The sequence below is a fragment of the Mugil cephalus genome, chromosome 10 (assembly GCF_022458985.1).
Source record: "Mugil cephalus isolate CIBA_MC_2020 chromosome 10, CIBA_Mcephalus_1.1, whole genome shotgun sequence".
Classification (NCBI taxonomy): Eukaryota; Metazoa; Chordata; class Actinopteri; order Mugiliformes; family Mugilidae; genus Mugil; species Mugil cephalus.
In genome coordinates, this window is record NC_061779.1 from 10,434,534 (window position 1) to 10,665,650 (window position 231,117).

At 43.4% G+C, this 231,117-nt stretch overlaps 12 protein-coding genes across 17 annotated transcripts; 6 read left to right on the forward strand and 6 right to left on the reverse strand.

The window, feature by feature from the left end:
- The first annotated feature begins 47,276 nt into the window (after nucleotides 1-47,276).
- rag2 (recombination activating gene 2) lies at nucleotides 47,277-49,933 on the forward strand. The gene is made up of 2 exons (XM_047596775.1): nucleotides 47,277-47,390; nucleotides 48,028-49,933. The coding sequence occupies exon 2, from the start codon at nucleotides 48,042-48,044 to the stop codon at nucleotides 49,638-49,640; it is 1,599 nt and encodes a 532-aa protein (XP_047452731.1). The 5' UTR covers nucleotides 47,277-47,390; nucleotides 48,028-48,041; the 3' UTR covers nucleotides 49,641-49,933.
- Nucleotides 49,934-50,632: 699 nt separating this feature from the next.
- On the reverse strand, nucleotides 50,633-57,491 carry rag1 (recombination activating 1). Of its 2 annotated transcripts, none has more exons than XM_047595340.1 (4): nucleotides 57,305-57,491; nucleotides 55,883-56,239; nucleotides 54,671-55,797; nucleotides 50,633-53,888 (listed from the first exon to the last, which is right to left on the reverse strand). In XM_047595340.1, exons 2-4 carry the CDS (start codon nucleotides 56,215-56,217, stop codon nucleotides 52,141-52,143), a joined length of 3,210 nt encoding a protein of 1,069 aa, XP_047451296.1. In that variant the 5' UTR covers nucleotides 56,218-56,239; nucleotides 57,305-57,491; the 3' UTR covers nucleotides 50,633-52,140. The 2 variants fall into 2 exon arrangements, with proteins under 2 accessions (XP_047451296.1, XP_047451297.1); XM_047595341.1 differs by lacking the exon at nucleotides 57,305-57,491 and adding an exon at nucleotides 57,111-57,246.
- A 12,651-nt stretch (nucleotides 57,492-70,142) lies between these two features.
- Nucleotides 70,143-74,938, reverse strand: si:ch211-256a21.4. Its single transcript, XM_047595604.1, has 4 exons — nucleotides 74,381-74,938; nucleotides 74,033-74,227; nucleotides 72,218-72,409; nucleotides 70,143-71,807 (listed from the first exon to the last, which is right to left on the reverse strand). Exons 2-4 carry the CDS (start codon nucleotides 74,223-74,225, stop codon nucleotides 71,497-71,499), a joined length of 696 nt encoding a protein of 231 aa, XP_047451560.1. The 5' UTR covers nucleotides 74,226-74,227; nucleotides 74,381-74,938; the 3' UTR covers nucleotides 70,143-71,496.
- Nucleotides 74,939-75,073: 135 nt separating this feature from the next.
- On the reverse strand, nucleotides 75,074-86,940 carry accs (1-aminocyclopropane-1-carboxylate synthase homolog (Arabidopsis)(non-functional)). Its single transcript, XM_047595599.1, has 16 exons — nucleotides 86,557-86,940; nucleotides 85,744-86,404; nucleotides 84,321-85,015; nucleotides 84,176-84,235; nucleotides 84,012-84,082; nucleotides 83,830-83,899; nucleotides 82,628-82,694; nucleotides 82,019-82,116; nucleotides 81,820-81,897; nucleotides 80,836-80,936; nucleotides 80,268-80,357; nucleotides 80,115-80,160; nucleotides 79,853-79,994; nucleotides 79,433-79,575; nucleotides 78,167-78,320; nucleotides 75,074-75,978 (listed from the first exon to the last, which is right to left on the reverse strand). Exons 1-16 carry the CDS (start codon nucleotides 86,557-86,559, stop codon nucleotides 75,560-75,562), a joined length of 2,898 nt encoding a protein of 965 aa, XP_047451555.1. The 5' UTR covers nucleotides 86,560-86,940; the 3' UTR covers nucleotides 75,074-75,559.
- Nucleotides 86,941-87,353: 413 nt separating this feature from the next.
- Nucleotides 87,354-166,260, forward strand: furinb (furin (paired basic amino acid cleaving enzyme) b). 2 transcript variants are annotated; one of them, XM_047595600.1, is made up of 16 exons: nucleotides 87,356-87,806; nucleotides 93,613-93,916; nucleotides 121,655-121,753; nucleotides 130,354-130,449; nucleotides 132,454-132,582; nucleotides 134,061-134,137; nucleotides 148,175-148,263; nucleotides 151,484-151,656; nucleotides 155,443-155,655; nucleotides 159,093-159,193; nucleotides 160,669-160,772; nucleotides 161,551-161,668; nucleotides 161,926-162,105; nucleotides 162,288-162,415; nucleotides 162,846-162,974; nucleotides 164,081-166,260. In XM_047595600.1, the coding sequence occupies exons 2-16, from the start codon at nucleotides 93,740-93,742 to the stop codon at nucleotides 164,773-164,775; spliced, it is 2,508 nt and encodes an 835-aa protein (XP_047451556.1). In that variant the 5' UTR covers nucleotides 87,356-87,806; nucleotides 93,613-93,739; the 3' UTR covers nucleotides 164,776-166,260. The 2 variants fall into 2 exon arrangements, with proteins under 2 accessions (XP_047451557.1, XP_047451556.1); XM_047595601.1 differs by lacking the exon at nucleotides 155,443-155,655 and having other exon boundaries at nucleotides 87,354-87,806.
- A 1,563-nt stretch (nucleotides 166,261-167,823) lies between these two features.
- man2a2 (mannosidase, alpha, class 2A, member 2) lies at nucleotides 167,824-184,999 on the reverse strand. 2 transcript variants are annotated; one of them, XM_047595595.1, is made up of 24 exons: nucleotides 184,559-184,999; nucleotides 182,476-183,422; nucleotides 181,781-182,038; nucleotides 181,085-181,229; nucleotides 179,929-180,100; nucleotides 179,573-179,700; nucleotides 179,053-179,226; nucleotides 178,389-178,575; nucleotides 177,617-177,794; nucleotides 177,150-177,352; nucleotides 176,544-176,726; nucleotides 176,341-176,455; nucleotides 176,165-176,235; nucleotides 175,908-176,073; nucleotides 174,887-175,123; nucleotides 174,513-174,635; nucleotides 174,152-174,266; nucleotides 173,770-173,903; nucleotides 173,538-173,679; nucleotides 173,052-173,185; nucleotides 172,769-172,846; nucleotides 172,086-172,280; nucleotides 171,873-171,986; nucleotides 167,824-170,300 (listed from the first exon to the last, which is right to left on the reverse strand). In XM_047595595.1, exons 2-24 carry the CDS (start codon nucleotides 182,605-182,607, stop codon nucleotides 170,148-170,150), a joined length of 3,537 nt encoding a protein of 1,178 aa, XP_047451551.1. In that variant the 5' UTR covers nucleotides 182,608-183,422; nucleotides 184,559-184,999; the 3' UTR covers nucleotides 167,824-170,147. The 2 variants fall into 2 exon arrangements, with proteins under 2 accessions (XP_047451551.1, XP_047451553.1); XM_047595597.1 differs by lacking the exon at nucleotides 172,769-172,846 and having other exon boundaries at nucleotides 184,559-184,981.
- A 2,601-nt stretch (nucleotides 185,000-187,600) lies between these two features.
- On the forward strand, nucleotides 187,601-194,197 carry unc45a (unc-45 myosin chaperone A). Its single transcript, XM_047595598.1, has 20 exons — nucleotides 187,601-187,960; nucleotides 188,110-188,142; nucleotides 188,261-188,453; nucleotides 188,738-188,913; nucleotides 189,006-189,095; nucleotides 189,205-189,372; nucleotides 189,486-189,654; nucleotides 189,770-189,940; nucleotides 190,120-190,291; nucleotides 190,418-190,718; nucleotides 190,799-190,893; nucleotides 191,052-191,193; nucleotides 191,352-191,492; nucleotides 191,646-191,773; nucleotides 191,852-191,918; nucleotides 192,008-192,121; nucleotides 192,339-192,454; nucleotides 192,732-192,849; nucleotides 193,016-193,171; nucleotides 193,259-194,197. Exons 1-20 carry the CDS (start codon nucleotides 187,889-187,891, stop codon nucleotides 193,544-193,546), a joined length of 2,910 nt encoding a protein of 969 aa, XP_047451554.1. The 5' UTR covers nucleotides 187,601-187,888; the 3' UTR covers nucleotides 193,547-194,197.
- Nucleotides 194,198-194,264: 67 nt separating this feature from the next.
- On the forward strand, nucleotides 194,265-196,335 carry LOC125014494 (RCC1 domain-containing protein 1-like). 2 transcript variants are annotated; one of them, XM_047595602.1, is made up of 8 exons: nucleotides 194,265-194,557; nucleotides 194,643-194,858; nucleotides 194,961-195,120; nucleotides 195,205-195,326; nucleotides 195,402-195,506; nucleotides 195,665-195,835; nucleotides 195,938-195,967; nucleotides 196,081-196,335. In XM_047595602.1, exons 1-8 carry the CDS (start codon nucleotides 194,356-194,358, stop codon nucleotides 196,236-196,238), a joined length of 1,164 nt encoding a protein of 387 aa, XP_047451558.1. In that variant the 5' UTR covers nucleotides 194,265-194,355; the 3' UTR covers nucleotides 196,239-196,335. The 2 variants fall into 2 exon arrangements, with proteins under 2 accessions (XP_047451558.1, XP_047451559.1); XM_047595603.1 differs by having other exon boundaries at nucleotides 194,646-194,858.
- A 42-nt stretch (nucleotides 196,336-196,377) lies between these two features.
- Nucleotides 196,378-198,350, reverse strand: LOC125014497 (calcium and integrin-binding protein 1-like). Its single transcript, XM_047595605.1, has 7 exons — nucleotides 198,164-198,350; nucleotides 197,807-197,841; nucleotides 197,607-197,706; nucleotides 197,298-197,451; nucleotides 197,102-197,220; nucleotides 196,686-196,774; nucleotides 196,378-196,595 (listed from the first exon to the last, which is right to left on the reverse strand). The coding sequence occupies exons 1-7, from the start codon at nucleotides 198,212-198,214 to the stop codon at nucleotides 196,574-196,576; spliced, it is 570 nt and encodes a 189-aa protein (XP_047451561.1). The 5' UTR covers nucleotides 198,215-198,350; the 3' UTR covers nucleotides 196,378-196,573.
- Nucleotides 198,351-199,377: 1,027 nt separating this feature from the next.
- On the reverse strand, nucleotides 199,378-207,394 carry LOC125014489 (titin-like). The gene is made up of 4 exons (XM_047595594.1): nucleotides 207,260-207,394; nucleotides 206,655-206,769; nucleotides 200,002-206,253; nucleotides 199,378-199,836 (listed from the first exon to the last, which is right to left on the reverse strand). The coding sequence occupies exons 1-4, from the start codon at nucleotides 207,278-207,280 to the stop codon at nucleotides 199,802-199,804; spliced, it is 6,423 nt and encodes a 2,140-aa protein (XP_047451550.1). The 5' UTR covers nucleotides 207,281-207,394; the 3' UTR covers nucleotides 199,378-199,801.
- A 391-nt stretch (nucleotides 207,395-207,785) lies between these two features.
- Nucleotides 207,786-209,801, forward strand: gdpgp1 (GDP-D-glucose phosphorylase 1). 2 transcript variants are annotated; one of them, XM_047596604.1, is made up of 2 exons: nucleotides 207,786-207,882; nucleotides 208,316-209,801. In XM_047596604.1, the coding sequence occupies exon 2, from the start codon at nucleotides 208,363-208,365 to the stop codon at nucleotides 209,458-209,460; it is 1,098 nt and encodes a 365-aa protein (XP_047452560.1). In that variant the 5' UTR covers nucleotides 207,786-207,882; nucleotides 208,316-208,362; the 3' UTR covers nucleotides 209,461-209,801. The 2 variants fall into 2 exon arrangements, with proteins under 2 accessions (XP_047452560.1, XP_047452559.1); XM_047596603.1 differs by having other exon boundaries at nucleotides 207,845-207,997.
- Nucleotides 209,802-213,613: 3,812 nt separating this feature from the next.
- On the forward strand, nucleotides 213,614-220,601 carry rhcgb (Rh family, C glycoprotein b). The gene is made up of 11 exons (XM_047597556.1): nucleotides 213,614-213,931; nucleotides 216,166-216,358; nucleotides 216,857-217,007; nucleotides 217,098-217,245; nucleotides 217,338-217,504; nucleotides 217,590-217,727; nucleotides 217,846-217,982; nucleotides 218,123-218,247; nucleotides 218,353-218,426; nucleotides 218,794-218,861; nucleotides 219,441-220,601. The coding sequence occupies exons 1-11, from the start codon at nucleotides 213,712-213,714 to the stop codon at nucleotides 219,472-219,474; spliced, it is 1,455 nt and encodes a 484-aa protein (XP_047453512.1). The 5' UTR covers nucleotides 213,614-213,711; the 3' UTR covers nucleotides 219,475-220,601.
- The last annotated feature ends 10,516 nt before the right edge of the window (nucleotides 220,602-231,117 follow it).

Here is a 231,117-nt window from a genome sequence, read left to right on the forward strand (position 1 = left end):
CAGATTTCACCCTGCATTCATCCAGTGAGGCACCGTACCTGTGTTTAATGTGAGCAGTATACAGAAAGAGGGACTTTAATGGATAGATGCAGCAAGTAATTCAGGCACTGCATGGAACCTAATGAGGGATAGAATTCAGAGAAACCAATCTTTTTTCCCTCCACTGGCGGCTTTACCTCTTTCATAGAGCTACACTGCCCTCTAACTGGTCTAACGGGTACTGCGGCGCTGTTTGAACACACTCGGGTAATGCTCAGATAATGGCCCATTTTGTCCATTCTGAACGCGTAGATGCAATAAAAGCTTCTTTGCGTAAAGCTCCGCTGACCAGTAGACTTCTCTGTATGCATATAGGCTCATTATGAAATGGTAAATGTAAAGGTTTGGCCCACAATGAAGCTCACTGATGTGCCGGAGGGGGGGAACCAAGAAAAGCACAAAATGTGAATTGATCTCTCCAATCAGCGTGATGAATGAGGGATGCCAGACATTCTCTCTGCATTGCCGGGTCTCATTCTGCTGTATTGTTCACTCCATTGTGTTTTGGGAGAGGATCAGGGATTTGTAGCAGACATGCTTCCAGCCATTAAGTGAAGCTATGTTGTTATTCTTCAGATCAAAAGAGTACACTGGGGTAATTTGAGATAGAGATGAAAAATGTGCAGAATCCTTGGGACGTTTTAACTGAATTCGAAAAGTCTGCTGTCCGTGTCATAATCTACCATTGTGTCTGAGCGTTTCTTTTCGTCCCTTTGTTGTGAGCCGCGACAAAATGATACAGAATTAGATACGAAACTGCAACCACGTGCGACTCCCAGAGCTATGTTTTCTTTACCTTCAGATATGTTGCACCCAGCACCATCACATGCATAATTGCTTCACATGCCTGAGTTATTCTTGCCACCTGTTCTGAGAAATTCGGCGCTCGTACCAAAAGAGGTCAAACGCAGTATGAGCTTTGTTTTCTAGCAACATGCCTTCACTCAATGCACCATTTTTCCTCTTTGGTCCTCGCACTCTTGTGACAACAAGGGAAAACACAGCAGATGGTAACATCTGTAAACTGAGCGTCAGATGTCTCACCACTGGAGGATCTCATTACACGAAGGCGTCATGCATTTCTTTCAGTATTCTACATAACAAGGCATTTATCTCTTTGTCACCAGGCTGCAGGTCGTGTCCCTGCACTTTGGAAACAGGAAAACGTAACAAAGTCTTCTTTATATTCTCCATCATGATTTCTATTTTTATAACATCGCGCGCAGATGCAGAGACTTTACAGAGCGGCACAACCAATCTCGTTCACTTAAATTGAATTATCTGAAAGGGAATGTACAGTGTGTGCATGTAGAGCATTTTACAGAGGCTTATAAAATCCATTCAGATTGAGTGATGGAATGAGGTGGGAAACTTAGCGTGCCTAAAATCTCCAGATATAAATTTAACTATGCAGCACAGAACGGTGACACTTATTTCTATGAATACCCTGAATATTTAAATGATTCTGTATTTTAAAAGTTACTCAGCTCACTGTAAAGTTGAGGCAGGATGCTTTGCACAGAGGTCTGCGTTTAAAATCATGGCCACTGCAGTTTTGAGGTACAAACGCACCTGACTGAAGGTCAGCAAGCTCTCCAAAACACTTTCTACGAATCCGTTTGAGAACAAGAAGAACCATCCGGGGGATTTTAAACGACGGTATGCATTAATAATCAGCAATGTGACGTAATAATTAATTCATTTACGAATTTGGATGTGACTTTCAAATAAATGATTGCCCCAAGACACAAATATCATACATCCATTCTTAATAAACGATTAAACTCCCTATATATACACAAAGCATCTCTACTAAGCCAATTATTAGACGGATGATGGCAAAGAATGATCATCAGTACAAATAGTAGTACTAGTAGTTTCTAGGGGCTGCTTGAAATGTCACTGATTTATGTATAATTTACAAAACCGTTTAGCCACTTCTACCCAGGCGTTATGTCAACCGTGCCTCGTTATACTACAATTTCACAAAATAAAACCAAGGAGCATCAAGTGTGCCGTGGAGTGCTGCGGCTTGATAAGCCCATATACTTTAATAGGAATATATGAGCAATGCAGCGCTATTGATTTTGCGATCCCAACACAACAAAAACAATCGAAGGTTGTCCCTTTACCTTGTCAGATGTCACGTAAACAGACTACCCTTTTCCCGTACTGTTCGCCCTGCCTCCTCAAAGAGGTAATGTCACAGGGAGTGATCCTTTAACATTGATCAACTTAGCCGCCTGACACCATCAGAAGAACAATTAACTCCTCCTGCTCCGGCCCTGGAAGGAGACACGAGGGGAGGGGGGGGATTATTCTGTGGCCCGCACAGGCTCTGTTCTGACTGCTGCTGCTGTGTGCCAAAATATCCAGCCTCACTCGTACTCTGCAGCCCTATGTATAATGCGCCTGGCACCGTTTTCAAGTGGGCTCCAGATTTCTATCCACCCCGCTAGAGTGGCTTTCAAACTTCTCTGGGAGCCCCTTTGTTTTGTGACCCGCAATAATTTAATGGGCTGTTGTGCAGGCTTATCGAGCAAAATTTATCCCACTTCCAGGCTACTACTAACCTGTTATAGTGTTTTATTCAGCTCCCCACACATTGCAGAGACCACAGAGGGCTCTGGCAACACAACACGGCCATCGTTTTGATATAAGCTTTTGCAGAATCATTTTCTAGCCCAGTTTAATCTCCCTTTGAGTCACATTTGGATTCCTACCCAACGCTTTCTCGCATATAAATTTTGCATGCAAGCATCTGACCACAGCCAATTGTCTGCGGTGCATTAATTATTATTTCATATTGCTCACGAGCGATGACACTAGACAGCAGCAAACAACAAAACAGTCTCCAGATGTCCCTCAGGGGTGTGTTAATAGGAAGGAGTACAAAGGAAATTTACTGAATAATGGACATCAGACTTTTTCTCTCTTTTATTACATGATGAAAAATGTACCCGAGCATTCACACGCCATTATTTCCTAATGCTCTCTTCCCTGTGAGCTTGGCTGGACACATTTCTCCTCTGCACGACATCTTCCCCTAATCATCTTAAGCACTCGGACTCTTTCTCATGTTTCTTAGCGACAATGTGCGCAGAGAGGTCTGGAAGATACGGAGAAACCGCAACTGATAGTGAGGCAAAATGAAGGGGAGAGAGGATGAGCTTAGTGTTCCGGGCCATCTCTGCCAAGGCAAAACAAACCCAGAGAGTGAAAATCATCTTATCAGCAGACAAATAGAGAGAGACTGTCAAGAAATTATCACGTTGGTATTCAAGCCAGGGCTCGGCTGTGTGTCTTGTCACAATAAAACAGAGGGAACGCAAGCAGAGGCTCAGGCGGTGCGAGGCGGGAAGACGGAGGGTAGGAGAGAGGGAGCTGTTGATCTGTTTAGCCTGCTTGCTTCGCGCCGCTGCGGTACGTCTCTTCTAAAATGGCTGGATTGGAAATCAGCTTTGTAGAGGAGGAGACGCTGCCGAGCTCCGTGTGCCCAGGCGCGCCCGTCAGACCCGGGAAGAGTAGACTTCACGGGTGAACTGTGATCGCTTACATACACACAGCCACACACCAAACGTTAATCACAGACGGCGAGCGGTCTCTATCCAAAACTAGTAAAGAAAAAAGAAAAAAAACATTTGAAGATCAGAAGCAGGTGCAGAGCTGTACCAAAGGAAGGAGAGCACAACGGTGAGGGAACAAAACAAAGAGGGTGACACCTGGAGAAAAATACGACGCAGGCTATATGTACTTTAAGGCACAAGCGCACTTTATTTTGCCTTGTAGAAGGAATGAGTGCAGCGGGGGAGATTGTGTGCGGGTGAAGAGGGTGTTGCTTGCAATTTTAATGCAAAGCACAGCTCCACTGCAACCTGCCTGAGACAGCAGGGACTCTCTCAAGTGGCACTGACAGGGACCGTCTGTGAACCTGCCTGTGGATCATTGTAAACCCCGCACCTGCTCGCGGATGTATCACCGGGCCTCCCCCCACCCCCACACAACCCCACACAACCTCCGCTTTATATGCACATTAGCATACGGTTCAGCACATGCTGAGTATATGCACCATTATGGGCTATAATATATCATGTGCCTAGGTGTATCGATTCTGTGTTTAGCGATAAGGCAGTAGAACATGCTTATTGAATATGGAAAATGCATTTGCACTCATTTGCTCACACATCTCATTACTGATAAACACGGCGACAAATAATCACGGAGGACCCAACAGCCTTAATTAAACGGGACTTGCAGAAACATAAAAGCTCAGGAGATGAAGGGCAAAGCAGGCAGGCCTGCCAAGTCAAAGACACCTCTGGATGAGAAATGTGCACGCCCTATCACTTTTCTTTGTTTGATACAGACTTTTTGCTGCTTTTCGCTCTAATCGACTTTCATGGCAGAAGTGATTTGTAATTAATGGTGGTTTTGTAACTCATCTATATCCCTGAACCCTGACGAGACCGATCGATAGCTCTGCCTGTGGCCTGCTTTGTGCGCTCGCTTGCTCTTCTCTCTCTCTCTCTCTCCCTCTCTCACACTGCAGCAGACTTTCCTCACAACTCCCCACATGTACACGCACATTCACACACAAACAATGACGATCCATACTAGGGAGCCAAAAAGTATAAAAGCTTTGTTTATTTTCCAAAAGGTTAACTGTAAAAAGACTATTTTCCGGACTCGCCCGCTTCCCTTAAAACTGCATGATTTGATCTTTCTGGACATTTGGGGGCCGGAGCTCATCGATGACATATTATCATCTCACAAATCTGCTACCGCGGCTTTCACGGACATGGTAGCAAACAGTTGTCCGTTTACAGACCCAGCACAGGCAGACAGACTTAATCATTTGTGATCACATTTCTGGCTGCAGAACAAAGTCCAGTATACAAATATGCAACATCACCCATAACATTGTGTTATGCAGTTACACCTAATAATGCCATAAATTAAAAATTCCCTAAATCGCCCTGACCCCTCGAGGCATGGACTCTGCTGGACTTCGGATGTGTGCTGTGGCGTCTGGCACAGAGATGTTAGCACCACATCCTTTCAGCCATGCGTGCTGCGACGTGGGGCCTCGATGGATTTATCCAGCACATCCCCGAGATGCTCGAGTAGATTGAGATCTGGAGAATTCCACACCTTGAACTTGTTGTTGTGCTCCTGAAAACATTCCCTTTTTTTTGCGTTGTGCCATGGTGCATTATCCCGCTGATAGAGGCCATTCATCAGGGAATACAGTTCCAATGAAAGGCTGTGCATGGACTGTAACGATGGTAGGGGTAGGTGGTATGTGTCAAAGTAACAACCATATGAATGGCTGGACTTAAGGTCTCCCAGCAGAACGTTGCCTGAAGCATCAAGCTGTCTTCTTTCCCTTATTGCAATGTGTTGCAATATGTTCCCCAGGAAATTGTAATTTATCAGACCAATCAGTCTTCCATAACTCTGTGGTCCAGTTCTGATGCTCACACGCCCCTTGTAGGCATTGCCCTTCCATCAGAACTTGCATGTTAGAGCAGACCACAGGGGACAGCCCCTTGTGTCCCTGTCAGTGATTTTTTCCCCTCCCTTTGACCACTTTTGATAGGTACCGACCACTGCAGGGCAGGAATACCACGCAAGAGCTGCAGTTTTGGAGGTGCATTTACCAAGTCGTTTAGCCACCACAGTTTGGGCCCCTGTCACTCAAATCCTTGGACTTGCTCCTGCTTCCAACGCAACAACTCTGAGAACAAAACGCTTGCCTATGTGTCCCACCCACTGACAGGTGCCATTAAAACGTGACAACGGTACGAGACACCTGTCAGTGGTTACAATGTTATGGCTGATCGAGAAGTAGTCCGCTGAGCAGTGAGTCACTTGTATTTCTCTAAAAATAACCACCTGCTGAGACTTCCTGACAGCGCTGGTGACACTGTGTTGTACTACGACTGATGCAATTCCTCATGTACTCGTTGTACGACTCGTTGGTCGTTGGTGCAGAGAATGCAGACCCTATACAACGTCCTTATTATTTATTTACCAGAGACTGACGCGGTCGTTTGAAGAACGGTCAACTAATGATCAAAACACGCCATCTGCACCGTCTCTTCTACGTTATTCCAGCATTTTTAATTGTGTAAGGGACTGTTTCAGACTTTTAATTTATGTGTTAGGTTTTTGCAGTATGTTGCCCTTTGAAATGGCACTGCATATGATTTCTGCTATTTTAAGCCAATTCGTCACCGTGCATGGCATGTTGTAATACACCGACCAGGCAAAACATTATGACCGCCTTCCTAATATTGCGTACAAACCAGTTGTGACTCATCAGAGAATGGCTTTCTGAGGGTGTCCTGTGGTGTCTGGCAGCAGAATGTTGTTAGTGGGGGCCTTCGGGTCCTATGGATTAAGGGGAGGGGCCTATGTGCATCAGACTTGTTCCAGTGCATCCCACAGATACTTGATTAGTTTAGGTTCTTAGTGAATTTGGAGGCCAGGTCAACACTTCATGAGATTTTTCATGTTTTTTGAGTTGTTCCTAAACCGTTTTTGTGTGTTTTCCTGTGTCATGCTGCTGGGGATGGCTGGGTCCAGCAGGTCCTGGTCTGGTCCAGGTGGTACATGTCTAAGTAGCATCCACATGAACGCCAGGCCCAAACACTTCCCAGCAGAACATTGTATTGTCACAAGACAGTCAATGTCACCTCACCTGTCAGTGGTTTAAATGATATGGCAGATCGGTGTACGTCAGGCACAGTAATATCAAGAAATGCTGACGTGGCCTGTGCTGATTTTACACATAAAGGTGTGATCAGAGTTTGTGCACAGTACAGCTGCACATGTGAAATATATAAATAAATCATTTGTGGACCCAGAGGGAAGTTTAATAAGGTTTATAATCATAGTAATCATAAGTGTAATATCTAAATAACTTTTTACCAAAGAGACAAAGAGTTGTAGTTTGATTCTATTGTATCAAGTGATGGCTCCTGAGTCAGTTTCACTTGGGGCTTAAGACTGCAAGTGTGAAAATAAGGAAAATCTGAGGTGCTGACTCAAGACAATAAGGTGAGTCTGCAATAGCCTCGGTATTCGTCTTTGCTTCAGGCCAGGAGCTTGAGGGTACATCCACCGCCCCTCGCATAACACAATCAAATCTCCGTCTAGCTGCTTTGTGGATATTGTCGGCGCCGGGTTCAGACAGAAGGAGGAGGTAGACCGGGTGGAATTTAAAAAGAGTCCGATTATGCTCATTTTGTCCTCGTCTGTCTTTAACAGTGAAATCTTGAACAAGCTCCTTTGCCCAAGAAAATGAGCGAGGACATCCGCTTCCTTTTCTTTTTTGCCATGCAGCAATATTCACTGTTGCATTCCTCTGCTCATTACGTTTCAATTCATGCCATACATCTGCAAACTCCCCCCTGCTCACTCCCTATGTTTTATGTCTCCTTCAGACAAGTGTCCTTCAGTCTCCTAAGGGTCTTACCCTTTCGTTGTCCACATAAAGAACAGCTCACCGCCAAGTTTATGCTTCAGGCAAAAAAAAAAAAAAAAAGAAGAAGAAGAAAAAAAAGGAGAAATATGATGCTGGGAAGAAAGAGAGATGGGGGTTAATGATAGACAGTAACCACATTTTTCCTGAAAGGTCACTTCACATAGAGATGGCAGCCCTGCGCCGTACTTACTAATGTTCCCCATCATAATAGGTCTTGATTTTCATCTTCCATTTCCTTTATTTTTGGCATCACCAATTCATTTGGCACTGGGAAACTTTCCCCTCGCCTCGACGTCATATTAATCACGGCGAGCAAATGATGCGGGCAGCAGTGTGTTAATAACGGCCCTATCAGATAAGAGTAAACAATAAATAATAACGAAAGGAAAATGAACCGACCCGCCTCTCACACTTGAATCTCCATGAACATGGAATGGCGTGAACAGGTGCAAGGGGACGACAGCAACAAATTAAAAGAGAAGGAATGTGTGACAGGATGTGTGCTCTCCTCGCGTTAGCTTCCGTAAGGTTTGGCACCGTATGCAGTTGTTTCAGTACTTGTATGGCTCACACATGCACAGACACTCTGGATGACTTCTAAGGAGCCCGAAGAGCAGTGTGAGGTTGCTGTAAAAGCAATTTCCTCATGAGAGAAAGGTCTCATAATTCTTGTGAAACGGAGCATCTGGGGTGATGGGGGGACAGATGGGAAAGACTGTATGAAATTCAGCAACGTCCCCCCGTTCTCTGCTATTGTGTTTTTCGGTAACCTTTCTCTTGGAAGTTTCTCTGATGAATTTCGCTGTTTTCGAGGGACTTCACATTAATCACGGCTGACAAGCAGCAAGGCTCTCCTGTTGACAGCGGCGTTTCAAATGTGGACTGTGCCTGCAGGCGTAATGTATTGCGCTGGCAATAATACATATCCAGTCATCTCATCCACACTGAGACCTGCTTGATCACTTGTCACTGACGAATGTTCAAATGCGCAACGTTTATTTATTTGCTGCACATCTGATTTTGAAGTGCAGCTGGAGCTCTGCAGCGGAGCTCGTGCAAGACAACGGGGCTTATTCTTGCGGTATCAAGGAGAAAATATCCAGCCAAGCGAAACACATAAACAGGAGCTCAGCTCGGCTATTATGGCCAAACGTGGGAATGTTTGGCCAGGCTAAGGCATGACTCGCTCATTTCACAGAATCACTGTAACAGGTGAAATGCTCGAGCAGAACCAGGGAGTAGCCTCTAGGGAAGATATATACAGTATATATATACACACATATAGCCTAACACAAACATACTGGCAACACTACAGTTTCGCTGATTTCGCAGCTGTACTTTTAGTTGTCATGACAGTTCCTTCAAATGATTTCTTATTATTGTCAGTATACCATCTGAACAAGAACCAAAAAACAAACAAACAAACAAAAAAAAAAACCCAGAAACCTTTGGATTTACAAAGAGTAAGTGTCACCTAGTAAATAGTGCTCTCAGGCAGTGGAGATAAATGGCAACAGTGACACTGGAGAGAAGGTCACACAAATAAAACAAAGGTTTAAACTCATCTGAGCGGAGGAAGAATGTATGGTTTTGCGACCACCGACAGGTCAGCTATCGTCTCACACTCACATCTCTATTTACCTCCAGCAGCACCACTGCCTGGAGGATTTTGTAAAGGGTTTAGACCTCGGTAAATCTCTACTGTGCCTTGTAACGCAGTTTGGCAACCCGTACTTTTAATCAGAATAACGCTAATGTCCTTTCCTTGACATTGAGCAACAACATAATTATATCAAAATTTAAGATTTTCAAAAAAAAATCCTGTTAGTATGGAGTCATATTTTGTATTCACTTTCATTTTATCCCCAATTTGGTCTCCACCACCACCTGCCTAATGCATAATGAAACAATTCACCCCACTGTTGTTGTTTTTAATGCATTTTTTTTTGTGTGTAGTATTGGATTTTATCTGAATTATTTACGGTGAACGTGTATATGTACGCTGCCATGGTCGTCTTTAAATTATTTAGCTGTTTCGTCTTTCCTCGTGTGCTCCTGATGCTCTGAAATAAAGAAATGTATTCTCTGTGCTCCTCTTTGTAAACCAGCGGGAGACTAACTTAGTCTGTCAGCCGTCTGATGCAGGGCAGGTAGCATGCCACAGATTTTTAGAGAAGCTCTTTGTCACAAAGAGCTGGGGCGGCACAGTGACTCCACCTTTCTGGGTGGAGTTTGCATGTCCTCCAATGTGTCTGAGTGGGTTTTCTCTGGGTGCTCCGGTTTCCTCCCACTTCCAAAGACATGCTCTTTAGGCTGATTGGTGACTCTAAACTGACCCTTGGTGTGAGTGTGAGTGGTTGTTTGTGTTAGCGATCTGCCTTTCGCCCCACGACAGCTGGGATAGGCTTCAGCAACCCTAGCAACCCTAGTGAGGATAAGTGGTAGTAGAAGATGAGATGAGACAAAGAACTGGTTGAGGAGGACCCAAATGTAAGACACTAAGGAAGGGCTGTCCAACACACAGTCCAGGAGCCAAAACCAGCCAGTCGCAGGTTCTTATTCGACCTTCTGGAAAAACATGCGAAGTGCAAGAAACACATTAAAAATGTTAATGGCAATTTTTCAGTAAGAAGTAAACTGCGAGGCCTAATTTGTTTTCTAGGGTTCACACTGTTTTAGTAAGAGAGTCAGGTGCATAACACAAGTCTGAGACCCAGGACAAAACAGCAGCTGGAATCCATCTAATAAAATAAAAGGTTGAGGTTCGTAAATTATTTTGAAAAAGGATATTACATTAAATGCACTGAGATAAAATATGTGTACTTCTTTGCACTAAAACACAAAACCGCTTGAGATCAAACTGGTCTGTATGTGGAACCCAAAATAAGTTTGACACCCCTGCACTTTGGGGAGCAAACAATAGAAACACAAAGAAAAATTTATCAGAATTTGGGAACACATGAAACTGCAAGGAAGCAAACACTAAACCGACTGGCATGGCATCACAGACAACTTGACGGGGAACAAAGGGAAAGGCAGGACCATATATACACACATGGGGAGAGGGGTTAACGAGACACAGGTGAAACTAATGAGGGGCGGAGTTAACAGAGACAGGAAGTAAAACTTAAATCCAACAAGAAAAAAATGATTACACAAGTAAAACCAAACAGAAAATAATCAAAAATGTTTGGGTCTTAAAAATGCAGTGTCCCATGAGACTTAATCAACACCAAAACCAAAACAGTGAGCTGAACCATGCTAAATAGCTGATTCTGATAATAATTCGCTATGGGTTTGACATGATGTGCAATTCTGTTGACAGCCATGCTGTAATTATAGAAATATTGATTAGGGCAGCTTTAATAACAAGTGCACTGACATAAAGCCGGATACAACATTGTGCACAACTCTGCAAGACAAAATAGCACTGATTCCAGTTCCACTTCAGTTCAGTTTATTCGATTAGCATTTAACCCCTTTCACCTCAAACAAATGAAATTAATTTTCAATGTACACTAAATACAATGAGGGGTGAATGTAATCGGAAAGGTGCAGGCTGAAGCTTGTGCCTATCACGCCTACCCTTGTTATGAACAAATCAAAACATCCTTAGCAAAGCAACTCTTGAAATACAAAAATCTGCATTAAATTATATGTCATTCAACTTTCATCTTCCATTTTCATTATTACCTTTTTTTCATAACTGACTTCTATCTTTTTGTAATAGTTTGCTTTTAAACATGTTTTTGAATGAGGAAACTGAATTACACATTTCATTTCAGTAGCGTAACTATTTCACAGGCTAACACCTTGAACAGAAACACACAGCTTGTTTTAGTTGATTTTTTAAAGACACCTGATCCCCTCAGTTCATATGGTGCCTCTCTAATGTCAAACAGCCGCTGAGTACTTTTGCCAAGTAAATGTTTATGTACTTTATACATTATCTATGCCATCTTAAATTCAACCAAGTCTTAAAATGTAAGGGTGTTTAAATTATTGTTTTATGTTCATTACCCCATATCTCGACACAAATACGTCATGTATGGAAGTAACAGAGAGCATCAAAGTGTGTATAATGACTTTTGATTTAGTATGTTCTTAGTTTTATAAAATATAGCAATGATTCTTGACATTTTAGTATTCACGTTATTTATATGCGGCTACGAGCAAAATTTATCATCGATTTTCACACCAACAAATTTATTTCCATGCACTCTTTCTATTTCAATATGATTTTCTGTGATTTCAACCTGATTTTTAACTTGTTTGGTGCCAAAGATTATAAACTTTGTTTTGTTTAAATTCCTTGATATCTTGGTTTTTGCCAGAGCAGTAGAGACTGGAGTCGTCAGCAAATAAAACATATTTTAGAAATTTGGAGACGTTGCAAATATCATTTGCATATAGCATGAATAATTTAGGGCCTGAAACGGACCCTTGCTTTAGGCCCTTTAAAAATTGAAATGTTTGGTTTGACATTGTTTCAAAGTTCAGGTAGAAATAAACGAAAATGCACAACAAATGGGTAATGAACTGTTGAACACGAGGGGGGAGGGGTAGGTTTGCTGAGTGGGACAAGCCGATTGGAGTCTCTGCGCTTCTGCACTGTCAGATCAAAACGCCTTCTCTGGGCATCAAAGGCACCTGCAGCAGCAGTGTCTCCAGTGATAAAGATGCCACTCTCCTTGCTTTCCTTCCGATTTTAATTACAAATATTTATAAGCAGCTTAACTGCACGGACAGGGTTTTTTTTTTTTCCTTTTACCAGACGAGGGTGTGGGGGTGTCGGGGTATCAACGCAGCTGTTGGATACGATAAGATTATTTACCACTTTTTTTTGTCATTTTATTTGTTTATTTCCTGTTAATTATTCATGCCCCCACACGTTTCGCGACTCCACTTTCTCCTCCTCGATACGTTAAATGGAGTATAACATAAATAAATGAAAACACTAATAAATGGATAAATCACATTCACCATAAACACTCTCGGTGAAAAGCTGGCGGCTAAACTTGTACCCCTGGAAATTAAACTCTTGATTTTGCGAGTTTGAGACCGAGAGGAGGTTTTACATGTCAGTTCCTTCAGGATTGCAAACCCCTTACTTAAGAACTTTCATATCTTTAAATATTTCATCTCCCTTTGCACATTTTGCATGGGGCATCGTGCTGCACGGCTCAAAACCGCTCACCCACATGCGGAAGCCTAATTTCTGCTAAAGGTTTAGAGCTTTTAATGAGACATAGAGGCAGAAAGAGGGAAGGAGAGGAAGAAAGTAGTTCACGCACATCTTAGACTTCGATTATAATCTTAGAGACATGTGGAAGTCACCTTGCATGAGGAGAATGTTAAAGTAAGATGGCCAGGGGGACTGCGTGAGAGAAAGATCTGTTTTCAGTGCACATCAGAAACTTCAGAAAATAAAAACATTGTTTTCCAGGGAATTAGGCTGATGCGGGTTGAAGTAGGTTACGAGGCATTTATCTTGTTGAGCTTGGATCGCCTTTAACGAATCGCTTCCTCTGCAAACGGAGAAAGAAAGTTTCTGTGAGATATTGTTCGAATGTCAATAAGTCAACACCTCTTGTAATTCAGTTTTTTTTTAATCAGTTCGTGGATGTCAGAGGGAGTATGGCGGCTGAGCCATCAGCTAATGGGCATCCTAATGAAGAGCGTGAACACTGGTCTAAATAATGACACCAAAGCCCGTTGCAGTGCTGAGCGGTGACGTGAAGAAGGTTTATTCTCAAATGGGAGTGCAGGAGGGTTTATTTTGTTTTCAAATCGGAGGTGGACAGTAATTACATTTAGTCTCATTAGTCTTTCCCCCTTGACTCTGCATAGTCATCAAGGTAATGTATGTGGCTCTTCCTGTTTGGGCGAAAATGGATTTGTGCTGCATTAGCTGATGAGGCAGGTAAATTACATTATGTTCCCCAATGTGATCTTAATGTCAGTGATTCTGGGATGGATCCGCCCTGTAGACGGTCTCAAACTTGTTAGCATGCACCATTTCACCACTTTGTCTTTCTTTCAGTAATAACACGAAGCAAAGAGACAGGTGTAGGCTGCTTATCCTTAAAATTCTCATTTGGAAACCTCTTAAAGAGTCACTCTTTTCAATTCTGACTTCATCTACGCCAAATGGACTATTGATGAGGTATTACAGGGACAAAGAAATGAGGGTCAGTGAATTACTCACCAAAGCACTAGGTTGAATGAGTGGCACAGTGGACGTTTGTCTTCTTGAAATAGAATGAAAAAAAGATTAAATCATCCGCAGTTTCGCTGGCCTGTTAAAACCTCCTCTCACCACCTCTCAGTGAAAATGCACTGAGACTTGCCTTTCTCCATGTCACATATTGTTTTATTTTGTGTGCGTGTAAATTCGAACGGATGAAAGAGGTATGCCTACAGCAAAAAAAGCATACATCAAAAAACGACACATATAATCAAAAACCTTTATTCTGCTGCCTTGAAATCCTTAGTGGGAAAAATGTTTTTAAAGAATGTCCAATAGCAGCTCCTTAGAGTTTGGCCTGACATTTATCAAGACACTGATTGCACCCCCATCAGTCAGAGCCGCACATTATAGGTAATTTGGGATTTAGGGTTCATGAGACATCTCAGAGCCATTCACGAGTATGTGACTCAGTGTGGTTGTGTGGTTTGTAATGCGACTGTGACTGTTGTAAATTTTATTTGACTAGCATGCATGCACCCGACAAAAGAAACCAAACAGATGTTGACTGAACATTTTGCGTTTGGCAGCATAAGGAGGTGCCACGTCCCATTAGCGTTATCGCGCATCAAATTCAATGCAAATGCTCCGTGGGATGTATATAGTGAAATACGCTATATTCTGTTGGTATATCTAACATTATACAACATCCTTCAATATACCATTAACCCGGACTGAACTGTTGCCGACCTAGTTGCATTGTGAATGATGTTGGCACCAGGTGTTGACAAGGCAGAGGAAAAATGGATGTAATAAAAAAAAAAGGCAATGTTTCCAGTTCAGCTCATATAGACCCTTTTTTGTGTGTGTGTGTTCTTGTCCAGCCATCTTTCTGAGGACCAGAGTTTCATTCCATTGGAATGGGGACGCTTGTACAAAGTGAGGACATTCTGGTCACTTCTTTACAAAGCTGTTTATGGGTTAAATCTCAGTTAGGTTATGGTTAAGATCAGGCAAGAGCTAGGGTTAGGCACTTAGTTGAAATGGTTAGATTGTGGTTAGGGGCCAGGGACTGTATTAAGTCACTGAGTGTCCTCACAAAGATAGCCATATGAACGTGTAAAAGTGTTTTGGGTTGGCTACATCCCAGGTCTCATAATAAAGTATTTACATATTGGTTTTACTTAATATCCAGTAACGGCTGGTATAAATGGGCTAACAGGGCTAAACCCTCCCAAGCTAATACAAAAAAGAGGAGAAATTTATAGCAACAGCATCACAAAGTCAAAAGAAAATCATAGGATATCTCTAAATGGGCTTCTTTCTTTCTTTCCTTTTTTTTTACAGCCTCACCGTCCCCGGTCCACTTTCATTCATTTACTTCTTGTAAGTGATTGACAGGTGTCATGTCAGGCCCCCGTCATTCACTGATCATTTGGGCTAAACCCAGTCAGTCAGATGCTTGAAAGCTTTGTCAGTATTCTGAGTGCCTTAGACCTTCGTGGGAAAGATGAGTGGGAATAGCTAGGCCCCACAAAAATTGGACTCATGGATCATGATACGTTTGGACAAGACCAGAATGATCTGTTTGTTTCAGACCCAAAAATCCTCACGAAAATCATGAGCAGCATAAACACCGATTCAAAGTTTCAACCAGCCGTGAACCCGGGCTACCTGCCTGCTCCGAAGAATCATACGTTTCTGCCGAATGAGTTCAAAAAACCCATCCATCCTTAAGAACAAGTCAAAGAGAGTGTGAATGTAAAACTATTAGCTATAAGAGTTTCAAAGAGAACCTGGGGGGATTACGATCAGTACCAAAGCTTTCAGCCACAGGTTTTCACAGCAAAAACAAACAAACAAAAAAAAAAACATATCAACTGGGACCAAACGCAGCTGTTTCGGGGTGAAAAAAAGTAATTCCAAGAAAAAAAATGGGACATGTAGCCTTGGGTCCTTCCACAGTTCTTGAGCACTGGATGAGAAGCAAAATGTGTTGTAATTCACTTGGAGGACAAACTGTGGTAAACAACTCTAAATACACCAAAAACAGAAGCAGGTGTTGGAGGAGAGAACAAGTGACCATGGGCAGACGTACTGTCAATCCCGGCACGACCTTTGGGTTATCATGTGGGCTACAGAGTGACGGTAAAATAATCTCATACCCCCATCGTTTAGCTGGGGATGTTTATATTACAGCTGTGGAGTGACAGCTCCACTTACCATTCTGTACCTCACTTGGTGCAATTCGAGGGACCATCCAGACGAGCCAGTCTGCAAAACCAGGATATCATTTTTTTTCAGAGATCGATATCAATTGAGCGAAGCTGATCCATTTCTGATCCTTTGTTTTTTGTGTGTGTGTCTCATCACTTTGAGCGGGTAATATCTAAATCCCCACATAGCACCATGTGAAACATATTCCTGTGGTAAGTAAACTGTGAAGGTTAAAAACAAATATATAGAAGGCACCAATTTCATACACTGCAAGCGGCTTTGATTTTTAAAACCAATACAGCTCTCTGACAGAGTTTCCAGGAATCGCATGCAGAAAAGAGCACAAAGACAATAAAGGAAACCATCAAAGGAAAACTGCAATGCAGGATAAATTGTTATTTATAGGAGAACAATGGTACATAAGCTGGATTTGGCATTAGCAGCAGGGGGCGTCAGGTTGCTTTGGTTAGAGTACTTGCCAAAGAAACTCCAACAAGGCAGAACTGTTTATAGTAGGTTCATCAGGGCAGAATAGTGAAAATAGGGCAGGAGTCTCTCAACATTTTTCAGGCCAAGGACCCCAAACTGATGAAGAGATTAAGTGTTATATGTGTTCTATATTAAACTCAACCTAGTGCTATTCATAAATATACATTATCATTTTGCATTCAATATTAAACTTTAAATAATACACAGGTTTTTAGATAATACACGGCCATGCAACTGCTGTAAACATAAACATACCTATATATGTACTGCACTGTCAGCTTCTCTTCTGCTAATGTTGCAGCGTGTGTCTGAGGACTTCATAGGACTTCGGCTAATGGTGGCGAACATGACAGAGTCAACGTGTGATACGGGGCCTCGTGATTGGCGCAGCAGCGATAGGGGCGGGGCCTACTGTGTACACAAAGCTTAGACTAACAGGTCTCTGCTAGTGTGATGCATCACTGAATGAACGACTTGTGCCTCCATCTATCCCTTTACTAAAATAAGTTGGATTCATATTAATGTGTATTTAAAGAAATAAAAATTTCGTGTGGGGGAAAAAAATAGAAAAAACAACAACCCTGCTTCAATGTAGAGTCTCAGCATCTAGCATCACTTTGTAAACATCCCCACAAGACATTTTCAAAGATAAAATTTCTGTCTAATGTTTTTTTTTTTTTTTAGCATTAAAAAATGATCTACTTCTCAGTTTTCATTATGAGAATCTGGAATCAATGAATATTCAGGCGTTTTATCTCTAAAGCTTAATTACTGGATACAAGATGTTTCCTTTATCAACAACAGATTTTGGGCTTTGTGTTACCACATCCCCAAACCTCAAGCTAGCTTCAAAGCTAGTTACGCTGCCACAAAGCAACGTATGCACACTGAACCTGCATTTTAGGTGAGCACAGAGAAACACTGCGCTTTCAGCAGATGAACCTGCATCTCTCTGAGTGGCAAAGATCAAACATCCAAGAGATGTAACAAGGATTGAAAAGAAAAATAAGCGAAACGGTGAATGCAAGTTACGTCTTTGCAAGTTGATTTAAGATTAAAACACAAATTAAAATGAAAGCGTATTGATATAAAAACAGCATATAAACACGTTTTATCTCAAATTTAAAATAGGAAACCACGCTGATCTCTCTGACTTTTCAGCAAATACCATAGTTTATATGATTCAGATCAGGACTGGGAACCCAGCCCATGTCGAATAATTAGATTACGCAACGTCAACAACATCAAATTTGCCTGTAAATAAAACTGTCAAAATGTGCCTGAAAAGCGCATACCTTCAATTAATTTGTGACTCTTATAAAACATCGCAGCATTACATAACTCTGACACCACTCGTGCCTCCCACAGATGTACAACAATAAGTTAATTATACAGATGTCATTTCTTACCCACTTGTGTGCTGTGTTCGGAACATTTGCTGTCATTACATGAAACATAATTGCTGACAACGACTTGAGAAAATTATGGACCAGAATTGACAGTGAGTCATAACGCCGATAAGAAGACCAGGTCACACGCCGCCTGCCGAGCAGGAGAACACAACAGATCAGCCGGCGGGCAACTTTTATCACAACTTGCTGCCTTTTATGCTGCGCGCTGCGTGAGGGGTCGCTCTGGTGGCGACGCCGCTCGACGTCAGTGATCTCTGCCGGAGTAGCTGGGAGTAAACCTTCATGCAGAAGATGGAATTACAGCGGCAGTGTGCTTTTAAACATTGTAAATGAATATTTTATCAGCTACAAGCGTGCCTTCCATCTGGGCCATACCGAGATGCCTGCTGTGACACACCAGTGATATCTCAAACTCTAGCCTGAACAGCTTCAAATCTGTGCCACGCTGGACCATGTGTGTGTGTGTGTGTGTGTGTGCAGGAAATGGACAGGGGAAAGTAGAAAAGTCTCCTTTTTCTTTCACTCATTCTCTTCTGCTTCCTCCTCCTACTTTTTCTTCGAGGTCCATCCATTGAAGGAAACTGTCTAGTGCACACAGGAGAGCTGTAATGTGGTTTCACTGTCCGGGCCCCTGTGGTATACCACCCTCAGGTGGAAAACCTCTCAGACTGTGTTGGCACATCACCGCTCCAATTATCAACAGCAGGAGTGCCCTTTCATTTCTATTACATCTTTCTTCCTTTCTTCTTTCGGCAGCCCTTCTCCTCCTCTCATCTCTGCCCCTGGTTCACTCACCTCTACTCACTCGCAGCACTTTTCTTCTAATATTCCTTCTCAACAATCATACCCTCTTTTTTTTTTTTTTTCTTTTTTTTGTACCCCTTTCCACCACTGCATTGCGCTGGAGCGAATGGCTGCCACTCACACCAAAGAATTACTCGGGGCTCAGTCGGGATTTGGCCAGGGAACGTCTTCCTAAATGGAAGCATATTAGACCCGGAGGATGATCAAACCGGAGAGGATCTAATGATTCCACTCGTCTGTCACAGACACAGACGATCGCTAAAACACTACAATCCACGAGAGAACTATAGTATCACATTGAGGCTGGGAGTCTCTAATCAGAGGAGTTTTCATTGATTTTCCTTTCCTACTTGCACATCACATATCTGGAGTCAAGTCGTCTGTTCCATTGCTTTTTATCGATTGTTAATTTCTCCTTTTCTTCTTTTCGTTGCAGTTACTTTTCTATCTGATCAAACATCAGATTTCTCTCGTGATCTTTACTTCTCATCTGTGCTGCAGTTTTCTATCTGGCATCTGTTATAAGAGGAGCTATTTGTTATGTATTTGATTGGTTAAGGAGTTATTTATCTTTGAATCATTACATTTAAGATTCAACAGGAACGATTCAGAGAGTCTGCAGATTAGCAGGCTAATGCACTGTAAAGCATTTTATTTTTTTCACATGGTCTGCTCCACAACATCTGATCTGAGCTGTTGCATGTATCTGCACATCTGCTAACTGATGCACCAAAGCGTTCCTCCGTATGAAGAGAGCCAGTGTCCCTGGAATCTAGGTGTCTGTGACATTTAATTCAATAAGCACAATGTTTAGGCCCAATTATCAAAAGAGTCAAGCTACTGAAAGTGTAGTGAGATCCCACAGGGTAAAGGGTGAGCATGGGGGGGCCAAACCTGCACTTCTAAAGCTCTCCGATTAACAGTTTGTTGGTTCATGCTGCAACTCTTTATCCAGCACCTGCTTAACTCTGGCACCCCCGAAATAAAGAAACTCAGAAATAGCCTCAGTGGTAGATATATAAATTGTCATTTTTCAGTTAAATTTTCCAATTTAACTGCCTCCTTGTTCTAGTTATCTACTTAAGGGGGCAGCCTGCGTGATGAGGGAATACTCAATCATTGTGTTTCTTTAGCTTTATACCCGTAGAGGGAGCCGGTCCTCTTCCACAAAGCATATTGCGCAGCCATTTTTTTCCCCCCTTCTACAGTAACCCAGATAGGACAAATTAAACACTGCCTCTTGAGAGGGTCTTTCTGCTGTTTTTATGTAGAAATGTCAGCCACCATAGCTTCTGTTACAGACTTAGAAAGGGAGGCATGAGGGAGGGGCTTTCAGCGGCTCTCAATCTGCAACCACTAGATGATGCTAAATCCTGAATGTCACGGGTCCAGACACAAGATCTGCTCATGAGCAACGTCCTCGTGGAGCAAAGTCAATGTGTGTTACGCAGGAGTCCTAGATAAGATCATATGTTTCTTATGCATCTTTATGTAAGTATGTAAAATAAACCTAACACCAATGCAAGGTAACTTAGCGATGTTTATGCTATATGCTATCATACTTGACAAGGTGTGTATTTTTTTAACTAATTCTGATATTTCAAACGCAGATTCTATAATACTCTGTATAATCTGAATAGTTAGGTTGCTACCATTAAGTGACAAAAGCGGCCTCTTAAAAAATACCATAAAATAGCATGTGTCAATTATTTTTTTCCCACTTTTTCCACACAAAAATATTTGCAGTGATTAGAAACAATATTCATTTTGGTGGATTATTTTTTTTTTATTTATTAAAAATTTAAAAACAACTCTCTTGTGTTGCACATTTTTAAGAAAAATGTGCATCTTCTCTAGAGCTCCACTAGGTCCAGTATTATCACTGAATAAAACACACTGTCCTCTGCCCCAAACTAAAACTTTACTCCAACTTTGGTGTTGTTAAACAAACACAATACCTCATTTTAGCACCAAACGACTATATGCTGAGAGAAGGGAGTGAAAAAAATAATGAACTCCACATACTGTAGCTGCGTAAGTTAAAGACACGATTCATCATTTTGGTGATCCTACTATATTTCTCTTTGCCTGCCCGCTGGGGAGACTTTGTCTTCCCATTATAATTAGCATCAAGCCTCCCACTGTCGAGAAACCAGCCAGCAAGGGCACTCAGGGATGGCTGAGTCAATATGTCTTCTTCGCACTTTTAATACAGAAGAGCAGACTGACTGACAAGTAATTTCAACAGAGGGCTCGATTCCCAGATTCCCATCCCTTCTCGCAGTGCAGTCACTTATGGAGGTAAGGGACACGAAGCAGCTGCTTCAACCTACACTCAACACACTTTCAAGGACTGAGAACAAACTTGTGAGACTGAGGCGGAGAACTTGCGTCCATTTCGGCCTTAATTTTCCGAACTTTTACAGAGAGCTCAAATGATTTTAAAATTCATGGGATTCGCAATAGTATGAATGACAATTTTGGACAAACTGTTATTTGCCAACCACCTTTTCTTTTTTTTCTTTTTTTCTTTTTTTAGCGCCATCATTATGTCTTTCCACTTATAGTCCTGTGAAACATCAAAACTCAATTTTATTTCACCAAAGAGTTCAATTCATTTTGAATCACTATAATGTGGCATTTTACAATAGAATGAAGAAGAATCTGAGGAGAAATATTCATCTGTGAGATGTCAGTTAAATTTAGCTTGAGATATTTTTGGAAGGAAGACCCTCCTGAGAGAAATATCGTAATTTTGTCAATGTATTTATAATGCTTAAATCAGATTATTTCCCTCATCAACATGCACAGAACAGCCACAACATTAAAACCACCGACAGGTTAACAATGAGTCATTGATCATCTTGTGACAATTCAGTGTTCTGCTGGGAAACTTTTGGACCTGGCATGTACCATCCACCTAGACCAGATCTGACACCCCCACCCCATAGAAATGACACCCAGCAGGATGCAGCATGATACAGACACACAAAAATGGGCTGGGAACAATGCAAAAAAACATGACAACAACACATGGTGTTGACATGGCCTCCAAATTCCCTAGGTCCCAAACTGACCAAGTATCTGTGGGATGATCCACACCACCCTTCCCTCAACCCATAGGTGTGCCAGACACCACAGGACACCCCCAGAAGCACTCATATGTGTTCTTTTTGCTTTTGAGTCTGGACAGTTTTGGAGGCTAAAAGACCCACGCAGTATTAGGCAGGTGGTCATAATGTTCTGCCTGATTGGTGTATGTGACATTACCGCATCAAAAAAGAAATGTGACTTCACGTCACTGACGTTTCCATCTTTACAAAGATGTCGATTTTATTCTAATCACTTAGAAAGTTGGAAGTGAAATGTTAGAAGTGATTGAAATGGAATACTTTGCCCTTTGGAGACAAATGAGCCGAAAGCAGTTTTTCGGCGGCAGAATTATTTGTGGACACGTTTCCATTAATATGGCCACGCCGTGCGTATTTCGGCTATCCTACCTGCAAGCCCTCTGCGTGATCTTGGCGCTACACTGGTGGTCCACTGCTTTTTTTTTCTTTTTTTTTCCGCCACTCCGCTTTTGTCCACGCTGGCAACGTAATGGCGTCTGAGGCCATAATGAAAACAAATAACGCAAAACAGACACTTCACTGGAGTTGAGTAATGAGGATGGGTGAGAATAAAGGGTGAAATGGTGTAGAAGCAGAAAGGTAACACGAGCGGAGCCGCACTCTCTATCCCTGTGAAGGTTACAGAATAACAAGATTAAAGGAGTGTCAGACGGCAGCTTTAAATGGTTGCCAATGAATGCATCACTGCTTGGAAAATGAACGGGAGACCAGGAAAGGAAAATGGGAGTTTGTGAGAGATACTGTAGTGTTTTTTTTTTTTTGTTTTTTTTTTCAGGAACAATGGAATCAAAAAAAAAATGAGAGAGATACTGGGGTGGTGAGGAGCGAGGATCGGGGTGGGGTGGGGGTGGGGGGGCATTTAGGAGAAGACAATGTGATGATGGGTGAAAAGGCAAGTGATGGATGGGATGGGATGGGGTGGGGAGGTGGGGGCAGAAAAAGAGAGAGGAAGCAATTGTGCTGTTCTTGACACCTCCACAGAAAACACCTTGGCAAGCTGTCAATCAGACAGACTCGCCTGATTGAATTTCTCCTCTTTTCAATCAGCATTTCACTGTGTGTCCGAATGTGCCCCGATGCCAACTTTTAGTGTGTTTTTTTAACATTGTTTATGCTACTCATCATGGCCCGAACAGTGACTGTCACAGCAACTGTCCTGAAGCAGCATGAAACCATCATATTAGATGAAAAAACTCAATAAATGTTGTGGGATTAATATATAAATAGATAGATATGAGATAAGTGGGAAATGCTGTAACGGGACATTTAACTGCTAAACATTATGTTTATATAGAACTAATTTGCCCTGAAGGAATTGCAACTAGAGCGTGTTTTGTCTTAACACACTCACAAACACAGCAATCAGATGCAGCCACCTTCCTAATATTGTGCAGGTCTCACCTCCAGAACTGCTGTGACTCACCAGGACGTTGGCCTTCTGAGGGTGTCCTGCGGTGTCCGGAAGCAGCGCGTGCAGCCAAGATGGAATGGGTGGAGGAAGGTGTCAGGTTTATTGCATGATAAAAGAATGCCAGCAACAACGAAAGGAAAGGTTTACCGACCGACAGCGTTGTACGGTTCAGAGGCAAGTGGCAGGAGGAGTTGGAGGGCTGAGGGTGTTGGGGTTTTTCTGTGGGTAAGCGACAGGATGGACAGGATCAGGAGCGAGCGCTTCAGAGGGACGGCTCGTGCTCAAAGCAGGGATAGTGAACATCCTCGCTGAAGGCTGCTGAGGTTAGAGCTGTCAGACAGGAGGTCTAGAGGAAGATCAAAGAGTCGGGTTATGGATGTACTGAAGGAAGACGTGAACATAGCTGGTATGAGAGAAGAGGATACGGAGGACGGGGAGAGGAAGGAAGCAGGTTATTTCACTGTGGGGACAGGGGAACAGATAAAAGTTAAAGAGCTAAAATACTGACGGCAAATTGCTTAAGAGTAGGGAAATGTGTTTTTATTTACATTTAACAAAATCTAACATGACATGAATGTAATTGGGAAAACAATGCTGTAAATGTGTGAGACATAATTGTGCTGTAACATTTATTACTTTCTTGAAGCTCCAAAGGTGAGTCTAGTTCCTTTATGGCACTTTTCTACGTACTGTCAAATATCCTTATGATTACTGCCACATAATCTGTTTTTGAATTATTATCTGAATGTGTCTCACGTAATTATAAAATTGGTTTCAAGAATGTTGGTTTCTCAAACCACAAACCTGCATTATGTTCATGGTAACAAATCACAACAATCAAAGCTGTTAAGAGGGAGATGCAGCGGTTAGTAACAGAAAAGACATTATAAGAGATTAGAGGACAGGAGCTTGGTGCCAGAGAAGAGAAAGTAGAGGACATGTCTTCAGTGCATCGTCCCCCTGCAGCCTAGGCCTAAAGCAGTATAACTAAGGGATGGTTAAGTCCAGCCCTAACTATAAGCTTTGTCAAAAAAGAAAGTCTTAATCCTGAGCATAAAAGTAGAGATGGTGTCTGCCTCCTGAACCCAAACTGGGAGCTGGTTCCACAGGAGAGGAGCCTGATAGCTGAAGGCTCTACCTCCCATTCTACTTTTAGAAACTCTAGGAACCACAAGTAGACCTGCACTTTGAGATCGTAGTGATCTGTTGGGACAATATGGTACAATGAGGTCTTTCAGATTGGGGCCTTGCATGGTATGCCTTGTATCATGGTATTTTTCTTCCATGCGTAATCACATGTTCATAACATTTTCTACTGGTTGAGAGAGGAATTAATGCAGTCAATTGACTTAGGATGGACTTTTTTACTGTGATGATGAGTGAATATTGTAGAATAATCCCACACTAGTAGTAAAATTGGTTTGCATGGCCCCGTGTTAAAACTTCCTGCTGATGTGGGAATCTGGGTTCAGCTCGGAGATAAAAAAATAATAAGAAAGATTTAAATATTATCAAGTTGAAATGAAGAAATGGTGACGATTACAGTTTAATTTATTTTGACATTTATTCATATTTAAACACATTTAAACTGCTATGCCTGTAACATCAATAGCAGTGTGACCGGCTACTGTAATATTTGTACTCTGGTCGCAACATTTTTTTTCTCATTCATAAAAAGCTAAAATTGTTGATATATTCAGGAACAGCTAGAGCCGGGGGACAGGTCATGCAAAATGGGGACTGTCCCCAGGAATTGGGGACATCCGGTCACCCCCAAAAAAACCCTAAACAACTGACATGGTACCTTTTTTTTGGCACAAGTCTTATCATTGTGCCACTTTATTTTTCAGACCTTTCCATCTTCACCACACCCACACCATGAAAATGCGTGTTGAGAGGTGGTACACTAAAAAAGTTCCGGTCTGAAACAGTGTCCCGTGGCGCAGCGTTTGGAATGATGTGTAATAAAATACATCAGTATGCCAATATATAAAAAAGTCATATCATAACGGTTAAAAAAATACCTCTATTCGGTATGAACTGGTAAACCTCCCAGCCCTAGTTAATCAGCATTCGTCGAGAGGGACATGTCACATAATTCTTCAGTCTTTCCAATTATGTCACTGTATCAACTAAAACCTAAAAGTGATATCAGAGGGTGACACCCTTTCTGTGAATCTATTGTATTTTAGACAATAGCTGTGTGTTGTACAGTAGCAGAAAGAACATTTTAATCTTCTGCAGTGGTGCTTCTGGCCACACACTGAACAGAAATCTAAATTTCTCTATCTTTTGGTTCTATTTTGGTTTCTGTCTAGGTCTGGGGAAAATATTAAGTACTTTCTGATTTGCTTCTTTTCTGTTACATAAAGTGGTGCACCTAAAATCAAGAGCAAATTCAAGACTTGATGAACTGGAGGTAAAACTAATGATGGTCGCACACTTTTGGGAACTCAAGGCCTAAAATGATTGCACAAAGAGTGAGCACGCCTGACTCTCCTCAAGAAATACGCACACAGGAGTAAAATTATAAATCAAAAGAATCAGAGGGAGGGTGAAAAACCAATGAGCGGGGTAACCTTTTCATTGCCATCTAAAAGGTTAACAAGCAACCAGCAAAGCAACCAATCCCATTTGGAGAGAAACAAAAGCACACAGTGTGTTTTTAGATACACAACAACTGACTTGTTTCACAGAGCTTATTTAGCCTGAATAAGCACTGTGAAACTTCGCAGCTGTCAATCTTCTTCGGTCCCCGCTGTTCAAAAACAAATAGCTCTAATCTTCTTTCGCAGCAATATTTCTTAAACTGGGGTTTTTCTGAGGGGTAATAGTCTTTTATCTATAAATATGTTATCATATCATTTAAATTTACACAGATGACAGTGTTTATTGCAGCGGTGGGACGCCGGTTCCCCACCAGTCTCCACTTTACACTTGTGCTGCTGACTCAGACAGCGGGTAGAATTCCTGTGGCACAAAAGTGAGCTCGGACAGTGGGGGTGTGTCTGAGAGACAGATCCCATTGATTTCCATGCGGATGGATGAATAGATCAAATCCTTTTTTTTTTCTTTTCCTCCTCAATTCCCCCCGCGTCCACGAAGGCCACAGCCAATCAAATAGCCACCAATTGTTTTGGTTTTTCAGCGAAATTGTGTGCCTGGTGGGAGCCGGTTTTGTATTAATCAGAGAGACAAATGGGTGAGGGCACATTGGAGGCGTCTTGGGGGAGAAGTTTTGCAGTTATAAAGAGCGACTGGAAGGAAAAGCAGGCAAAAAAAAAATAGGAAAAAAGAGTAAATATTAAATAACTGCACGGCACACATGGCGGGTTTTAATGTCATCGATAAAAACTCCCAATATAAAAAGCTGCCTGCACTGCTTGTCTGCTAAAACATAAGAATTATGAAAAAGGACAACAACAACACACAAAAAAATGCATGTATTAAAAAAAAAAAAGAGACACGAGCACAGAAAACGGGAAATTACTGGAGGACAAGAGACGTGCAATTTGCCCCTCGAGTCGCCACAGCAACACAATAAGGTGATAAAATCAGACAGCTTGCTTGTTACTTTGGAGATGACATCTATCCATCATTCGGCATACATCTTCACAGCTTACAAATGTGTCAATCACTCCATCTTTCTCACATCCCACCACAACCAAGACTGGCCAGAAATCGAAATCAATTATCTTACCAATCCCCCCCTCACCCCCCCTCGAGCTCTTGACCCTGTTGCATTTTAGCATTTACCGTGAATATGAAATTCATGATGTAGATTACATTCCTGATTACGGAACTGCCGTCTTCCTTTTGCGGTGCGAATGCTAGGTAGATGTAATCAGGGCCCTGTGGCAAAAGGGTCCTTATTTAGTTTCTGAGTGAAGATAGCAACAGGGAAATGAAAAACCCTGTCTCATTTCCTGTCTGCTACAGCCACTATGAGGTTTCAAAGCACAAAATGTTCCTCTGGTGATACATATCGCTCAGCCCTTCGACTCCAACCGTAAACCGAACACAAAATTGCTTTTTTCGCGTTTTATGTAGGCCACCAAGAAGACCTATGCTAAGCAGGCCTTGTGAGTGGAGCCATTATGCAAGGAGCCATGCATTTTTACAATTTCCTTTTGTCCTCAGAACGCTGGCCAGGCCTGGAAGTCTCATTCACCAGGGTCACAGTAATAGCCATGACTCTGGGCCTAATTAGTCCGGAGGAAATATAGTAGCATTTATTGCGTTTTATATCCTGTCTGCAACAGATACGGGCTTTATAAATATTGTAAGTTCAAGATACCCAGACGCCAGACGGTTATTAAAAGTGAAAGGAATGGTTGACCTCTAAACGCGCCATACATTTCTTCTCCATGCATCTTGCCGTGCGCCTGCATGGGGCCTCCGAGGGGAAGAGAAGGATGAGAGAACCTAGAGGAGTCTCAGCATCATGTCAAAGATAACCGGCTCCTTATTTTGCCCTGACAGAAACAAGTGTTGATTGTCTTGAGCCTGCAGTGAGCCACCAGGGAGAGAGGCCAGAGATTAAGGCTGACAAGTTTGCCCCTCACTCGCGAGAGGAAACATGTTACGCGCATACCACGGTGTCACCTCAGATCGACTGCCTGGTGCAGAAAAAGGCCACGCTGAATTGATGAATTTTAATTCTGCCACGTTGTGTGGTATTGCGTCAGATCACTGGGAGCCTTGTGTTTTGGGGGCAGTCATGTCACGCTTGCAGTCACTTCATTTGCATTGAACGTGAGGCGTGATAAAATAAACTGGAGATATTGCAAGGGGTTTATAAGACAGATGTCAAAGAATCTGAAGGGAAGAACTTGAAATGTTTTCTTTTTTTTGTCCACTTAAAGGGGACTTATTATTTTTGTCACCGCTGGTTGTGAAGATGGATGAGCCCACCATGACATCACCTATAGGATTCCCTTCTTGGCAATGTCTGGTTCATCCTTACTCCTGGAGCATGAGTGGAGCTGAGGCAGGTGGGTAACAGGGACATAGAGAGCTAGCAACCTGAGATGCATGCAGGAGGTAGAGCGGTGCTCCAGTAACCAAAGGGTTGGCCCTATTCCTAGTCCCTAGTCTTAACCCACCTTGCTCCCATTGTGTATCCCACTGGTGTATGACTGCAAGTGAGTTAAATTTGGTGGTGGTGGTGGTGGTCGGAGAGGCGGTTGGCTCAGATTGGCAGCCACATTTCCGTCAGCCTGTCCCGGGGCAGCTGCAACTACTGAGGTAGTTTACCACCACCAGGGTCTGACTACGTGAGCAGGACCAGACCAGGCACCCCCACCCCATAGCAATGACACTCCTTGATGGCAGCAGTCATGCCCAGCAGGAAGCAGCCTGACACAGGAACACACACACAGGAAAAAAAATATGAAAAATAGCACAAGGTGTTGACGTGACCTCCAAATTCACTAGATCCAAAACTGATCACGTACATGTGGGATGCACTGGAATGAGAGTGGTCCACAGAGGCCCCTACCCTCAACCCATAGGACCCAAAGGCCCCCGCTAACAACATACAGTTTCCAGACACCACAGACCTACACAATACTAGGTAGGTGGTCATAATGTTATGCCCGATCGGCTTGTATACAAGTTCTCCACTGCACAGCTGTGAAGAAGAGGGAAATTAGCTCTTGTATTATTTAAACTGTAAAGTTAGACACTCTTCCCTCAGACACCATACAGCGCTATGATTAAAAAGACATTGTTAACATGCTGCTCTGTGGGGACTGACTCATTTTTGGAGACAATGTCAAGTGGCCGTTTGAGGAAGTGCAGCATTTGGCACTTCGCTTTGGCTTCATCTCTCAGCCCCGGAGGTTGCAATTTGGTTGTAAAGCTATATTAAAGAGTCTCTAAAGATCAGCGGCAGCGGCAGCCATTTTATTATCCTCTGGTTGTTTGAATCGGCTAATGTGAATTAATTCCATGTCTCTAAAGGCTTCGTAGCAGGCATGATATGTGACTATGGTTCTGTTTACAGCTTAAAGTGGGTGTGAGGGAGACAGTAACAGCGAGCCAGAAGTTGTGCTGTGAGCTTAATTCAATTCCGTGATGGGGGCTGTCTACTTTATTACCTCAGTGAATTACCTGCCCTCACCCTTTTCCTCCAACATTCAATTTAGGCGTATATATAGGTGTTATATCACAGTGGCACAATAGCACAGGAGATAGTAACTGGATACTGTGTGGATGTAACAATACCAACAGAATATGTTCTCCAAACAGATGTGGATGGCGTCTAAATTAACGCAGCAATATTCTTTGTTTTGCTGTGCGGGTCCATCTCAGTGTTTTCAGTTGATTGCAAGCAGAAAAACTCTTAAGTTCCACTGCAGCATTTTGTTGCTCCATAACCTCCCCACGGAGCCTCTGATATCTCAGCAGTGAAGTTGTCAGTGCATGTGCGTGTCAGGTGCTTTTGGTCAGGCTTGGATTACATGCGTTTTTTACGCTCCGGCGCTCACAAGCACCTACACATGCCTGTGTCACAGTTTTCTTCATTCCTTTGAATCATGCTTCTATGGTGCTGCCTTCCAGTGAGCCAGCAGGGCTTTTAAATCCAACTGAGTTTCGTTCGTCCAAAATAAGCTTTGCATATGCTTTCAATCGTATGCTAGTCATGCGCGTGCGTCCGCCACTTGAATAAACTTTGCAAGGATTACCATGAAAAAATAAATGCATACTCTGTCCAAGCCACAAGTGCCTATGATTGTCTGTGGGCAAATGTTCAGTAATAGTCAATAGTGTCACTAACAATGAAAACGGTCTCAAGGTGCTTTACCCTGAGGTTGAAACCATCAGAGTGAGCTATCAGGCAGCGGTGGCGGGGAAAAACTCAAGAAACCTTGAGCAGAACTCTGCCCAAAGCGACCCATCTGTTTAAGGCATGCGGCACAGCATACAAATACAACCATCAGCCATAATATTAAGACCACTGCAAGGAGAAGTAAATAACATTGACCATATTGTGACAATACAGTGTTCTGCTGGGAAACTTCTGGACCTGTCATTCATGTGGATGTTACTTAGACATGTAGCACCCACCTAGACCAGACCAGGCAATGACCCTCCTTGATGGCAGCAGCATCCCCCTAACCCTGACCCCCTAACCCCCTAATGTTTTTTTTTGGTCAGGACACACATGTATGTGTGTCTGCGTCAAAAACAAGGGAACCAAAAGGAACAACTAACAGAAAATCTTTGGTTGATTGGACATTTTTATATATAAACATATATATATATATATATGTTTATATATAAAAATGTATAAATAAAAATGTATAAATATATATATTTTAATTTTCCCCTACAAATTTCAATTTCTTTAAATACTACACATTAGCATGTGAGAAATGGAGGCAGAAGACGTTATCTTTCAGTCAGCATTTCTCTCATTCAGCGATACAGGAGCTGTCTCATCAGTTCTCCTTCACTTAGAGCACCACACTAGTTGAGACCTGTCAATCTAAGCTTCCTGTGCACAGCAGGCCCCGCCCCTAACGCTGCTGGGCCAATCAGAGGCCGCATATTACACGCTGACTCTGTCGGGTTCTCTGTAATTGACCGAGAGCATATTCAGTCCCCAGGTGAAATCCCACAGGCCACGTTGCAATATTAGCAGAGGAGAAGTTAACAGTGCAGCGCGCTCCCATCAACATCCATTCATCCAAGGTTAGATAAGCTGTGTGCTTTTCCTCAGGGTCGGACATCTCACACTAATGTGGGAGTACGTGTGCCATCGCATCACATGGCTTGGCGATTCACTGTCCCTGCTACATTTAGGTATGTTAAGTTAAAACTTGAATTTGTCAATGTTATATACACACACATACCAGTTAATAATTCTATAAATTTATAAACAGTGCTAGGCAGATAATATAGAACAGAGGTCTTAAACGTTTTAGGGTAAGGGCCCCCAAACTGATGGCAAGATTAAGTAGGGACGTATATGAAATACCATTAGCAGATTGGACACTTAAATTTGAGTAGGAATGGATAGCTGTAAGCCATGGATACTGGGCAGGTTGGTGGAGACGGAACCACAGAAAGGAGAGGGGGAGAGGAAGGTAGATAGAGAGAGAAACTGCCAGTTCAAAGTTTGAAGTTTGAAGAAAAAAAAAAGAATGGACAAAAAGTGAAATATGAAAGATGAAGATGCTGATTTGGGGCTTACATCACACCACTGATATCAAAGATGCAGTCGTGAACGGCTTCACAAGGTCGAGACAAGTTTGTGTCATGTGCTGTTGCAACATCTGTCACACGGAGTCCTTTGATCCGCATTAATGACCAAACTCCATGCCGCATACGTAAAGGTCAAGATCATTAGACACAATACGAGCCGCACCAAAAAGAAAGGGTTCTCATTAAAAAAAAGCACACGTTACAAATCCTCTAACAAGTGCACGAAACAATCACTTCTCTAGCACCCACAAAGCGCCGAATGAATCCCAGACGGATGCTGACTTGAGCTTGGAACACCTTCCCTCCGCTGCTTCTCCGACCCCCTCCCCTCCGCTGCCCCGCACCGTCCTCGTCGGGAATCGGGCACGTAAAAGATGAGGAGCAGTGCAACCAAATGGGGTTTTCCGCAGCACACAAGGAACTATACAGTGGCAGCCTGTTTGTCCCCCGTAATCCCACTGATCCGCAACAAAATCCAGTCTCAACCACAGAGGGCTCTGTTCGTGGCCCAGAGCGAGGTCTGACAGGTGGCGCCGTGTTGTATACTGCCAAGGTGAATCAATTTACCACAAAGGAACAGTCGGGGTGACTTCTAAAAATACTGCGTCGCACATATGCATTCTGAATCCGTGGCGTTTCAGTGATCATTATACTGCTTTCTTACATTTCAACATAAATATTCCTGCTTCAAAAGATACGTTCTGAGGGGAAATCAAACTGCATGAGCTACTTTTCGTGTGAACAGTAGTAATTTTATCTAAAATGCTGAGTAACATTAAAGGCCCTTTATACCAGGGCTTCTCCATATCTTCAAAATTCTGAAATGTACTTCGTATTGCAGCCGTTCTACAACAGCTCCTCGGCCGTCTCCCTCTGTTTGCTTTACAAGCCAAAGCAAAGCCAAAGCTACGCCTTAAAAGACTCTCACAGAGCTCTCCGCTCCCCCTCCTCTCTCACTCCGCACCGCTGGGGGTTCGCATCCTCACACATGAAAACGGGAGCGTGTATGTGTGTCCGGGCCATGTGTCTCGACGAGCACGTGGGCTCAGCGTTGCAGAAACTGTGGTGGTCTGTTTGCAGACGCCACCATAACTCATTTGTGCAGTGGGACCATTGGATGAGGCTCATTGCCTCAGATGTGGTAACAGTGACCCCCACAGGAGGAGAAATATACCGACCTTCGCGCCAGAGGGGAAACTAATCCCCCCCTACCTTCGCTGATTATACCCTGGGTGCAGGCAGTTCGTAGAGACATATTGGGCAAGGACAAAATAATAAAATATTAATGCCGCCAATTCTTTATCCCTATCTTAAATAGGCTAGGAGAAAACTTTCTCGGTAACAATATCACTATTGCGATGATGTGCTCTGACCGGTGGCTGGGCCGTGTGGTTTGCATGGATCCGTGGTCTGTCTCTCTGCACAAAGCAAACCTGCTCTTTCACTTGACATCAGGGGAACTGATGAGCAGGAGGAGTAGAAGAGGAGGATTCCTGCCATTTCTTGTGATGTCACACGTTTGACACATTATCCTGGGCACTATTAGGACGATCATCGGCTGTAAAACATTTGTGGCTCACGGGGGGAGGGTGGGGGTGAGGGGGGCCCTGGCACATGAGAGGCGTGCTTGCTAATGTGAGCCGCAGCTACAGGCTGTAAACAAACGAGTTCCTCAAGAGCAGGAAGCTCTGTGATTGGTCCCTAGGAGAGAAAGAAAAAAGAGAATATTGTTTTCCGTGTGCTGCATGCTTAGCCCATATTAATCTTTTGACAGGTTTAGTGCACGCATCAGAACTAATTAACTGCATCTCATTTTAATTAAAGCGCATGCAATATTGTCATTATGTTTTGTTTTTCAGCTCTGTTGTGTCTGATCCTTTTGCTTTTATATTTGCATTGATGATACAGTTCTTCTAATTACCACGTGCAATTCTAACTTGCACTCCATTATTTTATTTTTTTTATGCTAGTCCCTACTGCGCATTTCAATGGGATATAATTTACTTTTAGTTGACTATATTTATTTGATTTTTGCATAATATGAATAACATATGTATCATTATGCATGTCTTAATAGTAAATTAAACTACACTATAATATCTTGCGTATTTGAAATAAAACAGTGCTTAAAGGCCTTTTGCAAAGCAATACGTCGTTAAGATTAGCCTTGCAACATGCAACCGATCAGCCACAATATTAAAACCACTGACCTAACTTTTGGCCCTGGCAATCGTGTGGATGTTACTTTGACATGTAATACCCACCTAGAGCAAACCAGACACCCGTAGCAATGACACTCCTTGACAGATGCAGTCATCCCCAGCAGGGTGCAACCTGACACAGGCACACACAGAAACAACTGAAAAAAACATGAAAAACAGCACAAGGTGTTGGCCTGGCCTCCAAATTCACTAGTTTCCAAACTGATCAAATGTCTGTGGGATGCACTAGAACAAGCCTAATCCACAGAGGTCCCTCCCCTCAGCCCATAGGATCCGATTAAATATTAATAAAGACTTGTTGTGAATTTTTCCATGCTGTGCTGCCATGTTTTGCTTAAGTAAATAAGCGGAATACTCATCATCTACAGCATTTGTACTTGTTTGTTTGTGTCATTGCAGACACTAACGATGGATTAGCTGTACAATGAGACACATGACAGCAAAGATAAGTAAAGTGAATCATCCGTCACTCTGGTTTCCATCTGCCCACGAAACAAACCAATTTCTCTTCCCGCCATCCAGGGCTTAAACAACACAGATCAGGCAACGCACAGTTGACTCTCTCGTTCCCGGCGTACACATTTTTAGATTCCTCCATGGCGCCAGAGATCACTTTCTACCCATTACTGCGGTTCTCATCAGTTGCCCATCTGGCCAGGCCAAAAGTTATTTTGCTGTGAACGTCCACCGAAGGCCAAATGATTTCTGTACAATTTCAGCTGTGTGTGCTCCGGCTGCTGTCCGCTTGGCAGCACATTGGGCCTAACAATCTAAATGGCCGTGTTGCTTGTTGAATCTGGGTGGTAAATATAACAGAGGCACAGCATTTCGCAGCAGTAGGGAATTTAGCTTCTGTGCTCTCAATTCAAAAACATTCCAGTTTCAGACCATCGTGGAAATTAGAATTAGATTTTTACATTTTAAATGTCAATGAATCTTCAGGTAACCTTAGGGACATTTTTGTCCATTTGGGCAAAAACTTGCTCTTCATTTGGCTGCCATTTTGCCTGTGTTAGTGCATATGGTACAATTTTTTGCAACAAAGTCTAGTTCTACACAAATTTTGAAATAAAAAAATAAATAAAAAATAATAATAATAATTAATTCTAATAGCTCAACAGAACACTGAAAAAAAGTACCATCCTCGTCCATGTCCATGTCCAAAAACTGCTATAAAAACTTAACTGATTAATATTTTTTCTGCAGAAATCTCTCAAACGACTTCACAAAACCATCAAAAATTCAATAATTGTGAGCAATATAAATCTTGCCAACCTGCAAGTTTGATTACTCGAAGTCACTGTTGTTTTTATGAAAAAACAACCAAAAAAAAAAACATTAAAAATTAGTAGTTTAATTATTTCCCTAAAATTAATGTTAGGTGGCTGGGGCATCTTTTTTTCTTTTCTTTTCTTTTTTTTTTTTCCAGATCAGTCTATGACCAAGACTATCTAAAATATTGACACAACTGCATCATTAGTTTTTGTGTAGCATCAGATTTACAATTTAATGCCCTCTTGTAACCTTAGCGGACAAAAATGCCCCATTGACTTCCATTATAACTACATTTTTTAATCTCTCAGCCATGGCTCAATAAAATCATTCATTCTGGAATATTAGGGTTTCATTCATGAGAAAAATGGCCAAATGTGTCATTTTTAGTGTTCAACACTAAAATCAGCCATTTCCCCATTATAGGGCCTATGCATAAAATGTCGGTTATTTCATTTGTTTTTGTGCTTGTGTTATTGAGGTTAGCAGGCTATTATGAGGTGTGTGTGTGTGTGTGTGTGTGTGTGTGTGTGTGTGTGTGTGCGCGTGTGTGTGCATGTGTGTGTGTGGATTCAAAGCCATATATGCACTCCTTTTTCAAGAAAATAAAAACGTGGGCTCCTTTTCTTACTGCACTTTACTGTGAAGAAAACTCAGCAGTTAGTGAGTTTATGCACCTGGCTGGAGTCCTGTCACAAACCGTTTGGAGCTTGGTTGTCAGGTCATTTCATTCTTTTGACAACCAAGGAGCAATATGAAGATGTTCGGCTCTGTGGAAAAGGGTCATAATGAAGACATGTGGTCTGTGATTCCCAGAGAGATGCAGGAAAGTGAAACACCCTCAGGAGGAGAGTCTGATGTGGACTGATGCGATGGAGTCAGATAATTTTGTTTCATTCATGTTCCACGCATGAATTGTGGTACATGTGTATCTAACATCCACACAAATACCAGGTCCCAGGAGAACATTGTATTGTCACAAGACGGTCAGCGCCATTTACGTCTCCTGTCGGTGGTTTTAATGTTGTGGCTGATCGGTGTGCATAAGAGAAAAATCCCGAAGACTAAAGGCACAAAGGCTCCTTAACGACGAACAGCTGTACCAGATGGATGCCCCGTTTCTCTCCGTTGATTTGCTCCCTCTCTCAGCCTTATCACCTGGGTGTTACTGTTGGTGTCCCACTAACAGCGCACCTGCAAACAGCAGTGGGAGCAAGCTGGGGCTCGGGGGGGATGGTGGGGTACCCTTTTATCACAATTCTCATCTCTCCTGTTGGGGAAGCACCAACTGAAAGGCTGTGGTCGTGGCCCTCACTTCTCTGTCACCACAGGCAGAGGCACCACCTGCGGGGAATGCTGCAGGAAGCCTGTTTATTATGTAGAATCACTTTCTGCTACACATGTGTTGGGTCAGACATCAAAACTCATCGAGGCGGATTCGTCTGAAATGTTTAAATGTTACATGGTCTTCGAGGTGCAATTCATGTACAGAACATAAATGTGTATCATTTCAGAGGGATTTGTTCCGCCGCTTTGACAGTTTAACATAAAACTGTCAAAAGGCCTTCCCAGGTCCTTTGCAACACAAACACACTTCCAGGGTACACAACTCAGGACACAGAAAACCCTTTAAGAAATACACCACGCAAAGGGAACAAAAACTAAGCTTGCTAAAGAACAACAATGCTAAAAAAAGATTATCATTAAGGATGTGCTAACACGTACTTCTAACCTACATTAAAGTAGCTTACACGCACAATTCGCCATCACCACCCAAGTCTCCAGCCTCTGTAAGCCATTTGTTTCTGCAGATACAAAAAAAAAAAAAAAAGGCACGGAGACACAAAACGTAGCAACATGAAATTAATTACAGTGAGGCATGTACGCCCAGTGGGCTACAAACGCTGAGGAGATGACAATTGTAGCCAGCGAACAGGTTCGCCTGAACCATGCACACAGCAAAAACACACACACACAGGCTCCCTTTTCCACATGCACGCACTCATGCACATCCCACCACTCGTGCATTTTACTCCTCGACTATAATGACCAAACAAAAAATACTTCATTTCCAGAAATTAGACAAAGTTTGACGTGTTGTGATTTTGTAATTTGTCTATGTGACTGTGGAAAGTCCACAAATGTGAACTGGTTGATATTTTTTTTCCAACAGGAATGGGGGAAAAAAAAGGGACCTCAGAGGATTCATCTGCGGTCATGTCAATGTGCATGTCAAAGTTTGAAGGTGCATGAAAGGTTACTGTTAAAAGACGAGTGTAGACACATCAGTGTCAAAATTTTGGTTGATTAATGTGAGGATTAATATTAGATATGTCTATTTGCAACACGCTTTATCTAATATTCCCATGAAGGATTTAATATTAAACTGAACTGAATGAACTGTGGCAAAAAAAAAAAAAGATAAAAACCAACAGATACTTGTCAGTGCAATGCCACGTTTCATCAAAAGGCTTTTCCCCCCCTGTTGCCCGGGCTCTGTCCTCGAGCCTTTGGCTGCGAGGGTCAGTCACAGCTGCGTCAGGTGGCAGAAGGAGGCGACTCAGCGCATCATTATCTTCACCTTCCTGATGGGACACCACCAGCTAGAGCACGGCTGAATAACAAACAGCGGGGAAGCTGACAGGGGGTACACGGAAAGCATTATAGATACACAAACGTGCGGCGAGAAAGGTAAACGCTTTCACCCCGAGTCACTCCAGATATGCCGGCGCCGTAATGAATGCTGCTACCAGACGTCGCCTAATTGCATTCAGACAGGCACATGGCGAGATGTGGAAAGACAAAACCATTAAGTCCTTTTTCCAGCTTTTCCCCATCTTCGCGTTGGATGCTCCAGTGGCTCGGCCTGATTTGGAATGACAGCTTCTCTTACCTGCATGGCAAATCTGTTGTATTCTTTAAGATTGAAATAAGAACAGCATTACGCTGTGAATGATTATCTCGTTGGCTTTGTTTGGTGCGATCATCAAACACAATTCAGGAGCGTGACAATCAAATTAGAGGAAATGAGAGCTGACTCGCTGTTCAATTAAAATCAGGCTCGAGTTGCTTCTGAAAGGGTTGCTTGTCAACATAATTGAACTGTATCACCGGAAAATCGTGCATAGAAATGATAATTTATTGCGAAATAAGTCTACACTTAAAGAAAAAAGCGTAAAGCAGTGGACATTACAAGGAGGGCATTTTTATAACCTTTAGGAATGGAAAGTGGCTGAGAGCGCTAGCAGGAGCTGCCAAAAAACAATTCAGTTTGACGCATTCTGTCTCTCAGCTCCACCCACGGCGCAGGAAAACAACTCTGCTTCACCGAGAGAAAACACAGGCTTCAGCCAGCATGGCTGCACCGAGAGTGAATTCCATCAGAATGAAAGGCCTTATTAGTTGTGTCAAATACTGATATTCACAATGGCAAAGTGCGCCGAATGCAGACGGTATTCCAGAAACACAGCGGGGCTGTATCAACAGCTCAAGGCCGGGAGCCCCAGACAATAACTCTGGATGGTGTTGATGGCAGGCATATGAAAGGCATCACAGATGACGTCCAATCTGTATTAAAAGGCAGGGGCTGGCTGTAATCACTTCCCTGTCACTGGGCTAATGGAATCTAAAGGCAGATAACAGACACAGGGGAGCAAGGAGGGTCAAAAAGAATGCAACGAAAAAAAAAAAAATCCAAAAAAAAAAAAAAAAAATCGATATGGCAACAACAACAAAATATCACAGTATTTGCGAATGCTGAGGCAGAGCAGGCTGCAAGAGGAGTGGAGGGAGTGCGGCGAAGGCATGCCAGGGTCGGCGATTATCTACTCCCCTGTGCTCATAAAATGAATTCCAATTAATTTTAAGGAGCCAGCGCTATTAAATATGACACACACCATCTAATGCATGCCTGCTAACCCTTCCTCCTCCTTGATATGGCAATCACAGGCATGACGCTGGTCATAATTAAACAGCCCCTGCTTCTTTCCCTTCTTGCGCCACTAATTAGGGCTGCTGAGAATCTTTCCCCCCTTTCCCACAAGGTAAACACCGATAGCTGATAGAAGACGGGACCAGGGCTCACAAGCTAACACTGCAACATTACAGAGCATCAGCAGTAGTAAAAGTTCATCAACAGAAGCTTAAAGGCCCCTTCTTGTCTCTTTGAGTGGGAATATTTCCCTTTAATCAGCACTAGAAGGTAGTGGCCCTCATTTTAGGAGGCACTTGGGCCGCATAAGGTCTCACCATTATCGGCACGACACATTAAACACAAGCAGTTACACTAAGGTCATTAAATAAGCTATTTAGTATAGTAAGAATCATAATGGAACAAATGAATTTGCCAATACTAGGAGATGAGTTGCCTTCTCAGCAGTGTTCTCGCTAAGGAGGCGGAAGAGTATTTGCTTAACACGAGGAGACCCAGGAAACAGAGGCAGAGGCAGAGAAAGAGCATCTCGCAACTGAAACAACCAGAAAACATTTAGCCTGCTGGGCTCAGACGGATGAACGCGTGCATGGGAGGAATGTGTCACAATAAGCTCAGAGTATGTGTAACGTTTCACCTTGAAGTAGGGCTGTTAATCCCTCCGTTGTCACTTTTCTTGGCGAAGCTGTCTGCCTTAAAAATGGCTTCCAGATTGCAGACAGAAGCCGAGACGAGCAGAGGCGCCGAAAATAAAACTACTAATGCGGATGTTTATTTCGTTTCTTTAATTCTTTTTTTCTTTTTGTGGTTTAACTTCAAACCTAGCGCTCATCATCACCTAAAAAAAAAAAAAAAAAACAGCCCGATTTGCCCTTAACATCACAGGAAAGACAAAGTTGTGTCCCCTCTAGACTTTAGTGTCAATTTAATATGAATCTTTTGACATTAAACTAAAGGTTTTACACAACAGATCGGAAGGAGTGAAATGATGGGTGGTGGGGTTAGTAGTGTTGGGGAGATGGGAAAAGTACTGAGCTAAGTCTGGCGCTGTCATACAAACTTATGCAGCTTGTTTGGATGAAAGGATTTGCCATTTTCAAGATCTTAGAATTCACTGATAAAGAGCTACAAAGACACACAGATGCCTTTAAACTCCAAGCGAAAAAAAAAAAAGTTCTAAAATCTCCTAAAAACATGTTATGTCTGGCCAAGAATGAGATGAGAGGGGACGGCAGCAAACTCCAGCTGCAGACTACTCCACAGCACTTGGCACACCTCTTCTTTTACTCTTTACAGCAGCTCCCGCTGTTACTAGCTGTGCTGTGGTGTGAAGATTCTCGAGTTAAAAAAGCACAGAGGCACACCCAGGCTTTCGGAAACATCCGCAGGAGTTCTGTGTTTAAGAACATGCTCTATCTGTATGCAGATCTGCATCAGCCCACGAAAAAGAACCAAAGCTTTAATGGGGTGATATGTAAACCTATAGGTGTCAACTGGACACCGATAAGCCACAACATTAAAACCACTGGCATAATGGGTACAACATTGACCATCTTATGACACTACAGTGTTCTGCCGGGAAATTTTTGGACATTTGGACACCAAACCAGGCACCCCCACCCCATAGTAATGACACTCCTTGATTCCCAGCAGGATGCAGCCTGACACAAAAAAAACAAACAAACAAACAAAAAAAAACATGAAAAACAGCACAAGGTGTTGACCTGGCCTCCAAACTCACTAGATCCCAAACTGATTAAGTATGTGGGACGCACTGGAACACCAATTTCCTTTCCTATACAAAACTGAGCAAAATTCTGACTGGTATCAGCAATACCAATATCAGTATATACACCCTAATCCATCTGGTTAACCTAAAAAAGCAGTGTATTTCAAATCATAGCATATAGCATATAGAGGTAGTGGCCTCATTTAATAGATAGCTGAGCTAATACAACAACAGAACAACTACGCAGGACACCATCATACAAAAGACCATTGGAATAAATCATTGTTTAACTATAAAAAACTACAATAAAATGAAAACTTAATTCTTACACTGTGCTCTCTTCTTCTGTCCACCTGATCATGAACCGTAGGGGTTTCACAAGGTTTGTTGTGTTACCACAACTCAATAGTTTGCTTACTTTCCACTGTGTTCCTACATTACTTCATGACTGAAGTATCAAGAGTATCGATACTTTGATCTGAGGATCGGTCTTAGAGCATAAAGACCTGGTATCGGAAGTATCGATGTACACATTACGAAGGCTGTTTTGGAGGCATGAGGGAGACCGACACAGTATTAGGAAGGTGGTCACAATTTTATGCCTGATCGGTTTACATGCAAACTTCTACAAAGCTGAATATTAATGTCAGGTCCGATGCATTGGTTACTACTTGTTGTGAGTAGTCAGAAACTTTTGCTTACAAAAAAAGTAAACAATAGGAAGGGTAAGGATGTGTTACTGAAATAAATCATGTGTCTAAAATTGGCCTAAATCTTCACAGGTAATCCAGACAAGCTGATTCATCCAAGTGCCGAACGCTGAGCAGTCATTGATCGTGTAGTGGAGGCAATTACAGGCCACTCGGTGTGTCAAAGAGGCACAGCCACTTTCCAGAACGCCTCCCTTCACTCTGATTTTTACGCTTACGGCAGCATATCCATAATTACGCATGCTAATCAAGGTGGGAGTTCACAGTAAGCCGTCTGATTATGTCAGCATCTCCGAGTGGAAACAGGGAGTCAACAGCCAAATCACATCCGTGCCGTTTGGCAGAGATTACAGGGACGACCCCCACCACTCCACAATCTTTGCAGACCACTTTGCTGTGTCAAACCACCAGAATCAAATCACACACACACACACGTGCTGACGGCCGCGCAGGTCTTCATTACACAGAGCACACAGGAGTTAAACACCTTCACTTAGCCTCGAGAGCAATGAATTATGCCAAGCTTTTAACTGATCAAGTCTATGTCATGGAACCCATAGCAAGAATGAGAAATGGATAGAGCTGCACCCCCGACACTAACAGCAGGACACTTACACAATATGCATGTTGATTATGCATAAAAATGGTAATAAAGACTGTTTAAACCAAATGACTTGCTTTATCGCATTCATAATATGTATTTAATAGTATCTATGAGAATTAAGGGTTGTTATATAAATGCCTTTCAATGGTTTACTAGGGTACCGTTTCATGGCTTAAGAAGTATTTGACTTTTATCGAGTTTTCCATTCTCTTTAGTGCAAATTGTTAAGAGAAAAAAAAAATCTGTGAATGTAATTTACTGTCAGAGCCTCGATTAAAGGAACCATTCTCCGTGAAATAGCATTGTGGTCGTCTCAAAGCCTCATATCAATACAGCATGGCAAAATTCTACCTATCTAATTCCAGCACAATCAGAAAAAAAACAGGATAAATTGCTGTTAACGAAGATCCATATGCACAATTAAACAACCTTATTTTCAAATAACAAGAACGCCATTAGCACGCTCTTCTCAAAGAACGCCTCCTTTAACGTGTCGGTTTGAATTCTGATGAGGCAGGGGATAAAGTCTGACTTCCAATTCCTCACAAGTAGACTTTGAGAAGGAAAGGCGGAGTATCCAAAAACACGTGAGGACCAAAACCATGACAGGAACTTTAAAACTACACAGGGCAAGATGGATGACACCACAGTCTACATTTAGCAGAAAACTTGGCTCAGAGCACCGGGAAAGGCGGAGCTACATATACCCACATGGACAGAGGGGTTAACAAAACACAGGTGGAACGAATGAGGGCAGAGCACACAAGGAGAAGCGAATCAAACAATCAAAGTCCAGGAAACACAGGTAATGCAAGACAAGAAACACCAAGGAAAAACTTTACAAAATAAAAGCATCAGGAAACACAAGGAAAAACAGGGTCATGTGACAGTTTGGTTTTATAATTGCACGTCACTGACAAAAAATGTTAATGAAAATAGTACCTGGTGGGAGGAACTGTCATTGGACGTAAGGCAGGGTTCACCCTGGACAGGTCTCAGGTCTGTCGCAGGGCTAACACAGAGAGACAGACAACCATTCACACTCACATGCACGTATGCTAACATGCTAATGTGTGGCTGTGTGGCACCTCATGGAAATGAAAAATAGATCCATGAGGTGATCTACAGTTTCAGTAGAACAGGACAGCACACACCCGCTCAACCAACTACCTCATCCTTCTACCATCTGGTTCAAGACACCGGACTTTTATAAATTTTGACGGGCACGCTTGGCAAAGAGCTGAATACCCAGCCACCCTAAACAATAGACCCCGATGACTGTTTCTAATGTCATAAGCCAGTGTTGATCTGAGAAATTTCTTGTCTTGTCCAATTTGTCCAAGTTGTGCTGAAAACATATACAGAAACACATTTCCCTTCTGGGACAAATAAAGTCTGAAATCTAATCACATTAGGTTTAGCATAGGCTAACAATTTATCACGTAACACATAGTAGAGATGAGGTTGAAAGGAGTATCCTTAATTGTGCATTTAGTCTTTAATTACATCAGGTTTGATTAAAATAATTAAATTTATTATTATTATTATTTTGGCGGTATAGGTGCCATAATCATTTTCTTCTAGCTCTGCTTTGGTCTCCACTTGCTTCCTAGGCCATACGTGAGTGCCAATGCATTCTCCGCTGTGTTCGCTTGGGAAAACAGGGCTAATGAGATGAATCAGACTGAACAGAAGCATTAAAGCTGCGGCTGATTAAACTAAAACAATGAGGTGGAAGAAGCTAAAGCGCCGTAAATATATCGGCCGTTCTCCGGGAAGGCGGTGCGCGTTTGAGCCATCGTTAATTCAAAGTTATATTTATTGTGTTTGTGCACTCACTTTGTGCATTTACTGTGTTTAAAGTGACACGGCGCGACTGGAGTGTGTTTCCAACACAATATATGCGGTACGGGTGTAACGAAAATAGTACCCGGTGTGCAGAATCAAGACCTCCAGCCTCGCCTTAAGCGCTGTATCATTCACTCCCACAGCTGTTACCTGTCAAAGCAGCAGCACCATCATTCATTACAACATAAGATAATAAGACACACAGCAAAAGCGGCGTGAGAGGAATATCCTTCATCCTACTCATGTCACACCGTGTACAGTGTCTAGCGGCCCATAAAATTTAATCCTGATGATCAAGTGGTGTTATTGACATGCTGCGTCCGATGTGTTTGGACAGTAGATGATCTCTCACGCTGAACTATTTCACATGTATGCTGACAAATCTCTCTAATCTACCCTTGAATCCTAAAAAAAATTAAAAAAATAATCAGCAGCTTGATTAATTGAAAAACAAATATGGGATACTATCTGGGGCCATCCGTTATACCGGGCCGTTCGCTGATGTATGGCATCGACCACAGCGGGGAGCCCTCTAATCAGAATCATGGTAAAATCAATAGCTGGCACTGCCTCGGGTCTCGTTCATGCTTCAGTGTACACATCTGAAGTAAACTCCTCGTGCGCCGAAACAGTCTAGCCATTTGCTTAAAGAAAATCAAGACTCATTGCAGTGAGGGAGGACTGCCGGGATGAAGTGGAGGAGACGGGCAGATATATAGGAGGAGAGCTGTGCGAATGGTGGAGGAGAGGAGACGTTATTCACAAGAAGGGGCCGTCTTAGTCGGTGCTTCACTTCAACGAGCTCTGACCTTAACCTGATTCGCAAATTGTGTCTGGTTGCCGTCACATCTCGTGCCTTTTCCGAATTAGAATGTCATTATTGGTGGGTTTGTAAACTGGAAGCATCTTCTTTCACATTATGAGCGGTAATTTTTAAATTATTAATAAAAACTTACTGATTTCTGCAGCTTTAAGCTAAACCATGAGTACCTTTAACCCTATCCTAAGTACAAATTGTCTTACATACAATAGGTGGATTGGATTTTCTACAGAATGAATTTATTTGTTAATGCAAATTACCACATGCGCTTACGCACACAGGCGTGTTTTGTGGAGAATTTATTACACACCATACATCACAAAATGATAACCGCCATACTGCGGCATTCTTAATCCGAGCGAGGTCTAAGCACCACCGTCACTCCGTACCGATCACCACAAGGGGAGCAATTACCCCAACATTAAATAGTGATAAACACCACTGCACAGCGATCGTCAGAACATCAGAGCTGCCACCGCGTCATCCATCAAGAGCGCACTTCAGGGTAGCAACAGTCTGGTAGCGATACATTACAAGGGACAGAAACAGGTGCTGCCGTAGATTCTAATTACTTTGTTCTATCAATTATGTACAAATCCTTGCATGGCCTGGGGTCTGCCACACACTGCTGTGCCACCCCAACACATTCCAGCTGTGGCTTCAGAGCAGGCAGGCTTATCAACGCTGGCTTGTGTGTGGATGCCTTCGGGTGACTGAAAAAGGTTTATTTTACCTAGGCTGAATTATACAGATAGAACAGTTTTTAAAAGAAAATGGAAGAAACAAATTTTGCATATTCTGCTGACAATTGATTGTATTTTATCCTTTCTGGTTACAGGAGCATATTCTTTTCCTTTCCACCAGCCCTGTAAGAATCAGTTTAGACACACAGGTGCTCAGCTGTTTTGTGTTTTCATGCTGTAACGGTCTTCCAGGCACTTGTGGTTTCTGCCTTTGTTTTTGCACACTCCTCAAGTTTTACTCTCAGCCACTTAGCGCACAAAAACAATATGCTAATGTTCTGGTAGACATCTGCTTCCAGCGCCGTTTTTCTCTAGGTGCTTAGGCATGTGTTTGTCACTCATATATAAGGGGGCCTGCTTTCACCCAGAGTAGGTCAAATCTTTAAAGCTGAGGCTTGTACAAAGGAATTTCAGAGTGAACCAGCTGCTCTAACGTATCCATCATTGTAGAAAAGTGATATTTTCGTTCGCCTTTCCTTAATATTCCCCTCATGACGCGCTGTCATAGCAGGATAATGCATTAGCTTCAGTGTACTTTGTGAATTAATCGCTCATGCTCCTGCCATGTCACTCAGTCGTGAATTTAAGTGTCGAGGATTTCGCTGAAATTAATTATCTTGAGCTCACAAGTTATTAGCGAGGATCCGGATCTCTGTGTGTGTGACTGTATGTAAGGCAGACTGAGACTTATAGCCTAATATGGCTTTTTTTTTTTTTTTTTTTTTTTTTTTTTTTTTTTTTTGCAAGCCATCTCGTCTCGGTAATTAATTAGAATTTGTTCCTTTTTGATGCAAAAACTAAACACAAAAGCAAAGACGAATAAGATGCAAAATGAAGCGTTAATTATGTAAATCTACAGCAAATCCTGTGCATAGCAAAAGGCAAAGTTGATAGGAAGGAAAAGGAATTGATTTTCAATTGAGCAACACTTTGTTTTCATATTTGAAGTCGTTGCCATTGTCATCATTTTAAATTTTAATTATTTATTTTTTTGGCTGCAGAAAAAGAAGCTTGATCAGCTCTGCTAATCATGCATTGAGAATACATTAGTATTACAATCATGTACGTTAAGGTAATCATCTCACAATCTAAACCAAGTGGTTTGGCGTTAGGAAGAAATTATTTCATTAAGTTCTTTAATTATGAGAGTACGGTTACGGTTAATGCTGGAGGGACCGTAATAAACCCCTGGTTGGTCTAAATGAAAATAAAGGGCTGTTTTCATGTACTTGATGTAATATACTAATTAAAAACCCCCAAAACGTTTTCCTCAAATTTTGTTAAGTCTTGCCTCATGTGTATTTGTGATTTGTGTAACTATATGTTGTGTTTACTTCCAGCCTCCTCTTAAAAAAAAAAAAAACTCCCACCGGAGGTGTGTCCTTTTGAGGCAGTAAAAGAATGAATGGATGGTTTTTCTACTGATGCTGAGTGGACTATCATTTTGCTAACGTGCACTTCCTCCACAATGTAGGTCATGTTTCCTGTCCTAGTTTTAATAATCTGTCTCTCTACTGTACCTCTTATTTAAAGCCACCTTTGGAAGAACAATACATAACATGATTTAGTCCTTAGACGTGATACTAAACTGTATGTACTTAATATATTTACTTCTGTCTCGATTTCCCCTTCATTTGCTTATACAATTTTATTTTACTAGATTTTAACTTTATTTATTTTTTTATTTAATTTTATTATTTTTAGTTTTTACTTACAGCCGTTACGGTACTTATGTTGTTGGTTTTTTTTTATGTGCAACTGAGCTACTGTGACCAAGCAATTTCCCTTGTGGATCAATAAAGTCTGTCTAAGTATCATAAGTGCAAGAAATAAAACACAAACTGTGTGCATACATTTATGAATTTCTCGTGGGGTTATAATAATTCTGATATCCTCTGATATCGTCGCAGTGACTCGCTGAAAGCATTCATGCAGCACACCTGTCAGCGAGCGGCAGTCACAGGCTGTTAACCTCAAGATCTGGAAGTGTTTGCGAGTCAACGAAGCTTCACAAAGTCAACCACGTTCTGCCTTTGTCAGAGTTCACTTACATAAAGAGCCCTTTAGCGTCGTCTTAAGCTAAAGTGAGCTCAAGCACTTCACCCTGCCACTGGTTGTAAGGTAAGGAAACTAATAATTATGATTATTAATCATTTATTAGAGGGCGACTTAGCCGCTCTCAAGGTCTTGTAATTGTCTGCTCTCATTACTCCAAGTTTGTGTGGTTGCAAAGTCTATATATAGGGAGTCCTCTCCTGAAAGCCTTTCCTCGTTCCTCTCTTGTGCTTTGGTTTATAGTTGTGAAGGTTGTTTAAGGTTCAAAGATAAAAAGTTTAAATATGAGGATGAAATGAATATGCTGATTTTGATTCTGACTGATTTAGGAGTCAGAAAATACATTTCTACTTTGTTTTGAGCATCAAAATTAACCACAGAAGCAGCAAATAATATTAGTAACAGTAATAATACTGTAAATTAACCTATTGTGGCTTGACCGCTTGTTACTTGTGTTAGTGTTAGCATTCTTGTATTATGTCATGCAGTATTTAAGTGTTAAAAGAAATAATGATTTGTCGAGTGGATGGATAACTGTATGCTTCAGTTTGGGGTCTGTAGTGCATATCATGGTCACGTGCAATGCGACCTTCCACGAGGCACTGTCATAAACAGGAAGTAAAAATTTAAAACCCCTGAATGAAAACAAACAACAGCTGACTGATGTGGTGTGTTTGTGTGTTTCATTATTGTTTTGATCCAGGCACCTGCTGTAAAATGACCCTGAAACCATTAACTCCAGTGAACTGTGCGAGCCTTCTACAGCCCGGCTGCTCCCTGCTGCAGCTGGACGGTGAAGTTCTCCTGTTTGGCCAGAAAGGCTGGCCGAAGCGCTCGTGTCCGACTGGAGTGTTTGTGGTGCGGCTTAAACGTGACGAGTTGAAACTGAGGCCCATCTCCTTCTCCAATGAGTCGTGCTACCTCCCCCCGCTACGTTGCCCAGCTGTTTGCCGTCTCGACCCCTACGACGGGCTTCCAGAGAGTTACCTCATCCACGGTGGCCGCACGCCAAATAATGAGATCTCATCAAGCTTGTACCTGCTGACTGTGGACAGTCGTGGCTGCAATCGCAAATTGACTTTGCGCTGCAAAGAGAAAGAGCTGGTGGCAGAGGTGCCAGGGGCCCGATACGGCCACACCATGAGCATGGTTCAAAGTCGTGGGAAGACAGCTTGTGTGTTGTTTGGGGGTAGGTCCTACATGCCTGCGGGGGAGCGCACCACAGAGAGCTGGAACAGCGTGGTTGACTGTCCTCCTCAGGTGTTCTTGTTTGACCTGGAGTTTGGGTGCTCGTCTGCTCACACTTTACCCGAGCTCAGCGATGGCCAGTCCTTCCATGTCGCCATTGCCAGAGAAGACTCCGTCTACTTCATTGGAGGTCACTCACTGGCCTCCGACTCACGTCCACCTCGTCTGTTTCGCCTGCGCGTCGAGCTATTGCAGGGCAGCCCCTTGCTTTCCTGTGAGATCCTGGACACTGGCTTGTCCATCTCTAGCGCCATTGTCACCCGTACGGGACCCGCTCACAGATACATCATCTTAGGGGGGTATCAGTCAGACTCGCAGAAGAGGATGCAGTGCAACACGGTCATTCTGGATGAGAAAGGGATCCACTTTGAGCCCCTAGAACCACCCAATTGGACCCAAGACGTCATCCACAGTCGCACTTGGTTTGGTGGCAGTGCTGGGGAGGGAAGCGTCCTACTAGGTGTGCCGACCGAAGGAAGGCCTTCCCAACCGGAATTGCATTACTTCTATTATTTGAGCTTCCAGTCGGATGAAAAATGCACAGAGGAAGAAGGAACCCAGACCTGCAGCCAGGAGTCAACAGACTTCGATGACTCCACTCCTCTTGAAGACTCAGAGGAGCTCTACTTTGGTCGTGAGCCACACGAGCTGGACAGCAGTGACGGAGAAGAGGGCACCTACAATGAAGAGGACGAGGAAGACGAATCGCAAACAGGTTACTGGATCAAATGCTGTCTATCCTGTCAGGTCGATCCCAACACATGGGAGCCGTACTACTCCACTGAGCTCCACCGGCCTGCTATGATTTTCTGCTCCAGAGGAGAAGGTGGGCACTGGGTGCATGCGCAGTGCATGGAGCTGTCTGAGACCCTGCTGGTCAGACTCTCTCAGGGCAACAAAAGATACTTCTGCTTGGAACACGGTGGCCTGCCCTACCAGGAGATGACCCCACCTCGAGAGACCCTGCCCCTGAAGCGCACCCCATTGAAAGTAAAGGACAGAAAGACACCTCTGGTCATCAAGATGTCTCCTGCCAAGAAAAGCTTTTTCAGAAGGCTTTTTGATTGACTCTAGTTGTCACTATCTTGTGTACACGATCACTGATATGCATGATTTGTATCTTTTGGTTTATATTCACTGGGTAAAAAACACAATATGCGAAAGTGAAGAATTTCATCTGTTATTGTCTATAGACTGTGTTCACTGATGTTTTACACTCTAGGACAAAAAAATATACTTTTTTTTATCATTGTTTACAGTTTAAGTTTTTATTCACTGTAAAAATTGTTAAGTGCTGCAGACTGTGCACAAAGTGGAGCTGAATGTGATTATTAAACTGACAATTTCTTAATAAAACTCCGTTTCTGAATCAAATTCTGTCTCTCTTTTGTCCCTTAATGGTAACAACGTAACAATTTGTAAAGCAGACACTACAAAAAATAATAATAAAAATCTGTCAAAATCAGTGTTGCTTCTAATCATTGACTTGTCCAAGGCTCCTATAACCTCCCCAAGAAAATACCACTTTGCATTTAGATTTTTTCAAGTTTTATTTGGAAAATATTTGATGCCGTCACAAACACTGGAATATAAAGGGTTAAAAGTCAGAAATCAATCAAACTTTTGGTATTTATAATTAGTACTGAAGTGGATTAAACGATTCATGTAAAAAAAAAAAAAAGTAGAAAGAAAGAAATAATAACATATGCTATTTTTAGTGTGTTTTTGGAGATACTCTTGAAGATACTTTTGTCCTTTAATGGTATCAATTTATATTAACATTATGGGATATGAGTTTGAAATATCAAAATTTGATAAAGTAAAAAAAATATATATATACAAACCTCTGCCAAATATGATAATAAAAATCATAACTACCACTAAGTTGAAAAGGACATTTTTGTCCTTATCAGGGCATGAGGGTTGAAAAAAAATTATACGGAACTCTAAACAACATTTTATGTCATTTTACGGTGTGTCTATTCAAAAACTTTGTTTTTATTCTGTATTCCACATCTACAGTAAAGAAAAAATAGGAAAACAAAAAGCAGAGTAGAAGATCAAGTCACATTTTGTCTTTATTATTTTTTCTTTTGTGGACACAGAGACAAAAAGTACAAACTTCTCCATTAAAAGGACATCTGGCACGGTTAAAATACAGCAGATATGTCTACATAAAACAAACAAACTGTGGAAAAAGGAACTTTAGTGTAATATTGTACTTGTATGTGAAATGAAAGCCTTCCGCAACTCCTCTAAACTGTTCACCCTGATACTTAGTGTAAATATGGAACCACAAAATGAGGAAAAACACTGTGAAATGTGAACAAGTGGCACTTTAGGAATCATCCATCATCCATTACTTTGGAAATGCAATTCATTATGGCAAAAAAAAAAAAAATTGACACAGGTTGCAATATGATGCACTCTAAAACATGGTGTTATTGTGGGACTGTCACAACTATCCGGCGAAATGTGAATATTTCATAGCTGCCACGTGCTTAAACTTAGGACAGTGGAATAAAATCAAGCATTCAATCAAATAGGAAAACAAAATTGCCTGTCACAATTCAAAACAGCGAGGGCAGAAAAGGACAATATAATCAATCAATCAAACAAATAAACTTGCCAACAAATCAGTTTACATCAGGTCTTTCTGGCCACCGCTCATCCCTCTCCTCTGTCAACAGTGGCAGTAAAGAAATATCAGCTGAGAGAAAGAGCCAGGTTATATGCCGAACTTAAGAAAAATCCCCACCTTCTAGAGAGTCCACGGGGTATTAGGCTCTGTAATGGACCATACTGTATTTTTATGATATCAACAAAAAGGTCAGTATATGCTTTATTTTATGAGCAGAATTCAAATAAGTATCATCTATCCTCCACTGTGCAAAAACTAAAAGAGATAAAAATTGGTTCAAAGTGACCTGGCATCTATTCTGCCCCTCGGGGATCCAGATAAAGCACTAAAGTAATCTTTTTCAGAGGGCACTTATGAAACAAAGAACATTTGGGTCTCTGTGATTGCATTTGGCTCCAGCTAAAATGATATATTAATACAGTGGCCACAAATGTGGTCTTTTTAACACAATTTTGCTCCATGACTTACAGTGCTTTCATCTGTTTCCATAAATATCTGCGCTATATAAATTCATAAATGTGACACATCCTTGCAATACAATAAAATGCACCATATTTCACAGAGGGCGAGGATTAAAAAGAAAAAAGGGAACAAGGAAAACGAGTGAGGAAAAGGGAACCTGTGCGTTACATGACTTGTGTGTTCCTCCGCTGTGCCATATTGACAGCATGTAAATGATCAAAACAAGTAAAACACAATCAAAATAACAAATTATTTTGATTGGGAAAATAGTGGTCATTCACAGAAATTTCCAACAATAAATGAAATTCACAAACATACATCAATCATAACAATAATAACAAAAAGAGGCTGTCTATCTGGCCATTTCCCTATTATTCTTATCAATATGCAGAGAGTACGAATATACTGCATAAACATAGAGGCAGATTATACAACTCCAATAAATCAAATGTTATTGAGGAAAAATCAAAACTCTGCTATGTCCAGAGATATATCCTCATCATCATGGATCTCTACGGGATCAATGGTAGCCTGAAGAGCTTTGACCGAGTCTTTGTGGGCTTCCATAAACTTCTGTAAGTACTTGGAGGTGTAGAGCCAGTGGTGCTTCAACACGTCCTCCAGCTCAAAGGCCTTTGACTGACGTGCATTCATCTTCCGGAAACGCCTGAACAGTTTGTTTGCCGACTCGTTCCCTTCACTGGCCCAGGCTCCAATGGATCCATCTCTCTCTATGATCTCAGGTACATGGGCCAGGGTCTTGTGCAGGTAATTGGTTATCTTTCCATTGTACCTATATTTAAAGGCGGAGGAGAGAAGGTCAGCAAACCGCTGGGAGTTAAAACTGTAGCGGCACAGCTGGTCAGGGCACTCCTTGGCTGGATAAGTGGCGCGCCACACAGGTTTCATTTGGAGATAGAGCCTTATAAGCTCCCTCAGGGCTTCCCTTCTCTCCTCTGAGGGCACAAGCTCACACACTACCTCCACAGCCTCCAGGGTCATTAGCTTGCGGGCATAGTTTCCATTCATCCTCATTACTGGTTTGAGCTTCATCTTCTTCCTCAGCTGTTTATCTAGGGCTGCCCTCCAGCTGCGCCGTTCCTCCCGGCTGGGGTTGACCTTTTTGTACACTTCCCCGATCTCGTCTTGAAAGATTTTGTAGAATTCAGTAGCATTGCCGATGTCGCAGTGCAATGCATCTAGGGTTGGCTGGGTCTCCATGAAGGGTTTGGCGGACACCCCCTTGACCCTGTCTCGCAGCTCATCTGGAGACTCAGAAAAGGGGTTGGTTCTCCATATTTCGTAGCGTTCTAAGTTCTCTTCGTGACTGCGGGTGATGGAGTGCAGCACCAAGTTTTCGGAAGCCTCCGCTCGAGTGGAGTCGCACAGTGTGCAGACATATGTGGACCCTGAGGCCTCCAGGCCCTCTAGCTCACGCACCATCTTCTCGTCGTATCCCGTCCCCCTGAAATGGAACCGAAAAGAGCGAGGTAGGCCGCCGATGGAGAGGATGAGCCTGCTCTCTTTCATTGCATTACGCTCTGCAACTATGGGGGCCATGACAGCTGTGAGCATCTCGTGGTCTGACTCATCCACAAACATCAGGCAAAGGGGCTTACAGGACAGCTCTGAGTTTGGCTTTGGCTCGGTGAAAATGGTAACCTCCTCCTCTTCTTCCTCTGCCAGGATGGAGACAGACATAACGGTGAAAGAGAAGCGTACTGCCTTCTCGGGAACAGCCGGTCCTCCGCCGTGCTTCTCGCTGACATCTCCCATGCCATCACAACACTCCTTGATCATCACACTAAAGCCTGAGGTGCAAGCACAGTCTTCCATCCCACTCTCTCTCAGCCCGTCCATGATGTCCTCCTCCAGATCCTTTAATGCCGACACCAGTGCCACATCATAGCGAAAGCGCCGAGTGATGGTGTTGGCTGGGGAGTCATCCACCGAGGAAGCCCATCCAGAGAGCCCATTAATAATGCCTACATTGTAAGATGTAGACACATTCTTGAGAGCTGGCTGCCATTCAAACTGGTGAAAACCAGGGAGAAGCTCCTTCTCTGCGGCTCGGAGGGCGTGCAAGGGCTGAAAGATCTGGCGGCCACTTGTGGCTTTGACGGTCCGGTACATTTTGTGATACTGGCTGCAGCTCAGGAAAGTGTTGACCCGGATGGCCAAGCACACAGCGGGATTCAACCCAAAGCCTCTGCCTGCAGAGAGAAGAAATAACAGGAGAGAAATTTTCAGAGAGACTTAAATGCACAAAGAGAAAGGAAAAGGACAGGGCTGGTAGATTAAGAGCATAATTTAACACCAAAACGTAACAAGCCCACGTCTAGTGCTTTAAAAGGAACTGCAGGGTGGAACATTTCCTCATTTGATATCCCGCATTTGGAGTAATTTCTACTATGAGACAGAGAATCACACGTTTAACAACCAAATGCGAATGTATCACTGTCAAAAGCCCACAAGCCCATGATTACAAAATCCAATATTTCCTAATTTCCAAATGTTATAAGAGGACAGAGGGTGAATCAGTGAAGCTGGCAAAAGTGATGTATTGGCTGCAGATGAAAACAGACACCAGCTGGCTTCTATTCCCCAGAGAGGACGATGGTGCTGTCTGTGTAATTTGCAGATACAAGAGCTGCTGATGTTGTTTTGATTCTAACAGCCCCTTCACAAGAGTTGTTATTGTGCATTAAAGGGAGTCTGAGAATGAGAGGCTGACAGACAAGACGAGTGAGAGTGGGAGAGCATTGGGGAGGGGTTGGGCGTGTGACAGTGGCGGTTCAATAGACAGAGATGGACAATAATGAAATGCTTTTCAATCAAAAACACAGAAAACTTTCTTCTCTCTCCACAATAGTGTACTTTTGAACTCATTGTTATTTAGGTGATGACTGTCCTCCTTGGTGGTAGTTGGAAATGTTAACATGAACACTAACATAATTCTTTTGGCGCCATGAATTTATGTCTTATGGCTTCTTACCTTGCATCATGGCCTCTAGCTCATCTGCTTGCCGATGTTCGTTCCCAGACCGGAGTGCCAGCAGGAACAGCGTCAAACACACAGACTTCAGGTCACCACCCTCCTCTTTGTCTGCAAACACCTTCACCTGGGTCTTCAGCTCTCTCAGGCGATGCTTCTGGGCGCGACGAGTCAGCGAAAGCAAGTGCTGGCGGGGTCTTCCGCCTTTGTTGGTGAGCAGGTAGCTGTCGAGATCAGATGAATGCAGGCTTGCATTTTCCCCCAGCTCATGGCTCAGACAGTGAGCCTTGAAGGAGTCTAGCCTTACCTGCTCCCCACAGCCGTCAGTGGGGCAGAGCAGAGGCAGGGAATAGAGGGCTGATAAAAAGGTTTTGGCAGGCGGGGTGAGATCATCAGGCACACAGGTCAAGTTGCAGGCGGGGCAGTGAGGTCCCAGAACATGGGTAAATTTTATGATACAGCCGCGGCAGAAGAGGTGGCCACAGGGGGACTGAACTGGATCAGAGAGCAGGTGGTCACACACCAGACAGGTGAAAGAAATGATGAAGTCCACGGGGAGCTTCTCAGAGATCAGCTTAGAACTCAGGTGGTCTTTCTGGCAATGTGTGATCTTCCTCACCCACTGCTCTCTCTGGACGCTGAGCTTCCTCCAGGCCCTGAGGGCAGGGCCATGACGGTCTCCGAATGGTCTCAGAACTCTCCTCTCACCAACAGAAATGCAATCACCGTGGTCCCATCTGGGCCTTTTTGCCAGGCTCTGGGCTCTAGGAATGACCTTCCTCCGTTTCCTGCCAGCCTTCTGGAATGAAGGTTTCTTGGGGAAGCAAAGGTGGCAGTGGGAAGAGTGGGGCTTCCACTCAGGGATCCTTGTTCTGGTGAAGCTGCAGAAGCCTCCTCCTCGTATGGCAGCCAGCCAGCAGCGATGGCAGAAGGAGAGCGGGTGGACAGATTCTATGTCCTCCGTCACGTCCACTTTGAAGACCTTAAGGATGACCTCTGACCAGCTCGTGAATTTGCAGCCCATTTTGCGCAGGGCGCATTTGCTCACCTCATCCAGATCGCCGTGAACATCGTGCACAGGTCCTTTAACCTTCCTCAGGACCATTCCACAGACGCGACACAAGCACCTTCGCAGAAGAAAAACAACATTGTCAGGTTCAAATAAGTGCAAATAAGATAGTGTTGTGAATATAGACTATAATATAGAATTACCTGAGCTGGTTCATGTGGGTGTCCATTTCCTGCAGCTTCATATCTACTCTCCTGCCAGGGCCCTCCATATTTTCCTTACTTTTTCCCCCTAGGCACAATTTCATAACACTCCCGGGATCTACACCATGATCTAGCTCTATATTTGGGGCTGCAGGAGGAGAAATCTCCAACAAGGCTCCTTTCTGAGGCAGTGCCTCGCTCGGAAGTGGGGCCTTCTCCATTGACTTCACCCTGAACAGTTTAAACTTCCACTGAGAGTACTTAGAGTGGGGATGGTGGAGCTCAGCCGGCATGGAGGATCTGGGACCATCTGTCTCCAGGCTTTCTGCCGCCATGATGGGACTTAGAGCTTAGACCCTAAAGGAGGAGACGAGAGGAGAGGAGAAGGGAGGAGAAGAGGGAGGGCAGAGGAGAGATTAATTTGATGCACTACAAATGTAAGAACATAATTTCAGCTGTCCATGAGATAACAGATTCAGGGAAAAGATCTAAAGGTTAAAATCCTATGGGGGAATAAAGCCTAATGCCTTCTCAATGTTGAGCCCATGACACAATCTAAAAGCTTTACTTGATTCCTGTTGAATTTATATACCAAGCACCCTGAAATCCCACTGAACAGAGAGTAGTGAGCCCTGACCTAGACTGCTGTATTATACCATAAGTGGCATTTAGATCTTGTGTAAAATGCATGAGACAAGCACTGGGGGGATCGATACACACCAAAATCTTCATTTCTCTCATCTCCAAACCCATCACTCAGGGAGCTATTGTGAATTTTTCCTTTGACACAGCAAGTTTGCTAAATGGGCAAACTCATCCCTGCGAGGCTGTCAATCATTTATATTAGTCATTTTCTTGGCTGGAGAGAGAATTGGAGCTCTGGGAGCCCCCGACTGGCATTTTAAATGCAAAGAAAAGATTTGGAGACACATCGCAAACGTATTTCATAATACTCAGATATTGACCAAATGGCAGGAAAAAAGAAAACAAGAAAGCATCATATTGAATAAGCATCATAAAGAATCATTCCAAACAGAAAAATTGTTCAACTCAGAAGTCGTAATTCAAGAGCCAAGTACTCTTATGGTAGAGCACAGGTAAGATCAATGACGCTGCTGCACTGACTGACCTATACTTCATCTCCTCCTGCACTATCCAAGTTCCATTACCAGTTCTGACAATAGAGCGGTCAAACAATCTTTGAAACAATTGCAATTTTGAGTCTTACCATTGTGAACCTATAGCGAACACTCTGTAGAATATTCCGCATGTCCATCTTTCACTGCTCTCCCTGCATTTTCACCCTGAGATATGTGAGTCAGTCCAACTCCACTCCCTGGCTCTCTGTGTGCATCACATGCTGAACTCTCCTTTGAGATAAACAGCTGAGCCTGTGTGCATGTGTGTCAGCTGGGCTCTTACCTTGTTTTTCAGTCTCAGCTGGCGTCAGCTCCCTTGGGGGCCCTCTCTCCGCATGGGAGCGCAAGGAAAGACCCGGAGCCAGGCCCCTTAAAAAAATACAAAAAAACTACATACGCTGTGTAAGCTTGACTCTGTTGCAGCTTGGAGCTTTTGTCACCTAGAGTTGTGGCTCCATACTGTGGGATTGCTCCCGTCTGCCACATTGTGTCTTGTATTTATACCCCCCCTTTGAAGGGATCCCAACAGTCATCTCCTGCCACCTGATACAGGCAGCTGAGGAAAGAAAAAAAAAAAACAAGGTCAACCCCAAAGCACAGTTGAACACATGTGCATGTACAAAATCCAACAGAAAACAAACAACTATCTACCACACCGACCCTCAGCTAGAAACACACAACATGTGTCAACTTTATCTCCCCTTTTCTCATACTCATGTGCAGGCTCGCCTCGTCCAGGTGGCCTCACTGTGACAGAAGGAGAAATACTGTTAAACTTGTGAAAAGCAAAGAGGCACAGCAGACCACATTCAAACTACATAGGGGAAGAAATACATTAATAATGAAAAATTAAGAATTGTAGCTATCGTACTGACTTTTATTGTTATTGCTGTCATTTTAATTAGTGTGTCATCTTTCAGCGTTTGTCGCTGATGCATCAGCAATTCAGGCGGTGGCTGCTGTGAATCACAATGACAAATGCACCGACACAAGTGAGTCATATTCGGCCGGAAACCAATTAGTAGTGCGTTTGCTGTGGGAATGTGAGTGTTCACTTGGCAGCTACTGCTTTAATTAATTAGATTTTAAAGCAACACGAGTGACTTACAAAGAGGCTGCATAGCAAAGCACAATTTATTTGGGCATCTATTTATTGGTTTTGAAGATAATAGCTGCATGTTTTGTGTGTCCGTTGCTTTCGCCCTGCCCTTGTAGTTTTTATCTGCAGTTTATCTCTTTTTTTTTTTTTTTACAGCGTGAGCTGCGTTTTTCATCCATCTCTTCAAAGGCTTTCTCTCTGTCTCCTTCCTGAATGGCTTTTAATTAGACTGCATCATTTGATGTGATTTCTCAGCAGGTATGGGGAGTATTTGCCCAAGATCATTCTTGTTTGTAATTATCCAGGGGATTAATCTGGTGTATTCACCGCAGGAGCCTGTTGCTGTTGCATTTGGATTCACCAGCCAAGTCATTAGATACACAGTCAGTGGGCACCGAACAACAGTTGGGTCTCTCCCCCTCTTGTCGGCTTAACAGGGGAGCAGGATGAACACTGGCAGGCTCTGCGGCTTATATTTGGTTCATATGGACAAGTGTGACCTTAGACAGTTGCAGTTTTTGTTTCTTTTGTTCATTGTTTTTGACAAGTACACCTCCTCGCAGGCGTTGCAGGGGAACAAACAAAGGGACAAGTTAGTGGCTAAACACAAAAAAGTGCTGTTTTCCAAGCTTTTTTCCAAATCCATCAGTCGCGGCTGAGAGATCTGAAGTACACAATGCTTGATTCATTACATATCCAAGAACAAGCAAATGATGGATTGTAGCAAGATGTTCCAAGCTTATTTATAGCTGATATTTAGATTTATGATAGCCAAGTAGCCGTGTGTTTCCGAGGCAAACGCCACACCTAGCCCCGTGGCAGACAGGGACAGAGCTGCAGATGTCTGCCTGACAAACAAGCAGTGACCCCCCGAGACCCTCATCTCTCCACGCCTGCTAATTGACTTGTTATTGATCAACTCAAAGACAGTCTGATTTATGGGAAAGAGGACTTGTGGAGACAGCCACCTGGCATGGAGCAGGCTGTTATGAATGTGAGGAGCAGACCCTGGGGGACTAGAGACTGCAGTTTAGGGAGGACATACAGGAGCTTGCAATGCACCACTGAACTGACACCTTGCACCACAAGGGGCTGTTTTTTTCCCTCCCTCTGCCATGATGCATCCAAACAACATCAGTGAGTAATGTGCGTGCGTATGAGCATGTAGCAGGTGTGGGCAGTGGGAGGGATGAGTGGGAATATGGCTGGGCCAGTACTTGTGTTTGGGAAAAGTGGAGAAAAGACAGGGGTGGTGAGGGCTGTGGGTCTGTGTTTGTGAGTCTGTGCGTGTGTTGTGCCAAGAACAAGAACCACCACCAATCAAGAATAACATTATGACCACCTTCCTAACATCGTGTAGGTTGTGACTCATCAGAGAATGGACACGGGCCTTTTGAGGGTGTCCTGTGGTGTCTGGTAACAGGATGTTGTTAGTGGGAGGGCCTTTGGTTGCCATGGGTTGAGGGGAGGGGCTTCTGTGGATCAGGCTTGGTCCAGTGCATCCCACCTAATTGATTAGTTTGGGATCTAGGGAATCTGGAGGCCAGGTAAAAACCTTTTCTCAACTTATGAGTTGTTCCTGAGCTTAAATCATCATTACTATGGGGTGGGGGTGCCTGTTTTGGTCTGGGTGGGTGGTATATGTCTAAGTAGCATCCACACGAATGCCAGGTCCAAACTTTTCCGAGCAGAACATTGAATTGTCACAAGATGGTCAGTGTTATTTACTCCTCCCGTCAGTGGTTTTTAGGGTTGTGGTTGATCGGTGCATCTCTCAGTCCAAGTGATCCGTCCTAGTGAAAAATAAAGAGGCAGGCAGAGAACGAGGAGGGCAAGGGAGCAAGAGGGACGGCAGCGATCTTGCGTAAGGGAGTCGCACAGGATAACAGGCTTAGTTCAGAATGGTGAACACAAAAGGGCTTAGGGCTGAATGCAGGCTGTGACAAGGAAACGGGGGAAGAGATCAAACCTTCCAGGCACGACTATGTAAGCCAAAGGAAAGATGCTCAGACAGCACAAGTCACATAACAGCTTAAGGAAAAGTGTCAATAGAAGAAATGGACAATGAATGAATTCCGAAGCAGCGCTGGTATATCCTCCTCGACGGGAGCGAAATGTCAGCGAGGTGCACATTTGAATAGACCGACCAAAATTGCGGCATGATATTTCAAAATGTCATGAAGAATGTGGGCATCTTTGTGATTGTATTCGGGGTAAAGAGGGCAATTCACTGTCATATTTCCACCGTGCGTTATGCAATATATTGAACATTTGGTATGCTAATTTTTAATTGAAATTTCATAGCACTGTTCGACAGCCTCTACCAGCCAATTCGCCGTTAGCCGCTTCCCACTGTCCACCTCTTCCATCCTTCATCCGGAGACATGATTTGGTAGATAAATAGTCAAAGGGGGTAGACTTTAGAGCAGACCTATTCGTCAAAGCTCCCTGCCAAAACAAACCCCTTACCCCACTACTCAAATCCCCCCCTCATCCATCTCCCCCGTCGCTCCCGCTCAATGTCTTGTTTCCCTCGTCTCGCCCCCCCATCCCCCCCCTTTTTTTTCTCCTCCGGTTTTGTTAATAATCAAATATATTCCGACGAGGTGATTAATTATAATCCCTCCCTCCGACCACAGGTTAACATGCTCCCTATCGCACAGTGACACGCGGCTGAGTGATGCCGTCTCGAGGCCTCGCGCGACCCCGTATAACTCGGCCGCATTTGTTGTTAGCTCATCCTGACTGATGGAGCTTTAACAGAGAGCAGAGACACACCACAAACATCACAGCTTCTACAAATAACATCCCCCTCACTCTGCTGACAGCCTGACACCACAATATCTTCCGTGTCCAGCTCTCCAAATATTCATTTTATTGGATCGTCTAGTCTTGGGACTATATTAGTTCATTCCAAATCTTGCATTATAACGTTCCCTGAGGCGCTGCAGGGTTATTTTGGTTTTGGACCGGTTCCATTCATCCCTTCTGTTCTGGTGAGTTAGACAATATGGGCAACAACTTAAGCTACAGCAACTGTGAGTGTACATTTTAAGTTTAAAAAAGAATAAAAAAGAAAGAAAATAATCCTATTACCATAGCAAAAAGGGCTACATAGAGGTCAATGCTATACATAGAGTGCATTGTAAATATATGGCAGGATTGCGCTGGTGTACAGGCCTACCGAGAGACCTGCATGTAAGTATAAAACCCAGATGGATGTTGATCCACTCCCAGTAAACCAAACGAAATTAAACCCTAAGCCGGATTCAGGAGCACTAGACTAAAGTGGGGGAGCAAAACCAGGATCTTTAATCAAAATAACAATGCTCGTTTGTTCTGTGTTAATTAAATGTAGATTTTCCTGATTGGAGAGCAGTCATGTCGATGCCAGGGGACCTGCAGTCACGTAAACATCCATTCACCGAATTTGTCTCATGTTGAACCGCGTATTAGTTCCCGTTCCCCCAAACTGTCTGGTGCTCGTTTACACAGAAGGTCTGTCAGCTGAGCGATGGTGTCTCGCAAACAACTCCTCAAGTTTTCGGGATGTCTTGGCAAATTTGTAAAACACGTGGGCTACATCCACACACTTTTCAAACTAAATGAGAAAAATTGTTATTTCTCCCCACTAAATTACTATTTTTCTCCCGACTGGTCATTCTCCCCCGTTTCTCTTCCTCGGTCGCCTTCCATCAATGTAATGAGCAAATCATGGCCACTAGGGAGAGATGTGGAGAGAAAAATAGGCCCCATTATGTGTCAAGCTATGTGAAAAGAGCAGCGCTGTTTTCTGTCAACTCTAACCCCCAACTGTCCCTGGTCCTAACTTCCCACCAAACACAAAGAGGTCTTTTCCCACACGTAGATGTGCTTATTATTTCCTTGTCTTTTAACTAAAAAGTCCATTATAGGAAATGCCCGGACAGCTGTGCCCTTTTCTGCGCTAGCTCTGCCAGAGCCCAGACAAGGCAACAATGGACACAGTAACACGCGCCGATTCAGGACTGATTTAGAGTGACTGCTCTTAAACCTGACTTATAGAGTACAGTAATTATAGGAGGGGAAGGGAGGGGGCTGTTGAGGATGCCGTGGTGAGATGGGGGCTTGTGCAGGGAGGTTGTTGTCGTTTGGCAGCCAGTCGGGTTGGAGAGAGAAATGACTACTGGAGCCAGAGCCTGGGTGGCAGAGCATTTATCAACCAGTCATCTCAATGATTCACATGATCCGGCGGGGAGACATTATTTTACCGGTCTAGTCTCTCGCTGCGACCTGCCGGTGGCGAGGATATTGATAGCTATGGGCTTTATGAGCAAAGGAACAGACGCATACAGTAATTGTTTGAGAACAGTTGTTTCAGAAAGTCCTATCTCTTTTCACAGAGTCATGTGGATTGGAAAAAGAACTGAACCCAACTCGGGGGCATATGGCATTTGTTCACTGCAGCAGAACACAGAGATGCCTCAGGAAGGGACTGACAAACATGAACTCCCCTGTTGCTGGAGGGGAGAGTAACTAGTGCTGAATACATAAAGACCACAAATAAATAGACCATCCACCTGCTCAGTGAGTGCTTTGGGGCCGGGGTAGATCTGAAGGTATTGATATAGTTTTGCATTTGTTAGCCTGCCTGTACAAGCAAGTATAACAGTCTCCGCATAAGCAAATAAATCCCTAACTGAATGGGGAATAAGGGAAAGAGGCGAGGGAAGCCTGTGATAGCCTTCTCATAATAACTATGATAAAAATGCTATTCTTCCATTCAGCCTGCACTCGCCCTTCTTTTACCAACTTTCGCTCGAGGCTCCTGCGGGAGACACATCATTCGCTTTTTTGTGAAAGGCCTGCTGGAGAGTCATAAAGGGGGAGAGCGATGGCGGCTGTTTATTTAGTCAGATGGGCTAACGCGTGTGAAATGGGTTTGAGCGAAGAGGACGCCGTCTACACAGTGGCAGCTGTCATCGATAAGTGAGAAAATGTTCTCATTTACTGCTTCCTATGACTGACAATTGAAATTTGAATTGACAATTTGGACCGTTACAAGCCCTCCTCATTATTAAGGTTACAACTTAAGTGCGGGACCAAGACCCCACCCCATATCATTGTATTTCCCATGCTTACCTATAAAGATGTATCCTCTCACTGTCTCTGTTTGTGTCAGTTCTCAAACCACATCTTCCCTATCCCTCTGCCATTTTCTTCTTCATTCCACTCTGAGTATCTCTCCATGGGTTCCTCTACCATCATCCGTCTGCATATTCTTCCCACTTCATCCCATCCCCTTTTCATCCCATCCCCTTGGACCCTTTTCATCCCATCCTCTCGGCCTTCCTCATCCCATCCCCTCTGACCCTTTTCATCCCACCCCCCATGACTACGGATGGGCATTAATTTTATTATTACCGATGCCATTGTTGATTCTGCTTATTAATTCAATTCTTTGTCAAATCCCTTGTCAATTCCTCCTGTGAATTTTTGATTCTTGTAAACAACATAAATTTCATTGAGTTTCTAAACAAGAGTCAATAGCTTGTGGAAGTAAACAAATAGGAAATTGGTCACTGAATCCTCACTAGCACTGCTCTGCTGAGACTTGTTGACCGGAGATTATCGAACACATGGCACTCTCTGTATTTAACGCCGTGCGTCGTTAACAAGTGCTTCAGCATGTTGGTGGTGTTGCCACCCAAATTGCACTGTGCACTGCTACAGTCCCTTCTGGTGAAGTGAAGCCACACTTTCAACCATTTCAGTCTCTCGCCATTGCATCTTCTGTGAATGACGTGCTTCGACGTAACAATTCGGCACAAGAAAAATCAATAAGGGCAATCAATAAGCATGAAGGCTAATGATATGGATGAATTGAACCAGTTGGTTCAAATGCCCATCGCTATTCTTGACCCTTCTTATCCCATCCTCCCCGACCCTTCTCACACCTCCGTCCATTCCTCTCACATCCTGTCTACCAATAAACGTATTTGCTTCAAACAAGGCGTGGTTTTTGTTTGTGAACTGAGCTGCATGTTTATCATCTGTGGTCCTACAAAGCTGCTCAGTGTTCGTTACTCGCACTTATCTGTTACCACCTAACTGTTAATAATTGCCTGATCTCGTATGCCACCTCATATAAATATACATACATTTTGTCAGCCCACTTACCTGTAATATAAACGAGTATCATCACTAACCTCGGGGCCCACTACTTTGTACCTGATGTTCATTATTGAATGCTCCGCCTGTTGGCGAAGTCTATTCTTTTTATCCACTCTTAATCTCCCATGTATCATCCATTACGCACATTACGTATCTGCTTGCTCCTCGACTCCCCCTGTCCCACTTCCCCCTTTTTACTACCTGGCCAACCTCAAGCAGATGGGCAGCCCCATATGAGCTGGGTACCGCTCAAGGTTTCATCCTGTTAAAAGGGAGTTTTTCCTTGACACTGTAAAATGGTATCAACAAGGTGAAATCCGCATAGGAATATGTTGAGCAACAGAGACAAAAGTTTAAAGCTGAGAGGGTGTACTTGCAATCTATGCTAATACTTCATGCTAAGATGATAACAGGTGTCATCGCATTCACCCTCTTAGTTTGGCATGGTAATGCATGCTAAACACGTTTTTTTTTTTTTTTTTTGTTGTTGTGAACCAACCTTGGCCAGGTTGCAAAGGTAGATAAAACATCACGAAATGTCCAAAGATGCCTTTGCCAAAAATCATGGCACTCCATTCAATAGATAGATGGAACAACGATGGATGTCTGTTCAAAATTTAAAATCTGGTAGCAATCTGCTGAGTAGATATATTATTATATTAAGTGTAGAAAAAGTTTGACCTGATGTCAGTGAGTGTCGAGGAATCTCTGAGGCTGTCAGGATTCTGTGAGTGTCAGCATGAAATTTCGTGACAAATCAATATACAGAAGTACAGCCTACCAAGAGCGCGGTTGACAGGAAGTCACTGCATTTCTGTCTGCTGCATCATTTACGTGGCTAAATATTAATGTTCCATGAAAACACTCTATAGTCCTCATATGTGCAATTAAAATAAGAATGAAAGCGCAGTTGGTGTAAAGTATGTGTGCCTGGTGTCTTCCCATTGTCACAGATCTTGTCATTGCCTTTTACATTATTCACCAGTGCAAAATTCTTTTCCCACAATGACAGAAACCAAGCTTCCACGTCTGCATTTTTTTAACTCTGTGTCGTCTCGCTTCCCTTCGTCATGCCTGTCATTGTCATTGCGAAAAGGTGTTTAACTTCCAAGTAGAGCAGAGCCCATAACCGTAAATAGGCCAATAAGTAACTTCAGCCAATGTCGTCCCCCAAGCAAGCGCGCTCTATATGCCGAGCAGAAACGCACTCTTAAAGAAACTGCTGCCAAGTGATTATATTTGTAATTTAATTTCCTTGGTCACACAGAGATAAGAGAAGGGAGAAGCTGCAGTTGGTCGGGTATGAATAGAGTGATGAAAATGTGACTACAGCTTCATTGTCTGCACTGAGATGGCCGAGACGTCACCGCGTACCGGTATGCAGATGTGGTAAATGCACAGGGATCTAAGGAGCAAAAAACTCAAAAGAAAAAAATAAAGACTGGAAAAAAAAGTTACATAATGTAAAGACACCTGCACTCTTAAATTCAGTCAGTAGACATAAGTGCAGACTGATCGAGGAACTCTCTTCCTCTGATCCAGCCTCTGTCTGTCTTCTTTGCACTCACTTCTGCTAAACAAACGTAATCAGCAGGGTGGTCGGGGTGGGATGTCAATCACAAAGAGCAATGGCTCATCTGCAGCCAAGATAGACTGAGTCCCTGAAAGAGAAATGACTGAAGGGCACAAGGTGCGCCCTCCACACCCTCATACATCCTCTCTCTTTCCCTCCCCCTCGCTGCTTTTTCAGAGATTGTGGGACTGCAGACATCAAATCTCCTTTTACATTTTCAAAGATTTTCCACTTATGCTGATGACACTGCAGTGAAGGGCGCGCTGCTGCTGCTGCTGCTGCTGCTGCTGCAGTGGTCAACTTCAGATTTCGACTACAAACATCCAGGGCCGCCGGAGGTGAGGGATGGAGAAACAGAAGAAAAAAGTGTACGTTCATCAAAATGTGACACGGCACGAACACAGGGGCAGTGTTGAACTATTTTGTGACATCTCAAATCCCCCTCTCCGTCCTTTGTTCTCTCCTCCTCTGATCTTTACGTCTGCTTCTCCCGCCGCCGTCTTGTCTTGCCGTGTATTTCCTCAGCGTCTTCACTTTGAACCCAGCAAGCATTAACCTGTCAGGAAAGTTACAAATGTTCTGAGTGAATTATGTAAACCACAGAGAAATAAAAACTGCAAAAAGCACGGAGTTCTCGCTTTATTTCATAATTCATCACGCTCCCGGATCGAGCCAAATAAAAGTTGACTTATTAAGTGCCCCGGCTCATTCTTGGCTCAAAATCCTCAGAAATAGTCTGGAGAATATTAATCACACTTTGTCCACCTCACAAATAGGAATCAAACGTACGTAAACACACACAAATATGCACACATGCGCTGATTCCATTACTCATCAAATGAAAGCTGTGCCTCCCCCCATTTCACTGAGATTCTGTTGCAACAGGAGAAGCCATAGATGTTACACCAGCACCACCAAAAGGTTGAAGGCAAAACAACAGTTTTGGGCTTTTCCGTCTCCTTTTCTCCCCCACCCCTCTCTAAGATACAAATGTATAGCTCTAAAAAATCAGATTAAGCCTCCACTTGGCGCCCAGCGACTTCATTCATCAGCCATCATCAACCACAGACACAAAGGAGCACAAAGGAACACACACACTTTATACTGGGGAATGTCATCGTGGCAGTGCGGCATAATTAGTAGGACACGGCTGTATAATTGGCCTCTAATTGATATGAAGAGCAGCGGTTTAGCTCGGGTTGTGTTCCACGCATGCTGTCAGCCGCAGGCAGGAAACGCTCAATCTCCCTGCCATCTTCTGATTGATGTCTCTGTAGCAAATGCCCTTCAACAATCAGAACCCACAATCTCTCCCCGTCTATCTGGCCACCTGTCTATCTATGTGTAACATCTCCCCCCCCATTCATCTGTCATTTCTGTCTCTGTGGCTAACTGTCTCACAATCTCCTTCCTTTCGATCTCCATATTGATTCGGACGCTCTCCCTCTGAAGGCATCCTCCTCCTCTGCGTCTGTTTCTTTCCGGAAAGGTGAAAGAGCAGCATCTGTTGTGGTGGAGGGCAGGAAAAGGGGGGAGGCAGCCATAGAGAGATGCACTTTCAAGGGGCCCGGAGAGCTCCTACTGAGGGAAATAAAAGCAACTTAAGATGAAAGGGAAAATCAATGTTAAAAGTTATTTACAATGGAGTGTGGGTGACCTCTCAGTGTAGTGAATGGAAGAAGTTCCTTTTTAAATACCGTCTTTCCTCTAATAGTGGCCGGAGCCTTTATTTACTCAACTGCCCAGAATACCTGGCCATTATTGGAGGTGGACTTTTATTAGAGGGAGACCTTTATTTCTAATTTCCTTTGTTTCATACTGATGTGTACTGGTAAATTTGCTCAAAGTTTTCCTACCATTTACTCTGCTATTTTATTTTTTGCACTGGAAGAAAGCGGTCACATGCAGCGATGTGTACGAATCCCAAGTTTGAATGTGGAACCGGTCTGTTCATGGATCGCATGCTGATGCAACGCGACCTTCAAGGACATTCCCCTCATTTACACAGCAATTAAGCACTACCCTGTTGGTAAATTGAAAAAGAGACAAAAATCCTCTGTGGATTTAATAACAAACTCATTACCAGGGCCCAACAGGGCGGAACTGCCTTTTAATTAGAGCAACACCTGATTAACGCCCAATTAACAGAGCCAGAGCCACTTAATTCTCCCCCACTTTGGCAGGTTGAGAACATAAACATAAGCAGCCCAGCATCTGAGTGCTTCCTCTCCTCCTGGGAAGGTGTGAGAGAAAAGTAAATAACGACTTCTGAGGCAGTCTGGTGGTCCAAATGCTCGGCAGAAATGCATGAGCTAAGTGTTTTAAGAAGGAGGCAGATGCAGGCGTGGCTGGCTGCTTCACTGCAAGTCCTGATGGGAAACTGTCCAAACAGAGAACCATCGGGTTCAGACACAGAGTATGAGATGTCTGTTCTCTTTCTCAGATTATATATTTAATTTAATTTTTTTTAAATGTATTTTATGGCAGATGCTCTTTCAACGATGAAAACCTTCTGTTATTGAAAGTTGCATCAGGAACAAGAGTCTAGACAGCTGACTGTACCACAGGCAGACTAGGAGCACTCTTACTCATTTAATAGTTTTTCGACGATGTTTTCTGATGGCTGATGTTAGCTTTAAAGCTTCACGACAACGTCATTCGGGTTTGTTTTTAATAGACCCCTTCACAGCCCACGTCACCGTGACGTCATGGCTTTAGCTGGAGGCAAAACAGAGGGGAATTGAGGCAAAGCTATCACTGTCAGTGTCCTCTGGCTGTATTTCTAGGGGCCAATACTGAAAAAACAAAAACACTAACTTGAAGGCATACCAGCCGCTGCCAGTCCTAGACAACTTTGGCTGAACACGTGTACAAGAAAGGATTGGATTCAGACAATCATCAACATCAGCTCTCTGTTTGAATCGTAGGTTTGATATTAGATAAGATTAATATCTAATACATAATCATTTTTAGCCTGGATAACGTTATGGGTTAGACTAAATTGTGACTGAAATAATGCTAAGTTTATCATTATTTGGAGGATTATTGATACATGCTAATGCAAATGCTAACAGCGAGCTAACGCAACGTTATGTGTATGTTTCCGGGGTGACCAAGCAGAAATTGCATTTACTACATTACTCTCCACAGTGGTTCCACTTAATTCTGCTAATGCTGTTTCTTTGTTGGAGAGGCTTCACTTGATAAAGACAGACCAGACTTCGTCTCCTGTGCGTCCTCCTTTTGTCAAATTGTCCAAAGTGTTGGTGAATGTAGTTCCATCAGTCTGAATCAACTTAAAATACTTTAAAATAACACTCACGGTCTCAGAGAGTGCGTGTATTAGAATATTCTCTGAAATATGTGTTTTCCTCGTCCATTCTTGCCAAAACAGTCCATTGAAATATGCTAACCACCGCTGACAGGCTATAGTGTTTGAGATGTGTTGCATCCAGTTAAGCCCCGCCCCTCAAAAATGTCACATTGTTTGCAAATCGTGAAGGGGTCTATATAAACTATGCCTTGACAAAACTTTCTTCTTGTCTTGCCTCTTAAAACCATTCACGAACGTGTTGCTTAGTGTTGTTAACAACTCAGACAAGGACCGACTTCCCAAACAGAAACGACAGTAAATCATTATATGATGACATAAAGGTCAAAAAGAAGACATAATCCGAGGCCTCTGCAGCAGAGGAGAAGTTCATTAGCTACCAGCTTCACAACACGTCAATTAACGGCACCTTGGATTAGAACCCACCTCAGTGAGTCCTCAACGTCAGCTGTTTGGAGGAGACTGCAGAATTTAACTTCATGGTCGATTTGCTGCAAAGAAACATTAAGAGGGAGACAAGTGATGCGTACAAAGAAATAAAAAGAAGGGGACGTTTGATCAGTGGAAATCTGTCCTCCGGTCTGTAAGGTCAACTTTGAGATGTTTTGTTCCAGCCGTTTGTTTGTGAGACAAAGTGAAGAGATTGAATCCACACAAGAAATGTGAAGCATGGAGAAGATTTCATACAACTTTTATCTTAATTTTATTCATTCGTTTTACCTTCAAGGGACAAGCGCCGAAAACATTGACAAGCAGAAATAATTTCAAATGCCACTTTTGTTGTACAATGTATTGTAGAAAATGGTTACAAGAGTCCAAAACTGTGGAACTGATTGTAATAACCAAATGACGGCTAACTCAAAATAAATCACAAGATATTTATATAGTCAACAAGGTCATGCTCACATAGTGTACATCGTGCAAAAATGTAATTTTAGTCTTTAATCAGAGAGGACAATGGGATGCTCCTTTCAGTGTCATTTATTTTTAATTAAAAAAAGCAGAAACACAGTAATAACATGACATGTTTGCACCATTTGAAAGATTTACGATGTGTTGTACAATATATAATACATACAATCAATTTAAAGTTCATTTCAACAACATTACTCATAAAACACACAAAAACAAAACTATCATTTCTCTTTACACGACAGTTTATAGTTGAAGTCATCTAAAGGTGCCACTGGTTTGACAATCATCAAGTACATTGCACCAAGACTGAAACTTTCAGGTAAAAGCACCAGTCGAAAGTTCTGCGACAGTGTTTCGTTTACGTACGTTTGAACTGGAACACCTGCACACCTGGATCTGTTCCCGGTGTGCGCACCAGGCCAGGTGAGTTAGAGCAAACCTGGGCAGAACTCTGCGAGCTTTGCAAACGCAGTTTTACACATCAGTAGTTATATTTGGTGCACACGCACTCTTAAAATTGATGGGTTGGTTCTGTAAACACATTTCTGGGTTGTTCATGCTGGGTCATATTTCTAGGTTAATTTGAGGTTTTATAAACACATTGCTGGGTTGTTTTGCGCTGGGTCAGTGGGTTAATTTATAGCTGAACACCTGGTTGGGTTGGTTTGACCCAACTCCTTGTATAGATAGATAGATAGATAGATAGATAGATAGATAGATAGATAGAGGTCAAATGATTAACCCAGGATTCTGGGTCAAATGAATTAACCCAAGCACAAACACATACTCCACAAGAAGCGAGAAACTTGTTCTCGATCACAGGGCTGCAAGAACAACTAAGAAGTTTGTTTTGGCCGAGTAATTTGTACTTCATGAGAAGCTCAAGTGCCAAACTCGGGCCGGACGTCCTCACAGGGCCCTCCTGCGCTAAGCTCTGTGGGAGACTGACGAGGATTTCTTTTTATTTTTCGGTCTTGGCCGATCGTTTTGACAACCATGAACTGGCGGATCGCCGCCGTTCATTTGGCATGCACCTGCACACCGAGTGCCGACCTGTACACAGGAAATTAGCGGTCACATTTAGAACATTAGCACCTGGGAGCTCACAGAGCATTTGTGTTTTTCCACATTAACCACGCCCATTTCGATATGTCGAGAACAAACTTCTCGCTTCTCGAGGATATTGTAACAGTAGCCTTAGTGTGTCTTCTTTTCCGCCCGTGCTGAACTGGAACTAGAAACTGGCCATCACAATCAGACCCGTAGGAAGCTGCAGTCCTCTCTCCCACTTTTCCAGCAGCCAGAACTTAATTACGAACACACTTAATCAAATAGAGTCCGTGTGTGTTAATGTGTCAGCTTACACGTGTAGGTTCACTTCCTCTTTTATGTCCTTATCTCCAGTCAAGGTGCTGACATCAACCTCCCCAGAGCCTCGTTGCTTTTGTGGCTAAGGGGGTGATAACTGTCGCTGAAAGACCGCGTGGCATCGGACGGAGAGCTAATCCGCCACGACTCCACGGCCTTCTCCAAGTCGGGTATGATGTCCGGCACGACGACTTGTTCGGCAATGAAGACCACTCCCTCCACGACCAGCAGCAGGACCCAGCCTACAGCCCCCAGCCAGTAGGAGGAGCCGAGGCTGGAGAAGTCCTGGCGGATTTCTTCGCGGTGCTGGTAGGTGAAAAAAGACCAGCTGAGCAGGAAGAAGAAGCCTGCGTGGACAGATGGGAAACACGAGTCAAGGAAAGTATCGTTGGCATTAAAAGAAGAAAAAAGTCATTAAGATCAATTATTACACGCCTGGAGCTTTACAAAAGCGTTTGTATGATAATGAACTGCAGTCTCAGAGAAATTGAGGGGGAAAAAAAGTGTCTTTAAAAAACTTCTCTCCTGCAGGGGTATGTAAATGAGCAGTAGATGAAAGAGATTCTGTAGATGCAGGTTTGACATGAACAACCCAAACCAAAGGCTATTTGGAGGTAAATTGAAAATGGGTACGTTTTTCTTTTCTTTTTTTTTTTTTTTTTTGACTAATGCACTCGGAGACTCCCAAAACAAGAGCAGTGTAATTGTTAATAGAGTGAAACTGTTTGTGTTGCGTGTGGCGAAACAGCGCGTCTACCTGTGGAGGCCATGGTGAGCAGCAGCAGGGTGGTGGGGTAGAGCGCCTGGCCCGCCATCAGGAGGGAGCGAGTGTTGGAGTAGGAGAGCACCGTGCGAGACGTCCAGCAGAGGGCGAACACCAGACACAGGGAGGCAGTGCTGGCAGCCATGATGAAGGAGAGGACTCCGAACACTCTCTCTGCTTCAACAGCTGGAGGACAAAAGACCAAAAATAAGTACGGCCGGCTCATGTGTATGTAAATATTCACCTTCTCATCAGGTTTCCAGTAATAAGTAAGTAACTGAAACGCGAAGAGTAAGATCAAGAGTACATGTACATTTTATGAGTTATTCTGAAAGTGAGCAAGAAATGCCCCCCTGGGGTGAGTCGTGGGAGGATATTACCTCATTACTTTTTGTTAAAAGACACCCAGCAGCTTAATTCAGTTTAAGGCGCCTCGCCATCTTCTCTACTGAGCTGGCTAAAGTCACTTCACATTGCAGACCCTGGTTGTCCGGGATCCAAGCCCAGTCCAGCCTCAGTAGGTCGTAATGCTTTGGACATGTTTTGGACATATTTGAGGTATTCTCTCATATTTGTAAACAGACTACCGCTTCCATGAAACCATTTTTGTCATCCCACCCCCGCAAAAACTACGAGCAGGAACATGCAGTCTAATGCTTTGGCATTTTTGTCCCTGATTGCCTGTGGACTCATCCTCTTTAGCTGGAAATTAAATGTATCCCCATTGTTCCTACAGTGGCTAAAACAGATCATTTCCTTTCTACATTTGGAAAAACTCAGGGAGGTTGCTTTGACCCAGAGCCCTTTATGTAGAGTTTGTCCAAGATCTCCTCTTCCATTGAATTGGAAATGGTATTAGTTTGCGTCGTCGTTGAAAACCTGAAAATAAGGTTTTCTTAATAATAATTAAAAAAAAAAAGACACCCAGCAGCTGTTTGTGACTGAGCTGGGTGTTCCTAAAATGGCAACGGCTATCACGACCCCATTTTACACCTGTGCCATTACACCTGTTTGTGATTTAGCTTTCAGTGTGTTTGTTTTCCTCTGTTGGTCCGTACACTACCTCTCTGATGTCTGATGTTACTAAATCAACACATGGGAAAAACCACCCTTCTCGTTAAATGAGTGTGACAATGTGATTCATATAAACAGGAATAAAAAGAGAAATCTGTCTGAAAAACAAAATTATTCGAACTTTATGGGCAACAGCGTAGTTTAGCTATTAGTTGAATGAATTACTATTACTGTACCGGGCTCACAGCTACTATTTCTTTTGAAACTAGATTAACTGAACTAACTGGTTTGTTGGGTTTTTCCAGTTTATAATAAATATAATTTATGTTATTTCTCTTGCCCTAATTTTCCACATGTAGAAACGATCTATTCTAAATTAGATTTATTTTGACAATCAAATAAAGAAAACTGCCGGGAGAGCTCCTCGCAAAGATAAGGTTTCAGCTATTTAGATTGCAAAACATTCGCCTCCAGGTAAATGCAATGGCAGGCTGAGCAGATACAAGGAATGCAGCTCACCAGAACAGGAGCGAGCTCAAACTTGTTTACTTTACTCCCGAGAACCTCTTCTGTGGCTCTGTGTTTTCTCGATACTGATCCCTTCTACGGATCGAGAGCGAACATATCCCCCGGATCAGACCAGTCCCTTATCAACACAGCTGTAAATACGTGTTCATGGTTCATCAACGGTTTTTACTCAGCGAAACCTTTAACCTAACCAAGAGCGGCATCTTCAGACGGACGACGAAAGGAAGGTGTCAGAGAGGTGAATGGTTAATTAATTTTTTCCCTCACCGCTGAAGGTTATGTCGTCTTTGCGATACGTCTGGTCACTCCTAGTGTCGTTCCACTCGGCCCACAGTCCCTTCCCGTTCAGCCAGAACGGGGTCCAGACCGCGTAGCACACGCACAGGCAGCCCGCGAACCCCAAAGAGGACTGGGCGAACCTGAAGCGGCTGATGGAATCCTCGAGCTCGACAAACTTCATTTCTACGGAGGAAGAAAGGGGGTTAGGGTGAGCCGGTTAGGTGTTATTAGTGTGTACAGAAGTTCTGTCACAGAAGAAAAACCTGCCCTACGACTAAACTCATTTTTAAAACCATTTAAATCAGCTTTAAGGAGTTTATGGAAGTATCGTCTTACCTTTGTTGAGGGGAAAAGCTGCTAGGAACAATGTGGTTTAAGTCTGAGCACGAGTAGCACAAAGTCTGAAGTCCAACACCTACTTGTGTTTACTACTGTACAAGCACCTTCTGCGCTCTGACTCATTATTACTCGTGCCGCGCTCATAACTCGAGCCCCCTCAGTGTTACTCCGCCTCTGTTGTGTTACTCCGTGCAACGGAAACTCCCCCGAGCCGAGGGCGAAATTTCCCCGTGAATTCTCCACTCCGTAGAGAAAGTGAAAGCCGTTCAGCGTACGAGGAAGCAGAAGTTTGAGGGTCTGAGATTATGCAAAAAGGAATTAAAGTAAAATATTTAGGGAAGTTTGAAAGTATAAATCCCCTTTGTACTCCAGAGACACTCTTCAACGGCTCTCTCACAGCGCTTGTTAATGTCACACAGGGGAGGAGTGGGGCATGCATGACGAATGCTTTTAAGGAAATCCCACTCTTAGTTTCAGTGGCGAGGTGCCTTGTTGTGGCTTCTGATTTCTACCCGTCGCATAAACACGGCCCCCTTCACTTTCCTTTGCTGCAATGGAACGGCACCTACAGACCACCCAAATCAAAGTTTCTATAGATGTCACGGTGGAATTGTTTTCAGGAGATGTTTAAACTAGTGTAGAAAATATCTTAAGATAAAAAAATTATATTTATAAACTACAGGAGTAAAATGACTTCTATAAAAATCTATTTATTGATCACGGGCTGAAATTTGCTATGAAAGAATAACAATAGTCAGACAAAGATACAATTCGTTCACAGATCATTAGCTTTACGGAAAGAATACATTCTGGTAAAATAAACTGCATATAACCAAATAACAGAGATGTTATAATATAAGAGGCATTGGAAAAAAGACTGTGTCTGATTTCTGGGGACTTACATTTCACATGAGGACAATAAAAACAAGGCAATCTTTCTCAGCAGCTGAAAAATGAGGCTTGATCTCACATCCTGGCCTTTAATGCTTTATTTTTCTTCACATCTCCTCTTTATCCCCCTCTCGGCTGTTTGACTCCTCCAAAATAGACAGCAGACTTGACCTTGTGTCAGGTGTTTGTGTTGAGCTTTTCACCGTAAACAAAGGGAGCGAGAGGGATGCTTAAGTATTGCCTCTCGAAATTTGGCAGCTACATTCGTGCCTGTTTATCCTAAGCTTATTTTCTGGCTCTCTGCAGCAAGGCCTTGAATACATCGAGAATTTCTGGATCCTCCCCAGCAGACAGATCTGGTGTGTTTTTCTCCAGCCAATCGGAGGAGTGGATCTGATGCCTGAGAGTACCAATCAACGAGTCCAAACTCTCTGCGGGCTTAGAGGCCTGGCAGTCCAGCAACACAAACTCCTCGGCGGCCGCTGGGACCGTGTCAGGAACGGGGCTGTCCCTCTCCTCCGACCGGTCCGGTGACTTGCTCTGGGGCGATGATGTTGAATTGACAATCGCGGCATTGTCCGAATCTGCACTGTCCTCTTTCAGTGGCTCTTTGCTTTCCTCGCCGGCCTCCGTGGCGGGGCGTGAATCGGGGCTGCTCTCTGTTTCTTCCGTTTCTTTCAGAGCTTCCCTCATGCGCTTGAGGCCTGAAATAACACAAGACATTAACAAAACAAGTCAGTGACTATTATCTGATTCAGGGGCGTCAACGTTTTTAAGGCCAAGGACCCCCAAACTAAGTAGGGACCCCCTACCCACTAGTGCTGTTTATAAATATACATTATTACTATAATTTTGTTTTCAATATTAAGCTATTCAAATAACATTTTATTTTATTTTATTTTATTTTATTTTATTCAAACATGTGCAACAATAGTTAGACCATGCAACTGTGACAAACAATTGGCTCAGGGCCAACTGTGGGGAACCTGACAGAGTCAGCATTTAATATGTGTCCTTGTGATTGGCTCAGCAGCGGTAGGGGGTGGGGCCTACAGGAAGCTTAGATTGACAGGTCTCAGCTAACCTACACATAGCTATGAATGAGTGGAGTGCTGACTGAAAGACAACATCTTCTGCCTCAGTTTATCCATTTAATAAAATATGTTGGATTAATGTTCATATGTAATTAACATAAATTTAAAATTGTGGGGGAAAATTAAAAAAAAATAAATAAATAATAATAATATATATATATATATATACCTGGTTTAATATCGGGAAATGATCAGTGATTGGATAAAAGAACATAGCTAAGGTATAATCAATTGCTGAGTTTCCACTACCCTTAGAAAGGCGCAAAACCTACATACTGAAATGAAAAGATGGTCACGGAAACACCTACATTTCGAAAAAACTCTCAAATATCACTAAAACACTTTTACGTTCTCATGAGGTGGTTTTTCAGACATATTGATATCGTTTTTTCCTCCAACTGAAGTGTTGCGTGACGAGAAATTGAGAGAGTTACATGATATCGCAAGACGAGACTTTACAGGGGTCACAGCTCATTCTCAAAACACCTTTCAACAGATGCACGTACAAAGCGCAATTTCAGAAATATCGCTTTCATTTAGTGAAAAACTCTAATGGAAACGCAGTTAATGTTTTGTTGAAGGCAGAAAATCAGAATTAGAGCAACTACTTGAAACATTTAGGAAGAGTTGTCGACTATTCAGCATATTATTTAATGTGAAAAAGAAACAAATCCTACATTTCAAGATGTTCCCAAACGGGGTCTACATACATCTGGGCTACTTAGAGAAGGTGTAAAAACCCAGCCTGTGTATAGGTTATTTTACAGAAAGATTTGTGCCAATGAAACCTACACATATCTGAGATTTACAAATAAATGCATACAACAATAAAACCCAAAGCTAAAACTATAATTGGAGCTTTTACAGATTTGTTTTTCACACCTCTGTCAACTTGTCAAGATGATGGTGACATCTATGTTTGTCTCAGTCATTTAGAACATAATTTAATTTGATAGATGTGGGGAAAGTCCCAGTGACCTTTAGCCTTTCACAACTTAACACAAGTCAGTTCATTCTTGAGTCAATGTGAACATCTGCACAACATCTGCCGCTCTTGAGGCATCGTGACATACTGCATTCACAGGAATGGACCGGACAGAATTACAGAAGTGTGGACAGGCAACCCAGAAACTTAATACCTCTGGCCATGTCGCTGCACAGTGGTGAAAAGAAATGGTCAAATAGATGTGGGAAAACCAAACAGGAACTCCATCAAAAGAGGAGACGTTAAAGAGGAGATATTAAAATGTCTGACCAGGCAGAGAAGACATTTTTTTTCTTTTATTGGAGCCATTTTATTGGTCCATTTGAGGGACCAAGATGGGGGTGACATTAACTTCCTTAGGACGCAAACTTTACTTTCAGTGTCAGAACATTAACTTACAAGTGGAAGGCATAAAGAGAGATTTATACTCAGTTTAATCGCTTTAAATGGTTTGGCAGACTGTATTGGCAGATTTTAATACATGCTATAGTTTTCCGATGCCGTTTTGTGACGGCGATATGTGCCTCGGCTTTTTGTAAACTTTTATTTTCTAACATCAGAGTTGGCGGCACGGCAGCATTTAGAGGCTGACATTCACATTTTGTAAATCACCCCGATGAAGGCTCTGAGCTGGAACACGTGGGCGACATAAAGAAGATTCTTACTGTTACTCGACGTTGGTGGGGTTGTTTTTCACATTTGGCTGGTGGTGATATGACATGCGTCTTAGCATATACATAATTTCAAACAGAGGGCGGCCGAGCAGCAGCGTGGGCATGAGAGTTTAATGCGTGTAATGTCCTATAGACTCACCTAGCTGAAGGTGGTGCTGTTGGTCTGCAAAGACGATGCGGAACCACCCAGGTGTGGAGCAGGAGAACGCCTGGCCACAGCTCAACACCACCTTGTGTCTCAGGAAACGCCTCCACAGGGACAGCTCCTCCTCAAACGATGACTCTCTAAGATACTAATGAAACAACAATGACGTAGTAAGACTTTTGAGGCGAGACACTACAGGTCAATAGGGTAAAACTTTTAACTAATAAATATCACCATGACACATCACCTTCAGTTGATCACTTACATTAACACAATATTTTTTTTGTATAACAAGTTTTCTGTGAATTTATATTTAAACATGTAAATGAGGAGTTATCTACTTAAATATGTGCTAATTTACATATATTTCCAGAACAGAAATCTGCATAATGGCTAAAGTGAGGTTTGAAATTCTTGTTTCATTTTGTTAACGTATTAGATTTACAGGTATCTGCAGAGGGCAGATCTCTTTTTATCACTTCATAAATCACAAAATACTGTCAACAGTCCAAATCTTTTTTTTGTTTTGTTAAATAAATCCGGCTCTGAATGATATATGAAAAATCCCCTCTGTAAATACCTGCAGAATGTAGATAAGAATACACCTGGAAAGGTTGGTATGTGTAAGTGCTACATGATTCTCATTTGCCATGTATAGTTTTACTGGAAAACACTGTGTGCGAAAACCAAATCTGCTCAAATCCTTCGAAAACATATCACGACTGGGTGCCAATACAAAGGATATGACCATATTTGGACCTGACAGACTTGTGCAGGAGATGAAGAGCTTCACAACGGTACCTCATATGCAAGGTTAGAGACGAGGCTCACAGTGCTCAGAAAGCTATTATTTAGCAAATTAAGGAGTAGAGGTGCAACACAGACAAAATGTAGTGAAATTAACACATAAATGTGTATTTTTATAAAAAAAAAAAAAATCGCAAAATTTATCAGTGGGTGAAAAAATGGCAACGTCTTTGCCTTTTGCAGTGTCTGGCAAAAGACAAAGACGTGAGAAATGTGCACAATTTGTTTTCAAGTTTTAAATAAGAAAGCAGAGTACATGAGTTGCTGAGGTTTCTTCCTGTTAAAAGGGTTTCCCTGCCACCGTCGCCCTCAGGCTTACTCTGGAGGTTGCAGGCTGGTTTTTGTGAAGCGTCTTGAGACAATTTGTATTGTTATTGGCGCTATATAAATAAAATTGAATTGAACTGAATGAGTGTGATGTGAGTTTATCTATGCACAAGTTGGAGTATAAACCTTTCTGAGGTCGGCCCAGACAAACAGCGCAGCAGGTTGGCCCAGGTAGGGGACGCCCATACTGAGCAGCTCTCCCGTCAGGAAGCCGTGAGAAGCTTTCAGTCTGCGTCGGTTCTCCGGCAGAAAGTCCTCATCGATCCACTCTGCAACGCGGGAGGCGACAACACAACAATTGCAGAATTAAACGTTAAACGTCTTTGTGCAGCTTGATGTGCAGCGGAACCACACGCTGTGCCTCTGTCGTATCAGAGGAAACGAAAAAAAAAGAAGAAGGGGGGACTGATATTTCTAGGAAGCAGACAAATCACCAGGAAGCAGATGTTTGAATGGCTGGAAAATGCTTTGCTCGAGTGTGAGATTCTCAGCTCAGTTTGACATTAATAGCGCAGTGTGTTTGCAAAAGCACACATTAGATCATACCTCTGTCTTGAAGCAGCTGCGCTACCTGGTGCTGAGTGGTCCCGGGGATACCGTGGAATGAGCCCAGCTGAGCCAAAGCCTCTATGAGGTCTTTGTTCTGAGTATACAGGGTGCCTATTCTGATCCCTGCCATTGCAAAGTCCTAGAAATGAGATGAGAGCAAACAAATGAAGCTATGAAAGCAAACACCTACCGAAGATTTTACTGTAGTCTGAGCACGGATATAAAGAGTCACGCTCTCGGATCTCAGCAGCGTACGTACCTTGCTCATCCCCCACATTACATGTGTCCTCTGCGGGTCGGGCAAACTGAAATAAGGCCACATCATTAAGAGATAAGAGGGTGTCGTCAGCCACAACTGCAGTGATGAAGGGTCTAATAGAGTAATCATGCAGAGGTTAGGTTCACGCAGTACCTGTCTGTACTGAGGACACTGTGAAAGGTGACAGATTCGTCAAACACTGTCAGCATGTACACTTCGTCCACGATGGCGTGGAGCTCATTTCTAAAGCAGGAAATGAGAATGAGAAAGGTAATGTCAATATTCTCACAGGTTTTATACGGTTACCGTGTGTTTACGGCAAAGGAAATGCGCCAAAAATGGAAAACGCTTCCTTCAAAGTCTCGTGTCAGTGGGAAAGCGCGGTGGTTTTATGGTTATAACGGCTCAGTGCCTGGAAGGGTTCTGTGAAGGGAATTACTCTGGCAAGATCATTTAGAAAACAATAGATGATGCAGCAGACTCTTTGGCACATGGCTGCACTTGACAATATGTTGATGGTTAAGAAAGGTGATAAAACTCCATCAGGAGCGTTTGATATTCTGCACACGGGACAGAGCTGCTCGGCCGTAAAATAAAAGAGACACACAGTGGGAACTATATGCGCAGACTTGGCAAGGTGCTTAAAAAAACCACAGGACTCTAGACTGGGAGGATTATAGTGCTAGTCTAGAGCGAAGGGATTACAGCGGGGCAAACATACCTTTTGGCAAACTCCAAGAAGGCAATCATGTCCTTCAGGGTGTAGATCTCAGCCAGGGGGTTGTGGGGGTTCATCAGGATAACAGCTCGAATTACCAGCCCCTTAAAGAAAGGTTGGAAGTAACTATAAATCGAGACGCTACACAGTCTGTCACGGACAAGCCGCAAAACAAATCTGTGAGAAAAATGGAGCGTATGTCGAACCTGAGAAAAATGCCTGAGCATTTGTGGATTGATTATGTCTTTAAGTATTCATTACAGGTGGAGTAAACCATTGTAATCCAATACACTGTTGTCAAATCAATATACAGAGTCACAGGCTGTTCTGTGCGTGCGGTGAAAAATGCCGCGGTGGGTTTCCACAGCACCGGCTCTGAAAGTTGGCTCCAAGTGTCTTCGATCGAGCCATGCAAACACTATGCAAAATTAATTAGGTGGAGGAGGAGGAGTTGCGGCACTCCGGCACCGGGAGCAATTCTGGGTTCAGTGTCTTGCTCGATGACGTTTTGGCACGTTTGAGTTTGTGCTGCGAATCAAACCAATAGTCCTGTGGTTCATGGACAATCCGCTCTACCTACTGAGCCACGACCAGCATGTTTCACTGAACCAACATACACCGGTCAGGCGTAACACTGACAATCCTCTGACAATATTAGGAAGCTGGTCATAATGTTATGCTTGAACGGTGTACGCATTAACAGTACGAGAGTTGAGCAGAGGGGCAAACTGTCAAATCCTAAATGCATATTAGATTTAAGGTTTCTAAACCCCTACCTAGCTAACATTATTTAGATTAGATTAGGATTTTCTCTTTTATTGGTGTATTTCTCAATGCAAACATCCCTGAACATTGGGGGGTGACGCTTCTGTGAAAGCTCTGGAGGGAGGAGTTTGTGTGTTTGAGTTCAAATATCAGCCACGTTACTCAGAAATACTTCACTCCACCTTTAACATGCGCTTAAGAAAACATGCTTTTTAGAGTCACCTCCTGCTTAGCCCTCTTCAGACCTTCTTCTAGCTTCCCTACAGTGAGGTGGAAGGGTCGGCCATCTTTGCCATCATCCTGTCAATAAAAGAAATAAAAAAAAAGGAGAGGAAGCACGTCAGCGTCCACACTGGTCAGCTTTCAAGTTGAACGTTGAAAGACCAAATGTTTGCAGGTGAATCAGGTTCCGTGTTCCTACCTCACAATCCAGAGGCACGTGGAAGAGTTTCACATCACTATACAAATGCAGGTCTTCGGTGATAACGCCATAGAAGGGAGTCGGGATGAGGATGGCATCTACAACACAAACATGAAACACATCTAAACATGTGCAGCGTTCATCGGGAGACTGATTTTAAATGACCCACATCAGATTTGCACGTTATTAGCGGCCATTTTCATAGCTAATTTACCAAAGACCAACATTTGCTAATCTAATTTGTCCAGGCAAATTAGAACAAATGCACGTCGCACCGTGGCTTAGTGATCCAATCCGGGCAGTAATATGTGAGTGTGTGCTGCTTTTCAGGCATATGATTTCCCTATTAAGTTCGTTATTGAGCAAAACAGACACACCACATTGCTTAAAACGAGTGCTGCAGTGGCACTAAGGAATACGCCTATGCCAAATAGCCTGTGTTTTGTTTAAAAGATCACACAGAACATTTCCCAGTGGGTGTTGTTACACGATGACCATACTGAAACAGAAAGAAACAACAAAACAACAGAAACTTGGGTGGATTTCCAGCTTCTGCTACTGCGCATTTGCATTCGTACGGACAGAGATGTGGGTGCGGTGTGAACCTACCTTTAGGGTCACAAATTACTGCGGCAATACACGAGAAGAGGGAGCCGCAACCATTCATCACCACGACCTGAACAAACACACGCATCCACCGTGTTATGAAAGACCCAATTAAGGCCCAGGAGGAGGCCTGATAAATGTGTCACAGACTCATTCACCTGCCTTGAACAGCCATTCATTACAGCTGCAAATTAAGTTGGTAACCGCAGAAAAGTATTAACTTCAATTTCAGCTTGTGGCGTCTTCATAACCCATTAGTGAGTGACTCAGATCCATTATTTGGATCCACTGCCTTCATTTCTGATAATGAAAGATGATAATCCATCTAAAGCAGCGGTATAAAACCAATAAAAAAAAAAACAGGCTATTTGTCAGTATTTACATAATTTGCTGAACCTCGGTATCAGTCTCTGGGAAAAGAACTCTCTTTTATTTAAAGGCTGAAAATCTACGCCAAAGCACAAGTGTCAGAAAAAAAAAAAACTGCAGTTCCTTGTGTAGGCACATTCCAAAAATGTCCAAACGTCCAAAGAAGAAATAAAAATGTTTACAGCCTAGTGGGCCGTGAGCAGATTCAAAAGGCCACAGCCATTAATCAAATGAATATTTTAACTAAAGGTCCAGAGTGTGGAGTCTTGGGGACTCAATAGGTTAAAGTGGAACACAATATAACATAATTATGCTTCCATTAGTGCGTAATAGCACACATTTTTGCAGCCAGGTTCACTTTTATGTTTGGAAAGAGAGGGGCGAGGTGAGGTGTATTCAGCCGCTTTCAACAAACCACTTTAACACTTTAAAAAGTCTCTTAGAGTCAAACAAGCTTTTTGCTTTTCTGTCATTAATAATGCTGCTCAGTAGTTTAAACTCTTAGGAGTGTGTTATACTTAATTGCTTTTGCACAGTATGTCGTGCGTGTCAATTATTAATGGGTGTTCTAACTATCTAAACGATCCGGGGTCAATATATGATTATTTTTCTTTCATTATTGTTAGAAGAATAAACACTGAGTAATGAGCTTTCGTCACGTGTAGAGCCGCGAGCGTGAGTAATTACATGCGGTAACATCTCATCTCTGCTATTTATATGTTTTCCCCAAACCCTCTGGGGTTGAATATACTGTGTTCAGATGACTGAAGCTGCCGTCTTACACACATCGCTCATTCCCACTCATTCTGCGCTCCAGCCATCAAAGCGAGACTCACGTTGTCAGCTTTCAGCGGTTTCGGGGAACAGCAGTACTGAGTCAGGAACTTGGCGACTTCCTCTCTTAGGCTGAAAGAAAGAACGATAAAAAGGTCGTCGGAGGGGTACGTGTGTGCTCTGAAGCTTTGAAACATGTGATTGTCATTAAAAATGCAAATGAAGGTCCACTTAAATGTCTTACAAAGAGTGTCCCCTCCAGTCCGAATACTGCAACAAGGATGGATCAACATGCAGCATGTCAGGCTTGGTCAACTGTAAGAAAAATATTGAATTATTAGTGGTGGATGCAGGCAGAAACATTTAGTTGTGTATTTTCCTTTTGTGTAACCGTAATATTTATCTTACACGTGTGTGAAGAAGGTCGTAGCATAGTTTGTTCTCACTTGTACCCATGTTGATTACACCCTAGAAGAAGAGAAGAGCGTTATAAATAATTAGTAGTCATTTTTTTATATGACGTCTGTACATTTCTAAAATGATGCCCACTCACATCAGGGTTGTCTGTGTCGTGGTGTCTGTCCATCCCATACTGGGCATAGCCCTCCTGGAGGATGCCTTGATGCTGTCGTATGCTGTTACCACGGTTGGACAGGTACGCGCTACGGCCGGGAGCTCCCGCTCCTCTGAGAGTTGCCAAACTGTTCTGAGAGACGTCGCAGGCCTCGACAGTTGCGGGCTGCTTAGCCTCCTGTGCCGTGGGAGCTTCTGAAAGGGGCTGAGACGAGGCGGAGGGGGCAGCTGTGGTCGTCGGCGAGGGCGACAGATGAGCCTGAGGTGAGACGGAGGGCTCGGCCTGCGTCGCGGTCGGAGCGCCCTGTCTGACAGCGAACAACGCCCCCGTGAGCATGCTGAACAGGCGCAGCTCGTGCTGGCGCTCCTGCTCCGCCCTCTTCTCCTCCCGCTGCTCCCTGCGCTCCTCGGCCTGCAGCTCCCTCTCCAGCCGCGCCTCCTCCAGCGAGAGGAGACGCTCCTCCGCCGACTGCTGCCAGCTCAGGAAGCCGGCCAGGGCCTTGTCCAGGCTCTCCTGGCCGACGCACGATGCCTTGCCGCCGCGCCTGCGCTTCCTCATTCTCCCAGAGGTCAGGGGATGTGAACCCAGCTTCCTTGGCACGTCCTGTGCTGCGGGACTGCGGGCGGCCTGGGTGGCAGCTGTTGCCGAGCCAGCGATGTTCAAGTCGCTGAAACCTGCGAATACAAAGAAAAAAATAAAACTTTTAACCAGCGTAACCACTTTCAAGGTTCAAGGAGTTTGTGTCAATGGTTACACTGAGCAACTTAAATGTTCCTTTGCGAGTACCAAGAAAATAAACTTAATGTAACATACAGTAGGTAAACAGAACAAGAGAGTAGGAGCATAAGGTGCGGTTGACTGTGCAACACTGACACAAGAATGTGCAAATATTGGTTAGGTTGCAAATTGTCTTGTGTAACTACGCGCTGTGGTTAGCGGTGATGCCTCACAGCAAGGGGGTCTGGGTCACAATCCAAACGGGGCCTTTCTGTGTGGAGTTTGCGTCCCTGTGTCCGCGTGGGTTCCCTCCAGGTACTCCGGCTTCCTCCCACCACCCAAAGACACGCTCGTTAGGTTAATTGGTGGGTCTAAATTGGCCGTTGTGTGAGCGTGAATGGTTGTCTGTCTCTCTGTGTTGGCCCTGGGACAGACAGGCGACCTGTCCAGTGTGCGCACCCCGCCTCTAGAACAATGACAGCAGGGACAGGCTCCAGCAACCCTCTGGAGGACAAGTGGTTAAAGGAGATGAGGATGAGGACTATATGCTGCTGTTACACTGAATCCCCCCCCCCACTTTGGGACAAATTAAAGGCTTATCTCGTGTGTGCAGACGTGGCAGTGAGTGTTAAATGTTTCTGGTGTATTATGCTTCAGTGATAACTTTAAGATTTGGTCTGCCAACCTGAAGGGGAGATTAGTGCATGCGTAGAGCTCTCTGCCCGGTCCAGCGTGTCCTCCGGCTCCAGCAGAGACTGCCCATCCGTTTCATGGTCGTCTCCGGATCCATAATACATCTCGGGGGGCGCAACCCCGGGGTTCAGCATGCTCTCCTCAACATCTTCACATTTAATGTCCAGCAGATCTTCGGATTTCGGCGGAGGGCCAAAGACAAAACCACCCGCAGTCACGGGGCCGAAGGCACCCGGCGTGGATCCCTGCTGGTACGAGTCAGGTGCGCCGGGGCTCTGAAACACCTGTTGAGCTACGACAGCTCCGCCGAGGGAGGAGTAGGTGATGGCCGGCCGGTTCGCCAGCACCCTGTCCATCACGTCGTAGAACTTCCAGGACCTCATCTTGTGGTTGTCCTTGATGCGGCGGTACTCCAGCTTCATCTTCTTGATCTTCTCCCTGCACTGGTCCCCCGTGCGGTAGATGCCCTTTTCGCGCAAAACGTGTGCTATGCGGTCAAACACGCGCTGGTTGCGCAACGAGCTCTCCAGCTCGATCTGGACCGACTTGTCGGACCACAGCTGGAGCAGCTCCACGATCTCCGGGTCCGTCCAGTTGCTGCCCCGCTCGTGCCTCCTGCCGCGAAAGTCCATCGCGAAGTTGCGGGACGTGTTCTGCAACACACAGGGTGAGATGGTGGGTTGGTTAGAAGAAAAACACACGCAGCTTTCACCTGTCATCTCAACTCCGGGAACACTAGGAACCGCTAAGATTTAAACGCGTTCATGTGTCGTTATTGACAACCGTAAACACAGCCACTTCTCACCATAAATCAAAAGAGTAGCTCTCGGATTGCTGCGGAGCTGCCACCGGGATGTGACATCCACGCAGGTCCACGCACATGTCACGGCTGCTTAACCCGGTTAGGACGCGTTCGGGACCGCATAGCTTTGTCCAGCCGGTGCTAAAACATATAAACCTTTTCTGCAGCAATTGTGTCCTAAGTTGGAGGAATGGGGAATATATGCGTACAAAAAACATCTACATCCGGGTTGACGGCACATGCGTGCTATCCTATTCCGGGATAACTTTGGTCCGTGTTGGCGGAGGAGCCGCTGAAAGCAGGCTGGTTTTCACTCATACCAGGCTATGACACGGGGGTATACACAACCATGCGAGCCAGAATGAGAGCTTTGTGTTATGGCCCCCTCTACCGTGCAGTGTGTTTTTTCCCCAGTGTGTGTAAATGCGGAATATATCCACAAGATGGCGGCCACACACTACGGAACAAACCAGCTAACTGGAAAACGAGTATGCGTGTTTTGCATACGGGCGTGACCCGGAATTAATTTGTAACGGTAAAATAACGTGCCAACGGCTGGAAAAAAGCGTACTTTTAACTTAATCTTATCATAAGAAGAATATAAAATCACATTTTCGTGTCAATTTTATTTTTGCGTACGTCCATAAATGATGCTGTCATGTATCATTACTTTAAAAATCGAACGATTTACAAATAATATAGACAAAAGCGATCCGCCTTTTTGCACGACTACGGTGATACAAATCAAGCACACACGATCGCCCGCTTGCCACTAAACGTGACGTATTTCCTGGAGAAAGGAGGTTTGTGGCAGTTTGTTGTCATCTCCATCCAATAGTGGACCGTGTTATTGTGTTGGCACGTCGCTTCTGATTCTCTCCCCTTTTTCTTTGCGCGTATAAATATATATATTTGAAATAAGTCCGGTTAGCAAAACGAAACCACTTGAAACGGCCAGAAGAAGAAAGAAACCCGGCAAAGAAAATAACTGGGCGCGACGCGTGAAGTTGACTGGCAAAATATAAAAGCATGGTGGCAAGTTGGTGGCGGATGACAAGGAAGACGGGATAGTTGATTTCGGCACTTTTGGGCGAGGATGGGTGCTTGCGGATAGCGTTTTAACGAGTCTCCCGGAGGTTCGATGTAAAGTTGAAAGTCAAGCCGCAGGAGAAAGGGGAGTCTCCGCCCGGAGGGAGAAGAAGAGGATGAGGAGGCATGACGTCTCGGTCCTCACTGGCATCTGACTCGCTAAGGTAACTGTTACGGCTGAAAACTACTTAATTGTTGTTGTTTTTATTTATATATAAAGAAATGATTTGTTTAAATCGGGGAGGTGATCTCTCCTAGTGTAGGAGGGAGCAATAGGAGTGTAATATTTGCAGGCATTTCTGTGTAAGTCCCTACCAGCTGTTCTCCCCAGTCTTCCCAGTGGTCAGGTGAATCCTTCCCCACTGTATTGCTTTTCAACTCAGTATAAGTGGACCTATTTTTATTCACGTATTTATGCTTTTGTGGGAGACGTAACCTAGCGAGAGCCGTTGCCAGCTTTTAACCGAAGCTCCTCAGAAGTTTATTGTTGGTAAGATAAAGACGTGTTTGTTCCAGCTGTTGTATTTATGATGTTGTTTCCTGCAGCATTTTCCCTTTGACAGTGTAAAGTCAGATTTATGCCCCGCTTTCCATCCTCCTCTGTCTCTCCTGCGCACACTCTCATACATTACATTTTCTCCTACTTATTCAGCCCGAAGCCATAACAGGGTAAAACCCTCATCAAGTACTTTTATCTGTGTAAGGTGTGAATTGCTGTAATAAATTTCAGTTAGTTCTGCTTCCCGGGCTAGGCTGGAATGATTTAGACCTAGTAGCTACGCACTATTTCTCCTCACACTGGCATCAGATACTGCAAATGTGACTGTGTAAAGGAAAGCAAAGGGTAATCGGATAAAAAAAAAAAAAATAAAAAATTGGAGATGGATCTCATAATATCTTAATAAGCCATCTTAATAAACTTTCAGCGGTGGATCTGGTTCCGTTTTATCGTAAGGTCGACAGTGCAGCTCCCGCTAGGATCTCAACAAGGCGGGGAGTCAAGGTCACCAGATGTTGAGGCAAATTGATGGCTCCAAACATCCTTCTCAGTCGGATTACACCACATCAGAGATTACCCGATAGACTAATCTTTTGTAGCTCTTTTTGTCAAGCGTATGTCTTGCTCAGGCTACTTCCTACTACTAAAAGGGGTCGTCCGAGATTCAAGCAATTTTATTTGCCATTTGTGCAAATACACATTAGAACTCTTGGGTGGTTGATTAGAGAGTCATATAAAAAGACACAGGAAAGACACGCAATTCTTTTTTTAAAAAAAAAAAAAAGACAAGTCAGATTGACTCTTGTCCGAAAAAACAACATCTCCTTTCCATCCTCTTCAGGAGCTCTTATTTTTATAAGATTCATAAAACAGAAACTCAGTAGAGGAGAACGAGGCGCGAAGACAAACTTGTCAACAATATAACTCATCTATAAACTAGGGCAGAGAGTGTTGGGTATGAAGTTTAATACGGGGAAGCTTGCCAAGGCTCAAAATGTTGTTAAAAATTGGGTTGGATCTCTCCGTAGGACATTACTTAAAGAATTGATTATTTCTCCCAGACACGTTGTTGCTGCATGAGAACATTTCCTCTGGCTTTTTCTGTTTGTTTGTTTTCACATCTTTGTAACTTGTAGACAAAGGGATGGATCAGGCTTTCACAGCGTGTCACCGATGATCTCCGTACAGCCGGCTTCCATCCACTGTCCTGACGGAGCGCGGGGTGCCTGTGCAGCACCTCTGGTTTTCCAATCACGCTTTAACTTGGAGCAATTTTTCCTCCCTGAAGAGGATACTCGCCTGTCGGTGGTACTTCACAAATGCTGCAGCTCGCATTTGTGCCTTGGTTTGTCTGTGAGAGGGCAGCCCAGAGCACATGGTGGGTGTTGATTTGGCTGGTGGGTAGCCTGAAATAGAGCTGGAGTCCTGCATATGGTCTGTCACAGCTTGGTGTGCCTGTCATTACCAATGGAAATTGCCTGTTCGTCCCCGTCGAGAGCAGATATGTTATTTTGTCACATTATGTTTATCGCATCTCGCCAGTCTGATACTGATGTAGGAGAAGTTAACTGAATGCACACAGTCTTTGTCAGATACATCACATTCACCCGATTGGATGTGTTTATATGACAGTAGCCTTCTGCTGTTCGCCGAGCAGCTGGGGGTCGAGTGTTTTCCCCGTGCGCAAAGGAAATAGTCAATTTTCTGCTCTCAGATAAAGTGCATGGCTCAGTGTCATGGTATTGATCATGACTTTTGCTATTTTAATTACCATTGGAAATAACGACCCAGTCGTTCATTGAACATTTAACCAATCTACAAATGCTGAAGTCTCATGTCTGAGAGTTTTTTTTTTATTGCTATTATGATTTGGGGTTATTTTTTTTATGTTTTCCTCCAAGTTCAATGAGTCGAGAGCAAAGACACTTAACGGTGAAACATATGTTTTTTTTTTTTAAACAAAAACAAGGTGACTGTAAATGTAATGTATGAGGGAATTAACATTAAAGCGTCACATTGAATTGTGTTATTGAATTATGATGAATAACTGTCATGAATTATGTAAAAGGGTCGTATATTCCTGCAAACTATGCAGATGTATATTTGTCGGAGCCATCAGTGCTAAAAGCGTTCTGCGATAAGCCAGTTTGGATAGTGTTATACTTCTAGTTTATGTATCTGCTGGGCTGTAAATGTAGCATTAAAATCACCCCGCTGTATTGCATAATAACGCCTATGAGATCAGATGAAGAAACCATAATGCTAATTCCATTAACAGTATTGATATCACTGTTGTCTGTTTTTAATTAGAAAAAGATGCTGCGAGACTTTCTTGCGTGACACCCAGTTTTGAGCAGTTCGATTTCTAAAAGATCTTAAAGCTGCAAGTTTTTAGTTTGCGCAGGATGTTGCCCAGGGGCCTCATGAGGTTGTCAAAACAATAATTATTGTGCTATGTTGACGCATTTCTTATCCAGCTCCCTCCCGTCTCGCTGCAGCTGAATAGTGAATGTCAGAGCAGAAATGGTGTTGTGTGGTTTGTTGCTGCAACAGAGCAGTTCTTCGGCTGGACACCGAGCAGTCAAGGTGAAGTGGGCTCTTAAAGCGCAGCTCAACTGTCGAGGATCGCTAATTAAGATTCTTTTAGCCAGAAGATCCTGGAAATACAAAATGCTTTTAAAGCAGAGGTGTCAGTCTCGTTTAAGTCTGGGTTCGACGTGCAGCCCAATTTGACCTCAAACAGGCCGAACCAAGAGCATTGCAACCTACCTTTTTTTTTTTCAAGTAAATTAGGAGAATGTGAACATTTAACAAACTACACTTAAAAAAAAATGAAAAAAGGAAGTGCAATTTTTGGGTACTTTTCTGTTCGTTGTTTAGTCCTGGGTCTCAATTTTGTGTTCTGTCTACTTCTCTTCTTAAAACCGTAGAAATAGTGGGGATAGCAGTTGTTTTTTGTTTTCTTCTATGCAATTTTTGCATTTTGGAAAATCATGCCGCGAGCCAGATTAGACCCTCTAGCGGGCCTCTTTTTTGTTTGGTTCAACCTGTTGTTACTGAAGAGCACTTATCCTCATGCGTTTCCACTGGCTCATTCACACCAGCGTGGTGCTAATCTCAAATAAGTTATACAGCCGATCTTGTACTTTCCCTTTAGTTAAGCTTCTAAAGTCTTAGTCCTCTTGTGTTTTGAAGGTTGAAGTTTCATCTCAGTTTTGGGCCTTTGATGTATATTGTAAGGGTAAGCAGCCTCTTGTTAGCTCCTCTCCAGGCAGTGTTTTGAGAAAAGGTGTTTCGGCGTTGTGTTATAATGTGCTCGTTATTTTCCGCAATGCTGTACGGGGGGGGGAGGGAACGCCGCGCGTCTTTCCCCTCCTCTTTCTCTCTTCCTCTCTCTCAATCTATCCCCCTCTCTCTCTCTCTCTCTCTCTCTCAGCCATCTCAGTGACAGCAGACCCCTGCTCCTGTTTTTTCGTGGCTCCAGCATTGCATCTAATGAGCTCAGAAGAATTGCTCCACAGGAAGAGTGACAGCCCTTGGCCATGTTTCCAGCGCCTTCTCCTGCTGTGCTCACAATCACACCCACTCCCGAATGCATCGGTGAATCCGCAGATGTGTTTGGCAAGCTCCTCCACTCTGAGCCGTTTGGATGCGTGTAACTCCTTCGGAAACGGGATAATTGTTTTTGAGAATGACGGCCGGCTGCATTGTCTACCCTCGGCTGCAAATTGCGCGCTTCCACTAGCCTTCAATTAGCGTTTGTGGGTTTCGGTTTTTTAAGTCCTCAATACAGGGCAAAAAGTAAGCAAAAAGACCCGTAGTCACTACGGACAATCAATATTGAGCCACTAGCTAGACGAGGAACTTATTAAGAGGTGATTGTTTTCTGTTTATCCAAGTTTAAAAGCCGACAGACCTCAGTTCTTTTCCCAAACACTACCAAAAGACGTTATTGTTCTTTGTTACGTTTTTTTTCCCCCCTTCTGTTTTCAGTTATGCACAAGGTGTGTAACCAGACTGCTCTTCAACTCTGCCATCATTTTATCCACCAGCATCATATCTCAATATCAATAGTCAGTCTAGGAAGATGCTTGGAACAACTTGCCTGCTAAGTTTCTTCAATACTTGCACACGAGTGTAACTAAAGAGAACGAGTGGTCCCCACCTTATTTAAAGGCACCTGATGGTGCCACTAGATGATACTTCATACCTTCAGGGATTGAGTTGTCAGTTGTCAGCCTGATTAGCCCAGTTTGGATACAACAAACAACACGTTGAAGTCATTCTTATACTCTCTTCTTAGAGTTGAATTTCCCCCAGGGGATGAATAAAGTATTTTTCTATTCTTTCTATTCTTCTTACAACACCACTTCATGTTGTTGTTCTTCCATCACTATCTCTGGTTAGCAGCTGCCAGTATACCTTGCGCTAGACTGAGGTACTCAAATGGAGTTTCCATGTCAAGGAGACGAGGTGCCGCCATCCAAATTCCCTTTCCGTTTCCACTAAGACGTTTTTTAACGGAAAATGTATTTTCTTTGAATATTTAAACCTGGATACTAACAGCACCTCCTATTTTTCCTCGCATCAGGAAGTGGTAATACCATGGATTGACTCACTGAAAGGCATTTCGATGCCTCGTCGGCGGGATCAGCTCCGGGACCGGACGGGCATTTAGCCCTGCATCATCTCCATCCTCTTCATCTTTCCTGGGATGAACTGATGTACTTAGCAGAAACCCACACCTTATCTTTCTTCTCACTCTGAGTCAGTTGCCTCACATCAAAGCTTTCCTTTTTATGTGTGACCTACAGGCTCCGTTCGAATGACTCAAAGAGCTGCAAATCAAAGACCGGCAGAATGCCCCGGCTTAAAATCCTTTTTGTTTGAACATCCGCTGAAATAATGGTCCTTTCTGTCATGCTTGTAATTTTACTATTCAATTAAAATGCGTTGAAGAGTGCATTTTCATACCTAATGAGCGTCTGGTTGAATATAATAAATCCTTAAAATTTAAAGCTGTGTATGAGTGAGAATTTATATTTCCTCTCTATCAGAAGCCTTTCCTCCCTTATTGCCTTTAACTGTGTATTGGTTTGCTTGGAGCTGTTCCTGTATCGCAGCCACATGCCTACAGTATATCATTATCATACCATTACCATCACAGGGCGGGAAAAAAAAAAGAAGAAGGAAGATTGGAAAATAATTTTATTTTTTTTGGGCCTGCCTGTCTCGACGCAATGTACACCTTATTCTTTCACGGTAAGAAAGCGACCGCGGACGTCGAGCTGAGTAAGACGCTTAACGCAGTCTGTGGGTGTTCATTTTTTTTTTTTTTTTTTTTTTTTTTTGCCGCAGCCTTGAGTTCGTCTACCGATTGGTATCCGAAGAAAGTAATTCGGGCTTAGGAGTGACCCAGTTAAGAAGGCCATGTTTTTGGTTTACATCTTGCTCTGTCCTCTCCTCTCCAGGCCACTGTTCTACTTTGCTGCTGTAAGGTAGGGCAGCTCCGCTCTGCCTGGGAAGCAGTGACAGACGGACGGACGGACGGACGGACGGACGGACGGATAGACTGCCCTGTGAAGAGTTCTCCTTTTAATGGATGCCAGGGTGTCCTTGCTGCTCTCGTGGACAGCCCTTGTCCTGCTGACAGCGGAATTGAAATGGATAGATGCTGCAGACGTCTACACCAACACTTGGGCTGTCCAGATCACTGGGGGACCAGCGGAGGCTGAGCGCATTGCCACGGAACATGGTTTCATCAACCACGGCAATGTAAGTTACAACAAGTTATCACTCGTATTAGACTGTCATATGAGATCGGCTGTATGTTTGTGTGTTTCTCATTAGTCTTTCAAGTATATCACATCACCTGAGAGCTGAGCATCAGAGCTGAGCATCAGAGTGCCTTACTTGACACTTCTGGGCCATCCTGTTTGTTGCAAGCATGGCCTTCTCCATTTCTTGTGCCTTACGTGAGGCATTCTAACCTGGAAGCCAGTCTGAACTTTTTGCGGTAAAAGGTAGTAGGTTGGCGGTTGCTTCATTGGGAACTGATTATGCTCCAGCAAAGATTTACCTGGTCCAATCAAATTGTGTGTGGGCTTTATGGAAAGTTGGACAGGACCCGTCGGGTTGCAGGTTCAGGTCCATCTGGACCAAAGCCACCAGACACCTGAACAGTTTTTTCCCCCGGGCCATCTCTCTCCTGATCGAGCCCTCCCAGACCCATACCCCCCCATCATCACACCATTTCTGCATGCACCATCCACGGCAACATTTCTTGAATGTAATTACTCCGGTGAATGCATCACATGTATATGTTTTTTATCCCTCTATATGTATATATTGTTTTTTCTTCTTTCTCGCCAAGTTAACTTATTTAATGTATGTGGCGCTGGTAAAATAGCACATTTGGCCAATAGAAAGATTCTGATGCTGAGTATCAGCGACATAGTCATACATTTACATATAATTTGAGCTCTGTGGAGTTGAATCTATTGAAAACAAAATGACTCTAATGGCTGTAGGACTATCCAGCTGCGTGCCGTTTCTCCGTATAAGTTAAAACACGCCCCATAATGAAATCCAAATGCAGTGTGAGTGCGGCTACACCAGGCTACGGGCATTGATGACTTCCTGACGCACTGGGAGACGGTTGCGTTCGAAATAGACATGAATAATAAGGCTGGTATTTTAAGGTCTGAAGGTCCCTTGTTATGCCTAATCATGATGTTGGCACTATAATTTTATTGGCAGTACTTTAGCTTCTGTTTTTGGAATTGCCAAGCGCTATTAATTAATTGAGCTGTTGTGTCACACAGTTTGCAGATAGGGCAAGAAAAACATTTGTCAGAAGGAGAAGGAGAACAGAGAGGCAAAAGTAGAAATGACGTACTGCTCTTTCAGTCGCGGGTTAGGTCCCTTGAATAATGCTTCCAAGGGTACGTTTTTTTTTTCATATTTGTGCTCAGCACTTGACAGAGAGTTGCTGCTCGGTCCCCTCTTCCCCTGTTGCTCTACTTGAGAGTGAACTTCATTTGCATGTGTCTTTGTGGAGCTGCCAGAGTGCAGCACACACCGGTGAACAGCCCTCTGGATTACTTATATGCGTAGGAGGTTCTGCACATTGCCATCCCACCTCCACCCACTTCAAATAAAGTGGATTTTCTAAAAGAGGTGGTTGCAAAATTTATTCAGGTTTTCTTTTCTTTTTCTTTTTTTTTTAAATTTTGTCGAAGATCAAGATTTGCCCGAAGTTCAAATCCAGATGTCTTTCGTCTCATGGTTATCCCGGAGAACAACGGATTAACAGGAATCCAGACGAGATTAGACGCATGTTGGTATTAATATTTTATCGTCAGACCTGTCGCATCCGTGTGACTTGATATTGACCTGTGTTCCGTTTCAATGTGGAGTTCCTTGGTATTGATCTGGACTGTTGCAATTGTTTCAGACATGCCTTCATTATGTATTGTACTGCACCCTAACAGAATCTTTGCTCTTAACGGCTTCTGTTAATTCTAGTGTGGTGGTTTTTGCAACGAGACATTGCTACAGTGTAAAAAAGAAGAAGTCTGAAGCAATCAATCGTTCCTTCTCCCATATTCTGCTTATTTGAACACTTTCCCCTAAAGGAATCGCTTTCGTTCTCCTGTTTATCTCTCCTTTCCCCATTTCACTCGACTACAAAGGCCCTTTAAGCCTCTGTTCTAGTTACTGTACCGCTGGATTAATGGGCAAATGTGTGGCTTTATTTTTCCCTTCTGTTAATTAGAGATTGCGTTAAAGGAGGAGATGCTACAAGAAGGCGTAGCTATAAATCCTAAGGACAACGCCCGGTTGCCGAACCTCCGGTGGCGGCTTGTCAATTTAGTGCATGTGAAAAGTAACCTGCTCATGCCCCGTGAACCTCGAAGAGGAGAGTGTCACCCCAGTCTGCCAATCAGTACCTTTCTTTGTTTCTGGGTGAAAAGCATCATAGTCCAGCTTCTTTGTGCAGTTTTGATGTCTAGGGGCAGGCTTTTAAAGACACAGATGCCTGCAGGTTCAATACTGAAAAAAAAAAGGAGAAAAAATGTAGATAAGGACACTTGTGATAGTTAAAAAGCTGTAAGCATGTGTGTGGGAGACACTACTATAAAAAAGGTATCTAGTGTAGCATGGACTGAAAAGCACGAGCGCCGGATGACTGAGAGGTTGGAAATTAGTATTATCCATTGTCTGGAATGAGATTTCGTGGGAGTACATCTTCTGTCATTGTTTCGGAGAGGCACCCAAATATGTTTTATTTTAGTCCCCAGTCTGGGAGTGGGTGCTATGAGAGAATGATGATCTATGGGCCGTGCGCAGTATCTGCACCCTGTTAGCATAGCGTGGGGATGTGTGAGCCCATGGGTTAGACTTTTGTAGGGCTAGGAGCTTAGAGGGGAAACGGCTTAGTCGTTTTTTTTTTTTTTTCCATCATCCTAGGAGGTGGTCGTTCCACTGCTTGAAGAGAGCAAATAGGCTGATATATAATCAGGAGGCAATTGGATTTCTATCTAATGTGATTATAGGATCATCATGAAACTGATTATTTGTTCACTAAAATAAATTTCTTATTGTCTAGGAGCAGTTTATGTATTTGGAGATTTATTTATTATCTCTAAGCCCAGTTCTGTGTGTGTGCGTGTGTGTGTCTGTGCAGTAAATACCAGGGTTAAAGTGTGAATGTCACAGAGACATCCCAGTGTGCATCTGCATTTTAGAAGTTGTCGCAGAGCGTTCTTGTGTCTGTTTCTGTCTGTGTAACGTGTTCAATAATGCTTTCTTTTTTTCTTTGTTTTGTTTTGTCTCTCTCTCCAATACCACCACGTCTGCGTGGGAGTTCCAGACCAGGGTTTAGAGTTAAATGTCATGCTGTGTTCTTTCTGAGCAGAGTCGGAATCATTGTTATTATGAGGACGGGCAGACTCTGTGGGCGTTGACGGACTGACTCGCCCCGGAGTAGACGTCTAATGCCAGAGCCTCCCTTCGTCCGTCTTCGTCTTTCTACCTCTCGCTCTGCATTGCTCCATCTGGGTCTTCCTGGCCTTTGTCTATTTATAGATGACTCCACTCAAAACACACACGGCTGCGGTGTAATCTGAAATAAAGGTATTGTATTAAGGTCCCTGCTGTGTGCTCGCCGGTTGTAGCCGGACACGCTCCAATGCCTTTCATGTTGCAGGGCTAACGGGTCATTTCCAGGTACAGAGCAATTGTTTGATTGCAGTCATCTCATGTCAACTGATGGCTCTATAATATTCTTTCAAAATCCAATTTTCCAAACACACACACACACAAAAAAAAAAAAAAACGCTCCGTGCCGGGTGGAACGTAATGCGATCCTAGACCACTGCCCATTACTCTGCTCATATTACCCTGCCAACTGTGCAACGCACCCGACCCCTACCAGGCGATTCTCTCTCTTCCTTGATTTGATTCTGTGAGCTGTATTTGCATGAAATACAGCCAAATAAATTCATCAAAATACATCTCACCCTCGCTCCTTTCCCTTTCTCTCTGCCATCCGCTAATGCGGCGGCTGTGGGAGATGGTCACAACACATCAGCGCCGGGTGCAGGCGCAAATGGCAGCAGTGCTTTTGACGAGAGTGTTTGTTCTGTGGGTGAGAAGCGTTTGATTATTTTCCATTGCGACGCGATTTGTAAAGCGAGTCCCGTCAGAAAAGCTGGTTGTATCGGCCATGTCGTTGCTTTTATCTCATCTTCATTTGCCGTAAGTGCAGTTTGGAGGCTTTTTCTTGTGCGCGCGGCGGTTCATAGCTGATGTTTCTGTCCTCATTTTAAGGTGATAGTTTCATAAAAGGAGCATCAAAAGTGTCTCTCTCTTTCTTTGAGTCCCCATCTCAGCCTGTTCCCGGTGTTTTCTCTCCAGCGCCTATCCTTTAGGAAATGTTCATATTCTCACACTTCAGCAGTCTAGTTTCACTCTTAAACCAACACTACAATGTTCTGTAGCATATACAGGGCCAGTAATCCCTACACCTGCAATATTTACTGTCTTCTATTTCCCACAGGGCTTTAGAGGAAAAATAAGGAGCGCCTGTCTGAATAAAAGCTGTGAAGTCTTGCCGTTGGTGCTAATGAATCTCAATGGAACGAGTCCGCGGAGCTGCTAGTATTTTCTAATAGTACCAAGGGGTTATTATAAGAAAGAGTCAAATTGTCTCTCATCAGGAATCCAGGCTGGGTTTTTTTTCTCCATCAAGCCATTGTCTGAAACGTTTCCGCCTGTTCTTTATTTTTCCTAATTAAGCATTTGTCACTCTGATGATTTATCACTTTGGAGGAGTGAAAACTTCAGTTCTGGAAAGCGCAAAAAGTCTCACATTATCGGAGGGTCAGCGTAAACGAGCATTCGGGAGTTTGGTGGATTTATTCAAATTAGTGGGTAAGAATGTTGTTCAAGCCAGTTGAAATAAATCTTTGGGATCCTTTTTGTTATTTAAAGTAAGTATATCCTAATGGACGAGATGAGTGGTAAGTTTATTGCTTTTGATAATATGGTGCCAACTATGTGTATGGTATTTCTGTATTTATTTAGGTTTTTAAGTATTTTAGTAGAAGTATTTTAGTATTCACTAACTCCACACAGCGGAGATAAGAAATAGACCACCTGCCGTGTTGCTCTTAGTGTTGGTATTTCCAGCTTGCTGGGTAATGCACTTTCAGTGTGTTTGGAATGATTATAATTCACAATATTAAAGATTGATTGGCAGCACCCTTCCCTCCTGTATCTTTAAACTGCATGAAATGAGCTTTCAACTCAACTCAACTAAAAGTCGAGGAAGACCCAGATTGCCTATTTTCAGACGCAATTTTTTTCCCGTTCAGTTCTTTTTTCTTTTTTTTTTTTTTGGTTTTTGCTCTCTGACTCTTTACTGCCTACTTTCCCATCTCCCACAATTTAATACGTTTTAACCTTACAGAAAATAAGATAGTTCTCTTCTGCGTAAGGTGCCGGAAACCTCTAGCTGTATGTCACTTCATAACTACAGGCAGTGCATACAGCCACATGCTCATTGGGCTTATGCAAGAATCCCCTGAGACATTTTGCTAATAAAACTGGATCCTTGGAATAGAAAAGCAGCGTCTAAAAGACGGTGTTTAAAGTCGATCATTTCTCCTGCAGATATGCAACACATGATATCATACATACCGATCTAATACTCTGCATTTCTAGCATCACTCACGCTTCCTCAGACCTGAGTTTGAATCACGAAATTAAAAATGGTAGTGTACTAGAAAGAGAATAGAGGGGGGAAAAAAGCAAACTGCAGTCTTTTAACCCTGCCAGATTTTGAAATGTTTTCAAGAGATGAATTTCAATTAGCGTGTTTTAAAAGCGTGACTACGTGTCATAAATCCAAACGGTGTGAGGGAATTCTGTCACAATTCAGCGGATGGGGCCGCAAACCTGTGAGCCATTTCTTGGAAGGAAAAAGAAAACACCTCGTCAGGCACTCGTACAAACAGTGCGAAAGGTCTCGCTTGTTGTAATCGAGGGATTTAGTTTCCAAATTGGTTTGATTGTCAGAGTTAGAGGGGGGGAAAAAAAATTCCTGGCCAGGCGCCTTCCAGTGTACGGTATATCTGAGGCTGCTTCTGCTCACGACTTCATAGTCCTACTGTAAAGGCTGTCTACAACCTGGCACACTATCAACCTGCTCTGGCATTACGTTGCCATGGAGAAAATTGTCGGCATATTATTTCCAGCGTATTGACTCCAGTGTACAAAACCTGGCAGGGAGGGGGGGGGGTCATTTTTTTTATGTTGGTAGTACACTGCCATGTACGTCTGAAGGCCACAGAAGTCCACTCTCGATTGCCGTTTGTGGATAATTATCACATTTAAACGAGACTCTCCAGAAAGTGATTGGGTTCTTTTTATGCGCTTGTCTCCCTGTGTTTATTTTAACCATTCCTTCTTGAATATATAGTAGTCAGTCATTTTAACTCATATCCACTTTAATTAATCTTCCTCTCATAAAATGTCCAATATTTCCAGATTGTTTGCCTGTCTGGTCTCCAGCGAGCCTCCCTTCTTCCCTCTCTCCACGTTATGTTCCCCCTCATTCCTCTCTTCATCCTCAATCTTCCACTTTATTTCAGTGTTTACTGATCTGAGTGAAGTGTACCACATTTTCCCCAAGCTGTCTCTCATTTAAATGCACCACTTCATTATATGGAGCCCACAGCCGCAGATCTTTTAGCTGTTTCCAAAAATTGACTCCTCGAATTGCGTTGGTGCTGTGCCAGAGAGCCACAGAAATCATTACTGAAAAGGTTCTAAAAACTATGTTTTATAACTCTTTTACCTTCACATCTCTGACACTAGTTAAGACTGCAGGAGAGGTTTAGGTGGGTTATTTTAGTGGAGAGGGTAGCTGGATGATTCAGAGGCCAGACAGAATAGATAAAGTGTGTGGAACAGAATTAAGTCTATTACGCTTCCCCCTGTTCCTCTGAGATAGAGAGCCATCCGTGCGTGAGCATTGTCTGCCTTCATTTGAGCCTCTTTTCTTCAGGGAGGGCTTTTTAAAGACTACTCACATTCATAATCTGGTCATTATTGACTTAAGGTGGCTTTGAGTAAGGTGAAGATGGAGCTTTCCTTTTGTAAAGCATTCACTTTTGCACACAGGCAGGAATGTAGAGATACAGTACTGTATGATTTAGGCTCAACACCAATAGCCACTTGATACCTAGCATTCTTCCCTCCCACAGCTGACTCAGGACTACATCGGTGCATAATTTTGATGCATAAATCCAGTTAGAGAGTTTATTATGTCTGTTGTTTGCTTGCATGACTCATGTCTGCTTTTATTTACATATTTATGCCAGTGTCTACAATAATTGTCCTTGTAGTTTCATGCGCTTGGGGAAATTTAGTAGGCAAAAACAATCTTAACATTAAATAAGGGTACAGCAGCAGATGTTCAGCATATTCTGGTATCTCACTGCGGCATGAACGCTTCCAGTACCAACAGACAGGTTTAAGGCTTCGGTTTAGGGAACTGAATTTAATTCCAGCCCATGAGTAGGGATCAACACAAATAAGAAGTTTGCAAGAATCCAGCGTGTCAAGTTACTTCTTTCTGTTTTAGAATTGACACAGAAGAATATCAGTTGCATCACTGCATATGGCTTATTCACCCCAGCCACAGTAGTATTAATGTAATGTTATTAATGTAATTAAACAAAGCACAAGAACCATAAGTCTGTTAATATTATTTTAAATCTGTAACAAAAAAGGCAACAGTGAAAGGTGTGAATAGAAAATAAGAAGCACAATTCAGAAAAGATAAATAAATGTATAAAACATAAAACGTGTCACATGTAGAATTATGAAGTGAACAAACATTTTGTAAATTCTAGATAAAAGTAGCCACCTTTTGCTTTGATAACAGCTTTGAAATTTCTTGGCGTTCTCTCCAGCAGTTTCATGAGGTCTTCACCTGGAGCTTTTCCAACACTCCTGAAGGAGTTTATACATATGCTCAACACTTGTTGGCTGCCTTTCCTTCACTCTGCAGTTCACCACTCTTCCCAAAGCATGTGGAGGTCAGGTCATCTGACGCACAACTCAAGTCATTCTCCTTTTTCGTTAAATAGCTCTTACATAACCTGGATGTGTGCCTTATCACTGCAGAACTTTTTTGCAGCCGGTTTAGTGTTGCCGAAAATTCTGAATAAACTGGTGTTCCCAACACGATCACACCTCTTCCTCCATGCTCCCTGGCCAACGCAGCTCTCTTTCTCTGGTCTACCTCAGTAGTGGTTTATTTTCAGCAATTTGGCCATGAAGTACTGACTGACTGCCTGACTTGACTGACTGACTGCCGCTTGATCTCTGCGAAGCATTGATGTGCACTGTAATGATTGATGACTTCTGTGGCTCATAACTAGTGAACTTGTTCTGTGCGGCAGAGATAACTCTTGAGCTTCCTTTTTGGGGCAGTCCTTGGCAGACCTAGTTTCATTGTGATGATTTTCGCCACTGCAGTTGAAGAAACTTTTTTATAGGTTCCGTAAATTTCCCTGACTGACCTTCGTGTCTTAAAGTCACGATGGACTCCTGTTTCTTCCGTTAAAGCCCAGCTTCGTTTATATGGTACCAATAACGATCGAAGCTATCTCGAGCCGTTTTTGAGGATCCAGAGCCTGAAACCCAAAGGGCAAGAACCAAGACAGTGGTTTCCCTTTATTTAGTTGAGTAGTTCTTGTCATACTGTGGATTATGATAGTAGTCAAATAGTATTTACTGTACACAAAACAATTGATGGTATCTTAGCAGTGCTAGGGCACAAATGTAACTGCTCACCATCCTGGGTCACTACCCCATGAAACAGATTGGGAAACTGAAATATTTTGGTTTGACACTTGTGGACCTGGATGTTACTTGGACATGCACCAGTCCCCAAGACCTGATCAGGCACCTAAACCCCATAGTAATGACTCTCCTTGATGACAGCCACCCCCAGCACAAGGGAGACCTACGCAATATTAGCAAGCTTGTCATAATGTTATGCCTGAACAGTGTATACAGTATGTAAATGCAGGCCTTGCGTGTGCCATTATCTGTACAACTCCAGTTATAAATGTAACTGTCAAGATGTTAACCTGGTTATGCAGCTGTCGGGTGTATGTTACATAATTTGTAAAGTCAACTTTAAGAGGAGGTTGTATGGCATGCGATCAGATAACTGTTGCTTCAATGCATCAGGCTTATGAAGTCTGCCATATCCAACCGTCTGCAGACATTTACACTGTGCATTCATTAGGAAGAAATTGCGTCATGAATGATGCCAAATCAATGCATCGTCCTGCCAAAAAAAAAAAAAAAACAATCCCTCTGGATTCAGCAACAATCGATATAAAACATTCTGAAACTAACAGTAAAGTGAAATCTCACTCGTTTGCCGAGATTGAACGGATGAAGCTGGCACTGTCATTGCCACTGCCATTACTGACGCCGCTCTTGCTGCCTGCCTCTGTCATTAAATGTTATGAGTGCTGCTGCTAATGTCGCTCCCGACAGCTACTGCTGCCCCTACACACAATGAACAGCAATGTCAGTGCTTAAAGTAGAATTTTTGCTGAACCCCATTTAGGCAAAAAGAAGTAAAAACATAATGCCTGTCACGGTTCATGTTCTTCGTTACTGTTGACAACCAGTGTACACAAAACGGTTTTGGTTAGCCATGATTGACTCTTATTGACTTCGAGATTTAACTAGATCACAAGACAAATGGGTGAATTTCCAGCTTAAGTATTTCAATTAAATTGCTGTCAAGGCAGCAATCCACACTCTTTCTTTGCACATTTACTGTAGAGCTGTGGAGTCCATCCTTTATCCTGCCCACAGGTTAAAATGCACTGGCCTCGATGCAGCCTCGGGCTCTCCACATGAGGGATACCCTCCCAGCCTTCTGCATGCCAACAGCAGGACTGTTCCGGCAATACAATGGCGACCCATCGAAGCTCAATCATTTGCTGTCATGTACCTCCAGTTTAACATGTTAGATCCATACCTCTGCTGTTCCAAGTCCAGACGGCGCCGCTCGGCCAACGTTTTTTGTTTCCACTGATAATTTAGCACAGTCAGATTAGATTTCCCCTCCCCTCCTTTCCTTTTCCACATGAGTATTCCAGTCCTCGTTTTGAGAAGATATTAGAAATGCAATGAATATTGAGGTATAAATGAAAATAAGAATTGTGGTTGAGGGGGGATTGTTACCCAAAGATGTGAATGAGATCGGATTAGTGCTCTGCCAGTATTACATCCCACTGTGAGAGCCCCTGAACACATCCTTTTATCCCTTCTGCTGTGATACATGAAATGGGAAAGACGGTGCAATCTGAACCCCACAAGTGTACAAACAATAAGTAATTTGACTGTGACCGAGAAGGCTAGACAAGTTATTAGGAAGTTATTAGTTTTTTTCCTGCTGCGTGCCAAGATACTGTCATCTGTAATGAAATGTCTCATATATCCGAATAACTCCTATCTTTCTATTTGATGTTTTTGCGTTTTATTTCCCATTTTTCAAATGCCTTATCAGTTCGGATGCCGGTAATGCATTGGATTTGTCTTGTGATCTTTTTATTAAGTTTTTGGGTCGAGCATACAAACGCTCATGTGACCTATTCTTTTGACGGCGATATCTCCAGACTGCCTTGAAGAAATTCCTTCAAATTTTATACAAATGTACTTTTTGCATCAATGATTGACCAATTATAATTTGGTGGTGAAATGTCATCGTCATCAAATGGAATCATATTATAAAAGATTCACTACATATAGAGTCTGAATCTGCAACTTGAATTGTTTGTGGAACCATACAGACACGAGGTGGTAGTTGTTCTGGGCTGTATTTCAACTCATCAGTATATCAGGAAAGGCCTTCATAGAATGTCAAGGATGAACATTGTGGTGGGCAAACACTGACATTGGTCCCATTGTATTGATTCTAGACATTGATAAAAGTTCTTCAACTTTGGCACAAACATCCACTTGGACTCAAGGATGAACTATTTAATATTGTTCGTCAAATGTTAAGGCCTTTGTGACCTCACAGTGCCACTCAAAAATTCTATGTGACATATTTTCATGTGAATTCCTCTAGGATAAAAGAATTTTTGCTCAGTGGACAAAAAAATAGTCAAATCAAGTCATTGAAATTAATTATACTAACAATACCTTTGCTAATTAATGGCTCATGGCCATGTTTCCTCTAGTTTGAATACAATTGTCATAGCAGATGTAATTCTTTTTATTAAGGGGTTAACCAAAGAATTAATCAGCTTAAAAAATCTATATCAACAGACTAATTAAAAAAAATAAATCGATTGAAGAATTGATTAAAAAAAAAACAAAGAATCATTTGTTGGAAGCCCTGATGCAACTTGATGAAGGCATCCAACTGAGGTGTTGATTCCAGTTTAGACACACAGTCAACTTTAAATGACTGTTTCAAGAACCCTTAAAATGTAAAGCAGAGCCTGGTAGACAAAGTTAATTTTACTTAAAGAAAGATATGATATGGACAGAATTCCAGCGGTGGCTCATGCTTTAAACTCTGACTGCATTCATAACGATTAGTTTCTTTTTAATTTGTGGTTGCATTGATTAAAGCCCCCTCGGATGTGAGGACGTGAGGGTTGTCGTTGAATAAAATTTTCACATACATTTTGCAATGGAGCCCCTCATCTTACATTCACATGGAGCCGTTTAAATGACAGATGTTTTCAACTCAAACCTGAAATGGAAAAAGATTTAATCTAACACATGCACCTAAGAACAAAAGAGGGAACGTGGGTTTACATGTCATAAGCCAATTATGATCAACTATGATCTCTTTACAAGAGGCTGGTGCATCTATCAAAGACCAGCATATTATATGATTGTCTTTATTATTTTAATCTGAGCAAAACAAAGAAAAAAATCACCAGCATGCCTGCAGCACTATTTTATTTTCTATTGTTTTTTTCTCTATAACATTCGTTGACCTCACTGCTGTGTTCTACTCTGACTAAGGATTTGTGTAGGAGGCCAAATAATATATTCACTATCTGTTAATAAGTAAAAACACATTGAGCCAGCCATTTGTCAGAGAGGACCGAGAGCACTCATTGTAACACACAACCAGTCTTCAGACCATCGTCTGTGAGCTCTTGTTCTGTCTTTCCCTCCTTATCCTGAAAGAAAAAAGGCTGACAAGTTGAAATGATGCCAGAAAAAGTTGTGCAGAGCAACGTGTACTTTGTACTGCTGTAAAAGTGAAAGTGTGACCTTTCTGTGGAAAGCTGAATGGAAAAAGTAAAAGGTCTGCGAGGCCGGCGATATCAGGCTCCCCTCTGAAGCGTGACACTCGGTCAATTGCGGGCTGATGCGATTTAGCAGAGACAAGGAAAAGAGTGATGGGGAAATAACAAGGCAGCTGGACCTCCTTCATTCACACACTATTAGTGATCAGGTAGCTTCCTCCCAGAGTTTTAAAGAGAGTGGGTGGGTTACGTTATCATCAATAACTATTTACAGTGAAGAGTGACTGCGCTATCATGTCATCCATTATTTATACGCAAGTTAAAAGCATTAGTCATTTATTATTTGTGCCTGAAAGAGAGGCCGTCCAATGAATTCCTTTATATCGTCTTATATGGAGCACAGGCAGATTAATGCTAGTTACTTAAATGAATGTATGGATTTTAAATCTGAACATTTGTGTAATTAGTGTCTAATGATCCATTGGGAGCCATTAGGGAGTTCTCTTGTATGGGTGGGTGGGCGCGTAGATGCTATCGCGCAGCTCCGCGCCCGGAGACGGGAGCCGTGTGGTGTATAGTTAAAATACAAGCAGATCATTCTCAGCTTGAATAATGTAGAAAGAGTGCCATGTGGACAGAATACGGCTCGCAGTAGAGGATGAGCGCTGAATACTTTCACAGCGCTCACCCAATTTTCATTCTCCTTTAGAATCTTTTGAGGGCAAAGACCGACCACGGTGCTGCATGAGCAGTTCCCCCTAAAATTCGAGCGACACGGGGGGTTCTTCAGATTGTGTTCTCTAAAATAAAACTGACGTGAAAGAATGGGGAAATTGACCCAGAACACATCAGGGGTTTCTCATTGAAATGGTAGTACAACCTTCAGACTCTTAACTCCTGATAAAGAGTTTGTATCAGATATTCAGTAATTTAAGTTGAGAGTGTGGAAAATGGCCTCTAGAGGACTTTCTCTTGTGTATGCAAAGCCTGTGCCTGTGTTTCAAACCTTGTTCCTCTGATGAAAGAAAGACTTTTTTTTTCCCTCCACATTTTGATTTATGGTTTTATCACAAGCACTGTGCAGGCGAGTTTATTTATATTTCCTCACGGGTCACGCTGAGAAGTTATGCACCGAGTGCTTAAATACTTCCTCATTAAGAGGTTGGATAGAGCAGCGAGCACGACAAATTTGTAGTCTGCAATATGCTATAATGGGAAAAGATGACTGCATTATTTATATCTACTTTCTGTGTATAGAGGTAGCTATTGTTAAGTTCCCATCCCCAGTCTCACGACGACGCATGTAACCTCCATGTGCGGCGCATCTGTATTGCAGAGGAGACTACAAGGCGTCTATCCCAGTTGAACTGATTGGGAATGTTTTAACACTGAATCCTTAATGTTCCTGACAGCACCCTCTGGCAATGGAGTCATTTCATTTGCTACACCAGTTCATATTATGATTTTATTATGCTAACCCGGAGAAGTGCTTAATCCATATTTAGGCTTGTTGGTTGTAGAAAACCCGGACGCCACTGAACACAACTGAATGCGAGCCTGGGTGAACCTTCTGAAGCAGTGTAGAGGTGGAGTAAGTTGTGTTGACAGATGATCACACGCAACTGAGACAAATTTCTTTCGAGCTGTTCGGTAAATACATGACAGGGGCTGCTAGAAATGTCTGAAACCCAACTTCTTTTCATCAGCCCGTCGATTGCTGCGATTCCATTATCGCTAGAAATGCGCAAAACTTAAATATCGCATTAAAAAACTTGTAAAACCTCTTCCTTAAAGTGAAGTCTCGCGTGATGACAATTTAAGAGAATTATGGGATATCACGAGACAAGACTTTACAAGAGTTATGGCTCATAAATATGGCTTTTATTTTGGAAACGCAACAACTGAAAGGCAAATGGCATCCGCTGTGGTTATGTTGTGTTGTTGGACAGAATTACGTTAAAAAAATATATACACATATTTATGTAATGGTTCCCAAATATGAATCCCCCTGCTCTGTTTTATAGAAATCCTTCCCTGTGTGTTGCCATTCCACACGTAATGGAAAAAGTGGTAAATGCGCTAGTCACATGATGTAGCTTAGCAGAACGCCTCAGCTATTTGTCATTGTTGTGAAGCCCATCATGGGACCTTGCACGAGAGTCCTTTAAAGTAAGTGCTCCGTTCTCTCGTTTTGGCAGCGCCGCCACACAAATGCATACACCTCGCACAGCAAATGCGAATAACAAATACGGTAGTTTAGCCCGTCGTGTTTCCGCGGCATTACATTTATATACCCGGCTGTAATGTGATATCTTAAAACTCCTAAATCACGAAAGAAAACGCTGCCGTGCCTCAACTCCGCTCTCCCCTCTTTATTTACTACAGTGTCTGTAATTATTTCGCAGAGTGATTATTGGCATGTAGTCAGTAAATCCTCGCCTGTACTGATCACGCTGGTGCTCTGCTGAGATGAAGCGGTTATACATTAAATGTCGTGCCATTTGCAAGGCTGCGCCTCGAACAGCACTTTAACAGAGCCTTCCCGGCGCCGCTCAGCGTGTTGTGAGAACGCTTCAGTGTCACTGTTTATGCTTGGGTCATTAAGATCATTGTCTTAACAGTGTTGCCGATTCTCGCGTTTATGCCTTTAAGACGACAACAAGAAATTACTAGACGGAGCGATCCAACGCGTCAGTGCGAGTGTAAGTTAAAGGTCGAGGATTTCGCATGTGGATGAGCGCGTCTATAAATGAACACCTCTACGTCCGCGATGCAGACACTTGCGGCTAGGTATTTCTTACTCCCCTTTAAGGAAGCGGCAAATGTCACCTCGATTTTCGTCGCGACTGCCGCGTTCTCTGCTCCTTTACAAAATCCTGTGCACACACAACCGTGAGTTTTATTTTTCGTGACACTTACTTTCAGTTGAAAATGTGTAATTTACCGTCACGCCAGCGGTGCCAAGGATGTTAAGGCAGGTTTAAAATAGGGCTTGTTTATGTGTGTTTGCATGGATGAATGTGAATGTCTCTTGCCTTTTGCTTTCCCGATGTGTTTGCGCCGTGACTCATAATAATCCATTTGCTTTAAAGCGCTTCACCATCCCATCAGATTTGGGCACAAAGCCAGCTCTCGTACGCGCGTTATTTCCAGGCGGTTGTGAAGATATGCAGAGCTCCGGTTTTCCATCCTCCAATTCTCAAACTCTGGAGATGTTTTGATGTCCTCAGCTGTCTGCGCTTTTGAGGTTCAAGGAAGGGCTCTAATGTTCAGTGAATTTGAACGAGGCCTTGTTCAGGGATGTGCAAAGTAACCCACTCCACTCGTACAGTCTGCTCGCTCTCCTGCTTCCATGGCCACTGCATGTTCTGTCTCGGGAGGGAAACAGAAGGAGCAGCAGTTTTGAGTCATAAGTCTTTTTTATTTATCAGTTAGGCCACTGTGAAGGATATTTATAAGCAGTAAAATCACCTAATATGTGTCGAGTGTGTGGTCATGTATGCGGTATAGACCTAAGTGTCGCTGCTGTGATCGTTGAGGTGATGTTGTGTGAGATGTTGCTGAGACATCTCGCCATCATCACATTAAGTTCTCGGCTTGGATACACTGCATTAGGTGAAATCCTTTAAACCGCTTAAGCCGAAATTTACTTTTCTGTCCAAATTCTCAAATGCTGCGTCGGTTATATTAATATTATAAAAAGTTTTAATACCCATACATGGTGCTTGAGAATGTCAGGAGGTGTCTGGAGCCCCGGCTTACATTTTTGCATATCTGCGCACAGAAAGACCTCAGCCGTCTGGCAGGCTGCGACACGGCACCGTCTTCCTGCGAGGCAACACTGTTAACTGTGGCAGTGAATGAACAGAATAAACGAAGAAGAAAATGAGCTGTCATTTCACATTGCTAACTCTCATAAATGGGCTGCAAATCAGTATCTGTATTAGTTGCCAGCTAAATCCAGTAACGTACAGTAGCTCCTGGCGACAAAATAGTGAAATGCTTCGTCGGATTTATTTACATTCAGGCAAAGTTCTTGCACAGCTGTTGCGTGTACACAACATTAAGCACTGATGCCCCAGAAGAAGCCTTAATTTGGTTAATGACAAAAAAAAATATATTAAAAAGTGTTTCTTATTTGATATAATATTCAAAAAGAGGTTTGTTGTTGCTGGTAAAGAAAATCAGCCGCTGGCTTTTATTACTGAGCATTGAACATAAAAACATCTCATTTTGTAAATGGAGATGTGCTAAACAATCCATTATCATATACTGTCAGCTTGCGTATGAAATTTTGATTACAATTATGACCAAATATTCAGCTGTTCTTATCTTAAAAGCAGCATCCCTAACATAATGTACTGTTATTGCAAACTAATGCTGTTATGTGGGGAGATGAAAAGCCACGCGAGAATGCACTGAAGCCCAAATGTGGCACGAAGATTGTATAAAGGGTTCACGATTGTCGTCGTCGATTTCACATTTCTAGACATAATCAAATCCAAGCCGCAGTTTCTGCGCGCGGCGCTATTTGTTTTCAGTAACAAAGGTCATACGCGACAATCGCTTATTCGAAACGGTGGATAATGCCGACGACTGCCGCCGCTGTAAAACTCTTGACAGTTGTGCTCGCCGCGTGTACTTTTTAAAGATGAACCACACAATGGTCTTTATGTAGTCCGTGTAGCTGAGAGTCTTTCCATTATGTGAACATGAAGTCGTTTTCCCTTTGCAACCAGATGAAGTTGAGGAGTGCCTGAAAATCAAAAAGAAGAGCCACTGACCCTGAGCGTCTAGATGGGGACGACACAATCCTGTCTCTGAAATTGCAAGATGTTGCTGGATTAGTGGCGCAACACGGAACCTGCTGCGTGTTTTGACCCGCTGCAAAACGCTGAAGTGGTGCAGGTGAGGGGAAGCGTGTTTTCGTTTGTAATGTGTTCACCTGCAGCCTGATTGAGCAGGTAGAAGGGCACCGATAATTTGGGCGAGGGATCACGTTTGAGCGCTCCACGTGCCGGTATTAATAGACCGAACCGCGGGAGGAGGTGTTGGGTGAGCGAAAGACACAGTGTAAAGGGATTAAAGTGGCCGGAGCTGAATGGAAGCGGAAGTGGGAACCTATTTACTTCAGTTCCTGGAGTCTGACAGAGGCTGTTCAGGCGGCAGTGAATGCAGCACAGGTGATATGGAAAAGAGCAGTGGGCTGAATTACACTCGGCTGATGAATAATCCACCAGCCTGGCGGAGTCGCGGGCGCTCCGTGGAAGGCCGCCGCTTGAGGAGGAAGCCGGAGGGGACGGCCGGAGGAGGCCTGGGGTGTCTTTGTCGCTGACCTCATCGGGCACAGAAAGTGGAAGGCAGACACGGAGAGTGTCTCAGTGTGAGTCTACGGGGAATTCTTTTAAAGTTTCGGCTTTTTTCATGGACTCTTGTCGCGTCTCCTTGCTGTACGTCAGAAGGCGCAGACAGCTTCCATTTTCCCGAGCCCTTGAAGTAAAGGGCACAAACCAGTCGGAGGACATTTCACACGTTTCCTGTTCAGTAGTCCATCAGTGCTGCTGTACACCCTCGGCGCCTCTCTGTGTTTCTGACTCCCTTCTCGCATCCATTGATGGATTGAATGATCTGAGTGTATGAAGAATCAATATAACAACCCTGTGAGTGCTCTTCACATTGATTTTTCACGGACTGTAGTTTATTTATTAACAAGTAGCAGGTTTTTTTTATTCTTTGGGAACGAGTGCCCCTTCGTGACCCCGCGGACAAAGGACGGAACCGAAGTCGCGGACCTGCACTCGGTGGCGCTCACAAAATAAATTGAGCTGGGAGAAAGTGATGTTGTTTTTTATTTATTTATTTATTTTTACACAAGATTGTCAAGTGTGCCTTGTGTGCGCTGTTCACCTCCGTTCGGAAATTGCTTTTAAAATTTTATGACATGTTAATCAAGGGGACATGCCGCCTTCAGGCATAAAGTAAAGGCCAACAGCACTCAGTTTGTTCTTTTGCAGCCCGACACTATGAATACTAAACACTCCAACAATCTCAGCATTTCTGAAGATGTCCATTTGTGATGAAGCGTTTTCATTTTTTTTTTTTTTTTTTTTTTTTTTTCAACTCTCTCGGCCTTTCTCTTTATTTGCATAATGCTGTACTTCATTGCCTGAGCCCTTTGTTCACTCACCACGGTGACACATTTGTTTCCATGGCCGCTTCCTACCCAAGGAGCGCTCGCTCTGTTCCCCCCGTTCAGAGCGCCTGTTCATCTCTATCCTGTTCCCCCACGGCTCAAAAATTAACCCGGTTTGATCTCGGCCCTCTGCTTTCCGCCGAAGTCGTGTTCGTGTATCGCAACATCCTCTCCTGCTTCCCCCCCCACCCAACCCCCCACCCCCCGTGGCAAACGGAAGAGGCCCCCGGTGGCCCCAGCTTCAGCAGAGACTTTTGTTTACCAATGTATCTGAACTTGTATTAGTTTTTCCCTCATCTCCTCTCTGTTTCTCCCTCTAGTCCGTGTCGCTCTCTTTTGTTCTCCGTCTCTATTTCTTGCTCAACGAATGGTGACAGCAGCATTTCATGGAGTGATGCCGAGCTCCCTTCACCCATGGGCTTGTCAGATCATTGCTCTGTAATTCCGGGGCAGGTTAACTGTATGATTACGGATTACCACCTCAAGATGAGACCCCTCGCAAAGAGTAATGGATTCAACTCTCTCTCGGCTACATGAATATTACACACTCTGGGAAAGCACAGTTGGGGTTGCGAGTGTACTAATTTTGTTAGCACATTGCTGCTACCAAGACAAGGGATTTGAGACTCGAGAATCACCTCGGAGGAATAGATCTCAAATTAAAAAGGCAGGGAGTGATTTGAAATATTATATATATATATATATATACACATGCACGCACTCCCTCACCAAAAGCTCTTTTTATCTCGCTCCCATTCTTAAGGCCATAGCTCAGAATCTTTGGTGCTCGTGTCCTTCCTTCACATGTGTGCATTTACTTTGAACACCAACGTGTTCGTGTGAGTTGGAGATGTATCCGTGCCGTTCTCAGCGAGGTTTGGCTGAGTGATGATACAGCCCTGGGTTGTGTGTGTGTGTGTGTGTGTGTGTCTCTCCCTTCCCTGTCCCTGCTCTGTCCCTTATCTGCTCTCTGAAAAATCACAGCACGGCGATAAGCTACGTCAGGAATTCTACTTTTCCTACAGTTTTTTTTTTTTTTTTTTTTTAAACGTCTGCGGCAAATTTTCATTTTCTGGTCTAATTTCTGTGTGGGTTAAGACATGGTGCAGATTCAGATTTATTCAGATATGGAAATCCCAGGGGGTGATACTATCATTGATCGAGATTTCAAAGCAGTAGTTACAGAGCCACAGCTGTGTAAGTTTAGTCATATGGTAATATTACCCTAAAGGTCTGAACTCTGTGTATCTGCTCTCTTAGAGCAACGCGCCTTTCGTAGGCATTTCTTATTCTTCCGCCTTCTGAATTGATCTGTCCTTGTATGATGCATTTCTTCTCCTGTTTAACTTTCATTTCTCTCCTTCCTTTCATATTCCACTATGCGCAACTCACCAAGAATAAGAATAGGCTTAGCTGGACGCACAATGATTTAGCATCTCTGTTCCTTCAAGGTCTTTGCGTTTTTTTTGTTTTTTTTTCCCCCCTCTGCCACAGCTCTTTATTCACATTGAAGAACAAGTGTTCAGTAGCACATATTGGTTCACGCCGCCTTTGCCTTGTTTCATTATTTTTTTTTTTCTCCCCCCCGTGACTACTGGAGGGACACTGCTGGCAAACATTTTTGTTAGATGGTGGATTTTCATCCGCACTATTAGGATCGAGACGGGCGACGCTCAGAATCAGAGCTAAGACGCAAACAAATAATTACTCTTCATTTGAAAACACTCAATTAGCTCCCATTTCAGAGTAAAATAATGAGCTTTTCCCACTAAGCGGAAACCCCAGAGTTCCCGCCGTAATTAGTCCAAAAAAAAGATGGCAGCCCGGTGGCTCGGTGGACGTCGGCCGGCGCGACTGTTTTAACAACCTCGGGACAATTTTCACACCGCGCCGACGCACAACGGCGCCCTTGCTGTTTGTGTAAACAGCAGGCAACAAAGAAAGCGCCCCTTCCTGTAGGGTTTTGCGTAAGGTTTTGGGTAAGGAACGGAAATGAAATGAAAGGCGAAATTAAAAAAAAAGAGGGAAAGCGAGAGGGGAGGAAGGAATGCGTGGCAATCAATGAGCTCTGCTGTGCCACTGACGTTTCTATCTCAGATGTGAAATAGAAGCTGCCCCTGAGTGGCTTCCTACAGTACAAAGGAGCAGAAGCACTTATGTGCATACTGAAGCATTTTCCATTAATTTCAGCAAACTGTATATGGTATTAGCGGTTGTGAATTATGTGTTGAGAGATAATTACTGTTAATGCTGTTGTGACTCTAATCAACCGCTGACGACACTGTTTTCCTTTGAAAGATAAGTTTGATTGACACCCATTCCAATAAGGTCGATTTGCCTCTCTGCACTTTCCCAAAGCTTAAGGGGATACACTTAATGTGAAACTGTGTCACAGTCAATATCAGCTTAGTGGATCTTTAAGCTCCCAGGCTGGATATTCAGTATTTGTATTCAGTCCCCATGCCGAATGCATACCAACATACACATGCCTTATAGCATAAGACAACTGGAATCCACATTCTCATTCTCAGTTTGTGCCCTACCGCCTCTCTGAATGTGGAATTGTTTTGAGCCTCTCTGCAGAATTACAGATTGGTGATACGAAAAATTAGATTTTATTGTGCGCCTTTCCCGTCACCATTTTCCATCGTTTGAATAGACCTCAGACGAAACAAAATTCACACGCGCTTTGCCCTCAGTAGTTTGATGAGGGGGGGGGGAATCACCCCGCTTCAAATCAGTTTGTAGCATCGGAGAGATGCCTTAACACTTGCATCCGCATACACTGCGATGTACAATAACATTAGGTTACAGCCCAGCGGAAGCTTGCTACATTTTTCTTTTCAGCACCACCGATCTGAAGCCAATCCCCTCCGGCCAATATTGACTTGTAGCTGGAGGTGGCGAGAGAGCAAGGCAGCCACCGTAGCGCGGACCAGGACGGGACACGGCACAATATGGGATGTGGGGGGGCACACCATGACATTGAAGCCTTAGCAACCCCCCCCCTCCAGGGTGATGGCATCAGCAGATTGCTGAAACCCCCTGGTGGAGTGTAGAAAAATACTGTGACCTCTGATGTGGAACATCCTGCACTAAACGTCATCTTTTAACTTTTATTGCCCAACAGTGAGTCATGGGTAAAGAAAATACGTTCGGGATCATTAGAGGGCTAAAAATCCGAAGTAAAAACAAGGACGTGGTGAGGATTGTAAAAAAACAAGAGCAACTTGTTGACGTTCCTTTGATGCTCCACGTGACTCAAAGACTCACGGAAAGGTTTTGATAAGCGATTTTCGATGTCAGGAGCACTCAAACTCAGGCAAGAGTAGACTCCCACATCTGTCTGTATCACACCATTGCACATCCTTGTAAGTTCAAAGTTGCTCAAATTGCAGGCTTCAAATACTTGACATTCCCATCAGAAGAACCCAATTTGGACAAATCTCCGTTCATAAATAATGTCTTTTTAAAAAAACGAGCCATTTTTATTTGGCTGTTGCGGGAGGTTCCAACCGAGGTGGCCGACACAGAGGAATATTTTTCCATGCTGAATGCAAATTAACATAATATCACAGATCTGCCCTGGCTTGCGGATGCACTCTCGCTAAATCCGCCACGAGAGACGACCGTCCCATCGGGACATGGGGACTTTTAGTATTTTACATCTACGTTCCTCACAACAAGTCTGTATTTCAGGGAGTGATTTCTAAGTACATTGGCCCCGATGTTCAGGCTCTTTTAACATTAACGGAGATAAGCCAAACATTTAAGGTGTGAAGATAAAATGAGCATTTCTTAATAGTTGTAAGCAGCATACTGAGTTAAGAAATTAGTTTAAAATTAAGCTTCTGACAGTATACATACGTTAGATGTATTATACCAAAGAAATACTGTTCAGCAGTTATTAAATAAGTAAAACCTGCAATAAAGGATAAAACATCTACATTTCAAAAAAATGCTCAAATATTGCTAAAATACTTTTACGCTCTTATATCAGTATAAAAGTGTGTCGCAGCAGTGCAATGGAAACACTTGTTCAATGGAGATGAGGCAGGGAGTCATGTGACCATCCTCCTCAAAGTCGTGTGTGATGAGATTTTAAGAGAATTATGGGATATCGTGAGATGGGACTTCGCAGTGCAAACACATACGAAGTGCGATTGTGTTTCATTGAAATTTCTGAAATATCGCTTTTATTCTGCGGAGCTGCTGTGCAGTCACAGAGCTTCGAAGAGCTGGGAATCATGCTTCTGTCCACTCTTCAGGTCCAAATCAAACATCCGTTGGGTTCGCTCGGTTTTCTCGTGTCCTGACCGGCTCCTGAGGGAAATATGTGGCTCTCTAATTGCTGAATGCTCCACTCTATTTACCAGCTAGTTACTCTTTCTCTCTGCTTTTTTTTTTTTTCTGCTGAGCAGGCAGTGGAAGTTACTGCCTCCATCATAAAAATATCAATATATGCTCTTTAAAGCGGAGGGAAAAAGGGGTTTGAATAAGAATGGACATTTCTTCTGTCGCCTGGGCTGATCTGAGCCAGTGAGAAATAGATCCCCAAAGATTCATGCTGTTTTTTTTTTTTTGTTTTTTTCTTTCTGGTTTTTTCGGGTTGTAGCTGCAAATTCTGAAAAATAGTAACTATTGAAATGGGGCGATTCTCAGTAAAATTCTGGACTCAGTGGATGAGAAACATGAAGACTGTGAAATGTGAGCTTAAGTTGTCGATAGCCGTGGAGCTCGCGTCTTTCGGAGAGAGGATAAAATGACATTATCACGCTTCTTTTATCATGTTTAAAAAAAGAGTAATGAGAGTTTTATTTTCTTTACAACTTCATACATTGATAAATCCATTCTGTTTTTTTTGTTGTTGTTTTTAAATTTACCCGATTTTGTTAAAACTCTATTTTAATTTTGGAATCTTTCATTCACATTTGATATACTGTCAGATACTGTACCTCAGTTTAAGTTCTGGTTGAGTGAGCTCATGGTATATTATATAAATTATATTATATTATGGTATATTGTATATGGAAAAGGTCAGATATAGCATGATGGACAATCTTAATAGATTTTCGGATATATGGCCTTGATAAATATAACTCTGTTCTTGACCAGCAAGGGAGTTCATAGAGTGTCATCCACCTTTACTATCTCTGTTCAGTACTTGTGCTAAGACTCTAGTGTCAGTGATGCATTTTTTAAATCTGCCCTGTTTTGTTTTTGTTTTGTTTGCTGTTTCTTCTTTGTCTTTTTTCTGTGTCTGTTTTTTGTAACTTTTTTTTATTTTTTTTTATATACAAAATTCTAATATAAAAATATATATACATAAATATGCTGTTATTTTACACATTTTAAAGAGTTCAGCCTTCTTGCTGACCAGCCATGTTGTCTTATTTTGATGAAATGTTTCAGAAGGATGCAGAGGTCCAGTGTGGTGGGTAGTTTTGGTTTTGACCAGATGGGAACCTCCGGGCATGCCTTACATATTCCCTCACATCTCACTGTTCACCCACAGAGCAAACATGAGATATATATTATATATTTCCGAAATTTTTTTGGTATCACACTGCAAACTATACCTGTACCAGTATCTTTTGTCAACTTAGATAAACATCCTATAATGTCGCATTCCTTATTTTTGATTTAAATATATTGTTTTTTGTGCAAAATGATTACAGCATATCGTGGTGATGACCCAACAAGACTGAATACTGTTCCCACAAAGTTAGAACTAAGCGGGACAAGCCCAACTCCTTAAAGACAACCTTGCACCATAATCCCTAACCTAAACTTCAAACTTGACACAATACAGTCAGACAAGTACCGTTCTCCTGGCAACCTCCATACTCAGATTTGTCCATCGGATAGCCAGATGGAGAAGCTTGATTGATTCTAAAGTCCAGTGAGGGCGTTCTGCACAACGCTGCCTCCCACGCTTTGCAGTCCACTTGGTGATGTATGGCTTGGATGCGGCTGCTCGGCCATGGAAACCCATCCCACGAAGCTCTCTGCACACTGTTCTTGAGCTAATCTGAAGGCCACGTGAAGTTTGGAGGTCTCCGATTGACTCTGCAGAAAGTTAACTATGCTCCTCAGCACCCACCGACTCCGCTCTGTCATTTTACCTGAGCTGCTGTCGTTCCCAATCGCTTCCGCTTTGTTATGACGCCACTGACTGAGTTGACTGTGGAATATTTAGTAGCAAGGGCATCGCTGGACTTGCGGCACAGGTGGCATCCTATCGCAGCACCGCACTGGAATTCACTCAGCTCCTCTTTCGCAAATGTTTGTCGAAGAACCAGTACGCAGGTGCTTGATTTTATACACCTGTGGCCGTGGAAGTGACTGGAGCACCTGAATTCACTTATTTGGATGGGTGAGCGCGTACGGTTGATATAATGCATTGTAAGTGTCAGACCGACGGCGTTCAAGGTGCAGACATGGGCGGCAGTTGTAGTCAGTGTTCAAGCTTCAGTTACCTTGCAGAAAAGCAGCTTCTTTTGTGTGAAATGCCACAATATGTATTCAGGTCAAGAATGTAGGTTTCATTGCTGCAAAGCATTACTTTCCACTCGACTTTCACCACATATTAGTCGACAAACCGCTAATTAATTGACAAAATAATTGGTAGATTACTTAGAAAATTGCTATTAGTTGTGGCCTTAGTTCCTTGAGTTATTTTGAATATTATTTTGTTCAGGGCTACATTAATGTACGGACCAGATTGAAATGGGGGGGGTTATAATAGCTACTGTAAGAAACGCATGAGACAGCAACTTCTGGCAGTGCCCAGTGCAGAGTGTAAAGGGCAGTGGGCTTCTAATGCAGACTCAGAGCATAGAGGCAGGGTGACTAATGACCTACAGTGCTCTCAATTATTATCTCCCACATGCACACACACACACACACACACACACTACGATTCGGTCTAGTTCAGGCTTTGGAGAGGTGCGGCCGGTCCCACTTATGAGTAGCTACACAAACATTTCAGTCTCCATCTCAATTTCCCAAGACCCCGTACACCCTTGGACTAAATGAGGACATCAGCACTCTAGGAAATAGGTTTGTCCCACAGAACAGCCGCCCCGGCGCAACGCAAATTAGCTTTCTGCCCTATTGCAATCATTTTGAAAGTGGGTCTCATTAATTCCTTGGGTCACGTGTTTCATCGCATCTCAATCTTGCGTGATTCAAAAGCTTTTTTCTTTTCTTTTTTTTTTTTTTTTTGCGCCGGTGTGTTTGAGACCGGACGTTGTAAGGTCACTCGCTGATTGTCTAATATAATGATGACTGAGGACCACAACACGATGCCTCCAAGGGGATTATTGTGTTTTATTAATCCACCTTTCCAGAGGTTCAGCGCTAATTAGCAGGAACGGTGCGACTTAAGCTATTTTGCCTGTGTCTGTTTAGATCAGTAAAGAAATCTCTTCCGTTTTCCCGTAATTCGCCACATTTTTATTCATTTCATGGTCGCCAGGTTGCCATTCTGTTAAGCTGTCTCCTCGCTAAAGCTGCCGTATTCATCAGCTCTCCACCCGTAATTGCATGCACTGGAGGGGGGTGGCGTCATTTTTGTGTAACACTGAGTAATTTAAACCAGATCTTCTCTCACATTATGGGGAAATTATCACAGCGAGCGATATAAAATCGAGTCTTAATTACAAATATTTGAAAAATGGAGTCGCATCGCGGGGCCTAAGCTGGCATCTCCGTGTCAGGGTTGCCAGACTAGTCCTCCGAGCTCCAGCCTCCAGTCTGGTCGGCCTGCAGACAGCCTGCCTGCAGATTCAGCCCGCAGCCCCAGGAGAGCCTTCCATCCTGCTGCGTCTGCTCTTCTCCCTCCTCGCACGCATCCATCCTGCCTGTTCGCCCTGTCAAACCCTGCGTCTCCCTCCTCCCTTCTCTTCACCGTCACCGCCACCCCCCCCCTCTTCCTCTTCCTCCCCTTTCTCTTCCTCCGCTCCACTGGGCTCGTGAAGGTGAGCCGGTCCCCAGCGACGCCACGGTACAGATTGCGATGCTTCCTCTTCAAACAGAGGCCACTCTCCGGCGACCACCCATGTGAAATGTGACTGGGCCGGGCTCTTCCTCACTCACCTTCCTCCTCCTCCTCCTCCTCCTCCTCCTCCTTTTGTTTTGGTTATTTTTCGCCCTTCTGTCTCACACCACCCTCTGGACGTCCTCATTAATTAGACTCTCGCTCCCGGGTCAGCGTGTCGAGGGGGGACGCTCAGGTTCCTCCGCGTGACACTTGCGATTAAAAAAGAATGAACACCCCGAGGTTTCGGGTCCGGTTTGGTGACAGCTGCCACCTAATTACTTGTCCTTAAAAGCTCTTTTACGAGCACGACGTGCGAGTGGAGAAAGTGACAGCGGTGCGAGGAGCGCTTCAAAATAGCTCTGAAGTGACTCCATCTATAATGGATGCGTCTGTTCGTCTTTCAATGGCCGGTGTCCATTTGCAGTCTTTATGAAGGTGAATTTCTGCGGCTGCCTGACGTTTTTTTCCGCCCTGCAGGGAGCTGACGTTTCTTCGCCCCTCGTCCAGGCTTGCTTCCCGCTACTCCGGGCTTCGTCAGCCGCGTTGCTGCGTGGCGTTGACACGTCACCTTTTCATTTTTCGACACGATTCTGGTGCGTGCTCACGTGCTCGCCCAACAGGTGCCCGACAGTGAAGTTTTAACACCCGTTTTTAAATAACAATGACAAAGACGGATCTTTGTTTCGGGTACATGCAAATGTGCAAATGTCAGGCGGATCTGACGGCTCTTTTGCGGGCAGAGCCGCGTTTCCCTGGGATTTACTCGGTGAAACGCTGTGAGATGAGGGTGATAACGGGCGTATAAACAGAGGGAAAGGTGTCCGTGCGATACCCGGCGGAGGACATTCAAGCCGTGGTTTACTGCCTTGCAAACGGGGTCGTTCAGTTCAGAAAAAAAAAAAAAAAAACAGAGCAAAGCAGCAAAGCAAATTCATAACACTGAAAAAGCTATACTTAGAGTAAGCAAACAGATTGTATGAGTTAATGCGGATATGGGCCATTAGAGGAAACCCTGAAAGTACTCGAGCAGTCGCAAATATTGTGCTGCAGCCTTCGACTAGTGCTTCCTCAGCCCACCCCATAATTTCCTCGGAACTTAATATGTGCCTCTGCAGTGTTTCCACCCCACGAGGACCCCACGGACTAGAAATCTCCAAAGGTTCCTTCTCTCTATAGAGGGACTTCTGGCGGAAGCGCGGCAAAGGATTCGTAGGATGTATTATTTATCGGTAATATTTTTCAAGAGAAACCGGCCGAGTTTCTCATTTATTTTTGAATGCGGACGTATCCGCCGTCCAAACGGACGCGTCTGCGTCTAGCGCTTTTTAGGATGAACGCTGTCTGCACATTCGCTTGTGTGCACGTGAATGCTTTGCTGAGCACGGGCTGTTGTCGGGCCCCCCCCCCCCCCCCTGTTGCTGCAGGTGAACTCATTGCCTTTCTCCTTTGTTTCTGTGCAGGTTTTTGGAGATTATTATCACTTCAGTCACCGCGCTGTGGAGAAGAGGTCTTTGTCTGGCCACGAGGGGATGCACATCAGACTAGAAAAAGAACCACAGGTAAGACTTGTTGTCAGCTCTCGCGCAGCTCATTGTCGCACTCCATGTTGGCAACAAAAGGCCAAAAGACAGATTGGATTACACACGCGGAGCGTATATCGCAAGAGATAAAGGGGTGCCAGCAGCAATGACAGCTTGTCAAACTCTATTCTGCAGTCCACGCTCGTCCCTCCATCTGTCCCGCTGACCCGAACCGAGGTGCCGCAAAGCCGTAAATATGCACAATAAATGCTCCCAACCAGCAGCTGGACTGGCCTTGTTTTTGTCCAGTCTTTTTAAAAAATGTATTATTTGGTCTCACGGCAACAAGAGAGGTTAATTTTTAAACTCCCGCACGGCGTCCCAGGTACGACATCTGGTTTTTAATTTGCGCAAAACCGACGACCGATTTACACCGGAAATTTCTGCGCGTGCCAGATGGAGGGAGGAAAAGTTTTCTTCACAGGGATTATGAAATAATCACTCTCGTGTTACCAGACCTGCGGTATATCCATACTGTATCTGTCCTGTCAAGAGGAAAATCTGCTGGTATCCACCAATCAGTTGATACAGCCTGTATGGATTTTATCTCTTCAATAAGGAGAGAATTTTCTCATACATACTGTATCTACAATAGATAATGATTATGTAAATCACAGTGGAGGCGAGACGAGACAAATCGTTCTTTTCTTTTTTTTAGAAAGGTTGATGGACTGTCGAGGGAAAAAAAATGTTATTTATGTTGAATAACACTCTTTGCATTGTTTCACCTTAAAAACATCGCACTTTTATCACAACGAACCAAGCATTTCCAGTGCACGACCAAAGAGAAGACAGTGCTTGAGTAAACAACAGATATAATCTTTAAAAAAAACAAAAAAAAAAGCATTTCCATGTGCATAAAAATGGTAATTAGTGTTACATTTACATATTATTGCTGTCCTTTTTCAAGGAAGGCAACAGGAGATTTGATAATGCCACAAACTTATTAAAAATGTAATTTTATTCTCTATCAGGAACGCCTTTATTTGTGTTTTAATATGCAATAAGCAATGCACAAAAAGAGAAGCAGAAAACAAAGCTTTTCAGGTGCAATTTTGTCAGTTTGTTTGTGGAGGCAAGAGCATCAGACCTTTTCCGAGCTGTTTGCTCTCGCTTTCCTGTTTTTATTTATACCTGTGCTGCCGAGGGAGGAAATGATTTTTGGGCCGGAGTGTGAAAAATGTCACGGGTCAACAAAACCGTTTGGTTGACAGTGTAAGAAGTGTAGAAACACTGATTTCTGAAAACAGACATTTCGGTTGTTTTTCAATTACATAAACGTTTCTGATTGCGTTAGAATTAGAATTGTCTGTGGCAAAAACCAAGTAAAAAGAAGTTTGTTTGCATAGCAAGATCTGTTAAATGTGAAATATGTGGTGCTTTGTTTTAAAAAAAAATAAAAAATCAGTCCACTCCTGTTACCTTCACTTAATTCCCAGCTGAAATCTCGTCCAAACTGTTCTAGATTTCCTTTCTACAAGCAGCAGCGGCAGCATAACTGCGCATGTTATAACATGTGTCACTGAACTCAAAACACTGCTGCCACGTTTTGCTGTTTTAAAAGCATGTTGAAGTGGTGCCTGGCCGAAGGGGACAGTTTTAAAGTGAGGGGAGTCGTGTGCTGTTTGTTGCAAGGTAGATCCACCAAGCTCAAGAAATGCTCTCCGGCTTTCCCCGAGTCCAAGTCAGGCCGGATGAGCAAAGCCTCGATTTGCCCCGACATGCATCGTGGCCCCGAGACATCATTAGTGAGACGCGGTGACGTTCGCCGAGTGCGCGGGTTTCAAGGGGTCGAGCCGGACGGACGTTAACAAGTCTGAAAGGAGCCGGGTTCAAAGCTGCGCGCGGTCGAGAATGCTGCGAGAATGCTCCCAAATGAGCACGGGGTTTTCGTTTGAGATTTTTTAAAAAATCTGCCACGAACGGAATGTGGTACGGGCAGCCACAAGAGGCAAGGATTTCTGTCACCACTACGGAGGAGGATTTAATGGGATTTTAGATCAGGAGTCAGAGGGAAAAAATGCAGAATAAACTGTTGTGTTCCCAAAAAAGGCATCTGGCAGGGGCCGCAATTCATCAGAAAGATGGACGTCGCCAAAGCGTTTTTATCAAATAAGAAACAGAGAGCGCATCTAAAGACGGTAGCCCTGACAGTAGAGCCGCCGAGATAAAGTCTTATCTAATATGAAAACATTTCGGACAAAGGAAATTCCATCTCGCAGGTTGATCTCGGTTTCGATGTCGGCGGTTCAAGTTAACGCGGCACTTGAACCTCCCGCAATTGAGGGCAGCGGGTTTCCTGGCTGCGGAGCGGCAGCTTGTCCCTGGGTTACCCGTATCCGCCCACGCGGCGAAAACAAAAAAGAGCTGAGCGAACCTCAGGCAGAAGCATGACCATCGCCAAAACGGTAACAAAGCGAAAGCGACTGAGTGGTGCTGTGCTCCTGTGTGTTTATTTAAGTGCGTTTTGTATAATCGCGGGGGACACCATCTGAACCCGGGGAGGCAAGAAGAAAGAAAAGAGGCTATGCTTCACCTGGTTCAAAGAAAACAGATTTGAGAAGCAATGAAATCGTAATGGTTGGATTTGGATTAGTCGGCGCTGAACGTTGAGCTCGTTACACTGTTTCCTCTCCGTAATCCGGCAACTGTATCTCGCATTACCTCCATTGTCTCTCTTCCTCTGCGCCATGGTGCTAACATGCCGCTTATCGCCATCCCCTTTGAATAATCACACAGTGGCAAGATGACATTGGCAGCTGCATAAGCTTGTACCATTATGCAGGGCTAGGACTGTTTGTCATCGCCTCTCCACACCCCACGTCTCCTCTGTGAGGGAAAGAATTGATTTGTTTTGGGGTGGCTGCTGTTGCTTTTGTACAAACTGCAGTGTAAGGCAACGTACTGCATGTAATATTTTTTGTTTTTGGGTGTGGGGGGGGGTTTGAGACTCTATATCTCTGCCTCTCGCTCCCGTCTCTTTTGTCCTGTTTTCTGAGCCTATTGTATTTTTAGGTCTGTGAGGCCGTTGATGCGCTCGGTAATAATCTAAATTTGTTATCGTCAACAGATATTTCCACGGGGAGACCGATAATACATTAGCACATCACTATTTTCTGGCTTACCGAGCGTGTCTGCGGCGCTCCACCCCGACCCCAGCTCGGCGCCACCGACGTAAATGTTTAAATGTGAGTCGCAGCGTGAGCAGGAAGAAATAATGTATCTGTGGGAGAGCACGACAGAGTATTTCTAGCAGAGATTCTTGCATTTTTTTTTTTTTTTTTACACGTCTGTCGAAAATAAACTTGCCAAGTAATTCACAAGGGGGGGGAAAAAAAATCAAGGGATAAATGAATTTCCTCTTTCTATCCATCTTCAATGCTATCTTGCAAACCCCTGGGGAAATCTTGACACCTATAGCTGGGAATCACTGATTTATGGTTGGGGTACGTTCCTTGTCTGCCTCACTGATGAGGCTTTAATGGTCTTCGGAGCTGTATCGAAAAATTGTATGTCAAGCCTTTGTTGTAAAGTTTTATTTTTTATGTATTTATTTATTTTTTTATAGGAACTGGGCAATACAGTGATCTTCAGAATTAGCACAAAGAACTACAGCCGTCATCAATGCGGATGATACATTTATGAGGCAATTTATTTATTAATTTATCTGCTGGTATTTGGGTCAGCTCTCATCTGTGCAATCCTCCTGCAACTGGATTAGCTTAGCATAAGCGTAACCGCGCGCTACACGCGGCGCACGGGACACGAGCAGCCAACCTTTGTTTTCTAAAGCTTTCTAAAATAATGCTAAAACTCATCGATTGTGAAATCCCTCCGCAAATTTCCGGACCAGGAGACAGCTGGAGCTAGAAAACCCTCCGACCGGACAGTTTGAGTGCCTCGCGATTAGATTTTTTTTACCACCGGGTCGGATTTGTCAGATTTTAAGGTGCGAGGGAAAATTTTAAAAATGTTGTACTTATCGCACAGAGTGCAGGAGCTGCGAGCACTAACTTTTACACGCTTTATATCTCAAAATAAATCTCCAGAAAAACAACATTTCCGAGGGAAATGCACAGAGGGGTTTTCTTATTTTCGCCGGCTTCCGAGGTTTGATTTCCAGCTGCAAACTTTAGAGCTCAGAATTTGCCTGACCCAAATTTTAGCCCCTAGATTTTCAGCTGGCACTCAGAGTGTCACATCAGTCGGCAAATCTGATGCCGGTGACCTATTTTAGCGGGTGCTGTAGTAAATGTTTAAATATCAATTTAATTTCCGTCTTTACTGATCATGACGGAAATGCAAATGGACTTTAAATAAAATAAGCCCCTCTTGTCTTTTCCTGGGTTGCATGCTTTTGAAACATCTCACCGTGACGCGGATGGCGATGACTCAAATGCTCTCTAGCATTGAGTCATTGAGATGCAGGAGAATTTTAGAGCACATACATCTTAACCAGGCGTACGTGCCGTATTATGCGACTATATTATTTACCGGGGAGTTTATAGCGAAGTCGAAGTCAATCGTGCGGCGTGCTGTTTATCACTGACCTACCACTGTGACTGCAGCATATGCTGCGTCTCACGGCGTACCGCTGGGATCCGGCATATGCTTGTTTGCTAAGTTGTGTTTCATATTTCAAATAATGCTTTTATATGCAATCTAATTACATCTTGTTCGGAGTCTGTGAAGGAATCCGACCTGCAGCTGTTCAACCCTTTGGAAGTCACATTTTACTCATAAAGTGAGTGTTATTTTAGTCATGCACACTCGCCTGCCAGTTCATTGGGTACACTAGTGGAAACAAAAACATTCTAATATGAATCTATGAATTAACTCAATTTTACTTTCATGAAGGTTGGAATATTCAGCGTGTCTTATTATTTTGGTCATTTCATTTAATTGCATTGCGTTGCACTGACACTATTATCTTAACAACCCCGTTTTCTTCAGCGGGCTCGGCTGAATGACAAAACATGTTTGTGTCTGATTCAGTGCAGGTTTACAACACCATCCTCCGAAATGGTCATACAATTGAGTTACAACCACAAACCGAACATAATGGCAAATCATAAAGAGGGATTTAGTCTAGAACTGGTAAATAAGAGTGCATTCTTTTTGACTAGTGCACTGAATTTTTTAGTAAGTATTATTATTATTATGTCTCTCGTAAATGTAAATACATTTCCCAGTAGCTGAATATAACACTTGCTACGTTTCCATTACCCAGATAAATGCTCAAAACCTGAATATCGCAATAAAAATGTGGAATGGAAACACCTACATTTTGAGAAAAAAAACTCTCAGATATCGTTAAAACGCTTTTATGCTCTAATGAGGTGTTTTTTCAGACGTATCGGTATAAAAGGGTATCGCAAAAGAATTTCCCCATCACCAATGTCACTGGAGATGATGCATTGGGTCATGCGACCAGTTCATTTGAAGTCCATCTTCCTCAAAGTGAAGTCTCACCCCTAGAGGGTCCCAGGGGGTACTGCAGGGGGGTCACAAAATCTTTCATTGATTAGACTTTTTCATTTTTTTTTTTTTTTTAATTTTCCCCCACAAATTAGAATTTCTTCAAATAGACATTAACATGAATCCTATCCTACTGTTGCACATATAGTATTTGAATTAAATAAAAAAAAAAGAATAAGAACCTGTCTATCATTGAATAACTTAATACTGAATGCAAAATGATAATCCTAATGTATATTTATGAATAACAATAGGCTGAGTTTAATATAGAACACATATTAGGTAGGGGGTCCCTACTTAATCTCCCCATCAGTTTGGGGGTCCTTTGCCTGAAAGACGTTGGAGACTCCTGATTTAAACGCAGCTGTTGTTCTGCTGAATGGCAAATTAAAGATGTTCCCTGTGGACTTTTCTGCTTGACAAATATGTCATGTTTACCTCCAAAACATGAAGCGGGTATCTCTGCTGTCTATCAGACATGTGGAATCTCCTTCCTCATTAATGGCGTTAAATGCACATCGTCATAATTATCAACCGTACACATCAGCCGGATCGTTTAATTGTTTGCTTTGGTCTTTTTCGTTAGATTTCTTAATAGAAAGAGTCGTCACCAGACACGTCTCCTTTGTTTGTGCGTAGACAGTGCAAACACGCGAGTTACAGATCGGAGCGCAGAGCATCTCTCCGCCAGTTGCTCCGCATTACAAACAATACCACCGTGTCTTCTACTTAGTCATCAGACAGGAAAGCCCTCAGGACGCTGTGCCAGAGATGGAACAAATTTTCTTTCTTTCTTTTTTTTTTTTTTGCACAAGCAGATTACAGCGCTAGCCCGCGTGGCGACTGTGCTCTTGTTTCATGATTGCTTCTGCGGGTGGTTGTGTTAGACTACTCTTCGTCTTGGTCTCAGACCTCGGGGTAGAGCTTATTTCTGTGTCGTAATTACTGCAGCTCACCTTGTCTTTCCCGCTCTTTCGGAGCGCGTGATGCCGCTGAGTTATTGGGCAAAATATTTCAACATTTCCACAAATGAAAAAGATCACATTACGTTAATTATGTTTGATATCAATCAAGATTAGCGTGCGATATGAATAAACTGTAAATTGGATGCTTAATTAAGTGCTGTTATTAACAATGTGATTGAAACGCGATATATCCCGCAGTAGATGGCTGTATCCGCCATCATCTCAGTCATGCGTTGGTCATAATTTCGCTCTCTTAATAATGCGGTAGGCAGTGGGGCAGCAGTGGGGCAGCAGTGCAGCGAGGTCGGCCGTGTGCAGTTATAAATGTAATGAAATGAGATGAATGTTAATTAGTCTGGGATCATTTAAATGAGGTTAACTGCTTCATTCTCTAAGGCAACGTTTTCAGGTGGGTTCAGAGCTGAACACGTTCCCAGTCAGGCCTCCGTAGAAGCACGTAATCACGAAATCAAATCAAGCACAGGAGCCTCACCACTTAAAACAACGCGGCCGCAACGAAATCACCAAAAGAGAAAAAAAGAAAGAAGGCAAATCATATACTTAAATAACAAGTTGTACTTTGATAATCTGTCTGGTATTGTGAAGAAAATGCGCAAGTATCTGTAGTTTAAACTGATTATAATAATTCGCAAGAGCATTTGCTTTGAGTGCTGTAAAAGACAAGCACATCTGCTATGAGCTCATTTTATCCACTATGTGCAAATTCCCTGTGGTACAGAATTTTTTTTTATTTTATTTTATTTTTTTCCCCCTCTTCAGCCCATTTTTGAATAGAACTGTGAACGTGTTGGTCTTTAAATGAGCCTTGAGCTGCTGAGTTGGCGTTTGTTTAAGAAGAACAAAGTGCTGCAAAGAAGGAGCACCTCAGTTCCTTCACGCCACCAGGCCCATTCTTCTGCTCGGTGGTTGACTAATAGCGCGTTCGCTCTTTGTTCTGGGTAAATTTAAACATCAGTGCGTGTCAAGACTTAACGCAATAGTCTCATAACCGTGGATATAGGGGCACATTCAGGTTGCGGACAATCATTTGTGTCTGCATGGATCTTGTTTTAGGCCAAGGACATTAAGGAGACATTAAGTAGGGACCCCCTACTTACTATATGTGTTCTATGTTAAACTTGGCCAAGTGCTATTTATGAATATACAGTGTTTTTCAGTAGTAGTAGTAGCTCCTGTATCGCTGAATGAGTGAAGTCATGATTAATGTGCATTTAAACAAATCAAAATGTTGGGAGGAAAATTTATATATATATATATATATATATATATATATATATATATATATATATATATATATATATATATATATATATATATATATACAAAAAATGTCTAATCAACCAAAAATTTTGCGACCCACCTCTGAAGTACCCCCGTGGACCACCTAGGGGTCGCGGACCCCCTGTTGAAGACCTTTGATCTAAGTGGGTGTAACTTTGATGTGCTTTAAAACGACCCACGTTGGCAGGTGTTCGCCTCGGATGTATTTCTCATCAGACCGTTTTATGTCTCACAGCTTAGATATTATAAAAAAAATCAACAGTGATGAAGTGCAATAAATCCTGCAGGTGTCTTTAAGGGTTCGTGCTGCTGTCACTCATGCTCACGGAGGGAAGCGCCTGTCAAAGTCAAAAGTCCTTAAATGATTTGCTGTTGTCTGACTTTTGGCAAGAACAGTTTTTTTTTTTTTGCGACTTCGGAAGCGAAGCTGTAAAATGACATTTACTGTGTTTAATAATAGCAATCGGTCGTGACCCTGTGTCACCGAGCTCCGTGCTTCTCCCGGCGCTTTCCACAACTTCACATGCCCCTACTCAGGCATTACCCCGTACAGTGGCCACTTCCCCTCTACAGCCGGGCAATGAAATAAATTACATTTTGCCCACGTCTCGGCTTCACTTTCTAGTTATTACTTTTTTGAGCTCAGCTGGGACCATGTATTTCCACGCCTACCGTCTGGGACACTGCAGCGATTTCTGACGTTAGAACATTAGTGATGACAAAATATCATGTGAGGATAACTGTGTAAACTGTGAATTTCCTCTTTTTTTTGTGCGTGGGTGCGATGTGTGTGTGTGTGTGTGTGTGTGTGTGTGTGCGTCAATGCCCCCTCAGGTCCTGTGGGCTGAGCAGCAAGTGGTGAAAAAAAGGAAGAAGAGGGATGTCTACGAAGACCCGGCAGACCCTGATTTTCCCAAGCAGTGGTATCTGGTGTGTAAATGTTTTCTTATCTTTGTAATTTAGATCTCATTCGTCTTTCGTGACGGATGACGTGGTGAAAATTCAACACGTGTACAATAGCTCCAAAATTGCGTACGTGATGTAAATCGCAATTATATGCTTGGTGGTTGTGTAAATGGGACTTCTGTGTGGTATTACCATCAAAGAAATTCAAGTCAGTCGCTACAAATTGCCGTATTCATTCTGCCTGTGAAAGATCCGCGGCTGCATTCAATACCTTCAGCTCCGGCAACACGCAGTGATGCCTAATTGAAGGGCAGACACTACAGGAAAGGTTTTCTTTTTTTTTTTTTCTTTTTTTTTCATGCACCTGTTAATTTTGAGAATTTTAACTATTTTGCTTCCACGACGCGCCTTTTGTTCAGGCTGGTGGAAACAGACCATCATAAATACACATTAAATTGCTTATTTTGCTGCAAATTGTCTGCCTCTGCAATTTATCTGCACATTTACTAAAAAAGGAAAAGGAAGCTAAGAAGACATGGAGAAAAGAAAAAAATATGTAGTGTATTGCTTTAAAGCCAGTTTTTTTTTTCTTTCTGGAAATTAGCACATAATTTGACACAAGCTTTTACAAAGCAAAACGTAATTGTCTTTATCCAAGTAATCAAGTGTGGAAGCTTCATGGTGATATCTATTAATTAACAGCCCCGTTCACCTGTAGAGACGTTGTTCGTGTTCGCTGTGGCAACGGCAGAACATTATAATTTGCTCCTGATCAGTCACGTAAACTGAATCGCTGGTTTGAGGCTCAGCCGATGTTTTCTGAATCAAATCTAAAAAAGCGGTGCTCCCCGGGCTGTTGGGTTGAATGTTGAAATTACATGTCTGGATAGATCCACCGCTGAACTGTATCACCTGTGAAGCATTGATAGCAAATGGTCCTGGCACTGCGTCTGTTTCATTATTCTCAGTTTTTCTCGGAGATGCTTCTATTTGCCCTAATCTCCTCCCCGATTTTTTTTTTTCTTCTCTTTTTATATGCGCGAAACCTATCCCACTGCAGCAGATTAATGGCAGCATTGACTATCCTAGACGTGAATCACCGGGAAATAGAAGTTGTGAAACCACCTCTGCCATTCAGCATTAGACTTCTAATCGTCTGAGGGCTTAAACTGTTTTCCTCCTGCTATCTTACGCGACCATGACTTTAGAAACAAATAATCAAAGAAAGCTGCTTTAGCTGATGGCACCAGGGCTGAAGGTGTGCTCGTGGTAGTCCATCCACTTTATGCAATTTCCTTTTATATTAGATATACGGTCCGGTTTGCGGAAAAACCATTTACTTTAAACATCTATTGAATTCCTTCCGTGCCAGTTTAACATACAAGCATATAGTCAGTGTAACCAGGAATTTAAGCTTTTTACAATTCTTCCCTTGTGTGAACAGGCACTGGAGAAAAAATCATAAAGAAACAGAATCAGGCGCAGAGAAGAATCCTTTCTATTCCTCCCTTTTCACTGTGTTTATCTGTAGTCATCTTTGTCACCTCTGGCACTCACTTCCCTTTATACTTCTCGCTGTATGAATTTTCCCTCATTCTTCCGACTCACCGTTTATCAACCCTGTATCCGCCGTGTGTCTCCTTCTCCTTTCTCCCAAATGGCTACAGACTTTTATTTCTTCAGAGAGAAGGGGGGGAAAAAAAAATACCCTCCCAGCGATTTCTGACCCGCAACAGGTTGTCTGCCTATTTTGCCGACGGCATAAGAGCAGCAGGATGCTCCCGCTGGGCGGCTCAACCTGAGGAGGCCGGACTGCTGAGTGGGGTGTTGCATTGAAATGGGATTTTAAGTGTTCATGTAGCACCTCTGATGTTCTCGGTGTTTAGTTTGTATCAGGCATTGCTGCCGTCGTTGCGGCGGGCGACTGAAAGTCCGTCTCCTGCTGCGAGTCCCTTTTCCGTCGGTTTGTCTGGGAAGTGTCAGTCACAGCAGATTGACGGCTGAACAAAAGGCTTGTGTCTCTTCCAGTCTAACCCAACACATCAAGACCTGAATACAAAAGCAGCCTGGGCTCAGGGCTACACGGGAAGAGGGGTGGTGGTGACTATTCTGGATGACGGCATTGAGAAGGACCACCCGGACCTCATCAGCAATTATGTAAGTCAAAAATGCAGAGGTGTTTAAAGCTGATGTGCTGCTGTAAGTGTATTTGTCACATCAGTGCACAGTGTTTTCTTCAGTGAAAGGCTTTCAAGAGTTTTCCTTGTGCATTTCTACATGTAAATTTACACCACTGTCCACAATGTTTAAAACCTCAAATGTTTCAGCCTTGGTTTATTCGGCAAAACTTCACTCACTACTACCGCTAAGTATTACTGTTGTCATTTCAATTAAGAAGTCAGAGCTTTGTTTTTTTTCCCCCCCCGTCATTCTATGAGCAACCGTGATTTGATTTCCACGCTCCAGACGGCTCTATGAGCAGGGAAAGGAGTTGTTTGCCAGCCACGCCGAGAGGTTGGAGGTTTCCAGGCTGTCGCCTCACCGTGGCTGCTCCCTCTCGTCCCTTTTTTTTTTTTTTTTTTTTTTTTCCCTCCGTCGGCTTGTTGACTCGCTTTTGATGAGCGAAAGCCGTAGGTGCTAAGCTCACCGGCGAAACGCATTAAATGTTCTGTGACCGCTCCGTAATAAAAGTCAACACACTCGCTTTCAGTGTCAAGCTGCAGCAGCAGGAGGGGTTTAGTTTGCAGCGCGGGAACCTTTGAACCTGTTGAACGCCCTCATTGTGATGATTTGTGCGTTCATATTCAGATATCTGGTTAAAGAGATAACATTAGCAGTAACTTGGTCCAGCTTACACACCGCTGTGTTACCTGGTTCATTGATACACAGGAACATAAGCGTAGACATGTACTTAAATCAATTTCTTTAAGATTTGATTAAGGCTGCACGATTCTGGAAAAATGTGAATCACGATTTTTTTTTTGATTATTTTTGCTTAGAATTGAGATCACAATTCTTTGGCACGATTTTTTTTTTTTTTTTTTTTTTTACCAAATGTTTATTGCACTGATGAACTTTAACTAAAAAACATTCAAATGGTCGTTCAAGTTGCCTTGCGGTGCTGCAACGAGGGCAGAACACACTTTGCACCTCGGACTATTTGTCATCGTCTGGCTTAAATCCAAAATACTTTAACATCGCCGAATGCGAACCTTTTTTGGCGCACGGGTTTGGTTCGGGTCTTTATGATTCTTTGGCATCCATTTAGTTAACTTTACCGCTGACTTCTCTCTGCTTCTGCTTCTCTCTGTTTCCACACACTCAACTGCAGACGGAATCACGTGTTGTAAAGACGCTTTACCATAGGTCGAGGCCGGAGTCAGTGGCAGTGCTGCCTTTAGGGGCGCTTGAAAAAATACGGAAGAAATGGGAGCATTTGTTTGTGATGCCGCTCGTGAAATAAAATGCTTAAGAATCGTTGTGTTCCGAAATTAGATCCCGTGTATGTGTGAATCGAGACCGCCTGTTATTGACTATGTAAGCATAGTAGGGTCTTGTATAGAGTGTTACTGACTAACCAGCTATTGCACTGAGTCATTTAAAATTCTTCTGCTGGTGTCCTTACTCTCTCTTAGGACCCTGAGGCCAGCTATGACGTCAATGATGGAGACGTTGACCCCCAACCCAGATACACCCAGCGTAACGAGAACAGGTAATTTCTCAGCAAACTTTGTGGAAGTTTGGCAACCAGGCACAATTATTTTCCATTGTCAGCATGGGGAAGCACATTTAGAAGCTTAGCAGTCATTTGGAATGTGACCTCCGCTGTTGTTTGCCTCGTAGCACTAGCTTCCCGCAACCATTAGCTGACTGGAAATGGTACTGGCAAGAAAGCAAGCATGTACAGCCTTTGTCCCTGTTCTTTTCACAGAAGAATTTACATTTCGAAACCAATTATATAAGTTTTCGAGCAGCAGAGCAGTCATTCCGTGAAAGTCTTGAGATATTGTTGCTTTTTTCCCTTGCTTCAGTTCACAAGCCAAGCAGCTGTAGCAACATTTCAAGGTCCAGCTTCTACAGCCCCACAGCTACATTGCCATTTATTTGTTACTAGTACAATGCATGTTTACTCTCCCTCAGTGATTCTTACCATCCCTCGCAGTCTTTGGTGATCACATTAATACGTGTTTGCCCCAATTTTATAATGGAGCAGTAAAGCTCCAGCGAGAGTGAATCCTAAAAATTCAAGCCTCCCATCTCCCTGTTTCTTCAAAAACTATGCTTTCTGGTCTTCTGCTTTAGTCCAATCCCCCTGGAGCAGATGAGAAGCCACAGCCCGCCTCTGAAATGCGCAGCAGGATTTGTCTCAAATCTCTGCCTTTTCTAGGACGCCTGCCACTAAGTCTTTTTCTACTTGTTTGTTTGTTTTTCTTCTTTATTTCGGTTTCAAAGCGCCGCATCCACTTGCACGTGGTCAGAGGGAGAAGCTAAAATAAGCTTAGAGATTGTAAAAGCTACTGTGTGAAATTAGAATTGTTTCTGCGCCGAGGTTCTTTTTTTTTAACAATGTCTCTAAGCCGCTTCTGTTGTACAGCTAGTGTTGTTTGCTCTTCGTTCCTCATCTGAAACGTGATCTGTTCATTACGGTATTTATTTATCTTGGGGTGGGCATCAGCAGTTTCTGAGCAGAAGGCTTTTTTTTTTTTTTTTTTTTTTTTTGTCCTTGCCGACAGCTAAAGCATCCATGCAGAGCAACCCCAGTCCTTTCTGTCAGTGTAAAGTAGATTCTACTCCGTCCTGCTGATGGAACAAAGCACTACTGGGCAGGGGATTACTCTCTGACTCCGGTTCACTTCAGCCACCCAACTGCACTGTGCTATTACTTCAGAACACACAGACATGTAATAAAAACACAAGGCGCACAGGTTTGCTGTAACACGCACTCCACTGTCCTTGTCAGTCAGATTGTCAGCGTAATTACCTTCGACCGCATCAATTTATCAGCATGAAATGAAAAGCAAGGGAGTGTCTCTGTGTCTCAAAGTGACCTGTGGACAAATTATATCCAATGAGTTATGTAAATCATCGCGGACTAATACAGGTCGACAGTGAGTAATGCTCGCAGCTCCCTCACAATGAGATTATATGAATATATTCATAGGACAACAAAAAACAGAGCGGAGTCAGAGGCTGGCATTTTCCAGAGTCATGAAGGCCAGTTCATTTGTACTTATGACATGCAAGGGTGATTTATGAATTCTCATCTCAGGGCTTTTTTTTCCTATAGAAAAGCTCCGTTGAGTTGGCGGTTATTGTTAAAGGGAGAGGAGGCAGCCTTGGAGTAATATAAGGGAGGTTGAAGTCTGGTCAAGCAGGTAATCCATTTGTGCTTCATCATGAAAATGTTTCCCTTTTCTTCCTTTATTTGTCCACTTCTCCTCGATCATGTCAGTGAGTTACGGACGTATGGGGCTGCGCTCAGAGCGGAAAATAGCGAGATGGATTTCACCCCCCGCCTTCAACGCGCTTGTAGAGAATAACTATATTTTAAAAAATCAATCAGTGACAAGAGGGCTGTGCGGTATGCTCGATATCGTAATGGAGGTGTCGATCTAAAGGTGTCTGATTAAAACTTTAATAACACATTACATTTTTAATTATGGCCTCGCCCGAATCGTTTGCTCCTGTTGAATTTGGGCAGCGGATCACATTAAACGATTGCGATATAACAATAAGGACACGACGTCAATAACAATATTATAAATGAGTTCTCATCCGGGGGCAAACTGCCGCACATTTCGAGTCCATTTTCTGCATAGTCAACGCCGATTTAAAACACAATATAAAAAGAACCTCTCTGTCTTAATTAAATGAATAAAAATTTATTTTAAGGCGTGATTAAAAGACAGGCTGCGTCTGTGCCAAAGGAAAACCGTTCCAGAGTTTAAGGGGCTGTAATTGCAAAAGCACGATCTCCCCTTTGCCTTAACCCGGTCCGTGGGACTACCAGAAGCAAGTGGTCAGCAAACCTGAGGGAGCTCAGTGCAGTGTGTGGTTGTAGGAGCCTAGAGATATAGGTTGGAGCCAGTCTATACAGTAAAAATGTCTTTAGAAAGGATCATCCTTAAATGAATGTAGTGCACTTACTTTTATCACTGAAAGATAGTTGTCGCATGAAACATATTAGTCAAGCGTATTTATCGTATTATGTATGTTCATGTAGAACCTTGACAAGGTGAAAGTGAAGGGTAAAGCATCATTTTGCAGCAGGTGTATATAACCAATCATTTTCATAATACAGCAGAACTCAACACCGCTCTGCCAGTTGTCAGTCGAGTTACTTTCATTTGAAGATGTGATAAATGATCTTTTTCCTTCCCAGTTGTCAGCAATGGATCATGTTAATCTCCAAAGCAAACACAGATAAGAATAGAAAATGGTTTGAGTTTCTTACGGCAAATACGTTTAGCCAGGCAGTTCAGCTCACCTGGTTACTGCCCTATGTTCTTTATTCAGCTCCACAGATGAATAGCACACTGCCTCTGTCCTACCTACGTCCCTGTGGAGAGCTATTACCTCCTGTCGGGAGCTTTGCGCGGGGGTCCATTAATTGAGAGCCACATGTCGGCGTGGAAAGCCCATGCGCTAACAGCTCTTATGCATTTTGTCCTCCATTACAAATGCTAACGTCAGTCCGAGTCAAGGCTAAATGAAGAGGTGTAGCGGCTAATCTGGGTGGTGGCATTGAGCAAGCCCAAGAAAAGTGTTTGCACGCCTCTCTTGCCCCAGCAAATTGCTTTGTCCTTGGTGACGCTTGGCTGTTTGTTTCGCTGACCATGAAAATGCTTCTTCAGCAGAAAGACGCTGCATTGGAAAATACTAAATGCACCCGTCGTTGCAGAAGACGCTCTTCCAAAGTTTAATTGTGTTAAATTATTCATTTCTGCTGACGTTAGTTAAGGTTGGGCAGGTGTCCCTTCCAGTAGATGGTTCTGGAAACTCTACAGTGACAAGAGATAAAGCAGATGGTGACTTTTACTTAGAGGGGACATATTTTGCTAATTTCCAGATCCTCTTTCTATTCTGGGGCCCCACCAAAGTAGCCAAAAAAAAATAAAAAATCCTTATCTGTCTTTACTACTTGTTATGCAGCTGGTCACTTTAGCCTCTGCCTGAAAACCGGCAATATAGGCTCCGAGCTCTTAAATGTGTCCTCTGTCCTAAAATACTTTTTTACTGGTTGGAAGGCTTTTTGGAAGCTTTTGTTTGTCAGGTGTTCCAACAGAAAACTGTAAACCTTTGTAGATGTTTCAGGCATCTGATCCAGAATATGAGAATGGGCAAGAGCATATTATACTTATTGTGTGAAGTTATTATGACAATACAATGTTCTGCCTGGAAACCTTTGGACCTGGCATTTTGTGGATGTTACTTAGACGTGTACCACCTTCCTAGACCAGACCAGGAACCCCTGATCAAGTATCTGTGGAACAAGCCTAATCCACCCATAGGACCCAAAGGCCGCCACCATTATCATCCTTTTGCCAGAAGCAACAGGACACTCTCAGAAGGCCCATGTCCATTCTCTGATGAGTCACAGCTGCCTTTGAGGCACCAGGGAACGTGGTCATAATGTTATCTCTGATGGGTGTATGTGCCCCTGTGGTAGATGAACGTGTGGGAAGTGTGCTAAAATGTAAACTGAAGTGAAAGAAGTCTGCCGTCAGGATATGCCAACGGTTACGCACCCAGTAAAATGGTTCCACTGCTCAATATTTCCGCACCTTCAGTTATTTGTGAACTTTGTGAACTAGGTATTAATAAAGGAACAAAGTTCTTCATATTTTAATAAAAAAAATTCTGTTAAACATTTTTCATAAACGCAGTGTTAAGACCATAGAAATATTATCAAATGATTCCTATAACTAGGATTGTTGATGATTAAATGACTTTCCCTCCTTTTGTGGTTTGCTGCCGATCGTTAAATAATTCTGAATGTTACCTCTGACAGGTTAGCAGCCGTGGGGTTAAATGTTTTTGTTCATCCCCGATAACACTACACATCCGAAAATATTTTTTTAATGAGTGGCTGGGGGGTTAGAGGGTAAAATAAATCTCAATCCAATTTGAATTCCAACTGCAACAGCAGAGGAAAGGGGAAGCGGGGAGCAAAATGGCAACTGGGTTAAATACTGTCTGCGGGCACTGTGTCCTTGGCCAAACTTTGTCAGACATGTGGCTAAGGCACTAAATGAACCCCATCCCGGAGAATGCAAATGAAAATGCCTGTCCTGTTTTCCTGGTGATCCACATCCCTGATGTGCAAACGCCGCGCGCATATCTAAGTCTGCGTGAGGGCTATAAATCTTTGTCATCGGGGGGGTGATAGAGGACAAATCAGTCTAAAGGAGGGCGCAAATCAAAGACGACAGCTTCCTCCTGCGTCGTCTGCTTTAGCGCCTCTGTTACAGTGTTTGACACTGGTCGCACCTGCGTTGCGTGACTTAACTGCTGACACATTTCAGAACACAGCGTTTTGTGGAACCGGCATTGCTCATGGAGTTTTTTTTTTGTTTTTTATCCGAAGATGTTTTACATAAACAAACTTTTGTGTTTCTGATTAGCTTCAGTCCACCATGAACACAAAATGTTTGCTTCCTGTAAGGAAAGGGACCAATGGGAAACTTGTGTGAGCCCCATTACGAGACTTCATTTGTAATTCAGAGCACAACGGCTGACAGTCTGTCGAAGGTTTTACTGTCGTTTGAATGGAGAAATAACAATAAGAAAGAAAAAAAAAAAGGGGAACCTGGAGGCGAGAAATATTTTCTCTATTCATTCTGGCCCTTGCTTGCCACAGATAAACGGTTTTCTCTATTTACACCGAGTTTATCAATTATTGTCTACAAAGCTGCCACCCTTTGTCTAGCCTGAATACTGTAATTCTGCTTCGCTTTGTATTGTTTATTCTCCAGGGGACAGACTGTATTTTTCAGTCAGGCAGGCAGAATTTTCAGAGGGGATGCTGGCACTCTGTTCTGCTATTATTATTATTATTTATTTTTATTTTTTTTTGCCAAAGAAAAGGGCAGCGTGATTGAAAAGCTGCCTTTTTTTTAAACATTCAATGAGGTGGTGATGGGGGGTCCTCAGCCAAACCCTTTTCTACAAGACATTACTAATCACTTGGAGCCAGTCAATATCACCCGACTCGGCTTACTAGATACTGATGAATGGGATTTTAAAGCAGTTGTGTCTGCAGTTTGTGGAGATAATCCAAGTTGCACGGGCTATTTGAGGCTGAGCTATATGTTACTTTGATCGGTATAAAGCCATTTGAAACCGCCGTCTGAACACGCGTCATTGCTTGGATGACTGTATCTAATTTGTTCAGATGCAGACACTGTGCGGCTCTGTTTTCAATCATGTCCCGTTTAGCGTCTTTATCACCGGGCTATGGTCATTTTATCCACAATAACCACATTAAAAGAGTTTATTTCCTCTGCTCCACGGTGCTTCATGAAGCAGAGTAATGATAAATTTTATTTTTAGAGTAGCACAGCTGGTACTGCGTGTGGTACCTCACAGTAAATTCGATTTCTGGCCCTCTCCTTTGTAGATTTTTCTCCCTCCTGCAACACATGAGTTACCTCCCACATAAAGACATGCGAATAAGATGGATCGGAAAGTCGTAATTACCTAGGGATAAATTCTGTGACTAGTAACTGTGTCTATCTATACTTGCGTCTAGTACTTAAGTGTTTCTCCTCCCTACTGCCCATCATATTGATAAATAAGCAGCCATCACTGTAAGTGGGTGTAAAAGGAAATCATCACATCACTTTCTGTACGTTTCTGGAGAGAGAACCTCTGTGTTCATCCACACGATGAAGACATCTCCTCTTGGACTCCAGTGTAACAATTTCAACAGACCTGCCTAGGGCCACAGCTGAGCTGAACAAAGCCTGAGCAAAAAATAACCTAATCCTTACGGCAGCTACAACGGACCCTATTCAACCCCTGTAAAACAGATATGAACCAGCAGAGCAGTGCCAAGAGACACATCTTACAGTTTAACCAAGCATGGGTTAGACATTAGTCACGCTTGATGATGCATATTTCAACACAAATGCTCTATGCAACACCACACTAACGTATTATATATATATTTATACATATACAGTACTGTGCAAAAGTTTTAGGCAGGTGTGGGGAAAAAATGCTGCAAACTAAGAATGCTTTTAAAAAAATGAAGCATTAATAGTTTATTTTCATCAATTAACAAAATGTAGTGAATGAACAGAAGAGAAATCCAAATCAAATCAATATTTAGTGTGACCACCCTTTGCCTTCAAGACATCATTAGTTCTTCTAAAAAAAACTTGCACACAGTTTTTGGAAGGAACTCCACTGGCAGGTTGTTCCAAACATCTTGGAGAACTGACCACGGATCTTCTGTGGATGTGGACTTCCTCACATCCTTCTGTGTCTTCGTATAATTCCATACACACTCGATGATGGTGAGATCAGGGCTCTGTGGGGGCCGTGCCATCACTTCCAGGACTTCTTGTTCTTCTTTTCACTGAAGATAGTTCTTAATGACGTTGGCTGTGTGTTTGGGGTCTTTGTCATGCCGCAGAATACATTTGGGGCCAATCATATGCCTCCCTGGTGGTATTCCATGATGGTTAAGTACCTGAGGACACCATTAATCCTGATCAAATCCCCAACTCTGTGTGCAGAAATGCAGCCCCAAACTTGCAAGGAACCTCCGCCGTGCTTCACTCTTGCCTGCAGACACTCATTATTGTAGCGCTCTGCAGCCCTTTGGTGAATAAACTGCCTTCTGCTCCAGTCAGATATTTCAAATTTTGAATCTATCTGCTGATATTTTTTTTCCTATATTTTCGTGCATAGTACAGTCTCTATGGCTTTGTTTCTGTCTCAGAGATATGGATTTTAGCTGCAACTCTTCCATGAAGACCACTCCTGGTCAGACTTCTCCAGACGGTAGATGGGTGAACCTGGGTCCCACTGGTTTCTGCCAGTTCTGAGCTGATGGCTCTGCTGGACATGTTCCAATTACAAAGGGAAATAAGCTTTGTTTTCATCTGCTGTTTCCCTGGCCGACCACTGCGTCCTTGACATTGTGCAAGAGTACCTACAAGGATTGATGCTGATTTGAAGGCAAAGGGTAGTACCACCAAAACTCAACGTGACTTAGATTTTTCTTTTGTTCGCTCACTCAAAATTCATGCAAGTCTTACGATTTTCTGATGAAATATGTTTCTTGTGAGCACATAACCCTGATGTGAAATCTTTAAAGATAACTGCAAATTACTGTAGTAATTAACCCTTTACAGTGCCTAGTCTAAGCTTAACCAAGGCCAATCATGCCTCCACTACGAAACTCAATAAATCAATTGAGGATCATAATATTTTACAGTTATTTGCTTGTGAAATCCATCTACTCCATCCAGTGCTGCCATGGTCACATCAACTCACCCAACCACTGAAATATACAACACTGGCATTTCTGACTAGTGAATATCCAATTTTGGATCTGAGCACATCATCATGCCCTCTACTTAAGAATAATAACATAACATTTTACCAACTTTAAGGCCCACTTTCCCATCCCAGAGTGTCTTATTGCTGCAACAAAAAAAAAGTCCAAAGCCAGATTCGAAAATATAATAGAAATAACAAAGTCACGTAATTAGTCATGCGCAGGGATTTTTACTGTTTTAGAATGAGATGGTAAGGTTTGTGTCTGAATTTTTTAGGTCGTCAGATAAGTTCACTGGATCAGATTAGAGTTTAGCTCGTGTTTAAATGTCACCTTTAGTAAGAAGATACCTTTTTTGGTTTGTCAAATTTCATGAGTAGTTCAACTTTGGACATGTCTACAACCAGAGATAGAGATACTGGGGAGTAGCTTTATACTTTGAGCCTGTATGGTTTGTGCTTACACTTCATCATGTCCTGAGAGATTGTCTTGTATGACATGCCTACATTGTCCAATGAACAGCAGGGCTATGGCTTCTCCAAATATGGTGCGCTGTCCTGGGGAGAAGAGATAAAAGCATTACCTCACTCCGTCCCCTTTGCTCTTACTGATAAGATAAGGAAGGTCACATTGCTTGTGTGAACAGAGTGTCTTGTTCAGCAACCTTTTATCTAAGCTTTGTTTAAGCTTGGTTGGCCTTTTCCCCATGGCGTGTATTTTGGCGAAAGTATGGAGCACCTTCTAAATAATGATTTATTTACTGCAATTGCCTTTGTCCAAGGTGGGCTGCGCTATCTTTAAAGCGTTTTGCTGTCTTGCCACGTCTGTGTGCAAAATTCAACTTTCCCATTATTTTCAAACTGCAGTCCTGCCTGACCTCACAGCTTGCTGCGTCTCTGACACCTCTTGCAATCTACTTTAAATGGATATAGAAGTGATGCATTCAGTAAAGTGTTTTATGGAAATCATTTAATTTCATGGATATTTGAAAGATAAAATTGTGGCATCATCGGAAACTCTTTTGCCTGCTGCCGCACGTCTGAGCCTCTGCGGATATATTAAGGTGTCTGGCTGTTTTAGCTAAATTCAATCCTGGTCAATCACTCGCACACACACACACACACACACACACACACATGCATGTGAACCTGCAGATAGTATTCAGAACAGCTGAATCTTGGTGTGTATGTTTTCTGTAAATATATTCCTGGGCATCTGGCTCTGTATTCACTCTGCCTGCCTTGGCTGAAACCCCTGCTTGGCATCACATCTGTAGCTGCTTGGTCTGAGGATATGTGCCGTCTGGGGCGTAAAGGTTTTTTTGAGATGCTCTGGATGTAACAATAACTGTACGTGCAGATATTTTCAGGCAGACCTCAGTGCAAAACACTGATTACCATTTACTTACATTTCCAATGTCGAAATACCACACCTTTTGTTTTTGGTTAGGCTACATGATTCTTTGTAAGCAAAAAGCTGCATACGAGTATGCAGAATGCGTGGGCATGGAACGAAATTTCTGTTTTCTGATTATATTTTGTTTGTAGTCTGAATAGTAGTGAGCGCTCATGTTTGAACGGGCTGAAATGGAGGCCGAACGCTTTCTCGCACCCTGTCAAGAAGCAAACTAACAACGCATTACATTTGTAAAGCAAATACTGTAAAGAATAAATGACTGCAAATAGACCGCCTGTGAAACAATCCACTCGTCTGCTCCCATCTCCATTCCCACGACTCGGACTGCTAATTGGACTGTAAACGATGGCTGGCTCATGGAACAATAAGTCTTGGCGCAGATAACTACTGGCTACACCGGAAGCTCAGAAACATTGGCCGTTGTCCCCTCGATGGGTTCCCAGATTGGGGCGTGATTGGCTTGTCGAATCACAGCAAATCCATGCTGCCATATGTGCCAACGTCCTTGTGTAAAGGCGTTTCTGTCAGGATGAATCACTGCAACGTTAACATGACTAAAAACACGTTGAATTCCAAGTGCCTTTGGTTTAGTAAGAAATACTGCGAGTCTATTTAAACAGAACCCATTGTCAGTGTACACATGAAGTTCTTATTTGGCCATAATGACTGAAATTAGTGATTCCACTGTTTAGCCAACAGTGTTGGGTAAACACTGAAAAAGAAAAAAATCTAAATAACTTAATTATGTAACTAAACTTTAGGCCAGCACAAAAACATTTCATTTATCATTTAAAAGTATAATTCCAAAATATATTACTCACAAATTGGAACCCAACCCAAATCTGTTCCCATTAAAGCAGAGGCTGGTGCACAGCCGTAAATTACTGCTACATTAAATTACCACAGACGCACTTAATGTCTTGTATGTCTCAAATTTAGATCCCATCTACGATGATATTATGTTAAATAGGTACACTAAATTATAAAAATCCATTAAGTGAAATCGTTACAGTTCTGTCCTTATTAGCGCTAATGCCCAGCTTACTCACTCATTAAAGAGAACCGCACGCTACCATCAACATAAAATCGTCTCATATTTTGGTCGTGTGGAAAAAAGGGAACGAAAACACGCATTAGTAAACCCAGTCGTCTTATAGCTTCGTTTTTCATGATTTAAAATGACTGGCAGTCACCATTCAAAGACAGTCAGTCAGACGCGCGGTTCTGAGCCAAAACATAATGAGTGGGAGGAGCCGGGCCTCCTCAGCGCTCTGATTAAACAATGGCTGCTCACTAAAAGGTCCGCATGCCACTTCACATGCCGACAGAAACGTCCTGCTGTAGTGAGAACGCAACATCTCTCGAGTCTGATTAACTGAGGCTGTGGATATGCCTCAAGCTTTTTCTAATGCTAAACGTTTCTTTAATATTCTGACAAATTCACTGATTGGTGTATGGGAATTTAACGATTTGCTAATGTGCATCGGGTTGTTACGGTCCTTTAAGCTACATTTTTCACACGCAAAAAAAAAAAAACGTTGCTGTCACATACTGTCTGCTTCCAATTGCTGCTAGTAAATTACATTGCTGCGTTACCATTTAACTCTTTGGCACGTATATTCTTCTTCAGAGAGGTGTCAGTTCACCATTGACTGCTGCTGTTAATACAATGCGGAACTCTTTAGCTGTAAAACAATGTATTTTAACCTCTTGTTAGCAATGATAACATTTTAATTGCGTTGGTGATGTATTACACGCTGCCATATGTGCCAAGGTCCTTGTGAAAGGGCATATCTGTCAGTGACAAATAAGCTCTGTCAGGCTAGCTGATTGCTTGTTTAAAAATCACTTTAAGGCTTGTAGTTCTTGACAGCCCTGGTCATGAAATAAATGTTTTGTTAGGAAGCATTGTGTTGCTTTTTTTTTTTTTTTTTTTTTTCCATTTTGCACATCATCCATTTTCCGCCCGGCAATAAACCTTGAGTTTGTAACGAAGAAAATGGACAGACAGAAAGAAGAATTAGGTATAAAACAGCAGTGAATGTTTTAGCCTGAGCAAAAACCCGAGCATTAGCGGGTGGGTGATATATCACAGAGCCGCACAGGAGTCTAATCAGGATCCCAGCTGGAGGTGCAGCCATGCTCTGACCCCGTGAAACAACTCTGTCCTCTGCCTCATCATCAGTGAAGTTGGGACATCAAAAAGGAATCAAATCTTTTGGCTCGTCTAAGATGGGTCCGTAGATGTAATTAGCGTTAGCTGCGATAACATTCGCGCAGCACGTCCCAGAGACGAGCGCGGAACTGCGCTCTTCCTAATCAGATATCTGCCCTATAATCAGGAGACGATCTTAATGACCTGTGTTAAATGCCAAATGCTCATTCGGCGCCATCCATTCGCCAGCTGATCACACCCTTCAACCTCCGAAAAATCAGTGGAGCAAATTAAATCCATTTCGCTAATGATGACTTTGTTTAGAGTCACGCGAAGCTCCAAAGTTTTCAATTTAGACCGCGGGTTTATAGGACCAGATCTCGATAAAGCGGACGTTTCTGTGACTGGGTTCTGTTTGTGAAGCGTTTGACGTCTAGACAATGCTCAGTAGGAAAACTGTCTGTTCTCTAAAACTTAGGAGGTTGAAGGAATTAATGAGCGAGGCTGAATAATTCATGCGTATCGATAAAATCCCATATTTCATTTTGATGGCCTTTGGCCACTGACTGTCAAGGTAAAGTTAGCTTTAGACAGGTCTTTGTATTTGTCCTCAGGTTTCACTTGAGTCATTTTTCGATTGGAAGAGCCTTTCTACAGTAACCCTGAAGCTGTGTTTTTTTCTTTCTGAGAAATTCAGTAGGAGTTGAAAGAGGAACTCTCTGAAGTACTTGTGAAGGGGAATTTTAAAGTGTTATATGTTCATGGTTTCTTACAAGTACATACTAGATCCCTGATCTTGCCCATACTAACAGTAATGCATATAGGCGGCTCTTTCTGAGACGCTGAATAAATTCAAATATAAGCATCAATCAAAGTAAAATTAACCGGATGTGTTGGATTTATGGGATTATGTATCATCTATATATATCTGTTAGCAGAATTGGAATATACTAATTATAATTATGTTTTCATTTGTGTGTTTTCACTGCCTTAGAATGAACCTTTTATGTCTATATGGGGGGCCATGCTCCCTATATAGACATATATAGACTATATAGGGAGCATGACCTGTTCCGCTGAGTCCATCAAGCTGCACTGTCACATTTCTACACTGGCCTGTTTTTGCTGCCCTTAGCCATGTTTCCATTATCCCAAGTATTTCGATGTGCATCTTGAAGTTAACAATCTGCAACCTCACCCCCATTTCAGCCAACGCCAAAATCTCTTAAAAAAGCTGTTAACATCTTCCTGCAGTGAGGGCGCACCACCCCAAACTTGTAACAATAAATTGCAAATGGGACTACGAAGAGGAACATCCAAAATCCAGCATTATTGTCATCGATTTCTCAAGTAACAGTCTTAGTTGCTCCACATACCGTAATGTATGTAATAATAATGTAATGTACCATAATGCAACTGAAGTATCACATAAGAAAGCATCCATGACAACAGCAGAATTCGAAAACACCTCCTGAACCAGATTTAGAATATAGATTTTAGCACTCGCTCGAGGTGGTTAATTATTATTATTATTTTTTTTTAAGTAATTATGGTTGTGCTTAATGGTAGATTCAATCATCTTTCCAAAATAAATTAGCTCATCAGCTAGTTAAACCTAAGAAGAAGCGTGCGTGGCGTACGTTGTTGTCACACAGCCCTTGCATCTGAATTGATTGCAGTCCTTTTGTGTTTGTCTCCAGATGAAACATGGCCAACACCAGCTGACTGAAGGAATAATTAGCCTAACTGAAAATAAAATAAATCCCGAAGCGTTCTGTCCATTTTCCTCTCATAATTCCCAACGTGAAGACTTTTGTTTTTATTTATTTTTAGTTTTCGTTGGGAAACCTAGCCGCTCTAGATTCTCCGCTTTATTTAGACTGTATGTGTGTTCGGATTTGGTAAAGACGTACAGGCATAACATTATGACTGTTGACTTATGACTTATGAGGTCTCCCTCGCGCCTGGTTTTATTATTGTAATCTGTTTGGTGTGAACACAATTACAGAAAACTCTCTACTGAAACTGTTAAGATTAAAACTGAGAGCGTAGTGTGCTATTGTTCGAAGCTCGGTAAGAAAATGTGTTATCTCGCCGACTTGAAACAGTAAAGTGCTAAGTGGAAGGAAAAATCGAAACATGACAATCTGATGCTCCACTCACTAATAATGATTCGGACTGATGACTGTGTTGTTACCTTGAAGTGTCAGCAGCCCTAACAAGGAGCAGAAGGTTTTTTTTTTGTTGTTTTTTTTTTTTTTATGCTTCTTGGCGTATTTGAAAAAGAAATGTCAAGTGTTCTTAATCCTTTTAATAGTGCATTGTGTTCACCACAAAGGTTGTGGCGCTGTGTGTCGTTTGCTTCTAATGCTGTTTAAATGAGTGTGTTAGGCTTTCAAGACCTATTGTTGCTGCTTCAACGGAGTCTACGGCATGCTCCTGCAGATCGCTCTGTGTTTCTCTTTTGACTGCGCTGTATTTTTAGCAGCATTTCAGTCACAGTGTTGTTTAAAAAGACAAGCGCAGTTCATCGAGTAACAAACATTAACTTTTTTTTTCTTTTCTTTTTTTTAAATCCTTTTAGCACTGCTGTGTGAATTGTGTATTTATGTCATTCCTCATTTCCTGATTACCCTCCCTTCATGAACTTTTCACTTCTCCCTTCCCAGGCATGGGACTCGGTGCGCCGGAGAAGTTGCAGCCGCAGCCAACAACGGCGTGTGCGGAGTGGGCGTGGCTTATAATGCTAAAATTGGAGGTGAGTGATGCGTAGAATTGGTATTTTTTTTAATTAGACACAGTGTTTCATTTGGGTAATAATAATTTAATGTAATATAGCAATATAATTTTAATTGAATTAATTAGAGATAAATGCATGATAAATTTTTCCATTTTAATTAATAACATGCCGTTGGGTTTCAGTTAGAATGCCTTTACCTTATAGTAAGTTTTACATTTTATCAGTGATGGCTTTTAAAGCTGTTCCTGTTTACTGACTAATTGAGACATACAAATGAGTGTGCTACAGAGGTACTGCAATGTACCAATTTCACTGATGTTTTTGATGTCTGGATGAACCCTTTCGAGACCTCACAGCTGGCTTTGAAGCTCAGTGTGGTGGGTCTGGCCATCACCATCTTGACAGATCCTAATGGTGCGTTCCATTTGTACCCAGAAGTTGGAATTTCTGAGTTGGAATTTTCAGCTGGACCGCCCCCCGAAGTAGGATTTACTACTCAGAAATTCGTAGAATCCTCACTACCCCCAATTGAGTTACCAAGATGGCCGCCCCGTGTGTAAAAACTGTAATATTCCGTTTATTAGCACTTCTGATTAGTTTTTGTTGCATGAAATTGGTTGTACAGACAGCATTTTTCGACATACATATGTTGAAATGCTGTTTCAGTGTAATTTCATGTGTTATATAGGAACTACAAGCACATGTCGCGCTAACAACGGCTAAAAACAATAGCCTGGTAAAACCAAAATAGTGTGAAACACCAATGGGGCATACTGTAATTGATAGTGTAGTTTTTTTTTTGTAGTCTAAACTTTTGAATATTTTTATAAATTTCTTTTTTTTTAAACTTTAATTTCAATCTGCACTCAAACAATGTAAATATTGAACAGACCAAATTATATTCTGACAAGGCAAGCGCTTTCATGGATACGGCCATCTACTTTTCCGACTGGAACGCCAATAACTCAGGTGTGACGTCATTCCTAGTGCCGAATTACGACTTCCGACGTAAATGGAACGCACCATTACTCTAATTAACTAAGTGGAGCTGAGGTCACTGAGTTCTAACAACCTGTGAGAGCACAATCATGCATGAGGTCCAGCCTTTGTATAATTTAAACAAGTGACTTTTGTAAAAAAAAAAAAAAATTCCTATGCAAGTGTCACGAATTATCCATAGAAATCCCATCCCACCCCATGTGTGTCAGGCTAGATCATTTTAATGTGGACGTCTTAGGGGGTTGAGCCTCAAGTGGTCATTTTTGGAACTGCAGTTTTTGTCTGTTTTTTCGGCCCCAGACGATGTATTACATACTTATTTATAACTTACCACTGAGAAGAATAGTTTTTGATGATTTGCTTCAGTTTTATTTCTGGGCCTAAGAATGTAAACACGTTAAATTCATTTACAACAGAGTTAATACAGTGTGCTTACACTATGGCAGCTTCATTCGGTTCTTTGCTTTGAAACGCCACTCTATTTCTGCAGTTAAAGAAAAAGTGTTCAACTGAGTTCTCTTCTGATGAGAAAACAGTCTAAATTTAGCACTGATTCCAAGAAAACTGTCTGGAAAGTGCAGGCTCTTGTTTAATCTGTAATAAAACTGTCAGCATGTACAGATATGCATTAAGAAATAAGATAAGTAGAGCAGTTCATTTAGATTAAACCTGTGATCACAAATTAGGTCTGAAAGGATCTTTTCGTCTTGTGATATTTTTTTTATTTTTTTTTTGCACTTGATAAAATATTCCAAGTAGGCTTTTAGCAACTTTTGTCATCAAGCAATCTGTCAGTGCCACGATGGCAGCCAACAAGACTCAGTGGAGCCTGCGGAGCCCTGAGCAGTCCCACTCACAGATGTTCCACATAACTCTCCTTCTTTGTCTTCATTACCATTCATCTCCCAACAGGGCCTTGCGTTAGCCCTCATAAATTACTCTTCTGTGAATCTGCGCGCGCCGTGGGGTCAGCGGATTGTTTAGAAACAGCTGGGATTTTTGCACCCAAAAGCTCGTGCTGTGTGTGTGCGCGTGTGTGTGTGTGTACATGAGTGGAGATGCTAAAATGTGGGCATCCTTACAAAGCAATTATTAGCGTTTAAACATGTAATTGACCCTTCTTGGCTCGCCCTGTGTTTCCTTTCCACCTACTGCATGTGTTTTCCCTCCCTCGTAACTGCCTCTCTACCTGCTTCCTCTGAAGCTGCGGGGGGAACTCTCACAGCGGTGCCTTAATAAGGAATCGTCAAGCCACTGGAAGCTGATGAGAATTGTTACGACAGTAATTACCGCTACTGCTGCGGTACAGCCTTCGCATAACGATCACTGAACAAACATTGTGCTTTATGTTGCATGTTTAGCCCAGTTAAGTTTGTTTGAGGCTGCTTAGTATTCGAGCTACACCGAGTCCCCACACCAACAGAGTAATTACTGCCTTGGCCACATCCCTACTGGCATATGTTTGTGCCTGCAAGGCCAGGCAGATTGTCTAGGATGGCTTATTGAAGTCTTAATGTGGATGTCACCATCCGTAGTGTTGCCTCTGAGGTTCAGGGTCCTCCACTGGTAATGGACCTTATTTGAGGGTGGTTCATTTCACGCCTCTCTTCAGCCATTAATGTTCAGAGGAGTGATCTGAGGCCGCTCACTTCAAAGGCTCAGGCTGAATTGCGCGCAGGTATGATGAAAGGTGACAACGGTGCTACCCCGTGGACACAACAGTCTGTCGACGACTCCGCGAACGCCCCGCTCATTCCTATCTGCGTGTGCGTGCGCCTTCCTCTCGTTTGCAGTCTGTTAGATTCGTCCACTTGTCTTTTCTGTAAATCTGGTGGGGTCGGGGAAAAAAAAGACTTTGTCGGTTTAACAACCAGCTGTTTGTTTTTGTTTATGTGATGGTAAAAGAGCGTGGTATCTTTCAAAGCAGCATCCGAGGGCGAAGGTTCGTGTGCTTACTCATTAAAACTGCAGTGCCCGAGAAGTCTCTGGCTCTTCCCGTTAAATCTTACGTTTCTTTTGCTTTCTGTGTTGTTGCGTTTTTGTGGCCGGACGTAAAACAGGATTCACGCTCCGATTCCAGCTTTAAGACAAACGGTTCTCATTTTATCGCCTCGTTCCGTTTCCGCGTCCTTCGGGGCTTTCGCGGCTCCCCGTCCGTCCGATGGTAAAAAAATCGCACGCTCGCTGTCTTCGCGGTCTGTCATTCCGCCACACTGAACCGCCTGCTCTTTTTTCGCAGGGGTTCGCATGCTGGACGGCGAGGTGACAGACGTGGTGGAGGCTCACTCGCTGAGCCTCAACCCTCAGCACATCCACATTTACAGCGCCAGCTGGGGCCCAGAAGATGACGGCAAGTCGCTGGACGGCCCTGCCAAGCTGGCTAAGGAGGCTTTCCTCCAGGGAATCACCAAGGTTAGTCGGGGCGCAAGCTTGGACTTTCAATCTACTAATGCTTTCCATTTCTTATTTATAGCATCACTATCAAACTCACATCAGGGCTTTAAAGTAATAAATCAACTTTTTGGGGGGAGACAGCCACTCTCTGGCTGAAAGTTAGATGAGACGATTGATGCACAGAAAAAAAAGAGGGAGCAAAACCTGCCAGCGTGCATCTGTAAAGCTCAGTAGTTAACATTTTGTTTGCTTAATACAAAAACCAAAACGTGTTGCCAAAGTCCATCTCCCTTCATTCAGTACTTTTAGTGCTACAGTTCTCCACAGTGATAGAATATAGAGATGCCTTGTTGGAGCTTGTTAGGCCTTTCTGAAAACAATTAAACGAGACGTGAGTTTAAGAAATGCTCAGATTGAGCCAAGCTAGCTTTTCCCCTCGTGCTGCACTAAGCTAACAGACGCTCAGCTCCAGCTTCGTACGTATTCTCTACATAGATCTGAGAGCTGCATTGATCTTACCTAACTCTCTGAAGGAAGCACATAAGGGTCTCAGAAAGGTTGAACTTCTCCTTTGAAGCCACGCATAGCAATATCTTTCATGTCAGCAAAACAGGCTGAGTGAAAGTGTGTTGCTCAGCAGTGGCAAAACATTCCCCGCTACATAAGTTAATATCCGAGAAGATCTGCACATTTTTCCTCCTATACAATCATTACACTCAATATCTGCTTCTTGCCTTGAGGCCCATGAGGGCAGAACATTTCCCCCCTTTACCCACCAGGCATAACATTATGACCACCCTCCTGATATTGTGGAGTTCTCCTTTGTGCCTCCGAAACAGTCGTGACTCATTTGAGAATTTACATGAGCTCGCTGTGGGGCCTGGCTTCAAAATGCTGTTGGAGGGGGCTGTCTTAAACCGTTTTGTTTGTTTTGTGTGGCTGCTGCCACGAAGGAACGTCTAATCCGGTCTAGATGGGTGATACACCCACACAGATTCAAGGTCCAAAAGTTTCCCCGGCAGAACATCGTGTTGTAACAAGATTATTTACTTATCCTGTCAGTGGCTTTAACGTTGTGGCTGATCTCGGTATTTGTTCAGTCATCTTCCACCTCAAAGGGATCACCACCTCATCATGGAGGTTCCCGTGTCTCTATGACTCCTAGGGCAGCAGTCGTGTACTCTTGTCTAAGAGTAGAGATCAAACGTGCTTTGGCTGTTCTGTAGCCCTTTGACGTGTTCTGCATCAGTCCTCTGTTCCTCCAAGCTGAAGGTTGGGCTGAAGACTTATAAAACCTTTTTACCGTAAAACCACATTATTGCAGAAAACAGAAGCGGGGCAAATCCATCAGACATTTACTCAATTAGTATTTAATGAAGGATGTTTCTGAGATAAACTAGAGGACGAACCCAAGGTTGAGTTTGTTAATTGCCCTTTGGCTAGTCCTTCAGGGTTGAATAAAATAAAACATTCAAGAACAGTGGACATTATCTAAGTCTAATGCCTTCATTTCTCATCTGTCACTGGGATACATCAAAAGACGTTAGCAGAGCAGCTAAATGACAAATGTGAGAAAAGGGAAAAAACGGAGCAGCGGTCGCCGATGCAGAACAATACTTGGATTCAAAGGAAACGGTAATTGGCGAGCAAATGAATGAAACTGCACATTTTCTGTGGAGCACAATGATTCATATATCATGTCTCCAAAAAAATGTGAAGCGCTCCACATATCATAGTCTGTGATGGAGAGGAAAGATTGTCTGACAGAAACACAACAGGACATCTCTGATTCAGCGCGTGCTGCCCTGGCAGGCAGATAACCCTTTGCACTCAAGTTTTAAAGTCTGTCCTCTGTAACCTGCAGCAAAGGCAGCGCTGGGTCATAAATCGGGCTGGAAGGTTTAAGAGTGTTATGTACGGCTTCAGGATTCCTACAGTTTGATTCTAACAGCATCAACGTACACAGTAAAGGAATATTAGATACATAAGAGTGGCTTCATTTGTGAGATGAGGGTGCGGGAGCCCACTGAGAATATCAAATGGCTGGAAACACACTGAACAAGCTTGTTTAATTATGAGTTGAACATTTCTCTGAATAACTGGCCCTGAGTGGAGAACAGTCGTAAAGAAGCAGAAATCCTGGGATCTGTGCATTGATTGTGGCTGTAACCGCCCCCGTGATACTCGAGTTGTTTCAGCAGCCGTCCCAAAACAGACACAAAATCAAAAAAAAGAAGTATCCCCGTAGTTTTTACATCAAACACTCCGACACAAAACAGCAGGGTTTAGTATGTGTATGTGTTTTTTCTCACCTTATTAATTTCTGTCTTGACATTATTTTTAAATTAAACAGCTACCTGTGTGGGATGTAAGAGAGATCCTTCCCTTTGTCTTTTATCTATATGTCTCTCTATATATATATATATTGTTGCTTGTTTTGTTCTCCAAAAGTAGTGCGTTATCCACCCACTTTGTTCATACTGTGGGTGGAAGAAGAAGAAACATTATTGCCGGTCACTTTTATTCTGAACACATCACAGCGCCTGGTCCACGCTCTGACAGAAGATTCAACTTTAATTGCGGCATTCATTTTTCAACGCCACGGTACAGTAAATATTCATTAGAGACGGGAGTTAATTAGAATGATGATTATACCTTGATCTATTCGGTATCTTTCCTGGGACGAAAAATGCATCACGGATCAAAGACAGAAGTTTAACGGAGAATAAAATCATAACCTGTTGGTGAATCTCTTTGACTAAAAGAAAAGTCTAATCAGATGCGACGGCAAAAGTCAAATGAATGACAGCGGATATAAAAAAGAAATAAGCCTGAGACCCTAACGAAAGGACACCGAGGTCAGTGCCCACCCGGAGGCTGTTTCAGAGATGATGTGGAGCCACGACAGCCGATGCCCCGGTGCCCTCTGTCTGCGTCTCCAACCTGCCCCCCCCTTCCCACCCCCCCGGGGGGACAGTCGCCATGAACTGGTCAGCAGCCCTCAGGCTATAATCTGCAACACACTGAGAGAAAAAATGTCAGCGGCGTGGGAAGCGGCCTTAAAAAAAGAGCAGTTAAACTTAAAAATCAATTCTGAAGGTCATAGGTAACCACAGCAGGGAGGGAAAAAAAATAAAAATGTGCACAAATATTTCCACAATTTGTGAGCAGTTGTCTGTGTTTTTGTACCGTTCATCGATTTCCGAGGCTTTCCAGCTAATAAAAGGACGAACTAATTGAATCAACTGGATACGAATACATGAAGAAAGCGCTTTTGTGCCTTGGAATAAATGAGGCAATCTAATGTTAGTGGTGTTCCCGAGTTGACAAAGGACACCCTTTTGTACTTTGCTAAAGAGGTTGGTGAAATTTTAATCTGAGTCATAAACCACCCCAACGTTTCTTTCCGCTCTTGGCGCTCCAGTCGGAGCTGGACTGGATGTATGTGTCGTGTACTGTGTGTGCAGTCTCCCTGACAGATATCGTGTTGTCGTTTATCAGGTCTGGAATTACATACAGCCAGAGCCGATCTGGTAATTACATTCCGTGTGTTTGCTATCTGACGTTCTGCCGCACTAAGTCGCAAGACATCATGATGTATTAATTAGAGCTGCGCCTTCAGTGCTTCGGTGTTTCCGAAAGAGCCTGCGAATGCCGAGGCGTTTTAGCGGTGAGGCGATTGTTATTGTCAAAGGCAATTTTTCACACTTCAACCAGCCCTCGTTAGTGTCTCTGCCTTAACCTCTGCTGTTCCTCGGTTCCGTCTACTGTATATAAAGTAACATACCGCGTGTGTCACCGCAGGGACGCGACAGACTGGGCTCCATCTTCGTCTGGGCCTCCGGTAACGGTGGACGGGAGCAGGACAGCTGCAACTGCGATGGCTACACCAACAGCATTTACACCCTGTCCATCAGCAGCACCACGCAGTCTGGCAACGTGCCGTGGTACAGCGAGCCCTGCTCTTCCACCCTCGCTACCACCTTCAGCTCTGGAAACCCGGGGGAGAAACAGATAGTGGGTGTACACACACACACACACACACACACAAACACTCCAACCATCTCATACACTCACTTGCCACTTAATTAGGTACACCTATTCAACTGCTTGTTAACACAAATAGCTAATCAGCCAATCACATGGCTGCAGTTCAGTGCATTTAGGCACGTAGAGGTGATCAAGACAAGTTCAAACCGAGCATCAGAATGGGGAAGAAAGGGGATTTAAGTGACTTTGAACGTGGTGTGGTTGTTGGTGCCTGACGGGCTGGTCTGAGTATTTCAGAAACTGCTCATCTACTGGGGTTTTTAACGCACAACCATCTCTAGGGTTTACAGAGAATGGTCCAAAAAAGAGAAAATATCCAGTGAGCGGCAGTTGTGTGGATAGAAATGCCTTGTTACGTCTAATGAATGCAGAATACCATCTCTGAACGCACAACACATCCAGTCTTGAAGAAGATGGGCTACAGCAGCAGAAGACCACACCGGGCGCCACTCCTGTCAGCTAAGAACGGGAAACTGAGACTGCAGTTAGCACAGGCTCACCAACATTGGACAATAGAAGATTGGACAAACGTTATCTGATCTGATGAGTTTTGATTTCAGCTCCGACATTCAGATAGCAGAGTCAGAGTTTGGTGTAAACTAAATGAAAGCATGGATCCATCCTGCTTGGTTTAGACTGGTGGTGGTGGTGTAATGGTTTGGGGGATATTTTCTTGGCACACTTAGTACAAACTGAGCTAGTTTAAATGCCACAGCCTACCTGACCATGTCCATCCCTTTATGACCACAGTGGACCATCTTCTGACGTCTACTTCCAGCAGGATAGTGCACCACGTCACAAAGCTCATATCATCTCAAACTGGTTTCTGGAACATGACAATGAGTTCATTGTACTCCAATGTCCTCCACAGAAATCTCAATCCAATAGATCTCAATCCAATACACCATCACCATTGGGATGTGGTGGAACGGGAGATTCTCATCATAGATGTGCAGCCGACAAATCTGCAGCAACTGCGTGATGCTGTCATGTCAATATTGACCAGTATCTCTGAGGAATGTTTCCAACACCTTGTTGAAAGTATGCCATTAAGAATTAAGGCAGTTCTGAAGGTGAAAGGGGTCCAACCTTTTACTAGCAAGGTGTACCTAATAAAGTGAGTGTCTTTTGTGTAGGTTTGTTTTTATACTTCTTCAGCACACTGTAAATGTCAGGATGTAAAAAAACAAAAAAAACAAAACATACATCTGAGAAGCTGCTGCTGCTGCTGCTGCTGCTGGTTGTACCTGGTAATGTGTACATTCACATTAATCTCAGGTCTCTCAAGTCAACAACAGGGATCAAACCGTCAAAACCAGAGTGACTGATGTGTATCATACAATGAGCGAAGCAGACAAACACCGAGATACCACACCCTCCGTTTCGAGCTGCTTGTCAGTTGAAGAAAGGCTTGCCTCTGGGACATAGAATAACATCAAACAACCATAAATCTACCATTTCTTCCATAATTCACCAGAGGGATGCTGCAGGCAATGAAATACAACTCATCAAATGGGTGAAATTGAAAAAAAGAGAAAAAAAGTTATTTTTAAATATGCAACAGCCCTCATTTTGTGTTGTGGGTATTGCATTCGGAGGTTATCATTTGTTGCATCAGTGAGTTCACACTGTTTCTTTCTATCAGAAACTCATACTCACTTCATCCAATGATTGTGTTTGTTCCATTTTCAAACCAGACTTTCAAAAATTCATTCATCACAGACTAAGTACTAGTTTATTCACTGGAAAGATTTGTTCACCTATCATGACTTGACATCTGCATCCTGAAATTGCATTTTTATTTCTAACCAAGTGTAATGACTGTAATTAAGCCTTTCTAGCAGCGACACCTAGGAAGCGGAAAATGTGGCGGTTTGCAACAATAGACACATTCAAAAAGGTTAAAAACCCAAAGTTCCCTAATTACCCCTCAAGGCATCGCGCTTGATACAGTGTTGTTATCATAGAACAATAAAAATTCAAAGCTTTGCGTTTTTAATTTTGAAGCCGTGCAGTTGACAGAACAGAGCGTTGCTTTGTCACTGCATGCGAGGTTAATAATTTTTTTTTTTTGCGACACTATTACTAATTGGTTTGGCGGTGTTAACAGAAATAAATCTTTGTCAGCTGCAGCTTATGAATTCTCGCTCTGACATGGATAACGGAGCAAAAACACAATTTCTCCGAGCCCTGGGTGATGTTAGGCTGCTTGTTTTGTGCAGCCGTTCCGTGCACAGTGTCTCTGAAGATTCTCTGTCATGCGGGTCAGAAGTGCAAACAAACATGAAGGCAGTTTGAGTGTACAAGAAAATGTTTCGCCACTCGGCAAAGTGGATGTCCGTCAGCTGGATTGAAGGGACCGTATGGGAGCAAAACAAACCACAAAATTCTAGCATTTGTAAACCAGAAATTTCGAAAATTGCGTGTCCATTTCTGAGATTTAACCAGGATTCAAGGTATAATCTGGACTGTTTGACGTCCCCAAAGAAATAAAAATAAAGCATAACGGGTCCAGTTTCCATTAGCAAGAGATACTGTGTACGACTTCTTAAATGGACAGTGATCTGTCTCTAAGACCTTACTTGTCATTGCTATTTCTGTATAGAGAAGTAGAAATTATATACAGATGACCAAGTAAAAGCTATTCACAAGAGATTATATAATACATAGTTTTTTTTTATTGTAAATAATATTCATTACATTAAATCCACCATTTGTGATCAAAACAAAGGTTATTGATGAGGAATTAGCGACCCCCTCCTACCATTTTACCGCTTTCACGGGAGCTCAGATCCACAGGCTCCTACATAACTCAAGCACTGGATCAAACAGTTGGCCCGTGCTGACACCTGTCCTCCCTTTGTTTACTCCTCTGACACGCAGACGATCTATGTGCAGAAAATGGTCATTAGTGCCACAATCTGTCAGGCCAAAAGTTGCAAACCAAGAATCCATCCCTAACCCTCACAGCCCGCCTCGCCTCGGGCCTCTTTGTCTTTTTTCTGACGCGTCGTCATCGTGACCCAGACGGGCCTCATTAGCTTTCCGGCTCTGGCAGAGAAGACCGAGAGCCGAGGTGCAACTGGAGTACTAACGCGCTCCGTCTCGCCGCCGCCCCAACCTGGCTCGGCCGATTTGGCTGACATTCACCGCCCCGGCTCTGACCCTTTGGCAGGCGTCCACAGACCTGGGACTAACCTACCTACTCATCCTCTCCACCTCCTCCTTTCTATCTCGCGTAGCTGCGGGCAGAGCTCCCATTGTTCCTGGCCCTCCCCCCGTCTGACACTCAACCGCTCGCCGTGAACCTCACTCAGGCTGAAGTGAGAAACTCAATGTGTCATATTAAGTGTGCCTCTGCCTCTGTACTTACGTGCACTTCTCTCCCTTCTCTCGTCTCCAAGGTGACCACAGACCTGAGGCAAAAATGCACAGACTCTCACACGGGGACGTCGGCCTCGGCGCCGCTGGCTGCCGGGATCATTGCGCTGGCTCTGGAGGCCAAGTGAGTGTGCTCTTTATATGCGCATTGTGCTTTTACATCTGGATGCGTCTGTGAGTCAGCATTGGCCTAAATCCTAGTCGTAATTTCCACAACAAACCGAGCTTTTGATCATCGGCTAATTAGCGAGACGAATCGGCAGCTGCAGCCCACACAGACGTCTGAATACCTGTAGGGCCTGCAGTGAAGGTTTTAAACTTGAGAATGTCTCCCATTATCACGCCCTCAGAACTCCAGGTGCCCGCATCCAAGTTCCTGTCAGCCGCTCTAATGTGTCGTCCATCATTGCCCGTGTCTAGTCGTATCTCGTGCGTGTTCGCTCTCTTATCTGTTAGAAGTTCTCTGCCGTGCATACATTCCCTCATATTTCACATTAGCGAGGAGCTGGGAGGTGTCACGTCGGTCCATTTGTACCTCACAGCCTGGTCTCGGCTCAGGTATGCGTCCTCCTCTGATTCCATCAGGGTTGTGCGGTAACTGACAGGTTTTCACAGTCTAGACTTATCTCCCGCTTTTAACAACACACCCTGGCAGGCAGAAGTAATAACAGGGTGGCTAGTTTATCAGACTGGTACAGCACTGAAATTCACAAAGATGGAATCTTTTAATACGCAGACTTTTTGGCCTTCTGGTGTTTCATTATTTTATTATTTCCTCATTCTCTCCCTCGGCTGAGGTGACATTGAGTGGATCAGGGGGATCTTGTCCATTAATAACACATGAGAGCATGCGAGATGTGAATGCTGATGCGGAGCGCGGGGATTGCCTCGGTGCATTCTGCGTTTCAATTTCTGTCGACCGCGGCGGCGCCGCGCTAAATAAGCACTGTGATTCACGGCGCGATTATCGTTACCCAAGGAGCAGTTTCTCTTCATCGACGACTCAAAGGCTTCTCTGACTGATGCTCGCCGCTGTGTCTCTAATAAATAAAAAACTTTTTCTTTTTTTTTTTTTACGTGGCTTTTATTGTGTGGAAGGTGAACACGTCCCCCCAAGCCCCAGACCTCATTAGAAGCTATGATTACAGGGGTCTAGACACAGTCCTCCGTGGTATTACATCCACTGTTCTGCTTTGTTATCTGACCTTTCAACACAACAGGTTATGATGTACCTTTTAATTCTGGTGTTTGTACACCAATATTAAAACATTAATACGAGCCCAAATCTCTGTTAGGTTAGGGTTGAACCACATATCCCTCAGGGTTTTCCTTCCAAGCCTCAGTGTAGTATTTCAAATATGTACGAAGTCCTCACTGTATAAGCTCAGGTGGATCACATTCCAGGTGTGCCTGCAGTCTCATGACCTTTTACCGTGTCCCACCGCTCCTCACATTTCCTCTGCTCTGTTGTTGTTCAGATGAGGTCAACGAAACCCGACTTTTCCTCATAATGTGCATATCGTATAAAGTAATGCTCGAGCTGTTGTTGGAGAGAAGGTCAGCGCGATCATGCAGCTTTCCTTCCTTGTGCCCGCGCAGCATGAACCTGACCTGGAGGGACATGCAGCACCTCGTGGTGAGGACGTCCCAGCCCGGACACCTCAGCGCCGGAGACTGGAAGACCAACGGAGTGGGGCGCAGGGGTAGGCGAAGTTGCACTCTGTTTGTTTCTCGGTCGCACTCATGTATTATCATTTCTAAATTGAATCTACTGGCTGACTTAATCATTTCTGGACGAGCGCCCCAGTCCACCAGAAATTAAACTGCATATTTTAATTTCACCTATTTTCCACCCATTTTCTCAACAATTAGTTGGGTACTCAACAATCAAGATATCAAAATGAAGCATAAAGGACCATCAGTATTCAGTCACAGGCAGCACGTCTGACTCACGGACGTGAACAAACCTTCGCCTTCGGCTCACCTTGTTGAAAGAGACTCTCGGATTTGCTGACTAGCTCCTTATCTGCACCACATTAAACAGTGTGTAAACATGCCATCAGTTGTCTATTTAGAGAATGGCGTAGCGCCAGAGGCACTCCGTCTATAGCTTGTAAGCTATAGGATAACTTTGTTAATGTTGTCTCTCGTTGGCCTGCCAGCTGCTGTCAGTCAAACGCGGCCTCGCTCCCCTCAGCCAGCCTGATATTTTTCTATTATAATACGTTGGCACAATGGCTGACAGCGACGAACGGATGATCGAATCTAATTTCGGTTTAATAGAGACACTTAAAGGTCAGTATTATTGAGAGAATCGCATTTCTGATTGAACCCAGGACTGAGCCAGGAATAAGGTAACACCGCAGAGAGAACTGTTTGTCCACTCTCTCTCTCTCTCTCTCCCTGACGTTATCTCGTCACCGCCACCCACCACCAGCAGGACGTTTCGCTTTTCATCCTTCCATCTCTCTCTCTCCCCAGTGAGTCATTCGTACGGTTACGGGCTCCTGGATGCAGGTGCTATGGTGGATTTGGCACAGAACTGGACATCAGTGGGGCTGCAGCACCAGTGTGTTAACACCATGCTGGAGGAACCAAGGTTAGAAGGATGAGCTCTGAGCTGTTTTGTGTGTGTGCGTGTTTGTACGTCAAGCGGCGGGAGTTTTAGTTTTCGTCGCGAGCGCTCGCTGCTCCGTCACCCCCGTCGGCCTCGCAGGTGTCACGGCGTTCTGCTCGGAGCTGCGTCGGCTGCTTGAATTTGTAGCACAGCGCTATTGTCTGAGTCCATTTTTTTTTTTTTTTTCCCTGCAGCCACACAACATTAACCACTCTTCCCTCCACTTGTCAAACCTGCAGAGACATAGGGAACAAGCTGGTGTTCAGCAAGAGCGTGGATGCCTGCTGGGGACGGCCGGAGTATGTCAGCTCTCTGGAACACGTTCAGGCTCGCCTCACTCTCTCCCACAACCAGAGAGGAAAATTGGCCATTCATCTCATCAGCCCGCTGGGCACGCGTTCCACCTTGCTGTTCCCAAGGTACACAGTAAAACACCGCACTAACAGCCGAGCCCTAATATAAATCTCTATTTTTCTTTCTCCGTGTGTCCAAGGCACCTACTTCGGTTTTTAGTCGTACACACATGCTCCCCCAGGTATACTGTAAGGGAATAAAACACTGCATTCAAACACGAAGACCTTGTCGTGTCCTCTGCTTTCAGGCCCAATGACGTCTCCTCCGAGGGCTTCAACGACTGGGCCTTTATGACCACCCACTCATGGGACGAGGATCCTCAAGGAGAGTGGACTCTTGAAATAGAAAACGTGGCGGCTAATGGACGTGACTATGGTAACCTCACTCATCTTATAGCTACACGTTCAGTCGGGGTTCATCACACAGAATATGTTCATTCATTCTAACTGCCCCCTTCGCCGATTCAAGTCCAGTCACACATCGTCACGCTCTCAGGAGAAAAATATTATCAAACCTCCAGTATCTTGAGGATGTTTTTCTTTCCGAAGCTGAGCTGCGTAATGGTTCAGAAGGCATTGTCATGAAGAGTTAAACTGTTAAGTCCTCCAGGTTTCCCGTGGCTTTGTTTACTCTTCGCAGCAGAGGGAAATGAGATAGGAACACTTCTTTTCCTCCGGTCTTGTGTTTGGCCCTCTTCTTCCACCCCCACATTCTCCTCTCAGCCAGTTCATCCTGTTCCCTCCGTGGGGGGAAGCGCTAAATTAATACTCTCTCCTCCACCGCCCTCCTCTCCTTCCACTCTCAGGTGTGTTGAGTCAGTTCACCCTCACCTTGTGGGGCACCGGACCCAGCGTCATCAACCCCTCGTCGCCCGACTTCCCCCGGCCGTCCAACAACAGCTGCAAGACGTTCGACGCCCAGCAGATCTGCATAGGTGAGGTCATCGCACGAGAGACTTTCAACAGGTCCCGCTTAAGTCTTAATGGGCTCATTTGTATTGGGGCGCGCAGTCATTGATGGGAAGCAGACTTCAGGTCAGACCGCCTCAGGCATTTTGACTTGGGACTGGTGTGAATACAGATTGGTCACTTAAAGCGTCTTGTGTTTACGTGCACACAATATGCACACGCTGCATGTTGTGTCACAGCGTGGGAAGCATTCGGAGCGGCGGGGGAGATTAAAAACTGTGCCACGTCGTCAGCGGTTATCTGGAAGAATGATTTAGGAAACTTATTTATGCCTCCAGTCAGACGCTCTTTTCTATAATCTTTCCAAAATTCTTAATAACACAGATACACATGTGACTATGAACATACACTGAGGGGCATACACACATCACTGTATACGTACATTGTGGGGACACCAAGCATTGTGGGGACACCAAACATTGTGGGGACACCAAACATTGTGGGGTCATAACATATACACATGGGGATATATACATGCATATATCGTGGGTGCATACACACATTTCCAAACATTGTGGGGACATTCCTAGGCTTCAAATGTACATACATTTTGAGGAAATACATTTACCTATCTACACACATTGTGGGGGACGAAGACATGTATCGTCCCTGTGCACAAATTGTGGAGACGTAGCGCGTACGCACATCGCCGCACACACGATTTCCTAATAAATTGTCGAATGCAGTAATTCCGTGCAATTATTGGGCGCAATATGCTCTAATTCCCTATGAGTGGACACTATTATTGGCAGTGAGTGCGTTGCCCTGATCTGCTCAATATCAATCTGGCCTCCAAGATTACTGGAAAGACAAATAAGAAGAAAAAGACTCAATATTTGTTGACCCACATTTATCAGAATTACTGTTTAGGTGCAAAGTACAAATCTTTCAGTTCAGTTGTACAAAATGCTGACCGGCAAACAAGTAACCTATAGAATAAGTGTTGTTTTTGATTTCTGATTAATCAAGGAATCAAGGAAATTAACAGTTTTAACTGTGTTACAATTTTTTTTTTTTATTCAGTTTATTGGATTATTTAAGACTTAACATCTCTTTCCCTTTCTCCTTCCAGAATGCAGCCCTGGCTTCTCCCTCTTCCTCCAGGGCTGTGTGAAATTGTGTCCCCCGGGCTTCACCTCGGGGCCGCAGCTCCTCAACCTCTCTCTGGAGAACTGGGTGGACCTGTCCTCTGTCCAGGCCTGCCTGCCCTGTAACCCTGCCTGCCTCACCTGCTCCGGCGCCGGACCCACAGACTGCCTGTCCTGCCCGCCTCACAGCCACCTGGTCCTCACCTCCTGCCTCCACCAGAACCAGGTCCAGCGGAAGTCTCCGCTGACGGCGGGGCTCCAGCAGGCCGGAGGCGGGGGTCGGCCGGACGGGGAGATCCCGGCGGCGGCAGACCACAACAACGGAGGGACCGCGGAGCCTCCGGGACTCAGTGTAGCCATCGTGGCCGTCCTCAGCTGTGCCTTCATCCTGGCTGCCTTCGTCGGGGTCTTCCTCTTGCTGCAGATACGCTCAGGTGGCGCCTCTTTGGGGTGGAGGACCAGACTGCCCTCTGGGTATTCGGACACGAGGGGGATGCGGGTGGATTTTGGCTTCGGCTTCCGCCGGGGACGGGAGAGGAAGGCACGGATATGCTACAAGGGGATCCCCACTGTGTGGGCGGACGAGGACACGATCGCCTACGAGTCTGAATCAGACAGCGAGGAAGTGGACGGTCACAGCGAGAGGACAGCTTTTATTAAAACACAGAGCTCCATTTAGCTGAACCTGCATCCGCCGTTGTGGTTTCCCGACACCGTGACATCCCCGGTGTCGTCAGCGTTTAGACGTGAGCTGAAAAATAAAGGAGAGGCCTTACTGTCCATTCAGCACCACCCCTTCCAAACGCATTCATTCATTTCTCTCAGTGGTATATTTGCATTTGTTAACTTATCTTATTTGATTAATGTCAGATGTATTTATTATTATTCACTCGATTCTTTGTCACCAATCGAAGGTGTTATGCAACTATTTTTGCTTATTTTTTTTCTTTAGCCAGACAATAACCAACAAGTCATTAAAGAGCTGTTCCAGAAAATTAGCATCGTCCTTCCACTGCAAATCAATTGCTTAAATCAAAGCCAAGATATTGGAGGTCTTAGTCCATTGAATCCTACATATCCCATCTCAGGCGCTCACTACAAAATACTTCTGACTCTTAAACTCCAATCCCAACTCCAATAGAGCGGTCTCCCAGCCGAGCTCCCCAGCCAGTCAGATGTCAGATGTCATTACGGTTTATCTTTTCAGACTCGACAAAGCTCCCTCCAGGACCGCACACATATCCATATTTTCCAGAAGAGACGTAGCTGGATTTGATTTGTAAAAAAAACGTGTGCAGGGCCTCTTCAAACTGTAGAAGGAGTCGTTTTTATCAAACGCGCGTCTGATTTGTCCAGAATCCAAGCACCTGGCCGTGAGCGCGGGCAGACTCCTGACAAATTGCCGGTGTTATACTTTATCAGATCCCCGGCATATTGCGTGCCAGGGGTTGTGAAGTTGACTTGCTGTTCATTAATAATAAGAAAACTTTAAATTGAAGATTTCTGCAGCTCACTGGGGCAGCATAATAAAACATCCCGCAGGCTGTTTGATAAGCAAGAAACTGAGAAGGATGCTGTTTTCAATCAAGCCACGGTGGGAATTGCCACTGCAGCAGACGTATCACTCACAATAGCTCACTGACTTGGGAGTCGAGCAACGCTGTTTTCTTATACATATATATATATATATATATATATGTATGACATTAAGAAACCACTTAGCCCAAAGCTTCTTGGCTGACCTTTTGCAATATTGTCCCTCTTAGTTGCAGCTGGTGAGAAATAAGATAATTTTCTCCCCATTCTCCCCACAGAGTGCACTGTATATTGATTTCAGGGCTCCTCTCTCTGAACATCTTCATCAAGGTGAAGCTCTTTCCCTTTCAGCTGTGAGCACCGCTCATAAAAAAGACAAATCCACGCTATGTTTTCCGTCTACAACGGCGTACAATTACCGCCACGCGAGCCGAATCGAACCATTCGGGGGTGTAAAGGCCAGAATGGTAACCGTGATTAAAAACAAACAAACAAAAGAAAAAAAAACGAGGAGATGTTGAAATGCATTTTCTATGTTTGTTTTATATCCTTTTTTTATTTGACCGATAATGGATGTAAATGTTGTGGAGATAAGTTTCATGCTGGAATAAAAGAAGAAGTCGTTGGCTGTTGGCTGCGTAGCTGTTTGCAATTTTAAAACTTTCTGGGTATTTTAAAATTCAGCCTCTGTTTAGGAGAGCAGATGGTTCATCAATCCTTCATGGCCGCACGTCATCGCGGGGAAGCGCGTTTCTTCCACTCCAGGCGTCGAGCTTCGACAGGATTGCCAGTGTTGATTGTCCAGTTGCCTCCTGAAAGTCCGAACGTAGCCGTGTGTGAGTGCGAGTGGGAGAACGCCTGTAGCAGCCTCCCCCCTCCCCCACCCTTTCTAACAGAGGTGCAGGTAACCAGGTTCATGGGTTGAAGGTACATCCATTCTGGGATCCGTAATTAGATCTGCCGGGAGAACTCGCCGCGCAAGCCGCTGCCCCTATGATGAGCCGCGCTTTGCGTTATAAATCCTGCATGCGGGCAAGCAAACACGTGGCTTGCGTAATTAAAAAAAAAAAGTGACTTTGAAAGCTTTTTATCTCCTCATTCACACCGTCATTACAAGGTGTTTTTTTTTTTTTGATTTTTTTTTTTCCTGTATGCCCTTTAGCTCGTCTTAATTAGCTGTCATGTATTGTGCGATGGTACTGTATGGCGCTGTCTTGTCGCCAGGCTCGGCAAGAATAACAATTATATTAATTAAAATAACACAAACAAATCAGCCCCGCTATCGCCCCCATTAGCCTATTTCGCAATCAGATCAATTTGAGGTTTTATTAGTCTCAGTTGATTCTTCCGGGAAGAATTATCTGCTAAATCCAGCTGTCGCTTTTTTTCTCCGTGGGTGCGGAGAGGAGGTTGAGAAACTCCAGGAGTCTGAGCGTCCCCCAGGGCGTCTCTGCAGGCACACACATTTGTACGGCTATCATTGTGAGGACACTCGTTGACATAATGCATCCCCTGGCACCTCAAACCGATCCTAACCACAACCTAATTATAGGCTTCAAACGGCCTTGTAAAGATGCGAGGACCGGCCAAAACGTCCTCACTCTGATGGTTTAAAGTAGCGGTCCTCAGAGGGATATCTATACAAGAGCACACACACACACACACTTCCTCTCACCTCCACACAAGTAATGCAGTGATCGCCACTTTTTTTTTTTTTTCTCTCCCCTCCTGTCTGATCCATGTTTATGTAGCGTGAACAGAGAAACATTTCACGCTCAACATCCCGCTCAGCCTGTCACTGATACCTCAACACCTCCACCTCACACAGAGGTAAACACGCCGCCGTTAAACATTTGCGTTTTTGAAGCGTGAACACTGAAAGTCAGGCGGACTCCTCGACGGGCTGTCAAACTCCGAGACAACCACCGCTGACTTAGTGAAGCACCGGACAGTGGGGGAAAAAGGGGGTTAGGGGCCGACACCTAATCTGGAGGGGAGGGTGTCAACATCTGCTCACGGTGACTCAATGTTGCCCCCTACTGATCGAGAGCCGATTGTTGCGGATGTTGTCGTGGGCCTCAGGACAGAAAGCAAATTAACCGGAGATTCAATGATGCATTTAAAAAAAATAAATAAATAAATGGATACAAGATAATGAGAGGCTTTTTTTTTTTTTTTTTAAAGAAGACGGTTTTAGTTTTTAATCTTTATTCACGTCCCATCTCTCCTGCCGCTTTAATCCCATCATGAATCACAAGAAGCAGAAGAGCCTTCATATATTATTACCTCTGAACAAACAGAAACAGCGCGCTACAATGGATTTTTTTCACATTTATATATATATATAAAAAAAAAAAGAAAGAAAAAAAATTCTACAGAAAGTGGGACGCACATCCAGACAGCGGGGGGAGAGGAGGTCGTGACAAGACGCCGGGAGGGGAGGGGGGGAGGAAAAAGTGCAATTCAAGATGAAGGCTGGTCTGACAGAAATGTTAACCACAGGAGGAGGGGGAGGGGGAGGGGGAGGGGGGTGACACAGGTGGGACGCGAGACGCCTCATCTTTAGACACAAATGATCCTCGAAGAAAAGAAAAAAAAGGGGGGAAGAAGCTGCTGCTCATTTGAAACTAATTTTCTTGCATGTCGAGGGTCCTTAGGTACAGTGTGATCACTTCTAAAGGTTCAGTTCACCCAAATTACACTCGAAACAAAACAACATCACTAGTGTCGAGTTCCACGGGCAGGTCTCTCAAAGTGTTGGATACATATACTGATCGTTCTAATCAAGAAAAAAAAACACAATTTGCAGTTTTATTACCGTTGTGAAGCAATCAACCTTCAGTGTAACAATGTTGGTTTTATCGCCGATCAGCTTCCTCTGTAAATCAGCGCAGCACCTGCACAGCGTCAGTTTTCTTTACAAACTGGAAATAAATTGTCGCCTAATATGGATTTGATTATTTTTTTTAATCGCTTTGGCTTAATTGCTTCTGTTTTAGGAGACAACCTTTTTTTAAGTAATGACTTAAATTAGCATTGTTTTGTCATTTATTAAGCAAAAGTGTCAAATTCTCCATTTGTCGCTTCTTAAACGTGAATATTTGCTCCTTTGCTTTTTGTTTTTATAAATGTTAATATTTCTTGGACTTGATTTTGGTGGTGATTTTACTGATTAGTCATTGAAAATAACGTGACAGGAGCCTTAAATTGTTCATGACCACAAGTCCAAATTTTTATTTTTCAAACTGTGCAAAGTTCAAAGTACACAATCTTTTAAGACTACTTTTTTTTTTTTTTTTTGTATCGGAGAGTAAGTTTTGGGTGAACTGGCTCTTGAATTCCTCTTTTATTCCTTTTGGTGGTGGTATGGTACGACCCTCTGCAAGACACAGACGTCCCCCCCATTAATGCATGATGAATCGTCCCTGATAGTGCACACTGTAGCTTCAACAACCCCCCCCACTCCCCTCGACATAAACGTACTCTACACACACACACACACGGACATCTGCTGTATGGCGCATATACGAGGTAAAGTCTTTGCCTAGTCTTCTACTGCATACAGTATGGTTCACAAACACATCCGCTCGACAGTGGTGGTGGTGGCACAAAGCGCAGGAATGACTGACGGGAGCTTTGACCTTCCATCAGCAAAGAGAGGAAGCTCAGGGAGGGAGGTGGGGGTGGGGGGAGGCAAGAAGTGAGGGAAAGAAAGTCCGTGACTATCTACAAGAGAAGAACGTTCGGACAGAAGGAAAACAGTCATCCGATTAACGATCGCTTTTATCGTCGCGTCGTGACCGACACAGCTCGGGTCTCTGGGCGGGTTGCGATGAAGAGACCACACATTCTGTTTGCTGCATTCGAGTCTGTCAAAAAATTTTTAAATAAACTGCAGTCACATTAGACTGATAAGTAAAAAAAAAAAAAAAAAGGAATAAAAAAGAAACTGATCTTCTTCATGGCGTACATAAGAGAGAGAAAGAAAAAAAAAAAGTAAAAACCCATTCACCAAATAAAGCTTCATAAATTGCACGCTGATGTGGCACCAGTCCCCGGCTCCCGTCGTTTTGGGATATTTACATTCAGTAGCTCAGTCTAGGATAGAGCGAAGATAGAAAAAGACACGAGTCCTTTACGAAGCACAACTAAATTTCATTTTCCTTTGCGGAGAGACAAACCGGGTCGTGTCTGATGGCGTCTTTCTCTTTTACAGCTGCGTTGTTCGCCTGGGTTTCTCTGCTCTCAGAGACGTCCACAGTAACAGCTATGGCCTGCCCCCTGCTGTGCACTGAGTCCTGTTACAGTGGACCTTGCCTCCGTGGGTGTGGGTGTGGATTGGTGTGTGTGTGTTTGTATGTGTGTGTGGTTCTCCTTAACAAAACAGAGAGACCCAGACCCCTCTGGTGCCAGTCTGCGGCCAGCGCGGCGCCGTTTGTTGGTCCGTGGAGTCTGGAGCTTTTATATTGCTTGTTTTTTTTTTTTCCCGTTTTTTTATTATTACTTGGACGGCTCTTAGCGCAGTTTGAGCTTGAAGGCGGAGATCTCCATGGGATCCAGGCTGAGGGTGGTGTCGTTGGCCAGCGGCGCGCCAGAGTGCATCAGGGTCAGGGACATGGGCTGGAGCAGCTGCAGGTCCAGGTTCTTGAACAGTCCAGATACGCTCAGCTGTGGAGGGAGAGGAACGAGGACAGGAAGGGGTTTAGAGGAGAAACTGGACATGTAGGTTCAGAAAAAAAAAAAAAAAAAAAGTAGGAATACAGCACAAAAAGCTCAAATACAAGGTAAAATTTCAGGAAAAGAGCAACTGGATTATCAACAAATGAAACTCGAAGCATCAAGAGGAAAAAATACTTGTTGGACAGAGATTCTGCAGGTTTGGACATTATGACTTTAATACCATTATGGGTCAGATTTAAGACCTACACCAAGTATGAAACCTTCATAGACCAGAAACATAAAAGGCCGGAGCCAGAGGGAGTCATCCTGCAAATGAAGATGTAAATGGACATTAAGATTTCAGACTTGGCTAAATGTAATTTAAGACCTACAAGGCAAAATGTGCTTGTATTTAACACTTTAATTGGGATTATCAAATTTTAAAAGATTCAGTGGAAACCCTGTGGCAAGAAACATGTTAATTTTACCTGATTTACATAACATTTGACAGCTTAATCCTTTAAAACTGTACAGATCACCAGTGATCCATTTAAAGCTCACGTTTTTTGAATTACCGTAATTCACGATGGTTTGCACCATTGACAGTAATCCAAGATGTGGCTGAACACGGGGAAGTGGTGCTTTTGCCCGGAAAACCTTCGTGACATCTCAAGTGTATAAGTAACTTGGATTTTACCAACAAATTCCCTCAAACAACTCTAACTTGGTCTCCCTAGTCTTGCATTGCTCCGCAACCTGCAGCCGACAGCATTGGTGCAACATCATTACCGCAACGGCACAACTTCCCAGTTTTCTTTTTTTAAATCCACAGGCAGATGTTTAGGTCTTAAAGGGTTAAACGCGCTACAAGGCATAATATTTTATTAAGTGAAGTCTGAATCTAATAGCTGTTAAGGTACAGATGACCCCCCGAAACTGCTTTAAAGAACAACTGGCGACAAAAGCTGACGGTGAAACAGTCAAACACGCCACAAAATCAACCGCGAAGCAGCCGGCTGTCACGTATGTTTGGCATCTACATAAAAGGAAATAATTCTTCACATTGGTAGAAGATGCCACCAAAAGGTCAAACTGGAGAGTCACTGTTAGCTGGGAGGCTAAGACAGAGCCTCCCCTGAGTCACCCTGAATGTGTCACTGTGAATTCAAGCTCCCAACATCAACAGAGGTCTTCAACAGGGTGTCCGCGACCCCTAGGGGGTCCACGGAGGTACTGCAGAGGACTCACTAAATCTTTGGTTGATTAGACATTTTTTTATATATTTTTTTTTTAATTTTCCCCGACAAATTTAAATTTCTTTAAATACACATTAAAATAAATCTAACACATTTTAGTAAAGGGATAAGGGATAGCTTATATTTATAAATAGCACTAGTTTAATATAGAACACATACAGTAGGTGGGGGTCCCTACTTAATCTCTCCATCAGTTTGGGGGTCCATGGCCTGAAAAACATTGAAGACTCTTGGCCCAATGGCTTGGTGGTGTGAAGATGTGGTATATAAATTTAGGGGAGAAGGACCATAAAGTAGACGTTTAGACGTGTTCTTTCTTTCTAACCTGTCCTTGTGTTGTGGTGCAGTTGAAGCCGAGGTTCTGAGCCTCCAGGCCACAGTCCAGCGCCAGGCGGTGAAGAATCAAGGCCGTGTACGGAGACGGAGACTGAGGGTCCTGCTGCTCTCACGCAAAAAAACGAAAACAAGTGAAATAAGTCAAAGCATGGAGGCGCTAAAGCGGAGATAATTTTGATTTTTTCTTGTACTGTTTCGTTACCTGGGTCTGGATGCTGCGCAGGTTGAGCAGGTGGAAGTCACAGGGAAGGATGGACTTGAGGGGGGCGAAGGTCTGGAGGGGAGGGATGCCGCGTCTCTTGGGCAGGACGGGCAGCGGTAAGACGTCGTGGTTCAGAAAGGCGTTGGTCATGTGGCTGAGTATAGACGGGAAGCTGGTCGTTGCGCCGTCCGTCATCTGGAGGAGGGCAGAGACGGATTTAAACGATCACGATACACCAACGGCTCCCCTCTAAAGACGCCGCTACGTGAGGAACAGGCTCTAATTACTCTGTCAGGGCAGCTCACATCTATATCTAGTCCAGCGCAGACGGACAGGCCTAATAATCGTATGGCGCATTTCAAATGACGTGCGTCAAATATTATGTTCGGTGGCAGCGCCACTTCATCTCAAGAACCGTCGGCAGTTTTAATCCCGAGCCGGATGATAAAACTGCAGCCAGCGAACCTCCACTCTCTGCCAATGGGTGTTCGTTTACTTGATAAATAATAAGAATTAAGTTTCCTTCGATGGTGCCGTCATTAAGATGAATCGAGCTGGCTACGTCTAAGAGGTAAGGGAGGGGAAAGCAAACGGAATCCACTCGGGACAGGAGCTACGACTACGGACACGGCTACGGCGCGGGCTAACGAGCATCCTCCTCGCTGTTGCCGAGGCAACGTTACCTCGCGGACCCCGTCACTCAAGACGCGAGAGATGAAAGAACGAAACAAGGAGGAGAGTTTGGCGAAGAAGCCGTCACGCTGAAGGTAATGGAGTGGGGGGGGGAAAGAAAAAAAAGAAGGAGAACAAAATTAGAGTTGGGAGGAGACCAAGCAGACAGATGGTTCGGTAATGAGTAGTGAACAAAAAAGAAGAAATGTGAAGAAAGGTGTTATGGATGAGACAGAACGGAGAACAAAAGCGGCGCGTCTCAAGAGCACTCAGGGAAGCTGTCGCTCTACCGACCTTGTTGCCCGTGGACCTCCTCTCCAGCAGCAGCCGGAAGCGGTTCGCCGTCTTCTTGTTGTCCTTCAGGCCTTGACCCAGGCCCCGGTTGTCATCCTGCATCAGCCGCCGGTCCATTATCACTTCCAGCTGGCCTGGGAGGGCGAGGGGCAGGGACAACAGCTTTAACACAAAGCCCCGCGTATTGAACTCTCAGACACCGGTCGATGAATTGCGAACGCTCGGAGCGATCCGTCACTTGCGAACGCCTCCGTTATTCGGGAAACGATGATAAAAGGATTAGCCCTGTACGCTAACACGAGATTATGAACTGCTTTGCTCTCTTGAGGAAGAGATAAGTGCTTCAGTGCTGTTGCATAAAAGGCAAGAGACAGTAAACTAAGAAAAACACAGCGTCTGCCAAGGGTAACTTGCATTAAAAAAAAAAAAAAAATGAAAATGAAGAGAAACGGCACAACATTAACCAAACGGTAATAAGACACAGACCGCTCTCCAGGCTGCTGACACCGAGAGACTGAGCCGTGTGCAGCGTGAGGCGGTGGTTGCTGTCCTGGATGTACGCCTGGCTGGGCATGGGGTAGAAGTTGGCCTGCAGGGGAAGCTTCAGGTAATGTCGACGGGGCTGCATCTACAAGAATGGGCGACGCGATTATGAGTTTCACGATGTTCTGTTCCAACAATGTACGAGGCGCACGCGTGATTCTCGTCTGCGACCTACCTGGAAGCCGTTGAGGTCCGTGTAGAAGACGTCCCCGCTCTCGATGTCCGTGACCAGACGCATGGCCAGCTCCTTGTTGGTCTGATCTCTGATGTCCACCATGGTCGTGAAGTCTATAGATAAACCGTCCACCCCTGGAAAGAGAAAAGGTATTCGGAAGCAAACTTGTTAAATTTAAGGAGTACAAGGGTATTAAAAAAGAAAGTTGGCAACGGAGAGCAGAGGGGAAAAAAAAAAAAAATCAAATTATAAATTGTCATTTTGCTAAGCATATTGGCCCCGTGCTGTATTACACCATCTGGTGTCTTTAAACATAAAAAAAAGTCTTAGCCAAAGTCAATTTGAACTGATTCCATTGTGCGTTTTTTTGTGTGTTCGCTACCTGGCACATTGTGTATGCGAACAGTCTGCTGGAAGTGCTGGTAGTGAGCCACCACCTCGGAGAAAAGAGGTCCTTCAACGACACGCACCACAGGTGGCTCCTTCTGGTTGTAGGGCTGAAAGCGGGAAGAGACGCAAAGAATGACAAGCGGGGAGGATGAACGACGGGAAAAGTGGATGGAGTCAGCGACTGAGAGTAAGCAGCTCCTCCGCCGTGACAACTAAGCCCCTTTTGTTGTTGTCAAACTAAAGAGAAGATGAATCAGCACCCAGGCTGCCTCCATTCCTGCTGCCAGCGACGACGTGACAACAGGGGACGCAATCAAAGCCTCTCGAGAGCAAAGTAAACATCTGAGAGATACCTTTGCCTTTCCATCCGGCAGGAAGAGGTAAGCCCCGCTTTTGTCTTTGGAGGGACGAGTGCCGTACACCATGAACTGCATCTGAACCTTCACTTCCTGAGGATCATCTCTGCGCTTGATGCTCTGCAGATGAAAGAAATACAGATGGAGGGTGAGCATTTAAAAAAAAAAAAAAATCAAATTAGAGACGAGATGAAAGGAAGTTTGAGCAGCACCCAGACATGTCATGTTCACTTTGATCAAAAAAGCCAGGGTTTATTAAGAAACCAAGGTCATGGCTTCTTCCTTAAAAAAAATAAATATCCAAACAAATGAGTAAATTACATCTTAAGATTTGAAGTCAGCGGAAGTATGAGCAGGTTGTGTGTGCAAACCTCCAGCAGGCCGGTGGTTCCGGAGAAGCCCAGCGTCAGGGACTGGCTGCTGATGTAGAAGGTCTGGGAGTCGGCCTGCTGAGAGTGGACGGGGAGCGGGTCGGCCGCCCGGGCGGTGACGCCCCGGCCAGACAGCCTGAGCAGGGTGTCCGAGCGCAGGGTCATCGGCGAGTCCGGAGAGTCGTAGAGGTGGAAGACGGCCAGGCCGAGGGGAGGCAGGCGAACCATGAACGTCGCCTGGACAGACGGTCGACAGTCAACGGGTCGGACTTTTTAATTCATTTAACTTTTAACTCATTTATTTCATGTCATTTTTTTTTTTTTTGAACAAACCCAAAAAGCTTCAAAGGCGCCGGCTTCATCTTCCGCGTTAATTAACTAACAGCGGCGAGTGTTGACCACACGGCGCTCATTAAAAAGTTAAAAGCGTTCGCACTTTAGCAACAGTACTGTAATTAAAAAGTGATGAGAGATGATGTTAATTAGAATGTTAATTAGATTGTTCTCCGTTACACTGAAATCCATTACCTTCTGTGAGTTTTCTATTGTTTTCTCTGAAAACTGCTTTAAATTTTCACCCTAGCACTTTGTATTGCTCACCACCGTTTGCATGAGACAAAAGTTTGTTTCATGTTTCAAATGCATATTTTGACTGTTGTTTCTTTTTAAATAGACTATACATTTGTTTTTATGTAAAGCACATTGGGCTCTTTTGCATGAAAAGTTCCTTAGAAATATAGTTTGACTGATTTGTTTAGCATCACTCTATTATAGCTATGCAGGACAAGTATTTGTTTATGCATGAAGACCAGTGCACTTCTTCTGTAAGAGCTACAAATGACCATCTCGTGTGCATCTTAGCCCGTCCTTAAACTCGTTAAGTTCTCGTCCGACTTAACGTAAACGTAAGGCGTCAAAAGGCATTCGAGCGTGCGAGCAGCTCCTGCACACGCTAAAAGGAGGCAGATGACGATGTGCCTACCGCTCAGAAAGCGGCAGCGTATTGAATTTGGCATCTTACCTCGAATACCTCCGCGCTCATCTGACTGGCGGAGCTCCACTGAGCGCTCAGCTGCACGGGCAGCGTCTGTCCGTCCTCGGTGAGCACGCGCACCCTGACCGTGTTGACCAGCACGGTGACGGCGCACAGACGCTCCTGTTCCACGGGGTTGAACAGAACCAGGTACCTGGTGGCAGAGGAGGAAAAAAAAAAAGCAATCATGAGCACAGGATGGAGTCGTGAGGCAACGAAAAAGAAGGCGCGGACGCAGATAATACCTCGGCCCTGCTGAGTCCAGCTCGATTAAAGTGCGCTGGGGCAGAGAGTCTTGAGTGGCGCGCCGGTCATCCTGCAGGAAGAAAAACACAAGCACGGTGACCGCTCTGCGAGACAAAAGGAAAACTACAAGTTTTTTGTTTTCTATTTCGTCTTCATGATAAGTGTTTCCTCTCACCGTCTCCAGGAAGGGTTCGGTCTGGTAAAAGCGATAAAACTCTTTGTTTTTCATCACCAGGAAATGAGCGGCATTGATGATAACTCTCTTCAGGCCGATGAGTGAACGCAGTAATCTAGGGAGGAACAACAAACAGAGGCAGCTTGTTATTTTTGCTTCAACGTATTTTAATAGGCAAATCATTACTGCGACCGTCTCCTTACTTTGTGCCGTAATCGATGACGACGTTCTCTTTCGCAGTGCCTGTAATGGCGTCGTGGTGCTGGAAGAGGCCGACCGACCGCCTGGCGTCGACCAGCAGGGCGTAGTCCGAGACCGGGTAGCGTCCTTCCATGCCTGCATGCCGAGCATTCGCAACCGCCAGGCTGTACAGGATCTCCGCCCCCCTGCAGGACAGTGACAAAGCGTTATCATTAAGCTTTAAAGGAAGACATATTAGTTTCAGCTTAAGATGTGTTCACATTTGTAGACTATATTAAGACCACTGCATTTTATGTTTTGCCATTTTTATTTTATTGTAAGAGAAACAGGGAGGTTTGGAAAAGTTCACTCTCTATAGGCCTGTTTTTAAGTTCTTGTAAAAGAAAAAAGGCATTGCAGTTTCATCCAGACATTTCTCCTTTTGGATACGAAACAAGAGTCCAATCTTTGTTTTGCCTGTTCAAATTTTGCCTTCAATTTGCATGTTGGACGTTCATAGTCCCAAACACCGGATGCCACACCTTAATCTGGTTTGTAAATAATTAAAAAAAAAAAAAAAAAAAAAAAAAAAAGGAAGCCAGGCAGAGTCGTGTTTAAATGTGACTCACCTGAGATGTGACTCAATCACACGGTCCAGGCTCTTGTAAAAGGGTCGGGAGGTGTAGTAACCAGTCCAGTAGTGGTCCTCGCGGTCGGCGTAGGCAAAGAAATCCCCGCTGAGCACAGGGAAGTCAGCGGGTCTGGAGCCCTGGGCCACCCCGTTGGCTTTGTACACGGCGTTGAAGTAGTCGGTCAGAGTCCCAAACTGAGCCTGAGGAGGACGTCAGATGACGCACGGTTAAAAGAAATAACGTCGTCGTTATTAAGCGCGGAAGAGAGGAAATAGAGAAGTCTTTCATTTCACATGGCATGTTTTGAACCAAACGTCAAGTCCCGACGCCTTTTGTTCTGGCAGCGAGTTAAGACACGATTCGTTCTCACAAGAAAGGTTGTGTACAGAGATACCTGGTACACTGAGATGCACAAAACAATTAAAAAACAATTATTTGTGACATTCAACAAATTATTTTCTCACCTGAACGTGCATCTCCGGGTGAGAATTCATGTAGTCGAACAGCTTCTGGTAGTTGACGTACTGCTGGTCCCACTCCAGGGCTTTGTCATAGCGGAAGTCGTCTCCCAGGGGAACGAGAAGCACTTTGCTGCGGTAGAGTTTGGACTTTTTACGGTACTGATCCAGGAGCAGCTGTGCCCTGATTGAGAAAAATAAGGGAAAAAAAAAAAATGAGAGGACATATTTCTCTGCAGCCAAGTCGCTCTGCTCTGCAAAGGCCGGTTTTCTTGGAAACCACTGTGACCTCGGGAGGAGGAGGAAGTGGGGGTGGGTGAGGGGGTTTGTTTTACACTGAAATGTGTCCTCTGAAAAGTTTTTGAGGTCCTTTAAAAGCTGCTTAATTCGAGCGCGAGGACATCAGCAGTCTGTATCTGTCTCCCTCTGTTCGCGCAACCTTTTCTGGCTGTTGTCTTTGGCGCCAGTTCAAGTTTAGTTTATTTGTACGGGGGGGCCGTTACAGAAAACACAGAGTTGCGACAACGGTGACCAATCTGTTGTGTCCGTCCTTGAGGCTGAAACCCGATCCACTTCAAAACTGATATTGAACACACACTTTTTTTTCCTTTTAAATAAAAGTGCAACAAACAAATGTTGTTGATTCCTTAAATACATTAACTCAGTACTGAAGGAAGCATTTTAAGGTTCATTATCCATCTCTCTGTCAACACGGAGGCAGCATCAAGTCTCGGTTTAATCTCGGTTAATCAGTTATCACGCAAAATAAAAGGCTCACCTCTCTGCTACGTTGGCCTCCACCACAGTTTTTGGCGGCACTTTCCAGGGACAGTTGATCCGACCTCCCGGCAGCCTCTTGAAGTCGAACTGGCAGCAGATCTTCGGGTCGGGCCCGCAGGTGTGAGGCACATCGTAGCTGTAAAACGGCATCATGTGGCAGAAGATGTCCGTGTCGGACCCGGTGTCTGTCGGGGCAGCGAGGCAGGACAAAGGGGAATAAGAAATTGGCCGGTGACAGATGCCTAGAATGATTAAGTGCGGGTGGTGTTTGTGATCACGGACCAACAAGAGCTCATTATCCCGCCGTCAATTTAAGATCCGACAACGTCCTCTGGGGATTTTTTAAAAGTTACGCCGCGTAAAGCAGCAAAACATAACTGACAAAATTGAATTATACGTTGAACTAACAATTCCAAATTGATAATATCTGACATATCTGATTATTCCATTTGGAACAAATGAACAGTGAATCATTGGAAGACATCCAATTCATTTAGAGGTAATAATGAACACAGCTCCTCTGAGGCCATTACACACTGGCTGTCCTTCCGAGTCCCCCCCCCCCCCCCCCTCTCGTGACAAGTGGCGTGACTCATTCTGCAATGAGCTTAACAAAGATAAGCACATGAATCAGATGACATCTCTGGCTCTGGTCCACTCACCCCAGGCCTGCCTCCACATAAACTCCAGGCTGCGGGTGGAGGCGAAGTGTTTTTTGATGGAGTAGTGGACCCTCTGGATGAGCATGCTGGTCAGGTTGGCTCTCTTCAGCACATAGGACATGGTAGCGCTGTGACCGAACGGGTCCACCGCCCACCCGCTGCGAGGAGTTACACCTGCAACAGCGAGCAGAAAGCAAGCGTTTTCAGGTTTACGCTGGGATAAAGGAAGGAAGGCATGCTTTTTTTTTCTTTTTTTTTTTTCTCTTTAGGAAATCGCCCTCCACAGTGGGACGTGCGCCGAAAGTAGCACCAAGCGTTTTGTCACCCACTGAGAGAGAGGCTACATCTGCTGCATTTGGGACAGCAGGCTCAGATTTCATTATCAAGCACAGCGAGGAGTTCAGACTGGTGTGAAGGCAAAAAAAGACAGACCGGAGCCTCTTAAAACATTAAAGAATCCGCCCTCCGAGTATAAATAATAAAGCTTGGACGAGGGGGCAGCTTCTGGTCCACTGCGCACCTAGATTTCTCTCCAGCCACTGGTGCCCCTCAATGAGCTGGTCTATCATGGCAAAATAGTGAACGTTGGCTTCGTCTGTCATCACCCAGCCTCCAGTCACAATCTCTAGCTGTCCTCCCAGGATCAGCCTGTTGAAAAGAAGAGGATTAAGAAAGCAAGGTGAGGATAATCCGCCCATAAAGAAGGGGAGTCACATTAACCAGATAACCGGCTATTTTTAGAGGTGCCATAATCTGCCAGCCGACACAACCTGCCATTTGAAATACTGAAATCTCAACTAATTTTGATTTTTCCAGAGGGGGAGGGAGGGGGGAGAGGGGGGGGGGGCATGTGTGCTTCAGATATCCATGACTCACTTGCGCATGGCCTCTTGTTTGTGTGCGTCTGCGGTTTCCCACCATTTGGCGAAGAACGAAATCTCGGACCAGATGAACTTCCGGCGAGGATCCTCGGCCAGCTTCACGACCATGTTGTTTAAAATATGCTGCGTCTGGTCCGTGAAGTACTTGTCGAAAGTCTTGACCCAGCCTGACAACGCAAGAGGACGACAAATGTGAGCAGTCTGCGCAACCGTCGGCAAAACGCGCCGTGCCGTGCCCTACAGATTGGATCGTCCCCGTGCGCACCCACCCTCATCTAGCCAGCTGATAGAAAGACACACACACACAAAAAAAAAGGCAGGTAAAGAGATTCAGCGCTGTGGAAAAAGTGCTGCAATGGATCAAAAATAAAACTCATATTTTATTCAAGTAAAGCCGTTCCCCTCAGAAAGTGGTTCCTAAGAAAGTCACGGTAAGGTGCACCAGAGTACAGCAGCTTTTAAACATCGAATATCAAATGTTTGTAGCCTAATACACACTCAAGATGCACTTTTTGAACAATTAGAAGAAATGTCACTTAAACAGGAATAGTTAGTAAACTAGAACAGGATTACTCACTGGTATACTCATTATCTGATGTGCTTACCTTAAACCCTTAAGTCCCTGCTTTGCATTTACAGAGCCAATTACCAACAGACCTACTTTAATGTGCCACGAGTCAGGTTTGACCATATGATTCTTCATCCGCTATTAATGGCGCTTGTAAAATACTCTTGCGGTGAAATTTAACTAAATGAAGGATCTCTTCGGCACGTCAACGTATCAATACCCGTCAAGTTAGCGAGCGCGCGGCACGGGCTGGTAAACAAGTTTAATGGAAGTGTCAGTCCAAAATAAAATCTCAGCCAATACCGCGTATAAATAGCGGCAGTTTTTCAATGCCACTATCTTCCTAATTCCATTGTTTGTGGCCAAGCTGTCAGTCACGTCAGCATTATGCTAATGACAATGAGAATGAATGAATCCAATTTGCAGTGATTTCTCCATCCCCTATGGTAAGCCTCCCATCCAGGTAAGGCACTAAAAGAACTGGCATGATTCTTTCTATATCCCCCCCAAAAAAAACACCCTATTTTGTGTGTGAGACGAAAAAAAAAAAACACTGATGCTTAACAAAGCCTTTCCGACTCACCTGGGTCATTGTGAGAGTGAGGGACCACAAACACTTGCAGTGGTTCGTTGTCCCACTCGTCGGGCTCATAGGTAATGTCAAAGCCCTGTTTCCACACACCACCGTCGGGGTTGTCGAAGTTGAGAATGGAGTATACATCCAGCATCTACAATCAAAACACATTTGCACACGATATATCATCGTATATCCAAAAACGTTGACTAGAGTCAAGCGAGTCAAGTGACTTTCTGACGTTCCTATTTAAACCAAACCAAGTCCTTTAGAACTGAAGAAGCTACTTGGATGAAACATCTTTGAGAAACTCTACAAGTCCTGTTGCCTTTGTTTAACGCTACAGTATAGGTCTTCAGTGGAGGGGGGGACCCCTAGGGGGTCAGCGAAGGTACTGCAGGGGGTGTCGTAAAATCTTTGGTTGATTAGACACTTTTTATACTTTTTTTTTTTTTTTCACATTTTCCACCACAACTTTAAAGAGAGCCTATTCAGTCCCCAGGTGAAATCCCATGTATGTATATGTGTTTATGTCAGTTATGTGTTTACGGCAGTTGCATGGTGACCCGCCGAGTTTAATATAGAACACATATTGTAGGTAGGGGGTCCCTACTCTCCATTAGTTTGGGGGTCGGTGACCTGAAAAACGTTGAAGACTCCTGCACGACAGGATGTTCAGTTGCGTCTGACTGTATGGCAGCTCACCTGGACATCAGCTTGACTACGGCTGCCTGCAGCAAATTGGCAATCTTGGGGCTTGACAGCGAGGAAAGTGGGGCGACCATCGAAAGGTAGGACCCAGGATCCATTGGCACTTCTGAACGGCAGGTGGCCGCTGGGAGACACAGCTCCTGTGTCTGTGAGCTCCATCACAGAGTCCTTTATGTGGCTGATGATTTGATGGTTTTCCTCCAGGAGCTGCTCCAGCTGCTCTATCCTGTTCTGCAGGACGGAGATTTGGCTCTGAAACCCACATAAAAATAATAAATCACACAACTGCATGAGGCAAACATTTGCAAATCAAACCCAGATGTTTTCCTCAAGCCTTCTTCCTAAGCCTTCGTTTAAAGACACAAAAATGAGACAATTCGGTAAAGATAACAGGAGGAGAGGAGATCTAAATGGCTTTATATATCTTTATATCTCTGGTACAATAAATGGATGATTAGATGAGTCTGTTTGCACTGGGTTATTAAAAATACAGATCTAGATTCAGTCTTTCATGTACAGCATGAAAATGGTATCACTAATGAGCAATCTGGTCTCAGTTCTATAAAGATATTTATGCTAATTTACCATTTGTTGCAGAAAAAAAAAAGAAATGAAAAACTACAAACAAATAACTGCAGACACAGGTCTTCGCACAACACACACAAGAACACTACAGGATTTAATCTTACCCGTGGAAAGTTCCCGCCATTCTGTCGCCTTGCAGGATCGTGTTGGACTCGATCCAACATCAGATACAGTGAGAACACAGCCACACAAAATATGGCCCCACCGCACACTGTCACCTGTTTCCTCAGCTTCATCCTCCTCTGGAGCTGTCTTCTTTCCGGGATTTCAATTTTGGGTTTTTTTTTTTGAAAGCCCTTGACTAGGGTGTTTTTTTCCAGAGAGAAAAAAAAGTCCTTGAAAACTGGAAAGCAATCCCTCACAGTGCAGTCACAAAAAATGATGGAAAGCAACCAACTACACAAGTATTAATTGTTCAGTTCCAGCTCTGTGATACCTCCAGCCTCCACTCACCATACTGGAGACCACAGAGAATGGGGCTTCAGCGGTGACAGCAGCGAAGAATGGTACTAAATCACCAATAGCTGGCAAGAAGTCAGACAGCTCTGGCCAAACCACAGCCACCGGTGGAGTCCTTCAAAGTATCCCTTGTGCTCAACCATCCAAATCGATGAGATTGCGAGAAAGGGGGGGAAAAAAAAAAAAAAAGGGACAGAGGGACCTAAAACAGGCAGCCTAGTGTCCTTAGTGGGCCTGCTCTCTTCGTCCAGTCCCCACTCACGCAGCACAGTCCAATCCTCCTGAGCGGCTGATCAGCCCCTTTCGCTCAATTGGCTTCCAGCGCCATGGCCGCTTGCACACTCGTCTGTGGCGGTGCAAAGGAGCAGGCTGAAGAGAAAGAGGCCAACTTGGCTTAGAGGAGCAGCTTTTTTTTTTTTTTTTTAATCAAGCCCCAACTCTGCCCAAAGCAGCTCCAGGAATTAAAATGAGACAAATGTCATTCTCCTCTCAGCAGCATAGTGAATGCATATCTACTGTGGCAGCACGGGCAGCACGTCTGTCCTTGATCACAGGCGGCCAAGCTGGAGTCACATTAGAGGGTCCTCTTCAGCTGTTGGGAAATGTTTCAGAATGATGAAACAAGCCAATACACGCGCATTCATATAATAAACACATATTTTTGGCTCAGAGACGGACTAACAAGAAGCAAGTTTTGCGATCCGCAGGGGAAAATACCCTGTTGGGTCTGAAGGGGGAGGAAACACGGGCACTTAGTCTGGTGTTTCCCCCCCAGCACTAATACGTGTTCATGTTTTCCTCTGTGTGCAAATCCACGATCATAATCCGCTCACTTCCCAAGCATCTCAGCCACAACTGCAGGGAGTTGGGATAATAACTTAGAGCTTGCAATAGCTAGGACTTTCTCAGAAGAAACTGGAGGAAGGTGATTATATCTTGGATCATCTGAGCAGCCGGCATGAAAGGTTTTGCTGTGTCGATGTCTGCTGGAGAAAACTAGTGGCCAGACTCCCGCATTCCTGGGACAAACAGTGCAGATAGTATCTGATCATAGAGGAGGGGGGGAGGACCAGAATAAACAGTCCTGGTAATTCATAATATGCTAATTATAAACTGGCCTGAGCTGTCCTCTTGTTTGTGAAGGCTGACATCTCCAGCTTTATTCAAATTTCTTTTAGTTAACAACAATCGGGCAGCTGGGCAGAGGACCTTTGGTAGCTTTAAACTTAGGTGCACTTATAATATATGAATGTGCACGTTGTCCTACGTTAGGTCACATATGCGGCAGCAGTTTGTTTCGGTTTTATCTCTTTAACCCACTCACGTACACGGTCTACATATATATTTTTTTTTTTATCCCAGTTACTTGGAGGTTAACTAGCCCCGGATATCGGGATTGCGGAGCTAAGCAAGCTAGAGCTAGCTACCAAACCCTCCATCAAGTTACACCAAGTGCAGCTAGTTTGGGAGCAAGATGCAAGAGTCGGTCGACGTTAGCGTGATTGTCACTGGAGATGAAACGGAGTGGACAGGAGTCACAGCTTCACGGCAGGTTGACGTCGAGCGGTGCAGACGGTAGCAAGTACGGGCTTGACAACATTAACACAATACGTGGCTGATATCTCGGCTAACTATTCCCTTTCCATTTAAACCTCGTCCATCGTTTGTGTTCGACCTTGGGACCGTGCGTCTTTGTGAACGAAATGAGGAAAAAAAAACTGTCGTTACCCATTAAAGGAGAGTATCCCGGAAGAGCGCGGTGGTGTTCGTGCTTTTAGCTCCAGGCTGACAGATTACCTACTAGACTAGCCTCAGCTTTAGCTTAGCGGCTAGCATCGCAGAGCTGCCGCAAAGGGTTGTGGGAAGGGAGAGAGAGCAAAGACGGATAGAGAAAGATGCTCGTATCGATTCAGGAATGTCGATACTTTCAATATAGACGTGTGTTTTTTAGAATCGATCTTCACATTAAAATATCGACACCAAGTCCACTTTCACAAGAAATATGAATGTTACATTAATTATTGTACTACATTATACTACATTACTAATCAATTCTAAAAAATAAAAAAATAAAAAATGATGGAAGCCCTTCAGAGGGGCAGGCAATATCCAGCTATGTAGTAAAAATAGATGACAGCGAAGACCGCTCTGTCTGATCCAGAAAGAATTATATTGAAGTCAGAGAGACTGTTCTTATTTTCATTTCATGTTTGAGAGAGATTTTTTATGTGATTTCCTCAGATTTTCAGTTGACTTGTTGATTTGCAAAGTCTGTAATTGCTCTGATTAAAGAGACTTAGGATATTTGGCAGCTTGTTTACTTGTTATACCGGGGTATAAAATAAAAATTTCAAAATTATATTCACAAATGTTCATTATAAAAGTCCTAATTTTCATAAGTAGACGTCTAAAAGTATCGATGGCGGTATCGGGTTCTTAGCCTTGGTATTACTTGGTATCGGATCGAAAGATAAAATAGAGGTATCACACATCCCTGCTGCCGGTCAGTCAGTGATTGACCTGCGGCTTTGGCAGGTTTTAAAAGAAATGCACCGACCTTTGATTTCTACTAAACCTGAGACCTCTGCACTGCGACACGAGTTCGAACATTAGAGAATGATTGCTGCATAATTAATCACTGTTGTAAAATAACGAACTTTCAACTCATTTCCATCACTTCCAATGCATAATATTGTCATTTGCAAATCCATTGTTTTAATATTTAGAACCAGACAGCCAGCAGCTCAGAGACAGGATAGAGCCAGATAATGATCACACTAAAATCCCTGGATTAACCGGTTATTAACACTGCACATTTTCATTTACAGTATGTGGGTGACTGCACAGTAAAAAAAAATGTTTCGAGTAAGAACTATCCCCTATCTTGCAGCCCTTTGTTGTGGGTATACGTGAGACAGCTGCTCTCAGCATTATCTTGTTTGTTTATCTGAGTCCAAAATGCACAAGTCCAAAAAACCTATTTTTGCCTGTGACAAGACTAAAAGCAATGACGGCAGGAGAGCATAGCTTGATTTGAAGTGACCCCAAAAATATGCGGCTTATTTACAAAATCTGCTAAGACTTTCTTCAGGACAAAGACGGCTCAAACATCTGAACAGCCATCTACTAAAATAAAACCTTTCACAAATCAGAATAACTGTCCACTTCTCATCACATATGGTCTGTGGATTTGGCAGCTTTTGAGTATGTGATTATATAATTAAGCGACTGCAGAGCAAACATGGTCCAGTGGATGATATATTAAAGATCACCATCAGTCAGTGAAGTCCAGCTATACAGCTACTGCAGAGGAACTACGTTAACCTCTATGTCTGCAGTCTCCCCCATAAACAAAAAGTCTGAGACCAAAGCTGAAGAATGAGCCTGACTGCTGCTGATATGAAAAGACTTTAATCTAATAGTGCTTCACATATGAGTCACTATGTTGGTTTTTGAAGGCTCATTCAGTAACTTCTTGTGTGTTTATGGAATCACAACTTTAGCCAACGCTTTAATTATTAATTAGCAGATTGTGTGGGACATGACAGGAACAGATGGTCCTGTTTTGGTTTTGCTCCAGTCACAGGAATCACATAACTTTGAACGTTCTCTACAAAAACATTCAAAGTTCAGTGGTTACAGTGCAAAATGTTATTTGAAGACTAAAAAATTATTTTGATTCCAGGAAATGATGCATGAACGCTGCTCCGAAAACACAGTCTCTCACAAACAAAGTGTTAGGGAACAAATGTTGACACAGCTGCTTTTAATTTAGATTTCAGACCTGATCGTGAGTGCTGCTGCTGAGCCTCGTGGATATGCTGTAGAACTGTTATGTAAGATGTCTGACACCGAGCCACCAAGGAAATGTTGTAAACTAATTGTCCACGGTGGATATTCTTCTAAATCAACAAAGCTGCCATGGTAATGTGAGAGTCTTAACAGGTGTACTTGAGCGTGAGTCCCAAAGGGAACCACCCTGTCTCCAAGGCAACAGAGGACACACAACAAGAGTGTTTGGCTGTCCCGGTAAAAGAGAGTTCCCCAGGGACTGATGCAGGTAATACGATAACAGGACACTTCCTTCGGTGCTATTGATATGTGGGGTGGCACCAAAACAGCAGAGTTGGTTATATAATACTGTCTGTATGTCACTACTTTGTGTTTCATTCATTAAAAAAATTATCTTCTCCACTATACACTTTTGCAAGTTTTGATGCACGGGCTTTTTATTTCAGGGCTTCTATTTGGAGTATTGTTATATTTTACTGTAGTGTATTTCAGTAGCAAAGTGTGAGTTATGCAGAGAAGTTGCAGCTCCTTATGTCCTAAATGATTGGTGGAGCTCAGGTTTTTATTTGGAACATCTATGGGCGGTGCACACCTGAAACTCATAAGAATAAGGTCCCAATTAAATGCAGTCATTTGCAGTTAAGGGAAGTGTATGGGATTAACTTGTTTATTCACTTGTCCTGTGCACGTATACTTACTCTATTCAGATTAACAAGATGTGATAAACATGTCCACCCCAGGTTTGTATGTGTTTATGTGTTGTTGCATGTTAGTTATAATGTTTTACTGTATGTTACATCTTGTGTTGTCTAGTCAATCACATCTCTTGTTTTGACTTTTTATAAACTGTGTATAAGAGTCTTTAATCCTAATCTGTTATAATCTATTAATAAGAACAATTGCTGTGTTGTTATGTTATACAAACATCGCCTCACTTGCCTTGCTTTTGGCAATCGATAACCATAAAAACATTTCATAATGAGTCACGCAGTCAACTATGAATATTGATTATGCATGGATAAAGAGTTGTTTGGTAGTGAAAATAGTTCAATAATAAGAAGCATTACCGTCAACCTGGTACATATCATGCATGTGTAAGGTTAAACCATCTAAGCATTATGTCTGTTTGCAGCAATAAAACATTTCATAAATACATGAACGGTTAAACCACTCTTCTGTTATGATATAATCAGCCAGATATAACTCAGAGTGTCAGCCTGGACAGGAGAAAGCCAAGGAATGGAAATGTAACCAAATAAAGCAGAGATGGAGACGGAGACGCGTTCGCTGCCCTCTTCCTTATATGGTAACAGCGCGTGGAACGCAGGGGCGGGGCTGGTACGTAAACGTCATCAACGTGCACCGGACACCCGGAAGCTTAATAGCAAGATGTGACATGTTTGGCTGAAGTTAACGGTGTTTGTGACCACGTAGAGTGAAAATAAACCACGTATTCATCGTATTAAGTTAACCTGTTCTGTGTGTAGCAGAGGAAAATGAGCGAGAGCGGAAAGCAAAAGGTAAGGCAACAATTAAACGTCGTATAAACCTTTTAGCTTAGCAGATTCCGATTCGTTTGTTTGTAGCTTATCTGGCATCTTAGGACCCAGTCACTCAAACTGTCTCTTTCCATCCAAGGACCCTTCAGCTTTGAAGGAGGAGGGGAACAATCTTTTCAAGGCAGGAGACCTGCAGGGCGCTGTCTGCTGTTACACCAAAGCCCTAAAGCTCAGTGAGAGCCAAGCAGATAGTGCTGTTCTGTACCGCAACCGATCCGCCTGCTACCTTAAACTGGAGGACTACAGCAAGGCAGAGGCTGATGCTTCAAAAGGTCGGATGTTACTCTGTGCATTGTTCGTAACAATGTCACTGACACATTGTTTTTCCTTCCAAACTAAGTAAACTAAGCCATGGATTGTTTTGGTTGCCACAACGCACAAAAGTTAACATAAAGCATCTACATAAAGTAGCTCTTTATAATTATTAAGTAGGTACTGTAGACCAATGTCTGAATTGTTGATAAAAACAGACAAATCTGGGTATTGCTGCATGAACAGTCCCCTTCAAAGAGTTGGGAATTTGATGAACACGGGTATGATGTCCGTCTTTTTTCAGCACTTGACACTGACCCCGGTGACGTCAAAGCCAGGTTTCGGAGGGCCCAGGCTTTTCAGAAACTTGGTCGGCTTGACCAGGCTTTCCTGGATGCCCAGAGGTGCGCCCAGCTAGAACCTAAAAACAAAGCATTCCAGGATCTACTCCGACAGCTGGGAGCACAGATCCAGCAAAAGGTGGTGTGATGTCGATGGATTAATCTTGTTTTAGTCTAAAACCGTTTTCTGATTGCAGATGCTAATTAAAGTATTGTCTCTTAACCCTTCAGTCAGCACAACTAAACTCCACGGATGCTCGTGTGCAGCAGATGTTCTCCCTGCTCTTAGATACATCTGCTAAAGACTCAGATCGACAGAAGGTAAAGATGGGCCATGAGTCTTATCAAATTTCTTTTATTTACTCCTGATGTTTTGATTCGGCTGTAACGCTGGAGCACCAAAATAATGCGACCCTTTATTTACTTTCAGGCTGCCCAGAATCTGGTGGTGTTATCTCGAGACGAAGCGGGAGCTGAGCAGATTTTCCGTAACGATGGTGTGAAGCTAATTCAGAAACTTCTTCAGTCAAAGCTGGAGGAGGTTGTTCTTTCTGCTCTCAGGACATTAGTTGGGCTGTGCACAGGACATCAGTCAAGAGTAAGTGAGACACTCCCCTATAAAGTTATCCATGCCAGTCCTTTTTAATGGGCCCACATATTTAAATCAGTTGCTTTGCAGCTTTTTTTGCTGACACAAAGTGTTATTCTCAGGCTATGGCTATAGTAAATGAGTTGGGAATGGAGCAGCTGTGTGCGGTAATGGGAACAGCAGCCACCACTGTGTCTCTGGCCGCCTGCCACCTGCTGCAAGTGATGTTTGAGGCTCTGACGGAGGGTATGAAAAGAGAGATCAGAGGGAAAGATGAAGCCATACTTCCTGGTGAGTTTGGACACTGAAAATGTTTATATTTAGAGATTTTTTTATGCTCTTTTTGGCACAAGGGCATCTTCTAGCTTTCTGTTCTTTTTCCATTCATTGTATGAATTTGACACAGAACCGTCCAAGGAGCTGCGTTCAATGTTGCGCCACCTCTTGGAAATGTTGCCTGCATCTAATGTGTCAGGGCCGGGAAGAGACAGCGCCATCAACCTTCTTGTCAAACAAGTACCGCGCAAGTCCTTGAAAAACCCCGACAACTCCCTAACGTTATGGGTGATAGACCAAGGTATGTAACACACGTGCATGTAATCATATTTCTTTAATCATTACACATTGGTGGATATAAACAACCATATGATTCACATATCAGTGTCTTCACATTAACATGTTTTCAAGTTGTTTGCCAGACTTTTATTTTTTGAGATAGTCGCTCCCTAATTCAGATTAATGACCTCTTTTCTGCAGGGCTAACGAAAATCCTGCAGGTTGCCGGGACCGTCCCTGAGGTCTCAGAAGGACCGCCTCTCACAGACAACACTCACATGAGCTGCTCTGTCTTGCTGAGCAAACTCTACGATGACCTAAATAGCGACAAAGAGAGGGACAACTTCCACAAACTGTGTGAAGAATATGTCCAGTGAGTTGACCACCAAAGCTTCACATTCTTATTCCAGAGTTGCTTCCTCCTCTGCAATGTATGGGCATTGAAAATCTTTATTCAAGCCAAAGGAATCTGTGACTGATTTTGTGCTTCTCTACGAAGGCAACACTTTAGCCGACTTGGCCTGGACGCCAAGCTGCGAGCCATACAGACGGTCTCCGTGCTCCTCCAAGGGCCGAGCGACGTTGGCAACAGAACTCTGGAAATGTCAGGAATGATGGACGCTGTGATTTCTCTGTGCGCCTCCAAAGATGTCACTCACCAGCAGGTAGCGGTGGAGGCTCTTATTCATGCTGCGGGCAAAGCCAAGAGAGCCTCCTTCATCACAGCCAACGGCGTTGCCCTCCTCAAGGACCTCTACAAGAAGAGCGAGAATGACAGGATACGTGTGAGAGCCCTCGTGGTGAGTGCTGCAGATAGCTGGAGAAAATAACAGTTCTAAATCAAGATAAAACTGACTCTTTTGTGTGGGTTACTACACAGGGTTTGTGCAAGCTTGGATCAGCAGGGGGGACAGATTTCAGCATGAAACAGTTTGCAGAGGGCTCCACGCTTAAGCTTGCCAAGCAGTGCAGGAAGTATGTTTGCCTGTTTTGAATTTTGAACCTAGCTAGATTAAGAGAAATGTGTCATTCGTGACTAACATACTTGCATAACATAATTTAAATCAACAGATACAGTGTATTATTGCATGAAAAACAAATAAGAGGCAAGGTCTATCTCTTTCTCTGTCTAGATGGCTATGTAATGAATCTCTGCCCCCAACCTCCCGCCGCTGGTCTGTAGAAGGTCTCGCCTACCTCACCTTTGATGCTGATGTGAAGGAAGACTTGGTGGAAGACAAGAATGCTCTCTTGGCCATGTTTGAACTAGCAAAGGTTCAACTGATCACTTTATTGCTTTTATTACTACTTTAATACATACTAAGACACTTCTGAAGTGGGTTTTGATGGGATTCGAAATGTATCTGTAGTATCTATATCAATATTGCATCACACTAGGATACACTGACACTGACTTTTGTGTCTTCCTACAGTCTGAGGACAAGACTGTGCTCTTTGCTGTGGGCTCCACATTAGTGAATTGCACCAACAGCTATGAAGTGGAGAAGCCAGACCCTCAAATGGTGGAGCTGGCCAAGTATGCAAAGCAGCATGTGCCTGAGGAACACCCTAAGGTACTGTTTAAATGCTCCTTTTTTCATGTAAAGCTCACATTACAAAATGCATTGTTAAGATTGCACAGGAGTTGTAATGTCCTATTTGTAGGTGTATTTTTATACTATAAAGTGTAGCTGTTACACTTCAAACCATTTGTCTTTTTATGTCAGGATGCACCTTCCTATGTGGAAAAAAGGCTGGGGAAGCTACTGGAGGCTGGTGTGGTGTCTGCATTGGTGTGTATGGTCAAACAGGAGAGCCCTGCCCTCACCGAGGCTTGTAAGGAGTGCATTGCCAGGTAGGGAATGTCACTAAGACTTTTCACTGACTGTTCGCCTCTGTAGATCTTTACGGCTAATGACACTTTTCACGGCAGGGTGTTCTTGGCTGTGGTGGAACGCCAGGAAGACAGAGGGACAGTGGTGGCACAGGGTGGAGGAAAGGTAGAGCGAACACTTTACTTTGCGCACTGGACCAAGCATGTCGGTTTTGGACGTTTTAAATAATTTACGCGTGCTGTTCTCTTCCTCAGGCTCTGATCCCACTTACATCTGACAACACAAATGTAGGAAAAATCAAGGCTGCACAAGCCCTGGCAAAAATAACCATCACATCCAACCCAGAGATTGCCTTTCCGGGAGAACGGGTAAGAATGCATCTATTTTTTTTTTATATATATATTTATATTTAATATATTATTACCTTAAACACCTGACATCAACCTGCTACTGGAGATTGTTGCCAAACAAAATTTCGTGGTAGCGTGCAATGACATTAAAGTTCCTCTATTAATAAGCCACATCAGTTAAAAAAAATAAAAAATAACTCGTCTCGTTTAACCTTGTCTTGCATTCTGTTGTCAGATCTATGAGGTGGTGCGCCCCCTTGTCAGTCTCCTGAGTCTTGAGTGCACCCTGCTGCAGAACTTCGAGGCACTGATGGCTCTCACCAACCTGGCCGGCATCAGCGAACGACTCAGGTTGGCCACTAGGGGGCATTGTCTCCTAAGAATACGTGTACAAACAGTTCATATTATAGATTTAGGAATACATTTTTAGTTTGGCATACAAGATCAGCTTTTGTCTTCTAAATTATTAAAGGACCATGAAAATGTTTCCACTAAAGCTGTGACTTCATTTGGTCAAATAATTTGATCATTAACTTAATTAATTAAAAATTACATGTCAAGATCTTTATGGGCACACACAGGCCATGTCGCGTTCTTTTCACATTCATTCTTTCTTTTTGATTCACAGGCAAAAGATCATAAAAGAGGAAGCTGTTCCAAAGATTGAAGGTTACATGTTTGAGGAGCACGAACTGGTCCGAGCTTCTTCCACAGAGTGCATGTGCAATATGATTTTAAGTACAGAGGTAAGGCGCATATTACAGTAAGCAGTATCAGTCAGTGCAAAGCTGTTTAGGAAATTATTGTCTGCATGTAACCCATCAAAGTGAGAACACTTGGAGCAGTAGGCACAGCTCCTAAAGAATCCGTAGTACAAATCTGAGGAAATGTTGGACTTTGTTGTGTCCTCAGGTGCAGAAACGGTATCTGGCCACAGGGAATGATCGGCTGAAGCTGCTCGTGCTTTACAGCGGGGAGGAGGACGAGAGGCTACGGAAAGCTGCAGCAGGAAGTCTGGCCATGCTGACCGCTGAACAGCCTGAGATCTGCGCCCGCATCCCTGAAACTGTAAGAAATCCACCAACATCACATTGAAATAATGAAACTTTTGCTATCTTTACCTCACATGGCTCCTGTTGCCTTTTTTTTTCTCAGACAACCCACTGGCTAGAGATTTTGCAAGCATTGCTGCTATGCGAAATATCCGACCTACGTCATCGCGGAGCGGTCATCGTCCACAATATGATTCAGGCGGAGAAGAGTCTGGCTGAGACGCTCATGGAGAGTGAAGCTCTGGAGATTCTTTCTGTCCTTGCAAAGGGAGGAGAGGGCACTTCAGATCCTGTCTCCAAGGTAGCTCAGAACTGTCTGGATAAAGCCATGGAGTACGGTATCATCAAAAGCAGGGAAGGAAAGGAAAAGAGCGAAGGAACTGAACCCTGAAAACACATCTGCAGTGTGTAGATGTGCCTTTCAGCAGGATTTAAGTGCTTTGTGTCATTTCAGTTTTTCAAGAAATGGTTTCTTAAAATGTGTCTTAACTAAAACATGAGAAAAGCAATAAGGAATTGAATGAAGAACGGTATTAAATGACAACCAGCAGATATTCACACAAGTATTTTCCACATATGAGTTTGAACTGCTGCTTCACACTGCACGCTAAGGATTGTGAATTTTCTGAATGTCTGCATTCCCCACTTGGAGATACTTCTATATACACTACCAGTCAAAAGTTTGGACACACCCTCTCATTCAATTCAATGAGAAAGTGTGTCAAAACATTTGACTGGTAGTTTATATTCTTTACATTTTCCTTAAAGAGCGACATTCCTTTAATCAAATGTTTTTATTTGCTCCTTTATAATTACTACAATTTGATTGCCCTATTTTTTTATATTACACACTACCAATTCCAAAACAAAACAAACAAACAAAAACATTTCATTCACATTATCATGTGTTTTTGGCTGTATGCCATCAGTATCATTGAAACACCACTACATTCCCGGTGTGCTACGTGTATGGTTTATTTTGTTTTTATATAATTACCACTGTACACGTGGAAAATAAATAAAACTTATGATTAAAACTTAACCAGTTTTATATCGTCGCCTCTGAATCTGAACTCGTTCGTTTCCGCTGTCATCTTAAAGCGACACGACGGCGCATGCGCAGAGCTTCCCGACGAGTGAATTTTCGCGGACAACTACGTTACGCCGCTCGGAGCCGATGCCAGAGGTGCAACAGTGTAAATGCGCTGGTTTGGCTTTGGCTTTAACGCATTTGGACAGATATGCGTCCAGGAGAAATTAGACAAAGATGTAAGAAGCGACAGCGAAGTTAAAGTGAGTAATCCAACCGAGCTAAGAAGTCATGTGGACAGAAGCTGCTGCTGCCTGAAGACCAGTCATGTCAGAGCAAGTTGGAGCCGAAGAGCGTCTTTGCATTTGGATGGTGAGCCACCCACTGAAATATCGTTAGTAATCTCTTTACCTAGCTATTATTAACTCCTGTATTATTTTTTCCCCCTTCCTGTTAGCAGACGGCTGTGTGTGCCTGGCAGGTTTCGGGGTGTCCTCTTCCTCCGAGGACTGGAGCGTCTCTCCTGCAGAGAGCCGAGGATGCAAAGATGCATCCATCAGTGAGTCACACCTGAGCCTGGCGTTCACAGACAGGATTGAAACCTGGGATCTGCAGAAGAAAGAGGCGACTCCGTCCTGGAGTATGGAGATTAAAGCTCAGTCAGAAAGCTCTGGTAATGTGTATTTTAATGTTTTAATATCTTCTACAGTTGACACAAAGCACTAAAAGTGTGATATGAAATGGCAAAGGTTGAACAGTGCACTTCATACTGCAGCTGTGAATTTCCCTTTGGTACCCGGAGGTTATGTCACCTCCAAACCTCCTTTCTACTGCTCCTTGTCGCCGCAACTGAAAGCCAAGAGTTTGGCACTGGGTGGGGAGCACGCCGTCCTCCTCACGGCTACTGGAGCTGTGTACACCTGGGGACTGGGAAGGTAGATACACACTCACACGTTTCTTTAATGAGAATTTGAGCGGCGACACCATCATGCATCTTGATTTTGTGTTCATTTTGTCAGCCACGGTCAGCTGGGCCACGGAGGGCTCGTCTCCGAGGAGGAGCCCAGGGCAGTGGAAGCACTCTGGGGGATGCCCATGAGCTCCGTGGCCTCAGGAGGCTGGCACTCTGTCTGCATTAGTGGTGAGTTTCTAATGTAGACGTGTGTAGTGGAAAACTGTTGACAAAAAGTGATCTAAAATCACCTTCGCTTCACAGACGGGGGCGACCTTTATGTGTGGGGCTGGAATGAGAGCGGCCAGCTTGGACTTCCTTCACGAGGTCTGAGGAAAGCGTCGCAAGAGAAATGTAGCCAACAAGCAGGTATGTTGGTGCCACTTGAAAAGTACTAGTAGGAAAGATGCTATTAATGTTTACCTCCTCGTGTTCTCCATGGCCAAGATGGAACAATTGTTCCTATAAAAGCAGAATAGCGTAAATTACTCTATGTTGTCTTTTGTTGTACTCTTCGTCTTGAACAGAGGGATTGAACCAAGATGCCAGCACGTCTCCGGATAAAGATTTGCAGGAGGGAGAGAAAAGTGAAGAGGTGTTCATATCGATCCAGGCTTTCCCCGCGCTTCTGGATGTTACTCCATCGTGTGAAATCCGCGCAGCCAGCTGTGGCTCTCGGCACACAGCTGCAGTAACAAGTAAGAAATCTCTTTTGACAATAACTTAACACTGACTTTTTTTTGGCAAACATGTCTCATATGTCATCTTTACCTCGTGTTTCTTTTTATATATAATTTCAGCTACAGGTGACCTCTACACTTGGGGATGGGGTAAGTTTACAGCTGTGTGAAATAAAAGAAGCTACCAATAACAGCACCAATCAAATCAAACTGAAATGTAACTATACATTCTGAGCTTTTCCGTGTATTATTTACCTTTTCAGGTGAATATGGACAACTGGGACATGAAACATTACAGAGTTCAGATGAGCCTCAGCGTGTGGAGTTTTTCAGGCTTGAGCAGATGCATGTGGTTGATGTAGCGTGCGGGACATGGAACACATTCGCTGCTGTTGTCAAGGAGGAAGTAGCTCGCTCCTAAATATACGACTGTGAACTCTGAACCGTGTCCTCTACCAGGAAGTGTAAATGATCTCATCAAATACATAGATAGTTTGGATTAAATATATTTAATGATATATTATGTGTTTGTATGTCTGTGTAAAAACCGTCATCATTGATCAAGGTTAAAAACTTTTTAATTTTTTTTCACAAGTGTTAAAAAGCTTTGAAATGACACATAAGGCAGTCAAGGCAGTTAAATTACCACGTAAATATAATTTAAGGCAAGTATAGAAAAAATTGTTCTGTCTTGAAATTAGAGATGTTCATACGAGGATTAAAGGGTGATGGATCTCCACAGTCCACCGGAAATCTTCACAGCACAATCTTGAAGGAACTACGGAGGAGTTAAACAATGATATAAGCCGTTAGGCCGTGTACAAAACTGAGTAAAACACATTCACATATCAATGATAAAAGCGATCACCTGACAAAATCTGGTGATCTTGAAATGACGTGTTGAAACTCTGAAAGGTTCACAGTTCCATCCTTGTCGATGTCTGACTCCTCAAGAATCTAAACAGCACGGGAAGGAAACAAAAGTTAAGACATACTGAAGTATAACAGCACTCACTTGCCAATTCATTAGGCACACTTATGGAAATGAATGAATTTCCAATTTTGTTTGAGTCAACACAGTTTAACAGCACCACAAACTACATCCTCTAAAATTATCATAGGACAGATCTGCCAACTTTTTCACACATTTTAACAGTTATGAAGGAAGGACTTATATTCGAATGCATACATTTTCACAAGTGTACCTAATGCTGGGTGCCCTCCTTTTAACCAGCCAGTGTGTCTGTCAACCGCGTAAACGAGAAGAATCCTCGCTGAACTTACATTGTTGATAAGCTGCGTCATTTCGTCACTGGAGAGTCTTGTTTCATCCGTCTCGCCGGTCAAGCAATTAACCAGTTTCTCAAGATCGCTAGCGTCGAGGGTCCCATCATCATCGAAGTCTGAGAATACGAAACTAGACATTATGTCCACCCTTAAATGCACAATTGACCAGCTTGTGTTTTATCGAGTTATTTACCAAATATGCGGAATGCGTAGTGGGATTTGATTTCCAAAGTAGCGGAGTCACTGAAGGCACTCAAAAGATCCAGGAAGTCCTCAAACGTGAGGCTTCCATCTTTCTGCGGAGATGTCGAGAATACATGGCAGATTCTTTTCCTGAATGGGTTGGACTGTGATAGGGAGAAGTACAAGGGTCAGTGCAATTTATCAGTCAACAAGACACTTCCTTCAAGACACAAAGCCCAGGACTATCCCTACCACTAAACAATAACCAAGTCACGCAACACCACATATCCATTGTTTTATTATAAGATATCTTTTTCACCTTGAGCTCGGGCAGAGTAAGAATCCTCTCCATTGGTACTCTGGTCGTTGTAAGATCTTGCTCATCTCTACCAAACAGTTCAGAGAATCTCTTCACAGCACTAAATAAATAAGTAACAGATTAATTAATAAAAGCAGCGGTGGACTAAAATGCGTTATTTAATTGGTAACTTATCATGCGACACGCATCTCGTCACTTACAGAAGGATTTCTTGTTTTGTCAGGAAGGTGAGCTCCTAAAAGTAAATGTAAGCAACATCAGACAAATAAAAGTCAACCCCGATCCATTTCAAACTTTAGCAGCAGTTTAATTTATTACGTTGTTATTCAATTAAGTCACCACAGACTTTATTTCACAGGAAATACGACTACATTAGTAAACCCTATTGTTATTCTAATGACAAAGTTGTAATAGTTTTATTTAAACTTAAACCCGTAGGCTAAGTTAGCTAGTTGTCTTCTGCTGCTAGTGGAGGTTCAAACTACTGTTGTCAACTTCAGCTACTCGACCGACATTAGTTAATGTAAGCTTCAGGACACTTTCCTTTGGGCACTTACTTGGTACTCTGACAGTTGTTCCTTCCCAAGTTGACTTGCCGTCGTCCCCATGTCGAACTTCTCAACTCGACAATGTCCTTTTGTTGTTGTAAACAGTTATCCAGACACTACACTGCTGTGGCGTAAGCTGTTTTTCCGCATAGCTTTAGACTTCCGGTTTCTGGGTTAAGCGTTCGCGTGCACCGGGTTCCAGTCAATGACGTGATAGATAGATAGCGCAAGAACACGCCTTATGTGATGCTTAAGTTTGTCTAGCATGGGTGCAGATCCCGTGGGGGACAGGGGAGGCATGTCTCCCCTATTTGTGAAAAACATTAATTGTCGCCCCCCCCCCTCCCCAATAAGACGAATGTCTTTCTGTCTTTGCCTGTTTTACTCGTTGGTATTGTGCCCAAAGTGTGGTGATTTCCTAGAAATTTCCTCGAACGTGTCGGTGAGTGAGATAAAAGAATGTGTCACACAGAAACAGGTCATCATGTAAACATAAAATGTCCACAGTCAAAGAAAGACCTCTTTGTCCACACATTTAATGAAAGCAGTGATTGGTGTATGTTTTTTTTTGTCACACCCTTCATCCTGCTGTTGATAGAAAATGTCAATATCAAAGTGAATATCTGTCAGTTAAGCATTAAAAACGTCTCCCACGTTTAAATCAACACGAGCAAACTGCTGCAATGAAACAAGACCTCCTAAAAAATGTAAGTTGTAAACGTCGTCGTCCCCACGAGGCAGCTTCACTTCTTGCCTCAGTGTGACTTAGAGCATCAAAAGGTGAAGCCGAATAAATCCACAGTCTGCACTCTGTGGTGTCGGCAGTCTCACCATGTTAATTTGTTAAAAAATCATGATTTGCTAATACAACAGTTAAGTAAGCAGTGATACACACTGTTGGCTGTTTACAAATAAATGATTCCCTGTGCAGTACTTTTTGAATGACATGGCGAACCTCTGTGAAGTTGTGATTTATAGCGGCATGGTATGAGTTGCATACTTGGCTTTTCGGGGCCTTGTATGTAAGGAGGAGGATATTAAGTTCAATTCTAGATTTTAAAGGGAGCCAATGAAGAGAAGCTAATACTGGAGTAATATGATCTCTCTTGCTAATTCCTGTCAGTGCTCTTGCTGCAGAATTTTGAATCAATTGGAAGCTTTTTAAAGAGCTAACTTGGATAATCAGGAAAAATACCCGTAGAAATACCATACAAATCAAATCATTCAGTTGATTAAATGGCTTTAATAATGCATATTGTTATTTATGCATTTGTTACACAGCTTTTTCTCTACAGAGCTGTTGTATTTTGTTTGTATACAATCTGGTGTTGATTTTTTTTTAAATTTAGTTTTACCACAGACAGCTATGAAATAAACGATGCATTATCTTCTATAAATCACATCTGACATTCATTATGCTCATAAATTAACCAGGATGTTAAATGTAAAAAATAAACAATTATAGCATACCTAAAAAAAAGTGCATCCTAAGCTTATATATTAAATCAAAGAGCATTATATGTAACTGATCAAATATGTATTTGAAATCAATCAACAAAATTTTTAGAACTAAATCAAAGTACTCAAAACAAAACTGAATGTGCTGTAAATCAGAAATAGATGAAAATCTTGTGATGAGTAGCGAAGTTAAGCTCCCGGGTTCGTCTCCCAGTCTGTCGAATCTGAAATAAAAATGGAGGCACATTATAATGTGTAGAACGATGTGCAGGGGAGGTTTCCATTCCTTAATACTAAACTCATACTAATAAGCTTTTTTATTTAAATACTTGTTTAACATTTATGTAAATACATAAAGCGATATTTCTTCTATTCCTGTGAGATTGTACCTGTCATTTTTGTTCCCTCCTTGGTCTCAGCTGGAACCCCAATGCCGTATTCGTTTTCACCTGTGACTCTGAAGAAGTAGATTCCTCCTTCCTCCAGGTCAGACACTTTATAGGACAGTCTGCGACATTTGTCAGTAAGTCTTGTCCACCCCTTTCTGCTAATGTCCCGGATGTCTACAAGGTAGTGCTTCACAGAGGCCCCTCCCTCATTCTCAGGAATATCCCAGGTCACAGTGGCTGAGTTCTTGGTCACATCTTTTACAGTTATATGACTTGGTGGACCAGGTGAATCCAGAACCCTCACATTCAGGGTCAAAGAGGCAGATCCAGCAACGTTTTGCAGTTTGACTGTGTATTTGCCAGAATCATCACGTGTTGCTCGCTCCACTGTGATAGATGTGACGGAGCTGGTGGTGTTGATCAGTCCTCTGATTCTCAGATCTACATGTGCTTTGTCCCACGACACACTGGGAACAGGTTTACCAGTGAAAGGCACTGTCAAAGTGAAAGAGCTGCCATCTTTAACAAGTAGGGTCTTCCTCATCTCAGGGCTTACATCAAACTTGGGCGTCTCCTCTCTCTCCATGGCTACTTCAGGATCTGTTTCAGGACTGGGCTCGCTGATGCCAATCTTATTTATGGATCTGACAGTAAAAACATACTCTGTCCCCACCATGAGGCCAGTTACTGTAAACTCTGTCTTATCTGTATTATGGACACCAACAGCCCATTCTTCATCAGAAGGCTTTCTGAATTCAACTTTGTACCCCGTAATGGCTGCTCCACCATCAAACATTGGCTTGTTCCATGACAGAGTAATGGAGGACTTGGATGAATCAACTATGGTGGGCTTTGCTGGAGGAGAAGGGAGAAACTTTGGATCCTCTGCTAGGGTTAGTGGACATGGGAGACTGGGCTCACTTAGTCCAGCAGCATTCTCCGCAAAGACTCTGAATTCATACTCACATCCCTCGTGTAGGCAAGATGCTTTGACTCGTAGGTCATAAACTGGTTTCTTATTGACCCTCACCCAGCGAACGCCCTGTTTTTCCCTTTTCTCTACGATGTAACCACTAATGCGGCTACCCCCATCAGAGACGGGCCTCTTCCAGCAGACTGTCATAGCTTCAGAGGTTGCACTGGTGACTTCAACATCCATTGGAGCGGATGGTATGGTAAATGGATCCATGGCTCTGACTGGCTCACTTTCCAGTGTCTCACCCTCCCCATATTTGTTCACTGCCCTCACCCTAAACAGGTATTCATTTCCTTTGAGCAGCTTGGTTATTTTGCAAGTAGTTGCCATCATGTCACCATACACAAGAGTCCAGGCAACACGACTGGTTTCACACTTCTCAACAATATAGTACATGATCTCTGCTCCACCAGTCTCATGAGGGGGTCCCCATGAGAGGGTGCATTTTTCTGCTGACAGTCCAGACACTTCCAGGGGTCCGGCAGGCGAACCTGGCCTGTCCAACACTTTACAGTTGACAGCTTTAGATGTTGTACCACCTGTATTCTGCAAGGTCAGAGTATACTGTCCAGAGTCTTTCCTGACACTTTCTCTGATTAGTAGAGAGGTATGTGTCTTTGTTGCAGTTATTTCAACCCTTCCCTTGGTGCCAATATTTCTGCCATTCTTTAACCAAAACACTGTTGGGTTAGGACGGCCAGAGATGTCAGCGTCTATTCTTAGGAGGTCTCCTGCTTTGACAACCACCACCTGTCTAAATTTGTCATCCATGGTAATTTTGGGTGGCTCCACATCATGCTGTACTGTAACAGGTCCGGTGGTTTCAGAGGGCGCACTGAAGAGCTCAGCTGCATTCTTTGCAATAACACGAAAATCATACTGTTCACCCTCCGTGAGGCCAGTCACTTCCAAGAAGGTGTCCAGTAAATTTGTGAAGTTACACTTAAGCCAGCAACTATCTGGCAGATCTTTGCGCTCAACGATGTAACCAGTTATTTTAGCCCCACCATCATATTCTGGTCTTTCCCATGAGAGTGAAACTGAAGCGTTGGTTATATTGGTGACTGTGAGGTTACTTGGGGGATCACACTGGTCTCTCGCTGCTACAGGTTCAGATGCCTTACTGCAGGGTCCAACACCTGCTATATTCTCTGCACAGACCCGGAACTCATATATCAGACCCTCTACAACACTTGTTATTTTGTATTGGCTCTCAGTCACTGGGCTTCTGTTTAACTTGGTCCACAGGATACTACTTTGATCTTTGCATTCAATATTATAACCAATAACAGGGCTTCCACCATCACTGTCTGGTTTGCTCCAAGCAATGACCATTAAAGACTTTGAGGCCTGCACAACGTGGAGGTTGTTTGGAGGGCCAGGTGGCTTGAAGGGATACTGTGCAACAACAGGTGCTGTCTCAACAAAGTGACTCTTTCCATAGCGATTCTCTGCAGCAACACGAAACTGATACTCAGTGCCCTGTGTCAGACGGGAAATCTTGATTGATGTCCTTGCAACTGTAGCTGACACAGTCTGCCATATTGTGCTGCCTGTGTCTCTTTTCTCAACTACGTAATTAGTGATTTGACATCCGCCGGTGTAATGTGGGGGCTGCCATGACAAAGACACAAAGTCGGCGCTCACATCATTCACACTGAGATCATCCGGGGGTCCAGGTCTTTCAAAAACATTAACAGAGATCTCAGCAGATGTTGTTCCAACAACATTGGTCAGGGTCACCTCATACACACCAACATCTATCTTGGTTGCGTCTTTGATAATCATTTGAGACGACGTGTCGGATGTCTGCACATTCACTCTGCTTGTTTCTTTCAGCAAGTTTCCATCTTTTTTCCAGGCTACTGTTGGTGATGGCACACCCGTGAATGGAACATCAATCTTCAAATCATTCCCTGCCTTCACGCTGAATGTGTTGGACAGCAGATTAATAATGGGCTCTGCACTCGTGTCCTTCACTATAACAGGTGTCAAAAGGGGCTTTGGTTCACTTTTTCCCCTTTCATTCACAGCACTCACTCTAAAGAAATACTCTTTTCCTTTTGTCAGCCCGTTAATAGTCACTTCTAGTGCTTTACTCTCTGAACACGCTGTCCATGACTCATCTCCTTTTAACTGCATTTCTACAATGTAACATGTGATTTTGCTCCCTCCATCATGATCAGGCTTCTCCCAAGAGAGTCTTGCGCTATTGCAAGTTACATCGGCGAGTGTGAATTTGCCAGGAGGCAGAGGAGCCTCAGACACTTTAACAGGCTCAATGGTCTCTGCTGGGAGTCCAGTGCCAAACTCATTCACAGCCAGAACACGGAAATAATAGAAACATCCTTCCTGGAGATTGTCAATCTTGTATGAATTCCTCACGCAGTTGCTACAGACGCTTGTGAATGCCTTCCTGGCTTCCTCTCGCTTTTCTACAATGTAGTGTGAAATCTTTGCTCCTCCGTCAATGAAGGGTGCCTCCCAGGAGATGGACACAGAGTCTCTCTTTACATCTTTTACAACTAGGTTTGTGGGTGCACTGGGAGAGTCCATTATTCTGACGTTGATGAATGCTGATTTGGAGCCACAGCAGTTCTCAGCAGTCAACACATACTTTCCGGTGTCATTTCTATTGACGTTTTCAATTAGTAACACAGTGTAGGAGTTTGTTACCTCAATTTGAGCACGCTCACTGAGAGTGCCGCCTTCCTTCAACCATTTAACTTCAGGCTCTGGCCTCCCTCTGATGGTAACAAAGAGACGTAAAGTGGAACAGGCTCGAACACTGACCATCTTCCTTAAGGCACTGTCCAGTTCAATCTCTGGTGCCTCTAATTTTTCAGCTGCTACCACACACCCAGGTAGATCCACTTGCTCTCCAACTCCAGCAGCATTCATTGCACGTATGCGAAAATTGTACAATGCATTTGTTTTGAGCCCCGTCACAGTGTAGTTTGTGTCCTCTACACATGTGCTTGGTGTGCATGTGATCCATTCATCTTCTGCTGCTTCTTTCATCTCAACTACAAATCCACTGATGGCTGCTCCGCCATCATAGATAGGCTTTGACCAAGTCAGAGACACAGTGTTGCTGGAATAGTCTGTCACTTTGGGGTTTGTAGGTGGACCAGGTGGGTAAGTAGCTTCACATACTTTTATATACTCGCTTGGCTCACTGGGTGCACCCACACCAGCTGCATTTTCTGCAAGTACTCTAAACTGATAGTAATGTCCTTCTGCGAGACCTGTGCATCGGAAACGTAAGTCGTTCAGTCTTCTCTTGTTGCACTTAGTCCATCTGACACCCTCTTTGTCACGTTTCTCCACGATGAAGCCATCGATCTCTGAGCCTCCATCTGTCTCAGGCCTTTCCCATGTTAGCACTAAAGAGTCACCTGTCACAGCGCTGACTACAGGGGTAGAAGGTGCACTAGGTGTTGTGAAAGGATTTTGTGCAACAAAGGGCTCTGATTCCAGAAATTCACCAACGCCAAATTTATTCACGGCAGCAACCCTGAATATATATTCTTTGCCAGGAACCAGTTTCGTCACTTTGTAACTGACGGCTTCAACGTGAGGGTCCACACCTGTCCATGTTACACGACTGGTCTCCCTTTTTTCAATGATGAAGTGGGTAACGCTGGCGCCTCCGTCATTTACAGGCGGGTTCCAGTGAAGGTTGCACTTTTCTGCGCTGACAACTTTCACTTTGAGTTCTCCATCTGGAGGACCGGGTCTATCCAGGACCTTCACATTAACTGGAACCGATGTCGTTCCACCAGTGTTACTGAGGCTTAAAACAAAGCGCCCCCCATCCACTCGTGTACAGTCTCTGACAGTCAGAGTTGTATGAGTGAGGGTATTTTTGAGCTCCGTCCTCGGTGTAACTTTGTCAATTTCTCTACCATCTTTCAGCCATGTAACCTCAGGCAGGGGTTTCCCAAAGTAATCAGCATCAATAACAAATGTCTCTCCAGCCTGAACAACAATAGTACTCTTGAACTTTTGATCAATGACTGCGGTGGGCCCCTCAATAACATCCTGAGCAATGATGGTTACACTTTCTGAAGGTGTGCTCCAAACACCAGCACCATTCTTAGCAGTTACTCTAAATTCATAACTTTCTCCTCCAGTCAGACCCGTGACCGTGAAAACATTCTCTATAACATTCGTAAAGTTTGCCTTCATCCATCTGCCACCTGGAAGCTCCTTCTTTTCAACAACATACCCTGTAATGGTGCTTCCACCATCATACTTGGGTTTTTCCCACTGAAGTGTGATGTTTTCTCTAGTAATGACAACGGCCTCAGGCTTACCAGGTGGATCACAGGGGTCTCTTGCTACATAGCATTCAGATATCTTGCTAGGTGGGCTGAGTCCAGCGATATTTTCAGCAAAAGCTCTGAATTCGTACTCAATGCCTTCCTCTAGTCCACTTGTTTTGAAGCGAGCGTCAGTTATAGCAAACTTGTTTAGCTTGGTCCACAAAATGCTGTTCTTCTCTTTACGTTCAAGATGATAGCCAGTGATGGGGCTCCCTCCATCCCTGACTGGAGGCTCCCACTCAACTACCATGCTGTACTTTGTCACAGTGGACACAACCGGGGTGCCAGGAGCAGCCGGCACAGTAAATGGAAACTGTGCTGTTACAATAGGAGAGGTGATTGCTGTACTTTTTCCATACCTATTTTCTGCAAACACTCTGAATTGATATTCGCTTCCTGTCTTCAGCTTGGTAGCTTTGATTGTTGTTCTTACTGTTGTTGCCGACACGGTTTGCCATTCTGTGTTTGTAGTTTCCCGTTTCTCCACCACATAGTTGTCGAGCTGACAGCCTCCTGTGTATTCAGGTGGCTCCCAAGAGAGGATTGCGTAGTCAGAACTGACCTCATCAATCCTCACGGGCCCTGTGGGTGGGTCCGGTTTTTCAAGAGCAACAACAGTGATTTCTCCTGTGTATTGACCAGCACTGTTGCTAGCTATGATTGAGTATTGACCGGAGTGCTCCCTGGCAGCGTGTCTGATATGAAGGACTGTTAATGAGGCTGTAGTTAAAACCATTAGCCTTGATGTCTCTTTAACTGCTTGACCATCTTTTTTCCATTCAATCTTTGGGGCTGGGCGCCCAGCCACTGGGATCTCTACTTTGAGTTCTTCACCATTTTTGACAGTGAATGTGTTAAAAGTTATCTGGAGATTTGGCTTTATAGCATTTTCATTGTCTGTGGGCGCAGGTTGGGTCCGAGGGTTGGGTTCGACATTTTCTGGTTCTCCTAGAATGAGGTAAGACAGTTAAACAAGCGAATCATTTCACTGAGTCACAGTTTAATATGCATTACAGTGGCAATAAATATGTTTCTCCTATCACGAGAAATATGGCATACTCTACATATTAGGTAGAGCAAACAATATATCTGCCATGTTTCCTTCTTTTCAGTATTTTGACAATATTAAAGAGATAGTCCTGAAGATATTGTGCAAGTCCTTGCATTTACAGTATTATGACCTGATTTTCTCATGTAAAATCAGCAACGAAAAGCAACTAAGGAATGTCACTTTAATGTCACTTTAAAGAATGCCGTGAGTCTGTGTCTTAAACCAGAACATTTTATGTGGGAGCATGAAATCTGATTCTAGACTAAGCAGCGTTGTTTCAGAGTGATGGGAAGCCTACCTTGGACAATGAGCGAGCGGGATGACTGGGAAATCTCTGCTCTGAGCTCTGCATCAGTGTCCTGTGTCACATTTATATTTAGAGTGTGAGCATTATCCCCTGTTTTCATTCCCATCTATGAGGACAGATGGTATCAAAAAAGAAATGAGATTAAAGATGAGCAAATACTAAAACAGGGAACGTTTTTTTTTATCCTTTATATTCTTAGACTCTGTAATCTTGTTTGGTCATTGAGAAGTACACAATAGCTTTATCTTCATATTAAAATTAAATGTTAGATTTTAACAGAACAAAACTGTTTAATAAGTTTGTAGGCAAGTGAGTGTTATGTGTTAGTAATAGAAACTCTTGATGGTGTTAAAAATACATTTGTAACTAGAGGCAGGGTGGACAAGGCTACCATCTGTCAAACAGAAGAAAGTCTATTATTATCTAACTCTTAAAGTTCTCATTAAATATTTAACTTCAGTAACAGTTCACTACACAAAAAAAAATCCCTAAACTAAAAGTTAATGAAGGCAATTATTCAATTCTCTAAATTCTCTCAGTTCTATATTAAAATTACTTTGATAACCTATGATAGTAAATCATTTTCAAACACTTACTTCATTATTGCCGTTTTCCATCCTGTCTCTTCCTTGAAATAATATATGAGAAATGAGTGTGAACTCAAAATGCAGCTTGCTCCGTAAGTCAACGCTGTGGTCTCTCTAAAGTCTAGAGCAGACATGCAGCTCTGCCAATCACTGCCTGCTTTATCTCCAAAGGCATGCAGTGACTAAAATAAGCTGGCACCGGAGTGGCCAGCTGCTCATACTTTCAAAATTAGCTTAGCTTAGATGGGTCAACAAGGAAAAGGTGGAGAAACTGCTCAACAGTTAAATATTGTGCACCTTCTACTCCTGTTACAAAGTGGTTTACTGTGACAGTTTAGATATTCTCTAATTTTGTGAGTGTGGGTTTGAGGATCATCACTGGAGTAAGTGACAACGCAAAAGGAAGTTCTGAAAAAATAATCAGCCAGAAAAAAGAGGAGGAAATCGTTTTTAAAATAATAATAAAAAAAATGAAATGCAATTATGATAATATTAATAAATAAAACGCAGCAGTGAAATCGATCCCGAGGAACTTTTATTCTGAAAAATATTACCGGAAACACCAACGAAGAAGAAGACGAACAAGGAAGTTGGCCACTAGTCGTGCGAACCGGTTGAAAAGGAAAGGAAAGGTATGAGTGATTATGGATAGATATACGCGGTCTTAGATAATGTGCATTGTTTTAAAAATACATCTGATCTGTTGGTTTCAAGACGCTGAGTTCGTCCTGGTGTCAGAATAAAAAGGTGGGATTACGAATCAGTGTTTGTGCCACGAACAACCATTCAATGAAACTGGCATTGGTGTTTTTTTAGTGAAGTGTGTTGTTGTATTAAGCTTATATATGCTCTAATATCAATTTACTGCCAGTTAATTAATCACTTAATCACTCACATATCAAAATTACACCCGTTTTAGTTTCCAAATGTGAATGATTTCTGTTTTTCATGACTCATATCATAGTTTGATTTACTATTATTGAGTTGAATAATTCTTAACCTGTCTAATTTCTGACCAGTTTCCGAATAATGAACTAACCATTTCCCTGGTTCTGTGTACGACAGGACGATGCCTTACTGACCAGTTTCACTGGTAACAAACCGATCCAACCATGCCACTGCAGTTTGTGTACAGCCACCAGGACTTTGTCACAGATCTCTGTCGGAGTGGTGGAGACTGTACCGAGACGGCAGGGGCCCCAGCAAAGTTCGACACCACCATCCAAGCCGGCTGGACGGACAGGATGGACAGGGGACTCTTCCGCTACCACCTGGGTGATTTACGGACTCGTATCCTGCCCGGCCCTCGTGGTTATGTGGCTCAGCTGAATGTTCAAAGAGGGATCGAGAGAAGAAAGCCTGAGGAGATACTGAGCATTCGGCAGCAGTTCAATGCCAGGCAGTTTAATTTTAACAAAATCAATCCAGATGAAGTTATATGTGAGATGATGAAGGACTCGGAGGGGGACGGAGCTTTGCCTGACAATGGAGAGGTGCCTCGGCCCTGCAGGATGGTCGTACTGGTCAACGTAAGCCCTTTAGAGTTTGGACATTGTCTCCTTGTTCCCGATCCTTCACGCTGCTTCCCACAGATCCTGACCAGGTTCGCCATCCAGGTCGGTATTGAATCTGTGCTCCTGAGCTCCGACCCTGGTTTTCGTGTGGGGTTCAACAGCCTTGGAGCATTTGCATCAGTGAACCATTTGCACCTTCATGGATATTACCTAGACCGTGACCTCAAGGTAGAATCTGCTCCAGTCAAGCCTTTGGTTCCTGAAAAGGGATTTCATCGCATGCTGGACTTTCCCGCAGGTTTTTTGTTCTACACAGAATCAGAGGACGTGGGGAAAGTGGCAGGAGCCATCTGCCAAGTCACAGACTTTTTTGTGGACGGTAACATTGCCCACAACCTGTTCTTGACTAGAGGATGTCCACCGTGTGGTCGCACGCAGAGTGAAAGTGATCGCTGCTCGAGAAAAGGTGTGCGTGTCGCTATATGGCCAAGAACATCCTGCTTCGGTGCCAAAGAGGAATCTGCCTTCAACGTCGCCCTTTGTGAGCTGGCCGGACATTTACCGTTTAAGAACGAGAAGGACTTTGAGCTGGCTACAGAGAAAGATGTCGTCGATGTAATACAGAAATATCTTCTGCCAGAGGATGAGTTTAACAGGTTGGAACAGCAGCTAACAGATCATTTGACGAGTTTATAACGCACGGGCAGCGTGACCGGAGCCATGTCGAATCTTGTCCTCAAGCTACAGGTTAAAGTTGTTGCTGCACAGTTGTAGATTCTTGGTGCCAAAAATTAAAACACAGAGGGTTTTATCTTCACAGTGCATTGTGATTTTCCCATCCTGCCCCAAACATCGCACCGTATGTTCACATAATGACTAAATGTGTTTTAAAGTCTCCACAATACTGTGAAGTGCATTACAAATATTGGGCTTTATCACAATTATATTCAAAAACAACAATGTGGTTGGATTGATTAATGAATGTGTCGTAGCAAAACTGCCATCAAATAAAATGTCAGACCTTTTTTTTCTCTTGAGTTTCATTTCTTGGTTGTTTTTACACAACACATCTTATCAAATGAATTAAGCTTTCATTTGTGTTACTTGTTACTTCGCAGGATATTCGTGTTTACAGTATTCAGAATTTGTTATGTGACAAAGTGACTTCAGGACATTTTAGTAGTATTTACCTGTTGATGTAATCTTTCAACAATGGTGCCCAGAACAGGCTAAGGTAGAGACAAAAATGGTTTGAATTGTTAATGAAGCAGACTTCTAAGAATTTCAATCTATGGTAAACAATAAAATGTGTTGGTTTGAGGCCTTGTAGCAAAGGGAAACAGTCGCACTAGTGGAGAGTTGTGTAAACTGAAAATCACTGATGATGCCGGCAACAATGTGAGGTTGAGAAAGTCTTCAAGGTAAGGCACAACAAAAAAGCAGTTCAAGGTTTTCATCCGGGTGTCTCATATGACCCCTTTTTTAATCTCTCTTCTTTCTTTTGATCGTTAAAGCTGTAAGTTAATGGCTTGTATGCAGCTTTTTATTCACCGTGTGACAAGTCATGAAACAAAACAGCAGCTCATACTCTCATTGGGACACTTTATGGTAAAATTATGAAACCTGAGTGAGCCAAATGTACCTGTCTTACCCTAAATTCCAAAGAAAATATTAAATAATGAAAATACTGAAGGTGAGCGACTAATTTTGGCGAGCCAGGCGGTGGTGGTGCTATGATCAAGAGGAATCTACGCTACACATCACCCCCTGAGGAGCACATCTTCTGCCAGAGTGACATCACCAAGGCAGCAGTACCAAGTGGAGCAGGAAGCTCAGTGAGCGTACATAGCTGCTCGCTCATTTTAATGAGGTTCCTCACTGGCGAACACAGCAGTACATTGATCTCCACCGATCAGCCATAACATTACAGTAAGTAAATAATATTGACCGTCTTGTTCTGCTGGAAGGCATTTGGACCTGACATTCATGTGGATGTTACTTAGACATGTACCACCATCCCCAGCAGGGTGCAGCCTGACACAAGTATATAAACAAAAAAACATGAACAACATTCCCATGTCCATTCTCTGATGAGTTACAACTGTTGTAATGTTGTTGCTGATCGGTTTATATCTTTAGCTGCACACTGCTCCTTAGGCAAACTGAAATCATTTAGTTTCTCACTGAGGTCACATAACAAGTGAGTCACCGTCATAACCCAAGTCTGACATGTGTCAGAGAGGACACCTCTGCTTGGATTGCTTTGTGTCTACAAATGTGATTCATCCGGCGTCAGTTGTGCGACCTCCACCATGATTACTCAGAGGTGATGCTCACCTATATAGATACGTCATGTTCACATACTGTAGCCTGTATCCGGGTGTCAGTGTACTGTACGTGCTTGACAATTTGTAAATAAATAAATAAATAAATGGGTACACGTCATACTGAACTAAAGTGGAAATATTATCTTCAATTTACATCTCACTACCTTTTATTCTAATGTATTAATAATGGATTAAAAATGATACCTTTCCAGGAGTCGGTTTCTAGCCCCTCTTTTGTTCAAATAGAGATGAGATGAGTAGCTCCAAGGGATTCATATATTCACTTGCTAGTTCATTAGACACACTAGTGAAAATGAATGTATTCTCACTTAACAGTCCTGCACAAAATATGTTTTGTTTAACTGTTCTGAATTATTAATTATTTTAAACAAATTATTTTATTTTAGAAGAGTATTCTCGAAATTTCAACTTTTTTTCTTGAAATTTTGAGGGTTTTTTCATCATGCACTTTGATGCACATTAATGTAGTGCATGATGTACATTAATGTATATCATGTACTACATTAATATGATACATTGAGAAAAAAGTTGAAATTTTGAGAAAAAAAGGGCAAAATTTCATGGAAAAAAGTCGAAATTTCAAGAAAAAAGTCAAAATTAACTTAACAATTGATATTAAGAATTTCAAATTGTATTGTGATTTTTTTTTAGTTATATTGCTGATATCTTGGACTGTTGTATGTCAACAGTGCTGAGGGTGGGACGTAAACTCTGCGATGCACTGTGGTCCGGGAACTTTTTCTCAAAATAGTATTTAGACTTTTTTCTCAAAATTTCAATTCAATTTCAATTTTTTTCTTGAAATTTCGACTTTTTTCGTTTTCATGAAAAAACTCAAAATTTCAAGAAAAAATGTCGAAATTTCGAGAATACTCTCCCACTCTTTTGCGGTACCATACACACACGGTACTGACGGTTTAAAGGTCTACTTTTTACTTTTTACTTTACTTACTTCAAAATTTCAACTTTTTTCTCAAAATTTTGACTTTTTCCTCAAAGTTCATGATGAAAAAAATAAAAATAATCTACCTCCTCTAATTTGTTTCTCATGGGTGGCACTAATATTCTTCCATACATTTGTCTGTCACTTAATCATCACAGCTTCACCAGGAAGTCACAGCACATGACATGATTTACAAGCATCTGTGTTTTCTCAGGACCTGCATATTTACCTTTTGTGGAAGGACATTCAAGTACAGGACAAGTAGGTCTGGATCGTCATGTGCGTGTGTATGTTCACCTTTCTTTTTTTCCACTGTGAACGTTACAAACTCAAAGATGAAAGTTTACACAAGGAGTTATGGACAGTTAGGGTCCCACTGGCGTTGTATGCACACACGAAGAAGGTGGAGCCAACAAGCAATTAACCCTATGGCATTATATATAATTATTATAACAATATAATTGTTGTCTGTCATCTGCATAAAATGTTGATTTCTTTAACTCTTTTATTTTTGTTCTCAATAAACACACGATTGGCTGTGAAGTGGTTTTTGTTGTTTGGACAGAGTCTGGCTGTGTTCCCACCTTTAGGCCAAACTGGCTCTCCCTGAGGCGGGTTTACTGTACAGACAACAGTGTCAACAGTGGGCTGACTCTCAGAACACATAGATTTTCATGAAGTGCACTAGTCCTTTAAAGATCCACTCTTTCCCATGCCAAAAAAAAAAAAAAATAACAAAAACAAAACAGCTCTTTGTGTATGAAACACACTGATATGCGCAATCTTAATCTCAATCTGCTGAATCACGGCATTTAGTTTCAGTTCGACAAATATTAATTGTGCATTTTATTGCTTACTTTGTTGGTCGCAGTTTTTCAGTCATGAAAATTCAAAGCAAATGTTGTTATATAACTGTTTTCCTGTACATAAGAAATAGCCTTTTTTCCCCCCTATCTATTATTTATACTGGACGTTGGCCTTAACCTTGAACCTGTGTTGGCTGACTGAGTCAAACCTGTCATGCATCTTTCTAATGGGGCCCAGCATGGATACACATTATTTACAGTTAATGCTTCACAGGAGATGTGACCGTCCTCCGCCCCCACCCCGACTCCCTGATGTGAGACGAGCCACACGTGTTTCACAGAAATTACATGTGAAAAGTGTTTGTATTCAGGGAGGAGGAGGCTTCAGGAACATTTCAAAGGGAACATTCTCTGCAGTCGGTGGTTTACTGTGTGTAACTTAAGCATAAAGGACAACCTAGACAATCTGTCTGCAAGTTGTCCCCGTTAATGTCACGTCTCTCCTGTTTGATCCGGACACGCAGCACGGTTCCTCGCATCACGGCTCCCACGTAGCAGTAGAAATTTTATGTATTGTGTTATGTCAAAGCTGTTCAAATAAAAACAATTAAACGATGATAACAGAATTAAGAGATCCAAATATCAATCAAACACATGTCACATCACCTCAAACATGTCTGGTACTTTCCATGTGTAGTGTGAAGGGAGTGGCCGTGGGAGTGTCCTCAACATAGTCCATTATCTCCGAGCGTGAGATGCTCAGGCCTTTAAAGCTCTGTCACTTTTGCCGAGGGCAGCTCAGGTGATTAATTCAAACAGTTTAGAGACTCTTTAGAGTGACCAGTAAACAATGGGTGCCGTTCAAAGCTTCAGGGAGCTGTGCGACCGACCAAAAAACACAAATGTCCGGATCAGCCTTCCAGCCGTTTGCTTCGTGTGGCAAACGGCCATGATCATCTTGTTTGGGGTTTTTATTCGATACAACGAGGAATCAAGTACGCGCTGGGTAGAGTTCAGGAAAAAAGAAAATTTAACTGATATTGAGAATGACTTCTACTTCAGATACCCAAGTAAGTGATTTGATTTACTTCCTACTTACCTTCTTCTTCTTCTTGTTCTCTCTTGTTTAATTTATGAATCATCACGTTTATTATTTGATGCTTAAATCTTTTCATCTGTCTTTATGCCGCAGACTGAACCGTTAGATTCTTATTCATCCAATCATGTATGAATATTTTTGCAATATTTTACCTTCCTCTCAAGTGATGACAGTCCTCAGATTGTCCTCTCAGATTATTCCTACACTGCTGACAAGGATCTGACATCGGCAGGTGCTTATTTCCCCCGTGGCTTGTCTCCCCTCCCCCTCCTGAGGCCTTTTTCAATTTAATTACACACTTACTTCTTTGCCGGGACACAAATATAGTCAAACTCTGGTCATTCAGTTTGTTTAGATCACATTATTTACAGTATAGGTGCATGTGTAAGTGTGTGAGAGTGTATTTTCTGGGTGTGGTTGTACTGTATACTATCCCAACAACCTGCGGTGTCAGTATCAGGCTATCACAAAACCATCTCAGACGTGGTGTTGGATGTCAGATGATAAATGTGCGTCCTGACACAGTTCGGCGCCCAAGTCCATTAAGACTTCAGCTTAAAGTTTTCCAATGCGACGACAACCCGCTGCCTGTATATTTACGTGCATTCCACTCTGATGTGATGTAACTTTTTTTTCCAAGTGGGTGGTTAGTTGCAAATGTTTCTGTAATGTTTCACAGTGAAGTGGGGGCCTATTGTGCCCTCAGACGCGTCTGGGAGGCGCAGTGTTATGTTGTAAATAATACAGGCTGGTAAATGCTGACGTTCACGTCGCATCACGGTTCCTGTTTGTGCAGATATTAATAGTTTCGGCTCATTAGTGCGTGCCTGTTAATTTAAACTACAGACTGAGCTCTTTGTCACTAGAATGAATGAGTGTGTTTGATACGATAGATTTTCTCATATGATTTATTAAATATTAATATACGTGAAGGTGATTGTTCGGTTTCTGAATGGTTCAAAGAGCATTCTTTGTCAGACTTGAGTTGCTCAGTTTTGATATAGGCATATAATATGTCACCTGTCCTTGCTGATTTGGGATCAGATATTATTCACTCTTGTGCTATAGAAGCGTCAGTTACACAAAAGATGACTTCTTCACCTTTCTCACAGCTATGTCTGTTTCATAGATTTCTTTTGTTCCTGTAAGCCTCAGTGGTTTGTAACATCTCAGCTCATAACATATCAATATCCAGTTAGAGAGTAACAGTATATATGAACTGTGACGTCCTTGAGTCACTCCTATGTGATTTCCACCGGTGATCTAGTATACCCTCATGTCTCTTTGTACCGCGGTGACGTGTTATGTAAACGTTATGCATACAGTTTGTCCCCTGGCATGTCCATGTTCATTCAAGTTTTCTTATGTACACACATCAGCTACAACATTAAAACCACTGGCAAGAGAATAAAGTAACATTGACACATCCTGTGACAATTCCATCTTCCTGGACCTGGTATTAGCATAGATGTTACTCAGACATGTAGCATCCACCTAGACCGGACCAGGCAGCTCTACCCCATAGCAATGACACCCGAGCAGGATGCTGCCTGACACATGGACACACAAAAACAGTTTAATAAAAAAAATAAACGTTACAACATGTTGACCTGGCGTCCAAATTCACTAGATCCTAAACCGATCAAGTGTCTGTGGGATGATCTACAGAGGCCTCTCCTCTCTCCCCTCAATCCGTACGAAACCAAAGTCCCCCACTAACAACATCCTGTTCCCAGACATCACAGGACACGCTCAGAAGGCCCATTTTCTGATGAGTCACAACTGCTTTGGAGACACAAGGGGGACCTACACAATATCAGGAAGGTGGTCATAATGTTATGGGTTATATTCCATATCAAACAGAATCCAAAAGACACATACATACATTTGAATGATGTTAATATTTGCTCTGGTATCTGCCCTCATGCATTAAATGACAGTGTTATAAGAAAACACAGAAGATAAATGTTTAATTTTAAAATGAGAGGAAGTAGGCAGACATTAAACAGGACTAAATGAAAACGATTCATGAACACTGTCCAAACTTTCCCATGTTTTAGATGGGAATGACTTATTTACACTCTGTAACACCGTGAGCTGCTCCTGTCTCTTCTCACCTTCTCTCTGAGTTTGCTCATGAACTTGAACTACTGGCTTCATCAGAAGACCTTTTTCTTGGGCTGACCCCTTATGTTCCCCCCCTAGGTTTCCAAGATGTCCACGTGATGATCTTTGTTGGATTTGGCTTCCTGATGACTTTTCTTAAACGCTACAGCTTCGGCGCCGTGGGCTTCAACTTCCTCATCGCCGCCTTCGGCATCCAGTGGGCGCTACTGATGCAGGGCTGGTTTCACTCTCTGGACTACACTGACGGCAAGATCAAAATTGGAGTTGAAAAGTAATTGTTCACTTTAAAGCTCTGTGCTTCCAACGGATCCCTTTCTTATTGTCCGTTCTCAAATAAGGTCAGAGCTATGAAAAGCCATTAGCAGGTGCCGTCATTCAGCTCTTGTTTTTATTACTGGGAAATATGCTGTATGGGAATATGTTTCCACCTGCATGACTTTCAGAGAACTGAGGTGGAGGAACCAGTCTGACTGACATGATCCCACACAGATATTTCCAGGCATGTTTGATTTAATGTTTGTGGTTGGCAGGTAAACAGAAACTGAGAGGTAAATGAGAAGTGGTGATACTGCCATGTCACCGTGCGTCAAAGGATATGATTTATTTTTCTTCTATATGTCCAAGATACACAGCAAATATATATGTATATAGAGAGACTAAGCTTTACCACCGGTTCAAAAGAAAGCAATTACTTGGTAGCCTGACAAGTTACACACTCTCTAAATAAATCTATTCATCTCATATCACCTCTATTTGTTTCCTCCTTCAGCTTGATCAATGCTGATTTCTGCGTGGCCGGTTGTTTGATAGCCTACGGGGCGGTGCTGGGTAAAGTCAGTCCAGTCCAGCTGTTGGTTATGACTTTGTTTGGGGTCACGTTGTTTGCTGTGGAGGAATTTATTATCCTGGATCTCATTCATGTAAGTTGTGGTTGTGTATTGAAGGTTAACAAGAGTAAATGCTAAAACTGAGACTATTTTTTTCATTATTATTTTTTTTTTTTTCTGAAGGCCAGAGATGCTGGAGGCTCCATGGTGATCCACACATTCGGAGGTTACTATGGCCTTTCCATATCGTGGATGCTGTATCGGCCAAACCTGGACCAGAGCAGTCGTCTGCAGGGCTCGGTCTACCACTCAGATGTCTTTGCTATGATAGGTCAGCCTGGTTTTGGTACACAACTGCACGTAGTTCCTTTTTTCTTTGTTTGTTTCACCACCCTTCTATCTCCACCCTGCTTCAACCCTCAGGCACCCTCTTTCTCTGGATGTTCTGGCCCAGCTTCAACTCAGCCATCACGGATCACGGGGACGGGCAGCACAGGGCGGCCATCAACACCTACCTGGCTCTGGCCGCGACTGTGCTCACCACTGTGGCCATCTCGAGCCTCTTCCAGAAGCACGGAAAGCTAGACATGGTAAGAAGCAATCTCGAGGATCAAGAAACAGAAAATCTTGCATGCAGATGACTCTCATTTAGTAAACCATCGATCGGTTTCTCAGGTCCACATCCAGAACTCCACCCTTGCTGGAGGCGTCGCCGTGGGAACAGCAGCCGAGTTCATGCTGATGCCTTATGGCTCTCTGATCGTAGGGTTCTGCTGCGGCATCATCTCCACACTTGGATACATCTACCTCACAGTATGAACTTGGTTTCTTCCATGAGCGAAATTTGGTTTCCACTGCTGAAGTCGCAATAGTTGCACAAAGAAACTTAAATCAAACTTGGTTTACTGAACTTCTCGCACGTTGCTTTTAGCCTTTCATGGAGAAGCACCTGAAGATCCAGGACACGTGTGGAATCCACAACCTTCACGCCATGCCAGGAGTCATAGGTGGTATTGTGGGGGCCATTACCGCCGCAGCCGCAACAGAGTCAGTTTATGGCAAAGAAGGGTGAGTTTTTTTCTGACTTGACTTTTTTTTTTTTTTTCCACTGAATGGATTTAAATATCACCAACATCTGAATATGATTGCGTTTTAACTTGTGTATTTTCTGGAAAAACAATACTGAGACATTTTTTTTTGTACTAAAGGTTAATTAACACCTTTGACTTTGAGGGTGAATTCAAAGACATGGTACCCACCAGGCAGGGCGGCCACCAGGCTGCAGGCCTCTGCGTGGCTATCTGCTTTGGGATAGGCGGAGGCATCCTTGTCGGTAGGTAAAACCGCGCTGCCTGGTTTATCAGTAACTCTAAATACATTTTTTTACACAGTCCATGATATACAGTAAGTTTTGGCATTATGAATTTGCTTTCTTTAGGGTTTATCTTAAGATTGCCTATCTGGGGAGATGCTGCAGATGACAACTGCTTTGACGACGAGCCCTACTGGGAGGTGAGATCCTTAATGAGGTTTCTGAAGTTTGAAACTGTGACGTTTGACCATGCATTTCAGGGTAACACTCACAGCGGTCTGAAGCGCGCACTTTAAATGTGTTTTGACCAAATTACATAATGTCATTTTCCGAGGCACGGTTTGTTTTCTCGCTATTTGTGGTCGGAAACATTTCTCAGTGTCGTGTTTCTCACCCGGAGGCTGTGTTTTTCCGATCCATTATTTACATTGCGGGATGCTCTGAAGTCATTCTGGCGCCTCTGTTTACAAAAACGAACGCACAATTCCGATATAGGACGCTGAACACGTGAACATAAAATGCCCTGCATTTTGCATCTGTTCACATTCAAACTCTCCTTGTCTACAGCTGCCGGAGGATGAGGAGAGCATCCCACCGATCCTGCAGTACAACAACCACATGCGGAACAAAGATGTGTGAGTGTTCATGTGCTAAAACATCCTTCTGGTTGTGGACATGTGCCACTCTGACACCAAACAAACAGTCCGGCCGGTCTTTGCTGCCGAGGTGTTGCATTCAGCGTCCTCTTGGTGGCAGCAGGACTCAATTTTGTGGAGGACGCATGCGGCACATGTTGGTAATTCCTGCCCTTTGTTGGGAAGATCTTTTCACGTGGACGAGGTGAGGATTGTGCTTGTGGACAGAGGAGTGTCCCTGACCGCCCAGAGCTTATGAAGCGCTGACACCGATACTGCGCAGTTTGTTGATGGGGGTTTTCTTCTTTTCACTGCACATCTCCACGCGTATGCCTCCTCAAAGTGACCTTCAGGCTGTGCAACAGAAGCCGTGTTTGTAGTGGAAATAAAAATGATACTATTTGAAAACAAATGAGCAATCAGATGACTGACGCAGCAAACGGAGCTCATCTACAGGCCAAAGTGAATAGATAGTGTCTAAATACTGTCTTAAAAACAAACCGCTCTTATAATACGCATGTATGATATACGCATCCTGTGATTTTTCATTAACGTACACATTGTGTTTCTTTCTTCTAGGGCAGAGTCAAATTTCACCATGGAACAGAACTGACGCTAGGCCTCGGTGCAGACGGACCGACGCCTTCACGGCCCACGGCCCATTTGTTTCATTCGTTTTCCCGCCGGTCAGAAACAACAAGTCCTCCGACGCAATTTCTGCATTTTCACACGGTGACATGTCTCTTAGCATGTCGTTCAGCCTTCTTTGTACACTTTAAATCTGGGATTGATTGCTTGTTTTATATATATATATATATATATATATATATATTATATATAAATATAAAATAAATGAATCAGACGAGATCTTTTATGTTTTGAATTATATTTATTTTGAATCGGTTAATGTTCACTGAGAGGTCACGCCGTTTTTGCTAATATTTAGTCAAATATTCCTTTGACTCAGGGGCATTCTCTTGAAATAAGTGATTCAGCTCAAATTTCATACACAGGTGAATTAAACTGAGAAACCGAAAACGGTGTCTTTTTCTCACTTAAATTAAAACAAACTAAACGTAACCACGGCCTCTTAAGAGCAATATTTAAATCCATGTTTTGTATTACGTGTTCCTCGTTTTGAATCTCGATGCAGGTAAAATCTGAAGCGCATGCGCACACTTTTAGGTGAATTTGTGCTTCCCTTGTTCTACGTTTGTTTCCTCTGTTGCATTAAAGCGTAAGTAAATTTTTTGCATGTGTGTGTGTCTTCATGGAGAGTTTTTACAATGAAAGTTATTTTTCATGTTGCTGATTATTGATTTTAAACAATAAGAGCTGTGGTAATGGTTTTTTGAACGAAGTTATGCTGTGACATAAAAGATATCTGATAACACTTTATCTAACGCCCCTTATTTTAACTAGTAACATGTAGTAACCTAAGGACACGGATTATGCACCAGGCTCCGCTAATGGATGCATACCAGAGATATAATTGCTGCATATAATGTATCATAGACCATTTATTAAGTCATCATAAACTCTAAATGGGTGTCAAAGTAAAGTGTTATAGGATGTTTTTTTTTTTCCACATTGTCGATTCTAAAAACTAATTTTGTCAAAATGCTGGTATTTGTACATTTAGATGCAGTAGAATATTTGTTACACTGTTTTGAAAAGTTTGTTGATGATGGAAGTAATTTCAAAAAATTAAGACTTATTAATAAACTGTTGTAAATACGGCGTCTGAAGTATAGTTTTTTTTTTTTAGAAATTTAATGCGTTTAACATTGAATGTTCAAAATGAACATTTCCTTTCAGAATAATTGACTGAAAACGCAGGGGAACCGACCCACTTCCTTCACTTGAGAGGCCTTCGGGGTCGCCTCGTGAGCGGGGTCAGTCTGAGGTTAAAGGTCGAACCCTTATTGCTCTCCGGAGACAATGTGGTGACCGAAAACAAGCCAGCGATCAGCCTTATTATCGTGACCTCGTGTCAGGGTTTAGCCAAAGATCAAGGTCTCGGGCGGAGTCAATCATCTAAATTGATCGGGAGAATTCCCGTGACGACACTGGGGGAACGGACTGGTCGGAGAGGCTGAACTGCAAATAATGTCGCCGCGCAGTTTACTGCTGCATTCGAAGGAGCAGCTCTTTTTTCAGTCGTTTTCTGAGGACGTTTTCTTGAATTTCCGTGCGCCATGTCTCCCTTCCATCCGGCTGTGGTGTGTCACTGGTCGATGGCGGCAGTGGCAGCGGCAGCAGCAGCAGCTCATGGTGGGAGTGTGGGTGATTCCCACACATGAGTAGCAGCGTGGAATCCATCCCCTCATCCAGGCTCCTCGCTAACAAAGGCAGGCTTAGCGCTGTTTTCTTTTGTCATCAGTAACGTGTTTGAGTAAAGGAGGTAATGGTGCCACAAGTGCTCCAATTAAACGAGATGCAGCCCTGCTGGGAAGAAAGGCTCCCCTATTGCCCTCCTCACCTTCCCCCTCCCAACAATACATACGCATGCATACGTACACACACACATGCACACACACAAACCGGGCCTCTTCTTATCCTACTTCCATACCATTCCCGCTCCAACTCTTCTCATGTTTATTCATCAGCCACTTAAAGGGCAAACGTGGAGCTCTGTTAAAACTAAATCAGACTTATTTTAAAAATGATTCAAGTCCTTTCAGTCATGAGGTTGATACGCGTCCGCATCTGAGGAAATGTGGTCGCCTCTGGGAGGGAAAGAAAAAAGACAGATGTGTGACTCCCATGAGCAGTACAGGGAGACGGGAGGAGAGGAGAAGGTAAACATGCGAAAACTTGAGGACGCAAGGGGGCATGAAAAGGGGGAGGGACGGGCAGAGAGCGAGGCCTCACTCTCTTCGCTGGTGACTGACTGCCTGCCATCCGGGCTCAATCACGATCCTTGATTGACAGGCGGAGGGAGGGAGAGGGTGGGAACAAGCGCTGTTCAGAATGGGGAGCCGCACAAAACACACTCCCATATGGGGAGGGGGGGGGGCGCGGAGACGCTCATTAATGATAAAGAACATACCAGGAAAAGCATGTTTTCTCTACATGCCAGCGATTGTTGTTTGTGGGCTGAGATTAGTTTTGTGATCTTCTATGCGCGGAAAAATGTACACTGCCGAGCTAAATGCAACGTGGGGGGTCACGCTGGAGCACCTGATTGTGGCTATTTGGCTTTTTTGTTGACCATTATCCCACGAATACAACAGAGCATTCATGTTTTACAGATATGTGTCATTCACTCAGTGAGTAAAACGTCAGTGAATTCGCTTTACAGTTACGAGGGTCCGCAGTGGTTAGAGGAGCATTCAGGCGTGTGTTCCCCCCCGTTATAAAGAGAGCCGTTAAAGCCTTTGCGAAAGAAGCCACAAGTCCATAAAACTGTCCATAAACTGGGGAAGTTTCTTCTCTATCTGCTCATGGTTGTCGTAACGATCCAGTGTTTTCAGTATCAGCAGTTCTACCGGAGATTTTTAAACAGCTTTTCTGACATGTGCCGATGTATAACCCAAAACAGACTGTGTAGCAGGAAGTAACAACTTCTCAGAGGGATTTTGTGTCCCAAACAGCGATCGAAAGTGACTACCTGAGGTATTTACTCACGTATTTGGATTTTGAGCCACTATCATTGTGCAAAGCGCTAAAGACTTTATGAAACAACTGTACATCATGGAGTTATTAAAAAGCTTGAATCAGCAACAGTGTTGTAACAGCACTGACCTCCTGCACAAAAGTGACTGCATAGATGATACCGGGACTACATTACAATATGCACTCTAGCTAATGCATCGTATTGTTTGTGGTGTTGTGGCGTAAACTTTATTGAATTAGAGTGCAAAAGTGTTTGTTACTTAGCCGAGATCACTGACTGAAATGGGGATGTGAGAATAATAGAAACACGTGTCGGTGCAATACAATGCATGATTCAGTAGTACTGCAGACCACAGGCTCCAAAGTGAAAACACAGTTGAATCAGCAGCTCTCTCATTTATCTCAAACAAAGGCTGAACTCGTAAAAAGATAAGAGGTAGTTTAGCTACTGTTATATATATATAGACTTATTCACTAAAAGTTTATAGAAGCAAGATCAAATTTCTACATAAAGAGCAACTTATCAGAAGACATTTTTACTATAATTATCAGGTATTTGAGTTTTTCTTGCTTAGAACTTTGCTTTCTTCAACATAACCTCTAACATATGAGGCATTCATTCCACAATGGATATTTGTGTACGGACTCTCAAAAGCCAGAGCTTTAAAGTGAATTGTGAAAACTGCGATTTTTTTTTTTTACTCTTGCAAATCTTCTCTAAGACTAAATCCTTTTTTCTTTTCTTTTCTTTTCTTTTCTTTTCTTTTCTTTTCTTTTCTTTTCTGCTGACATAGGTCTGGTAATACAATGGTCTGGTAACATGAACGTACACCTAAAGGTAAATTGAGGAGAATGGTTCATATCAATAAAAGCAAAGTCTGATCGTGCAGTAACCATCCCAAAATACACAGAACTCATGCTGTTTTTTGTGAACAGAAACTCAAAGTCGCTTCCAAACTTTTGGCCTGTAGCGTATACCCGCACAGACCAGGGCGACCTCTGTGTGTAACTTGCAGATAAGACTTCTGAGCCAACTCCTGGACTAAAATGCTTCCACAGCAGAGCTCTTTAAAGAAGTAAAACCTTCGTCTTTTCCAGCTGCACAAGCAAACTGCCGCTGACGCCTTAATGCATCACGGTAAATATTGTTAAATGCTGAATGGCACTTTTCAGCTATGCGGATGACACGGCTGCAGACCAGCAGACAGTCAACGGCCTGGTGAAAACTTTTAGTGAGGGCTCACTCGAGCTGAACGTCACAAAGACCAAAGAGTTGTGTGTCTCTTATATCAAATATCTGGGCACTGAGACTGACACCTGTCTATCCTTCACCCAGTCGACTGATACTATTTGTAAGTATAACACCGCTCCTTCCAGTCAGAAAGTTCCCTTGTTTCCATCTGCAATAACCATCCTGAACACCGTGAAACAGACTCTGCATCTTCTAACACTCCTTTTAATCAATTAAACCGTGTCTTGATGGGAATTGTGTGACTGTTACATGTAAATAATCGTGTATTATCACATATCACCTCCATGGGGCCTTACTGTTTCCTGCAGACGCTCTCAATCTTTTTGATGCATTGTTGTTTTACTCATGCTGGAGTTTACAACCGGCTGGCAGGACAGGACATCACACACACCCACTAAACACCCACTTCACCCCGCTCCCCTCAGGGAAAAAATACGGAGCACTGAGGTGCAGAAGGGCTCTCTTTGGAAAAAGCCTGATACCTGCTGCCACAGCTGCCTTTAACAAAAGGCCTCGGTAAAAGGGGTCAGAGTGTTTGATACCGTTTTAAAAATGTGGACTTTGTGGATTGGGGACGGGCTGTGGAAAATAATTTCCCCATGGGGCCAATAGAGTCTAAGTCTGCACCTTGACACGGGTGTTTTTATACTGTTGTCAACTTGTGAACGTCCTCTTCCACTGCTGCCCATCCATCACCGCTTGCAACCTGCTAGGGGGAACCTCCCAGCTCCGCTCGCTGCAGGTATCTCCAGGCCTCCCCACGCCACAGAAGCTGCTTAAGTGTCCCTATCGGACCACAGTGGAGAGGAACAGCAGATTAACCATGATCCTATCCGCTCGCCGCTAGCCCCTTCATACGCTCCGTTACACCAGCATTTAAAAGGAGGAGGGGACGCCATTCAGGCCCATGATATGAATCCCAGACGTGGGGACAAGAACAGAGCTTTCACCCCCGTTTCACAGAAAAGACCCCTTTCTGGCACCCTCTAATTCTGGTTGCTACGGGCTTCTGGGTTCAATGGCGGACTCCCGTTGTGAGGGGACAAAGCCTCTCAGTCATCCGGCGATGGTTGCTAGGGGAGGCAGAATGTATGGGGAGGGACGGGCTGCCGTTGTCCCACACGAAATGTCTCTCTTAAGGCAGCCGGGATCTGGTGATTGACAGGTGGCTACACGCTCCACTGCGGATCACCCGGGAGGTCTGGGGGGCCTTATATCTGTGACCGTGAATGTGTGTGTGCGTGTGTGTGTGTCTGGATAAGTATACCATGTCAGGTTACGTCGGTTGGCAGGGTGAAACGAGGGGCTGGAGGCATATGTGGCACTATATGAAAACCTAAAATTAAAAAAGTGGCACCGCTTCATGCCTGCAGAGGGAGCTGCTCCTGCATGTAGACGTAGTTCAGTCACACAATCCACCACGAGCCTCCTTGGAGATGCTACGGAAATAAAGGCGCTTCAAGGCAAATGTAAAGCGACTTTTTAAAGTCCACTCCGACTTCGTGGATGTTTGGCCTTCAGAGTAAATTACAGTATTTTTTGGCGGTTTTCATGCGCAGCAACGAAAACTTTGATAAGTTTTTCAGGGTTCGCCACAACACAACTTGCTCCAACGTACACTGGACTAATATTGAGGTACCTTGTCTCCAGGGGGTCGAACTTCTAAAATGAGCAGTACTGACATTTGAGTAGAACTGAGGAAAAAGAGACAAGGATGTAAGTGAAAGTCTTTCTGATCAGGTAACTGAACATACATACAGTGAAAGCAGAATTACTTGGGATTAGCAAAGAATTAAAAGTTCTTCAATTTCTATTACATGTGATATTAACGGATTTTGAATAATGCACTGAAGCACAAGTAGCACTTTACTGCTGCAGCTATGCTGTTGCCAACGAAGTTGAAATCATTTCATAAATGTTCCTCGTTTTATTCCTATTTACATAAATCACAAACATTTCATGAAAAGACGTAAAAATATTTCATTCCAGGTTGTGGGGCACTGGTATTGATGCAGGTATTTGATGCACTGTTAACTGAGTTTAGGCAAAGGGTCAGTCAGGCCCATCCGAAGAGTTAAAACATATAAAGATGCAAATTTTTGGACACTTCTTTAATGTTTTCTAAATTGCGCAGGCCTAATTAAATTGTTTTAGCTATTTGGGACTTGTTTAAGTGAAAATGTTTTGTTAAATGTTTTTTTTTTTGAAGGGGCCAAGTAAAAAAATGAAAGTTTAATATTTAAGAATCTATTGTGCACAAATACACAAATTGAACTTACAGATTTTTTTATATGTAAAGTTATATGAACATTAGGAGTCCGAACTAGGAAGTGAAAACATTGATAAAACACCGTTTCCCTCATGGTTCTGACGAAGGCCACGGATGAACAGAGACGAATACGTAACGTCGGACGTAAAGATTAAACCTTTTATAGTGAGACAGACGAGCAGATTGGAAATCAAAACTGAAGTCTGCGGGTTTGTGTTTATCTGCATCTAAAGGATTAGCGACATTCAAATGCCGTGCGCCGCCATGCACCGTCACACAGCCGGCGGCCCCACTTTCCCCCTCCAGGGCCACAGAGGTGAGTGGGAACAGACAGGGCAGGACGTGGGGATCTAAAAGGGGGTTCACACGCGACACTGTGTCCCCTCAGATAGACGTCTGAGACTGTCTGGGTTCTGCACTCCCAGACAGGAGGGCCTTTCCACCCATCAGATGCTGCCTACGCCCATCCCCACCCCCCTCTTCCCCTTGACCTTGACTCTCTGTCGCCGCGGCCCTCCAGACAGTCTGAGGTCAAAGGCTAACACAGCAGCCACACATCAGACACGGTTCGAATCCCTTGTGTCCATATAAATGCCGAATGGTAAATCACCCTAAAATCAGCCTGTTGGAATGTGGCTTTGAATTCCTGCAGAGATGAACCCGGAGACCTCGGGAGGGGGGAGAATTAATGGCGACAACATACGAAAGAGATGGTTAGACTGCGTCGCACATTCGGCTCTCTGTGCACCCCGCACGAATACAGATTTAAATTAAAGCTCGAATTAAATTCCCTGTCCTCAACACTGGTGGCTCGAACGCACGTTCTGCCTTTTCCGTGAATGCACGGAAACGTCGCGCAGACGCGGCGAGCGTCATTAACAAGGAGCCGTGCTGCATTTTACCTTTCACCTTTGACTGCTGACTCACGCTGCGCTCAGCCAATCACGGCCAGGCTGCCAGCATGTCATGACAGACTGGCGAGAGGAGGGAACGGCTGAAGCCTCACGTGGCTTTTTGAAAGATGCCAACCCACACTGCGTGCAGCCCTGATGAGCCTTTCCACGCCTGGCTGTGTGAGCATGCGCGCCGCTCGTGTCTCAGTATGGGCTCATCACTCTAATGCCCTCTCTCTTGCTTTTCACCCCCTCCGCCGCCTCTTGAAGCCTTTGTGGCTGGACGGGTTTTTGACATTTTCTGCTTCCAGTCGTCAAAGCACGCATTCTGGTGCTCGCCCTAGTCCTGCTCAGGTGTACATTTAAAGATCTTTAATGGATTTTTTTTTTTTTTTGAAGTTTTACAGCGTTGAATCGGTACAGCGGGACAGAACAAAGCCAGAGGAGGAAGCAGGAGGCTGATCTCACACTGAATGATGTCAGACGTGGCAGTGATGGGCACACAAGCAGAATCACACACACGAAACTTTCTCTCATCTTTTGAGGCAGGCATCAGTAGAGGCATGAATTATCTGATTTTGGAACACTTGAGACGATAATTAAGCAATAAAACTACAACCTGCAGGCTGCTTAACGGATTGATTCCCTTTGTTTTTAACACCATCTATTAACGCGTTCATATTGGGTTACATTTTGGACAGCATGTCATTTCTCTTGGATGCGCTTTAAATTAGCAATATGAGAAGGACATATCCAGATGGAGCAATAATCACAAATTATAATAAACTTTATTCCTGCTGTAATGTTGCATCCTACTTGTTTTTATTTGCCTGTTTCTGATTTATGCGTCAAAGCTGTTTCCACTCTGCAAGGCTTTGATTTAATTTTATTGTTGACACAATCACATATTGATTAATAAAGAAAAATCAATCGTTATTAAGCAGTTCTTAAGATGGTTAAAATAAAGATCTGGAAAGCGAGCAGACACTTGGATTATCGGTGGGGGAGACGTGTTTAAAGCATGGAAAAAAAAAAGTTTTTGCGTAATTGTGCTCCAAAAAAATACAAATGATTTTTTACGTCGCTTCGCCTCAGAGCAAACCACGTGAAGAGGGCCCAAAGGTTTCTGCATCGACAGCTCTCTAATACTGCATTTACCTTTCCTTATTCGGAACTGAAACCTCACCTGACAAGCACGCGTGTGTACCACGCAGTTTGCAACCGAAGAGAAGAGTGATGGCGGAGGCTGGATCCCAGAGGACCCGGACTACATTACGCAGGTCGCCTATTAACAGTGTAACAGCCCCGGAATGAGCCGCAGCAAGAGGCGGGACATGCTGCACTGATGGCGTTACACACCAATCAACGGAGGCACTTCAGCCGCGAACACTAATGAAAAGTCGTAAAGAGTAAAATAAAATAAAAATTTTAAAAAATCGAGTCATTGATAAACAGCAGCGAGATTTTTAAGTAATCTAACAAAAAAAAAAAAAAAAAAATGCAAAGAAGCTAAAAAAAAAAATTCTTTTCTATATGCATTTCTCGGTTTATTGATTATAGATTATGGTATAAATAAATACATATATATGCCTTAAATATTGCAGCCATGTGTCTGTCCATAAATACATGTTAAAACTTTTTTTATGCAGAAGAGCAGTTAAATAGTGTATAGTCCTGCCATGTTTAAGTTAGGAAAGTCTTTAATTTAGAGGTGATGCTGTGATCAGTTATTTCAGCACTGCATTGTATTGCCACAATTAAAAAAAAAAAAACTAAAAAAACAAACATTACATCTAAATTCATCAGGATTTTTTTTTCCTTCACACGCATTTTTAAAATTAGAATAAATTTTATGCAGACATAAAGATAAATAAAGATACTGAGCTGAACATCTGTAAGTACATTTATGCATATGCCTCTTGTACAGATAATGGTATAAATCAATACACAAAATAACAAGTGCATTTAATTTTTACTAAGCTTTGATAGGATGAAATGCATGTACAGTAAAGTGTAGTGTTATTTACATTTTATACGTCCCATGTTTCCATGTTTAATGACCAAACCCAAAGTCGATATCTTTTTTTTTTCATCCCCCATGTTCTGCACAGTCTCCTAAAACAGTGTGTGAATCGAAGCGTCGGCACTTTGGACGAGGAACCAATTGATCATGAAGAGACTCTCTGGAAGGAGAAAAGGGCCCCCTGTTGTTTCAAACCAGCTCCTCTAACTTCCCAAAGCGCGGGGGCCACGCTGAGGCAGAGGTAAGTGCGTGCCCGGCTGCACGGTCGCTCCTCTGAAGCAGCGCTGGGTCGGGTGGCCAGGAAGGACTCGCAGGATACATTAAATCAGCCTGATTAGAAGTTTAGGAGAGGGCAAGGCTCGGGTCTGACTGAAAGGCTGCCGTGCAGCCCTTGAGTGATACTATTCACATCCTGAGAGAAAGGTCAGTGTCGGAGGAGTTCACAGGCCCCCATCTCCATTCTTATGCTAAAGTTTCATACACATAGGCTCATTCACTGTGGCTGGAAAGGCATAAACAGCTCCTACCAACTCCCGCTTTCCCTCCAAAAAATGTTTGGATTCCTCAGCCTAAGTGGCGGTGATTTCCTGCCTCGCTGTTTTTCCTCTTAAAGAAGAAGAAACTGATTCTAATGAGAGAATATTGATCTGGAGGCACAATGTACATACAGTGAATTTGCAAAGAATAGCTTTTTTTTAAAAAATTTATTTACAAAACTACCCTCTCTTTCATTTCTTTTCCTCTTGTAAAATTAGCCTCTTTTGTCTTATTACATGCCATTCTTCTCCAATAACTTTTTCCGAGTTAACAGGTTTTATTAACCTCCTATTTATAGACTTCTTCATTCATTTTCTTGTCTCTCTCTGAGTCCAGCGGTCACTTGGGAATAGCAGGAAATAGCCACTTAATTAGCGGCCCTTGACCTTTGGTACTGGCTGAGGCTGCTCCTGACCCCAGTATCTCTCCAGCCTGTTTATTGTCCTCTGGGGGACTGTCCAGATCACGGCCCCCCTGACCCCTGCCGACCTGGGACTTCACCAACAGGTCCCTGACCAGCTGCCCCCCGCCTCGCAGGACATTCATCAAAAAGCAATATTTACCACAACGTAGCTGATCCCGGCAATTACCCCCAGCAGAACGGAGCGGCCTTGCCGCAATCATGCACGGAGCTCTCTGATGTTTGTTTGCAGAGGGAAACGTGGAGCTCACGTTCGGGTAGCGTGCAGGGGAGAAGCCGGCAGAATACGGAGTCTTGCTTTTAATGATGGAAATCACACCAGTGTAACAGTTTTTACAGCATCGCCTGAACGTTTGGGCTTCGGCTCCATCCAGGCTCTGCAGAGGCTGATTTCTCTAATTGGTTTCCATTCATCCAGAGAGGGGAACTAATCACAGAAATCAGCCGCTGTTGTGTTTGGAGGGATTGAAAACATGCTGACTACTGCGTGGGCCTCCGCGAGTCAGATCTCCAGCGCCCTGAGTGTGATTTTAGATTTAAGGAGACACAGGAAAAAATAAGTTGTTCGCATCAGATGACTGTACAGCCACAGTTTCTACTGAATCTTCTTTGTTTTTTTTGTTTTCAGTTTAAGCTACATAGTATTCAGTAGCAACGCAGTATTTTGTATGTACAATCATTTGCCGCTTCACTCATTGAAAAAGAATACATTCCTATATATCAGTGCTGCAATAAATCTTATGTTAATGAAGATTAGTTAAAGTAACCGAGAGAACTGTTGTGTTGTGCTGGCACATGTTTCTGTTATTTTGAGGGCTGGGCTAAATAACAGAAACACCTTCGTGCTTAATTCAACCCCCAGAACGATCGTACAGTCGAATCATCACCTTTATTCTATTTTTTTCAACATAAATTGAACACTGTAGCAGTTGTGATGGGAGATTTTGTGCGAGATTGCTGTATTACATGTGCATTTGTTTTCACTCGTGTACCTAATGAAGTGCCGTGGGAGTGTACATACAAATACACTGCAGTGATGCACTGTTTTAGTTTTACTCCAGCTGTGTGCATTTATGTTGTTAAACTATTGCTTTGACATTTCTTTTTTTTCTGTATGAGATTTTAAGTTAAAGTGTATCTTGTTCTATCTTATTCTATCTTTATTTTTATTTATTTATTTTTTTATTGTTGGTCCTCATGAGCATTGAGTACTCATTTCAAATTCAAATTCATCCATGCATTT

Bases quoted from the DNA above. Each gene is read 5' to 3' on its own strand.
- rag2 (XM_047596775.1), top strand. From the start codon at position 48,042: ATGACCCTGAAACCATTAACTCCAGTGAACTGTGCGAGCCTTCTACAG.
- rag1 (XM_047595340.1), bottom strand. From the start codon at position 56,217: ATGGCGGCAGAAAGCCTGGAGACAGATGGTCCCAGATCCTCCATGCCG. The intron at 55,798-55,882 runs GTAATTCTATAT...TCTTCTGCGAAG, and splicing joins ACCCACATGAACCAGCTCAG to GTGCTTGTGTCGCGTCTGTG. The intron at 53,889-54,670 runs GTAAGAAGCCAT...TTCTCTCTGCAG, and splicing joins GCTAGAGGCCATGATGCAAG to GCAGAGGCTTTGGGTTGAAT.
- si:ch211-256a21.4 (XM_047595604.1), bottom strand. From the start codon at position 74,225: ATGAAGTTTGTCGAGCTCGAGGATTCCATCAGCCGCTTCAGGTTCGCC. The intron at 72,410-74,032 runs GTGAGGGAAAAA...TTTGTCCTCCAG, and splicing joins AGACGACATAACCTTCAGCG to CTGTTGAAGCAGAGAGAGTG. The intron at 71,808-72,217 runs GTAGACGCGCTG...CTGTCCACGCAG, and splicing joins GCTCACCATGGCCTCCACAG to GCTTCTTCTTCCTGCTCAGC.
- accs (XM_047595599.1), bottom strand. The intron at 85,016-85,743 runs GTTGGCAGACCA...TTGTATTCGCAG, and splicing joins TGCACTAATCTCCCCTTCAG to GTTTCAGCGACTTGAACATC. The intron at 79,576-79,852 runs GTATGATCTAAT...CCCGCGTTGCAG, and splicing joins GCAGCTGCTTCAAGACAGAG to AGTGGATCGATGAGGACTTT.
- furinb (XM_047595600.1), top strand. From the start codon at position 93,740: ATGGATGCCAGGGTGTCCTTGCTGCTCTCGTGGACAGCCCTTGTCCTG. The intron at 159,194-160,668 runs GTGAGTGTGCTC...GTGCCCGCGCAG, and splicing joins GCGCTGGCTCTGGAGGCCAA to CATGAACCTGACCTGGAGGG. The intron at 162,106-162,287 runs GTACACAGTAAA...CTCTGCTTTCAG, and splicing joins TCCACCTTGCTGTTCCCAAG to GCCCAATGACGTCTCCTCCG.
- man2a2 (XM_047595595.1), bottom strand. From the start codon at position 182,607: ATGAAGCTGAGGAAACAGGTGACAGTGTGCGGTGGGGCCATATTTTGT. The intron at 177,353-177,616 runs GTGAGAAAATAA...CGTCCTCCTCAG, and splicing joins ACCCGGAGATGCACGTTCAG to GCTCAGTTTGGGACTCTGAC. The intron at 176,727-177,149 runs GTGAGTCACATT...ACTGTCCTGCAG, and splicing joins GTGATTGAGTCACATCTCAG to GGGGGCGGAGATCCTGTACA.
- unc45a (XM_047595598.1), top strand. From the start codon at position 187,889: ATGGAGACGGAGACGCGTTCGCTGCCCTCTTCCTTATATGGTAACAGC. The intron at 187,961-188,109 runs GTACGTAAACGT...TTCTGTGTGTAG, and splicing joins GGAACGCAGGGGCGGGGCTG to CAGAGGAAAATGAGCGAGAG. The intron at 191,493-191,645 runs GTACTGTTTAAA...TTTTTATGTCAG, and splicing joins TGCCTGAGGAACACCCTAAG to GATGCACCTTCCTATGTGGA.
- LOC125014494 (XM_047595602.1), top strand. From the start codon at position 194,356: ATGCGCTGGTTTGGCTTTGGCTTTAACGCATTTGGACAGATATGCGTC. The intron at 194,558-194,642 runs GTGAGCCACCCA...CCTTCCTGTTAG, and splicing joins AGCGTCTTTGCATTTGGATG to CAGACGGCTGTGTGTGCCTG. The intron at 194,859-194,960 runs GTAATGTGTATT...TTCATACTGCAG, and splicing joins AGCTCAGTCAGAAAGCTCTG to CTGTGAATTTCCCTTTGGTA.
- LOC125014497 (XM_047595605.1), bottom strand. From the start codon at position 198,214: ATGGGGACGACGGCAAGTCAACTTGGGAAGGAACAACTGTCAGAGTAC. The intron at 197,842-198,163 runs GTAAGTGCCCAA...ATTTACTTTTAG, and splicing joins AACAACTGTCAGAGTACCAA to GAGCTCACCTTCCTGACAAA. The intron at 197,707-197,806 runs GTAAGTGACGAG...TTATTTATTTAG, and splicing joins ACAAAACAAGAAATCCTTCT to TGCTGTGAAGAGATTCTCTG.
- LOC125014489 (XM_047595594.1), bottom strand. From the start codon at position 207,280: ATGGAAAACGGCAATAATGAA. The intron at 206,770-207,259 runs GTAAGTGTTTGA...CTGTCCTCATAG, and splicing joins TGGAAAACGGCAATAATGAA to ATGGGAATGAAAACAGGGGA. The intron at 199,837-200,001 runs GTACAATCTCAC...TTTTTATTTCAG, and splicing joins GGAGGGAACAAAAATGACAG to ATTCGACAGACTGGGAGACG.
- gdpgp1 (XM_047596604.1), top strand. From the start codon at position 208,363: ATGCCACTGCAGTTTGTGTACAGCCACCAGGACTTTGTCACAGATCTC.
- rhcgb (XM_047597556.1), top strand. From the start codon at position 213,712: ATGGGTGCCGTTCAAAGCTTCAGGGAGCTGTGCGACCGACCAAAAAAC. The intron at 217,505-217,589 runs GTAAGAAGCAAT...TCGGTTTCTCAG, and splicing joins AGCACGGAAAGCTAGACATG to GTCCACATCCAGAACTCCAC. The intron at 217,983-218,122 runs GTGAGTTTTTTT...TTTGTACTAAAG, and splicing joins TCAGTTTATGGCAAAGAAGG to GTTAATTAACACCTTTGACT.